The sequence below is a fragment of the Globicephala melas genome, chromosome 6 (assembly GCF_963455315.2).
Source record: "Globicephala melas chromosome 6, mGloMel1.2, whole genome shotgun sequence".
NCBI lineage: Eukaryota > Metazoa > Chordata > Mammalia > Artiodactyla > Delphinidae > Globicephala > Globicephala melas.
The window spans coordinates 21,835,027-22,123,384 of NC_083319.1; the positions used below are offsets into that span (position 1 = coordinate 21,835,027).

General features: G+C 41.5%; 2 protein-coding genes across 3 annotated transcripts; one reads left to right on the forward strand and one right to left on the reverse strand.

The window, feature by feature from the left end:
* Window positions 1-5,797: 5,797 nt before the first annotated feature.
* On the forward strand, window positions 5,798-131,546 carry SUSD1 (sushi domain containing 1). Of its 2 annotated transcripts, XM_030859006.2 has the most exons (17): window positions 5,798-5,922; window positions 16,888-17,001; window positions 19,680-19,835; window positions 30,746-30,898; window positions 31,539-31,718; window positions 44,593-44,772; window positions 54,515-54,612; window positions 55,231-55,417; window positions 63,456-63,565; window positions 67,220-67,412; window positions 92,884-92,975; window positions 94,145-94,331; window positions 105,000-105,096; window positions 109,520-109,778; window positions 117,048-117,087; window positions 128,530-128,623; window positions 128,948-131,546. In XM_030859006.2, coding segments are annotated over exons 1-17 (2,247 nt in total). In that variant the 5' UTR covers window positions 5,798-5,816; the 3' UTR covers window positions 128,949-131,546. The 2 variants fall into 2 exon arrangements, with proteins under 2 accessions (XP_030714866.1, XP_030714873.1); XM_030859013.2 differs by lacking the exons at window positions 105,000-105,096; window positions 109,520-109,778.
* A 108,906-nt stretch (window positions 131,547-240,452) lies between these two features.
* Window positions 240,453-276,734, reverse strand: UGCG (UDP-glucose ceramide glucosyltransferase). Its single transcript, XM_030859015.3, has 9 exons — window positions 276,492-276,734; window positions 257,979-258,120; window positions 251,162-251,264; window positions 250,115-250,216; window positions 248,142-248,254; window positions 246,443-246,621; window positions 244,228-244,314; window positions 243,540-243,729; window positions 240,453-243,072 (listed from the first exon to the last, which is right to left on the reverse strand). The coding sequence occupies exons 1-9, from the start codon at window positions 276,587-276,589 to the stop codon at window positions 242,902-242,904; spliced, it is 1,185 nt and encodes a 394-aa protein (XP_030714875.1). The 5' UTR covers window positions 276,590-276,734; the 3' UTR covers window positions 240,453-242,901.
* Window positions 276,735-288,358: the final 11,624 nt, after the last annotated feature.

A 288,358-nucleotide genomic window follows, 5' to 3' on the forward strand; every position in this document is an offset into this window, starting at 1 on the left:
AGTGATGGTGGCTTTAAGAATGGTAAGTCAGGGGCTTCCCTGGTGGCGCAGTGGTTGAGAGTCCAACTGCCGATGCAGGGGACACGGGTTCATGCCCCGGTCCAGGAAGATCCCACATGCCACGGAGCGGCTGGGCCCGTGAGCCATGACCACTGAGCCTGCATGTCCGGAGCCTGTGCTCCGCAACGGGAGAGGCCACAACAGTGAGAGGCCCGTGTACCGCAAAAAAAAAAAAAAAAAGAATGGTAAGTCGGGACTTCCCTGGCGGTCCAGTGGTTAAGACTTTGCCTTTCAATGCAGGGGGTGAGGGTTCAATCCCTGGTCAGGGGGCTAAGATCCCACATGCCTCGTGGCCGAAAAACCAAAACATAAAACAGAAGCAATATTGTAACAAATTCAATAAAGACTTTAAAAATGGTCCACATCAAAAAAATCTTAAAAAAAAAAAGAATGGTAAGTCTACTAGTACTTGACTTAGAGACAGTCATCAGCAGGGCAGTTCTCCATAGAGACAGGTCCCTGTTATCAATGGGACAAATCTGCTTGAGAGGATGACTCCATTCTGGGAGGGTCAATGTGGCCCCTTTCAGGCGGCCTTGCGGTGTTCTCAGATGTCATGTCAGCTAGGGATAGATGTGTGTGACAAATGTGTGTGAGCGTGGAGTTGCAGAGGGAGTGACTTTTATCTGTTTCAAACACTCTAATTTTCAACCAACATCACTCAAAGGCTTCAAACATTTAAATCATTCCTGGTAATGCAAACTTCAAGCAATAAGTTCAACACCAGAGTATATCCAACTTATTAGAATTAGATATTCAAACCATTCCCGGAATACCCACAGATGAGCAATTTATTTACAATTTGCAAGCCCGCTAGTAGCACGCCCAAGCCAGCCTCTGGGAAAAGCAGTACGTCATTTCTGGTCAGGAGTGTGATGACCAAGCAAGGGACTTTTCCAGGAAAGTTCCAGGATATATGGTATCCAGCCTCCCTGTCCCTCTTCTCCTTCTGGCTTTATATTTTATCCAGATGGTAACCCACCAGGCAAACCCCAAACTTTACATTGTAAGCAGACACACTGAAGAGCTGCCTGGGGGAAAACGCTAGAGATACTAGGCCGGTGTTCATTTTGTATTTTCCTGCCCTCCTCCTGCCCACACCCGTGGCTGCTTCATAGCCCGTTCAGGGATCTCTAGGAATCCTATCCATTTATGTCTCAGGGGTTGGGGGATGGGGCTTTCCAAGGGACCTTCTCTATAATTCTGATTTCCCAGGATTTCCCAAAATTGATATGGGGAGTCCTACATGTTAGTGCCTGCCTGGTAAAATAAAAATTGGTACCTACGTTTTTTTTCTCATTGATTTTTAAAATCTTGTTTAAATGTACAGTTCAGCGGCATACGTTCACCTTGATTTGCACCCATCAGCATGACCCACCCCCAGAATTTTTTCATCTTGCAAAATCGAAACTCTCTACTCATTAAACATCAACTTCCCACTCCCCTCTCCCCCAAGCCCCTGGCAACCACTCTTCTACTCCCTGTCTCTATGAATTTGACTACTCTAAGTAACTCACATAAGTGGAAACTTACAGTACTTATCCTATTTTATTTTATTTTATTTTATTGGCCATGAGGCTTGTGGGATTTTGGTTCCCTGACCAGGGATAGAACCCAGGACCCTAGGCAGTGAGAGGGTGGAGTCCTAAACCCTGGACCACCAGGGAATTTCCAGTACTTGTCGTTTTTTAACTGGCTTATTTCACTTAGCATAATGCCCTCAAGGTTCATCCACAATATAGCATGTGTCAGAATTTACTTCCTTTTTAAGGCTGAATAATATTCTATTGTATGGCTCTACCACATTTTGTTTATCCATTCATCCTTTGATGGACATTTGGGTTGTTTCCACCCTCTGGCTCTTGTGAATAATGCTGCTGTGAGCATGGGTGTTCTTTGCTGTCATTGAATGTTTTGATTGTGTAGCAAGATGCATTAAGATAGACTTCAATATTTCTTAACCTTCGTCGATGGGAAACAGGAACAAATCGGGAAGCTCTCTGGATTATGTATACCTGCTTGATGTACTTTAAGATCACTTCCACGGATCGGTCAGTAATCTCAATATTTTAGGTAGGATTTAAATATTTTGTCTAATCCCATGAAGGTTCACTGATGAGTAAATGACTACAAAAAAACTTTTTAAAAAGTTAGAAGTTATTTTTTATTTTATTTTATTTTTTTGCGGTACGCGGGCCTCTCACTGTTGTGGCCTCTCCCATTGCGGAGCACAGGCTCCGGATGCGCAGGCTCAGCGGCCATGGCTCACGGGCCCAGCCGCTCCGCGGCATGTGGGATCTTCCCAGACCGGGGCACGAACCCGCGTCCCCTGCATCGGCAGGTGGACTCTCAACCACTGCGCCACCAGGGAAGCCCTAGAAGTTATTTTTTTAAGTGTGGAAAATTATAGTTTTTCTGGAGAGCCAGGAAACTGGCATTTGGTGGCCCAAAGCCTGAAGAAGCAGATTGTAGTGAACAATATATACACAGATGAGGAAAATAAAATGCTTTGAACTGGTAAAAAGCGTACTATGCATTTTTTCCCCAACAATTCCTACATAGTGGTTCTGGAGTAAATCTGAAAATATTATAAAACCTGCACAGGGCCTTCCCTGGCAGTCCAGTGGTTAAGACTCTGCGCTTCCACTGCAGGGCGTGCAGTTCCAAGCCCTGGTGGGGGAAACAAGATCCCGCATGCCACGAAGCACAGCCAAGAAAAGAAAACAAAACAAAACAAAAAACCCCTAAAAATATGAACATTGTGTTAATATGTACAAATAGTAACTTGAAGTGTGCATATAATTTAAAACAATTTTAAATTACATGTATTTTAGTTTTTTTTTTTTTAACCCCACCTCCCATCTCTTTTAGTGGACGTTTTTGTGCAGGCCACGTGGCAAATCTAATCCAGTGCAGTTCTCAAAGCTATCTGCTTCACTGATGGCATTCTCTGCTGTTTGCAAGCACTTCTGCATACTTAATTGGGTGTGTGTATGTGTGTATTTACTGGGATTTGGGAAGCAGGGGAGAGAGATCTTTCAGGGTTTATGATGCCATCTTGAATCCAAAAGTCAATTTTTTCTTAGATTAAGTCATTAAAATCTTGATATCATGGGAAAAAAGAGCTCTTTCTAAATTCTCTTTTAGAAGATATTTGTGTATTGGTCGTGCTCTCTTAAAAGAACACTTTTCTTAAGCTAAATATTTTCTCGGCAATGATCTCATTGCTCCAAATTTAACACTGGTTCAATATTCTCTTTTAATTCTAGTGACAAATACTGATGAGGAGATAATTTTTTATTCTGTGGTTCCATGAACTCATCATTGGGTAGGATGTAGTTTTTTTTTTTTTTTTTTTTGCAAAAAAATATTTGTTTGAAAGCAGAAAATGAGCCAATAGAAAGAACTGATGAAAGTCACACAATCTAACATAGAGTATGAGTATAATGTATTGTACTAACGTAAAATTTTCAAAATTTAAAAAACATGGTTCATGCAAACATACAATGAAAACTTATCTAAGATTTTATTTAACCAATTCATGAGGGACTCAGCAAGATGTTGACTTCAAAGGAGAACTAGTAAGATAATAAGGTTTAAAGGAAAATGTGAAGAACATATATGTATATATATTACATATATTTCAGTTAGGAATGATGAAATGAATTTGCTAATAGATGCAAAACTGGGTAACTGATTTATATCATATAAGGCAAAATCTAATTCGGTTTATCTTATTTTTTATCTGGCAGAAATCACCCATATCTCTACTGGAAAAATTAACTTGCATTGCTATGGACAAGAATCTTTTGCATTATCATCAACTTTCTGCAAGTTAACTTTACCCCTACAGAGTTATAAATAGCATAGTCAATAGAAAGTCCATCAAAGGTGCACAACCCTCTAGAATCAATCTCCAGAAGGGCTACTACACAACACCCAGCACCCCACTGAAAAGACACCCAGTAATCTCTTTTGCCCATTTCCAAATTTTGGATATTTTCCCGACATCACCAATTAAAAAAAAATAAATATATATATATATACTTATACACATATATACACAAATGTATTTAAATTTATTTATTTTTCAGGGGAGCATGGCAGAGAAGGAGAAGTATAGGTTGGCTTAAAAATGTCTTGAATGTATTTTTTGTTGAAACAGTGACATGATTTCAAAGTTCATGGAGAGCGGAGCTTAACAAAGAAACTGTCTAAATAATAGGAGATAGTTTGCACTACCTGCACTGTCCATCTCCTGCTCCCCAAAGCAGGCTCTTATCTTTGCTGAGCAAAAAATAATTAGCAAGAAAGCCTGCTGCAAAAGGGCCTCGGAAGTGTATTTTTAACGACTTCTTTTTAAGGCTGCACAAGTGGAACCCTTATATGGGCGTGTTCATGGGTGGTTAGGGTTAGAGTGGGCTCAAGGCACAGAGAGAAAGCAAGTGAGGATATGGGTGAAGGAGTGGAAGGCTCTGCTCTTGGGGAGCCCTACAGACATCTCTAGCTGAAAGCCTTCAACCTGGAACTTATTTTTTCTCCCCCTGCAGCCTCTCTACCCTAACTTGCCACAATTCCCTTTGTGTTTCTGTCTCAGTGACTCCTGCCACCATCAACCCAGTTGCCCAAACCAAAAGTTTCGGTGACATCTGTAATTTCTCTTTCCTTGTCCACCACAGTCCACAGGCCATAAAATCCAGTGGATTCTACCCAATACCACTCTCATTTGCCACTTCTCTCCACACTCATTGTCAGTGCCCTGCTCCTGGACGTGTCCTCTCTTGTCTGGAGCCCTGAAGCAGCTCCAGGCCGTCGCCCTGCCTCCTCAGACCCAATCCCAATCCCACAGAGCCGACCCTGGGAGCCTTTCCTGATGAGGTCGCGCTTCTGAAAACCCCGTGACAGCTTCTGAGCAACCTCCTTGACATGCTTTATGAAGTCTTTATTTCCGCAGCTCACTGCCGCTCTCCAGCCGTCCGTTCCAATCTGAGGCGGTCCTGCTCGCCATGGCTAGAATACACTCTAGTCTGTCTCTTTGCCCACGCCTCTCACCGCTTAGACTCCTCTCCCGCGCCCTTCTCACTCTCAGGTCTTCGCTTACTTCTTCCTGAAGCCTCCCTGACGCCCCAAGCTGAGTGTCCTCGGAGCAGCAGGAAGTCCTGCCAGCTCTCTCGCCCCAGACGGTCTTGTCGCCTGGTCAAGCCTGTCGCCCCTGGGTGGCCTGCACTGGCGGCTTCTCGCCCTTGGAGCTCCAGCCACGTCGCCCGGCTCGCTTTCAGCTTCTAGAAGATTCCTGCTCCTTCTGCCCCTCACCCCTCTTCCTTTGCCACCCCGGGGGTGCCTCCCTGAGCTCCCGACCGCCTTGGATCCCGCGATCGTTCCACACGCTTAGAGCACGGGAGACAGTTTCCTTCTGGCACAGTCCGGGACTCTACGTTCAGCTGTGTCACTAAGCCGGACCCGCAGCGTGTCCCCGGGCCCCCCGCGTACCCGGCGCGCAGCAGGGGGCACGGCCAGGTGAAGCCGCGAGTGGCTGAACGAGCGTCCCCCGTGGCGCGCGGGCCTGGCGGGGAGGAAGGGCCCGCGCACCGCCGCCGCCGCCGCTCCCTGGGACCCCGCGGAGCCCTCAGCTCCCTAGCTTGGCGCCGGAAGCGGCCCGCCCGGCCCCCTCCCCGGGGCGCCCGACGCCTTATCTCGGCGCCTTGGGGCCGCAGAAGGAGTCGCGGGCGCGCCGGGAGGGAGGCGGCGGCGGCGGCATGGCCCGGGGGCCCCGGGGCGCCGGCTTCCCGCCTGGGCGCCTGCTGTCGCTCCTGCCGCTGCTCAGCCTGGCCCTCGGCGTGCCCCGAACGCCGGGCGCGGACGGTGAGTGCAGGCGGGGAGCAGGCGCGGCGCGGGGTCGGGGGGCGGCGGCCCGGACTATGCCGGGCGCGCCCCGGACGCTCCCCCGCCCCTGGGCCGGGCTGGCGAGGAGCCTGGTAGCTGGGCGCAGGTGGGGGATCGGAGGGCGGGGCTCCGAGAAGCGGGAGGGCCTCCTGGGCGGGCTTCTCCGCCTCAGGCCCGGTCCTGGGCTGCGGGAAACAAATGCGCAGCGGCCCGGCCCGCGCCCCCGGGGGACCTGGCGCGAGTGGGGGCCGGGCGCGAGCGAGGGGAGAGGCTCTCTCCCCGCCAGGAGAGCCGCGCCCGGCGCGCGAGGGCGTGGAAGGGCGTTCCGCCTGCACTGTCACGCTTCCGGCCCGGCTGTGGCTTTTCCGCGACAAATTCTTGACCCGGAGCAGTTGTCTTTCTACCTTTTAATTTTTTCCCTTTGATGAAGAACCAGATGCTAATAGGGTGAGGAAGAAGTGTAAGGAAGTTTACGGGAATAAAGCAGTTATTAAGCCATTCATTCAACAGATGAATGGTCCTTGAATAGTTTCCCTGTGAAGGGTGTGAGGCCCTTGTGCTGGTCCTTACTGAGCTCATATTCTGCAGAAGACAGACAAGCAGATAAGCCATTTCTAGGCAGTTGGAGTAGTTTTTATTCCCCCTGCAGAACGCAGTGTTGAACGTGGTACGAGTTACGCAGAGGATTCAGACACGGAGGGAAGGTGGCATTTACTCAAATAACTGTAATAAAGGCAGAACGCCATCAGAGGCGTTCTGAGGTGGGTGGTCAGAGGAGGGAAAGACGACTTCTGACCAAGGAAATCTGGTGGCCTCATGGATGAGGTGACCTTTGAACTGGGCCAACAACGATTGGTAATATTTGGTTATGGGAAGAGGAGGAAAAGGCGTCCCAACTCAGAGCAGAGGGCACAGCAGCTCTCCGCAAATACGTGTAGAATTAATGAATTCCAGGTGGAGGGGACAAAGTGAGGAACCACACGAAGGCATGAAAGCATGCGGGCTGTGTTTCAGTTTGACTGGTATGTAGGAGGTGCGTGGGAAATGGGGGGGCAGAAAAGCAGATTGGATTTAACGAGAAGGCAGAGTGTTGTGATTGGCAGACCAAGGCATTTAGACTTAGTTGTTCCTGGGCAGTGAGTAGCCATTGGAAATCACTGCAGCTTTTAGTACAGGGAGTGATGTAAAAGCTGGTATAAGAAAAGCTTCCAGCTTCCTTCATAAAATGAAACACTCCTCCTGTAGTGGATGGCAAATTCTGTGTAAGGAGATATGAGGGGACTTTGTGGCTCAGACTCCTGTTCCCCTCAATTCTCTTTACCTTGGGACTTTTACCATCACTGGACGGTGTTTTTCTTGACAGCCAAACCTCCTGGAGTGGCCATTTTTATCCATCAGATGCTCTGGTGGACTTTCTAACTTCCTTCTCTAACTTGGTCTCCCACGGCAGTGTGCGTAAAAGTTTGCAGATGCTTGGAGCCTATTTCAGAATCTTTGTGTTAAGACTGTAGCCTAGGAAACTGTCCACTGGGGTCCCATTGGCTTGCTGGCCTGAGATGGTTGAACAAAGTAACTACCTAAGACCATCCATCTGCAGCAGCTTAACGGCTGTGGGGTGAATTTTGGGAAATGGAAGCCAGGGTTACCTGGCTGAGCCCCCTCTCCTTGTGCAGGCATTTTCCCATCATTTACAACTGTGTAGAACCTGGTTTGATTAAGGGCAGGTTTCCTTGCAGTGGTCAATGTGGGAACTGACTGGATGCTTAGGGCCATTGAGGAAGTTGTAATATCTGTTCTAGAAGTTCTGAGGCCGGAAGACTGGCCCCACAGTCATGACAGCGGGAGATGAGGACTGCATGTAGGTGATAAGGTAGAAAGGGAACTGGAAGGACTTAATGACAGATGTTAAGGTGCAAAGGAACAGAAAAGGGAAGTTGGAACACTAAGGGTTTAGGACTGGGTGACTTGGGTATATGGGTCTGTGGGAGGAGAAAAAAAGATTTTGGAAGAAAGATGCCTAGTTGTTTTGGAGATCCTGAATTCGAGGTAATGCTAGGACTTTCGGAGAGATGAAACCAACAGGGAGTTGAGACTGTGGACAGTAAGTGTGTGCAAATGATGGAGACTCGATGGTCACTTGAAGCCTTGAGGTTGATAAGAGTAAGAGGACCAGGACAGATTCTTGGAAAGACTAAGTTCAGATGGTAGATGCACATGGAGGAGAAAGAGCAGTGGCCACACAGATTGGAGGAAGACCGGGCTAGTAGAGCATCAAGGAAACCAGGGGAAGGGGAGCCAAGTGAGTGGAGACTGAGAACAAGGCTTTGGATTTGGTGACTCTGTCAGTGGAAGCCAGAGCTAGCAGAGCACTGAGGGTGAGAGCCAGATGCAGAGGGCTCAAGTGAGTGCAGGACTTTGGCTGCAGAGTAGATATTCTTTAAAGAAGATAGAAGATAGAAGGAAAGAGAAGTTAGCATTCAGTTGGGCTGGCCAGGTCAGTGCAAGAAATTTTTTTGCTGGGGGAAGTGGTAAAGCAGACTCCGGCACGAATGAGGGGAATTATTGGGTAGAGGGAGAAACTGAAAATGGAAAAATAAAGGAGATATTTATTGGAGCAGGTCAAAAAGCAAAGTTGGTCTACAAGTGGGAAAGCTCGATAGGGAGAGGGGAGGGAAGGAGAAGAATGGAGAACAGCTCTTCCCTTCCCCCACAGCTAGCTACTTAGTGCTGTTCATTTTTCAAAAGCAGCCCAATTGTCCTCCCTCCTGGAGGCCCCTCTGCACTGTATTACATGGGCCACTACACACTTACTTATATACATACATATTTATAAGGTACCCTTGCTCTATACACTTACACCATATTGCAGTGTAATTGTTTACTAGACTAAGAGCTCCTTGTGCGTAGGGACTGTGGCTTGTATTAGGAATCTGGTATGGAAATAAACGAAGACCACTCAAATGAGAAAAGGCTGTTTATTCAGAGCTTGCTCTAGCAAAAGAGTCAGCGATCGTCATTTACATTTGTCAGAGACTCACAGGCAGGCCGGGGAGTGTAAAGACTTTACAGTGGAACAGAAAGGAAGGTTTCAGGTATGCCCGGCTTGGTTGGAGGATGTTGCCATTGGGAAGCTGGAGATAGCTCCTCTCTGACAGTAGGCATCTCGTGTGATTGGTTAGGGGGGTGTATTTGGCTTTCTCTGATTGGTCCTAAGTTTGAAGCGTGGGCAAAAATTATGGAAGCTGTCCAATATTGATTAAATCCTGACCACTTGGGACTTATTGCTACAGAGGTTGTGGTTTGACTTCCTAGACCGATGGCTGCAGATTATGGGCCAGAGTTCTATTTTTATGTGTGGTCTGGGGTTGTCCATTTGCATATTCAGTCTCTCGCGGTAACATTGCTGAATTACATTTAATTGCTATCCAACGCGTTTCAGGGAGGAGAGAGTGGGGGAGCCAAAGTCAGGTGGCCTGAGTGTGAGGGAAGGGTGAAGTGGTAGTTGGTAGAGCAGGAGGGTGTTGGTGGTGGGCACGGTGCCAAGCCCTAGGGGAACAGAGAGGTTAGGAATGGGCCAGGAGGGCTGGAACCAGTCAGTCCTGTTTCTTAACCTTTTCCTGGCATTGCTCTGAGTCTGGGAGCGGCTGGGGTTTGGGAAGGCCAGAGGGTGTGCAGAGGGCAGGCAGAGGCCTTGAGAGGCTTGGGGAGCGGTGGTAGAGAGGGTTGGGGAAGTTGTTGCTGTGTAAAGTACACCTGACTTCCTGAATCGTGCATTCCATAGGCTTGGTCTTCACTCCGTCGTCATGAATCACAGCAGCGTATTCCCTGTTCAGAGTGAGGAAGAGGAGGAAAGAAGGGAAATGGAGCGGGTGCGTGGTTTTGGAGTGACTTACAGTTGCTCAAAGTAATGTAGCAGGATTAGAGCCAATGAAGACGATCCCCGCCACGGCCTGTGTTCCCTCTCCAAGGACTTGGCCCTGAGCACATCCTCAGCTTCTGGTCAAATCCTAAAATGGGCTCCTAGGTCTCTGCAGCCAAAGGTGGCAAGAGGCCTATTGGCCTTAGCTCTGCAGAGGAGACAGGGGTGTTGAATTGCATGGATCTTAAAAAAAAAAAAGGTATTCAGCTTGCTCGAGAATGTGGGGCAGCCTGTTCATGTGTGACATTCAGGACATAAACCTAGGGTGTGGCTGCTTTGCTCAGAGCTCTAAAGCATTGACATTGGGGTGCTCGGCATGGGTTGGTTCCTAGTCTGGAGGCCAGGTGTGGGACCCCCTCTGCAAGTTGGTCTTGGTCAAACAAGAAAATGGTCAGAAGAGGGCAAAAGAGCAAAAGCAGCTGCGGGCTGATAACCGTTTTACACAAGGAAAGGTTCTGGGTTCCTGATGGGGAATGGCAGCCCTGGGTTGGGGAGGAGAAGGGGACTGGATGATGGTTCCCATTGCCCCACAAGGATTATACTGCTTGAAAGAGTGCTCTCTGTCTTGGCAGATTTTTATTTTATTTTATTTTTTATTATTATTTAAAAAATATTTTATTTATTTATTTTCATTTTGGATGCATCGTGTCAGTTGCGGCATGCGGGATCTTTCGTTGTGGTGTGCAGGGTCCTCCTTGCAGTGTGTGGGCTTCTCTATAGTTGTGGTGGGCAGGCTCAGTAGTTGTGGCACAGGCTTGGTTGCCCCACAGCATGTGGGATCTTAGTTCCCTAACCAGGGGTGGAACCCACGTCCCCTGCATTGGAAGGCGGATTCTTTACCACTGGACCACCACGGAAGTCCTTTGGCGGATTTTTAAAGCACAAGATATGTTTTTGTTTTTTTCTGTGAGGGATGTTGGAGAGGAGGTCTCTCAGGTTCCTTCTGTTTCTGGAATTTGATGCCGTCTCTTACAAGCAATGCAATTTTCCATAGTGTTGCAGAAGACTTGGGAATGTTTTCTCTTCCTGAGCTTTGCGCCCCTTTGCTTATTTCCTCAGGTCATTGGATCTGTCTCCACATGTCTCCACGAGTTTGAGAGACAGGGTCTCAGGAAGGCTGTGCAGTGGGCTTGTTTGGTCTGACCGTGAATAGCTGGGGATGAGATTAAGATTTGAATTCAAGCACTCTATTTGTGCTTTTAACATTTCCTTCTTCCCTTGACAGTGGACAAAATCTCTTCACTGTTTTGTCACAGTCCAGCTGCTGTTATTTCAAGAGTGCATGTAAGTTGTTGCTTGAGTATTGAAATACAGAGCGAGAGGAGCAGTCTCAGGCTGGCAGCCTCCACTCCATCCTGATGTCGAGGTTTACGTGGTGTGCGGGGGAGGGGAGGGAGGGGTGAGCAGGGCTGAAAGGGTGAGGAAGCTGAATTTGCAACTTCTGAGTCAGGTATTACCCAGAAGGCTGGGAGGTTGTGGAGGAAGCAAGGAGTGATCATGGAAATGAAGGTATGGTTCCCAGAATATCAGCCCCATGAATAGTTGTCCACACAGTGATGTTGCTTTGGGTTTTTGCATCAATGCAGCTCTCCATCACTCTCTTCATTAGTATGACTGGGAGCTGGCTAGCTGTCAGTACCTTCATTTACTCATTAACAAAGAGCTGTTGAGTGGTTGTATTAATAATGTCTCACATTCTAATTGCTTTATGCGTATTAACTCATTTACTCTTTAATCCTCAAAACAACCATATGAGGTAGGTGTATTATCATCCTCATATTACAGATTTACAGGAAACGGAGGCACAGAGATTATCAAGGATTACCCAGCTAGCAAGTGGCCAAGCTAGGATTGTAGCCCAAGTGATCTCTCTCTCTCTCAACCCTGCTCTGAACCAGTGTGTCTCCTACCAGGCACTGCATCATGCATGACTTGTTTCTAACAACAATAACAACATCTATGGAAAGAGACATAGATATTCATGTAAATTAGCTCTTTGTCTAGTGCTTTGAGCTCATACAGCATTTATATTTCTCATTTAATCTTCGCAACACGATCTCCGTCTTATGACAGTTTCATTTGCCTTCGATCACATAGTTAGGGAACAAGAGAGAAGACTCCAGCCGAGGTCGAGACACCAAAACCTGCCTGGTCCTCTCATTGTTGGATGTGGATTTAGCTGGCTTAGTCACTAACGGGTAGAGAAGGGAAGTGAATCTAGGAGCAACCCTCAGCTGGGGGACACAATAAGAGTAACAGAGAGTACTTGTCAGGCTTTTCCTCCTAGATTTTTGGAGTCCGCACTCTCCTGTTTCTCTGCCAGTAATTCTAGGCATCCCTAGGGCAAGGGGAAGAGGGGGATCCCTCGCCCCTGTAGTAGTCCCCTCAGTTACTGTGTGGCAGCCACCTCTCTGCTCTCCTGAGCAGAATCTGCTGAAGACAGAAGTCAAGTCATCCTTGGCTCGGATGTGAAGCTGCTGCCTGACACAGTTCCACCCCCAGGTTATAAGGAAGGCACAGTGGTCTTGACACAGGCCTGGAGAATTCTTCTCCATTGGGTTATTCTCTCTGTCACGTTGGCCCCATAGCTATGCTGTGCCTCAGTCTAGACTTGGTGAAAGATGTCTTCGATATTACCTTTTCTTTCCCCAGGATTCTGACGTAAGTCCTTGAGACTGAGGGAGACTTTCAGTGTTGCTGGGATCTTCTTAGAAATGCAGATTCCCAGGCCCCACTCACACCTACTGAATCAAACTCTCTGGCGATTCTGTTTTAACAAGCTCTCCAAGTAGGGTGATCAAATGTCTTGGTTTGCACCGAACTGAGGGGTTTCCTGGGCAGGGGACTTTTAGTATTAAAACTGGGTTGAACTGGTTACTCTGTCTCCAGTGATTCTGTGTGTGTGTGTGTGTGAGAGACAACAGATGTTTATTGTTTTAAGTTGCTAAGTTTTGGAGTAATTCATTATGTAGCAGTAAAAAACTATAAACTAGAAAGCAATAAATATGTAATTAATGTCTGCAAAATTTACAATTGTTGCAAAATTGCTTTGTAGACTAGTTGTATACATTTATGCTCTTCTCCAGTGATTCTTAACTGAGCTTTTGACCAATGGACACTATTGTGTGGTCAGAAGCAGCCCCCAACCCCACCCCAGCCCCTGCCTTTCCTTGTATTGAGGTTGTGCTTCCTACCCCCCTTTTTTTCCCCCAGAAGACAACTTTGTCCCTCAAGCAGTTAGAACTCAGAGGGCCTCCCTACCAGGCCCTGCAGACTGGGCTAATCGGCTGAACAAGAAGCTTCTTGTTCCCTCTACCCCTGGAAACCACTTTCTCTTCTGCGGGTGGTCTGGGAAGCCTTTGGTAGACTGGCACACATCTTGTCTTTTTCGCCAGTATGGGAAACAAACATTTATTGAGGGCTTCCCTGGTGGCGCAGTGGTTGAGAGTCCGCCTGCCGATGCGGGGGATGCGGGTTCGTGCCCCGGTCCGGGAGGATACCGCGTGCCGCGGAGCGGCTGGGCCCGTGGGCCGTGGCCGCTGGGCCTGCGCGTCCGGAGCCTGTGCTCCGCAACGGGGGAGGCCGCGGCGGTGAGAGGCCCGCGTACCGCAAAAAAACAAAACAAAACAAAACAAAAAAACATTTATTGAGCCAAACATGATAGGTACTGTCCTTGGGGCTACACTTATGCTAAATTATTCCTAATTGGTCATTAAAACATGTACCCTAAGAATGAAGTGTCAGAACATTAGAGGGAAAGGACTTCAGGGGCCCTTGAATCCCTGCTACTCAAAATGTAGTCCACATGGCAGCTTGTTAGAAATGCAAAATATAGGGTCTCACCCCAGACCAACTGAATCAGAGCCTGTGGTTTAACAAGATCAGAGCCTGTGGGTGGTACTACTTTGCTTCTTAATATTTCGTGTTTATAAGATTCTTTCAACAGTTACATGAAGTAATCATTTTCTATCTAATGTTAGTTTCTGGAACTGGATGGATATAAAAATGCTGCCATCTTTATAAAGATAAGTATTCCATATAGGAAAAAAATCAAACATCTTATCATTTTATTATTTCATTAGTATAGTGTTTGTGTCAGTAGAAAAAAAGAATACAGATACATACATATATATGTATAACCGAATCACTTTGCTGTACACCTGAAACTAACATAATACTGTAAATCAACTATACTTAAAAAAAAAAGTTTAGTGTATATATCTATTATTGTACTCCCCACACACGCTGGGGTGAGTGGCCATCATTATATGGTTGACCACAGCTGGGTTTGTGGAGGTGACCCAGGACCCATTATTTAGAAGGTATTTCCAGGATTTTGGTTGCAGGTGATTATGGATTGACAGTGTCCTTATGGTACTGTTTTAAAATGTTGTGTATCAAAATGTTAAAATGGTTAAATAAATTTACCCCATCTTGGTGGACATTTAGTACGGAGACTCATTCTCCCTTCAGCTCTGTCTGTTGCCCCTATAATCAGGAGCCTTCCTGATCTGTTTTCTCCAGGTTGTAAAACTCCATCTTATGCCAGGGTGAGTTAGGGGATCTGAGCATCTAACTACTTCTCCATATTTTCAACTTGTTGCTTAACTCTCAGCCCCTACCCTTCATGCTTGCCTTCTGGGGTGCTAAGTGACTCCATTCCTGAGCCTTTCAAGTTGGCTTTTATTTACGTTTTAAATTTTATTTTAATTAATGTCCCCTCCCTCCCTCCCTCCCTTCTTTCCTTCCTTCCTTTCTTTCTTTCTTTGCTTCCTTCCTTCCTTGGCTTTTACTTCTTCCTCTCAGGCAGTTCCCATATGTCCATCTCTTTCATCTTCTGAAATATTGTCAACATCCTTGTCTGCTGTCCTCTTCTCTCCCAGAGTTTATACCTTTCTGGTCCTTGATTTCATTTTTAAATTTTTGGTGAGGGTTGCAGGTGTATTAAATCTGCTGTGTTTAACTGGAAGTCTTTCATTTGTACTTTAAAAGAAATTGTTATGTACTTTTTGTTACAAGCTCTTTCTTATTCCTAATGTTGTATGTTTGTATATACCCTTGTTTTCCTTCACTGGTCTTGAGTTTTGACTACTGGTCTTTATGATGCACTGACTTTGGCAAAAGTTTTTTGTTTTTCCAATGAATTTGAATATATTTTCTAATGCTTTAACATCTTTTTAATCTTTACTGAGTCCTAACCACCCCCCTCTTAAACCCCCATTTTGTTTTTTTCCTTTTTTTCAAGCGTCTTGTATTAAAATTTTAGTTTCCCCCATTCCCCCAGCCGCCTGCTTTTCTTTCTCTCTTTTAAAATATAAAAACATGTCAAACTCAAATTTTCTGGTGTAGATAAGCTTTTATGTCTGGTATTAAACATTTCAATGTTGATGTCCTCTTTGCCCCAAGAATTATTTAGGAGAGTGTTCTGTAGTTTCCAAGTAGGTTTTCTTTTGGGAATGCAAGTCTTATGTTTTATTTTGTAGTTTTATTACATTATTACATGGTAGTCAGTATGACCTCTATAATTTCTACTTTTTTGAAACTTGTTGCATTTTTCTTTATGGTCTGGGATATAATAAATTTTGTAAATATCCTATGGTTAATTTAGTATTAGTGATAAGCATGGCTTGTCTCATTTTTGTGTTATATTTTGTTTTAAAAAAAATAAAGTGGGCTTCCCTGGTGGCGCAGTGGTTGAGAGTCCGCCTGCCGGTGCAGGGGACATGGGTTCGTGCCCCGGTCCAGGAAGATCCCACATGCCACGGAGCGGCTGGACCCGTGAGCCATGGCCACTGAGCCTGTGCATCCGGAGCCTGTGCTCCGCAACGGGAGAGGCCACAACAGTGAGAGGCCCGCGTATAGCAAAAAAAAAAACAACAAAAAAAACAAAACCAAGCGTGGTTAAGAGAATTTATATATATCCCTTTCTCAGTTGGTTTCATGCCTAGAGCAGCCTGAGACCTAAGTCTTTATTACCTGGGTGGTAATGGGGCCAAGACTAAGATGAAATTCCATGCTGATATGTTCTCCTTACTAGGCCACGCCTGATATTACAGACACTGGGAGTGCAACACAGTATCCCGCATAGCCTCGGGTAGAAATTCGTGTTTGATCTTGGGCCATGTATCACCATCTGGTAGATTTGAATGTTTCAGGAATTTTAGCCCCAAACATTTTTGCTGCTTATCTAAATAATTGGGATCTGGTCATCTGCTGGGACCTGGCTGTTATCTCACTGACATTTTAAACACATTCACCACTGTTTCCTTATAAGGAAAATGGATAGGGCAATAGACGAGTTCTTCTTCCTTCCATTTGCTTTTTAAGTTGTAGGCAGTAGGACTGCAGTTTCCTTTATCCAGTTGGTCAATAAAAATACACTGAATGTTTATGCCATGCCATAATGATGTATGGGCAAATGACATAATCCCTGTCCTTGAGACGTTCGTTCATAATAGCAATCTGGGAAGACAGAGGTGGAATAGAATATACTGACAAATTAATATGGTTGATATGGAAATGTACAAGTGTTAGGGGCGCACAGAGGAAGATTTAATTTTCCTCAAGAATGGAGGAATGCGGAAGACCTTAGGGAGAGTGTGATGATTAAACTGGGTCTTGAAATAGGAACAGGTGCTAGTTGGACAGAGAAGGAAAGATAGGCATTCTAGACGAAGGGAGCATCGTGACTATGGCATGACATAAGACAGTGGATAGCATGTATGTATGGGAAAGAGTAGCTGGCCTCTTGCCTGGAGAACACTGTGTGTATTTGGGTTTGGGAGCAGTGAGGCTGCAGGAGTTAGTCTGGGGTTAGACGGAAAAGAGCATTGATTGCCAGGTAGAGGGATTTGCACTTTACTCCATGGGCAATGGGTAGCTAAGAATGGGATAAGGTCTACCCTTCATAATTTTGGTATTCAAATTTTGGTTCTCCATTTTAACTGTTTATTACCCAAAATGTGACTCACCTAGAGTAGGTGATTGAAATGTTCTTTTCCTGATATATATAATTTATGATTCAGCTTTAGATGTCTGTGCCACTTGCCATGAACATGCTACCTGCTTGCAAAGAGGAGGGAAGAAGATGTGTATTTGCAAATACGGATTTGTGGGCAATGGGAGGACTCAATGTATTGGTAAGTTCTGAATCCTGGGTTAAGTTGAAAAGTTGAGTCAAGAAACAAGATTCTCTAGAGTTAAAGAGTTGATGTCCTTGGGGGGAAAACATTATTTTGTTCATGTGTTTTTATTACAAGAAGTTTTGTCAATTATAATAAGTCTTTGTTTTAGTGTTGGGATGTATCCTTTCTCTAGCGTTTCCAAGGAATTATCCCTCATGTTAGAGGTCATTGAACTTGAATCTCTGGAAACTCTCTGACCTAACACAGATTTGAAATCTGTTTTAACTCTTGAGTTTAACTTAACAACTCGAGTGAGTATTGCAGTTTTTAATTTCTCTAGTTGTTTTGATAGGAAACTATTTAGTACCGTGGGGAAAAACAAAACACAGTTGCCAACGTTTTGGCTGATTAGTGAAATACTGTTGCTTTGAGTCTCATGTCTACCAGGATCCATCCTCCAAATTTTTTGTAGCTGTGACCCTTTAGGGTCTTGGATGACTTAAAGAAATACAGACACCTTTGGGCTAGAAACATCTGGGATAATTTTTTGTCTCATAGCATTCACCATGCCATGAGAGTCAGACAATATCCAGGTTCAAGCCCCATTCAGAGAGAGGGAGAGTTTCATAGTAACTTTGTAGTAGTGAATGTTAAGATAATCACAGTTTCCTCCCAGCAACCATGTTACCTGCAGTAAAAATATGGATGGTTTTGCCTTGTAGCTGTGGACTGACAGTATATACGGCCTTGTTGTGGTATCTTTGTTTTTGTTTTGTTTTGTTTTTCCTCCCTAAAGAAAAATGGCAATTAAGTCCTGAGTTTAAAAAGCCATATTCTACTTCACAGGTACACGTTTTCACAATCACACACCATTGCCCGTTCCTGCAGGCTGGAGTTGGGCCTTCTCTCTTTAGAATTCTGCCCATAAGATTCTTCCCCCACTGCTTACGAGCAGGTGCTTAGAAATGAAGTTGGGATTGGGGAGCACGGACAAGGCTTTTCTACTCCCTCCCCTACTGAAGTCCTCCTTTCGTGAAAGCTCACTGCAATCTTGATTGTTCTTTGAGTTCTGAGCAATAGAAACGTCTCTGAGTGGGTGGAGGGGGCGTTATTAATTTACGTGGTACTTGCTCCCAAACACTACACACTGCATATCTCAGTACTTGGCCTGATGAGACCATGCGGTAGGTTACAGGTAAGATCATAGGTGTGCCAGAGGTGCTGTAACATGGTATTACATCAAGGGACCTAAGAATTCTAGAATCTCATACAAACACAGATGTCCCTTCTGATGAAGTCTGCAGGGGAGATACGCCTCAGAAACAATGGCAAAGGACAGGACTATTCCATCTTATGCACAGGTGGACTTGTATCTGAAACCCCCGTGCCCTGCTCAGTAAGCTGGACTGACTGGACACTTGGCCTGGCAATGCCTTGAGGGTCTGTTCTGCTAGTCTGAGCTCTCATGCAGATCTTACCACAGATGGTTTTAATGATGAATAGTGTTCCAGGTTTAATTAAATTTAAAAAAAGATAATATAAGAAAAATGAAAAAAATAAAACCCCATCAGATTTTGAGTGGGGCTGGCGGGGGGCAGGGGGGGTTGGCTCTTGAGTTAGCAGGAATGGAGTGCAATTGTGGGAGGCGACTGAACTGCTTTGAGGGAACCAGTAGTGGAATAAAACACTAAATAACAGACAAGAAAACTCCAGTTCATAAGTTGATGATATCCCCCCACCAAAAAACTAGCTGGTTAGATCAGCTCTCAAAGGATGCAAAAGAAATTGGTCACAGGAGTTTCCTCTGATGGTAGAGGCTAGGGCAGAGTCAGCAACCTGGAGCTTGGGGGCCGAACTTCACTGCTGCCTGTTTTTCATTACTAATTTGTTTACTGATTGTCTGGGACTGCTTTTGTGCTCCAAAGTATGCATGAGTAGTTGCAATTGGAGACCTATGACTGGCCTTTGACAGAAAATGTTTGCTGACCCCTGGGCTGGAGGACAGAGATGGGAGGGAGGTTTACTTTCATTTTACATTGATGTCAAATTGTTGAATTAGAAATACTTGGGGCAGGTTCTGTGGTCTCATCCAGCATCCCATGTTCCAGCCCCTCCTCACTGGGTGATTAACATTATTTATATGGATCACTGACGATTAGCAGGAGCTGCTTCTGCCTCAACATTAGCCCTGCCCCTGGGTGAGGCTTGAGCACTAATTCCATTGTGTCTCCCGGTAACTCAGAAGTAACAAATTTTCCAGTTAATCATTGGATGTAAAATCATCCTACCTTGGTTTTTGTTAAAAAAAAAAAAAAAAAAAGCAAGAGAATGGTTGGGCTGGAAAAGTGGGATTCTGTTGGATTTGTTTTCCCAGGTCTATGACAAGATCTTTTTAAGTGTGGAGAAGTTCAAAAAGCATTCCCTTCTCCCACTCTTCAAATAAGATGGACTATCAGATTGAGATGTTGGGTTTCTCTTGTGGTTTTGTAATACACCTGGTGCAAGACTACGAGGGGCCCGTGTCCTGTAGTCTGAGAAGCATAGTGAGAGGAGAAGAGGCTGGGGAAATAGATCTTTCTGCTGTTGCCACAGAATATTGATTCTCAAGTCCATAACACAGGAGAACAGTCTGGGTGATTGATCGTGGGATGGATTGACAGCCCTTTCTGTGCGTTGTCTCAATGTATCAACAGATAAAAATGAGTGCCAGTTCGGAGCCACTGTGGTCTGTGGGAACCACACGTCTTGTCACAATACACTTGGAGGATTTTATTGCATTTGCCTAGAAGGATATCGAGCCACAAACAACAACAAGGTGTTCATCCCCAATGACGGCACCTTTTGCACAGGTACTCGGGAAGGGGGCTGCAGTGATGGCAACATGGTGACGGCAGGACGGTGCCTGGTACCTGGGATGTGGAGGAGGGCGAGGGTGGAGACAGGACATAGTGTGATTTAAGGGAGGGACTCTCCTTTGTCTATGAGGGAAATTTGGACTTGGACTGAGTATTAGTTCATATTAGGGAATTATTGTTCACTTTGTTAGAGGGAATAACTGTACTGGGGTATTTAGGATAATATTCTTATTTTGGGAGCTACATGCTGAAGTACCTAGGGGTGTTATTATGAAGTATCTAGTGTTAGTTTATCTGTAAGGTACTTTAAATGGCAAAATGTGAACGATTGTTGAATCTTGAGGGTAGGGGTGGCACTAGGGGAGACTGTAATATTCTTTTTCTTGTTCTGTGTGTTTGAAAAGTTTTATAACAAACAACAAGGGGGGGCTCTCCGAGATGGTATGCCATCTGCAGTTCCCTTGGAGTGACTCTGGTACCTGCCAGCTCTCTGCACATTGCCCACGGGGTGGGCCCTGTGATGCAGCAGCGTGCTGCACCTGTTAGGGATGCGGGCTTGTCTCCTGGAGAAATAAGTTGAGTGAGGAGTGAATACGTCGAGCTTTTAGGATCTCAGTAGCTTTGAAGGTCAGATTTTGGGCATATGTTGGTCAAATACAAGGGGTGGGCAAAACCCTCCTAATTTTCAGTAGCTCCTGTATTATCTGAACTCTATTTATAGCCTGTCATGATAATATAGCTCTTAGGTTTTCTAAGAAAATCTTTGAACAGTAATGAAGAGGAAAGGCAGGAAAAGACTCCTGGTTCTAAGATGGCTTTGCATAGTCTTAATGACTCTCCTTAAAAGCTTTGTGATATTTAAAGGTTTGGGGGAGAAAAAAAGAGAGAGGAGAGCATTTTTTATCTTTGGTTTTGATGCTCAGATTCATTCTCCCTCTTGACCTGTACCAAGGTAAAAATCCCTCAAAGGGAACATTTGATTTATTCTTGGCACGACGAATGAACACATTCCCTCAAAGAAAACATTTTACAATATCTTGTTGTTTTAAGTAGCAAATTACTTGCTACATGATTGCAGAAGTGCAGTGTTGCAGATTTAAATTAGGTGCCTTAAAAAAAAAAAGATACTAATTAAAAAATAAAACAACCTCGGCACTTCCCTGGTGGTCCAGCGGTTAGCACTCTGTGCTCCCAACGCAGGGGGCCCGGTTCGATTCCCGGTCAGGGAACTAGATCCTGCATGCTGCAACTAAGAGCCCATATGCTGCAAGGAAGATCCTGCTCAGGGCAACCAAGACCCTGTGTGCTGCAACTAAGACCTGGCGCAGCCAAATAAATAAATATTAAAAAAAACAACCCCTTGGTCTTCCCTGGTGGTGCAGTGGTTGAGAGTCTGCCTGCCGATGCAGGGGACACGGGTTCGTGCCCCGGTCCGGGAAGATCCCACATGCCGCGGAGCAGCTGGGCCCGTGAGCCATGGCCGCTGAGCCTGCGCATCCGGAGCCTGTGCTCCGCAACGGGAGAGGCCACAACAGTGAGAGGCCCGCGTACCGCAAAAAACAAAAACAAAAACAAACAAACAAAAACAACCGTTACAAGATGATGATCTGGTGTTCAGTTCATTCAATATATTTACATTTTTCATGCGCTTTCTATGTGCCAAGGTTATGCTAGTGGGAGGTGACGGCAGACAGCTAACTTCATATCAAGTGTTAGTCATAGGTAAGCAAAGGGCGCTTTCCAGAATCCAGAATCTGTGGGGGCACTTACCTTGGAAGTGGGTGAGAGACTGGAGGACATGATACCTGAAATTGTGTTTTCAAGGCTGTGGGAGTTTGACAGGAAAAACTTTTGTAACTGTATATATCAGTATAGTTTCCCAGAATGCTTTCTGTTTTTAAAAAGGTAGGAAGAAGAAGAAGAAGAAGAAAGAAATATTTTATGATCCAAAGAGATGTCAGCCTAGGAAGAACCAATCTTCCTGGAATAAAATCCTGATCTAGGCTCTGCTTCTGTTTATTCTACTCCTTGTAATTATTTAGTGACCTTCCCCTTCTTAAAAAAAAAAGAAAATTGAGCTATAGTTCACAAACCATAAAATCTACCCTTTTGAAGGGTACAGTTCAGTTGTTTTCAGTATAATTCACAAAGCTGTGCAATAATCTCCACTATCTAGTTTTAGAACATCTCATTAACACCAAAAAGAAGTCCCATATCCATTGGCAGTTATTCCCATGACCTTTTTTTTTTTTTGAGATCCCCATTTACCACTTTGTAAAAGCCGAGTGATGACTTTTCCTGATGACACTGAGTTTCTTCCATAATCACAGTTGCCACAGAAACATCAGTGTCTTTAGGTGGGGCAGAAGCTTAGCAAGTTTTGGGGTATCAGCAGTTATCCAGTGCTTGCCTGGAACCAGAAGATTGTGAATCCTAGTTGTTGAATTCTGAGACATCCTGTGACCTGGTGTTTATTGTACTCTGCAGGGTTCAAGTCAAGTTCAGGAGCTTGTTGCAGGTAGGCCTCTGGATGTCACTGCGTATAGATGAGGAATGAGTTGCAGGGGTTCTAGTGCTGGAGAACCTGCAGATGTTCTGGCCCCCAGGCTGCCCCCGGAATGACTCCTGGCGATCATGGGAACTTTGCTATGAGCCATGACCCAGAGGAAGAAGCTCTGTGGTACTTGTGGTGTGAGGGCATTCCAGAATGCCAGAGGCCTTGACAAACATGCCGTTGTCCCTCTTTGGTAGTGATGGGGCCATGCCTGAGTTCCTCCTGCAGTTTATCATCTCCCACACTTTACTCTTGCCTCTTCCCTGCCTTTTGAGTTGAGTGGGTCAAGAGTAAGTGGAGACGGACTTCCCTGGTGGTCCAGTGGGTTGGAATACGTGCTCCCAATGCAGGGGGCCCTGGTTCGGTCCCTGATCAGGGAACTAGATCCCACGTGCATGCCGCAACTGAGAAGCCCGAATACCGCAACTAAAGATCCTGCATGCCGCAACGAAGACCCGGTGCAGCCCAAATAAATAAATAGATAAAAGAGTAAGTGGAGAGAGATGAGACTGATGTGAAAATAAGGCTCAGGGCTGTCATCTCTCTACCAGCATGACTCCAGATAGGCATGGCCCTGATGTGTGTGCCAAATAGGCATTGACCCCAGCGTTCAGGGTCTGCTGAAAACTGCAAAATACTCTTTCTGTGCCTTTGAATTCCCCAGCTCTTGGGAATCCATCTTGGCTCTATTGACAACAGCAACGTTCTTTTTCATAAGCTCATTTCCTGCAGTATAAGGGCCTAATGCCATTTCTTCTAGAAAAATGTAACAGCACTTCAGCTTTGGCTGAGAAATGAGAAAAATGGGGGTTGGGTGTGTGTGGGGGAAAGAACCTGGAGGGAGTTAATGCTTTGCTTTGCCATTTGTCATCTCCTGGAACCTGCTGCCCCAAACCTGCATCCCATAGGTCTGCCCATGGTGAAGTAAACACCTTCATGCCTACACGTAAATCACTACCACAACTGAGACCAGTGTAGTCTGTTGGTGTCTCTCGCAGGTCAGGAGCCTTGTTTTCCATGTGAGCCTCTGCCCACAAGCTTCTCAGCTGCCCTGTTGTTTCGGGTCCCGGAGCAGCCTGCTGTGGTCTCAGACACAAATGCTCAGCCCCATCGAGATGCTGCTTGCTCGACGTGGGCTGTGCTCACTAGCCTTGCAGCCGTCCTGAGATTTCTCCCAGTGCCGTCTCCAACAGAACTTTGCTGCCCAAATCCCAATCCTTTGTTTTAGCTGGATTTATCCCTAGAGTCATGCTTTACCACTCTGGAAGAAAGAAGAAGCCAGGAAGGATAAACCCAAGGGAAAAATCACACTGGGGACGTGTTGCTCGCTACAGCCCAGAGCAGTGCTCATAGCCATTAGCTCCTTGCCTTACTCCCTGTGGAATCCCCTGCCTCCTGCTTAGGTCTCCAACTGTGGTGGGTGACGGCCTTAGACCCCTGCTACTGCCCCAGTGCCTTGGAAGGAGAGGCCAAAGATTCTCAATCAAAAGGTGGTTAAAACAGAGCTCCATCCCCCCAAATGCCAGAGGCCTTGACGAAGGCACCATTGTCACTCTTGGGGAGTGATGGGGCCGTGCCTGAGCTCCCCCTACAGGTTAACATCTCCCACCCTTTACTCTTGCCTCTTACTCGCTCAAGCCTCAGGATGTAGATAACCCAGGTTCTTTCCAAAGGCCCTGTTGAGTATAGTAAAATATATACACAGGATTCTTTTTTACTCTATTAATTTAAAGTTTTGGGAGGAGTAATAGGGACAGGAGCTGGGCTTAAGTTTACTTTTGAACAACTGTCTGTAAAGTAGGCTTTCCTAAGCAAACTATCAATATTAGCAAGATTGTGAAGGAGGTGCTTAGCCCTTTAAGTTCAGGCTCTTTGTTCATGGCCAGCGCATCTCTAAGCATGAATATGTTTTTTTTTTAAATATTTATTTATTTATTTTGGCTGCACCAGGTCTTAGTTGCACGGCACGTGGGATCTTTAGCTGGGCATGTGGGATCTAGTTCCCCAACCAGGGATCAAACCTGGGACGTTGGGAGCCCACTGTCTTACCCACTGGACCACCAGGGAAGTCCCCATGAATATGGTTTGAAAATGGTTTTCCACTTATTCAGCTACTGCTTTTGCAAAAGTTATGTGTCAAGAAAGGATGGAGCTGTTACCCTAGGATGAAGCTCTGGAACAGAGTCTGGGTGAATGGGTCATTTACTTCTTTTTTTTTAAATTGAAGTATAGTTGATTTACAATGTTGTGTTAGTTTCAAGTGTACAGCAAAGTGATTCAGTTATATATATAACTTTATATATATATATTATTTTCCCTTATAGGTTATTACAAAATATTGAGTATAGTTCTCTGTGCTACACAGTAAGTCCTTGCTGGTTATCTATTTTATATGCAGTAGTGTATATATGATAATCCCAAACTCCTAATTTATCCCTCCTCCCCACTTTCCGTAGTTTACTTCTGATTATGAGGATCCAAAATTGTTCTTGCCAAAAGGAGACAGAAGAATAAGTCAATATTTCCCCCCAGAGAAGAAATATAGCTTTATCTTGTCCATTTATTTTAAAAAATACTTATGTAGAAAAGTCAAGCAATTATGGACACATATAAAGGAGAAAGAAAAAAAGATTACCTAATATTAACCCAGAGTCAACAATTCTTTTTTTTTTTTTTTTTTGGCTGTGTTGCATCTTCATTGCTGTGCGCAGGCTTTCTCTACTTGTGGCGAGCGGGGGCTACTCTTTGTTTCAGTGCGCGGGCTTCTCATTGCGGTGGCTTCTCTTGTTGCAGAGCACGGGCTTTAGGCACGTTGGCTTCAGTAGTTGCAGCACGTGGGCTCAGTAGTTGTGGCTCGCGGGCTCTAGAGCACAGGCTCAGTAGTTGTGGTGCATGGGCTTTGTTGTTCCATGGCATGTGGGATCTTCCTGGACCAGGGATTGAACCTGTGTCCCCTGCATTGGCAGGCGGATTCTTAAGCACTGAACCACCAGGGAAGTCCCTGAATGGAATTTATTACATGGCTGTACCATGTTAGTTAACTCATTTTTTCCCTATTGTGATTGTTTTTCTGGTTTTTGCCATTATAAGTAATGCTCTAATGAACAGTTTTGTACTTACATCCTTACAAGTAATTAGCTCCTTGTTATAAATTCTGGAAAATAATTTCTATGTCAAAGGGATACCTACACATTTTACATTTTGATACATAGTGCCAGACTGTATTCCAGGAAGTTCATACCAATATTCTGTCTCACTAATCATTTCATGAAGGTCTTCATTTCTTCACATCCTTGCCAACACTGGATAATATCAATAAATGATATGAATTTAACAGTTCTGATTTTAAATGGGTGTTTGTGTTCCTCTAATGTGGCTTCTTAAGATGTAGGTTTCTGAGCTGAACTTGGCATTTGAGGAGGGAAGGTGGCCTCTGTCTTAGAGCATTTAGATCTAGTGCAACAAGCCATGTGGCCACTCCCCTGATTCCAGCCAAGAATCCTGTGACAGTGAGTGTATGCATGTGCACGCTCATTGCTCATGGTCAGGGTCAGGGTTATGAAGGAGTGGCTTGTGCTCCAGGAAGAACTGAGTCAGTAGAGAGGCAAGGTCCACTCACTTATTAGCTAACACGTATTGAGGACCAAAGGTCAGCCAGGCACTGTGCTAAGTGCTTTCCACATGTTTTATTTAATCTCTGCAAAAAGACCTACTATAATTAACTTCATTTTACAGAAGTGATTTGGAAAGGTCAAGGAACAGGTATTAGTACAAATAGTAAGTAGCAGAATCAGTTCTCAAACCTGGGTCTGTTTGATGTTCAAATCCATGAAAAGACTTTAAATATAGAACACTAGGGCCCTGGCACGAGGTCAGAGTGTCCTGCTCGGTTTTGCTACTTTCTACCAAGGAGTTGTTCTGGCTGTGGGTAAAATTAAATAATCCTATATATAGAATGGGGCATAGGGAATTTTCTCCCTTGATTAGTTAAGTATGTTAATAAGGTTGCTCAGAACATTTTTTCTTCACAAGCAAACATGTGGTAACCTTGGACACCCCATGGAATCTACCACTACGTGGAGAAGCTGTTCTGATGAATTTAACGTGTTTATCCAGCCAAGATTCTAGAAGTTTATTTACTTATTTTTAAAATTTATTTATTTATTTTATTTATTTTTGGCTGTGTCAGGTCTTAGTTGCGGCAGGCAGGATCTTTGTTGAGGCATTTGGGATCTTTCCTTGCAGTGCTCAGGCTTCTCTCTAGTTGCGGTGTGCAGGTTTTCTCCTCTCTAGTTGTGGCCCGCAGGTTCCATAGCGCGTGGGCTCTGTAGTTTGCAGGACACAGGCTCTCTCGTTGAGGCATATGAGCTCAGTAGTTGTGGCACGTGGGCTTAGTTGCCCCGTGGAACGTGGGATCCTAGTTCCCCGACCAGGGATCGAACCCTCGTCCTCTGCATTGGAAGGTGGATTCTTCACCACTGGACCGCCAGAGAAGTCCCTCTAGAAGTTTAGAAAAGGGCTGGTTTGTGAGCATTAGGACGTAGCAGGGGATTAAAAGTCAAAATCGTGTCATACTCATCTCAGTGATACAGGGTAGATACATCTAGACATCCTTAAGGCAATTGATATCTTTGACAATCTCTGTGGACAAGATAGAGAATTGTTGATTGGATGATGGTACAATTAGACTGTAAAGGGAGAAAGGGTGTGGCGTAGTGATTAAGAATAAGGTCCAAGAAGCCAGATGTCTGGCTTCTGATCCTGGCTTTTGCACTGCTTAGCCTGTGTGACTTCAGTCCAGTTAATCATTTTATCCTTCAGTTACTTCATCTATAAAATGGGGATAATAATAGCATCAATCACCCAGAGTTATTGTGAGGATTAAATAAGATGGAAAATAATCAGTAATAAATAATGAAGTGCTTAGAACCGTGCTTGGCATGTACAAGATGACATGCAGGAGTTATTGTTATTAACAATCATTATAATAATTATTGTTATTAGGCTATTGAATGATTGTGCACAAAGCAAACTGATTAATGCCTATAGTGACTCATACAGAGCTAATCAGTATCTAGAAACTCCAGGTCTTTTCCATACCACTGCATCTTTGCCTTATAATACTTGGAGCCCTTATTTTTAGCTGTCTACTGAAAAATTCATTTTTCCCACTCACTGTCTTTGAGGAGTCTGAGGCAGGGGGACAGGCTGGAATATGGCTTCTGTGTTAAAGGTATATACATAAACACATTTTACAAATTCCTCAGTGGAATAAAAAAATCTTGATAAGCTAAAATGATGGATCCAATCTAGGAACACGTTAGATCCTGCAGTGTTGAAATCATTTCTAAAGTTTGTACTAGATTGAGGTTGATTTTATTTTATATTACTTTTAAGAATCCTTTCTTAACAGTTACCCAAACCTCCATGATTCTGTTATCAACAATTGTGTGTTTTACTGGTTTCATTTCTTACCACTCTTTGTTGTGTTTTATGATGTCTTCCCCTTTCTTGACATTATTTATTCTGATGTTTTTCACTGGCTCGAGTATTTTCTCAAAATCTTTTTCAGAAAGGAAATGTCAGTAGTGTAGTTCTTGAGATCACTCATGTTCTAAAATGTCATTCCTTTGCTTAAATATAGCACGATGTTTTGCTCTCTTTTCCTTAGAACTCTATAAATATTTTTCCAGTGCTATCTAGCATTTAGTGTTTCAAACAAGAAGTCCTGGGTCAGACTGGTTCTCTTTTCCTCATAAATTACCATTCCTTTCTCTCAGGAGGTTTATAGATTTTTCTCTTATTCCATGAAATTCAGAATGACTCATTTTTCAACATTCATGCCTGTCACCTTAAAAGGCTATTTGGATTTGAATACATAAGCCAAGAGATTTTTCTCTTGATATTAATTCTTATACATTTACTCCATTCTCTTCTGTAATTCCTTTTAAATAGATATTGAATATTTTGGGTCTGTCCTCATACCATTTTTTTGTCCCATAGTTTCTATCTTATATAATTAAGATTTCTATGTGCTTTGGAGAATTCCTCAGGTTGAAATTTGTGAATTTATTTTCTAGCAGTGACCAACCTATTATTCAATGCCTCCACTGAGTTTTTATTTTTGGCATTCATATTTTGTTTTTAATTTCTAAGACTTCATTGTTTTCTCAGAACTTCCCCTCTTTTTCATTAATACAGTATCCTCTTAACCTTGTTTGGACTTCACAGTCTCTTCCTATGTCAAGAGTGTCTTGGTTATTTCTTACTGCATAACCCCACTCCTCCCACCCCCTACCACCCCAAATTTAGTGGTTTAAAACAACAATTTATCATTTGTCACAATTCCATGGCTGCGTGGTTTTGTAATGTGTAGACATAGTCAGCTGGTGGCTGGGCGAGGCTGTGCTGTGCTGGCAGGTGAAAGAAGGCCTCTCTCAGGTCTTCCCTGGCAGCCCAGTGGTTAAGACGCTGCGCTTCCACTGCAGGGGGCAAGGGTTCGATCCCTGGTCGGGTAATTAAGATCCAGCATGCCGCCCGGTACAGCCAAAAAAAGAAGGCCTCTCTCACACATGGCTCGGGCCTTGATGCTGGCTGTTCACCAGGCCACTTTAGCTCTCCTCCATGTGGCCTCTGTCTTCACATGGCATCTCATCTTTAGGGCCTCTCTCCCAAGCACGGATTTTCTTCAGCATGGACACTGGATTCTAAAAGAGGGAAAGAGGGGGACTTCCCTGATGGTCCAGTGGTTAAGACTTTGCCTTCCGATGCAGGGGGTGCAGGTTCAATCCCTGGTCAGGAAGCTAAGATCCCACATGCCTCAACGGCCGAAAAACCAAAACATAAAACAGAAGCGATATTGCAACAAATTCAATAAAGATTTTAAAAGTGGTCCACATAAAAAAAAAAAAAAAAAAATCTTAAAAATAAATAAATAAATGAGGGAAAGAGGAAGCTACCAGCCATCTTCTCAGGCTGGGTCCAGAGCAGGCACTGTATCACTTCTGCCGAGTTCTATTGGCTAAAGCAAGTCTCAAGACCAGCTCAAGGGGAGGGGAAATGGTTTGCATTCCTGATGGGAGGAGAAGCATGCAAGAAAGGAAGGAGAGGAATTGTTGACAGCTATCTCTGGAGCTGATCTCCCACAGAGTTCCCAAAGTTTGCTGCACTAAAGATGTAGGTTGATCAGAATTGGTAACTTGGGTCTCCTCCAGCAACTGAATGAATTACTGGTTCCCAGACGACAATCAGGAAGCGATGAGGTGTTCCTTGGTCCAAAACCAAAAAACAAACAAACCAATATAAAGAATGTAGTGAATTTTAATAAAATCACACTAAACAATTTAAAAGGATTCTGAGATTATATTCTTCCTTTTGGGGGGGGGTTGTTAAAATATTCTTTTTTTAAATGAAATCATAGTGCTAGTTTAAGGGAAAAAAAAGTCTTTACTGGCAAAATAGAATATTGGCCACCTTATATCAGTCCTTCCAAAATGACTGCTCTTTGAAATCCCAGAGTCTGGGAACAACCAGGCTTTCTTCAGTCACGATGCCCCCCTGTCCTCTGCCCCCCGATGGTTCTTGCAAATGTCCTGGAAAAAGTCCCCTTTTACTTAGTACTTTTCTTTCTCTAAATGAAATTGGTGTGTGTGTGGCTCTGATGGAGTTTCCAAAGTTTTAAATTTTGTTCACTAAGCCAGCTCTGGGGGGAAAAGACTGCTAACTGGCAGAGAGATTTCTTTTTCAGCCTCTGAATTATTGTGTGGTTTTTACTCCTGGACCTGCTACCACCGGCAATCTTCAGTCAAGGGGAAAAGTCGGCTAAGGAGCATGTCTTTTCCTTCTTGAAGGCTGTTTTAAGCCCTTCTAATCTTGGTAAAATTAGCGAGACCCTCCTGAGTTATCTTCTTTACTTCTTGCTGCGTCGTCCTATGCTCATGAGCTGGAAAGCAATTTTCACTCTGGTCTAAATCGTTTTGTATCAGGAGTTCTGCTTCAGATATTTTAGTACGAGATTGAGGCTATCCTTATTTTATAGTAATTGAGTTTTTTTAGCATACTTTTTTGGGTTCACTTTCTTGGGTTATTTGTTTTGTTGATACTTGTTGGTTTTTATAAATTTTCAGAACACACTGACATATTTATTGAGCACCTCTTTGTGCCTACGATGTGTAGGATACAGGAGAAGAACTCTTAAGGAGTAAAATAAAATTCATGATACAATTACAAGCGAATGCATTCACTTATAAGTGTAGATTGGGAATGTGAGAAGTGGCTGTCACAATGTCCCCCCACTTTTTTTCTTTTTTCTGTTTTTCTGTCCCTTCTTATATTTGGGATGGGTCTCAAGACATAGATGAGTGTGAGGTTTCCGGCCGGTGCAGGCATGGAGGACGGTGCGTGAACACTCGTGGGAGCTTTGAATGCTACTGTATGGATGGATACTTGCCAAAGGGTGGGCCTGAGCCTTTCCATCCAACCAGAGATGCCACGTCGTGCACAGGTGGGTTTCTGTCAAAGAATGCAGCATCCGAAGGTGAGAGTCTGTTGGTGGTGACTTTCTCCTGCTCTGAGCCTATGTCTGTGGGTCTGTGTTGGGGATGTGTGTTGGATCTGTTCCTTTGTAACCTATGAAATAAAATAACAGTCAAGATAGAAGGGGCTATATTAAAAAAGCTAAAATTAGTATGCTTCGGGGATTTTGAGTTGTTAATAGATATTCAGATGTTAACCATTATGTTAGATAGTAAACAGAGCTGATCTGATAAGAGCCACCATCTCAAAAGTGACCAGGGAAGTTATAAAAGCCTATATATCTTAAGGTATTGTGCAATTCACATGTTTTACTTTGCTGGGCTAGGCTTCTCCTCTTTAGTTAGTATCAATTAGTGAGGGTTGATTGCCAAATCCATTCAGTTTTGTGCATGTATAAATGCTATTACCTGTGGAAGGCCAGAAGAATGAATAGAGACACTCACTGGAAACATGCCCAGAAGTCATGTGGAAATGAACCAGCCTATTTAAAATATGGCTCAGGTGTGTATAGGTGAGGGGAGAGGGCATGAGGTAGAGGTGGAGAGAGATTATGAATTTTGAAAATTCGCATTCATATAGCAATGAGTTTGACGTTAATTTGTTTTCAGAAATAGACTGTGGCACCCCTCCTGAGGTCCCAGATGGCTATATCATAGGAAATTATACCTCTAGGCTTGGCAGCCAGATTCGTTATGCTTGCAAAGAAGGATTCTTCAGTGGCCCAGAAGATACAGTTTCAAGCTGCACAGCCTTGGGCACATGGGAATCCCCAAAATTAAATTGCCAAGGTGAGTTTTCCAAAGGTCCAGCTTCCCAGCTTATACCATCTTGAGATTGTTTTCATATTTCTCTCTAAATCTCTCTTCGGGGTACTGAATGAATTAAATAAATCCAGTAAATTCCTATTGTTTCTAATAAGTTTTCAGTTGATTCTCTTGATATTTATAGGAATAATATTTTATCATCTGCAAATAATGATAATTCCATGTTTTGTTTTTCTATGTTTATAAAAGTTATATTTTTCTCTTGACTGACCACTTAGCTTGTGTTTTCAGAACAAAAAATTAAGTAGTAGTATTAACTTTGAATATTCTTTTCTTATTCCTGACTTTCATGGGAGTGTTTCATTATTCATTCATGATCTTGGCTTTTTGATGTTACATACATCTATTTATAGTCTTATGTACACGGAGAGAGTGCTGTGAGCCAAGTGCTGTTCTAAGCATATATATATATATATAGACTCATTCAATTACAATATCCCTATGAGTGTGTGCTATTGTTATCACATTTTACAGATGGGAAAACTGAGGCATGGAGAAGTTAAATAATTTGTTTGAGGTTATCCAACTAGTAATAGAGCTGAAATTTGAACTTAGAATTCTAGTTTCTGAGATTGTGTGCTTAATCACTCTGGTATACTGCTTCCACTTTTGTGATGATGTTGGCTTTTGGTTTGTTTCTACTTTTGGCTTTCTCTCTCTTCGTCAGTTCACCAGTTTTTGACTATATGTACATAATATTGAGGAAGACTTCATCTATTCCCATTTTATTGGGATTTAAAAAAAAATCAGAAATGAGTTGTTTTATCACGTCTTTTAGGCATGTATTAAGGTGATCATATATATTTTTTCTCCTTTTAACCAGTTATATGCTGACTTATATTTCCTGATCAATACTAGTTGCTGGAATGGATTCTTCTGGGTCTTTGGTGTTTTTTTTCTTTTAATCAGCATTATATTTGCTAAATTTTACTTAGAAGTCTTGCATTGATATTCATAAGTCAGATTGGTCTATTTTCCTTTTCTATGCCATCTTTGTTGGTTTGGGTATTAATGTTATTCTAAATTTTGAGGAAAGAATGTAAAAACATTTCCTTCTTTCTCTATTCTCTGGAATACTATAAATAGGATTTTTAAAGATTTCACCTAGAAAACCATCTGGATGTGGCACTTAGGGAGAGGCAGTCCTTGGGATAGTTAAAAAAATTAATACTTACTGGTCCTGTTTAAGTTTCCTATTCTTGTTGATATCCATTTTGGTAATTTACATATTCTAAGAAAAATCATCTATTTCAAGTTTATTTTCAAATTTATTTGTAGAGAGAAGTGTAAGGCACTCACGTTTTTGATTTTCTGTAGTTATTTTATAATAGTGAAATATTGGAAACAATTTCAAATGTCTGTTGATAAGGAAATTGGTTAGATAAATCATAGCATGTACATAAAGTGGATATTTTGTAGCCAATAAAAATTACGTTGGGAAGAATCTTTATTGACATAGGTAAGTATTAACAGTATACTACTGAGTTACAAACTGTATGAATAACATGGCCTTAACTTTGAAAAATGTACATGTAAATGTACATGAAAATGTTTCATATGTACATGTATGTTTATGAAAAAGTTTAGAAAGCTATATATCAAAACATTAACCATGGTAGTTTCCACTGGGAGGGATCCTGGATGATTTTTTTTTAATATAAATTTATTTATTTGTTTTTTACTTTTGGCTGCATTGGGCCTTCGTTGCTGTGCGTGGGCTTTCTCTAGTTGCGGCGTGCGGTGGCTTCTCTTGTTGCAGAGCACGGGCTCTAGGCGCTCAGGCTTCAGTAGTTGTGGCACGCGGGCTCAGCAGTTGTAGCTCGAGGGCTCTAGAGCGCAGAGTCAGTAGTTGTGGCACACGGGCCCAGTTGCTCTGCAGCATGTGGGAATCTTCCCGGACCAGGGCTCGAACCCGTGTCCCCTGCATTGGCAGGCGGATTCTTAACCACTGCGCCACCAGGGAAGTCCTGGATGATTTTTATATTTTATATATTTCCTGTATTGAAGGAATTTTTTTTAATGCATTAGAAAAAGTAACAAAGTTGTTTCCATTTTGGAAAAAAGAAAATATAAAAGTTTTCAGTGAATTTATTGCGTAGCTAAGCAACCTCAGTGATGCACTTGGCTAAGTTAATCCTTTTGATATTGATTTGCAATTCAGGCTCTAAACACATTCTGATAATTATCATCCTGCGGGTTAAGAAATTCTAAACGTACAATTGAGTTCTAACATTATCTTTCCATGGATCAATTAAAATACAGAACTTAGATTAAAATGTGCCATAATGTATATCAAAGAACCCCCTAGAGATTTATATAAGAAACTCCATATAAGACCATTTGTATTACTTTGAAAATCAGTAGTCATCCGGATTATTGTACTGAGAATGTTAGAGGAGAAGGCTTGTTCCATTTCCCAAAGAACTGTCATTTAGCAGATCTTCACTTCTTTTTTCCCTCCTGTAATAACTGTTCCCTTTGCCTGCTGACACCCTCCCCCCTCTTCCTCCCCCGTTTCACCATATGGCCACCGGCTTCTCCTGGCTGTGCCTGCTTCTCTCTAAACACACCCCTCTTATTTATCCCTCATTCTTCTTTGGGGCTCCAGAATCTGGGCTATGTGCCAGCCGGCACTGTATTTTTAGCTCAGCGTTATGAAGCCACAGGAATTGGGAATTCCACTAAAAACACTAGCAAACTGTGAACTTGGATGCTGAGAAGCAGGTACTTTTGAAAGGAGCAGCCGTGCATTCCAGACGGCAGCGTGTCTGCCGTGACGTGACGTCGGATAACGGACTTCCCCATTAGAGAAGACACAGCTGGCGGCTCCTGTTGTTTGCCTTTTCCCAATTACCGTGTCCCTGGAGGCTCTGCTGCTGCCTTGGGGGTGGGGGGTGGGGCACTGTGACACAAGTTCCGCACCTGAGCAGGCCTCAGAAGTGCATGTTGGAAGTGAGGATGAAATCTTCCAAAATGGGTAGGAATTTGTGGAAACATCCATCACACATTTCCATGCGCTCTCTGGAAAGGACACCATCTCTAGCTTGCATTTCCTATTATTTTGCTATTATTATTACTTTCTTAAACATTTTTCTGCTGAACATTTTATTTTTCTAATTTATTTATTTTTGGCTGTGTTGGGTCCTCGTTGCTGTGAGCGGGCTTTCTCTTGTTGCGGAGCGCAGTCTCTAGGTGCGCGGGCTTCGGTAGTTGCGGCACACGGGCTCAGTAGTTGTGGCTCGTGGGCTCTACAGCGCAGCCTCAGTAGTTGTGGCACATGGGCTTAGCTGCTCCGCGGAATCTTCCCGGACCAGGGATCAAACCTGTGTCCCCTGCATTGGCAGGATTCTTAACTACTGCGCCACCAGGGAAGTCCCTTATTATTATTATTTTTTTTGATTTTCAGAGAAGGTGCCAGTTGTAAGTGACAGCTTAAAGAATTTGACTTTTTATAATTCAACCAAGCCAGGAGCAAGGTGAGGGAATCACTTTAACTGTGTTATCATTAGCAACAAATCCAGAGTCCAGCATACTTGATAGATCCTGTGACTAGGTAAGTCTGGAGTCTGGGAGCAGAGTAAAGACAGGTACACCACGAACTATTCTGTAAGGGTGAACTCCTAAGTATCATGTGAGAAGAATGGGTAAAGACTAAGAGAGTTCAGGTGGGGGGATTGGGTGGTTCATGGAAGGGGTGGCATTTGTGTTCTTCCCTTTGGTAGTTTGCCTCTCATGGAAGGGTCCAGTGATGAGTGGTTTGCAGTGTAAGCAGACCAGTTGAGGGTTCCGGGACTATCTGTCTTCCAGATTTTCTTCCCATCCTTTTTGGGACCTTATCTTCCTTTCGGGCTGGGAATTCTCACCAGCAATGTGTCTGGTACTGAACAGTCCCTTTAAGAATCCGCTTCCAAGCTTACTACTTCTTCTTAAAACCTTTCTAAAAACAGTGAAATGACCACTGCACTGAGAATAAAATCCAAACTCCTAACCATGGATTTTGAAGCCAACAGGGGTTTGTCTTTTTTGGCTTTTATACAGGTTACGTCTCCCATCATTCTCTCCCAACCAGTATGTCAATCTCTTATCAGCTTCAGGGCCTTTTCTCTCTACTTGAAATAATTGCCAACCTGTTTTAAAAATTGTTATTGTGGTAAAATACACATAATATAAAGTTTACCATTTTAACCATGTTTAAGTGTATAATTCCACGGTATTAAGTGCATTCACAATGTTGTGCAATTAACACTGCTGTCCATTTCCAGAACATTTTCATCATCTCAGAACAGAAACTCTGTACCCATTAAACAAGAACTCCCCATTCCCTCCTCCCTCTAGCCCCTGGTAACCTACTTTCTGTCTCTGTGAATTTGTATTGTAGGTACCTCATATATGTGGACTCATACAATACTTGTCTTTTTTATATCTGGCTTATTTGACTGCGCATAATATTTTCAAGGTTCATCCATGTTATAGCATGTATCAGAACTTCATTCCTTTCTTTCCTTTCAGTTGTATTGAGATATAATTGACACACAGCACTGTATAAGTTTAAGGTGTGCAGCATAATGATTTGACTCACATACGTCATGAAATGATTATCACAATGAGTTTAGTGAGCATTCATCATCTCATATAGATACAACATTAAAGAAATAAAAAAGTGATATTTTTTTCCTTGTGATGAGAACTCTTAGGAATTACTCTCAACAGTATTCATATGTCATGTTGTACATTTCATCCCTAGTACTCATTTATCTTATGAGTGGGAGTTTGTACCTTTTGAAGAATATCATTCCTTTTTCAGGCTGAATAATTTTCTACTGTATGTGTATACCACGTTTTATTTATTCATTCATCTGTTGAGGGAGGCTACCTGCTTTCTGCACAGGAAGTTCCTTCTCATCTTTCAAGTTTCAGCTGAAATGTCGTCTCTGACATTCTCTTGCTTAGTACCCAACACGTAAGTATATTATTTATCATTATTTTCATAGTTTTTATCAGTCTGCCCTACTGGGCTGTAAATCTGGGAGCTCAGTGACCATGTAGTCTTCTTCAGTATCATCTCTTCAGCACCTGGCACAGTGCCTGGCATACCTAAGGCCTGTAGAAGCACCGTGAATCACCCCCAAAAGGTGGCCCAGATGATGGCAGGCATAGTGGAATTGGCTTCCAGACTGCATGCCAGCTTGTCCTGTGGCTGAGCCTTGCTGAAACCCTGGCACATGGGCTTCAGTAGTTGTGGCTCGTGGGCTTTAGAGCGCAGGCTCAGTAGTTGTGGCGCACGGGCTTAGTTGCTCCACGGCATGTGGGATCTTCCCAGACCAGGGATCGAACCCGTGTCTCCTGCATCGGCAGGCAGATTCTTAACCACTGCGCCACCAGGAAAGTCCTGTTTATTGGTTTTTGATTCAAATGTTCTGTTTACAGCTAGAACATTAAAATGAAGAGTTTTAATGTTATTTTTTTTAAAAAAGAAAGATTCCTATGCAGCTCAAAGCATCAAAAACCATTTCACCTCTATGAATGGAAGATCTTTTTAAGAGACATGCTGATAAACCCGTGTTTTTTTTCTTCCAGCACTCACGCTTTTACCTACCCTATCACCTCCTCTGCAGTTTCTGAAGTGTTCAGATTCTAGCTGTTTCCATATTAGACACTATTTGTTGACAGTAAGTGTTTTAATGTGAAACGGAAAATTTTCTTTTTCCTCCAAATGATCTATGAATACGATCTGAAGGAAATGTATTATTAGTTGAGGTTAAAGTTCATGGGAAACTTTAGAATAAAAACTCCATCAAAAAGTAATTTTTTTCTTTCTACTATCTTAAGGGCAAGTACACTTTTTGTTACTAAAGGGCTTAGTTACAGCCGTTAATAAGCTATCGACACTTTTGGGAATGTGCTTCAGGGAATGCTATAACCCTCCCATTTCCTTTTGATGACTGTGATAACATTGTCTAAATTCAAGTAGCCACATATTGTGATGTTAGATTCCAACGCCCAACATCAGTTATGTACGTAATTTAATGCCCAAGTGATCCTGGATTGAGGGTCTAACTAAATTTGGCCAAACTCAGAACATGCCATAAAGTGCATGAAACTTTGTCGTAAGGTTACGCTTTCAGACTTATTCCTTAGGCCATATTTCTTACATATAAACTTCACCAAAATTAATGTTCCTAATGATATTAATAACTCACATGACTGCAGGGGATATTCTAAGGATATAGAATATAGACACAGCCCACAAAGAGCTTACTGTTAAGAGGGGAAGAGAACATTTTTATAAATGAAGAAAGTATAGGTATAAATGCTGAATTATCCGACCTAGAACATGAATGTAGTGTAGACTCTGGTTTCATCCGCCTAGACTGTTTGGGGCCTTACCACCTACCATGTTGCACTAAATTCCAGGTGTTACATAAACCTTCTGATCTTATCCTAAGGCACAATAGAGACTTCTTCCTATTATTGTTGGGTAAAGATGAACGCTGGCTTTAATGTGATTTTCTTCCATTTTCGTACTTGTAGCTGCCCTTTTACTGGAGTTTTTCATCTAGTAGTTTATTTTTCTGGGAAGATCTTTTTCTTTCCCCCCCCCTTTGGTCAATATCAATAAGTGGAATAGGTCAATCATTTATTCCCCCAGCATTTGGCAAAATGTCTGCCTCAATTTATAGACGTTATTGGTCATTCTTTTTTCTTTCTCAGCTTGGTATTTTTTGGTCTCTAAAACAGTCTTCGATGAAGCCTTATTTTACTCTGTTGTTTCTGTCATCACTCACATGATTGTGCTGGCGTGTATCATAAATAGCAGTCATTGGTGGTGCAGTCAGTTGTTGATTAGATGCCATGAATTGCCTACACCTTTCATCAAACAGATTTCCTTCTGGAATATTTTCTTGGGTAGAATTTTAAAGCTAGCAGTGAGGATAAACATTTTTACCTTCAAGATATGAAACAGAGTTACAATATCAATGTCGTCCTTGAAACTGGCACAACACATTTTCCCCCAGGGAGACAGACCTATTTTGAAGTTGATTATTTGAATAAAATCACAGATAATAGGATACTAAGGAAAAATTCCCGGCCATGTTCATAATTAGTTGACTGTATTCCTGATGCAGATCCAAACGTTGTTCCTAATGTAATTAGCCAGAGAAACGTGTGCTTTAATGAACACCCCTATGCATATGCAATACAAAATTTGTGATGCTTATTTTTTTTTCTTTCCTTTGGATGTTAACTGTTTTTAAATGGCTTCTTTCCTTGTGATAATGATATTTTTACTACCTATTGCAGTATCTGTTGGATTGATTTTTGAATATGTCTTAATAGGGATCACCTGCTTTCTTGGGTACCATTTGGTCTGAGTAGAAGTGGCAGTGGCTGCCATCTCTCTTAAGCATGGTGGGAATATTAGTGATGGGCTTATGTTCCAGGCAAGACCTGGGCCAGACCCCCATGTCATAGGGTTAAACATCATTACCAAGAAGGCTTCAGGGCAAATACAGTGGCAGAGGAATTCCATTTCCAGCAGCTCTCTTCTCTGGGAAAGTTCTTGGAGACAAGATTGGGGCAGAGGGAGTTGTCATAGAACCCTTCCAGACTGATTTAAATGCTTTTTCATGCAACCTTTTCTTCTGAGGTTTTAGTTAAACTATAAGGTCAGTCCCAGTCAGAGCCTAGAGTGGACCCCTTTCAGTGTGAAGCTGCCCAGATATAATGGACCTGGACTTTGGGGTCACAAAAACCATGGTTTGAATACTGGCTCTGCCTTTTGTTTTTTTTGTGTTTTTTTGGCTGCATTGGGTCTTCGTTGCTGCGCACAGGCTTTCTCTTGTTGTGGCGAGAAGGGGCTACTCTTTGTTGCGGTGCGCAGGCTTCTCACTGTGGTGGCTTGTCTGTTGCAGAGCACAGGCTCTAGGTGTGCGGGCTTCAGTAGTTGTGGCACGTGGGCTCAGTAGTTGTGACTTGCAGGCTCTAGAGCGCAGGCTCAGTAGTTGTGGCAGACGGGCTTATTTGCTCTGCGGCATGTGGGATCTTCCTGCACCAGGGCTCAAACCTGTGTCCCCTGCATTGCCAGGCGGATTCCTAACCACTGTGCCACCAGGGAAGTTCTGTGGCTCTGTCTTTTAGTAGTGGTGTAATTTTTGAATGTGACAGACTCTTAGGACCTCCATTTTTGTATCTATAAACCACATGAGAAAAACCCATCTACCTTGCAGTAGGGTTTTCTGTGAGAAATAAATAAGATAGTGTATATCTAATAGACTACCTTGTGTTTAATAGGATTTTGATGCCTGCTATTATGATTAAAATTATTGCAGTTTAAACAGTTTTCCCAGAATTCACTGGTACAAGACTGATACGTATTAGTTTTTGTGGGTCTTTTTCTCAGCTTTCATCTACTTGGTGTCTGGTAGCTATGTTACCTCTTTTGGATACAAAATATAGAGGTAATGTGTTCCTGTCTTGTTATATATACTTACAATTTACTGATGTGTGTTTCCTTCCTCAGGGGTTGCGATCATATCGAAGTAACATATATTGCATCTTGAACAATGATAAAGTAGTAGCAAGCTAGCAGTGAACAACTGTTTATTATTTACTATGTAAAAAATACTATCGTAAGTAGGCATTGTGGGGAAGCAAGGGATTATAAGATAAAGATTCTGCCCTTTAGGAACTGTCCATATATTTGGGAAGACATAGTCATTAAAACAAACCCACAAAATCCTCAAGGAGGAAATAAAGGTCAAATGAATAGGATAGGTAAGTATTTTGATTCTACTTCTTCTCTCACTCTCACATCCAGTCTATCACCAAGAACCTTGTTCTGCTTCCAGGATGCATCTCGAATCCATCCTCTTCTTTCCGTCTCCGCCATCACCTCTCAAGTGCATCCAAGACCTCATCTCTCTTTCTGTTGGGCTACTGCGGTAGACACTAACCAACCTCTCCTTTTACTCCTGTTCTCCCATCCCTTATCTACCCAACAGTCAAAATGGTCTTTTAAAAATCTAAGTCAGATTATTTCATTCCCTCGCTTAAAATCCTCCAATGGCATTCCACTGCTTTTAAATAAAACCCAGGCTCTTTCCTAAGGCTTACAAGGCCCTCTGTGACCTGGCTCTGCTCTTCTCTGCACCTTCATCTCATGCCACTCTCCCTCTTGCTAACTGTGCTCCAGCCAACAGGTTGCATTTCCCTCTCTGGAGCACATCAAGAGCTTTCTCGCCTCAGGGTCTTTGCATTGGCTATTTCATTTGACTGAAATATTCTTCCTCTGGTTCTGGACATGACTGGTTCATTCTCATCCTTCAGGTCCTAACTCTGATGTTACCTCCTCAGAGAGCTCAAACCGTTCCTGACCACTCTATTTAAAAAGTCTTTCCTATCCTATCATGTTATCTTTCCTCCTACATAACATTTACTACAATCTACAATTACCTTGTTGATTTATTTTTTTTGTCTAATTATTCTCCCCCTAAGTTCTGCGAGGGTAGTGATATTTTCCATTTTGTTCTCTGCTATAGTGACTAGCATAGTGTCCGGCATGTACTAGGTGCTCAGTAAATATATGAATAAATGAACAAATGAACATAGGCCATGAAAGTTCAGAGGAAAAAGGAATCCCTCTATTATTCATGGAGCCGATTCATCACTGGGAAGAATTTTGCTAGGTCTCAGGGAGATAGAGTGTACCTCGAGGAGAGAGAGAGGATGAGCAAGGTGGAAGGGGGTAGAAAGGGGGCATATACTGTAGGTTTTCAGAGATGGAGCTGCTCTTGAGAGGCAGTGGGTGTAGGAGAAGGAGTCTGAAGGATGTGGATTCTGCTCCTAGCCATCACATGACTACCTATGTGACTTTGGATGTTTTATTTAACCGTGTTGAGCCATTTTACCTGTAAAATGGGGGAAATAATCTCTACCATGGAGGGTTACAGTAAGAAGTAATGATATATACTTGGGGCCCTATCGGGATGCATATGACACTAAATGGTAGCTATTCATACCAATGTTTAATTTAGATTCTCAGCTGCGGGTGTGCATACAAATCAAATTTGCACCTTTGTAGAAATGTGGATGCCAAGAACCCAACTCAGTACTACTCATTCAGAAGAGTTGTCTCTGGGTGAGGGTGGGGATGTGTGTGTGAGACTCCAGCATGGGTGATTGGTTCAAAAGCTCCCCAGGTGATTCAGATTGTATAGCTATTGTTTAGAACCATGTGTTTAATCCAAGCCACGCCGGAATCCTCTCTAAATATCTCCTGCCAAGGGACTGTCCAACTCGAATAGCTCTGTGATGGGAACTCACAGAGTTGGGTCCAGATTGCCTGCCACTGGACATCTACCTGAGTCCCTAGAGGACAGGCTATTGATTTCTTATCTACCCCCAAGTTACTATTAATTTAAAAACATCTTGGGACTTCCCTGGTGGTGCAGTGGTTAAGAATCCGCCTGCCAATGCAGGGGACACGGGTTCGATCCCTGGTCCCTGAAGATCCCACATGCTGGGGTGCAACTAAGCCCGTGCGCCCCAACTACTGAGCCTGCGCTCTAGAGCCTGCTCACCGCAACTAGAGAAAGCCTGCGTGCAGCAACGAAGACCCAACACAGCCAAAAAAAAATCTTGTCGTCCCAGCTAAAGCCACCATGCCTTCCATTATTCTTGGTGATGTCCAATATAGGAGCCAATTTAGTTATCTTCTGTACTCTTATTCCTTTAGTATCTATGCTTCTCCTCTAATCCGACTATCTGTCACCAGGTTCCCTCCCATATCTCTCCAATATGCTGTTTAGAATTCCAGCTTCAAGGTCAATAGACCTGCATAAACCTATACCCTCAATCTATTCACTGATGATCCCTCTAATTTCCTGCTGTAACTGAACCCTGGCTTAAACTAGATGTTTTTGATGTCAACAATCACTGGGCAGTCTTAGGAAACATTAACCACCTGTTCGGTTGGTTGCTCATGTACACACAAATATACTCATGTCTTGGAATGTTTTGGGCCAGTAAACATGTCTAAAGGTTTGATGTTGGGAAAACATTCTGAGGGCCAAGGGGTATTGTCTTGTGTCTGGTCAACATGTATGAGAAGGGAACAAATTCCTATGAGCAAACATGGGACTTGAGAGATAGATAGGGTTGGAGGATTTATTTAATGACCACCCCATTCTGGTCCCATAACTGCTCAGGATTTGCATCTGCACTGACCAGAGCCTAACTCTTTTTTGAAAAATCTCAGAGCCAAGTGACTGGTCAGGTGGGTTGAGCTGTTATATTGAGAGTCTTATGATAACTCCAGTGATGACAGATGAAACCCTGCTCCAAGAGGCCTCCCTCAGGGAAGTAACTCTGGGGTTCTAGAACAGACCAGACATCCATAAGGGGTTGGAGAAGAGTACAATTACAGTAAATCTACCAATTCTGTATCAGAAGCTCATTTAAGAGAAGCCACATATTTCTAATGCCATGAATGGTTAATGGGGAGTTGGGAACAGATCATAACATTTTCTCTGTTTTTGTATGCTTTATCTCCATAAATGGACTCATGGTTTAAAAGTCTGGATATCAAGAGTGCTTAATTTTCTTGGCTTTCTGCAGATGGGGGAGAAAACTAAAAATCAGAATGAAGGCCAAAAGTTATGTATTTTTCTTTCTGGATTTAGGTATAACTGGATTACATTTGCAATTATTATGACTACGTTACTTTATATTTATTACGTTTTCTTGAATAAAATCGTGTCTATGAGCTCCCCACTGCTGTATGGGAAATTTACCATGTTTTATTTCTTCTCTTCACTTCGCTGCTCAGATTTTATTGAAATAGTTTGGAATTTAATTTTCAAATTATTAATTTTTTTACATTGTTCAGCCTTTAGTTCTAGAATCCTTTACTGCTAGTTCTATCCAGCTCTACAGTCACACTTAAATAATTATGGAGACTTACCTGTACATCCTGCTGGTTTCATTGCTTACTAGTGTTTCTTCTAAAGCTCTGTCCTTCTCCTTTCTTAGGGCATTTATTCTGATTCTTTTTTTTTTTTGCTGGTCTGAGGTTATTTTTAAATTTTTTTCCAGAAAAGATATATGTATAGATTTTTTTAAAAATTGTAAATATCTGAAAATGACTCTTTTATTCTTATATGGAGTAGAGTTTGGCTGGGTCTAAAATGGTAATGTCATAATCCTTGTCCTTCAGATTGTTTTCTGTAAATATTCCAGTGTCTTCTGGTAGTCAGAGTTGCAGAGAAGAAATTTCATGTCAATTTTATAATTCCAGGTTTGTCTCCCTCTATGCAACTGATTTATTTTTCTTTGAAAGGTACATATATATTGCATGTTTAAACTATAAATACTTTCCCCATTAATTTGCTTTAAAAAGTTCAGAGATTTTGTATATATTTCATTTACTCTTCAGTTAGCAAAAAAACCCCAAAAAACTACATTTGCATTATTATCTACTCAGGAGTTAATGATCTGAAGATACATACTAAAAGGTACCAGAAAATCTTAATATGTAAAATAACCCTGAGATGGATTATTTCATTGACCAAGGAATTCTCTATAGTATAAATAATCTCATAATTGGAATATTTTCTATACATGCATGTTTATAAATTTTATTAAATACAGAGATCTCTATTTTCCTTACTTCTGAACGATCTTATTTTAAATACCTGCAACTGGATTATTTGATGGGGTTAGTGTTTTCTCTTCTCCCATATGACTAGACTCTATCATTACTGGATATTTATTTCTAAAAGGTGAATTATGGGGTAGAAGTCATGGGTCATAACAAGTGCTGTGCTACTTCCCATTGCAGAGATCAACTGTGGCCGCCCTCCGGAAGTGCAGCATGCGGTCCTGGTGGGGAATCACAGCTCCAGACTGGGCGGTATGGCTCACTATGTCTGTCAAGAGGGCTTTGAGAGCCCTGGAGGAAAGATCACTTCTGTTTGCACAGAGAAAGGGATCTGGAGAACAAGTACTTTGTCATGCACAGGTATAGACTCCATTCTGTGGGTCTCCTGTCTCGTGGAAGCTAACAGCAGAACCTAAAACCTTCGGTTGCTTACCCCGTGTACTGCCCTGGCTGTGCCATTTACCTGGGCAGGTACCTGGCTTTAGGTTTGTCAGCTAAACCCTGAAGATTTAGAGGGTGGATTGGGAAAATAAGTTGGATAGGAAATTTTATGCATCTAATCTTTTGAAACCCACCTTAAATCCCAGTGATTCCTCTCTCTTCTGCTTGGTTGCCTGAGAGATTTTTTGCCATGAGCCATTTTCTCAGGGGGGGAATCCTTAAAAGTCCTAATTAAGCACATTTGACAGCTTTTCAGAGAGAAGGTGGTGTAATGTATATGTAGGTTTTTAATGTTTATTTTTAATCGTGGTAAAATACGAACAACGTAAAATCTACCAACTTAACGATTTTTTCAGTGTTAAGTAAATTCACGTTGTGCAACCAATCTCCAGAACTTTTTCATGTTGAAAAACTGAAACTCTCTACGGGTTAAACAGTAACTCCCTACTTCCCCCTTCCCACAGCTTCTGGTACCACCGTTCTGCTTTCTGTTTCTATGAGTTTGACTAATTGACCTCATGTAAGCAGAATCAGGTAGTATTTATCCTTCTGTGACTGGTTTATTTCACTTAACATAATGTACTACAGGTTCATTCATGTTGCTGCCAATGGTGGGATTTCCTTCTTTTTTCTGGCTGAATAATATTTTGTAGTATATATATAAACATTATGCTTATCAATTCGTCCATTGATGGACAGTTGTGTTGCTTCCACCTTTTGGTTATTGTGACTAATGCTGCTGTGAGCATGGGTATACAAATATCTCTTTGAGACCTTGCTTTCAATTCTTTTGGATATATACCCCCAAATGAAATTACCGGTGAAAAGGAGTTTTGAGACTTCAGTTCACGTTCTAGCAGTGCCATGTGTTAGCTGTGTGTCATTAGGTGAGGCATTATTCTCTCAGAGCCTCAGTTTCCTCCTCTATAAAAGGGAGAAAATAAAACCTACTTTTCCTACCTCAAATAATTGTTGAGAGGGAATCAAATGAGACAATCTATGGGGAGCATTTTGAAGTTTAAACCACTGTGCCCATGTTAGGTCTTTTACTGAAATTATTAACCTTGCTTGAAGAGGATCTTCTCATGAGTCAGAAGTGCAGACTTCCACGTGCTTTATTTCACACCTCGGCCTCCAAGAAATAAGATGGGAAAAGGCAATGATTCTTGGGTTTGTGGTGGTTGGCCGTGGGTGTGACAAATGGTTGTCACCTGGTCTTGAATGGCTCTGGGAATTTATTTCAAGCTGTTAACTTGCTTGGCTCTGAAGAGTGAAATCTCTAGGTCGCTTTGGTCTAGGTCTCTGGCTTGGTTTTGTAGCAGAATTATGGAAGAATGTCTTGGGTGTTGCCAATCGAAGTTTTCCATAGGAGAGTCTAACCAGAGCAAATACAACATGCAGACTGCTGGTGATTATTTGTCCATAGAGGAATGGTTCATGACCATTTTGGGGTTAGGAATTTGATGAAATCTATCAATTTGTTCAGTAGATGTTTATTTAGCATACACTGTGTGTGAGGTACTTTGCTGGACACTACCTTCTTGGAATTTACAGAGCAATAGGGTAAATAGACTTTTCTCCAAAGAAATGCACATACGGATATAATATTTTATGAGATCATGGACCTCTGAAGGCCTTGGGTAAAGCATCCCAGGAGTAGATGAAGAACTTACCTCTGCTGCTGAGGCCCTGCCTGTGCTATGCATTTCCCACATTCATTTATCTCCACCACAACTGCAGCAGGCTGTAGGCTAGAGATTGCAGTCATAGTAACAAGGAAGGGCAGACACGGATGAGAACCCAGAGATCGAGTTCGGCCTTCTCTTAGGTCCCACTGACTTGCCGAACTTGCACAGAGAAGCAAGGGCAAACCTGTAACTAACGCCAAGGACTCCAGAATCCCAGTCTTCATACTTGGGGACGTTGAGCTAATGCCGTTTTGAACCAGACTGATGGTCATTCCAAACTATTATTGCACCTCCAGCAGCACCTCTAAGAGTTATTTGGAGGAAGTGAGGCAGCTGCCTCGTGGGTTGCTGAATTCCACAACTGGGAAGGTGGTCTTGGCCCAGAGCTGCCTATGGAGTCACTTGGTCAGAGAGCTGGGCCCAGCTTCTGGACCCTCAGCCATTTGCTTCATTGTTCAAGCTGCTGTGCCTCCACCAATCAGAATTCAGTGGGGGCACCAGGATTAGTCACTCCATGAAAAACCAGTGGATCTGCATGGGGCATAGTAAGCCATTAATTAGCTGATGCTTGTAGAGCACTTTGAAGAACAAACATGTTATGTAACTGCTAATTATAATTACCAACCTCAGCCTGCCACCGTTCACAAAGTCTGTGGCTCCAGCTGCAGCTGTTTCCATGGGTTTATGCAAGCTTTGATTTAAGGAGAGAAAAGGCTTTCTCCCTGAGGGCTGTGATCTTTCTGTGAGGAGGCCTCTATGCCCTCAATCAAGATTGGCAGCTAAATTCAATTTCCGCAGATAAAGGGGGCGATTTACATGCTGATTAATTCATGGCACAGTGCACATGATCGCTGGGTAGGTAGGTACGAGAGGCTTCTGGAACTGTAGTGAGAGACGCTGATTACCATGGCTCACGCTCAGCTGCCCTCCCTTCCTGCTTTTTCCTGTTTTTCACCTATTTCTTCACACCTCGCCTTCTGTCCCAAATCTCTCTGTGTATTTTGTATTTACCTCCTTCAATGTTCACTTTTGGGCTTTTTCCCCATCTTCTTTTACGTTTCTGCCTAACCTGTGAATGCCTTCTACCCCTGTCCTTTGTTTTCATTCTGTTTACCCATCTTTTTATACATGAGTGTTTCATTCTAAATTGGGTAGAATAATTTATCTTCACTTTACGTGAGTTGTTGTTAGTTAAAAATATTTTTGGAGTCCCTATTTCTTTGGATTAATAGGACAGATCTGTGTGTATGTGTATGTATATATATATATATATATATATACACACACACACACACACACACACACGCACACACACATATATATTTAATTTTATTGAAGTATAGTTGATTTACAATGTTGTGTTAATTTCTGCTGTACAGCAAAGTGATTCAGTTAGATATGTATATGTTTTTAATGGAGTGTGAACTCCAGCAAGGTGGTGGGACTTTTTTTTTTTTTTTTTTTAAGGCCAGTTTAGACTGGAAACTCCAGAGAGCTGAGAATTAGGCAATTACTTTAGTGTCTGGAAAAACCCCAGGTGGAAGCTTGATGTTCAGTGAGTCGGTTTACCTCAAGATCAAAGGGACTGATCCATTCTTGATAAGACTGTCCCTGGCTTTCATTCTGCACAGGTCGTTTGGCTTTTTACGTTTCGAATCTGAGTTAATAATGATGAAGTGGACGCTCACTCACTCCAGGCTCTCTAAAGAGCAACATCTCTATGGAAACACAGAGTGGCTGCTCGGATCCTTTCTGGGCCCCTCACCCGACTCAGGGACCGAGTCCAAATGCCTCCAGGCCTCCTGTTAGCTCCTGCCCTTCTGTTTTGTGGTCGATCCTCCTCTTCAGCCCAGTGAGTGCTCACTTGCAGCTGGACATATTTCAGATAGAAGAGAAAGGTCAGCCGGAATAAATGGGCACATTTATGCAAATAGCCGCAGGGCTGGGATTTGTTTGAATATGTGCGTAATGTTTAGACCGTCAAGCATTATAGCTACCATTGATCGTGCACCAACTTAAACACCCACGGCTCTGCTAGGAGCCTTGATGCTTGATTTCATTTCGTCCTCAGAAAAACCCTGTGAAGTATTGATGTTTTCATTTCATAGATGAGTAATCTGAGACTCATAAAAGTGACACAACTTTCACAGGGTCTTTCAATGACTAGTAAATGGCAGAGACAGGATTTGAACTCAGGCCTTTAGACCTGGAAAGCCCACGAGCTGTCTCCTGCCACTCTCCTAAGCTTGAATTATTTGTAGACCACCCTGACAATGTTTGCCAGAACTAAAGTATTTTTTAATTTAATAAGTTTCTTAAAACAACTTATGTTTAAAACTTAAATTTATTGATCAAGGACACAGTAATATATGTGATATCATGAGTTTGATGAACACCTGGGCTTTTTCAAATATACACAAAAATCAATACAAAGCAAACACATAAAAATATATTCATGTGCCACCAAAAACCTCATCCTAAAGTGAATAACGCATTTTGGGAAAGCACTGCTTTAAGCCATGCTGCTTCCACCTATTTTATGTGACTCTAATGACTTAAAAAGAAGAAAGGAAGCATAGCAAAACTCTTATAGCCAAACATGCATTTATTCAAAGTTGTCACCTTGGGAAGCCATACCCTCATTTCAGGGATGCTGCTATTATCAAAATGTGTTGGTTTTGTAATCTGTTTGGGAATTGCCTTTGGAGGTAGTTTATGAGTCATATTAGAAGACTGGTCATATCACTTTTGAAAGCAGATACTAGAAATGACATTGAGCTCGACATTCTGTTAAGGTCTCTTGAATTTATTCTGTAGGACCTTTTACTGTTTTCAAAAGTAGAGAAAATGGATATAAAATTGGAAACCAAGAGAGTGCACTAGACTAGGCCCTGACCACAATGGGACTTCTGAGAGAGCAGTCTGTGCTCACTGTCTCTGTCCCCTCCCACCCTGTTCTCTTCTGAGCTTCCTGAAGGAGAATCAGGCGTCCAACACCCCACTTCACTGTTGCTGTCTCTCAAGGTCACTAATGACCATGGTCTAGTGTCAGTCCTCCTTCCTCTTAACCTTTCCACAACATTTAGCATTGTTGATTATCTATCCATACATTTATCAATCTATTCAACCAGTCAACCAAATGATAAATATTTTAAAAATATCTATGTCCAACCAACTGTATTAGTTTCTGGGGTTGGAGAGGTAGATAGATCTTGTCTTCGCTGTCATAGAGCTTACATTCAGGAGAGATAGACATTAAATAACTAATCACAAAATTATTTAGTTACAAACATGATGAGTACCACAGAGAAATACTGGATGCTAATAGAATACTAAAATACATAACTTTATATATGTACATTTATACACACACACACACGCACGCACCCATGCACCACATGCAGAATCTAAAGCAAAGCAAAGGTACTTTATAACCCACGGAGGCTTTGGTCCCCAAAGTCCAATGCAGAGTTCAGTTGGATGCTGTGGGGGCCTACTTTGTTTAGGCCAGAGGAGCCTAAACATCCTACAACTGGACAAGGCAGAGACCTGCTCTGCCTGCCTCTGTCCAAAGTCAGACCTCAGATCTGATCATGGCACCATGTGCCCTCCACTGGAGAAGAAAGAGCCATGTGAGGGGAGAGCAAGAGGTCGAGCCCCCAGTGCTTATGTTCTGCTCCAGGCCCTTCTTGGGTGGGAGCGAGGAGGTCGGGAGGATTGGTAGGAAGGAAGGGAGATAACGTTCGAGGAAGCAGACACTCCTTCAGATCTTCTCTTTCCTTGACTCTCGAGGCATCACACTCTCCCAGCCAACCTCTGACCTCCTTCTGCATTCCTCTTTCTCCTCTAGTTTCCCCTTTGGTTTCCATGTGTCCCAGTGCCCTGCTATCATGCCACCTGCTCTCCATGTCCTACCTGGGCATGTCACCTGCACCCAGGGATTCAACTACCATCTACCCATTGATGACCTTCAAGGCTGTTTTTTTCACCCAGGTAGATGAACTCAGACTTAGCATGTTCTAAACACAATTCGTTCGTCTCTTTCTCACAAACCCAGTCTGCTTCCTCCTATATTTCTTATGAGTACAGTAGAAGGCGATCTATTCAGACTCTCAGGCTCAGAGACTGGCAGTCAGCCTAGACTCCTTATCTCTTGCCTCCTATTGCTTTCCTTCAGAATTGCTCACGGTTTTAAATCCAGTGCCCTGATTTCATCTTTTCACCTTTTTGCTGAATAGCTACTTCAGTGCAAAGGCTCTGGGCTATGGAGTCTGGCAGATCTAGTTTTGAATCCTGACTTCACTGCTTACTAGCTGTGTGACCTTTGGCAGGTTACTTAACTTCTCTAAGCCTTAGGCCTGTAAAATGGACACTATAATGTCAAATTCATGGTGTTATTTTGAAGATTAGATGAATGATACATTTAAAGTACCTTACATGCTATCTGGTCCATAGTAACAACTCAATAAATGTTCACTCGTTATTGATTTTATGATTGCCTCCTATGACTGCTGGGAAAATGTGATCAAATCTATAAAGACCTACGTATCAGTGTTTGATGTATTGTAATCACTGAGTAAAGGGTATCACATTCTTTCCTTGTGACCTCCAGTGTCTCTTTCAAAATACACCAGAGTTATCTTTCTAAAAAAAGAAGTCCCCCACACCATTGTAAAGCAATTATACCCCAATAAAGATGTTAAAAAAAAAAAGGAAGTCCCCATCATCTTCCTGCTTTTAGCTCTCCAAGGCTCGTCGGAGTAAGTCTGCGCTTAGTCTAGCGAGCAGGTCTTCCCAAGTCTGATCCCTTCCTCTCTCTGCAACCTCGCTTCCCCTCTTTCCTCCTCCCCAGCACGTTACACGTCTCTGTGTGAATCTGCCACACCCTTTACGCTTGCAGGCATTGGACCTGCTGTTCTGTCTTCTGTCTTCCTCACTCTTCAGCCATTCAGCCCTGAAGGTCATGCCCCCCACGAAGCCGGCTTCCCCAGGTCTTGCAGTGAGAGTTGGTGGCTTCTTTCTCTATACCCTGTGGTACTTGTGTGCAACTTTGTCCTGATATTTATCAAGTTGTAATTTTTCTGCTTATATGTTTGCTCCCTCCATTAGAAGCCATGTTCCTGAGGGAAGGACTTCTGTTCTGATCATCGTCACAGCCCAGTGCCTGGCATGAGAGGACGCTTGGCATGTGATAATCGTTCAGTTAAGGGTCAGTGGTGAATAAAGTGCCCTGGAGTCAGTTCCAAAGAGAACTTCCAGAAATGTTTTCAGTTTTCGGTACTATTAGAATTAGGGCGCAGCCTCCCAAGTCATCTCATTTAAAGGGGCAGCAGGGATATGGATGTTTAATAGCTGATACATTTATAACGAAGTCTTTCCAGCTGATTCGTAGACACCTGGAGGGAAAAGCAACCGGATTTTGTTATGCTACTCCTTGGGATGAAATATCTGACATCCCTAGAATCAGATCTGGGTCCCTCTGTGCAGAGAGCATGGCACAGCCTGGAGGCAGATAGCATTTTTGAGATGTTATTTGCAGTTGTCATAGTGAATGAGCAAAAAGGAAGAACAAGAAAGGAAACTTTCATGTTTCCTTTCTAACCTCTGCTTGGGTGGCAAAGAGGTCCCGAGTGGGAAGGAAATGTGCTTTACTGGCAACTCAGAGAGAAGGTGAGGGGTGGGATGTTTCCTTTTCCTTCTGGACCAGGGGGTGAGTATCAGAGGGATGTGGGAATGAGCAGAGGAATCTAGAACTCTAGGGCTTTGAAGGTCAGTGGAGAGGGAAAGGGCCAGGAGTATTTGGGGCTTGTTCAAGCTGATAAAAGACTGGTGCCAACATCATCATTATGCTACCCAAGGAGGTGAATGGATAGGTCTTTGCATCTATCAGGATACCCATGTCCACAACTGGAGTATTTCTTTGATTTCAAATTATCTGTGCTCCAGGGAGAAACATTGATGTAGAGACCCAGGGGTGCTTTAGACAGCCGTAGGTGATCCTCTGGTGTCTCTCCAGAAGTTTGCCTGTTTTCCTCTCTCTGCCTCCATTTATTCCCACTTATAGTCAGCTGACCTGGGCTTACCCAAGACCAGGTAATGTGTGACATAGAATCTCGGCAATGCTGCTGAAGGGATGATTTAGTAAAGATATAAACTCTTCCATAGGCAAAGAGAGCAGTAGACTAGGGTCTGTCTAAAGATAGTATTGGTTCTGAGTAGAGGAGAAATTAGTCAACCCTACAGGTGCCTGAGGTGCAGGCTCCCTTTCCCACTTGGAGGCTGAGAAGAGATTTACTAGAAGGGAAGGATGGGAGCTGAGATGAAGAGAGGAATCTTCTGGGGCGGAGACTTATCTTTCTCACCCTTCTTGATGGGAGTCTTACCTTGGGTTTCCCAGAAAGCAGGGCCTGAGGCAGAAGGCTTATATTTTTTTCATAATAGGGAGTGCTATCCCAGGAAACAGGAGTGAGGGCTAAGGTGAGTAGAGCTGGGAAGGAAGCAGAGCCAGTGTAAGGACGCCTTGTTACAGCCGTCTTCACTGAGTGCAAGTATTGCTCCATCAGTGCGACAGCGCCCTGAAAGGTCTTTGTAGGTCTGCCCTTCAAGGGGAAGAAAGATAAGGGGCAGACTTATCTAGTACCTCCTGTCCCCCAGGAGGTGTTAATTCCCCCCCACTTCCAGGTTGCATGTGCTAGGGTGTGCAGCAGGGAAGCTCCAGCATGGGAGACAAGACACGGTCATGGTGTCAAAGCCCATGCAGGGCTGGAACAAGGAACAGGAGAAGCTGAGAGGTTCTAGAACATCCACAAGGGATGTCTGATTCAGTGGGGAAGCTTGAATTTGGGCTGAGGAACATTCCTGTGTGGTGAGGTGATGATTCCCTTCTCCAGAGGTGATGGTTTGGTAACTTCTACCCGCAGGGAATTTTATTCCTTTTGATGTTGGTGTAAGTGAAATTTTTTTTTTTAATTTCCTTTTGGGATTGTTCCTTGCTAGTGGACAGAAATGCAATTGATTTTTGTACATTGACCTTGTATCCTGCAACCTGGCTGAACTCCTTTCTTAGCCTTGTGTGTGTGTGTGTGTGTGTGTGTGTGTGTGTGTGTATGTGAATTCCTTAGGATTCTTTATAGACAAGAGTATGTCAACTGCAAGTAAAAATGGTTTTACTTATCTGCAGGGAATTTATTAAATGGATAAAAAGCTAGATCCTTGCCCCCTTCCCATCTGGACAACTTCCTAGGTGGTTTACTAGGTTCACTGGAAACTGTGTTACCTCAGGAACCGAGGTCCTAATACTGTTTCCCACATTCCCAAATATATTACATGAAATACACACAGAATATATAAAAAAAGCAGAACAACTTGAAGAAATTAGTGGCTTCGGAATAAGTCAGGATTAAATAGCTTCAGTTAAAGGAGCTCTGGAAGTATCCAGGGACCTTGTGGAGAATTTATTTAGTTTACCCCAGCGGGTTACTCCTGAGGAATGGTCCCATGTGGTGATGCGTGTCATTTCCCTCTTGGGAACAGCAGTGACCTGGAAATAACTCTCCATCAGCTGGGTGGGATGAGGAAGCTGGAAGCTGATCTTACCTGTGCAACTGCAGGGAAGATTCAGGGCTCAACTCTGGGCCGCTTTCTATCCCACAGGAGTGGAACACCAGTGGCATCCAGTGGCCTGTCAGACCAATCACAGGTTGGAATTCTCACCCATACTTAAGCAGGAATCTTTCCTTTTCCTCCAAATCAGGTAATGGGCCAAGCTCACTCATGGTGAAGTTAAATTGGGTGATGGCCTGGGGTAGCTTGAATTGGTGATTCGGTTTCTGAATCAGAGCATGAATGGTGATCATCAGAGAGACCAGCTGGGCAGATAAACTAAGTCATGCCCTCTAATGTGGTGGCCATTAGGGTTTTTCCAAAGCCCATCCATGCATTTTGTGAGTGGACTCTCTCTTTTTCTATTTTAGAAATAATTATAGAAATTAATGACGTGTCAGTGTTTAATAACACTTGTGTGAGGTGGCAAATAAACCCAGGAAGAATAAACTCCAAGATCGTATATGTGGTAAGTAAAGTGAGCTCCTTTTTCCTGCTAGGGCAGAAATGGTTACCATGGGAATAAGAGTAGGAGGGACTTGCTTCCGGAAGTGCTTCTCAATCTAATAGCTTTCAAATCCCATAGTCCTTTAAAAAAGTGAACAGAATTTTAAAGATATCTGGATTCTTTTATTTTACATTTTGAGTTTAGTCTATTTGTCATCCTCCATATATGTGTGTGGGATGTATTTATATTTGGCGTCGTCATTATCGCTTGTTTGCAAGCTCTTGTATTTCACTCCCCCAGAACAAGCCTAGAAGCATCTGCTGCCTCGGTGACAGTCTGCAGTGAGTGGGTCTCAGGTTGTGTTGCCTCCATTGATCGCTGGTCATTTGAGTGCAGGATAGCACTCCCTGGAGATACTCCTCATTTTATGTTACTTCTCAGCATTTATGGATTACTGGGCTGATCAGATTTCATCATCAGATACCTGATAGCAGAGGTTTGCCCTATTTATCTCCCCTGGGGTGAGCAGTGCAGTATTAAAGGGAGTAGTAAGGGAGTAGGTTCCAGCACCACAAAAATCTCGCTTGTTTGTTTTAACTGAAGTCCTGGTGGGTTCTCTTGTCTTTTCCCCTCACAAAGATATACATAAAAGGACAACGGTTGGACCCCATGGAAACAGTTCATGAGGAGACAGTTAATTTGACCACAGACAACAGGACCCCAAAAGTGTGCCTAGATCTGTACCAGGGCACCAACTACACCATGCACATTTCTATTGCCTCTCCCAGACGCTCTGTGCCAGCCATCATTGAGTTCCAGACAGCTGGTAGGTGGAGGTGAAGTCTCATTTCCTCCTAGAAAATGCTAAGCACAGGATGTGGGAAAATGTGCTTCAGAATCTACTGGTCAGGAGAGTTCACGGTTGCTTTCTGAGATTTGTAGCCAGGGGATTAATTGCTCTAGGCTCAGAACCAGAGCGGGTCTGGTAGGAGAGATTCCTCTCCTATTGATGCCAGGCTGAATGGTCACTGATGTATTGATTCTCAGCTGCGTCCTCTGGTTGACGTGGAAGGTAATAAGGCATTTAAAAGAGGAGAACAGTAGGTGATGATGCAGTCCATTTCAGTTATCCAAGGCAATAGAGGGTAGCCACATGGCTTATCTTTGGTAGGAAACTCAAAAGTCATTCACTCTTGCCTATGGTAAAGGTGGAGCCAGGGAGGCTGACCCAGGAGCTGTGCTCCAGGATGGGAACTGACCCTAGGACTGATTGGGGGTGGAGAACCGAGCTGAGAGTGGGCAGGTGGAGAGGGGGAGGCAGCCTTAGGATGCAGGAGGGTAGATGTGGGGTGAAAAGAGGCGTGGACAAGAAGGAGCTTCAAGAAGTCATAATAAACCCCAATGCACATAGTTATCACATGGATTTTTATATCATCATGACAATTACAGTAAGTTTTTTTTTTCATAATTCTGGTTGTGGGGTGTCAGGACTAATTAAACTCCTAATAAGCAAACCTTGAAAAGCCATTGGTGTCATTTATTATTTTGGATGAGTTGAGGTAGTTCTCAACTAGCTATTTGATGTCCTAATTAAGAAAACTCAACCTTTAGGTGTTGCTGCCACTAGGAACTGGGAAGTAACATGGATGTTGCAGAAATAATTGAAGTCTTCCAGTCTTAACAATATCAAGCCAACTATGAAATTATACAAAATAGGTCTCAGGGTACTTGTATATAAATAAAACAAAATGATTTATTTCTAAGTAAATACTAGGTAGGGAAAGATATTGTCAAATTAATATAGTAACTAGAGAAAGTTGTTCAAAGTTAAAAATAAACTACTGTGGATTTATTAGGAATATGTCTTCTTTGAAAGAGCATCCCAGGACTCCAAACTCATCTGTCTCTGTTCAGTCAGAATGAGAGCTTGCTGTTCAGTGTCAGCTGTTTTTACTAATATCCTCTTCAACCTCTTCAAGTTAATTTCCACTGAGAAAAGCGTGGCCTTTTGGGTCAGACATACCCGGATTTGCATCTTAACTCTGCTGCTTAAGAGTTGGGTGACCATGGCTGAGTTTTTTAATGTCGCCAGACCTCCTTCCTCTGTCTGAGATGTTAAATGGAATTGGATTAAATTTGCAAATTAACCTAGTGAGAATTGGGATTTATATTGAATTATTCCAACTGGGAACAAGGTATGTTTCTACATTTACTCCCTATCTACTCAAATTTTGTCTTTGCTGTTTCCTTATGCACTCTTGTGAAGCTCTGTCATTCCCGCCTCTCTATCCTGCACAGTTAGCCATCTGATTTCATTATTAGCGTTATGCTAGTTCTCTTTATATGAATTGGGAAGTTTTCCATATTTTTTATACCTTGGAAAAGTTTATATCACTTTAGAATTATCCCCTTCCCTTAAAGTTGGACACATTGCTCTTAATATTATTTAAGTTTCACCCCTTTGAGAGATGATTCTTTGATAACTTTGTCAGTTTCTTTTATGTTTTTTGGGATCTGTTTATGTTTCTTACATTTTCTTGAGTCAATTTTTATAATTTGTACTTTCCTAAGAAACGTCCATTTCGCTGTGATTTTAAATATATTGGCAGATATATTGGCAGAATGTCACATGGAATATTTGTTTACAACTCCTCTGGGGTTACAGATTATATAACCCCAGGTTATTTTGATTTGTAGTTTTGTGTTTCTCTCTTTTTAACACTTGATCTGCTTCGCTTGGGTTGTCTGTTTTATTACTGTTGTTTTCCCCAAAGAGTAATCTCTTGGGTTTTTAAATTGTTTTTCTTTCTCTGTCTTACTAATTTCTCCCCTTATTTTTTTTATTATTTCCTTCTCCCTAGTTCTCTTAACTTCATTATATTGTTCTATTACTAAATTCTTGAGTTGAATGCATAGTTCAACTTATTTCCATTATTTTCTGTTTGATAATAAAAGCCTTCAGGGCTTCTTTCTCCCTTCCGGATTTGAGCTTTGCCAGAATTCTTTAGGCATTTATACATGTTGTCTTTATCTTTACTTTCAAGACATGGTATAATTGCTATTCTGATTTTCCCTTGATCAAAGAATTATTTATGAGGGTGTTAATATATGTTCTCTTTATTTTTACTTTACTTTATTATATACTTGCTATTTTTTATTTATATATTTATTATTTTTTGGCTGCATTGGGTCTTTGTTGCTGCGTGTGGACTTTCTCTAGTTGTGGCGAGCAGGGGCTACTCTTCGTTGCAGTGTGCAGGCTTCTCATTGCGGTGGCTTCTCTTGTTGTGGAGCATGGGCTCTAGGCGCATGGGCTTCAGTAGTTGTGGCACATGGGCTCAGTAGTTGTGGCACACAGGGGCTTAGTTGCTCTGCAGCATGTGGGATCTTCCTGGACCAGGGCTTGAACCTGTGTCCCCTGCATTGGCAGGCAGATTCTTAACCACTGCGCCACCAGGGAAGTCCCTACTTGCTAGTTTGATTTCCTCATTGATTGAAGGATTAATTATGTGTGTTATCAAGTGGTAGGTTTAAAATATTTTTAACATTTACACTTTGTTGTTGATTTCTAGTTTTTTTTTTTTACATTTTAGTATTCTTTGTGGGGAATTTATCAACATTTTCTTGGGGCTTACTATTTGGCAAAGTTTTGTGATAATAGGTAGAGTGTTTGCTTGTAAGGTAAGATCTAGTCTTAAATCAGCTCTAGTAGTAAGGTTTTTCAGGACTTCTGTTTTTGTTGTCGTTACTGTTCTTTGCTTACTTGGATTGCCATTCTTCTCAGTTTCTCTTAGAAATTCTAATTGTTTTGTTTCACACATTTTGATGTTATGATATTTATGTTCGTGATTGATATCTTTTTTTTTTTTTTGCGGTACGTGGGCCTCTCACTGTTGCGGCCTCTCCCGTTGCGGAGCACAGGCTCCAGACGCACAGGCTCAGTGGCCATGGCTCACGGGCCTAGCCGCTCTGCGGCACGTGGGATCTTCCCGGACCGGGGCACGAACCCATGTCTCCTGCATCGGCAGGCGGACTCTCAACCACTGCGCCACCAGGGAAGCCCCGTGATTGATATCTTAACTGTAGATTCTAACTTCCACTATTAAGAAGTGGCTCACTTTAGCCTATTTAATTTTTTTTTTTTTGCCCCGATTTTCTTGATTTCTTTGTGCTCTATATGCATGATATGCCTTTGCCCCCCTTTTGTTCTTCTTAAAAGCTATCTGGATAACATTGCTATAGATGTACTCTAGGAGACAGCATATGTTGCAAACCTTTTTGAGAAAAATAGTAGTTAAGCAATTTACATTAGTGTTGTTTGTGATATGGTTTTCCTTCCTTCTGTCATCTTAATTTTTTCTCTTTTTTATGCTATGTTGTTATGTCCATTGTTTTCTCTTTTTGCTGCACGGATTTTCTTTTTTTTTTTTTTTTGCGGTATGCAGGCCTCTCACTGTTGTGGCCTCTCCTGTTGCGGAGCACAGGCTCCAGACGCGCAGGCTCAGTGGCCATGGCTCACGGGCCTAGCCACTCTGTGGCATGTGGGATCTTCCCGGACCGGGGCACGAACCCGTGTCCCCTGCATCGGCAGGCGGACTCTCAACCAGTGCACCACCAGGGAAGCCCCAGATTTTCTTTTTTCAGTGATTCAGACAGTATAGATTTTGCTTTTATTCTGCATTACACATTAAAAAACAAAAATAAAAAAATCCTATTTGAATGTGTATTTCTCTTATTGCCTGTGTTGACTGAAATAATGTTAACTTCTCCCCCAGTAAGATAAGGAAGTTAGCATTCTTTACTTCCTTTTACTCCTTCCCCTTTTGCTTCCCTTATGTTATCGGTTTAATACAGCATTTTATTGCCAGCTTCTTATTTTTAATTATTTTTAACATGTACTACATCTTTAAAGGATTCAGTTTTATATTAATTTATAGCAATATTCATAAAAATTATTTAAATAGGTATATGTTTTAATAGTTTCAGTGTTTACTACCAGTTCTTTCACACCAAAGTCTCTTTGTCTTTCTCTGTATTTTTATTTCTCTCTCTGAACAGTGATTTCTATCTTCTTACTGAGGAATGGGATATTTCTGAGCCCAGGATTATCTGAGAATATCCTTTTGTTGTCTTCACAAGTGAATAGGAACTTGATTGAAGATAAAATTCTTGGGCCAAAACCTTTGTTGTCAGAATTCTGGTGGCATTTCACATTGGCTTTGGGAATTTAAAGTTTTGAAAGAGGAATTTGAAAGTGTGATTTAAAAAAAAAAATCCTATGTAGACAATCTGATTTTTCAGCCTGGATATCATAGAAGCTTTCTTTATGTGCAAAGTTCAAGACTTTAATCATTTACTCATGCACATGGTAAATGTTTATTGACCACTTACTATGTGTTTGACATTGTTCTAGGCATCAGGAATTCAATAGTGAATGAGACAGGAGTCCTTTCTTTCATGAAATTTCAGTCATGGGTTATATACATGTTAATGTTTTTCACAAAGTTTTCCTAGTACCCTGTGAGGTTTTGGATCTTCAAATTTCAATCTATCTACACATTAGGAATATTTTCTTTCATTAAATCTCTGATTATTGTTTTTGTTTGTTTGTTTTTGCTCTTCAAATACTCCTATGTGGAATTCCTTGTCTGTCTGCATTGGTCTTCTATTTTCTCTTTTTTTATATCCGTGCCTTTTTCCTTTGCCTTCTGTGAGTATGTAGCAAGTTTGTTCTCTATATGCATTTATGCATATATGCATTGACATTCCTTTTTTTTAGATTAATTAATTAATTAGTTAATTAATTTTTTGGCTGCGTTGGGTCTTCGTTGCTTCACGCAGGCTTTCTCTAGTTGCGGCGAGTGGGGGCTACTCTTTGTTGCGGTGCCTGGGCTTCTCATTTCGGTGGCTTCTCTTGTTGCGGAGCATGGGCTCTAGGTGCATGGGCTTCAGTAGTTGTGGCACGCGGGCTCAGTAGTTGTGGCTCACGGTCTTTAGAGCACAGGTTTAGTAGTTGTGGCGCACGGGCTTAGTTGCTCCATGACATGTGGGATCTTCCCGGACCAGGGCTTGAACCTGTGTCCCCTGCATTGGCAGGTGGATTCTTAACCACTGCACCACCAGAGAAGTCCCTGCATTGACATTTCTGATGCACTTTAAATTCTGTAGTTGCACTTTCATTTCTTTTTGTCTCTTCTAGTTTCCTTTTTATTTCTGCCTGTCTCAACCAGCTTCGTCTCTGCTATCACATTCTCTTACATCTCATCCTTAATCTGTTTGAATCATCTTTAAAATTTTTTTACTGAAAGTACAGAACAGATGTTGCTGAATTCTACCATTATTTTGCTCACTATTTTTTTTCAACAGTGTTCATTCTTTGCCTTCTAGGTGCGATCTCCCTCTTCTTCTTTGTAAAATCATTTCATGGGCTTCCCCCCTCCCTTTCTATATTATTTATCCTTGGAAGATAAAAGTTTTATTTAGGTTTGATATTTCCCTCATAATAAAATGGATGGCATTCCCTTTGATCTTACTTTTTATTGGATGATATTGGTATGCTTATCTCAGATCTCATCTTGAAGGATTTACTGCTGGTTGGATGATCCAGTATCCTTTGGAGAGCAGCTGTGAGAAAACCTACTGCCCCAAGTTTTATTTCTGAGCACTTTGCTATCTTGATTGGTGAAGCTGTAGCTCTTGGGCCAGCTCAGCATTGCCTGGCTTCATTATGGTGCTATAGCCTACAGAGGCAGGAAGGAACCAAGTCTCTCCTTTTGCCAACCCAGGTTGTCTGTCAGGTGGAACCTCCAGGTCCCTAGGCCTCCCCTTAGAAGTCCTTCCCTGTTACTGATCTCCAATGTGCTAAGGAAAGGCTATTATTATTAGAAGTAGAAATAGTGATAGCAGAGTATATAACCCTGGGTGCCTATCAGAATTGCCTGGTGAAGTAAAACAAAAACCAAAAACCCCACAGATGTCCAAGCTTTGCTTTAGATCTGCCATGTCTGGGTGAGGCTGATGTGCATTTAGGATTCGGAACCCGCAGGCTAAATGGCTCCAGCTGGAGCAGTCCTGTGGCCTATCCTTGCTTCCAGCCCCTACCTCTATGGGCACCAGTCCTCCCCTATTCCTTCCTTTGAGATTTTGGAACCCTGCTCCTTTGCTTGGAAGGCATGTTGCTTAGAGCTCTCAGCATCTTTCTTTACCTAGTCTCTTCCACATTGTGCTAAGCAGAAATATCTTCATGTTTCTGCCTTATGGATGGCAGTCAATCCTTCTTTCCAACCCAGATGCAAATTTTGACCCATTTTCACTCTTCGCAGTCACTTCTGTCAGGGTTGGAGGTGGGAAGTGGGAGCCAGATGCTTTTGTTTTCAGACTATAATGGCTATAAGTGGGAAAATCATATTGAGATGGGAACTCTGCAGACAATACTTCTGCTTTATGCTCTGTTTGTGTACAGACATAAACTATATGTGGTATTTCTCACATACATATATTTGGTATACCTCAAAATCATGTGCGTACATGGGGAAATTTTTGTTTCTGGTGTCCTTATGAAATCTTGAAAATGAAAGCTGTGAAGATAACGGAGAGCACATTGTGATAGGTCTTCAAATTCTCTCTCATAACCATATCTTACATTTTCCAGTTATAGCTAACCAAGAATATTTTCTCCCACGGCTAATTGCCTGGTGCTGCCTATGTCAGTGATATTTAAAATGCTGTGGACAGTTCCAATTTTGAGTAGAATAATTTATTGTTATCATTATTACTTCTTAGGTAGCAAAGACTCCCGTGGGAGAAATATAACTATCTTATAGTAATAAAAAGCTTCTCTCTGTAGACATTTAACTTTTTCTCATTTGTAGAAAATGCACAGACCTGTTTGTTAGGAAATTTGCTTTTCCTTGAAAGTTAGCCATGGTACTACTAGACTCTCTGTGGGTTCTTTAATTCATTAGTAACAATTTTTTTCTTCTTCTTCTTCTTTTTTTTCATTTCCTGTATTAAGGAAATAGAACATCAAAGGAATGAATTAGGCTGCAGGAGGCATGAAATGACTTTTTTTCTATATAGCAATGCAAATATATCAGCTCTCTGATTATTTCATTGCCTCATCTGAGTAGCTCTTGAAATACTGTCTGCTGTGAGAATAAACATCTTGCCTGGTCATCTACTTTCTGGTCATCTTCTAGGTTGGAAACACCTGCTCTGAGAGTTCTAATCCTTGACCTTTGACTTTTATTCAGCTTTTTCCTTATTCTCAGACTTTCTGGCTATTGATATACTTACCTTCATGACATTTTACTTATGGACCATCCAAGTGATAGAATTAACTCTCTAAAAATCTCACAGCCTTGTTAGTTTACAACAGTGTTTTTGCGGTACGTGGGCCTCTCACTGCTGTGGCCTCTCCCGTTGCGGAGCACAGGCTCCGGACGCGCAGGCTCAGTGGCCATGGCTCACAGGCCCAGCTGCTCCGCACCACGTGGGATCTTCCCGGACCGGGGCATGAACCCGTGTCCCCTGCATTGGGAGGCGGACTCTCAACCACTGCGCCACCAGGGAAGCCCTACAACAGTTTTAAAATATGCATTATTTCATTTGATTCAACAGCCTATGATATAAGAAAAGCAGACCTGATTACTTGATTCCACAAATAAGGAAACTGAGGTTCAGAGGGGTTAGGTGACTTAGCTAAGGTCATGCAATTAAGAAGTTGTAGAGCTAGGACTTGAAGCCAGATTTGATGCTTCTGCTGTTAAACACTCTGTTGGCTCTCGGAGTTTCAGTTGTCCTTGGCCATGGTATGTTTTGCTAAGAAGATGTAACCTTTCCCTGTGTTCTCTCTTATCTTTTAGGTGATGATCTCTTAGAAGATGACAGGATTTTCAATATTTCAGTACTTAATGAAGCTTGTTTGAAATTGAACAGGCATTCTAGGAAAGTTGGATCAGAACGAATGTACCAAGTAAGAAGATCTCTTATGCTATTCGTTAATGAATTGTGTCACTTAAAACTTTGGGTACTCTCCAAGTGGGGATCCAGAGTATTTAAAAACACTAATGGAATGAACATCTAGATTGTTTGATTTTTGTTTCTGGAGATGGATGTGAGATGGCTGCAAGTGAGGGACTAAATTGAAGGAAGACACTGTTGGGTGATTTGCTCTCATTTTCTCTGTCTGGTATTTCACATGTCTTATATTTTATTTTGGTTCATTTATAGTTGCAGCTTATTTTGTCATCAAATTCACACTCGGATGTAGGTTTTTAAGAAACTTATTGCAGGGCTCTTGGTCCTCACTTAACTTGAATTTATAAACATCACAAATCTCAAGTAAAATTATAAGTATATTCAGGCAGGAACTGAAATTTATTATTTTTGTATCATTTTTAGTGCCTAGCAAATCATCTGACAGAGAGTAGACTAAGTAAGTATTAAATTAGAATTAATTCATTAGCCATTTACCAAAAGAATATCATGTATTAGGACCTGGAAGTTCTATTCGAACTAATATAAACATACAAGTAAACAGACAACTACAATATGGTGTAATGAGAGCTTTGATAAAAAGTAAATAAATGGAATAGGAGACTGTATGTATGTGTATATATGTCCAGGTACAATTTTTTTAAAAATATATTTACTTGGCTGCGCTGAGTCTTAGTTGCAGCATGCAGGATCTAGTTCCCTGACCAGGGATCAAACCTGGGCCCCCTGCATTGGGAGCGCAGAGTCTTAACCACTGGCCCACCAGGGAAGTCCCCATGTCCAGGTACAATTTTTTTAACAAGAAGCAAAAACATTGCAGAGTCATAAACAGTAAGTAGGAATTAACCAGATAAAAGATGTTGGATGAGGTGAAGAAGGGCAGTGTGGACAAGTCGAGTAGCTTATTGGATAATTGAGAATGTGGCTTTCTTGGGGAACAGAGAAAGCAAGGGGAGGAGGAGGAGATGAGGCAAAAATCTGAATAGCGATCATCCCTGTATCCCGTACTTTTAAGCTTGGATCTTATTTTTTATGTCTATATGGAGGCACTGGAGGATTTTAAGCAGGTGAGTGAAATATTCAAATTTTAATATTGGAAAGAACACTGGACCTAGAAATATATTCAGGTACCCAAATAACTTAATATAAAACAAAGATGATTTTTCGAATGGGTACAGAAATAAATGGTTCTGGGACAACTGGTTAACTACTTGGTTAAGAAGATAAATGATTCTCACTTCATGTCCTACACTAAAATGATTAAAGAGTTCAACTGAAAAAAAATTGCTATTTTTTAATATGTTAGACGAAGGTTAATTTAAGTAACATGTGAAACACTCTTAACAAATCCATTGGAAGGAAGTGAACATTCAAAGGCAGTTTGCAAAAGAGAATATAGATACTGCCAAAACACACATGAATACACACATGAAAAGAATTTTTAAATCATGAGACACCATGATTTTTCTGTAAACCTGGAGAAAGTACTACTACACACAGCCGTGGGCCCTTAAATTGGCATGACTTTTCTGGAATAGTTATTTGTTAGGATCCATAAACTTCCACAAGTGTACTATAATTAATTATTCAAACATACACAGAAAGATTAAACTGTTCTCCGAAGCTTTATTTATAATAGGGGAAATTGGAAACAAGTGTCCATCAATAGGGATTTGGTTAAATAAATAATCATACATTTATTGGATAGAACACTATGCAGACATGAAATACCTTCTGCTTCCCACTGGACAACATTTGTTGCTGTGGACCAATATTCCCATTGAAATGGTCTCTTTTTCTCCTGTTGGTCTGAGCCTTCTCAGTCTCTTTCACAAGTTAAATCTGATTACCCCCAAGGTTGTGCCTTCCCTGTTCTCTTGTCCTTCTATACCCATCTTTGGTTGTCTTACCCATTCTCTTGACCATCTCCATGCTGAAGACTCCTAAATCGATTTCTTTAGGGCTAATCTGCTCTCTAAGCTCTGGGCCCTGTACCCCCCAAAAGGCTCCTGTGCTCCCTTTAGCACTGTGTCTTCACATAGGTGACTCTCCTACCTGCAAAGCCCTTCCCTCCTTTACCTGGATAACTCCTACTCGTCCTTCAGTGCTCAGCTCAGTCATCTCCCTGGCGGGAGGCCTTCACTGACCTCCTCCCCCAAACGCTGTCCCTGCTCTGAATTGTTTTTCCTACCCTTACTTTTCACATCCCCAACTCACCTGGTTAATGCTAATTTCTCTTTCGGTCCACAATTAAGATGAGGAAACCTTCCCTGATCCTCCAGCTTCATGTACTCCTCCAGCTTCATGTATTATAACACTTATCCCTGGGTATTTTATTTGCCTAGATACTTACCTGTGAGTTCCTTGAGGTTAGGACCTGTATCTTATTTACTATTGTATAACCAACACTGTATACTCTGGCTGGTAAATAATAGGCAGTCTGTCTATTTATAGAATGAATTAATGATAGAGAAAAACTTTCTAATATGTTTTTAAGTAAAAGGACTATATTATAAAATCGTACAGAGAGTGTGATCCAAATTTCATTAACTAGAAAGTAATTTTTCGTTTATAGACTGAACTACGTGTAGTTTAGGATGAGACTGACTTTCTATAGAAATGCAGCCTCCATAGTTGTGAGGTTTTTCTCCAGCAGAGGGCAGCAGTCTGAATGCAGAAGTGGTGAAGTCAAACATCTGGATTGGCCCAGGGCTTTGAGTTTTCAAGAATGGGTGAAATTGAGAACAAAGCGGCAAGTGTGTTGAGGGTATCAGGCAAAGAGAATGGTGGAAGTGATAGACAATGGTATCCAAGATAGGTGGGAAGATGAGGATGGGGGTGTTAAAATAGTGGTAGAAAATCTTGAGTGGGGAAATCTTGGGGGATATCCTGAGAGAGATCAGACTGAGTGGGAATGAGTGGTCCAGAAGAACAAGGGATTGTGAGATCTTGGTGGAGCAGCTCAGAGGATGACAGTCAAGGATGTGGCGGTGGATGTGGGAAGCTGAAGCAGAGTGGAGGAACTTCACGGCACTGAACCCAAGCAACTCTGAGGCCAAGTTTTGATGGTTTACCTATAAGGACCTTTATATTACCCAAGAGAATGCTAGGAATTGGGGGAGAGAGGAATCTCCCAAACAGACCAAGAACTGTTTTCTAGAACCCTAATAGGAAGGCTCCAGTGAAGTACCATGACTCAGTTTCTTTGCATGCATAATTTGGGGTAGTCCTCATACAGTGTAAAAAGTCTGTTCCATGAGGCTTGTCTGTGGATTCCTTATGAATGAAAAAAAAATGAAAAGAATTTTTCCCAGTAACTCCAGTACAGTCTCCTTCACCTGGGAAGGCTCAAGGGGTTACTTTAGGATAGCCTGACACTTTGTCCATCTGAGATGTAGTTATGCATTTTAAGCTTAGTCTTATAGCTGGTTGAGAGGGAGGTTGAATAGGGTACGTAGGGTAGCTTTGTAAAGTTCTTGTCCAGTTTAGCCTGCTATTGTATTAAAAATAATTCTGTGTGGGTGAGGACAAGTAGAAGGAACCTTCCTGCTTTCTTTCCATTTTGCTTATAGTCTAGACATCTGCAAGCCAAATGAATTTAATGCATCACTTTCTTTTAATCTCACGACAGTTTAAAGTTCTAGGTCAAAGGCGGTATCTGAATAATTTTTATCACGCAACATCATTTAACTTCACAACGAGGGAACAAACCGCAGTGGTGTGTTTAGATCTGTATCCAGCAACTGAGTACACAGTGAATGTCACCCTCCTGGGATCTCCCGAGCAGCGCTCAGTGCAAATAACAATGACAACCGCACCAGCAGGTGGGTGTAGATGTCTTTCTGTTTGGTATCTTAAGACAACAAGTTAAATATGTGTATTGAACTGTACAACATGGGGCAGCATAAAGAATGATAGTCTCAGAGTCAAGAGACCTGGGTTCTAGTTCTAACAAACTACCAATATTTTCTGGGGCACAGTGTCCCTGAATCTTACCACCTCTCCCCTTTCCCACTTGGGTTCAGGCTCAGAGACGGTACAGACCAGGAGTGGACTGCTTTACTCAGGAATTCCTAGGAGTGATGGATTGAGAATACTGTAAGGCTTCCTATCTCTCACTTCCAGCTTAAGACAGCTGAACCCTAAGGGTAGTCATTATGGGCAACTAGAACTAACTTCCAGGAGATCAGAAATGTGAGCTGCAGTGTGTTGGACATGGGTAGGACAAGGAGGCCACCTGACAGCGCCGTACGAGCACATTAACCCGACACAGAGAACAGTGACCTAAAGCAGGTCAGGCTGTTGCTTCTGTTGCTTGCAAGGAAGCCAAATAGAGGTGGCTGTGTCAACTCCACAGCCCTCCCTGGTGGGGAGGGATGCAGAAGTCTCTACCATTTCTTTTGTTCTTTCATCAGTTGGGTTGCTTTTTTAAAAAAAAATATTTATTTATTTATTCGGTTGTGCTGGGTCTTAGTTGTGGCTCACGGGCTCCTTAGTTGTGGCATGCGAACTCTTAGTTGCTGCATGCATGTGGGATCTAGCTCCCTGACCAGGAATGGAACCTGGGCCCCCTGCGTTGGGAACATGGCGTCTTAACCACTGTGCCACCAGGGAAGTCCCTCATCGGTTGGGTTTAATGGACAAATTTCTGGGCAACCATAGAAAGAAAACAGTAGAATAAGATAGGTCTCGCTCCTACCTTCCTGAGGCCTTTATCCTGTTCACCGACTGATCTTTGTGGGTCAGTAGTGGGCACGTTGGTCTTTGTCCTTGGAAGGCTCTGAAATGCAGTAGACACAAATGAGGGCCATGCAGCACCGGAGGCTGAAAATTCACTCTTTATTGGATTTTTCATCTCAGATTGTGCCTTGTATCAGCAGAGGTTGCACGATGAAGACCTCCTGACAGCATAAACCTAGCCCCCATTATTCTGTGAGCTACAGAATAATGCTCACAATTTGAATATGCATTTCCTCCAATTATTAAATCCTCAGAGAAATTAAAGTCTAAAAATAACACCCACCTCTCCCTGTAAATTAACGTGTAAAGGCACTCAAGTCCCAGGTTCTTTCCTCCCCAGTGCCTTCTCTGCTAAGCCTCCATTAGAGTGGCCTCCCTGAGACAGCGAGTGTGTTCTAACTGTTACATCCTATAAATCTTTTTTTTTGTAGTAGATGTTACTTCTTAGTTACCTCCAAAGTTGAATTAATCTTGTTCCAAGTTTCATTGTCCCATTTCTCAACATGAGTCCCAGAGATACAAAACTTAGAAAAGCAAAGTTCTGTGATAGTTATACAACGCTGTGAATGTACTAAACATCACTGAATTGTATACTGTAAAGTGGTTAATTTTATGTTGTGTGAATTGCATCTCAATTAAAAAAGAAAAGCCAATGGCCTAGATACGTTCTTCTTGCACCTGGGCCTCAGTTACCTTCTGAGTGATTCGTACGTGACGCACTGCAAGTAAAATGTTTAGAACGGTTCCTAGTATATAATAATGATGATGACAATACCGGCTTTGTTTATTGAGCACGGAGGATGTCCAGGAATTTTTCAAAGCGCTATCCTTCGGTCAATCCAAACCTACCCAACCTTTTGAGGAAGGCATTATTTTATTCCCATTTTACAGATTAAGGATCATGAGGCACAGAGAAGTTAAGCAACTTGCCCAAGATCACACAGAGTGAGATGTACAACTGGGATTTGAATACAGGCATTCTGGCTCCAGGGCCCTCATTTTTAATCAGTACATCTACTGATTTTTACTAAATATTTAGTGCTTAAAAAGAAAAAAAAGGAAAATTTTGTTCCTAGAACCTAGTGCATAAGTCAGTCTGGACCCACCTTGCTTTTTTCAACCTTGGACCGTGAGCAAAAACTTCAAATGCCGTGGATGTGTAAATGCATTCGTTTAATAAGTGTTCATTTCTTATCTACTGTGTGTCAGGCAGGTTCTGATAGCTGACAAGGTAGCAGCAATAAAACAGACTCAGCTGTCATGGGGTTGGAGTCAGGAGGTTGGAGAGGAGACAGATAAACAAGTAAGGAAATATATGTTAGGTGGGGCTAAGTGGTAAGATGAAGAATAAAGCTTGGCCAAGGGAGTGTCAATTGATGGTCAGGGAAGGCCTCTATTATAAAGAGACATGTAAGCACAGGTCTGAAGGAAGTGAGGGGGAACACCAAATGACAGGCATGTCCTTGGCATGTTCTGGGAACATCAAGGGAGCCAGCGTGGCTGGAGCAGAGTGAGCTGGAGAAAGTGGTGGGAGATGAAGTCTTAGCTTCAGTATAACGAGGGGGGCATGGTGTCAAGTTCAGAAAGTGAGACTATTGTTACCTCCTCCTTTGCAATGTGGACCCCAGATTATCAGTAGTGCGTATAATCTAGCATGTGATGTGACGGCCTCTATAGGTTACTCAGCTGTCTGAAGTCCACCCCCTGTGAATTTCAACTTAATTTGGGAAATCTCTTCTCTTGAGGTTACTGGATTCAGTCTGACACCAGGCTTCCCATCTGTTGTGGAGGAAGGAAATCTACGCTTTTTGAAAAATTTGGAACTTTGCCAATGCTGGTTCCAGGTCTTTCTTGGTGTCTATCCCGAGTATTTAGAACCTTTTATTTTCATGTCTCCTTTGAGCCCTTTTTCTACCTACCCTCCACCATTGCTGAAGATCTTGATCTGTGCAGTGAAAGTAGCCTCCTTTCTTTGTGAGCAGGACATCACATATTTATAGTAGGAAGCTCTTCAAGTGAAATGCACTGTCTTAAACAGAAATGGACTCACAGACATGGAAAACAAACTTATGGTTGCTGGGGGGGTGGATAGCTGGGGGGCAGGGGGAGAGATAAATTAGGAGTTGGGGATTAACCTATACACACTACTGTATATAAGGTAGGTAAACAACAAGGACCTACTGTATAGCACAGGGAACTGTACTCAATATCTTGTCATAACATATAATGGGAAAGAATCTGAAAAAGAATAGAAATATATGTAAAATTGTATACTTGAATCGTACACTTGAAACTAACACAACATTGTAAATTAATTATACCACACACACAAAAAAAAGGAGGGAACACACCAAATGGGGAGAAAAGTACTTCAATAAGCTCATATTTAACTAAAAAAAAAAAAAAGAAGTGTATTGTCTTGCATGCCTGCCTCCTTCACACTCCCAGTTTCCTGCTGTTTTCTCGGAATTTCTCTATCCCCAGAAAGGTCCTAAGTATTGCTTTAATTCTGAGCAGCGTGGCTTCCTATTATTGAATGCCTTGCTTCTGAGTCCTGCTTCCTGGTTAGGAGGTTTCCCTTGTCTTCCCTGGAGTATCACCCTCAGCTGATCCTTGAGCTGCTGTTGAGTTTCTGAAACCTGTGTTTTCACTGGTCTAATGAGGTCTAGGAAGTCCCCTAGTTTTAGTGGTTTTTCACCCAAACCCCACCTTTCCTTAGAACTGAATTTCTGAGACTTGAACTGCCTGTGCTTCTTTGATGGGAACTGAAGCATTCTTTCCTGCCACCATTTCCTTTTCTGCATCGGGAGAGATAATCCTCCAGTGTTCCAGATCCTTCTAAGTATTCCTACTGCTCCGGCAGGCCAGCTGAGTAGTAAGCTTTCAACCTTCCCTTCCAGCTGTTTCTGTTCCTCCTTCCTCCCCAGGCCTGGCTAATACCTTTTGCTCGGTCTTAGTACTTTCCTTCTCTGTATTTGCTTTTTGTTTTCATGCTTACATTTTTGTTCTCCTAACATATTACTTTCGATTCTGCCTGTGAGGTCTCTATAGAGCAACAATGGTGCCACGGTTCACCCAGTGTTCAGGTAAATTCTGCCAACCTTCCCTTTTGTTAGGAGGTATTTATTTTTATTCAGTTTAGCCTATAACCTCAGCCCTGATCAAGGGTCATGCTCTCTGGATCCTCCTTAACATTTCTCTGCTTTTCTGTTCCTTCTTTTCAAATTCTAAATCCTTGCATTTCCCAGGCAGGCTTCCTTATAGCCTGGGCTATACCCTCGGTTTCATCTTTAAGAACAATGCCACCTTGGAATTCATTTAATGATACCTGGAGAATTCTGCACTGATCCTTCTAGTATTTCTCTTTTTAAATATGTCCACATTTTCTGTAACTACATAGCACCACAACTCCAGTTATTAAAGAGTTCTCCATTAATGCCTACTCTGGGTTCCCTATTTAAAACTGTAAGAGGATCCTTTTTGATAGAATAATACCTGACTCTGGGTACCCTTTTAGGGGAGTCATTTTAGTTTGTTCTCCAAAATAGTCCCTTTATTCTTCTCTTTGATGATTTTCAGCCATTTCCCTGACCTAGTAAATATTTCTGCTTTTCTAATCTCTTTAGAGCAGTTATGTTTAGATATAGCTCCTTTTCCTTGTCATAGATTTCTAGCTGGGCTAATATGATTTCAAATTTTCTTCTCCTCCTTGGTGTACTTTCCTTCACGTTATTCCATTCTCTCCTAATCTTGTCCCATTTGCAAGATCAAAACCTGTTTTGTAAACTGATTTCATTCCTTTTTCAGAGGTTGGGCAGAGCTCATCTTTAGAAACAGAGGGTTCTAGGCATACACGTTTTATGACTCCTTCCCAGCACTTCAGTTGGTAAAATCCCACTGGATTTTATCCTCTCCACCCAAGAAGCATCCCTGGTGTAGAATCCCCAGTCTGGGGCTCTGTAAAACAATCCAGAGCAATTTGAGAGCCTGTGGTGTTGGGGTGACTCCTGAGCCTATAGACAAACCGTGGATTCAGTCTTTTCTCAGATCTCTTTCTTCTGAACAAGATAAAGAGGGACAGAATTTTGGGCAGCTAATCTCCTGTTGTCTGCTAATGTCAGGCTCCCCCAGATGCTTTCTGAAATCTATCAAAATCTTCCACTAATGCTCTCTTTGTGCTTCTCAAACTTTAGCGAACAAAGAATCAGCTGGAGAGCTTATTAAAGCGCAGGTCCTTGGGCTCCATGCTAGAGGTTCAGATTCAGCAGGCCTGGAGTGGAGACCCCAAATTTTCATTTCTAGCAAGTGCCAGGCCTTGCTGACGCTGCCAGTCCATATTTTGAGCAACAGTGCTCTAACCACATAGACCTCAGCTACTTCTCGGCAATTTAAAGCCCTCACTTGAAAGAAAAGACCCGATAAAGAGAAAGACCAAAAAAAAAAAAAAAAAAGTGATAACCAAAATAATTCAAAGGGCTCATGCCTAAGAAACCTATGTGTTTTGCCTGATTTGTGAAGTTTTCCTGGTAATCGAATATCTGCCTCATCTATTCTTGCAGTTCCAGCTATAGAGACCGAGAGCCTCCATCTTCCCTGATGGTGCTTTGCTCCCCTGTGGCGGCTCCTCTCTTTATATAAACTCAGAGTCCCAATCAGTGTATTCACATGTTGCAGGGGGGAGAGACTGAATCTTACCCCTCCTTCCTACAGACTGACAAATAAGAAGTGAAGTATCAACTTTATTGCCTGAGCAAGTTCCCAGGAACTACCCCCAACACAGTTTCTAGTACTAAAAGTTACATTGGAGAATGAGGCTTAGAAATGGCCACATGGGGTTTTCTACTGCCTCTCCCCCTGGAAGTATGGGCAGTTGGATCTGCATGGGGACCTTGCCTGGTTTACCCACCCAGTCTTAGGCTGAAGATCTGAGGAGAGGGAGTGGGCAAAGACAGGTTACTTACTCCTGGAGACTGGAGGTACACATGCCCCTTGTGCCTAAGCACAGGCAGGCCCCAGAGAGCAAAAATCTGCATCTTTTTTGGGCAGTGACCTGTAATATATGAACTCCACCCACTAAGAAATGTGACCCAAGGAATAGTAGTCTCCTTCTCACCTGTCAGATTACATATTTACTGTTCATTCCTTGAGGATTAGTGAGTAGGGAGTGGAGAGAGGCCAAAATTGTCCTTTCCTTTATAAAAATGAGAAGACAGGTAAACAGCAGCCTTGAACACACATGACCTCTGTAATGTTAGAGGGTTGATCAGGAAAGGTCCATTCTAGTTCTAGGAGTCTATGTTGGGAAAGCAATTTTAAGTTTCTTCAAATTCATTTATTTCAACATCCAAATTTCTTGACTGATTTATTTACCATCATTATTTCATTTATCAATTCTACTTTGTGTTTTTATTGATATATACAAGTTATTCATATAGTAAGAGTTTACTATTTGTGTCAAATATTTCTCCTGTTTTATAATTTCTTTTAATTCTCTTTATGGTGTTTTTGACATGTAAAGTTTTTAGATTTCTAAACAGTCCAATCTATTGATATTTTCCTTTGTGATATTACATTAATTTTTTTTTTTTTTTTTTTTTTTTTTTTTTTGCGGTACGCGGGCCTCTCACTGTTGTGGCCTCTCCCGTTGCAGAGCACAGGCTCCGGACGCACAGGCTCAGTGGCCATGGCTCACGGGCCCAGCCGCTCCGCAGCACGTGGGATCTTCCCGGACTGGGGCATGAACCCGTGTCCCCTGCATCAGCAGGCGAACTCTCAAACACTGCGCCACCAGGGAAGCCCTAGAATTTTTGTAAACAAAATTTTAAATTTATATCCTATCTTTTTTCTAGGAAGGACTTTAAGTGACCTGCATAGGTATATAAAATAAAAGAAAATAAGTTAAATAGGTAACCTAAAGAAGAATGAAAACAAAGTCAGGGACATAAAAAAAGATGTCAGATAAGGCTAAGAATAGTTCATATCCTTACAACCTATTTACTTGTTCATTAGTGGCTCACGCGTTTAGGTTTAAGTTTTCAGCCCATCCAGTCAGAAAGGGAGCCATTATATTATCCATAAGGTTACAACAAAGCAGTGTTTTTTGGGAGAAGTACAATTATTTTCAACACCACGATCAGATAGGAATTTCTGATTCTGGGGGGTTTCGTAAATAGTTCCATGTATGAGCAGCATTTTATGAGGATTTTATGATGCTGTTTCTTACATCATCCCTCAACATGGCTCATTATATTTGAGGAAAGCACAATGCATTGTGGGGTGGACAAGGAAAGACTCCTTAGAAATGCCTGTGCTCTGCTGACCTGGCTTGATTCAGGGGTAGGATTAGGTTATTTTAGATTATTTGGAGGAATGACTGGAGTCCATGTTTTTCAGGCAATGTTTCCTAAATATTGTTTCTCTCAACTCAGATTTGATAAATGATGGGGCCATTGTGCTTCAGACAGTCCTCTTTCATCTGTACCAAGGGAGCAGTTGGTCTGTGTTGCCAGTTGAATAACAAGAATCTGTGCCTGAAAAGAAGGCTGGCCACCTCAGTTAGAAGGCGGAGCCGAGCCTAGGGAGCTGAGCTAAGGGAATTGTATGAATCTGCTTCTCCATGGTTGAATCCCAGTTCCTCTCCATATAATGTGACCACATACTTTTAGCTTGAAAATCTCATGGTAGTTGTAACTAGATACCAAATTTGTCTTAAGAAAAATTTCAACAAAATAACAGTCGAACTCCCAACTTTAAACTATGTTATATCCTTCTAAGACAAACTGAAATGTACATCAAGGACAACTAACTAAAGGATAACAAAATGATACCCCTATTTATAGAGCTATAGAGGTGTTATAAAAATAGTAACTTTGCTTTCAAAATAGTTGACTTGTAGCCATTCTTTCCAACAATAGTTACCCTGCAAAACCAACTGTCTATTTAGGCTGCTCCTAATTAGAGGTTTTAAAACCATATCATTTATGATCAAGAGAATACTGGTTTTTCTGTTCTCTTTAGCAGGGGACTGCATGCATTTAGTTACTTCTAAAATAGTGTTGGTAAATTTAAAAAAATCTAAAGAAGGGACAGACCACTTTTTTCCTCTATTCCCTGGTAGAACGCCTAACTGATGAGGTGGCTTATGATGGCAGGTTTTCTAACAGCATGCGTAATTTGAGATCTACAGGGACTTTATAAAACTTTCCCCATAACTGATTCCTGTTCACAGAATCGAAGTCCAAACAAAAGATAATAAAGACTAAACATTTTAACATTGTTCCTGATATTTTCCCACAAAATGATAAATATTGTAATGGTATTCTGTAGTGGAAATTTATGTCTGAAGGCAGCCTGCTTCTCTTATAAACCATCAGCCTGAGAAACTCACAGTTGCAGTTGGCCAAGCCAGAAATTGGCATGTATTTTGTATGGAATATCCAATCATCTGTAACACGCCAAAACTGGGGAGAGTAAACGGTTGTTCTTTTTAAGATAATGACATTGTAAGATCCAGCTAGGTAGAACCATACCCATGGGGTATATAAAGATGAATAAGTTACTTGGAATTGAAGCCCATCACTAAATGGGTTTTAAATGGCTCTAGAAGCAATGGGTTCATCTCATTCTTTTCAGGGCCACGATATTCTAATCATGTGTACAGACAAAGAGGCTCCAAGACTATCTTCTCGGCTGAAATCAAAGACCGCTTGCTTCTTAGTCTACTCTATCCAGTAATACAATGCGAAGGAAAGCTAACTACAAGATGTTCTTTTTTATTTCATTTCCTTGTGACTTTTTAATTTGATATAATTTCTTTTTTAAAAAAAATTTTTATTGGGGTATAGTTGTTGTACAATGTTGTGTTAGTTTCTACTGTACAACGAAGTGGAGTTCCCTGTGCTATACAGCAGGTTCTTATTAGTTATCTATTTTATACATATTAGTGTATATATGTCAATCCCGCTCTCCCAATTCACCCCACCCCCACCCCCACCCTGCTTTCCCCCCTTGAGTCCATACGTTTGTTCTCTACATCTGTGTCTCTACTTCTGCCTTGCAAACCAGTTCATCTGTACCATTTTTCTAGATTCCACATATACGTGTTAATATACGATATTTGTTTTTCTCTTTCTGACTTACTTCACTCTGTGTGACAGTCTCTAGGTCCATCCATGTCTCTAAAAATGACCCAATTTCATTCCTTTTTATGGCTGAGTAATATTCCATTGTATATATGTACCACATCTTCTTTATCCATTCCTCTGTTGATAGACATTTAGGTTGCTTCCATGACCTAGCTATTGTAAATAGTGCTGCAGTGAACATTGGGGTGCACATGTCTTTTTGAATTATGGTTTTCTCAGGGTATATGCCCAGTAGTGGGATTGCTGGGTCATATGGTAATTCTATTTTTAGTTTTTTAAGGAACCTCCATACTGTTCTCCACAGTGGCTGTATCAATTTACATTCCCACCAACAGTGCAAGAGGGTTCCCTCTTCTCCGCACCCTCTCCAGAATTTATTGTTTGTAGATTTTCTGATGATGCCCATTCTAACCAGTGTGAGGTGACACCTCATTGTGGTTTTGATTTGCATTTCTCTAATAATTAGTGATGTTGAGTAGCTTTTCATGTGCCTCTTGGCCATCTGTATGTCTTCTTTGGAGAAATGTCTATTTAGATCTTCTGCCCAGTTTTTGATTGGGTTGTTTGTTTTTTTGATATTGAACTGCATGAGCTGATAATATATTTTGGAGATTAATCCTTTGTCCGTTGATTCATTTGCAAATATTTTCTCCCATTCTGAGGGTTGGCTTTTCGTCTTGTTTATAGTTTCCTTTGCTGTGCAAAAGCTTTTAAGTTTCATTAGGTCCCATTTGTTTATTTTTGGTTTTATTTCCATTACTCTAGGAGGTGGGTCAAAAAAGATCTTGCTGTGATTTATGTCAAAGAGTGTTCTTCCTCTGTTTTCCTCTAAGAGTTTTAGAGTGTCCGATCTTACATTTAGGTCTTTAACGCATTTTGAGTTTATTTTTGTGTATGGTGTTAGGGAGTGTTCTAATTTCATTCTTTTACATGTAGCTGTCCAGTTTTCCCAGCACCACTTATTGAAGAGACTGTCTTTTCTCCATTGTATATCCTTGCCTCCTTTGTCATAGATTAGGTGACCATAGGTGCATGGGTTTATCTCTGGACTTTCTATCCTGTTCCATTGATCTATATGTCTGTTTTTGTGCCAGTACCATATTGTCTTGATTACTGTAGCTTTGTAGTATAGTCTGAAGTCAGGGAGTCTGATTCCTCTAGCTCCTTTTTTTTTTTTCTCAAGATGGGCTATTCGGGGTCTTTTGTGTCTCCATACAAATTGTAAAGTTTTTTGTTCTGGTTCTGTGAAAAATGCCATTGGTAGCTTGATAGGGATTGTGTTGAATCTGTAGACTGTTTTGGGTAGTATAGTCATTTTCACAGTGTTGATTCTTCCAATCCAAGAACATGGTATATCTCTCCATCTGTTTGTATGGTCTTTAATTTCTTTCATCAGTGTCTTATAGTTTTCTGCATACAGGTCTTTTGTCTCCTTAGGGAGGTTTATTCCTAGGTATTTTATTCTTTTTGTTGCAGTGGTAAATGGGAGTGTTTCCTTAATTTCTCTTTCAGATTTTTCATCATTAGTGTATAGGAATGCAAGAGATTTCTGTGCATTAATTTTGTATCCTGTTACTTTACCAAATTCATTGATTAGCTCTAGTAGTTTTCTGGTAACATGTTTAGGATTCTCTATGTTTAGTATTATGTCATCTGCAAACAGTGACAGTTTTACTTCATCTTTTCCAATTTGGATTCCTTTTATTTCTTTTTCTTTTCTGATTGCTGTGGCTAAAACTTTCAAAACTATGTTGAATAATAGCGGTGAGATTAGGCAACCTTGTCTTCATCCTGATCTTAGAGGAAGTGTTTCAGTTTTTCATCATTGAGAATGATGTTGGCTGTGGGTTTGTCATATATGGCCTTTATTATGTTGAGGTAGGTTCCCTTATGCCCACTTTCTGGAGAGTTTTTATCATAAATAGGTGTTGAATTTTGTCAAAAGCTTTTTCTGCATCTATTGAGATTATTATATAGTTTTTATCCTTCAGTTTGTTAATGTGGTTTATCACATTGATTGATTTGCATATATTGAAGAATCCTTGCATTCCTGGGATAAACCCCACTTGATCATGATGTATGATCCTTTTAATGTGCTGTTGGATTCTGTTTGCTAGTATTTCGTTGAGGATTTTTGCATCTATGTTCATCAGCGATATTGGTCTGTAGTTTTCTTTTTTTGTGACATCTTTGTTTGGTTTTGGTATCAGGGTGATGGTGGCCTCGTAGAATGTGTTTGGGAGTGTTCCTCCGTCTGCTATATTTCAGAAGACTTTGAGAAATATAGGTGTTAGCTCTTCTCTAAATGTTTGATAGAATTCACCTGTGAAGCCATCTGGTCCTGGGCTTTTGTTTGTTGGAAGATTTTAAATCACAGTTTCAATTTCAGTGCTTGTGATTGGTCTGTTCATATTGTCTATTTCTTCCTGGTTCCATCTTGGAAGGTTGTACTTTTCTAAGAATTTGTCAATTTCTTCCAGATTGTCCATTTTATTGGCATAGGGTTAATTGTAGTAGTCTTTCATGATCCTTTGTATTTCTGTAGTGTCAGTTGTTACTTCTCCTTTTTCATTTCTAATTCTGTTGATTTGAGTCTTCTCCCTTTTTTTCGTGATGAGTCTGGCTAATGATTTATCAATTTTGTTTATCTTCTCAAAGAACTTGCTTTTAGTTTTATTGATCTTTGGTATTGTTTCATTCATTTCTTTTTCATTTATTTCTGATCTGATCTTTATAATTTCTTTCCTTCTGCTAACTTGGGTTTTTTTTGTTGTTGTTTTTCTTCTTCTTCTTTCTATAATTGCTTTAGATGTAAGTTTATGTTGTTTATTTGAGATTTCTCTTGTTTCTTGAGGTAGGATTGTGGGTCATTGTGTTTTCATTGTCATTTGTTTCTAGGTATTTTTTTATTTCCTCTTTGATTTCTTCAGTGATCTCTTGATTATTGAGTAGCATATTGTTTAGCCTCCATGTGTTTGTATTTTTTGCAGCTTTTTTCATGTAATTGATATCTAGTCTCATAGCGTTGTGGGTGGAAAAGATACTTGATACAATTTCAATTTTTGTAAATTTAACAAGGCTTGATTTGTGACCCAAGATATGATCTATCCTGAAGAATGTTCCATGAGCACTTGAGAAGAAAGTGTATTCTGTTGTTTTTAGATGGAATGTCCAAAAATATCAATTAAGTCTATGTGGTCTACTGTGTCTTTTAAAGCTTGTGTTTCCTTACTTATTTTCATTTTGGGTGCTCTGTCCATTGGTGAAAGTGGCGTGTTATAAAGTCCCCTAATATTATTTTGTTACTGTTGATTTCCCCTTTTATGGCCGTTAGCATTTGCCTTATGTATCGAGGTGCTCCTATGTTGGGTGCATAAATATTTACCATTGTTATATTGTCTTCTTGGATTGATCCCTTGATCATTATGTAGTGTCCTTCTCTGTCTCTTATAATAGTCTTTATTTTAAAGTCCATTGTGTCTGATATGAGTATTGCTACTCCAGCTTTCTTCTGATTTCCATTTGCATGGAATATCATTTTCCATCCCCTCACTTTCAGTCTGTGTGTGTCCCTAGGTCTGAAGTGGGTCTCTCGTAGACAACATATATACAGGTCTTGTTTTAGTATCCATTTAGCCAGTCTGTGTCTTTTGGTTGCAGCATTTAATCCATTTACATTTAAGGTAATTATTGATATGTGTGTTCCTACCAACATTTTCTTAATTGTTTTGGGTTTGTTATTGTAGGTCTTTTCCTTCTCTTGTGTTTCCTGCCTAGAGAAGTTCCTTTAGCATTTGTTGTAAATGGTTTGGTGGTGCTGAATTCTCTTAACTTTTGCTTGTCTGTAAAGGTTTTAATTTCTCTGTCAAATCTGAATGAGATCCTTGCTGGGTAGAGTAATCTTGGTTGTAGGTTTTTCCCTTTCATCACTTTAAATATGTCCTGCCACTTCCTTCTGGCTTACAGAATTCCTGCTGAAAGATCACCTGTTAACATTATGGGGTTTTCCTTGTATATAATTTGTTGCTTTTCCCTTGCTGCTTTTAATATTTTTTCTTTGAATTTAATTTTTGATACTTTGATAAATTTGTGTCTTTGTGTGCTTTTCCTTGGATTTATCCTGTATGGGACTTTCTGCGCTTCTGGACTTGATTGACTATTTCCTTTCCCATGTTAGGGAAGTTTTCAACTACAGTCTCTTCAAATATTTTCTCAGACCCTTTCTTTTTCTCTTTTTCTTCTTGGACCCCTATAATTTGAATGTTGGTCCGTTTAATGTTGTCCCAGAGGTCTCTGAGACTGTTCCTCAATTCTTTTCATTCTTTTTTCTTTATTCTGCTCTGCAGCATTTTTTTCCCACTATTTTATCTTCCAGGTCACTTATCCATTCTTCTGCCTCAGTTATTCTGCTATTCATTCCTTCTAGAGTATTTTTAATTTCATTTATTGTGTTGTTCATCATTGTTTGCTTGCTCTTTAGTTCTTCTAGGCCCTTTTTAAACGTTTCTTGTATTTTCTCCATTCTATTTCCAAGATTTTGGATCATCTTTACTATCAGTACTCTAAATTCTTTTTCAGGTAGACTGCCTATTTCCTCTTCATTTGTTTGGTCTGGTTGGTTTTTACCTTGCTCCTTCATCGGCTGCATATTTCTCTGTTTTCTCATTTTGTTTAACCTACTGTGTTTGGGTTCTCCTTTTTGCAGGCTGCAGGTTCGCAGTTCCCGTTATTTTTGTTGTCTGCCCCCAGTGGGTGAGGGTGGCTCAGTTGCTTGTGCAGGCTTCCTGGTGGAGGGGGCTGGTGCCTGTGTTCTGTTGGGTGGGGTTGGATCTTGTCCTTCTGGTGGGCAGGGCTGCATCTGGTGGTGTGTTTTGGAATGTCTGTGAACCCAGTATGACTTTAGGCAGCCTATATGCTAATGTGTGGGGTTGTGTTCCTGTCTTACTAGTTGTTTGGCATGGGGTATCCAGCACTGGAGCTTGCTGGCCTTTGGGTGGGGCTGGGTCTTAGTGCTGAGATGAAGATCTCTGGGAGAGCTCTCTCTGATTGATAGTACGTGGGGCCAGGAGGTTTCTTGTGGTCCAATATCCTGGACTCAGCCCTCCCACCTCAGAGGCTCAGGACTGATACCTGGCCGGAACACCAAGACCGTGCCAGCCCCATGGCTCAGAAGAAAAGGAAGAAAAAAACAAACAAACAGACAGAACTCTAGGACAAATGGTAAAAGCAAAGCTATACAGACAAAATCACACAAAGAAGCATACACACTCAGAAAAAGAGAAAAAGGATTAAATATATATATATATATATATATATATATAAAAGGAAGAGAGCAACCAAACCAATAAACAAATCTACCAATAAGTACTAAATACTAAACTAAGATAAACAAAAAACCAGAATCAAATTAGATGCAGAAAGCAAACCCCAAGTCTACAGTTGCTCCCAAAGTCCACCACCTCAGTTTTGGGAACATTCATTGTCTATTCAGGTATTTTTCAGATGCAGCGTTTATCAAGTTGATTGTGGGGATTTAATCTGCTGCTCCTGAGGCTGCACAGAGAAATTTCCCTTTCTCTTCTTTGTTCGCACAGCTCCTGGGGTTCAGCTTTGGTTTTGGCCCCGCCTCTGCATGTAGGCCGCCCTCAGGAGTCTGTTACCCACCCAGACAGGAGGGGGTTAAAGCAGCAGCTGATTAGGTCTCTCTTGCTCACTCAGGCCAGGGGGAGGGAGGGGTACGGTAGTCATAATTGGAATGTGGGGCGAGCCTGAGGTGGCAGAGGCCGGCGTGATGTTGCAACAGCCTGAGGCGTGCTGTGTGTTCTCCCGGGGAAATTGTCCCTGGGTTACAGGACCTGGCAGTGGCGTGCTGCACAGGATCCCAGGGGGCGGGTTGGGTAGTGACCTGCACTTGCACTCAGGATTCTTGGTGGCAGCAGCAGCAGCCTTAGCAGTTCATGCCCATCTCTGGGGTCCGAGCTGATGTCTGTGGCTCATGCCTGTCCCTGGAGCTCGTTTAGGTGGTACTCTGCCTTCTGTGGGCACTCTGGGAAGGAATCCCTTCTCTTTGCACACCCCGAAACAATGGCCTCTTACTGCTCTTGCAGGTCTAGACTTTTCCCCAGACTCCCTCCTGGCTATCTGTGATGCACTAGCTCCCTTCAGGCTGCGTTCACGCAGCCAACCCCAGTCCTCTCCCTGGGGTCTGACCTCTGAAGCCTGAGCCTCAGCTCCCAGCCCCCACCTGCCCTGGCAGGTGAGCAGACAAGCCTCTCGGGCTGATGAGTGTTGTTTGGCACCGATCCTCTGTGTGGGAATCTCTCCACTTTGCCCTCTGCGCCCCTGTTGCTGCACTCTCCTCCGTGGCTCCAAAACTTCCCTTCCCCCCATCCCCCCTCCCCACCAGTGAAGGGGCTCCCTAGTGTATGGAAACGTTTCCTCCTTCACAGCTCCTTCCCAGAGGTAGGGGTCCCATCCCTATTCTTTTGTCTCTATTTTTTCTTTTGCCCTACCCAGGTACATGGGGATTTTCTTGCCTTTTGGGAAGTCTGAGGTCTTCTGCCAGCATTCAGTAGGTGTTCTGAAGGGGTTGTTCCACATGTAGATGTATTTTTGATGTATTTATGGGGAGAAAGGTGATCTCCACGTCTTACTCCTCTGCCATCTTGAAGGTCTTCTCCTGGTTTGTAAGTTTTTAAATGGCATACTGTAACTTCCATGTATTGCCTATATAACATTCAAACCAGTCTATTCTATTTCCCTTTTTCTTTATTCCTTCTCCTCTCAATTTTTCAGTTGCTTATTTCTACTTTCACAACATATACTGTTTATATTTTATCCTTCCATCTTGCCCCACCTTTATTTTAGTCTTAGATTTACAGTTTAATATATCAGATGCTCACCATCAGTCTTTTTACTGAAGTTTCTTCAGTTACCTCTTGGATGAAGCTCATTTTCTAGTAGATTCCTTAAGAGTACAGTATTCCTTGAGTTCTTAGATGTTTAAAACTGTTTCTCTATGGTCTTGATACTTGAAAGATAGCATAGTTGGATATAAAAATCTTGATTTACACTTTCTTTGTTTGAATTTCCTTAAAATAACTTCTTTTGTTGCTTTTTTATGTAGCTTTTTTTTTTTTTTTTTTTTTTTTTTTTTTTTTTGCTGTACGCGGGCCTTTCACTGTTGTGGCCTCTCCCGTTGCAGAGCACAGGCTCCGGATGCGCAGGCTCAGCGGCCATGGCTTACAGGCCCAACCGCTCCGCGGCATGTGGGATCTTCCCGGACCGGGGCACGAACCCGTGTCCCCTGCATCGGCAGGTGGACTCTCAACCACTGCGTCACCAGGGAAGCCCTTTATGTAGCTTTTGAGACGTCTGGTGCAGCCTAATTCTTTTGCCTTTGGATCTTAATTGTTTATTTATTTGAGGGGAGATGCTAAGGAGTTTTTCTTTATCTTTGAAGTCTAATAGTTTTACTTAGCTAAATCTTAGGGCTGATTGTTCTGGGTGAGTTTTCTCAGGTATATGATGAGTCCTTCTAATATTTATATTCAGGTCTTTTTATTTTTGTAAGGCTGTCATGGATTATAGTTTTAGGTATTTATTCTGTTTCCATGTTTTTCTTCTTTAGAGACTTTAATTATACATATGTTGGATCTTTGCCTATACTGCATGTCAACCACTTTATTTTTGATCCTTTTTACTTCCTTTTTAATCTCATTTTTATTCTTTTTGGTGGTTTTCTTGTATTTGTTCAATACATTTATATTCGAATCTATCCTTCTTTGGGCACCATGAAATTTAGTCTTTATTTCTGATGTGATTTTGTCTTTTGCTTTTTTCCTGAATTCAGTCACTTGTGTTTCATTTCCTTCCTGCTTTTTGTTCATTCTGTTCTTATTTTTGAATTTCTAACTCAAGGTGTTTTCTTTATATTCCAGAGGCTTTTTTCAGGATATTTATTTGTTTATTGTCTTACAGGTTTTTTCCCCCCTATTTTGTGTGTTTTTTTTTAAAGTGGAGTTTTTCACAAGCAGAAATGTTTTGATTATAATTTTCTGTTTCTGTTTTTAAATGAACACTCCTTTGTTTATTAATTCCACAGACAGAATTGGTCATTTGGGAGGGTCAAGAAGATTTCTAGGTTAAGAGTGCCTTCTTCTGTCACTGAATGAAGGGCAGTTTCTTTTAAAGGATATTTTTGTTTTTGTTTTTTTGGTGAGAGTGGGAATGAATTCTGTATTCTTCTATTTTGGGTACTCTTTTGACTTGTAAGATCTTGTCTTTCCCCTGCAGTTGTTTTTCCTGTCACCACTTAGTTTCCAAAGAACACCTATTCCTTCCTTTTTATCCTCTTCTTTCCCAGAAGCAATACCTTTCTCATACTACTACCTGCACTCTCCTTTGTGGCCCCAAAGCTTCCCTCTCCCCCTACCCACTGTCCCCAGAGGGGAGATGAAGGGGCTCCCTAGTGTGTGGAAACTTTTCCTCCTTCATTCACAGCTCCCTCCCAGAGGTCCCATAGAAGTCTCACAGACTTTTCATCCTTTGCTTGTAGTCAGTACTCTGATATACCAGGTCTCTTTTTCAGTATTTTCATACTTAAGGTGGAATTTCTCTTTCTGGGAGTGACTCTAACTCACGATTGGGCCCTTTGTTCCCTCTTCTCTTTCACAGGGCTCTTCTAGAGCCCTCTCAGTCTCTAGAATGACTTGTGGGAGACTGAGAGAAAGCTTTGCTGGAATTTGGTATTTATTTTTCCATTAAAGGGTAATTTAAAGTTTGTAGTATTCTCTGTCTTCCAGTGGTGATGACAGCATTAGTTTTATGTTGTTTTATTTGCTTTTCCAGTTGATCTGAAGAATATTTTGGAGAATGTGTGGAGAGATTTGGATTTAAGGGGCCACCGTTATCCTTGAACTAGTTGGAAGTCTAATCTGTAATAAACTCTTAAGTGCTAACTTTCCCCCTCCATATCTCTGCTCATGCCATTCTTCTACCTGGAACCCTCTCCCCTCTTCTTTTCTTCAGTTTCTATATTCCCTTCTTTCATGATCCCCTCAACTGAAGGTAAGTTTTCTTCTTTCTAAATTCCCGTACTCTCTTTCAGGAGGAAATATTGGTAGGAGTTTGGCACAGTTACTCTGGGGTCAGGTTATCTAAATTCAAATCTCAGTTCTGCTATTTACCACCTCTGTGCCTTTGGGCAAGTTGTTTAACCTCTATGTGTATAAGCTGCCTTAACTGTAAAAATGGGAATAACATCATGGATTTGTTGTGAGACTAAATGGGTTAATGCATATGGAGAACCAGCACAGTGCCTGATACACAATAAGCATCTATCAAATTAACTATCTATCAAGTTAACTGTTACTTAAGTTTACCTTATGACATTTATTATATACTCTCATATTTTTGTTATATTAATATAGGGTGTAACTCCTAGATTAAATACATATTAAGGGCAGAAACCATGCCTTATTCAGAGTACCTGTATTCTATTTGGTTAATATGATATCATTTGCTTAGCTTTCCCCTTATTGCTGATTGTTTACATTTATTTATTATTATTATTTTTTATTTATTTATTTTTGCGGTACGCGGGCCTCTTACCGCTGTGGCCTCTCCCGCCGCGGAGCACAGGCTCCGGACATGCAGGCCCAGTGGCCATGGCTCACGGGCCCAGCCGCTCCGCGGCATGTGGGATCTTCCCGGACCGGGGCACGAACCCGTGTCCCCTGCATCGGCAGGCAGACTCCCAACCACTGCGCCACCAGGGAAGCCCCTGATTGTTTACATTTAAACAACCAGGAATGCTGTGCCCGCCACTGTCCTGGACACTAGGAGTACAAAGATGAATGAGACATAGTCTCTCATGATACACACATGCATAATAATACATACATAATATTACAATGCATAAAATGTAGTTTGAGGTATTTGCAGGGGACTGTGGGAGCCCTGAGGAAGTACAGTAATGACTGATTTTGCCCAGAGTTGCTTGCCCACATTAATGAAACAGAAACAAAGTTTCAAAAAAATCTGATGAACTAAGAGCCTAATTTTCTCTTCTCTGAGGCATTCTTGCAGGTCTGGTTTTTCAACTTCAGGCTTCTAGCTTAGAAGCCCTGTGGGTGGGGAAAGGAGAGAGAGAAGGCAGAGTGACCACTGAAAATGGAGCAAAGAAGGAATATTTGAATGAGGGGCATGTACTTACTTTCCATAGCAAAGGAGCAGAGAGTGGGGTAGCAAGGGACTCAGGATGAGCTGTCTTCTTACTGGGGATCCTTTTCTCTCCAGTGAGCTCAGCATGGGTTCAACCTGCCTGTGGTTCAAACTGTGAACCCTTGGATGGAGAGAAGGGGACCTAGAGTGAGAGTCCCTCTCTGACCAAGATGGAATTGAACTTAACCAGTGGAATGTTTCTGTGAGCAGAAGGAATTGCAGACCCACCATTACTGTAACATTTACATGTTCATGTATATATGCGTGTGTGTGTTTGTCCTTTAAAAAAAACCAGAATCGTATATGTACCAGTTTTCATCTTGCTTTTTTATTTTATTTAAAACATTTTTGGCTTTACGATATTCTGTGGACATACTTCTGTATCAGTTCCTATAATGCCATCTCCTTCTCTGAGGGAAGCATAGTATTCCACTGTGTGGAGGTTCACAAATTTATTAACTTGTCCACTATGGAAGGATATTTAGGGGTTTTTTTTCCCCTTCAAATTTTTGTTGTTATAGACAATGCTACTTTTAATATACTTACATATATTATGTTTTGCTGATACTCAGAGGCACATTTTTTCACATTTTAATACCTATGAATTCTTACAAGTGTTATACAGTCAGGTGGCTGCCATGAACATAATTGTCATTACTCATGTGTGTATCAAATTGGTCATAGCTACTTGCAGTGTTGCTAATTTTATTTAGTTTTGGACATTAGTGACATATTAACATTTTGCTTACTAAAACTTTTTCAGAACTTTTCCAATGATTTGACATTGAAACAAAAAGTTATTGTGGGGCTTCCCTGGTGGTGCAGTGGTTGAGAGTCCACCTGCCAATGCAGGGGACACGGGTTCGTGCCCTGGTTCGGGAAGATCCCACATGCCACGGAGCAGCTAGGCCCGTGAGCCATGGCTACTGAGCCTGCGCGTCTGGAGCCTGTGCTCTGCAACGGGAGAGGCCACAACAGTGAGAGGCCCGCGTACCACCAAAAAAAAAAAAAAAAAAAAAGTTATTGTGTATGTAGAAAACCATGAAAATAGATCAGCAATGTATAAAAGCAAGTGTCAGCATCAGAATGGCTTGCAAGAAAAAGAAAATAGAACATTTAAAAGAAATACTGCCTCACCAAGACTCAGGATAGAACATAGGGTGTGGAAATATACACTGATATCTCTTAATTGAAAAGTGATTGAGAATTGTTACATACTGAATATGGAGAAATTTTAGTAGTATCTCAATCAATTTTTTGATTTTTCTTTTATTATATATTATAAAATTTTAATGTTTCTATAGGTCTGAAAAAACTCTTTCAACCAGTATAAAATAATTCTGAGACAAGAAAATAATCATGACAGAATTTACTTGGCAGTATTTTTTCTTTCTTAATAAAACAAAATAATAGTGTATCTTACAAGAATGGTATCTTAGGTTTGATGAAATGTACTGTACCTTTGCATAATTGGGCAGGATATTTCTGTAGAATTAAGTCTTAAGAGTGGAATTACCAAGATAAAGAGCCTCATAAATTCCTCTCCACAAAGACTGTATCAATTTACACACACACCTGTTTTCCAACACCTTCACCAATGCAGGATATTCCAGTTTTTTAATGTTTGAGAGCCTAATAAGTGAAAAGCATATTTTATTTTGGTTTAATTTGTACCCCTTTGCTTATTGATTGTCCTATTACAGTTTTCCTATGAATCACTTTTTCTATTTATTCCTCCTTTTCATGTGTTGTTGGTGGTATTTTTCTTCATGGTAATTGTTTAGATATCAGGGCCATCAACTTTTTCAAATATGTTACAATTTTTTTTTCACACTTTGTTGCTTGTCTTTCAAACTTAGGTTGTTGAATCGTTTGCCCTAAAGAAAATTTAAGATTTTATTTAGTCAAATTAAAAAAAATTTTTCCTAGTTTTCTTATTATTTCTTTCCTAACCAAGATTATAGAACTGTTTTCCTATATTCTTTTCTAGTATATTTTTTAACTAAAAATTTATTACAGTTGCAATCATTTTTGCCTGTATGTCAAGGTGGGGATCTAATATTAGTTTATTTCTATGGATAACTATTTCCCAACTCAGTTTATTTCCCACTGATTTGAAAGTCCACCCCTATCTTATATAAATTCCGATGCATAGATAGATTGGTTTCTGGGTTCTGCTCTGCTCCATTGACCTCTTTGTTTATTCCTTTGCTAGCAACAAACTAGCAATTTAGCATTCTCAATTCACCCCAGGGAGTGGGGGGGCAAAATCAGCTAAACGGGCAAAAATTGCTTCTTGAGGGGTGGAAAAATATTATTCATTTAATATATGAATCATAGGACTTCCCTGGTGGCACAGTGGTTAAGAATCCGCCTGCCAATGCAGGGGACACAGGTTCGAGCCCTGGTCCAGGAAGATCCCACGTGCTGTGGAGCAGCTAAGCCCGTGTGCCACAACTACTGAGCCTGTGCTCTAGAGCCAGCGAGCCACAACTACTGAAGCCTCCATGCCTAGAGCCCGTGCTCCACAACAAGAGACACCACCACAATGAGAAGACCGTGCACCGCAGTGAAAAGTAGCCCCCCATCGCCGCAACTAGAGAAAGCCTGGGCACAGCGATGAAGACCCAACACAGCCAAAACAAACAAACAAACAAAACTCAGGAAATTAACACTAAAAAAAAAATATATATATATATATATATGAATCATAGATAAACATACAGTAAATAAGAAACATATACATACCTGTGGTATTAAAATTTTATAAAGTGTGAGAGATTAGGGGAAAAAATGTTTAAAAAGGCTCCGTGTAGGGCTATAATGAAAAAAGGTTGAGAAATACTGTCATAATTTTATAATAGTTACTGAAACCTGGTTATGTCCTGTTTCAATATTTTTATTTTAATTTTTTCTTGTTATTCTCATTAATCTTCCCCCCCCAAAATTTAGCAGTAATTGTGTTTTTGTTCACTGAGCGTGCCAAGCTGATTCCTGCATGTGGGGTTTTGACATTGGAGCCCCCTCTGTCTGACCCCTCTTCCTCCACTCTTGATGCTCACTCACTCATCCTTCAGGTCTCTGCTCACATATCACCTCCACAGAGGACCTTCCCTAACCATCCTTTCTATTCTTGTATGATGCTTTTCATAGTCTTTACCAGTACACAAAATTATGTATATATATATATATATACTTTAAAAAATAAATTTATTTATTTTGTTTATTTTTGGTTGCATTGCGTCTTCATTGCTGTGCGTGGGCTTTCTCTAGTTGCGGCAAGCAGGGCTACTCTTTGTTTCAGTGCACGGGCTTCTCATTGCGCTGTCTTCTCTTGTTACGGTGCACGGGTTTCAGTAGTTGTGGCACGTGGGCTTCAGTAGTTGTGGCTTGTGGGCTCTAGAGCACAGGCTCAGTAGTTGTGGTGCACGGGCTTAGTTGCTCCACAGCATATGTTGGATCTTCCCGGACCAGGGATCTAACCCATGTCCCCTGCATTTGCAGGTGGATTCTTAACCACTGTGCCACCAGGGAAGCCCTATATTTTTAAAATTTATTTTTTCACTTGTTTATTTTCTGCCTTTCTCACTAGAATGAATTCCATTAGGTGCAGGGACTTTGTTTTCTCACCACTTTATCCTTAGCCCCAAAGCATGCCTGACATGGTGAGAACTTTCTATTCACTGAATAATGTGTAAACTTATCACGTTCCAAGAAAGTCCATTGGAATCACCATTGGAAGTACATTCCACTTACAGGTTAATTGGTGGAGAATTGATATCTTTTCACTTTTTTCAATCTTTCCATTCAAGGATGTGGCATTTTCTCTTTATTGTTTTATTTTATGTCCTTTTGGGGGAAAAAAATCTTCTTGTAAGTCTTGGACATTTCTAGTTACATTTATTGCTAGGTATCTGAAGTTTGTTCATGGTTTCTTCTCTTGTGAATAGAAATCTTTTAATTTTTCTATTATATTTTATTTGTGGTTTTAGTTTATTTGTGTCAGCAGGCCTGTGTTCATTGTGGGGTCTCAAAGGGAGGATCTATTTCCTTGCTCTTTCCAGTTTCTAGACCCTGCCTACATTCCTTGGCTTGTGGCCCCATCCTCCATCTTTAAAGCTCATCAGTTCAACCTTCAGTTCTCTCTGGCCCTGATCTTCTTGTCTCCCTTTTTTAAAGTGACCCTTGTCACTGCATTGGGCCCATCTGGATAATCCAGGATAATCTCCCTATTATAATCACATTTGCAAAGTCTTTATGCCATGTAAGGTAACATGGTTACAGATTCCAGGGACTAGGATGTGAACATCTTTGAAGGGACCATTATTCAGCCTACCATACTTGTGCTTACAGATATGTAGAAAACGATTAGTTTTTCTATGTTCTTGTCTTTGGGTGCATTTTGCCAAACTCCTATTATTTTTCTGTCGTTTTCAAACAATTGCATATTTGTTTTTCAGTTGTTTTTTTTTTTTAATTTACTGTCAGTTGCATAATTTGTTCCCTTTCTTTCTGGTATTTATAGCTCATTTTTTTCCTTGCCTCGTTCTGCATTGTCTAGAATCTCCTGACTAATGCTAAATAATAGCTGTGAAACCATGCATCCTTGGATTGTTCTTAACTTTATTAGAAATTGTTTTACCACTGAGTGTGGTGGTTTCTAATAAACATTCTTTTAAATCAAGGAGTTTTTATCAAATTAAATCCTAGTGTGCTAAGATTTTTAGGCAGGAATGTACATTAGATGTATTAACCATTATGATTATAAAAGTGACCATATGGTTTTTCTCTTTCAATCTATAAATAGCTTTCCTAGTAATGATCATCTCTGTATTCCTGGAGTAAATCTCCCTTGTTTATAGTGTATTGTTCTTTGAACGTACTGCTGACTTCTATTTGTTAATATTTTATTTTTGTATTTATATTAATAAGTGAATTTGGCATAGTGTGTTTAGTAATTGGCTGTGCCGTCCTTGTACACGTTGGGCATTGTGGATTATCCAGTCATACTGAGTGAATTGGGAAACTTTCTACCTTTTTGTATGGTCTGGAACTGTTTAAATACTACTGAAGTTATATGCTTTTTGAAAGTTTCATAAATGTGAGTTTCCTTGGGCCACTACTACTTATCTCTAAAAACATCTTCCTTACCTTCCTTAAAGGTTGCTTTATCCTGAATCATCCGTACTTTATTCCTTACTCGGTCTTACAGCATTTGAAGAATAGCTTGTGACCTGTGGAACAGGTTTTCTCTGGGCAAAGCTGCCCCATCCATAAAGAGGGGTCGCATCTATCAACTAGGCTTCATTCATAGGAACCTGTTGGTCCAGGGGCTTACACAATAAAGGTTTGGCTCCCATGAGATTTTCTTTTTTTTTCACATGCTTTGGGAGTTCTTTATCACTTATTAATCATCACAGTGTTCCTATGAAACTTCTTAGCAAGTCTGATGTATTATTTTCAGTTTAAGGACAGGGATCATCGTTGAAGGAAATAACCTTTGATACCAGAGTTTTGAATAACCAGTCTTTTTAAAAATTTATTTTTTATTGAAGTATAGTTGAATTACAGTGTTGTTTGAATAACTCGTCTTTATTTTAAAAAGCTTGGGGGATGTGCCTCTGTATTATATGGTACCAGTACTGAACTATCTTTTGGATTCATTACCATGAAATTGAGCAGAGACCACTGAATGCTTCTTTGATCATAAGAGATGAGGGAGCCCAAACCAAGAGGGACCATTCCCCGCTTTTCATCATGAAAAGCCTGACTGCTTGAGGTAGCCTTTTTCATTTCCTCAAGGAGTAATTCTCAGTTCTCTGCGGAAATGTTACTCTCAGCTCAGAATTTCAAACTGATGCTTGTTTGTCTAAATGAGGTTGTCCAAGGCCAGGACAATGAGTCGCTGTTTTAGCTTAGTAAACCAAGGGAATTTGCAGTGGATCGACTTAACTAATTTTTTAAGAAGGATTCTCAGACTGGGTATCTTTTGACCTTAAATCTTTCATCAGGACTGTGTTTACATAAATATAAAAATGGTGTTTCTTGGACTGCTACCACTTATTTCTAAATTAAAATACTGCTGAAGTCATCCGCTGTAAATGCTTATCCTTGGAATATTGTTCAATTAAAAGGTAGCATTTTGGTATAAGGTGTAAGTTGATTTCTCATTCTTTTCCCCTTGCAGTAAAACAGACCATCAGTAACATTTCAATATTTAATGAAACCTGCTTGAGATGGAGAAGTATGAAGACAGCTGATATAGAGGAGATGTATTTAGTAAGTTACTGAAAGTTACTCTGTTTATAGGTGTTTGTCTTGTGTGGGAGGTTCAAAAAATATCAACAAACCAAAAAAACTACTTATATAGCTGCCATTATCAGTGGAAGATTTATAGTGACAATTGAAGTAAGAAACAAGAAAGTGGGAACTTCTGCTGCATATTTGAAGACAGAGACCTTGGGGATTGATGAGAAAATCATGAGAGGTTCTTTGTGCAACATAGCCTGATGCAGAGCTGATGTTCAGGCAGTGTCATGGAAGGAAGCCAGTGGCTTTTGCAAGTGTGTGTCTCTCCACACCAGTGCCTCTGATCAGGGTCTGAATTGTTGCCTGGAGAGTCAAGGGGAACTTCTAAAGCTAGATGTGGTTGTGAGTAAGAAAGGTAAAGACCATGGGATGAGCTGCTACTAGAAGCAATTAAGTAGGAAGAAAAGTGCATCTATTGGCCCAGGTGCTGGGATGTTACAGTAAAGTGTAGGGAATGTCAGAAGGGGGCGGGCAGAGGAGGAAAACTCCTCCCAGGTTTTACCAAACCGACTAGGATTACCCTAATGCAGCAGTCCCCAATCTTTTTGGCACCAGGGATCGGTTTCGTGGAAGACAGTTTTTCTACCGCCAGGGGGTGGGGTGATGGGTCAGGCGGTAATGTGAGCGATGGGGAGCGGCAGACAAAGCTTCGCTCGGTCCACCGCTCCCCTCATGCTGTGTGGCCTGGTTCCTAACAGGCCGTGGACTGGTACCGGTCTGCAGTCCGGGGGTTGGGGACCCCTATCCTAATGCACGTTCTGCCCTGGGAGAAGCCTTAGTTCAGATTCTTAATTTTCTTTCTAGGAAATTGTTCTTTGGTTTTGCTCCTGTGGTTTTAACAACAGACTTTCACATTGGGCATGTGCCGTTATATGTGTGAGAACAAGAAAGAGAAAGTTGTCGGTGTTGGGGCCTCGAGTTTTTGTGCATTTTGATTTAAAAATATGTTTATGATACTGATAATACTGTAATTACAGTATTTATGGTATTACAACTCTAATATTTGCTTTCTGCCGTATTTCACTTTCTGAAGGCACTTTAGAATCAAGAGTAAGAGAGTGTGAGAGAAAGGGTAGGTATCCAGGCATTCAGAGCCTTTCAAGCTAGCAATTCACCTGGTGAACTTTTCTATGTTTTAGTTCCACATTTGGGGCCAGAGATGGTATCAGAAGGAATTTGCCCAGGAAATGGTCTTTAATATCACTGCCAGCAGCCAGGCTCCTGAGACGTGTTTGGACCTGAGGCCAGGTACCAACTACAGTGTCAGCATCCAGGCTTTGTCTTCTGAACTTCCTGCGGTCATCTCCCTGACAACGCAGATAACAGGTAAATCTTGAATAACAGCATTTGGATGAACAAAGTCACCACAGAGCTGTATAGGCTCAAATAAAGAGGCACATTATTACTTTCTATCTTTATATAATGAAGTTTAAAAGAAAGAGGAAGAAGGACGTGAAATTGGAGAGGGGAACTAAGGGGACTGCAGCCTGAACTGCAATGTTTTATTTCTTAAAAAGTTACCTGAAACAAAATAGGAACATTGAAGAAATCTGGGTAGTGTGTACATGAGTGTTGGTTAAATTCCTTCTGGATATTTGAAATATTTAAAATATTTCATACTTAAAAAGAAATTTTCCTATTACTCTTTCTTTCTCAGTAACATATTTAATTGTCATTCTGTTACAAGTACCTTAAGAGTAGGTTACTCTCAGGGAAAAATGACTGGCAGTCCCACTCTAGTCCCCTAGAAAATTCACTTTCCACTCATTTTCTCATGTCTCCTCAAATCTGTGATGCTCACTCCATCCCCCAGCACACACACTCTGAGCTAATATTCAGACTATTAGCTTCTTGTTTCTTATCTCACTGAGGAATTAGAAGTAATCAGGTGAGGGGGTGGTGGCGGGATGAATTGGGAGACTGAGACTGACATATACACACTAATATGTATAAAATAGATAACTAATAACAACCTTTTGTAAATAAATAAAATTTAAAAAAAAAAAGTAATCAGCTGAGGACTTTCCACTCCCGAATCTCCCATTGTTGACTTCATGCAGAACCTATATTTTATCTTCTCTCTGTCCCCACTCCTAAGGTGAATCCTCCCTCAACCCCGTCATCCCTTCTTGCCCCCTCCTCAATTCCCTCCAGTAAAGAATTAGTCCCAACACTGCACAAGCATGTTGTAATATCTCATTTTTAAATGAAAACATAGAAAAGATAAACACACTTCTTTTGATCCCATGTTCCCTCCAGCTACTCTGCCTTCTCTCAGCCCCTCTTTACAGTAAAACTCCTTGAAAGAATGTTGTGTAGCCTCCACAGCCTTACCTCCTCTTCTTTCTTTAACTGGTTCCAGTCCAGAGGCATTTGTCCTCAATGCTTTACTGGAAGTGTCTCCATCTTGCAAAACCCACTGTCCAATTTTGTTCTTATAGGATTTTCTCTACAGCATTTGGCATTCCATCCTTGACACACCTTTTCTCTTGGCTTTTGGATCCTTCTACCTTGCTGGCTGTTCCTTCTCAGTTTTTTTTCACTAGGTCCATCTATTGGGTTGGCCAAAAATATCGTTTGGGTTTTGCCATAAGAGCTGCCAAAGAACCCAGATGAACTTTTTGGCCAACCGAATACTTTTATTGATGCCCCTCGCCTCGCCTTCTTCTCTTCCTTTTTCTTCCTTATTTACTCTTTCTGCCTAGGCGATCTCTACCAGTCTCACGGCTATAAACATTACCTATGTGCCGAGCAGTCCCAAATATGTATCCATCTGTCTCCTAAACATATCCTATTGAACATCTAATAGGCAAACCCAGTAGAACTTTTGATTTCTCACCTCTTGCCTCACCCCCAAATCCATTTCCACCCAGGCTTCTCTATCTCAGTTATTGGCATTCCTATTCACCAACTGCTCAGGCCAAAAAAGGAATCATAATTGATTCTATCTCTCCCACAATTTCTAGTCCATCAACAAGCTGGCTTGTTTCTGAAATAAACGTTCTGAATCCAGCCACTTCTCCCCACCTTTGCCTTTACCGCTAGCAACCTAATCCAAGCCAGCAACTTCTTGCTTGGACTCCTGCAATAGCATTCTAACTCTTCTCCCTGTTTTCACAGTTGCCTATCCCCTGCTGCCCTAAGTCTTAATCTTCGCCATAACTTTAAAAATATCACTCAAAGTGTCATATTGAATGAAGTAAGTCAGACGGAGAAAGACAAATATCATGATATTGGTTACATGAGGACTCTAAAAAAATGGTACAAATGCACTTATTAACAAAACAGAGTCGCAGATGTAAAAAACAAACTCATGGTTACCAGGGGGAAAGGAAGGGAGGGATAAATTGGGAGATTGGAATTGACATAGACACACTACTATATATAAAATAGATAACTAATAAGGACCTACTATATAGCACAGGGAACTCTACTCAATACTCTAATGACCTATATGGGAAAAGAATCTAAAAGAGTGGATGTATATATATGTATAACTGATTCACTTTGCTGTACAACTGAAACTAACACAACAGTGTAAATCAACTATACTCCAATAAAAATTAATTTAAAATCATATAAGAACATGTCATCCCCAGCTCTAAACAGTCCTATGAGTTTGCATTAGGGTTCTAATGGAATCCACGTTCCTTACCATGGAACATGGAGTCTGGCCCCTGCCTACCTCATTGACCTCATCTCCCTCTGCCCTCTCCCTTTCTCACTAAAAGCAGCAACATCCTTCCTTGCTATTTCTCAAACGGGTCAAACTTGTTCTTGCATCCAGGACTTTCCATTTGCTGCGTAATCTTCGTGGGACACTCTCTCCCCATAGCTTCTTTATAATCACTCAGGTTTCTGCTCAAGTGCCATTACCTAGAGAGCCTCTCCCTGCCCATCCTTTCAAAACTCATCTGCCATTGCCACCCCATCACTCTATTCTCTTCCTCTGCTTGAATTTCTTCATAGAACTCGTTTTCAGGACTTGTTTATTTTCTTTTCCCCTACTAAAATAGGCACTCTTTGAAGACAGAGATTTTTGTCTGTGTGTTCTACATTGAATCCCCAACACGTAAGGACAGTGTGAGCACACATAAGGACAATGATAGCACAACAAAAGAATATTTTTGTAATGAATGCATACGAGGGCTAACCCCCAAAGGGCCAGCGGGTGGTATTGGCATTGAAGAACTGCCTGGTTAGTTAATAAAGGCTTTAGACCGAAAAGAATTTACCAACTTCGGGGCTGGAAAGAGATGTTCAATTTGGGCATTTTTTCCCATGGTGACTTATCAAAATGGATAGCTATTCAGTCTCCTACTCTTTGGTCCTTTTCATGTTTTGAAGGTTTGCATTGCTGATTCACATTAGCATTTCCTATTTTTTGAGTTGGGGAGAGGGAGTTTCATCTTGATGAGACACACTTCTACCTTGTTTTGTACGCTAAATATTGCCCCGTAGCTCAAGCACCCTGTGTCTGTGTTCATGGCCACCAGGGGACACTGTTGAGCTGTTTAAGTTCATTGAAACCACGACTGCATATTTTCACTCTACTTTAAAGAATTAGCAATTTTTAAAAAGTGTGAAAATTCAAGTTGTTAAGATCTTATGAAAGAGTAACTAAACAAATAAAATAAGAACAAACCCCAAGCCCTGTCTTTAATAAGAGAACCATATACTGATGTGAAGAGGTATGCCTGTTTGCCTAAGATGTGGCTTTGTTTCAGCAAAATTATGAACTTTTGAATTTTACCAGAAATGTGAGGCAAGGGGTTTGGACGTGGAATACACAGAAGCTGATTTCCCAGAAGAAGAGTGAAAGGAATTTCCCTTCTGAGTGTCTTACATTAAACTAAATCTTACCGATGGGAACAGGATGAAAACGAGCGCTTTAAATATATTGCTGACCTCAGAGGAGAGTGAAAGCTTTTGGAATGTTGAAGGACAGAGGCAAGTGTTGTAGTGGCAATGGAAGAGGGTGCTGGTGAGCAAGGTGGTGAGATGCAGAGGCTATCACAGTGCTTCTGACTCATGGCCCACATGCGTCTGCAGGCAGCCCATTGACGGGAATTCATCAGAACAGTGCCACCATTTATACTCCCTTATGTAAGAACAAACTTTCATCCTCGATGTAGACCCAAAGGGTCAGAAGAGCTGCCCCACACTGGTTATGCTATTTTCTAGCCAAGTCAAAAAGCTTGTAGGCAAAATTTTCTTCTCATAGAGAGAGGGAGAGAACCAGAGAGGGGGAAGTGGGGGGAGGGAGAGAAAGAGAGAGAGAGAGAAAGCAAGTGCATGCAGGAATGTAAAGATAAACCATTTATTCCGCACAATGTGGTGATCATTTGAGGTTGAAGGTTTATTATGGAACCAAGAATGCTGGAAGAGAAAAGGGAAACGAATATGTAAAGGAAATCATTCCTTCCCAAGTCCACCTTCAATTCCAAGGCTGGCAATGTACATGGGAATTTCCCATCTCTACCTGCATTCGTAATAAGAAAAACAATGTACTTTTTCAGATGTTCAGGAAAGCCACTGAAAACACAGGTATGTCCCAAGCGTTCTCAGGCTATCCCTCTAACAGAGAGGTCCAGTCAGGATAGCTCTAATTCCTCCTACAGGGCTGGGGACCACTGCCCGCTCCTCTGACCCCTCCTCTCTTACTGTTAAGTGTCCTTAGGAAGGACCGTGCAGGACCAGGTGTCTTGACATTCTTCTGCTGTGAGCTTCTCTTCCACAAACCAGCCAAGGACTGTGCACTCCTGTGTCCTCAGTGAGGACCTTGTCTTCTCAGGCTGGTTCCAGGGTACCACACTTATTCCTGCTGTTTCCCCTGGCTCTGAATGGGTAGGAACTGCCCCAGAGGTTAGGAGAGGAGCTGGCCTTCATCCCAACTGTTTTTCTTCATCCAGGCTCTCTCGAGTCTTTCACAGACACAGGTTCTTTGACATCTGAGGACCTAATGTTAGGTCAGGCCAGGAGGGAGGCACATGTGTCCTTCCATACCTCCATGGGCCACCTGTTCCTCTCATCCCCAGAAATCTCCCAACTACTTTCCAGCTTCAAATCAAAACCTAGCCTCTCAAGAAAATGGCTATATGGGGATGAATATCTCCCCACTCTTCTCACTGAAAGCATCTGCATCCCTGCTGAGGCCCCACTGAGACAAGATGGTACACCACAGAGGAAAATGGGCTGGATGTGTTATGTTCCTATATTAACGCTAGCTTTTTACAAAATATGGCTGGGAAAGTTTCTTTATATCAGAAGCCTAAAAAACAGGGTTTCTGTTATAGAAGATAACAGAAGATAACAATAAATTGTTAAGTTGCAGCATACCCTTCCCCCACATCTATAACACAGAAACACAGGTTTCTGTGTTATAGAAGTGGGGGAAGGGTACGCTGCAACTTACCCCTTTAATTCAGTGAATACCTATTGATTGGTTATGTACAAAGACCGGCGCCAAGTGCTGAAGGGGAGATAAAGATAAAAAGAAGATTGTTCCTTCTTCCTGGGAAGCCAAGTCTCATAACCTTATTGATGGGGGAGATGCAGCTCACCTTGCGATATCTGATGACTTATGGTGTAAGCTCCATTTGCTCTATTGCCATCAATTTCAATTTATCGTGCCTTCAGTGGGGGCTGTGGTCCAGTTGGGGAGATGCTGAGGATTAGAAAAGAACCATTGGGTGCTTTATTTTTATATATTTATTTATATGTATTAGTTCCTTGCATTTCCTTGAAGTTTGTAGCATAAGGTTGCGACCTTTGTTTAGATTTGGTGCAGATAAAATTTTCTTTTACTTTTTTTTTTGGTTCATTTTAATGGGTTTTAGAGGCATTTTAACACATTTGCACTTCTGTTACCTCCTTCCTCTCATTGATTTTAATAGTTTGCCTACGTTAATGGTTTTAATCTTTTGTTCTACATATTACACCCCCAGGTTATTTACTCTTTAACTTTCTTGTCAATATTCTTTTTGACATTTAGACATTTTAAGTTTTCATGTAATCAATTCTATTGATTCTTTTATAGTTTCTGCCTCTGGTCATGCCAAGAAAAGCCTTCCCCACCCTGAAAATCAGATCAATAATTTTTATTCTCTACTATTTTCAAATGCTTCTTAATAGTTTTGCTTTTCACATTGAAGCTTAGACCCATTTGGAATTTGTTTAGATGCGTGTATAAGGCTAAACTTACATGGGAATTTTTTCCCCCCAGATGATAAGCCAGTTTCCCCATCACCTTTGGAATGACTGTCCAGGCCACACACTATATTCTCATCTATTTATTTGGGTCTCTTTCTCGATTGTCTAGCTTCTTCCATTGCTTTGCCTGTCCTGTGCTTGTACCTTTCTATTTCAGTTATTGTAAATTTATAATATATTTAATATTTTGTAGGACAAGTCCTGCTTCATTGCTTTTTTCCTGACTCTTCAAAGTTTTCTCAGATGGTAGCCTCCATAATTTCCTTTGTCACTTGCTTCCAGTAGAGAATGGATACTGTTGACACCTAGGGGTAGTAATGAGTATGTCCCCTCATCTCACATACTCAGGGTGAAAGAACTCCAGCCTAGACACGACCCATTTCTTGCCTTGGGTCTGATTTGGTTTAAATCAGTAATGAAGCCGATGGAAAGGAGAGCAGGTCTGCCGTAGACAGCAGTTTGGGGGATGGGAAACAGCACTTTGGAAAATATGGCTGGAAGTTAAGGTTATTTAAACTCAAAAATGTGGCGAAGAACCAGCCTGATGAAGTCCAGGCTTTCACATTCGAGAGAAAAGGCAGACAGTTTTTAAGGTGGGGAAGGCCTTGAGCAGGCAGAGCAGAAAGCAGTCCAGAAGTCACGTGTTGATGGAATCAACTGCATGGTAGTGGCACATTTAGAATGGCAAGAATGATGCTGGGACTGAAAAGGGGCAGCGTGGTACAGAACAAGCAGGCGATGGCCTTCCTGCCCCTGCTGTGGGCCCGCCTTCTCCAAGCTGGGCGAGCACTTTGTTCTGCTGTTCCTGGGGTGGGTGAGAAACCTGGTGGTTTTAAAAGGTTAGCCAAGAGGGCTTCCCTGGTGGCACAGTGGTTGGGAGTCCGCCTGCCGATGCAGGGGACACGGGTTCGTTCCCCGGTCCGAGAAGATCCCACATGCCGCGGAGCAGCTGGGCCCGTGAGCCATGGCCGCTGAGCCTGCGCGTCTGGAGCCCGTGCTCCGCCAACGGGAGAGGCCAGAACAGTGAGAGGCCCACATACCGTAAAAAAATAAATTAATTAAATAAATAAATAAATAAAATAAAAGGTTAGCCAACAGATTAGAGGACCTAGAATTATTAATCTCAGAGAAGAGCAAACAGAGGAATAATTTGAGCTTAAGGAGAGTTCTCACACAGAAAAGAGTAAACAGTTTATCTCCCTCTGGGCTGAAAACAGGAAATTTGTGATAAAAACCACTTACTTTACTGTGATGACAAAACATCATGAATGAAAGGGCATTTCATTGATAGCCTGAAGGGCTGAGTGCAGAGATACAGTAAGTCCCCTACATATGAACCTTCAAGTTGTGAGCTTTCAAGGATGAGAACGTGCATTCGCATGTCCAATCATGTAAGTTAGTTCACGTGTCTGGCGGACATTGTCACATGCGTGCATCCTCTACAAGTGGTTGTGCTTTTGCATACTTTACAGAACTGTGTAGAGTACAGTAGTACGGTATCTTTATTTCAAGCCCAGGATGACCAGGAGCAAGTGTAAAAGCCGCGGTGATGTAGCTGGTACTGCTAAGAAGCGCCAGGAATTGGAGGCCCAGAGAAAGGGTGAAGAGAGACAAGAGGAAGAAGAAGTAACTGAAGAACCGAAGAGATTCACGACACAGGAAATGGCAAGGGGATTTCTTTTATGTGAGGAGGCACTGTTAGTTTTTGAGGCACAGCACCTGCACGTAGAATGGTACACGAAGGTTGCAACAGCCGTTCAGGATGCAATCCAGTGCTACCACGTCATCTACGATGAAAAAAAAGAGCTACTACCCAGATATCACTGGATCGTTTTTTCAAGAGGGTAGATAGAATTGAATCCAGCAAGGAACCAGAACCTGTGCCATCAGCGTCACGCATGAGTGACACTGCAGCCTGCCCTCCGTCTCCTGTTGCTGACGATCCTTCATCTCTACCATCTCCCACCCCCTCTCCCTCCTCCAGTCAGTAACTCTTCTTGCCTGTTCACTCGATGCCAGCCCCTGGATGCCAGCGGTTGTAGTGTACTGCTGTACTTTTCAGGATACTATACTGTAAGATTAAAAATGTTTTCTTTATTTTTGGTTTGTTTGTTTTTTATGTATTATTTGTGTGAAAAGTATTATAAACCTATTACAGTACAGTACTATATAGCCGATTGTGTTAGTTGGGTACCTAGGCTAACTTTGTTGGACTTACGAACAAATTGGACTTACAGACTCACTCTTGGAACGGAACTTGTTTGTATGCAGGGAACTTACTGTACTCAAATGCTCACATTTCCCTGGGAAACCTGGTGGGGGCTTTTTAAACTGCATTTTCCCGTCTCCCCATTACCGCTGCAGGGAGCTGGTCGTGTCTTCCTCAGGGGTGTCAGTTATGGAATCTCTTACTGGACACCTCTTGGAAACAGCATAGACCTTCAACACCATAGTGTGGGGTCTTAACTGTAGGTGGGGAATTGTTCCCTAACAAACCCACGGATTTATGGAAAACATAATTTGTGTGGCGTATCTGGGTGACTTTGAAGAAATTCTAGACTTAGCACTGTTTAATAAGAGCTATAGGGGACTCTCACTCGTCCACCTGGTCTTAGATGCCTGGGTTTCCCCGGTGTTCACCCTAGGCCCTCATCTCTTCTCAGATGCATTTATACCTTCCCCCGTGGGCAGCCGTCGCCTCTTCTATTGATGACTGACTCCATATCACCATCACAGTTTGCTCCTAAGCTCTAGACCCGCATTTCTAACTGCCTGCTGGACGAGTTCACAAGCACTTCAAACTTAACAGGTCTAGAAGTGAGCTGCATCTGAACCTTCCCTGCAGACCTTGATGAGTGACGTCACCACTGACTCAGTAGCCAAAACCGAAGCCCAGATTCCTTCCCCTTCCTTATCTTCCACCATCTTCTGTTCCGTCTCTGCCCTGCGTGTCTCCCCCACCTGCCCCCTCTTCTCCCTTCCGAGTGCCGTCACTCGCTTCAGACCTCAGGCACTTCTTGCCTAGATTTTGGAGAACCTGTGCTTTTGCTCTTTTCCAATTCATCCTCCAACAGGCAGTCCAAATTGTATTTCTAAAATACACACCTGCTAAGAATCGTTAGATGGCTTCTCATTATTTCTAGGACCTCAGATCTGGCTTATACTCACATGTCTCACTTTATTGCCCACTTCTACCCAGCTGGGACTCAACCTTTCGGACACACTGGACTCCTGCAGTTCTGTCTCTGCCCTCACTCCCTCTTACCTCCTGCCCCTGCGTATGTCTGTTTCTGTATTGGATAGGCTCACCCCCCTGCCCTTGGTGTTCTTCCTCTGCACTCCCACCACCCTCTTGTGGAACTGTATCGTAGTTCCAAGCACTGCCTGTTTATAAGACTTTCTCCACTATTAGACTGAGCTCCTGGAAAGCAGAAACCATGTCTTCCATAGCTGTTTCTCCCAGCCTCACATAGAGGTGCATAGAGGTGGCTAATAAATATTTGTTGAAAGGCAGTGTATGAATAACATATTCAGTAGAGCTTTAAAAATTATCTAGGAAGGTCTAAGTTTTTATTTATTATAATTTGAATTGAGAATTTCCACCCCAAAGCTATTTTCTAATTGGGTAAATAGAGTCTTGAGTGTCTATTTTGGCCTCTTAGTACTAATTTCACTGTGGCAGGATTCAGAGGAATTTCAGGGAAGGGGGTGTTCATATTTTATTCTTTCTCTTTCTTCCTCCCTCCCTTTATAAATCTCATCCGCTTGATAGCACTGTGGAGAAGATTAAATGAGATGAGGCATATATAGGACACATCTATATATGTGTTGTGTGCCCAACACATGTAAGCTGTGTTACTCACAAGGCAGAGTGGCAGCTGGTACATTTATACCATGAATATAACTCCCAGTTAGATGCTAGAACGCTGGTGTCAGCCAATCAACCAACATTCTCCTCCCTGTGGAATACCTATTTGGGAAATCTGGTTGCTGGGGAGAGCAAGATAAGGACAGACAGCTGTGTGATTATAAAGGCTCTAGAAGTCTAGGGAATTCCCCGGTGGTCCAGCGGTTAGGACTCTGTGCTTTCACTGCCGAGGGCACAGGTTCGATCCCTGGTGGGGGAACTAAGATCCCACGAGCTGCGCGGCGCAGCCAAAAAATATATAATAATAATAATAAATAAACTGTTCCTAAAGGATCTAGAAGTCTGATAAGCTGGTCTCCCCACCAAATAAGAACCTATTTACCAAGTTAATTGAAAGGCCCACAGCATCCACCATCTGTCAGGGCTGGGGCATCATTTTTTTTTTTAATTGTAATAAAATATATACAACATAAAATGTACCATTTTAATTATTTTTTCAGGACACAATTTATTGGCATTAAGTGCATTCACAATGTTGTAAACCATCACCATTATCTATTCCTAAAATGTTTTTATCACCCCAGGCAGAAACTCTGTTGACCATTAAGCAATAACTCCCCATTTCCTACACACCCCCTCAACCCTTGGCAACCTCTAATCTATTTCTGTCTCTATGGATTTACCTGTTCCAGATATTTCATGTAAGTGGAATCACGCAATAGTTGTCCTTCTGTGTCTGGCTTATTTCATTTAGCCTAATGTGTTCAAGATTCATCCATGTCGGAGCATGTGTCTGAATTTGCTCATCTCTTCTTACATGAAAACTTTCCTCTTGATGCCCCATGAGGACCACTTTTTTCATGCTTCTGCTCGTTCTGATCATACCCCCTTTCTTCTTTTCAACATGTTTTCAGAGCCTCCCCTTCCGGAAGTAGACTTTTTCACTGTGCACGGAGGGCCTTTACCACGCCTGAGACTGAGGAAAGCCAAGGAGAAAAATGGACCCATCAGGTCAGTAGTGGCCTCTTTTCCATGGCTGCCCAGTGATCTCCATGGAGTGTTTTGAAAACTTCAGTTTGAGTGAGGAGGAGACTTCTCTTTAGGTGGCTTCACTGGAGTAGTTGAGTCAGTGCAGTCAGTACCTCATTTTTTGTTTCCTTGGGTACAGACTGGGCCTTTAATTCCAGCTAGCACCCTCCCTAATGAATAGAGAGACTTGTAAAGGACCAGAGACAAGCATTTGGGCAGCTGAGCTCGAGAAATTAAATCCGTTCCATTGGTCATTAGATGAGCACTGGTTGGGTGCCCGTGACATGTCAGGCTATCACTTTGCACTCACGCCTCCAGGTACATCCTTTAGTGATGGTGGATCAGGAACATCATTTCATTTACAAAAAATATATATATATTTTCCTTTATTTAAGGATGATCTTGGGGGGTGTGTAGTGCTTTCTTATTTATTTATTTTTTTATTGAAGTAGAGTTGATTTACAATGTTGTTACAATCTCTGCAGTACAGCAGAGTGACTCAGTTATACACGTACAGACCTTTTTTTTAAATATTCTTTTCCATTATGGTTTATCACAGGATATTGAATATAGTTCCCTGAGCTGTACATTAGGACCTTGTTATTTATCCATTCTAAAGTAACAGTTTGCATCTACCAACCCCAAACTCCCAGTCCATCCCTCTCCCTCCCCCACTCCCATGTGTGTAGTGATTTCTGGAAGAGTCATTTGGATCATTCTTTTAATTCATTCATGTATTGAGATGTGAGCAAGACACTGCATTGTTAACAACTGCTTCTGGGACTCCAGGTGGTATTAGGATGGAAGGAATTTACCTCAGTTGCTGGACTACCTTGTGTGCAATTAAGCTTTTTATTTACAAAGGTCATGGCAGGATTAGGAAAGCAGAATTATTCCCTTTTCAGAGAGGAAAATTGAGGTTTGCCTGGAGAGATGAGTAACTTAGTGACAGTAGCAAATCAAGGAGATGGCAACAACCTGTTTCTTTGACCGAACTTATACTGCCTGTGTCTCTCCTGACCCTTCAGTCTAATGACCCTGCTGTACCATCAAGGTAAAATTCGTGAGGTATCACAAAACTATAAAAAAGAAAGTCGGGCTTCCCTGGTGGCGCAGTGGTTGAGAGTCCGCCTGCCGATGCAGGGGACACGGGTTCGTGCCCCGGTCTGGGAAGATCCCACATGCCGTGGAACGGCTGGGCCCATGAGCCATGGCCGCTGAGCCTGCGCGTCCAGAGCCTGTGCTCCGCAACGGGAGAGGCCACAACAGTGAGAGGCCCGCGTACCGCAAAAAAAAAAAAAAAAAAAAGAAAGCCTATCGATATTATGTGTCCATTTGTAATGAAACTTGAGCTTTTTAATCTATTAGTTTGAGTTCAGTAAGTGCTCAAAAGTCTTTCCAGGCATGGATATGGCCTAAGTTGTTCTATTTCTTGATTCCTGACAAGTTACTGGAAGGCATTGTAATTCTGTTGCTATAAGGAGAACAGAAGTTGTGATCTCACTGCCTGAGAGAATTTGCAAGACGTACGTGATATTTAGGCCAGATGATTATGTAAGGCAGAAAGAAAAGCCAAATGACAGTCTATCCTTGTGGCTCTGTGCCGGCCAGTGCCTCCAAAACAGGATGTGGAGATCTGTGAGTCATTCAAGGGAGGGTGGTGGTGAAAAAGAGGGGAGAAGTCCTTCCAGAGCAGTCATGCTCTAAACAGCCACAGCTGCTTCCCCAACATCATCGGGGCTAATTACCAGCAGGCAATTGGGGGGTTTTCTTGGCCTGACTACCTGGTTTGAGCTGGGGGTAGCAGCACCGCCAGTGTGTGACAGGCCGGAGTCTGCCTTGTACGTTGTCAGGGGACAGTGGCTTGGTCACAAGGCGGAGCAGGGGCTCTGGGGCCATGCTCCCTTCCTTGGCTTGGTGGTCTTGGGTGGATGATACAGGCTGTGGCTGGGCTCTCTTAATGCTAGCGTCTCCCACACTTGCCAGATTACAAGTGTACCTGGGGTGCTTTATCAGCTGTATGAATTCTCAGACTCTACTGGAGATTTTGATTCAGTAGATCTGGGATGGGGGCTGGGAATTTGTACAATTATCAGGCAACTCAGGTGATTATGATCATGCTAATTGGGGATACCGCTTTATGCGTCATGAATGGTGCCTCTACTGGGCAACGTTCAGAACCAAAAGAGTTCAGGTGAGCCTTGAACTTGCACTTGCATATCACCACCTACATGGAAAGGTGAGAGGGACTTGAAGATGTGCTTACGGACAGCATGGAGTCTGCTGCCTATTTACTTTCTTACCTGCGGCCATGATTCATAGGGATGTCTTCAAGTCCCCAGGAAAGTTTGTTGTTATAAGTGTTCCGTTGTCGGCAGTGGAGGCTTAGTAAATGTTTACTGGTGATGGCAGTGACAAGTCATTGCCCTGCAGACTTTACTTTGTCCCTTTTGTAGAAAGCCCTATGCTGAAAGTGAACCCAGAAACTTTGTGGAAATCAGGGGCCTGAGGACACCTAGGAATTTGAGGAGCCTGGTTGGTGGATAGTTTCCAAATCCAACACCTGCTGTTGGGGAGGACTCCCTTTTCTTAACCTAGTAACTCATGAGCTCTTAGGAAGCAGGAGATGGGGCATTAGGAATGCGGAGCAGGAAGCGTATACTTATTGGTAAAATAGAATTATGTGTGCTAATGAGTTTTGGAAATTACCCTAATCGTATTTGGTGCTGATGCATGTTTTTCTTCTTTACTGAAATTTCAACTCAAGAAACATTAGTGAGGAATCAGTCACAGCCAAAGAGCTGTGCAAGGATTTGCAAGGATACAAGAGTAAATCATTCAATAAAGACGCAGACGTAGAGAATGGACTTGAGGACACGGGGAGGGGGAAGGGTAAGCTGGGACAAAGAGAGTGGCATGGACATATATACACTACCAAATGTAAAATAGATAGCTAGTGGGAAGCAGCCGCATAGCACAGGGAGATCAGCTCGGTGCTTTGTGTCCACCTAGAGGGGTGGGATAGGGAGGGTGGGAGGGAGGGAGACGCAAGAGGGAGGAGATATGGGAACATATGTATATGTATAGCTGATTCACTTTGTTATAAAGCAGAAACTAACACACCATTGTAAAGCCATTATACTCCAACAAAGATGTTAAAAAAAAAAGCACCCCTATGAACTTAAAAAAAAAAAAGAGTAAATCATTCAAATCCCTGCTATCAAGCCTGATAGAAAAAGCAGACATCCCAACACCTACTATACTAGAGGCAGGACATGAGTCCCAAATAGATGGGAATAAAAAGAAAGGCGTGATTCATTCTCAGAGTGTTTGTTTTTTTTTTAACATCTTTATTGGAGTATAATTGCTTTACAATGGTGTGTTAGTTTCTGCTTTATAACAAAGTGAAACAGTTATACATATACATATGTTCCCATGTCTCTTCCCTGTTGCATCTCCCTCCCTCCCGCCCTCCCTATCCCACCCCTCTATGTGGTCACAAAGCACCGAGCTGATCTCCCTGTGCTATGCGGCTGCTTCCCGCTAGCAATCTATTTTACGTTTGGTAGTGTATATATGTCCATGCCACTCTCTCACTTTGTCACAGCTTACCCTTCCCCCTCCCCATATCCTCAAGTCCATGCTCTAGTAGGTCTCTCAGAGTGTTTTTGTTCTTACACTTCCTTTCACTGACAGATTTTGTATTTGGTGGGATAAATAATACTAAAACACATGACAAAAATGACACCTGGTTGCTAGTTTGTTTCTTTGTCCACATCTAGGGAACATATGAGATTTTCCCTTTCCGGCTCTTTCAGGATATTGTTAGACTAGATGAACTCATGATGATCTGTACTCCATGCTTCTCATTCATTTCACAGGAACTTTGGTATCAGTAGCGAACTGGAGGGAATGTAAATCACGTGAGTTCCGTTTTAGGTACCCCATGTGATTGCGTGGAGCCTTTTTGCAGATTTAGTGCATTAACTCTTGTAGGCATTTGGCCTCCATGTGACTGCTAAACCCTTTCCACAGCTGGGCTTTATTTGCCCATTTGAAAATCACTGATTAGATCAACTTTAAGACACATATACTCAAGTAGTTATACGTGCAGCAACTTCTCCCAGCTAAAGAGGATTTACCGGATAGCCATCTGCAGCCAGAACTTGGAGAGATCCCTCACCCAGTGTCATCTGGCATTAACACTGCTGGTTCCAACTGGAGTTCCATGACGGTGGGAGCTGTCAGACCGTAAATCCCACACGGGCAAGGACTTTTATCCAGTGTTGCATCTCCAGTGTCTAGAAAAGTGTTGATCTCATAGCAGGTGCTCAACAAATACGAATAAATGAATGAACGAATCCCCCAAGCAAGGATCTGATAGACATTTTCTTTTCTCTTCCAGTTCATATCAGGTGTTAGTGCTTCCCCTGGCCCTCCAAAGCACATTTGTTTGTGATTCTGAAGAGGCTACCTCATTCTTTAGCAATGCTTCTGGTGCTGATGGATATGTGACGGCAGAACTGCTGGCCAAGGATGTTCCCGATGATGCCATGGAGATATCTATCGGAGACAGGCTGTACTATGGGAAATATTATAATGCACCCTTGAAAATAGGGAATGATTACTGCATTATATTACGAATCACAAGTGAATGGAATAAGGTATATTTCTTTAAAAACTCTTGTGAATTCTATATTTTCCTCTTCATGTGAAAGTTAAATATTTGCACATTTGTTTTCCCAATATTTGAGATGAACACTGCTTGTAAGAACAATAAGAATGTGTTGAATCTTTTCACTTTATAAAGGATGAGGAGGTGAAACCTTTTTGGAGGTTGATGTTCTGAACTTGCTGGGGGACCTGTTTGGACTGAACTAGTTTGGGTTCTTCTTTAAGAAGCTTCAAGAATGCCCTCATCCTATTGCACTGCTGAAGCCTGAGTTGGAGAGGAACATCTAGATCTTTCTGTCACTTCCCCATACTCCTGCCAGACTGCTGCCTCTCCTCATTCTCCAGGAAGCCAGCAGGAGGGGCAGATTAAGTTCAGCACTATTTTCTGGCTCTATTTTCTGCTTCCGTTATTTCCTTGGCTATTGCGTAAGCCTCACTCTCCTCTCTCCGTCCTTAGAAAGGCTATGTTTTTCCAGTGCTGGTTCTTTCTTGAGACATACAACGATATATTCATTACAGAATGAATAGATGGGGACTTCCCTGGCAGTCCAGTGGTTAAGACTCCGTGCTTCCAATGCAGGGGGGCGCGGGTTTGATCCCTGGTCAGGGAACTGAGATCCCATCTACCATGCAGTGTGGCCAAAAAAAAAAAAAAGAATAGATAAATATAATGAGCTAGACATAGCAAGAGCTGGATGGGTCAGTCAGGGGTGGAAGATCTAGAAGAAACATTGTGATGGTTGCCCTAGGAGGACTCAAGCTTTGGTATCAATTCATATCGGTTGGTAATGGAAACTAGAAAAAATAATATTAATAGAAACATCTCTTGACTGATGAATTTGAGCCATCTTGTGTGTAAGGTTCATCACATATTTAAAACTGAAACACGCAATTAAATTCTGTATAGGACACAAGTTACATGTGCCATTATCATGCTTGATATAAAACTAAGAATAGGTCCAAGTAGCAAAAAGTTCTGGTGGTGTTTTGTGGCAATTATGTAGGGATTAAGAATTGGAAGACTAAAGTCCAGAATATATTGCCCTGAATTTGTTCCAAAGGTGTTTATGACTTAGACAAGGCCTCCTTGCTGGAAAATTACCCGGAGATCCTGACTTGGTGTGTCTAGCTATAGACAACACGGGCAGTACCATATGTGTGCAACTTAGAGATTACTCAGAGAGCTGCTGTCTCAGATTGAGACTTTGGTCTGGGAGGGTGTATTAGTTATCTTGGGCTGCCATTTCAAAATACCATAGACAGCGTGGCTTAAACAACAGACATTTATTTCTCATAGTTCTGGAGACGGGAATGTCCAAGATTAAGGTGCAGGCTACTTTGGTTCCCCGGGGAGGACCCTTTTCCTGACTTGCAGACAGCTGCCTTCTTGCTGTGTCCTCATGTGGTGGGGACTGAGTGAGCTCTGATCAGTCTTCCTCATCTTATGGACCCTGATCCCATCATGTGGGCCCTACCCTCATGACCTCATCTAAACCTAATTACATTCCAAAGGCCCTACCTCCAAATAACATCACATTGGGGGTTAGGGCTTCAATATGGATCAATATCAATTTGGGGCACAAAGGGAATGAAGTGGGAGATTACGATAAGAATTCTAGTTTATAGGGAACTTTCCTGTGATGTCACTGATGACTCTTTTTCATACAGCTAAGAGGAACACGTGCTTGTTCTTTGAAATAATTTATATTTGGACTCACATATTTGAATTGCTATTACTTCCCCTGTGGGTTTCAAATATATTAGTGTTGCAGACATATTAAAATCAGTAGTGATTTATTTATTTATTTTTCTTTTTAAAACAGCTTTACTGAGATGCGATTCATATAATTCTAAAGTGTACAATTCAATGGTTTTTAATATAGTTACAAGATGGTGGTAATGCAACAATCACCATCTAATACTCAGACACTTAGCAGTGATAATTTTTTATATTTATTTTTAATTGTGGTAAAATACACATAAAATTTACCATCTTAACAATTTTTAAACTAACAGTTTGGTAGTGTCAAGTACACTTACACTGTTAAGAAACCAATCTTCAGAACTTTTCATCTTGCAAGACTGAAACTCTGTACCCATTAAACAACTCCCCATTCCTCCTCTTCTTCCCCAACTCCTGGCAACTACCCTTTTACTTTCTGTCTCTATGAATTTGACTAGTTACCTTGTATAAGTAGACTCATACAGTATTTATCTTTTTGTGATTGTCTTATTTCATTTAGCGTAATGTCTTCAAGGGTCACTCATGCTGTAGCATGTTTCAGAATTTCCTTTCTTTTTAAGGCTGAATAATATTCCATTGTACGTATGGATAAACATTTTGTTTATCCATGATCTGTAGATGGACACTTGGGTTGCTTCCATCTTTTGGCAATTGCAAATAATGCTCCTGTGACCATGGGTGTTCAAATATCTCTTTGAGTCTCTGCTTTCACTTCTTTTGGGTATACACCCTCAAGTGGAATTGTTGGATCGTTTGGTAATTTTATTAATTCTTTTTGAAGATCCCCATACAGTTTTCCATAGCCACTGCACCATTTTACACTCCCACCGACAGTGCACAAGCGTTCCATTTTCTCCACATCCTCCCCAACAATCGCTGTTTTCTGTTTTAATGATGGCCTTCCTAATGGATGTGTGGTGGCTTCACATTGTGGTTTTGGTTTGCATTTCCATAATGATTTATGATGTTGAGCTTGTTTTCAGGTTGTGACAATTTGTATATCTTCTTTGGAGAAATGGTTATTCAAGTCCTTTGCCCATCTTTGAAGTGATTTATTTCTTTGTTGTTGAGTTTTAGGAGCTTGCTATATATTCTGGATATGTGATTTACAAATATTTTCTCCCATTATGTGAGTTGCCTTTTTACTCTGTTGATAGTGTCCTTTGATGCACAAAAGTTCTTAATTTTGATGAAATCCAATTTGCCTATTTTTTCTTTTGTCGCCTATGCTTTTGGTGTCATATCTAAGAAATCATTGCCAAATGTAATTTCCCAAAGTTTTCCTTTGTGTTTTCTTCTAAGAGTTTTAAGTCTTATATTTAGGCTTGATCCATTTTGAGTTAATTTTTGTATATGGTGTTAGGTAATGGTCCTACTTCATTCTTTTGCATGTGGTTATCCAGTTTTCCCAGCACCATTTTTTGAAGATTTCCTTTGCCCATTGAATGGTCTAGGTACTCTTGTCAAAAGTCATTTGAGGGGGGCTTCCCTGGTGGCACAGTGGTTGAGAGTCCGCCTGCCGATGCAGGGGACGCGGGTTCGTGCCCCAGCCCAGGAAGATCCCACATGCTGTGGAGCGGCTGGGCCCGTGAGCCATGGCCGCTGAGCCAGTGCGTCCGGAGCCTGTGCTCTGCAACGGGAGGCCACAGTGGTGCGAGGCCTGCGTACCGAAAAAAAAAAAAAAAAAAGTCATTTGAGGGAATTCCCTGGTGGTCCAGTAATTAGGACTCCACTCTTCCACTGCAGGGGGCATGGGTTCGATCCCTGGTAGGGGAACTAAGATCCTGCGTGCTGTGAGGCACAGCCAAAAAAAAGTCATTTGATATATATGCAAGAGTTTATTTCCGGGCTCTCTATACTATTCCATTGGTTTGTATGTCTGTGTTTAGACCAGTACCACACTTTTTTTTATTATTATTACTTTTTATTGGAGTATAGTTGATTTACAATGTTGTGTTAGTTTCTGCTGTACAGCAAAGTGAATCAGTTACACATATACATATATCCACTCCTTTTTAGGTTCCTTTCCCATATAGGTCATTACAGAGTATTGAGTAGAGTTCCCTGTGCTATATACTAGATTCTTAGTACCACACCATTTTGATTACTGTAGCTTTGTAAATCAGGAAGTGTGAGTTTTCCAGTTCCCCTTTTTGTTTTTCCTTCTGTATATCTGTCCCAATAAACATCATTACCATGTTCCCAGTTGTCAAGACAGAAATCTAGGAATAATTCTTGTCTCCTCCCTTTTTTCTTATCTTCTTGTGCAGTCCATCATTAAATTGTGTCAATTCTATCACATTAATGCCATTTAAGATCATCCTTTCCTCTCTTTCATTAACACTGTTTAGCTTTTGACATCTCTTGTCTGAACATCAATTTTCTAACTCATTTTCTTGTCTCTTATTCTACCTATCTCCTTGCTCCATACTACTGCCATCATGTATTTCATAAAATGCACATCTGATCAAGGCACTCCATTTTAATGAACTCCCTTCTTCACCTTGCCATTTCAATTTCTCTCTTTTAATACACTCAGTTCCCTAGTAACTGCCTTGCTGTCTGAGGTCCTTTTTCTTCCTCAGTGTCTTGAACTATACCCTTCACTGGTTACTCTTGCATATTATCTTTTATTTTAATTATTTAATTAACATCTTTATTGGAGTATAATTGCTTTACAATGGTGTGTTAGTTTCTGGTTTATAACAAAGTGAATCAGTTTTACATATACATATATCCCCATATCTCCTCCTTCTTGTGTATCCCTCCCACCCTCCCTATTCCACCCCTCTAGGTGGTCACAAAGCACCAAGCTAATCTCCCTGTGCTATGTGGCTGCTTCCCACTAGCTCTGTTTTACATTTGGTAGTGTATATATGACCATGCCACTCTCTCACTTTGTCCCAGTTTACCATTCTCCCTACCCATGTCCTCAAGTCCATTCTCTATGTCTGCGTCTTTTTTCATGTCCTGCACCTAGGTTCTTCAGAACCTTTTTTTTTTTTTTAGATTCCATATATATGTGTTAGCATACAGTATTTGTTTTTCTCTTTCTGACTTACTTCACTCTGTATGACAGCTCCATCCACCTCACTACAAATAACTCAATTTCGTTGCTTTTTATGGCTGAGTAATAGTCCATTGTATATATGTGCCACATCTTCGTTATCCATTCATCTGTCAATGGACACTTAGGTTGTTTCCATGTGCTGGCTATTGTAAATAGAGCTGCAATGAACATTGTGGTACATGACTCTTTTTGAATTATGGTATTTTCAGGGTATATGCCCAGTAGTGGGATTGCTAGGTCATATATGGTAGTTCTATTTTTAGTTTTTTAAGGAACCTCCATACTGTTCTCTATAGTGGCTGTATCAATTTACATTCCCACCAACAGTGCAAGAGGGTTCTCTTTTCTCCACACCCTCTCCAGCATTTATTGTTTGTAGATTTTTTGATGATGGCCATTCTGACCGGTGTGAGGTGATACCTCATTGTAGTTTTAATTTGCATTTCTCTAATGATTAGTGATGTTGAGCATCCTTTCATGTGTTTGTTGGCAATCTGTATATCTTCTTTGGAGAAATGTCTATTTAGGTCTTCTGCCCATTTTTGGATTGGGTTGTTTGTTTTTTGATATTGAGTTGCATGAGCTTCTTGTAAATTTTGGAGATTAATCCTTTGTCAGTTGTTTCATTTGCAAATATTTTCTCCCATTCTGAGGGGTTTTTTTTGTCTTTTTTATGTTTTCTTTTGCTGTGCAAAAGCTTTTAAGTTTCATTAGGTCCCATTTGTTTATTTTTGTTTTTATTTTCATTTCTGTAGGAGGTGGGTCAAAAAGGATCTTGCTGTGATTTATGTCATAGAGTGTTCTGCCTATGTTTTCCTCTAAGAGTCTTATAGTGTTTGAACTTACATTTAGGTCTTTAATACACTTTGAGTTTATTTTTGTGTATGGTATTAGGAAGTGTTCTAATTTCATTCTTTTACATGTAACTGTCCAGTTTTCCCAGCACCACTTATTGAAGAGGCTGTCTTTTCTCCACTGTATATTCTTGCCTGCTTTATCAAAGATAAGGTGACCATATGTGCATGGGTTTATCTCTGGGCTTTCTATCCTGTTCCATTGATCTGTCTTTCTGTTTTTGTGCCAGTACCATACTGTCTTGATTACTGTAGCTTTGTAGTATGGTCTAAAGTCAGGGAGCCTGATTCTTCCAGCTCCATTTTTCTTTCTCAAGATTGCTTTGCTATTTGGGTTTTTTTTGTGTTTCCATACAAATTGTGAAATTTTTTGTTCTAGTTCTGTGAAAAATGCCAGTGGTAGTTTGATAGGGATTGCATTGAATCTGTAGATTGCTTTGGGTAGTATAGTCATTTTCACAATGTTGATTCTTCCAATTCAAGAACATGGTATATCTCTCCATCTGTTTGTATCATCTTTAATTTCTTTCATCAGTGTCTGATAGTTTTCTGCATACAGGTCTTTTGTCTCCTTAGGGAGGTTTATTCCTAGGTATTTTATTCTTTTTGTTGCAGTGGTAAATGGGAGTGTTTCCTTAATTTCTCCTTCAGATTTTTCATCATTAGTGTATAGGAATTGCATGTTATCTTTTATTAAATGCACTTGATGCACTAAGCATCAAGGCAAAATTTAGTCACATTCAAAACCTTGTAGGCATTTTAAGCTTTTCCCAGAATTTATCAGTGTAAATATAGTTTTTCAATTTTTAATAAAATAAACCCAGAATGACTAAGCTTGTCACTTGAAAGAGAATTACTTAATGAAGTTGAAGGAATCTTTCTTTAACCTCTACTATTTGGTTTCCTCTGGGGAATTTTTTGCTGACTTGTATCATAAATCAATGGTAATCCTAGCATTCCTAACAGACAAATATGCCTATAATATCCGCAGGGGAGAAGAAGAGAAGATATTTCATTCCAATGAGTTTGTGGGTTGCTTCTACCACGGATGAGCTTTCATACATGTTCCTTTAGCTTTCTTCCTGGTTCTTGGCTATGTTTTGGGTAACTGAGTTTGCCTGGGAAATATCATCTAGAGAAGTGAAGTATTTGTATATACCAGGCCGTCTCATAGCCTTGCACATAACATGCATTACTACTTCTTGCTGAACCTGGATGTGACCCCAGAATCCTTTTCAACATACTGTAGTTCTCCAGGCAGTCAGTGCCAGTTGCTGAGAGCTGACAAGGGGCATGGAACTTACCACCATCCCTGCTCTTTCCTCATAGCATGTGCTTCCTGAGATACATTGGAAAGCTTTAGGGTCATCCATTCCTAAGATCACTTCTGTCTCTGCTGCCCACGCCAGTCCTTTTGAACACTTGGTGATCATAAGGCTAAATTGTAAGATGTTAGAACTAGAAGAGATTTTAAAGATCGTTTGGTCCAAAATAAGAGATAAAACCCTGCAACTTGGAGGGCTAAAGTGTGTTATTTAAACTGAAATCACATGCCACCCAATTATATGTGTTGCTGTGTTTTCCTTTATAGGTGAGAAGAAGCTCCTGTGCAGTTTGGGCTCAGGTAAAAGGTAAAACCATTTTCTGCCTAAGACTGTTCTCCTTATTTCTCCTCTGTCCACTCTGCAGCATCAAGTGTATGTTAATGAGATTTCTTTTTAAATTGTCACAGGTGACAAAAACACATCTCAGACTAGCCTACAAAAAACCCTAGCTGAAAAGGATGAGGGGTGGGAACTTATGGAATTAGAACCAGAGTGGCATCACCAGGCCTCCAGAAACTGGGACTTGGGACTCAACACCAGAAGTAGGACTGTCCCTTTCTATCTGTCTCTATCTCCTCTCTAAGTGTGAGTTGGCCTCATTTTCTTCTACTATAAGCTACGTGGTGGTGGTGGTTGGGGGGGAACCAGCTGCCCCAGCTTAGCCACTTCAGTGGGAACAGACAGTTTTTCAATTCAGGGAGTCTCTTCTCCTAGCTAAGTGACTCTCCATTGGATGAATCACTATTAAGAGGAGATAGGGTAGTATGATTAGCCTACCTTGGGTTTGGGGCTTACTGGTATGGCTGGTTGGGGGCAGATCAATGTGATCAGCAGCCTCACCAGGGTTGCATTGAGAGGGGGACATGATCCCCATCAGGAAGAGGCACAGAAAACCATGTTGGCAGACCAAAACAAAGAGCCACCAGGAGTCCACTACTTTCAACCATTTGGCTACTTAGCATGTGCACACACATACACATACACTGTTTAGAAAAGCACCCTCCATTAAGAAAGTCAAATTATCCTCCATACAACCAAAACTGGAACCCAAGGAGAAGACAGCTCAAAGGTGGGTCTCTTACTGAATCCAGCTCCAAGACCAGGGTTCCTGGGGGTGATCCGTCTCTCTTGATCCAATTAATCTAGATGTGCTTCTCATGATCTGTTAGCAATCTATGATTAATGGCAAACTTAACCATTCTCAAACCACAGTATATAATATGAAAGGGAAAGGTGGATAATCACAATCAGTACGTTCATTTAGAAAGGAAGAAAAGATAAAGAACCGTGCAGTGGCCAGGGGGCCCATAACAAGGACCACATCCTGCTGGACAGGAAAGGCAAGCACCTCCTGCCCGGGCAGCAGAATGGGTCACTTGGTCAGTTAGTTTGCCTGCCTCGGGCTCTGCCTGATGGGAGAGCAGCCTTGTCCCTTTCCTCCAGAGCCTTCCCTAAGAGAGGCAGAGAGAAGGAGCCCCACTGAGTGCCTACAACTTAAACCGTCTGCTTCATGGGGGCAGTTATCTGGGTGGCGGAGTTGCCTCAGGGGTTGAGCAATCACAGGTCCTTGTTTGCCAGGCTGGGATTCCCCTGGCAGTACATTTCTTTAAACCAGCCGGCAGCCAGCCACTGGATTTGATTCATAAGAATTCCATTAGTTTGTAGCTAATACCAGAAATCTTGTCAAGTTTATGACCTTTTGAGTCTGGAACTTTTCCTTGTGGTTCACGAATCCTAGCAACAGCCTGAGGAATTCTGCTCTTAGCCCAGAGTATCGGTTTAACTCCTTACATCCTGTCCCTCACCTCAGAGCATCATAAAACAATAGTCTGGGGTGCTTCCCAGGAGGGTCCAGTGGATGGTGCCTTACAATTGGGGGGTTTGTTACCCTGTGTGTAGAGAGCACCTAGCAGGAAATGTTTGGGAGGAACCTGGAGAAATAAGCTTCCTTCGTTTTCTGCTTATCCCCTAATCTCATTTCCCATGTCTTTATCTCTACTCACACCAAATTCAACAAGGGTAGGGGGCATGGATTTTCAACTGGGCAAGGCACATTACCTGACTGTCAGCCAGCCTGGATTGAAGATTGCCAGGCCGCAAGGGCCTCTCTCTCTTTTTTCAATTTTCTTGAGAAAATAATTTACATATAACGTCGTGTGAGTTTAAGGTGTACAATGTGATGATTTGATTCACGTACTTATTGCAAAATGATTACCGCAGTAAGGTTAGTTAATACCTCCATTACCTCACATAATCACCATATATATATGTAATTTATGTATATAGGTGTATGTATATATTTATATATATAATTTGTGTATATGTATGTGTGAATATTTAAGATCTACTCTCCTAATATCTTTCAAGTGTGCAGTACAGTACTGTTAACTACAGTCAACATGCTGTACGTTAGAATATGTCCCAGAACTTAATTATCTTACAACTGGAAGTTTGTACCCTTTGACCATCATCTCCCCATTTCCCCCACCCCCAGCCCCTGGCAACCACCGTTCTATTCTCTATTTCTATGAATTCAGCTTTTTTAGATTCCATGTATAAGTGAGATCATTCTGTATTTGTCTTTCTCTGTCTGACTTATTTCACTTAGCATCATAAGTGAGGGCCTCTTTTTTCTTTTTTTGCATTTTCTCGCTATATATTTTTAACATCTTTATTGAAGTATAATTGCTTTACAATGGTGTGTTAGTTTCAGCTGTATAACAAAGTGAATCAGCTATACATATACATATATCCCCATATCTCCCCCCTCTTGCGTCTCCCTCCCACCCTCCCTATCCCACCCCTCTAGGTGGTTACAAAGCACCAAGCTGATCTCCCTGTGCTATGTGGCTGCTTCCCGCTAGCTATCTATTTTACATCTGGTAGTGTATATATGTCCATGAGTGAGGACCTCTCTTAACAAAGATGTGCGCTCTTACATTTCTGCGTGCAGATAGACTAAGCCCCCTTTCCTAGAATTGAATGATGGCCACAAAAAACAATCATGCATTCCGACATCTGGAAATTTTTCTGCCAATCCATTCCCTGCAGCTTTAAGGGCGGGATGGAGTTCCTACAGGAAAAGAGGTGCTTTTACCAGAAGAATAGAGATGTGCAAGCATCATGGACAGGCACAGATACAATAGCTTCCAGAATCCACTGCTTTCAGCAGCTGTTCAGTGTGATTAACAGACTCAAACTGGGTAGAAGTAATGGCCAAAGAGCTGGCTACAGTCATTCTACTGTGATTAAGTTAACAGGAAGGATTTTGCTTTGGAAATATCTAAGTGGCTTTTGGCCGCGCGTTTTTCCCCTCATGTTGAAAGAGAGTCTGAACCTTTGAATTCAAGCTACTGGAAAGAGCTGAGATAATAGAAAACCCAGTTATGTTGAGATTTTGAAGGCAGCTCGAGCGGGTATACGTCTACATACAGAATGGGTTGTGCGCTCACCTGGCAGTCTCCTTTTGCCAAAATTTTGGAGCCTGCCATTTCAGAAAGTAATTTGGAGAGAACTAGAATCCAAATAAGTCCTCAAATTGTTTCAGTTTCACTCATGCCAGGCAACAGCCCCATTCTTGCCTTTGCCCTCTGATGAATTATGCTACTTACCTTTTGCACATTGCCCCTAAAAGAGCTTTGTGATGGCTCTCAGGGAGCCAGCAGTCGGTTTGATGGGAAGTGCAGAGGCCTGGGCTTCTTTGCCCGAGTCCTGCTACTAATCAGCTGAGTGTCTTAGAAATTATATTTAACTTGGCTGGTTCTCTGTTGCCTTCCTCCAAAATCTCTGCGATCCCTTCCAGCCACAAAGTACTATGATACTGTGCTTTCTTGAGTCACAGAGCAAGGTCATTTGATATACGTGAGATGATGATAAACTGTCATCAGGGAACATCCGTTAGTCATAGGCCTGAAAGCTCTGAGTCATTAGTCACTACTCCTCTTTCCCATTTAGCCCACATTTTGCACTTGGGCAGACCTCTCTGATTGTCATTTCTGTGTTCACTCCCTGAGCAGAGGCCTTTGGATGGCTGGCCAAGCCTCTTTCTCCTCTCCCATCACAGTGTTCAGGTTTCCCTCTTCACTCGAGCCTACACTACCCCCTGACATGTTCCCTCCACAGTTCTCCAGTATTTCTTTTTCTTCTTTCCAAGGCCTCAGTTGGACACCAATGTACCCTTCTGATTGCATCTCTCATTCTTCTCCATTCAAAGCGATGTGGCAGCTCTTCTCTGGATATGGCCCTTGCTTTCTCTCCTTATGTCTTGTGTCTTGTGTCTTATGTCTTGCTCATACGATTATGCACTTACTTCCACCTGGATTGCCCTATAACCTTCCTGTAATTTCTGTTTATTACAACCCCACCTGTTCTTCAAGATTAAAATCAATGCCATCTCCTCCTTGACACTGTTTAAAATTTCCTCAACAGGGCAGGATCTCTCTCCCTCCCTCTCTTTAGCCATTCTGCCACACTTTTGAGTCACTGGTATACTTGTTTTTTCTTACTAGATTTCATACGCTTGAGAGAGAGCATTTGAAGGCTGGAGCAGTGCCTGGCACACAGTAGGTGCTCAGTCAGAATTTATTGAATTGAGTTGAATGATTACTGGGGAACCAACAGTACAGTCTGGTGAGAAAAGAAGCATAGTGGGTGCAATACTTATCAAATAAGCCAGAGAAGATTAACATCAAGGTATAAGCTTAGTGTGTACATTATCTATGAATATGCTATGTGCATGCATGTATACACATATACACTCACACTCATTTTATTTTTTTTAACATCTTTATTGGAGTGTAATTACTTTACAATGTTGTGTTAGTTTCTGCTATATAACAAAGTGAATCAGCTATATGTGTACATATATCCCCATATCCCCTCCCTCTTGTGTCTCCCTCCCACCCTCCCTATCCCACCCCTCTAGGTGGTCACAAAGCACTGAGCTGATCTCCCTGTGTGATGCAGCTGCTTCCCACTAGCTAGCTATTTTATACTTGGTAGTGTATATATGTCAATGCTACTCTCTCACTTCGTCCCAGCTTACCCTTCCCCCTCCCCGTGTCCTCAAGTCCATTCTCTATGTCTGCATCTTTATTCCTGTCCTGCACCTAGGTTCTTCAGAACCTTTTTTTTTTTTTTTAGATTCCATATATATGTGTTAGCATACGGTATTTGTTTTTCTCTTTCTGACTTACTTCACTCTGTATGACAGACTCTAGGTCCATCCACCTCACTACAAATAACTCAATTTCATTTCTTTTTATGGCTGAGTAATATTCCATTGTATATATGTGCCACATCTTCTTTATCCATTCATCGGTCGATGGACACTTAGGTTGTTTCCATGTCCTGGCTATTGTAAACAGACCTGTAGTGAACATTGTGGTACATGACTCTTTTTGAATTATGGTTTTCTCAAGGTATATGCCCAGTAGTGGGATTGCTGGGTCATATGGTATTTCTATTTTTAGTTTTTTAAGGAACCTCCATACTGTTCTCCATAGTGGCTGTATCAATTTACATTCCCACTGACAGTGCAGGAGGGTTCCCTTTTCTCCACACCCTCTCCAGCATTTATTGTTTGTAGATTTTTTTTTTTTTTTTAGCGGTATGCAGGCCTCTCACTGTTGTGGCCTCTCCCGTTGTGGAGCACAGGCTCTAGACGCGCAGGCTCAGTGGCCATGGCTCACGGACCTAGCTGCTCTGCGGCATGTGGGATCTTCCCAGACTGGGGCACAAACCCGTGTCCCCTGCATCAGCGGGCGGACTCTCAACCACTGTGCCACCAGGGAAGCCTTGTTTGTAGATTTTTTGATGATGGCCATTCTGACTGGTGTGAGGTGATACCTCATTGTAGTTTTGATTTGCATTTCTCTAATGATTAGTGATGTTGAGCATCCTTTCATGTGTTTGTTGGCAATCTGTATATATTCTTTGAAGAAATGTCTATTTAGGTCTTCTGCCCGTTTTTGGATTGGGTTGTTTGTTTTTTTGATATTGAGCTGCATGAGCTGCTTGTATATTTTGGAGATTAATCCTTTGTCAGTTGCTTCGTTTGCAAATATTTTCTGCCATTCAGAGGGTTGTCTTTTCGTCTTGTTTATGGTTTCCTTTGCTGCGCAAAAACCTTTAAGTTTCATTAGGTCCCATTTGTTTATTTTTGTTTTTATTTCCATTTCTCTAGGAGGTGGGTCAAAAAGGATCTTGCTGTGATTTATGTCAAAGAGTGTTCTTCCTGTGTTTTCCTCTAAGAGTTTTATAGTGTCTGGCCTTACATTTAGGTCTTTAATCCATTTTGAGTTTATTTTTGTATATGATGTTAGGAAGTCACACTCATTTTAAACCTTCATAATAGTGGTAGGAAGAATTCTAATATGGCCTCACAAATTCCTGGTCCTTGGGGTACACCCACTTTCTCTCAGTTATTCATTCAAAGGCCATTCTAGTTGTTGCTGTGAAAGGATTTGAAGATGTAATTAAAGTCCCGAATAGGGAGATTATCTGGATGGACCTGACCTAATCACATTAGCCCTTTAAATCTGTGTCTAGAAGTCAAAGACAGGGGAAATTGGAGATTCCAAGGGAGAGATGGATTTGACATAAGGGTTTCTCCTGCTGGCTTTGAAGATGGAGGGGACCACGTGGCAGGGATGCGGGCAGCCTATAGGAGCTTAGCGGCCCCTGGCTGACGGCCAGTAAGAATATGAGGACCTCAGTCCTACAACTGCAAGGAACTGAATTTAGCCCACAACGTGCATGAGCTTGGAAGCAGATTCTTCCCCACAGCCTCCAGAGGGAAATGCAGCCCTCTCAACATCTTTATTTCAGCCTTGTAAGACTCTGAGCTGAGGACCCAGTCACAGTGTGCCTGAACTTCTGACCCATGGAACTATGAGCTAATAAATGACTGCTACTGCTAAGCTTATGGTAATTTGTTAAGCTGCAATAGAGAATGAATTCAATAATGTTGTTGACTCATCAGGCTTTACTTATCTCTAAATTAGTTTTCTGCTTTGATCTCCTTTGCCATCTCCTACTCCACAGGGGATTCAAGCAAGGGAACCCTAGAATAGCAGAGAGAAATTTAACACACTAAATAGAAGTCACAGTGCTAATTATTTGTGCCTTTTGGAGAACAGAACTGTTGCTTTCAGGAAATGACCCTGCTGGTGTAAATTCATGAAAAAATGTCCACAGCCATAGGAAGTCCTCAAGCTGTCACGAAGTCTGAGAGTAGGAATAGGGCCTTTCTAACTGGCTCTTCAACACCTGTGATATTTCCATTAGTGAAAAGGTTCAAGATAAGCCCAGGGAATCCCTATCACTCTTCCTGAGCACTATACCTCTTCGGGGAGCCACCCTACAGAGACTGGTGGAGTTTAAGCCTCATGGATTTACTCGCTTTAAGAATGAATCACTGGGGTGGGATAGGGAGGGTGGGAGGGAGGGAGACGCAAGAGGGAAGAGATATGGGAACATATGTATATGTATAACTGATTCACTTTGTTATAAAGCAGAAACTAACACACCATTGTAAAGCAATTATACCCCAATAAAGATGTTAAAAAAGAAAAAAAGAATGAATCACTGAGAATCTGGGATATAACACATGGCTCACTCACTTGGGTTTCTAAAAGGATATTCTACAAGTGATTGAGAAGAAAAATAAGTATGGTTTCATGGCATGTGACCATGGAAAGGAAGGTAACCAGAGGATGGCAAAACTCTGAAAAATGTAATTCACATTGGCCAGTTATACATTTTCTCAGTAAGGAATTAATGTGGGAAGTCCCTAAAGAAGCATGTGGTTATACCATGATTGGATTGACTCATGTTCACAGAGTACATATATAATGTAGAAAAAAAGACATATAACCAGGAACTGTTCTACCAGCAAGAATTGTGCCTGGAGCTACAATCCAAGTCATGTTATACAGAATGAATAAAGATGATTTCCCAGTACATACCTCGAGAGTAAGGAATAGTTGGGCTTCCTGCTAAGGGTGAAAGATGTCCTCTTTGATATTTGAAAACTAGAGAAGAGCTAACTGCTCTCCATACATTAAAGTCTTCTGCCATGGATGAAGCAGTAAATTCTAGCAGGCTCATACAATTTGCAAATGAGATGGATAAACCACTGCAAGTGATCTTTGAGGAATCTTGACGAAGAAGTGAAAAGTGGGAAGACAGAGGATGAGCAAAGGGCATGGAACTTTGTGAAAGGGAGGTAGATTTTGCAAAGTGTGCATGATGATAACTTGAAGTCAAGGCCAGGGACGGTCTTTAAGAGATGGCTCTGTGTCCACCTGGGAGAAGAAGCCGTAGTTCCCAGCAGTCAGTGTGGGAGCTATGAGCAGATTGGATGAAACTGCTCTTCTTTCTTCTGGCACAGAGTCACTAAATGGTCAGGGAACTGTGGCAAGCACAATGGATTTTGACTTCAGCCAATACCTAACAATGCCCGGTGGACAGTGTGGGGAAATGAGGGCTGGGTGTGAGCTTACTGTGAGCAGTAAGCTCACAGTACTGTGAGCTTACTGTGCTGTTTTAATATCTAGTAAATTCAAGTCACTCCTTTAATTTTTTTCTTTATTAATTTCTAATTTAACCAGAACTCCTCCTCCCGTTTTATAATATGCCTTCTTAAAAATGTCAAGGCTTTTTTCTTCTGTATACCAAAAGTAGCCAAACAATACATGCCATGTTTTTCTAGAAAGTCTCTCTCTTTTTTTTTTAAAGAATCAATTTTATTTATTTTTGGTTGTGTTGGGTCTTCGTTGCTGCACACGGGCTTTCTATAGTTGTGGCGAGTGGGGGCTACTCTTTGTTGCAGCACGCAGGCTTCTCACTGTGGTGGCTTCTCTTGTTGCGGAGCACGGGCTCTAGGCGCGCGGGCTTCAGTAGTTGTTGCACACAAGCTCAGTAGTTGTGGCTCACGGGCTCTAGAGGGCAGGCTCAGTAGTGGCACACAGGCTTAGTTGCTTCATGGCATGTGGGATCTTCCCGGACCAGGGATCGAACCCGTGTCCCTTGCATTGGCAGGCGGATTCTTAACCACTGAGCCACCAGGGAAGTCCCTCTAGAAAGTCTCTTGACATTTTCTGAGGTAATGATTTGCCAGGCTCTTTAGCAAGAGATACGTTCCATGGCTGCTTTTGCTGGTGCCAGCTCTCCTGTAGAGTCTCCAGTAGAATCAAATTGCTCTCGACCTGGTTGTAGAGATCTGAGCAGTGTCGATCAGTAGAACTCTCTGCAGTGATGGAAAGATTTTAAAGCTGTGTTGTCCAGTATGGTAGCCACTCACCACTTGTGGCTACTGGGCACTTGAAATATGCACTTAAAATAGTATGACTGAGAAACTGAATTTTAAATCTAATTTAATTTAAATTAATTTAGATCTAGATAGCCACATTGTGGCTAGCGGCTACTGTATTAGACAGCACAGAATCGATGATGAAAAAGTTAAGTAGCTTGAACGGTTCTCAAATGTGCTACAATTACTGCCAGGGAAATAAGTCATCTATATTTTGAGGGTCTCAAGTCCAGGGGCTATTTTTCCTCTTAAGACCCTCTCCCCTTACAGTAACAGATGTTTGCTTTTGCTGTTTTCAGCTCTTCAATGGCAGTGTTGGATTACCCAGGGGGAGCAGTAAGCATATGCCTGGTGCATTGGTAAAAGGAGGGTACAGACACATGAAATACAGTTGGCCCTCCATGTCTGCGGGTTCCACATTCATGGATTCAACCAACTGTGGATTGAAAATATTCAGAAAAAATAATTCCAAAAAGTTCTAAAAAGCAAAATTTGAATTTGCTGCACACTGGCAACTATTTACCTAGCATTTATTGAATATGTTGTATTTACAACTATATACATAGCATTTATGTTGTATTAGGTATTATAAATAATCTAGAGATGATTTAAAGTATACAGTAGGTTATAAGCAAATACGACACCTTTTTATATCAGGGACTCGAGCATCTGAGGATTTTGGTATCCAAGGGGGGCCCTGGAACCAGTCCCCCATGGATACTGAGGGATGACTGTAATTTGATGTTCCAACGACGACAACTGCAACAAATCATCTGGAAAAATTTGGAATTGATTGCACTCCCTTAAACTTATTCCATGACTTGGTGGCATTTTTATTTTTAATTCTATACATGCAAAGTCAGCCCCCCAAGATCTTCTCAATGTCTGGTGGCACCATCGTACAGATTTTTGTTCTTCCAAAGAAGAATTTGAGCAACCACAGCCCGAGGCCCCATAATCATCAGCCTGTGGAGGAAAGATCTGGGCCAGCACCGCTGACTTCTGGGGGAGAACATGACCCACTCTGCTGCAGAAAGAGCTGGATTCAGATCTGCACTGGGAAAGCATGGTGCTGTGGTCAAAAGCAGACTCTGAAGCCAGGCAGCTTGGGTTTGCATCCTGGCTTTGTCATTTACTAGCTGGGTGACCTTGGGCAAGTTTCTTAACCACTCCATGTCTGGATTCGTCATCTATAAAATGCGAATAATAACAGTACCCAGTGTAATAATACCTGGTGCTATTATTATGGTACCCAGTGGGTGGTTAGGAGAGGTTTTAGAACAGTGTCTGGCACATAGTAAGTGATAAGTAAATGTTTGCAAGTTAAAATGAGATCTTTGGTTTAGAACATGATGCCCTGACTTAGTCACTTGGCCCAAATGTACAACTCAAATGTGCGTGTTTTTCAGTGAATAGCCAGGGATCTCTCTGGAGTTGACATGCGATGCACCTCTGAATAGAACATACGAATGTCTTTCAAAGAGCTTTTCCATCAATTTTCTTATTTTATCTTCATGGCAACCTGCTGAACAGAGCAGGGAGGTACTACCCTTGCTTCCTGTAGGGGAAATGACAGATGACTCTACCCAACAGAGAGGATTTGTTTGCTATGTTTGTTTTTCTTTTAAAGATTTATTTATTTTATTAATATTTTCATTATTATTTTTTTGGCTGCATCGGGTCTTAGTTGCAGCACGCGGGATTTTTTTGAGGCATGAGGGATTTTTCGTCGTGGCATGCGGGCTCTTCATTGTGGTGCTCAGGCTTCTCTCTATTTGTGGCAGCGGGTTTTCTCTTCTCTAGCTGTGGCGCGCAGGCTCCAGAGCACATGGGCTCTGTAGTTTGCGGCACGCAGGCTCTAGTGGAGGCGAGCAACCTTAGTAGTTGTGGCGCGCGGACTTAGTTGCCCCGCAGCATGTGGGGTCTTAGTTCCCCGACCAGGGATCAAACCCGCGTCCCCCAGTGGCAGATTCTTTACCACTGGAGCACCAGGGAAGTCCCTGTTTGCTATATTTGATCACTGGAGCTACCATTTTTGGAGCAAAAGTCCAAATGACGTCAGAATGACATCTTCCTCGACGCAAAGGAAAACTGCCGGTAAAAATCGATCAAGTGTAATTGACTTGAGAGAAGACCAACACACACAACACAGGGTGCTGTACGTGTGTGCCCAACAAATCAACTTTTATCCCTTGTAACTTGAATGTGGCCCAGTTTTACGCTTCCTTTTCAAAAATGTCGTGGAACAGTTTTTCCTGATGCCCTGGTCTCAGGACCAACTGAGGGGGCACAGAGGAACTCTGGGCATTCTTGGGATGGTTTGTTAAATGGGGCCAACCTCTGGTTAAAAGAGAGCGAGGTCAGGTGGGTGTGCACCTCTGTGGAGGGCCGTGATTCTGTGCTCTGTGGGTTCAGCGTGTGGTTTTGTCCCGCAGATTCATCGCTCACGCTGCAGCAGATGGTAGGCGTCGGGCTAGGCTCCCTGGCTGTTGTGATTGTCCTCGCATTCCTCTCCTTCTCAGCAGTGTGGTATGTGCGACTGTCACTTTTGAGGAATGAGTGGAATGGAGGGAGGGTGGGGCTGGAGTCAGGAAGAACAGCTGGGATCGAGGAGGGTCAGAGGGGGAGTGCGGGAGGTTGTCCCAGGCTCAGCAGGTGAAAGGCACGGGTAACTCTGCACCTCAGGAGGGAGGGGCATGCCCTCCAGTCCCAGGAAGAGAGCAGGGTCAGTGATGGCGCCCTGACCACTCACAGAGCGGTGGCTCATCTCCTGTACCGCTTCCCATGCACACAGGGGTGCACCGCAGGAGAACCTAAGTGTCAGTGAACTCTCTTTTCCTCCGCCATGTCTAGATTGCCAATGCTGCGTGAAGAGGATGCGCTGCTGCTGGGGCAGATGTTATGACAGCTTCTCAGGTGTCTGCACAGAGGCCCTGTGTGTGCGTGGGCCTGCAATCCCATTCCTGGATTCAAGACGGTGACTATCTCTTTGGAATCCCCCAAAAGGAGGACACTCGGGAATTGTTGATGTCTTCCCTGCTACACGACCAGTTCTGTGTCTCTGAACTTGAGAACCTTGATGTACAATGTAATATTGACCACAGGCTACAGGTCACATGGACTGGCCTGTGTTCTCCTCTGAGTGATGCCTGAGAGTCAGCTCCTCTAGGCACTGAATGCAAGAGACTGTCTGCCTCTTCCTTTGTAGCATCTCTGTCATTAATTCAGAATCCATTCTTTTACAATAAGTAATGAGATAGACTGAAGTGTGGGCTAGAATTTGACTTTATGAAGGAGGTCATTGCAAAGGCTAGAGATCATTGACATAGGCAAATACGGTAAACACTTCAGAAGCCCTTTTCCGACAATTGGTTGACACACTAATTAGAAAGTATGCTAGCCTGGCCACTCCAGTAAGTTCCCTGCAATATCTGTTAGGCAGTGTTGCTTTGATACAGTTCCTTTTGTCTTATATGTATTCAAAAGCCATAAGCCTTCATTCCAGTAAAAATATTCTGTTAAGTTAGACAGTTCTCTTCCACATGAATGTTTAGAACAGCCTTGGCAATTTTTTTTTTCACTGAACATTTCCTAAAAATGCTCCATGCCTCCTTTTAGACTTGGGGGTGGAGTGGTAACAATGGGTTGCAACATTATGAAGCCCACGGCCAGAGTCCTGTGTTTATAGGGGAGGGGAACCATGCAGGCGACACGATCGTCCCTTTTATCTACAACGTCGGTAGCTATGAGTGTTACTTTATCATGAACCATGTCCCGGAACTACTGTCAATATGCTGAATTTACAGATGGAGTGGATTCGATTTGACTTTTCAAGCCTGAATCAGTGTTCTTGAACTTTCCTCCCTAACCAACAATGTAACTCCAAGGCTCAGCAAGGAACGAAGGGAGAAGAAGGATGGAGGCTTGTGGCTTCTCTAAGTGATGGTGGTGTCCTCCTATGCCTTCTCCCTCCCTCTCCAGGCCTAGAGACTAGAAATCATGGGGAGAGGTGGGAGGGGACAGTGATATTGCCCAACTCGGGGTGAAGCATATATGAACGTGGTCCTAGTATTGGGCGACACCACAGTCCTGAGGAAAAGGGGCAGCCTTTCCCACATGGTGGGCTGGTGTGTTCTCCACCGGCTCACTGGGCACCAGTGAGGGACACATCTGAGCAGCCTGGGCTTGTAGGCAGATGAGGAGACATGAGCAATGATAAGAACAGGTGGCAACTCTCTATGAAGCTGCTTCCCCAGGGGCATCTGACCCAAAGCATATCCTCTCAACTGGGAAGAGTCAGAGAGAGGGAAGTGATACGCTGATGCTTGAGTTTTCAAGGCCAGCTGTCAGCCCTGGCCCCAGCCAGTACTGGGCAGTATTAGGGATAATTGTCCTTTGTCCTCTGAGGTGTCGTCTCAGACTACAACTTAGGATCAACATGTAGAACACTTCCTGCTCTCATTCAGGTGAACTGTAGAGTAGAACTCTCAATAGACTCATACAAATAGCTTCCAACTTTTATTTTTTATGTGCAACAATTCAAACTCATACAGTTTTCACAGCTCTTGAATTAAATTTGGAATCTTTACAAATTATTTGGTTAGTATTAGGTAGGGTCTCTGATGAGTAAGGATTTTCCTCCAAGCCTCCTCTAACCAAAGAGAGAATCTGAGTTTCTCCCGCTTATTATTATTTTTTACCAGCTCTGTAAATACCATATGTCTCTGTAGTCCCCCTAATTTCAAGTTCTAGAATTAACTGTCAAAGAAGCTACCTTTGTCCACATGGGAACTTAGCATAATTGTCATCGAAAGGAAGAAGTCCTATTTGCTTGGTGTCAAAAGTTTCTCGTTAAGAAAACTGACTAAATATGAAGTAAAATGTACTTCTGCGTACAGTGCAGAAATGTAAAAGCAGTTCATGAAAGAATACTGAAGTAACAAAAACATAGATTTTGTCCCTTCCTCTAAATGTTCCAAACGATAGCACAGAGTTGCTCAGTGTTAATACTTAACAGAAGTAGGTGCTGAGCATTTTCCTGCAGTTCTTTTCTGATCATTTTCTCATGCACATGAAGGCAGCCTTAAGTTCTCTGAATTCGCCTGGTAGCTTAACCACAATACCGTCCCTTTTTTTCCCAAGTGGATTCCTGGTTAAGGCGGGAAGAGCATCTCAGGAAACCAATAGTGGGTCTTCCTAGAAGCATGCAGGGTCCTTCTGTTGAAGGACTGATCAGGTAGCATTCAGAGTTGGGTTATGAGTGCCATTAAATAAAGCTGGATCCTCAGATAGTGATGGAAGAAGGATCTTTTCCTTAGTAACTGTCTTGGGGACAGTGTGTAGAGGCGAGTGCCAAGATCCAGTCTTGAGCTCCCTTCTAGACTAGGAATCAAAACGGAGGGTTGCCCAGATACGGAGCAGATTGTGCCCTGGCTGAATTTTTTTTTTTTTTTTGGTGCCCATAGTTTTTATTTATCTCCACCATAGTTTTTGTTTATACATGTTCTTTCATTCCATCCTCACAGCAGTTCTGTGTGGTGGGAAGGTTAGGAGTTATCATTTTCCCATTTTAGAGTGGAGAGATGGTTTCAGACAGAGACGTAACTTCAATTGTGGGGCCAGATATTCTGCCTGCAAGTCCAGTTCTCATTCCTGGGACTTGACAGGACATTTGGGTTCCTGGGAGAGCTAGGCCTTTATATTTCTGAACTATATATATATATATATATATATATATATATATATATATATATATATATATATGCATTGCTTTTACTATTATAGCACTTGTGTCTTTTTATACTCATCTTTTCACTGTGATATACCTTCTCCCATCACTTCTAGAAGGAGCCACAAGCAACCAAAATAGATGGAGGTTAACTAGGGGAAATAGGTAATAGTCCATCCATGACCCCAGACCTAAAATTGCAGCTGGGCCCTTAAGATTAAGACCAGAGCAAAAGTCATTACCTTGAAATTCCATAGTGGATTGGAATAAAGTTAGTATTTAAATTGATTTTAAAGGAGGTAAAAAAGAATTCTCAAGGCTCCCTTTTTTGGCCAATCTCATATTCCGATTTCCTAACCCTTTAATTTTTCCATTCCCTTCATCAGAGAGAAAACCAGTGGGTAGTAGACGTCAATCAAATGGTGTTTTAAGGACCATTTGCCTCCCACAGCCATCGTTGGTTAAATTCAAGTGCCTGATTTTGGAGAGGAAAGTGCGTGTGGATTTTTCTGTGTCCGTTTGTGGGCAGGTGATGCAGTGAGGCAGGTCAGTTTAAAGAAGTGTACGTCCATTGTTTCAGAAAGCGAGAGAATGACTGAGTCATTCTGGTGACGTGTGTGTGTATCCATACCCATACTTTTTGGGCATAACTCAAGGTTACCAAAATGGGGTCAAACTAGGCATGTGGTTTGTAACATGCATTGGACACATTTTTCTTGTCAATCATGATGGCATTAAAAGTTGGTACCATAATTTATTTAACTAATACTCTGTTGAGTATTGTGCATTTAGAGTATTTCCAGATGTTTACTATTCTTACATATGTCTGTATAATTGTATGCAGTTATCACTTACGCTAAATTCCTAGACTTGAAGTTGTTGGAATGAAAACGATATACATTGTAGATTTACTACATATTGTCAGAGGAATCTCAGAAAGTTTATACCAGTTTATGCTCTCACCAGCAGGAAGCCTTAACATACCTGGGCATCGTTGATATTCTTAATCTTGATTAATCTGGTAGGTGAAAAATGACCTTTCAATGTTTTGTTTGCATTTCTCTGACTAATTTGCATGTTGACTGGTCATTTGTAATTCTGTTGTGGTGATATGCCTTTTTTCTCAGTAGTTGGCTTGTCTTATATTGATTTGAAAAAGTTCTTTGTATTATAGTAATTTTCACTTTTAGCTGTCACACGTGTTGTAAACAAATTTTCTACTTTATTATTTCCCTTTTGACCTGTTTGTGTCATGCACTGCCACACAAAAACTTTAAATTTGTGTAGTCAAATGTATCAGTCTTTTTCCTTACGTATTTTGCCTTTGGTACCATGCTTAGAAGGACTTTCCAATCTCAAGGTAATAACTATAATTCAGCAGTTAAAAAAAATTTAAATCTTTAATCCATCTGAAACATTTTAGTATAAGGAATGAGGTCGGGAGGGGTCTTTTTTTATTCTTGCTAAATGGTTTAGCCAGTTGTTCTATGAATATTCCTTGACTGTTATTTTTTTCCCCTCGTGATTTGACTCGTATACTGAATCATATACTAGAATCTATTTCTGAACTTTCTCTTTTGTTCTGCTGATTTATTTCTGTGCCAGTACCACCTGCTATAAGTTTAAAATAGGGGTTTTTTTTTAGTACCAACTAAAAGTAAGTTACCACCCTTTTCCTGTTAATTCTCAGAGTATTCTCAGGTTTTATTATATATTTATTCATTTATACATATTTATTATACGTAAACTAAAGAATTATTTGGTCAAGTTCCCCCCAAAATCTTCACATTTTTCTTGGGGATGTATTAAATAAAGAGTGCTCTTATCCCAGAACACAATATGTGTCTCCATTTAATGTTTGTGTGTGCTCCTGTCTAGCGTGTTCTAATTTTCAACTTACAAGGTTATTCATTCTTATTTTTGGTTGTGTGTGTCTAGATATTTTACATCTCGTTATCCTGAACTCTTACGTCCCTACCTCTGATCCTGCCCCTGAAAGTGCATCCCACAGCCCCTTACTGCTGGCGTTGTTAGAGTTCTCTTGCCCTGGCAATCTGCCTTTTTTGGGAAAAGTCACATCAAGATGGCTTCTCCAGCTCAGTTACTTTCCTGGGTATCTACTTGACTCACGGAAACTCACAGACCCTTGCCATGCAAATGAGGGATTGCCCCACCATCGCAGATCACTCCAGCCACAGACTTTAGTTTTCTTACCCATGAGACCCTTTGGCCTCCATCAGTGGAAGTGTAGCTTCTACTACATTCCAATGTGGTTCCCACTTTTTTGTCCTGATGCTGGCCTGACAGCCTCAGCTTCTTGACCCCTGGGTTTCTTATCCTTGGAGTCAGGTACCAGGCCTCTGTGTCCTCTGAAGTTTTAGGGGACACAAAGTCTCTGAGTGGACGTCCCCTTGAAGCTCCTCTTTCCTGACTTGCACTGAGGAAGGTCCCCTTACCTCCTACCGTCATGGTGGGGGATAGAAAATGCAGAGAATGCCAACAGCTTTCCCTAAAGAACTACTTTCTTTTGGCCTTTTCAATTTTAAACCCCTTTATATCTTGCGTATTGGGCTAAGGATCACAAGACCATTTGGAAATCCTTATTTTAGAATATGGGAGTGTTTGCAACCTATTATTTTCAATTTTTTGGAACTTTAGTTGAAACAAAAAGGGTCCAATCTGAGGCCAAATGATACGAAAATACAGTTCACAGAAAAAGAAATGCAAATGGCTCCCAAACGTAAGAAAAGATGCTCAACCTTACTTTTAAGAAAAGTGCAAGTTAGTGAGGTATCATTTCTCACCCGTCAATGAGAAAGCCAGAGATTTAACAACACAGTCTCTTTTGAGGCTGTGGGGAAATAGGAACTCAAACGTTGTTAGTGAGAGTACAGAACGGTACAACCTTTATGGAAGGAAATCTGGCAATATTTACATTGCCTTTGTCTTTAACCCAGCAATCCACCTCTGGGACCTATCCTATGGATTCACCTGCACATGTTCCAAATGACACATGAGCAGGGTTATTCATTATGACGTGGCTTATGATAACAAAAGCTTAGAAACAACCCAAATACCTCTCAGGAGGAAAGTAGTTACATGAACTATGATACTTCTATGTACACAATGGAATACCCTGAGTTGTGAAAAAGGAATGAGGAAGGACTCTATGCATTGAAATGGGGAGATCTTTAAGCTGTATTGTTTTAATGAGGAAAACAAGATGGAGAATAGTGTATATCATACGCTATCTTTTAGGTAAGAAAGAGAGGGAATGAGAATATTTATTCAATTTTAAATAAAGAAACACAGGAATGATAGCAATGAGTTGATGTAAATGGTTACAAATGGAGCAAGGAAGAATGGGGTGGAGGTGGACAGGGTGAGAGTGAGCCTTTTAAGTGTTTATCTTCTTATTTTGTTTTGTTTTTAAACATGTAATTATATTACTATTCAAAAACATAAAAATTTCATAAGGAAAAGAAAGTGTTCCATTTAATATCCTATTTCACATGTGTCAAATAAAAATATGATGGGTACTGCTTAGTTTCCTTCTAAACCCAAGACACTTAGATTTGGATAAGTTTGGTTTAATTTTCCATCACAAAATTGGTGGGGCATCCAGTGCTGTCTTTTAAGATTTCTGAAAATTCCATGAGGGGGTAAAGGTGGATGTGTTATATTCCCATGATCAACTCTAGCGCCTACTTTCTGCTTCCTATGAATTAATTTAGCAGATGGATCATCTCATCCTCCTACGTGGGGTCCCTGTTCCCGCCTGCATCGACTCACCTGTGGAACTCAGCTCCTTTTCATGATTTCCACCCAAAGTTTCACTAAGGACTTGGGGCATTTAGATAACGTGAATGGAGAGTGTATTAGTTTCCTACTGATGCTGTAACAAGTTGCCACACACTTGGTAGCTTTCAACCCACACAAATTTATCATTTTACAGTTCTGGAAGTTGGAAGTCTGCCGTGAGTCTCACTGGGCTAAAGTCAAAGTGTTGGCTGAGCTGTGTTCCTTCTGGAAGCTCGAGGGAGAATCCATTTGTTTGCTGTTTCTAGCTTTTAGAGGCTGCCTATATTCCTTGACTGTGGCCTTTCCTCCATCTTCAAAGCCAACAGTGTGGCATCTTTGAATCTCTCTCTGACTCTGACTCTCCTGTCCACCCCTGCCCCCACTTCATTTATAGGAGATTACAGTGGACCTCCCTGGATAATCCAGGATAATCTCCCATCTCAAGCTCCTTAACTTAATCACATCTACAAAGTTCCTTTTACCATGGAAGATAACTTATCCACAGGCTCTGGGATTAATACGTGGACATTTTTGGTGGCCATTTTTCTGCCTATAACGAGAGAGTATTATATTTTAGATACGCAAATAATTAAAAGTGGATGTTAGTTATCTTTGTTCTTCGAAGTTTCCTTCCTTTCCCATCCCTTCCCATCTTCATTCTTTATCAAATCCCCTAAATTCCTGAAATGCAGAACAACTCATCTATGTCTTTCTTTTTTTTTAACCAAAGTAATTTACCAAAGTAATTTTTTAAACAAGAGTAGTTTCCTCCTTAAAAATTCTGTTGCCAGCTGTTAACTGAAACTTTATATTTTTGAAAAACTTCTGAAAATTTCCCAAAGTTTCTGAATGTTGAATGTATTCTTCCTTGTTTCACAGTGCTGATTCAGATTTCTTACAATTTTTTTGTGAATCTTTGGTAATGTGATTTTGGGGGACAACTAGAAACTAGAAGATGAAGTATTTGAGAGAGAATTATAGCAAAGGCTATATATGCTTTTTTATTTTTTTATTGCTGTGTAACAACTTACCACAAACGTAATGGCTTAAACTAGTACACATTTATTATCCTCCAGTTTTTATGGGTCAGGAATCCAGGTTTGGTTAGTTGGTTTCTCTGCTCAGGGTATCACAAGTCTGCAAGGAAGGTGTTGGCTAGGTTGCATCTTCATCAAGAAGCTCGACTGGGGAAGATTCCCCTTCCATGCTTATTCATATTGTTGACAGAATCCATTTCCTTGTGGTCGTATGGCTGAAGGTCCCAACTTTTTGCTGGCTGTCAGCTGGAAGCTGTCCTCAGGTCCTAGATGCCAGTCATAGCTCCTAGAGGGCCATTTGTAGTTGTTTGCCAGGTGGGCTTCCTACACAGACGGCCCAACTCATCAAGTCAGCAAGGACAATCTCTGAATACAGGGAGGGCCCAGTTCCTCTCTATTTTAATTTTTTTTGCCGTACGCGGGCCTCTCACCTCTGTGGCCTCTCCCGTTGCAGAGCACAGGCTCCAGACGCGCAGGCTTAGTGGCCATGGCTCACGGGCCCAGCCGCTCCGCGGCATGTGGGTTCTTCCCGGACCAGGGCACGAACCCGTGTCCCCTGCATCGGCAGGCGGACTCTCAACCACTGCACCACCAGGGAAGCCCCCAGTTCCTCTTTTAAAGGGCTTTCATCTAAGTCAGGCCCACCCAGGATAATCTACCTTTAACTAACCAAAAATAAACTAATTTGGAACCTTAATTACATCTGCAAAAGCCCTTCACTTTTTCCATATTCTGTTGGTTAGAACTAAGTCACACTCAAGGGGAAAAAATTATACAGGCTGTGGACACCAAGTGGCAGAGATTATGAGGGTCATCTCATAGAATTTTGCCTACTGTAAGTTACTAAAGAAAAAATCAATTATAGACTTTTAATTCTACCACAATTTTCCCTAGGTTCTTCTGACAGGGCTACTTAACTTTATAGCAAAAGCCTAGGAATACTTCTATTTTCTCTATGGAGAGGTACCAAGGCTGCCAGGGGTGGATGGCCAGAGGTTTCAGGAAGGTAACTGGGTCTAGAAGACTGCCGTCTCCCCTTGGACTGGATGCGTTCCCTTGAGTGAGACACAGAGATTTGGGGAAGGGAAAGAACACCATTTCCCTGGGTCCATGGGCATGTGTCCCATCTCCTAGCCTTTGGGTTAGCAGGATTCAGGATTTGTGAACTTGGCCTGCAAAAGTCTATTCCTGCCGAACTCTAGTGAGCCTAGTGTATGGCCTGGAGGGTGAGTTGTCCTATAGTCCCTATAAAGGGCCATCCTGAGTCTTGGTGGGCTGGGCTGGGCAGGGTAAGGCAATATTGACCAGGTTCAAGGCTTCCAGAGGGTGGTGAGAGCTCCAGGGACCAGCGCTGGAGAGCACAAAGGTCCTTCCCAGTCCCAAGACCCTCCATAACCAAGGACTTGGCAGTAGCTGTGTGCAGCCGAGAATGGCTGAGACTGAGCGTAAAGCACGTACGGTTCTTGCCACAAGTTGTGATTCCTTCTGTCCAAGGGGCCTTCCAGTGAAGAGTGAACCTTAGAACCTGAAAGAGGGCTCAGCTCCAAGAACCAGAGGGAACTTGGGTTGTCTTGGGATGATCACTGTGAATTGAGATCTCACAGGGATGAACACCAGATGATGCAGACACTGGTGCTTTGCTGTGCTGGGATGGTCAGGGACAACCATGAGGGGCAAAGAGGGGCAGAGCCCAGGAAAGGGGAATCATTAGCACAAGACCTAGGAAGGGGCAGCAGATGGGCAGCGCATCTCTCGCACCGAACAAGGAAGACAGTGTCTTGGTCCTGGTCAGAGAGTATACATGTCCATACTGCGTGTGGCCCTGTGAGGGAGGTGGTGCACGGGGCTGCCAGACTCAAGGACTCCAGCCTGTCTGCAGCTTGCTGCCAAGGGCACAAAACAGCTGAGTCTGACCTGACTGCCTGTGATCAGCATTCCTGAGCATTTTTACTGGATTTCTTGTAGAAAATTAACACATAGCTCTCTGGTCTGGATTTGTGCATCTGGAACAGCTCACTGGATTAGATGGAGGCTGAAGGAACTCCACAAGGGTAAAAGGACCAGCCCCCATACCGACCTCGTGAGACTGCATCTCAGTGTCCAGCTGTAACACACCCCTGGTGTCAGCCCCTTTTCTCCACTTCCCCTCCTCTCTGCAGCCACTCCTCGGACTTCCTCTCCCTCAACCTGCAGGCTGCTGCTGCAGACCCCTGCAGACCTCTGTAAAGAGATCACTCAGATGGGGCTGGAGCTAGAACAGAGCTGGAACCTACACTGGAGATACAGCTGGGAGGGCACATGAGTTTCACTGTGAGCCAGGCATGGAAAGACCAAGGCTTGTCACTGGATGAGATAGAAGAAACAGAGACCTACTTCTGGACGGCAGGAGGCTGTCTGCTTTCCTGGAGGGACACACAGTGCCAAACAGACTCGGGGAGTTGCCTGTGTGTCTCGGAGGGCTACCTATGTGCATTGGAGGGATACTTGTGTTTATTCTACTCTTGACCTGGGACTGTGGTCTGTATTGATTGCATTGCACTCATAGCTTTCCAAGGTTGGCTGGCCAACACATCATCCTCAGCCTCTGCCTGCAAGTGAGTTGCCAACTGGCCCTTTATTGTCCACCCAGCTGTTGTCAGCTTCGTCACCCAGGTCATTGCCCTTAATTCCTGGGCCTTCACCAGTTTCCCAAGAATAAATTGTTTGGACTACTTCTAGTCTGCTGCTGTGTATTAGCCTGCATTTTTTGAAACTCTGATAAAGTTTCCAAACTGACTTACCTTTTTTTGCTATATGACTCCTGCTTTGCATAACTGTTTGCTTCATCAGCCACCACGCTGCATTCTGGTAAACTGAAAGAAAAAGGAATTGTTAGAACTGAGCAACAGGGAAAACAACTTATTTTGAACCGATGCTTTCTGAGTGGAATGAGAGCCTGAGACTTGAGCCTGAAGGAGAGGCTGCCCAGCTATGCTGAACTTTGAAGCATTTCAGCTGAGAAGCTCCGAAATTCTCTGATCTTAGTGAATTCCTGTCTAATTCTGAAGAGATTCCCCAGGAACCCCACTCTGAGGGTGGTGATAGGCCACTAGAATCATTTAAATCTGTGTTTATAAGATTTATAAGTATTTATAAGTATTCAGTATAAACTGAATACTTACAGTGAAAAGAAAGATTTAAAAAAAAAATCCATAGCACACAGGGATGAGATATGACACCCAGTGAAAGAAATCATAGCTTAAGTTACCCTGAGTTATACTGTGTTTTGGAAATGCTCTGAACTCAATACTTATGCCACGTACTCTAAGACCAAAGTACTCAGATCTTTTTATTATTATTCTTCTCAGGAGTAAGCTTGCTGAATCACCACAGGCTTTTTGGTTTTTTAACTACCAGTTTGCTGAATGTCGCTGTCCATTTGGCTTGGAGTTGCTCTAGGTCCACCCTAGAGCCCACCTTTTGAGCCTGTCACTTGGTAAAGTGAATTATTGGTGGTCCTTCCTGCTACGTATAGAGCTTGGTAGCGATTTCAAATTAGTGGGGAATGACTGATTATTAGGGAAGTGTGGGAATCAATGTCTAACCATTTGGGGAACCATTGTTTGCAATAAATATGATGAACAACGAAGGGAAGCCTCTTGCACTGTTGGTGGGAATGTAAATTGATGCAGCCACTATGGAGAACAGTATGGAAGTTCCTTAAAAAACTAAAAATAGAACTACCATATGACTCAGCAATCCCACTACTGGGCATATACCCTGAGAAAACCATAATTCAAAAAGACACATGCACCCCAGTATTCACTGCAGCACTATTAACAATTGCCAGAACATGAAATCAACCTAAATGTCTATCAACAGAGGAATGGATAAAGAAGATGTGGTACATATATACAATGGAATATTCCTCAGCCATAAAAAGGAACGAAATTGGGTTATTTGTAGAGACGTGGATGGGCCTAGAGATTGTCATATTTAGTGAAGTAAGTCAGAAAGATAAAAACAAATATCGTATATTATCACATATATGTGGAATCTAGAAAAATGGTATAAGTGACCTTATTTGCAAAGCAGAAATAGAGACACAGACGTAGAGGACAAACGTATGAATACTAAGGGGGAAAGGGGCAGGTGGGATGAATTGGGAGAATGGGATTGACATATATAAACTATTGATGCTATGTATAAAATAGATAACTAATGAGAACCTACTGTATAGCTCAGAGAATTCTACTCAGTGCTCTGTGGTAACCTAAATGGGAAGGAAATCCAACAAAGAGGGGATATATGTACACGTATAGCTGATTCACTTTGCTGTACAGTAGAAACTAACACAACATTGTAAAGCAACCATACTCCAATAAAAATTAGTTTATAAAAAGAATAAAAGCTGTTTAAAATCAATTAAAAAATGAGTTAATAGGCTTACTGTACAATAGTCTTACACATCAATAACAAAAACTGTAAGATCCTCTTGCAAGGGGAAAAGAATGATCAGATAATTCACAAGTTCTGCTGTTATTTTTCTCTGGAAGTCACACCTATATTTGAATTTTTCTTGCACCAGCAAAAATGAAGCAAGAAACGAAGAACATAACATGGGAGTAGGAAGCCAGGTGGACATCAAACAGCTGATCAAAATGTTCACTGTCCAAAGGCTAGGTGTGATTTCCATCCTAGCTCACACAGCCTGTGTCTTCGACCTTTCTATTCCCACATAACACTTTTTTCTTTTCTTGCCTAATACTACTCTTCCCTAATTGATAGCTTCCAATGGATCATATCTGTCTGAGGTGTGTTTCTTAAACCCTAAGGAGGATTTGATGTGTGTCCTCTATCTGGAGTATAGCCAGGAAACTTCCCAGCACTCTTTCAAAGAAATGAGACTGGAAGTGTGAAATCTAGTCCCGTCCTGTTAGTTTAGTATTCATTGTGAGCAGACTGGACTCTTGCCCAGCTGAAAGAAGCTGACGTCATCTGCTTTCATTTGACCCTGAATTTCCCCTCTGATTGAGACATCAGTCCAACCTTCATTTCACAACACCCAGCAAATATTTTACTGAATGCCTTCAGTGATGGAGTTTCTACACCACAAGCAGAATGACAAGCATAAAGACAAGAGGGAAGGGGTGCAAAGAAGCAGAAGAGGGAAGGGGGTAGCAAAGGTTACCCAGGTGGAGTTTGAGCTGGACCTTGAAGGATTAGGAGGGTTTTATCAGGCAGAGAAGACTAGAAGGGAAATTCCAGTAATGGAAGGGGGGAGGGGTATAAAAATATGAACAAAGGCAGGAAATTTCATGAAGAGACATTAAAGATCACAAGAGAGGGATGGACCAACATAAGAGAGACATTACCAAAGTAAAAATGAAGGAGTTGATGGTGCATTGGATTGGCTGGGTGCTGGAGGGATGCAGGGAGGTACATATAGGAAGGGGAAGATATGCTTATTAAGTCTTTGAAAATAACATTTAGAAAGAACATCTGCTACACAATTTGTGACTCTAATGAGACTTCTTTCCCCCAAACATACTAGATATTCATTTAAATATACTTCTTCGAAGTAGTTGCTTTGAAAAACTAAATACACACTTATTCCAGTGGTGCTATTAGTGTTTGAAAAATCTTTAGAAATCCCCTTTGGGAATTGCCTTCAGAATTTGTTTATGAGCTACCAAAGAACATCAAGCAGTTTTATTACCTCACAGTTTTCTGTCTCTGTTTCTCTACATACGGTGAAAACATTATATATGCATATCAAACATGTATCATTAAAACTGAACCAGTTGGACATTTCTTTAATTTTTTTTATTGTAGTATAGTAGATTTGCAATGTTGTGTTAATTTCTACTGTACAGCAAAGTGATTCAGTTACATATACATTCTTTTTTTTAAAAAAATTAATTTGTTTTATTTATTTTTGGCTGTGTTGGGTCTCCGTTGCTGCACGGGGGCTTTCTCTAGTTGCCGCGAGGAGGGGCTACTCTTCGTTGCGGTGCGCAGGCAGTGGCTTCTATTGTTGTGGAGCACGGGCTCTAGGTGCACGGGCTTCAGTAGTTGTGGCTGGCGGGCTCTAGAGCACAGGCTCAGTAGTTGTAGCGCACAGGCTTAGTTGCTCTGCGGCATGTGGGATCTTCCCGGACCAGGGCTCGAACCCGTGTCCCCTGCATTGGCAGGCGGATTCTTAACCACTGCTCCACCAGGGAAGCCCTATACATTCTTTTTTAATATTCTTTTCCATTAAGGTTCATCACAGGATATTGAATATAGTTCCCTGTGCTATACAGTAGGACCTAGTTGTTTATCATTGTATATATAAAATATTTTGCATCTGCTAACCCCAACTTCCCACTCCATCCCTCCTCCACCCTCCCTCCCCCTTGGCAACCACAAATCTCTTCTCTATGGACATTTCTTTTACAAGCTAGAACATGTGGGGGGACTTCCCTGGAGGTCTAGGGAGCATGGGTTCAATCTCTGGTCGGGATCCCGCATGCCACTTGGCATGGCCAAAAACAAAAACACTAGAACATGTGGCAAATGGCTTTTACCTATTTCCAAAAATTGAATACAATCTGAAAAACATTTCACTTATGGACTCAGAACACCCCCAAAAAATGTGCTTCAGGCTCTGACGGCAATCTTCAAAGGGGGATTCCAGCAGTATTGAGCCTCCACAGAATTGAAGTCATGTGGACCTCCACAAGTGACCTCTACAGGTGACTGTTGCCACAGGGACCTTGTCCCACGATTAGATACATTCTGGGGAATTTCTGTCATCGTGGCTGGACAAGTTGTCATATGACAGTTTATGGTCCATGTTGGCTTTCTATGCAGTCACTCATGATCAGAGACCCCCTTCCCCAAGTCCCCCGTGAAGACCTTGCCAAACCTGGGAAGAGAAGGGGGTTTCCTAAAACCATCGGACACTAAGACCACCTAACGGCAGAGTCTGAGGAGGACCGGACTTCAGCTCACTGTCCATTCTGGCTTCGTTTCACAAAAGCAGAGCCCTTTTGCAGAGGGAGGAAAGCCTTTCTGGTGACTGGAATGGGGGAATAGGCTGCGGTGTTCCTCTAGGCACTGAATCCACTCTGGGGCAGACAGGACATGTCCCATCCACAACCACATTCCAGGGCAATGTTCTGGATCCAGAAAGCATGCAAAGCTTAGAGACAGCTGAACAGTATTCCTGGAAGGTACACACTGCAAACAGGCAGTTGTGATTCCTCAATAAATTGCCCAAAGGGCATGAGTGTGTGTGTATTGTACATGTGTGCATATTTATGTTGCCTGTTGTGTGTGCACACATGTGTTATTGTGTGATGCATGTGTGTATGGTAGTTCAAGTGGGGTGTGTATGGTACATGTGTGCATACGTGTGTTGTGTGTGCACATGTGTGTATTGTGTGGTGCATGTTCATGTGGTGTGTGTGTATGGTACATGGCTGCATGTGTGTGTTGTCTGTTGTATGTGCACATGTCTGTATTGTGTGGTGTATGTGTGTATGATATGTTCACGTGGTGTGTGTGTGTGTGTGTGGTGTGTGTGAAGGGCACTGGGACGATCCTGGCAGGAGTGAGTGATAGGAACTGCCATTGGTCATCCCTCTCCCTACATCTTCAGAGTCTGTGGGAACAGGTCAGTAGAGAAAGGAGAAAAATTCTATCAGCTGAAGAACAGATACTTCTTCCCGTGGGAGGAATGATGATGTTTTCTCAATGACTACACAACTCTTTTCAAACCAGAGTAGCAGCAAGTTGTCTGGCATTTGTATTGCACATATTTTCCCACATTTGTCCTTTGTCTTTCAACTTTACTTATAGGGCTCTTGTCAGTTTTTGCCATTGGAAAGTTTTCATTGTTACATAGTTGAGGTTATTAATCTTTTGTTTGTGATCACCGGCTGTCATGACATGCTCAGATAGACTTTCCACCCACGATTATAAAAATATTTGTCTAGTCTCTCTCCTAGTTCTTATGTAATTTTGGTTTTTACTTTAAAACATTTGCTGTATTTGGAATTTATTTTGTGTAATGAATGAAACAAGAACCCACATTTTATTTAAAACATTTCACACCAACCTGTATTTTTCTTTCACACTATTCACTGCAGTTAAAATAGCACAATTTATGTGATTATCTTTTCCCAATCACCACTGATTTGAGATAGCACATATTTTTCATACAATACTTTGAAATAGGCTTGTTTCTGCAAATATCATGTTGGGATTTTGACCAGAAAAGGGATTTTCTAGATTATTTTGGAAGAATTTATATTAGAATATTTCTGTGCACTCACAGGGGATGCCTTTTCACTTAGTCATATATTATCTTCTATTTCTTGGTAAGTTTATCTTTTTTTCACATGATTCAAATTTATTTGTATAATTTTATGTTTTGTACTTTTAAAATGGATTAAATTTGGGTTATATTTCTTATACATTATAAGACTTTTGATTTTTGAATATTAATATATCATCAAAACCTTCTCAACTCTCTTTTACTCTTTTAATTTTCAGTAATTTTCTGCTGAATCTTAGGCTTTCTATTATCTGCAAATGATGATAATTTTGTCTTCTTCATTCCAATAGTTAAACCTCTTATTTTGTTCTTTTGTCTAATTGCAATGTCTATCACATAAAAGCAATGTCATATTATAGAAATTATAAGTGCTTAATCGCTAAGCTTGATATTGGCTTTTGGTATAAGATATGTTTTGTTAGTAAGGAAATTATTCACCTAATCCCATTTTACAAAGAACATTTATCAAGAATGGACATTACATTTTATGAATGTTTTATTGAAATCTACCATGGGATTATATGCTTTTCCCCCTTTGGTCGACATTAATATAAATTTTCAAACATTTAGCCACCTTTGCATTCTTGTATACACAGTCATAGTCATGGTAAATTGTTATTTAAATCTGCCCCCAGATTCTATTTGTTAATATTGGGTTGGCCAAAAAATGCCTTTGGTTTTTAAGTAAAAATAAAAGACACATTTTTCATTTTCACCAAGAACTTTATTGAACAACGTATTCACCATTTAGTTCCACTACCTTCTGCCATTTTTCAGGCAACTTCATAAATCCATCTTCCCAAAACTTTTTATCTTTTTGAGCAAAGAACTCTTCCACGTGTCTTTTACAGTCTTCCACGGAATTGAAATTTTTTCCATTAAGAGAATTTTGTAAAGACCAAAATAAACGGAAATCCGAAGGTGCAGTGTCTGGTGAATACAGCGGGTGAATCAGAACTTCCCAGCCAAGCTGTAACAGTTTTTGCCTGGTCATCAAAGAAACGTGGGGTCTTGCATTATCCTGATGGAAGATTATGTGTTTTCTGTTGACTAATTCCGACGCCTTTCATCGAGTAGCTGCTTTCAGTTGTGAGCAGTCCTTGTTGGAATTAATCATTTGGTTTTCCGGAAGGAGCTCATAATAGAGGACTCCCTTCCAGTCCCACCATATACACAACATCACCTTCTTTGCATTAAGACCAGCCTTTGGTGTGGTTGGTGGTGGTTTATTTCACTTGCCCCGCAATGTCTTCCCTTCCATATTATTGTACAGTATCCACTTTTCTTGGCCCGTCACAATTTGTTTTAAAACGGAACGTTTTTGTTACATTTCAGTAGAGAATCGCATGTGGAAATAAGGTCAAGAAGGTTTGTTTCGCTTAGCTTATGTGGCACCCAAACATCAAAGCGATGAACAAAACCAAGCTGGTGCAAATGGTTTTCAGCCCTTGATTTGGATATTTTGAGTGTGTCGGCTCTCTCCCGCGTGGTATAATGTTGATTGTTCTCAATTAATGTCTCAATTTGATTGCTATCAACTTCAACTGGTCTACCCTACCGTGGAGCATCATCCAGTGAGAAATCTCCAGCACAAAACTTCGCAAACCACTTTTGACACGTTCCATCAGTCACAGCACCTTCTCCATACACTGCACAAGTCTTTTTTTGCGTTTTGGTTGTTTTTTTACCTTTCTTGAAATAATAAAGCATAATATGCCGAGAATGTTGCTTGTTTTCTTCCATCTTCAATATTAAAATGGCTACACAAAAGTTCACCAATTTCGATAAGTCTTTATTTATTTATTTTTTATTTTTATTTTTTTCCATCTTTTTTTTTTTAACATCTTTATTGGGGTATAATTGCTTTACAATGGTGTGTTAGTTTCTGCTTTATAACAAAGTGAATCAGTTATACATGATAAGTCTTTTTTTAAATGCACGCTGATATGACAGCTGTCACATACAATCTAACAAAATTGTTTTGAATGCAGTTAAAGACAACTAACTGCTGTTAGACCATTTTACAGAAAAAACTGAACGAACCTTTTAGTCAACCCAATACTTTATTTGAGAACTTAAAAAAATCAATTTTGATATCTCTGGTTTTCTCTCCTGCGTTACCTATTCAAAGCAGCAGTACATTGGTATTTGTTAATTGGCAAGAATTCCTTCTTTCTCTGGCCGAGGACATTTAAAATATGCTACTTCAGCTATGTAGATAGATAGTAATTGTGCATCTCTTCCCATCTAGTTTTCCAAATGTGTCAGCATAGGATTATTCAATGTTCCCTGGGATTGTGAAGTAGTCCTTGCCTCTAGACACTGCCCCAATCTGATAGGAAATGATGACAGAGAAAAAATGATGTGCTTGGCAGGCAAGTATCTCTTGCAACACTGGGTCCCTTAGCAATCAATAATGGGCCAATGGGCCCCAGTGGGAGTGTTTCTTATTCCTCCAGCAGCTAATCCATGCCCTCAGGACCCATGCTGGTGGGAACCTTCAGAACTGACTCCACTTACAGTCAGTAACACCAGACTGTGGTCACGAGCTAGAAACTGCTGTCAGGTGATGCAAATCAGTTTGTTCCAAAAGGCATTATAAAGGCTGCGTTCCTCAGGATGTATAGTGTTGAGGCCTTTCCCAGCTACAGCCTACTTAAAGTATTAATACTTTTCCTTGCTTTTGGTTCATTTTCTTTCCTGCTTGTGTTGGTGTAGGGTTTGGGGTTAACATGTACTTCTGACATCATTTTTTTTTTAAATAAATTTATTTATTTTATGTTTGGCTCCATTGGGTCTTCTTTGCTGCATTCAGGCTTTTCTCTGGTTGCTGCGAGCGGGGGCTATTCTTCGTTGCGGCGCGTGGGCTTCTCATTGTGGTGGCTTCTCTTGTTGCAGAGCACGGGCTCTAGGCGCACAGGCTCAGTAGTTGTGGCGCACGGGCTTCGTTGTTCCGTGGCATGTGGGATCTTCCTGGGCCAGGGCTCGAACCTGTGTTCCTTGCATTAGCAGGCAGATTCTTAACCACTGCACCACCAGGGAAGCCCCCGTATGACTTTTTTAGCAGCTGAAAAATATTTTTTTAAAATCAAATAGAATTTTTAGCAATGAAACACATAAATATTTTTAGAAAAACCTTTCTTAGTAGATGGGTTAAACAGAATATTAAATACAGCTGAAGAGAAAATTAGCAAACCAAGAAGGCAAATCTAAAGAGCAGACAGAAAAAGTTGTGTAAAATATAAAGAGGGATTGAGATACGGAGGTGGAATGTGAAGGTCTGAAATACATATAATCAGAATTTCAGAAGAGAGAATAAAGAGAATGGAGGATAAGCAATATTTGAAAAATTTGATATTTAGGTGTTTATAAAGTCCTGGGTATAACTGAATCACTTTGCTGTACACCTGAAACTAACATAAAGTTGTAAGTCTACTATACTCCAATATAAAATGAAAATTAATTTAAAAAAAATAAAATGAAGTAAGGATAAGGGTCCCCGTATTTGGGAGTGTGAAAAACTATTAGAAAGGCCATGAATTGATGGAGGAATCTGGGGCAGATGGAAAGACTGTGAAAATAGTACTGAAATAATGAATGTCCCAAAGGGCAGTACCTGATGGCACTGAAGATGGGGCATTCGAGGTTCAAAGGAGTTTGGATTATGGAAATGGTGGTGGCAGCAGAGATTAAGGAGAAAGCAAGCATGAGCTGATATGCTGATGGGAGATGGTATGTCTCCAAGGGAATCTGGAAAATTTTAAAATAAACCAATAGTTTATACTCAGTGTATTTTTAGTTTTTCACTGGATATAGGGCACTAGGGTAACCAAGAGACAGGAGCAGGACTTCAGAATGAGAGTAGTCACAGCTGAGGAATCAGAGTGAAGATTCAGAATATTGCATGTCTAAATGAAACCACATGGCTTTTTTTTTTCTGAAATCACCCTATTTATTAATTTACCTGAGTTATTTCTCATATCACACCATGAGCCCCGAGGCAGAGCCCAGTCGCTGCTCCATCTACTCACGTGATAACACCTGACTGCGCTTGGCCCCAAATCCCAGAATACCCAAGGGACTGGAGTCTTGGGATTAGTTTAGTAAATATTTCATAGAAATACTTTAAAAAACTTCCATTAAAAGGACAGGGAGGGGATTTCCCTGGTGGCGCAGTGGTTAAGAATCGCCTGCCAATGCAGGGGACACGGGTTTGAGCCCTGGTCTGGGAAGATCCTGCATGCCACAGAGCAACTAAGCCCGTGTGCCACAACTACTGAGCCTGAGCTCTAGAGCCTATGTGCCACAACTACTGAGCCCGTGTGCCTAGAGCCCGTGCTCCACAACAATAGAAGCCACTGCAATGAGAAGCCCGCGCACCGCAACAAAGAGTAGCCCCCACTTGCCGCAACTAGAGAAAGCCCGTGCACAGCCACAAAGACCCAACGCAGCCAAAAATAAAAATAAAATAAATAAATTTATAGGGAAAAAAAAAAAAAAAAAGGACAGGCAGGGACTTCCCTGGTGGCACAGTGGTTAAGAATCTGCTTGCCAATTCAGGGGACACGGGTTCAATCCCTGGTCTGGGAAGATCCCACATGCCGCAGAGCAACTAAGCCCGCAAGCCACAACTACTGAAGCCCGTGCACCACAACTACTGAGCCTGCGCTCTAGAGCCTGTGAGCCACAACTACTGAGATGACGTGCCTAGAGCCCGTGCTCCACAACAAGAGAAGCCACCGCAATGAAAAACCCGCGCACCGCAAGGAAGAATAGCCCCCACTCGCAGCAACTAGAGAAAGCCCACACGCAGCAACCAAGACCAAATGCAACCAATAAATAAATGAATAAAATAAAATAAAATAAACGGCAGGCAGCTGGCAACTCCAGCCCCCTGCCCTGTCTACCCCAGTGGCCCCACCACGTGTCTTTTATTAAAGCCAAAACATTTCAGCTGTGTCTATATGCGCTTTACATAACAGATAATGACAGGGGTATTTCTCTGGGTCTCTTAGTTTATAAATAGGATAAGGCTAGAGGAATGATCACCATCTATTAAATTCTTATCTTGTGCTAGGCGTGGAGTTATGCACTTTGTGAACAACGTATGCTGTGGGTATCTAAGTTATTATCGTCATAATTATCATTATCCTTACTTTAAAGATGATAAAACTGAGGTTTAGAAGCAGTTAAATCATTATCCAAGGTCACCTACCAGTACCTAGCAGAGGTGGAATTCTAACCCAGATCTTTGTACTGCAAATTTTTAAGCTTGGGGACTTCCCTAGCAGTCCAGTGGTTAAGACTCGGCGCTTCCACTGCAGGGGGCATGGGTTCCATCCCTGGTCACGGGACTAAGATCCTGCATGCCTCAGGTGCGGCCAAAATTTAAAAAAAAAAAAAATCTTAAGCTTGGAAATTCTTTGTGTGCACACAATTACATAAAAGCAAAAATCTCTCATTATTAGAAGATTCTCTGGGTGAGAAACTCAATTTCCTGTTCTCTAGTTAAGAGATCACAAAAAGACTGACCCCTGGAAATAAAATTCAAACACTAGCAAACATTTCTTTTTGCTTCTCAGCTGTCAGGGTGACACCTTAGTGTTCTATTTTTTCAAATTTCAATATGACTCATTTTGTTTCCCAGTAAATATGATTTTAGTTTTGGAAACTCTGATTTTAAGGTGGGTGTGAATGTGTGTTTTTTCTAGGTGCTTGTGTTTCAAAACAATTTGTTGTACAGTTAATTTTTAAATGCCTTTTGGCAGCCGTTTTAAACAACATTCTAGCCGCTGAGTGAGTTGAAAAATAAATGAGTTTGCTTCCTAGGAAACTACAAAATGAATGACTCCTTTCTTGTTCTTGGTAATTAAATTCTCACATTCAACTCCATATCAGAAGTAGCTTCTCTTTCATTTCCTGTGATATTTAAACCCTTTTTTATTTCCTGCACAGTGACCAAAACGCCCCATTATGCAAACACTCTGATTCCTGCGCATGTTAAACCCCCCTTGGAAAATACCCCCATTCAAGGTATCAATAGCATTTTCTTTGAAGGACAGTCTAAGTAAACTGGATTGCAGAGACTATATTCTGTCCCATGACACAGTCTTGGTCATCTGTCTCTAATATTTCTTCACACTAGACCTTGCCAAAGCTCACATGTCCCAGTTTCAGAAAACAACATTACATTGTCAGCTGATTCCAAGGCCCCAGATTAGTGGTTCACAAGCTTTACTGCACATTGGAGTTATCTGGGAAGCTTTAAAAAAATACTGACACAAGTCTCACGTGACTCTGATTTAATCGGTCTGGAGTGCCACCTGGGCATTGAGATTTTTTTTTTTAAGGGCCTCAGGTAACTCTACTGTGCAGCTGAGTTTGGAAACCACTGCCCAGAGCCCCAGGGTGCAGGTTTAGCCACAATCCTGTTTGAAACAGAATAAAAGGGAACAAGCAAATGTTAGGTAAAACCATTCCTACTACCTTGGTTATCAGGAAGCAGAGTCCCTGTGATGCCTCCTTCCATCAGCTTCCTCCCCCAGTGTTGGTCCTCAGAATCATACTTAACTTTATCATTGTTTTCACCAATAGGGAGAATATAGCTGATTTTATTTTATTGTATTTATGTATTCAGTCAGTCAGTCAGTCTTTTAATGTAGGGCTTAATGTTGAATTGAGACCGCGGCAAACCTTAATGGCAATATACATTATACAGAGCCTGAAACTAAGTAACACCATTTTCTGATAATCACATTATTTTAGTTCTTTTGGGAAGAAGTTTAGGGATGTTTATAACTCTTTGGTAGATGTGGATCCTCAGTCATCCGTTAGGCTCTTTCCGCTGATTCCTTTATTCTGGGCCACAAATGTGCAAATCTTCCCTGGGCTTTAAAACATTTTCCTTTTTCCTGCTTTCCACTCAACCCACCGTACCACCTTCTTCCATCCTCCCACTGCTAAATTCTTCAAGAGTAATATCTATACTTTCCATTCTTTCCTGGACACCACCATAGCTAACTTCAATCTCCGTATCTCCATGGAAACTGCACTCACAAAGGTGATCAATGGTTTTGGGACCAAAATCCAAATCCAGTAGCTTCTCACTCTTCATTTTGCCTAACCTGTTATTTAACACCATTTAAAATTCTCTGAAGCAATGGTAATAAAAACAATAAGTACTCGACATAAGAATCTATACATAGATCCGAGAAGCATAATTGAGTCCAGAAATAACCTTGAGTACGCGTGAGTAATTAACATAGGACAAAGGTGGCCTTTAAATTAAGTGGGGGGCTTCCCTGGTGGTGCAGTGGTTAAGAATCCGCCTGCCAAAGCAGGGGACACGGGTTCGAGCCCTGGTCCGGGAAGATCCCACATGCCGCAGAGCAGAACCCGTGCTCCACAACTACTGAGCCTGCACTCTAGAGCCTGCAAGCCACAACTACTGAAGACCACGAGACACAACTACTGAAGCCTGCACACCTACAGCCCGTGCTCCACAACAAGAGAAGCCACTGCAGTGAGAAACCCGTGCACAACAACGAAGAGTAGCCCCTGCTCACCGCAACTAGAGAAAGCCTACGCACAGCAATGGAGACCCAATGCAGCCAAAAATAAATAAATAAATATATTTAAAATTAATTAATTAATTAAGTGAGAAAAGCACCCATCTATTTAATTACTGGCTGTGCATCATGAGGAAAATGAAATTGGACTTCTTCCTGACATATCACATATGGTAAGTATATCTCTGATGGATGTAAGCTTTAAATGTGAAAAAAAGAAGAAGATTTGAAGACTGTATACATGAACTTAGAAAAGGGGAGAATTCTTAAGCAAATCAGAAAGCCCAGAATTTATAAAAGAAAACACAGATGTGCTTGGGTACATTAAAAATTTTGTTTCATATACTGAAAAACACCAAAACCAAAGTCAAAATCAAAGTCACAAATGACAGCTTGGAAAAAAATATTAGTAATACATATAATAGAGATGTAATGCCCTAATATACAAAGAGCTCCTACAAATTAATAGAAAAATACCCAAGAAGACAAATTTTAAGTGGGTAAGGATATGAACAGGAAATTTATAGAAAAACAAATGCAAATGACCAATAAATGTGGAAGGCAGAGTAATACAAATTAAGGCAATTATGAGATATCATTTTTCACTTAGATTGGCAAAACATTAAAGCACCAATGATATGGTAGGAACGTGAGTTGCTGCAGTCTTTAGGAATGGAATCCAGCTTCATCCGTTACAAGTAAAAACATATTTATCTTTGGCTTTGAAATCTCACATTTGGGAATCCACCTCCAAGAAATAAGGACACTGGTATGTAAGTATTTATATGTGTACAAGGATCTTTGCTGCAGCTTCAATTGTGCTAAATGTCAGAGGGGAGAGGCATGGGATCTGTCAGTTAGACTTGGGGGGCTGGGCCCTGAAACAAATCTTACAGACAACATACTCTTCATAATTGATCTTCATCTTATTATTTATTATTCAGTTCCTCCTTTCCTTGCTTCTTTTCTGTTATTGCAGGTCTGATTTGTCACTTGGTAGAAATACTTAAAAATTTTTTTAAGTGAAAGTTTCCAGCAATTTTTATTTTATACTTGCTGATGTCATGTTATTTGATACATAAAAGATAACAGCTACTAAATATTAATTATAAATTATGTACCTTTTTACAATTTGATTCTTTTTTTTGAATTCTACTTTATCTAAAATAATAACTACTTTTTATTATATTTTTGTCATGTTTTCCTGGTGGCGCAGTGGTTAAGAATCCGCCTGCCAATGCAGGGGATACGGATTCGATCCCAGGTCCGGGAAGATCCCACCTGCCGCGGAGCAACTAAGCCCGTGCACCACAACTACTGAGCCTGCGCTCTAGAGCCCATGCTCCGCAACAAGAGAAGCCACCGCAATGAGAAGCCCACTCACCGCAACGAAGAGTAGCTCCCGCTCGCCGCAACTAGAGAAAGCCCGCGCGCAGCAACGAAGACCCAACACAGCCAAAGATAAACAAATAAAATAAATTAATTTTAAAAAACCAACAACTATAGTCTCCACTTGCATTTAGTTGGCATTTGCGTCCGATTTCTTCGTCCATCTTTTTACTATTCTGTGTCACATTTAGGTTTTGGGTGTCATAGATCACATTTTAAATTCTGCTTATGGTTTCCGCTAAGATTTTTGGAAGCAGTCATTAAGCTACAATTCCCTGTTTGTCAACGATGGGGTTTAAGGAGGGAAATGTGCTTTTCTTATTGAATATGAGGAATTTAGAAAACATCTGCTGCTCCTTGTTCTTGCCAGAGCACTTGAAACACTGTAAATCTGGGTGGATCCTGAATGTAGCAGTGGACCTTGTTTTTATACAAGCGAGTGTTTTGTATTAACCTATGAGATGGAAGAAGGCAGGAAATTAGGATATTTGGCCTCATGATCTCTCATTCCAGGGGGAACCATCTCTACTGCTGTCAATCTCATCTCTCACTGCCAGCTGTGGTTCTGTCACAGGAAGCAGGATGGGGGTTAGGAGCATGAGGTCTGGGGTCTCTCCACCAAGGTTTGCATCCTGAGTTCATCACTTACTTGGGTGATTAACTTAACACATTTAGCTTCCTAATCTGGAAAAAAAAAAAAAAAAGGCTGGCAACAGCAGAATTCTGAATTCCATGGGGTGGTTTTGAGGATAAAATAACATAATTCATAATGCTGGCACATACTAAATGTTCATGAAATGTTAGCTGCTATTATTATTTTTATCATCATCATCTGTAAAAGGGGATTGATAAGGGGATTGATGACCTTTAAAGATCATTTCTACCAGAGCTCGACAAAGTGGCATAATAATGGTTGCTCTCTTCACCTAGAATTTTCTGCTCAGAGTTTTCCCACGGACCAAACACATGCTGGCCTGTAATGGGATACTCACAGATCTATTAATGAAGAGTAAATTTACTATCACGGAGCAGTAACTGAGACTTTCTTCAGGTGACTCATTTCTCTAACATAACTTAAGGGGCAAGTCCTTACTACCTTCAGAAAGAAAGTGTTCCACTCAGAGCCCTCTTTTCCTTAAACTCTCTTTAGCTCTTCTTCCCACTTCCTCTGAAGTCCCCACTGTTCTTAGCTCCCACTTCAGTTTTCTTGGAAAGCTCAACCTCGTTGCAGGGGAGATAGAAGCCGTAGACTCCGGGATCTTCAAACATCACCTGGATGCTAGCGCCAGCATCCTCTGCTCACGCTTTGTCAGTTTCAAAGGGAGGAGGGGGTCTAGCCTATCAGTGCAGTAGATGGTGAGTTCTCCTCTTCTGGGTTACTTTTCCCTCCAATGACAGCTATGGCCGATTCAGTCTCACACGTTCGCTCAGCATCAAGCATATTTCATCATGCAGCTCAGGGGGTGAGAAAATTTTTAATAAAACAATCATATATTGAATTGTTACATATACTAGGATCTGAGCTCATTCCTTCTTTTCTACGTATTTCTGTTAAATCTTGTATGTACCACTCTGATTTTATTCCTGTGGTTTTATAATATATTTTAGTAGACAACAGAGCTAGTTTCCCCTTCGGTGCTTTAATTTTTCAAAATTGTTTAGCGATTTGTGGCAGAATTTCATGTTGACTTCTCCTATCCCCATCCAAATCCTCTATCGCCTCTTTGTTAGAGGCTGGAGAAGTGAACACTCAAGGTCTCCACCCCCAACCTCCTTTGTTGCCCCAGTTTGACAGAGGATACAGTTCTAGCCAATTAGGCTGAAGTGAGGTCTACGAGGGGAGTTTCTGGGAAAGCTTTTATTTTACAGCAGAAAGGAGGGCTGTTGCCTCTCCTTTCTGCCTCTTCCTGTCTTGAAAGCAGATATGTGGCAGCCATCTTGAACTTAAGAATCATTTTGTCAAGTTAAAAAAAAAAAGTAAAGCCAGGGGAATTTATACAGCTCTATAATAGGGCTATATTATAAAATGTCCTTTCTCTAGAGCTGTGGGGGAAATTAGGCAAATATTGGCTCAGCTCCTGAGAGTGAGTTTCATTAATTCATCCATGTAATAAGGCCTGGTTGAGTCTTTCCTGTTTGACGTATGTGAGCATAAAAAGTGAGCTTATCGCCAAAGGTTGATGGGTGTACAGATAAGGAGCGAGAAATCAACCTGGATGATGGTTTTCACTTGACACAATGACGTTCAAGTCTGGGCAGTAGACCCCTGCCTCCTGTGGGCTCTTTACAAGAGTGATTTCCCAGCAAACTGCTTGCATTTCCTGGGCTTGGATGTCTACCGGATCCCTACCCACTGAGATGACCTTTCCTATCTCAAATTGCCTTGCGTAGAGAACATTCTTTTCCAGTAAGTCCGGATGTCTTACTGGGGAGCAGGTGGCTGCAGGAACTGTGCTTGAAGCCAGTTCTGCTACCACAGGGGTCTGAGATAGGCCAAGGGGATGATGATGACATGGACACATGTGTGCTTTGAAATCAGGAGGGAAGAGGCCACTTTAGGCTGGGGGATTGGAGACGATTTCAGAACCAAAGGGGCATGTGACCTCTCCTTCTTGGAATTATGGCTAAAGTCCCACAGACCTTAAGCAATTCATCCGAAGTAGAAACAAAAACTTCTGCGGGGAAAGTGGAAATTGGATGGTGTTTGTTCTTTGTACCACAGATATCCTAGGACTTCCTGAAGTGGGCGGCTGGTAGGACCAGTGGTTGGTTCAAAGTGATTGCTAAGTTGCTTCCAAGCCAAGACCTTGAGTCATCTTCAGTGGAGCCTGGTGTCCTGGGGAAGTCCAAATCACATACTTCTCCTCTTTGTCACCAGGATCCTGACCTCCCTTCAGAGGTTTTCTGAGGGCACCCAAGACCAGTACCCACTGAGGTCTGGAGGGACAGCCTGATCTTTTAAGCTTGGGATGTAGAGGCCTGAACTTGCTCCTGGGCTAGAAAGCTCTGGTCCTAGACAGAATAATTTATTTAGGTATTCGTCTTTGTTTCCTTTGTACCTTACTCAGCATTCCAGCAGGTGACCAAGTCTTTGTGCTCCCTTGCCGCAGGGCCTAAAGAAGAAGCAGTCTGCAGGCCACCTCCCTTCCTGACTTTCTCCTTTGTCCTGAAGGATTGAGCATACAATGCTAGAAAGAGTGGCTTGAAGGATACAGTTCCTGGCTGTGAAAGAGCAAAGATTTTTCCCCAAGGGAAGAGATGGATGTCTGCAGTTTTTGTAAGTAATGGGCTCTGTGGCCCATCCTCCGTAGAACCCCAGGAAGATGACATTTCCATGTTAAGTATAGGAAGGTCTTCCGGACTCTGGCTACCGAGGCTCTTGGCCCTGGCAAAGATTTCCATGGGGCAACTGGGTCACCCAACTTTAACGATCTGTGTAAGCTTGGTCTACAGGCAACTTGGTGGAAACCATGTAGAGAAGGGGTTGCACCATAGGTCAAAGTTGGTCCGCCATGTTCTTGTATGACCTATAAGCTAACAACATTTTTTATATTTTTAAATATTTGAAAACTATCAAAAGAAGAAGAATATTATGACATATAAAAATGATATGAAATTCAAATTTCAGTGTCCATAATTAAAGTCTTATTGGAACACAACAAAGCTCATTCATTTACCTATTGTCTATGGCTCTTTTCAATCAACAGTGGCAAAGTTGAGTAGTTGTGACACAGTCCTGTCTGGCCTGCAAAACCTGAAATATTTACTCTCTGGTCCTTTACAGAAAAAGTTGCTGGCCCCTGAGGCACACCTATGCCCAGAGATGCTCCTGAATGTTTTGCTTCACATCATGACTCCTGGTCATTAGCTCTGGGAGTGGGGATGGGACTGGGAGGTGGGGAGGGAAGAGAACCTTCTCAATCTCTGAAATTTAATTTCCCGACAGCTGAATACAATAGGGCTCAGTGTCACCCCTACAGTAATTTTATGTAAAGTAGATAAACAGTATTATCTTTCTTGCACATTCAGGTTTGTGTTACAAATTCATTCTTATCTCATAGGCCTTCCTGGCTTTTGTTTCACAGATCCTGTTTTGGAAGTAACACTCATAGGTCTCTTCCATCTCTGCACATCCAAATCCTACCATCAGATTGTAACTTAAATGTTCACCTTCCTCTCCATCCCTGGAAGTCTAACTTTGTTTATTCAGCTTGCAGGTCCACCTAATAACATTTTTCAGAACAAACATACTTTCAAATATCCTGATTGCTTTTCCTCAGACAGCTGGACCATTTCTCCCAAATTAAAGTTTTGTTGTGATTTCTCCATCCTGTAAATCCTCATTGGACTCTGATACACATGATCCCATTCTGGTAATTTGTGTACATTTCTTGTGAGTTTCCTGAGTTCAGGGACTGAGTCTAAGCCTGCTAAGCCATCCTGGAAAAGAATTGGCTCAACCAAGTTCAAATTCTGGTTCCAAAGCTAGCTGTGTGACCACGAACATATCATTAACATCTACGGGCCTCCGTTTCATCATCTGAAAACTTCCATTAATGCTCTCTGTGCCTAGAGATGTAAGAACTAAATGAGATAGTGCTTTGAAAGTGCTTTTTAGGAATCAGTTGCCCCAGTACCCTTTGCAGTCCAACCCAGAGCCTAGAGCACAGGAGGCCCCCAAAATTGCTGAAATTGTTTGTGGCAGTCACACTGGGAGCAAGATGAGACCCTGGCTTTGGAAACGAGCACTTTGCCCCAGCATTTCCTCTTTCTCCTGAGGGTTGTGACTAGTCCTGAGAAGCAGCAGCATTCCCTCTGACCCCCCACCTTGGTCCTCACAGTTGCATCACCACCACATGATCATAGCTGTGGTGGAACCACCCAAGAGGAGAGGAGGGGAGAGTTTGAACTGGACCAGGTGGGATCGTAAATGCCAGGGTAAGAAGGAGGCCTGGAGGGGCTCCCAGCAGAGGCGGATGAGCAGAGCTGACAAATGCTTCAGCAGATGCTACGGGCAGATGTGCAGCCACCCCTCAGCCCTTTCTGAATGCTCCAGCCTCAGGCAACCAGTCACCAGGGCCACAGCTGATAAGGTGACTTTACCAGAGGAGATGTAACAATTCCCTCTCTGCTCCTGCTTGGCCCTGGCTTTCGTGTAATCTCCTTAGGAACGGAGCCAACTCTCCTGGAGAGGCCAAAGAAATCTCAGGATGTACATCCTTCAGAGACAGGATAATTCATGATTCAAAACCCTCCGTATTCATTTATTTTAAATAACTGAGATAGTGTATGTACTTCCTCCTGCGAAACATGCTCCGTGCATTTAAAACTGAGCCCCCCTAAAACCGAGATCCTCTGCTGAGTTTATGAGAACCTCTCTATCCAAAAAGTTATTACCTTTCTTGTCCAACACCTGTTCCCCTCAAGATTGAGGAGTATCAAAAAAAGGGGTGGGGGGCTTCCCTGGTGGTGCAGTGGTTGAGAGTCCACCTGCCGATGCAGGGGACATGGGTTCGTGCCCCGGTCCAGGAGGATCCCACGTGCCGCAGAGCAGCTGGGCCCGTGAGCCATGGCCGCTGAGCCTGCGTGTCTGGAGCCTGTGCTCCACAACGGGAGAGGCCACAACAGTGAGAGCCCCGTGTATTGCAAAAAAAAAAAAAAGGTTGGGGGGGAATTGAAATAGAGCAGGACCCCTTAGGGCCCTCCTGGGTCCAAAAATCTTTCTGTGTCCCCCGTTTCTTATTTGTAGGAAAAAAGGCTTTCAGCCTCCTAGACTGTCCCTGAGTTCCAAAGGGCAGACTCAAACAGCTACTAATTAGAGGAGTGAGGGAATGCAGAAACAAAGGAAAGGCAGTCAAGAAACAATAGTGCAATTGCTGGGTCATATGGTAGCTCTATTTGTAGTTTTTTAAGGAACCTCCATACTGTTCTCCATAGTGGCTGTATCAATTTACATTCTCACCAGCAGTGCAAGAGGGTTCCCTTTTCTCCACACCCTCTTCAGCATTTATTGTTTGTAGATTTTTTGATGATGGCCATGCTGACTGGTGTGAGGTGATACCTCATTGTGGTTTTGATTTGCATTTCTCTAATAATTAGCGGTGTTGAGCATCCTTTCATGTGTTTGTTGACACTATTTACAATAGCCAGGACATGGAAGCAACCTAAGTGTCCATCAACAGATGAATGGATAAAGAAGATGTGGCAATGGAATATTACTCAGCCATTAAAAGAAACGAAATTGAGTTATTTGTAGTGAGGTGGATGGACCTCGAGTCTGTCATACAGAGTGAAGTAAGTCAGAAGGAGAAAAACAAATACTGTATGCTAACACATATATATGGAATCTTCAAAAAAATAAAAGTTCTGATGAACCTAGGGGCAGGACAGGAATAAAGACACAGACGTAGAGAATGGACTTGAGGACATGGGGAAGGGGAAGGGTAAGCTGGGACGAAGTGAGAGTGTGGCATTGACATATGTACACTACCAAATATAAAATATATAGCTAGTGGGAAGCGGCTGCATCGCATGGGGAGATCAGCTCAGTGCTTTGTGACCATCTAGAGGGGTGAGATAGGGAGGGTAGGAGGGAGACGCAAGAAGGAGGGGTTATGGGGATATATGTATACATATAGCTGATTCACTTTGTTATACAGCAGAAACTAACACACCATGTAAAGCAATTATACTCCAATAAAGATGTTATTTAAAAACAAACAAACAAAAAAACAAAACAGAAAACAATAGTGCAGCATGAAGCAGGGTCCCAGTTTCTCCTCAAGGGGTCTATATACTAACAATCTGATACAAATCTCTGAGTTCTTCTGTAAGAACTAAGGCCCCCACCCAAGTGAAGGATGGTAACTTTAGGCTGAGCACAAGCACGTGGATACCAGACTGGCTGGAACCAGAAGGCTGATGATTGAGATTATTGGAACACCACTCTTACCTCCCCACCAACCAATCAGAGGAAGATCACACACCCTGCAGACCTCCCCCCAAATTTTGCCTATAAAAACTCTTCCCCCAAAACTATTGGAGAGTTCAGGCTTTTTTTTAGCATGAGCCACCGGTTTTCCTTGCTTGGCACCTGCAATAAATTTTTCTCTGATCCAAACTCTGACTTTAGGGTTGTTTGGCCTTACTGTGCGCCGGGCACCTGAACTTGTATTCGACAACACACTTCCTTTGATCGCCTCCTTTGTAGGCTTAGATGGTCCACTTCTGTGAGCCCACTCCATCGAGGGATGTCCCCTCTGTCAGACGGGGTGGGAATCCAAGTTTGGGAGACAGGAATCCTGCTTTCTGGCTTCTTCTCTAATCCATCTTTTCCACTCTTTACTGTCTCTTTACACAATTCGAGCCTCTCACAGAGGGGCTTTGTCTGCCTGTAGGACAGCTGTGAGAGAGTCCCTGAGGGGGTGGTTGACAGTAACCAGACTAGCCCTGCACCAGTTACTTGTCTAATACCACACTCGGAAGTCCTTTTGATGGGAAGACAGGCCAGTCCTGGGAGGAGCCTTCCACCTGCTATTTTCTGCTCCCCCATAGTCATGGCCAGGGATCTCCCTGCTTCTAGGTCTGTTTGACAGACTGTGTGTCTGGATCTTCTCTCCAGACTCTCACGGCTGGGGCACAACCACTCTTGGAGGCTCTGTGTCCTGGCTCTGTCCTTTGCCTTCTGAGGGGCCATAATATGTGGTTATCCTGTCTACTGCATCTTAAATTTCTCTTCTCTGGGAGACTCCCATCAACATGAAAACATGCTCTTTTCTTTCATGCCCCCAACAAAGGAAAAGCCCTGAAACAACCCTCCTTAGACCCCACGCTCCCCCTTTAGCTGCAACTCACTTTCTCTTCTCTCCATTATGGCAAAGTTTCTCGAGAATATTGATTACCCTTGCTGTCTCCACCTCCTGACCTCCGTGCCACCTGCAGCCCGCAGCGATCTGGTTTCTAGCTGAGGCATCTATTAGCACTGCTCTTGTGAAGCTGACTTATTCAGTCCTCAGTTGATTTGATCTCTGTTGACTCCTTTGGTCTCCTTGAAACATGCTTTCCTTTGACCTCTGTGACATCTCACAGTCCTAGATTTTTCTCTTGCGTCTCTGACCATTTTTTCTTAGTCTCCTTTATCAACAACGACTCCATCCAGTTTCTTTGGTTGGAGTTCCTCAGGGTTATGTCTTAGACCCACTTCTCATTCTAAACGCATTTCTCAAGAAATTGCATCCACTTCTTTGGCTTTAAATACCACGAGAGAGCTCACGTCTTACAGCAGAACTGCCCCGCTGCAGTATCTGAGGTGTTGGCTTTGATGTGGAAGATCAGGTTGGGTCAGCAGAGGCCCAGAGAAGAGAGAGAAACTGGGGTTTCAATCCATAGAACCACTGAAGAAGCAACCCAGTGAAATATCTTTCCTCATCTGAGAAAGTCACTCACTGGGGGCAGTCAAGGTGGGCTAGACTGTGATGGGGCCGGTGGGCCTGGGGACCCTTGATTGGCCTGGGGCCTCTCAGTCAGATGGGTTAACCTTAGCTCTTAAAGATATATTATCTGTATGATTCCATTTCTATGAAATATCCAGAATTGGCAAATCCTATTCTGTAGAGACAGAAAGCAAATTGGTGGCTGCCAGGGTGTAGGGGGAGGGGAGACAGGGAGTGACGGCATAATGGGTATGAGATTTCCTTTTGGGGTGATAAAAGCGTTCTATCACTAGACAATGGTGACGGTTGCACAACAGTATGAATGTACTAAATGTCACTAACAGTAGAAAAGATATATATTTTGGATTGACCCCAGAAGAAGAACCACTTTAGCTGAACCAAACCACCTAGACCAGGGATGAATTCAAGCGCAGCTGTGACACGTAGGTAAGGAATTGTACACTGGAACTGATTCTTCCCACCAAAACGATTGAAAACGACAACTTGCCCTAAGATAGCGTACAGAATGTGCTATTCTATAAGAGAGCTAGGGGATTTCTAACCATGTTAATTCACAGTGAACCACAGGTGGGTAGTGTGACAGTAGGATACAGGTCTAAAGTTGAAAGATACACTTTTTTTTTCCAAGTCTATATTTCCGTGACTATATGCTGAAGTCAGATCTGATGGTTCAGTGGAGCATTCTGGTAGCCTGATCTGAGGTTGGGGAAGGAAGCTGGTTTGAACTATTTAAGGCCTTAAGAGCTGGCAGGACTCTGTAACCATTTGGAGAAGTCTAGAATTATACCCTTGACAAGTGAAGTGAGTGAACACTGTCCTGTGCTGTTCCTTTACTGATACTGTCTTATTGTATTTCTCACAACCACCCTATGAAGGAACACAGTGGACCCAAGATTTGAACCAAATATATCTACCTCCAGAATCTATTAAATCCTTCTGAGCCTGTGAGCCTATTGGAGTCCCTTGAGTCAGAAAATGAGGAATTGGCTGGGGGAGGGAGCTGCTGGTATCCCAGTGGTTCTGCCTAAGATTGCTGAGCCAGCTTCCATCGTGGCATATCTCTTACAGTGCCTACAGGCTGTGTAGACCCGGAGACGTGGCCTACACACTCATCTTGGCTGTGACCTTGACTTTTATCTACTCTGCTAACAAAATTTGAGAGAACTGTCACTGCTCAGTGAAACTTCTAGAGTTTGCTTGCTTGTCAATTTCCCCCTCATACTTGCCATCCCCTCTTCATTTCCTGACTTGTAAACAGTCAGGAGGAGAGCAGGTGACTGCCGGGTATTCTAACCAGATAACTCTGCCGTGCTCAGCACATCCTGTTATTGTGAATCTCAAGTCCTGCTTTGGCATCTACTATTTTCTCTCCTTTTTCTAGCCTGCAGTTAGGGGAGTGATTGGATTTATAGAGATTGACATTAATATTTTTCACTGGGGGAATCAACACGGTGTACTTGGAAGATCGTGAGCCTTGGGACTGGTGTTGGATTCAAATTCCAGTTCTAATACTAAACCTCAGTTTCCCACTTTACCTGGAAATAAATAAAAATATTACACTCAGAATCCTTTCTATTTATTTATTTTTAAAATTTCTTTTATTGAAGTATAGTTGATTTACAATGTTCGGTTAATTTTTTCTGGACAGCAAAGTGATTCAGTTATACATATTATATATATATTCTTTTTCATATTCTTTTCCGTTATGGTTTATCAGAGGATATTGAATATAGTTCCCTGTGGTATACAATAGGATCTTCTATATATAATAGTTTGCATCCGCTAATCCCAAACTCCCAGTCCTTCCCCCACCTCTCTCCCACTTGGCAACCACAAGTCTGTTCTCTGTGTCTGTGAGTCTGTTTCTGTTTTGTAGATAGATTCATTTCTGTCATATTTTAAACTCCACATGTAAGTGATATCATATGGTATTTGTCTTTCTCTGTCCGACTTACTTCACTTAGTATGATAAACTCTAGGTCCATCCATGTTGTTGCAAATGGCATCATTTCATTCTTTTTTATGGCTGAGTAGTGTTCCATTGTATACATGTACCACATCTTCTTTATCCATTCATCTGTCGATGGACGTTTAGGTTGCTTCCATGTCCTGTGCTCCTGTGAACATGGGGATACATATACCTTTTCAGAATCCTTTTTGAGGGCTGCATGAAATAATGGAAAAAGACCTAGCTCTTTTCCTGACTTTTAGTAGGCACTCAAGAAATTCTATTTCTTTCCCTTCCCCAACCCCCCCTCAAGTGTTTCAGTTTTAGCATTAAATCCAGACGAAGTCTTTGACCATGACACTGTCTCCATATGCTGTGGTGCTCAGAGTGAACAGGATGGGATAAGTCACTGAGAATGCAGGATTCAGGTGGACACAGCAGGGAGGCAGCCCCTGCCTCTGCCTCAGTGAGGGAAGCAGGGAGGCTGCAAGATTCTGAAGGACATTCTGCCTTTCCCCTCTTCTCTTCCAAAGCTCACTCCTGGCCCAGCATCCTCAGCCTGGGTCCCCACTGGCACAAGTTACTCTGCAGGCCTTGCCCCTCTTGAACCATGACTGAGAGTGGTGGGGGCCAGGCTTGGGAGAAATGATAAAATATGTGCTTTGTCTCTGGTGCAGCTAATATCCTGAATTTGGTCCTTTCTCTCCTTCGAGTTAGCTTTCCTCACAGTGTCCTTATCTCTCCTCTCCATCTTCCCCTCCACCCACATGTATCCCAAACCTCAGCTTCCAGAAGGTATGTGGGTCAGGCCACATCCCTCCAGGGGCAGCCTCAGTCCTGCCATAACATATTACAACATGGTTGCCCAAGAAATGCCCAGTAGAGCAATGAAGAATGTCAGCTTGGTACTTGCATATTGGTACAATATTTCTCTGTTTCCTCCTTTCCTTCTTTCTATGTCAGCCACATAAATTAGAACACCCAGAATAATAATATCAGGTATCATATATTAAGCATATGATATGTTTTCAGAACTATTCTGTTTATTATTTACATGTATTTACTCACTAGCAACAACTCTATGAATTAAGAACGATTATTATTCCCATTTTACAAATAAAGAAATGGAGGCACAGAAAGGTTAAGTCACTCATCCAAGGTCATACAATTAGTGGTAAATCAAGAATCAAACCCTGGAAATTTAACTCTTACCTCTTGGGCTTTTAACATCATGTTATTGCAGAATAGGATATAACATGACTTTTAGTGTTAAGGTCTGAAATCTGGGTCATGACTCAAAGGTCAATAGTTACTGAGATGCAATCAGTATCTTTTGGTTGAAACTTGTTATTTGCAAATTTCTATAATCAGAGCATGTGTGTTGAGATATACATTGGTGCAGCCATCTTTGGAAAATATAATTTGCCCTAACATCTCTGAGGATGTTATAAAAATTAGGATCTTTATATAGAATACTAAAATTTATTCTACTAATAAAAAGTAAAGTTTAACCACAACATTTCCTTCTTACTCTGGGTTTCACTTACACCTTCAAAGCATCCGCTATCTGGCGGATGGAGGTGGCCCCAAAGCCATAGTCTCTATATACAGAGAAACTAAAAAAACCACATAAAAAGTTTCTGTTTCAAACTTACATATTCTTCCAGGTAAAGAATGTATTCCAATCCCTTAGCTGATACTTAAAAACCCAGAGGGGGGACAATTAGTTTCAACCATAAGATATAGAGAGAGAAGTCAAACGCTTTTGGGTGTCCCCATGTGTAGGGAGGTAGCAGTAGTGATGAGCATGACTGTTTTGTTTTCCCCACACTGTCTTGGATTCTACTGGGATGGACCTGCCCTCCCTGAATATGGCTGCCCCCATCTTCTGGCTATCACTGCCTGGCAGCCTGCCAAGAGCATTTCTGGTGACATTCCTGTGCAACCTACAAACTCTCATTATAGCACAGGCTCTGTGATGACATGGACCCTAGCAAAGATGGGGGCTCCAAAGTTTCTCCCCATTGAGATAACTGTGATTGAGCACATATCCTTGTTTTGTTTACTGGAGAAAGAGACTGATTAACGGGCAGGAATGTTGAAACACGAAACACTATCATTAGAAAAAAATCAGTTCTAGCCACAAAGGTAGTGAAAGTCAGTTTGAAAGCATAATGCAATGTGGTTGAAAGAAGAATGCAATATTAGTCCATGATTATTGAGCACTTTGCACAGTGTATTTTATTTAATTTTCACAACAAGCCCTATAAACTGGGTGTTAAAATTATCTCCATTTTTAATACTACTCAGCCATAAAAAAGAATGAAATAATGTTATTTGCAGCAACATGGATGGACCTAGAGATGATCATACTAAGTAGGTCAGACAAAGACAAATACCATATGATATCACTTGTATGTGGAATCTAAAATATAATACAAATGAACTTATTTACAAAATAGAAACAGACTCACAGACATAGAAAACAAACTTATGGTTACCAAAGGGGAAAGGGGGTGGGAGAGGGATAAATTAGGCATTTGGGATTAGCAGATACAAACTACTATGTATAAAATAGATAAACAGGGCTTCCCTGGTGGCACAGTGGTTGAGAGTCCGCCTGCCGATGCAGGGGACGCGGGTTCGTGCCCCGGTCCGGGAAGATCCCACATGCCGCGGAGCGGCTGGGCCCGTGAGCCATGGCCGCTGAGCCTGCGTGACCGGAGCCTGTGCTCCGCAACGGGAGAGGCCACAACAGTGAGAGGCCCGCGTACCGAAAATAAATAAATAAATAAAAATAAAAAATTCTGCTCCTTTCTTCGGATAAATCCCTGAAAATCACATTTCTGGACAAAATAAGTGGATTTTTAAAGACTTTTAATTTATACTGTATAGTTTCTTCAGAAAATGTGTGCCAATTTATATTTTTATCTTTGATGAATAAGAGCAATTTCCTCATATGAACAGTAGCATTAGGCATTAAAATTATTTGGTATCTTTGTCAATGTAGTAAACAAAATGATAATCCTTGTTTTAATTTGCATTTCTTTGATAGCTCTAATCTTGAATATTTTTTTCCTCCCAAATTAACGACCATTTGTACAACTTCATTTATAAAGTATCTATTTAGGTACTTTATCCATTTTTCTGTTGGAATTTTCATTTTTTGGTTATAATTTGTAAGAAATCTTTGTATATAATATAATATGCACACATATATGTTTTTAAAACCACATTTGGTGTTTGAAAAAATATTTGTGTTGCAAATATTTTCCCAGTTTCATGTTTGCCTTTTATTTATGCTTTGTTATTGTTTTTATTGTTGTTGCTTTACAGCGATGTTTATGTAACTGTTATGTAACTGTTAGCTTTATTACTCTTTTCCTTTGTGGTTTCTGATTTTTGTGCCATGCTTCTAAAGGCTTTGCATATGCCAAGATTATATGAATATTTGCCTGTATAAGCTACTATGATTATTTTTTACATTTAAATCTATATTTTATCTGAATGCATTTTGATGTAAAGCAAGGATCAATTATTTCCCCCTAAATATTTGGCCAGCTTATAGTTTTCCCCAAATGGTTAACCATATCAATTGTAGAATAATCCCTCCTTTCAGTGATATGAAATGCACCTTTATCATGAACTTAAGCCACATCGTACTATGGTCTGTTTCAGGAATTTCCATCTCCAAGTGCAGCCTCTGATTTTGCTCTCATGACACCAGACTCAAGTCTTCTTTGCACTTGTCCTTAAAGAAGAATCCAATCCATTAATGATCGACGCTGATTTTACTAAATATTTTCTAGAAGAGACAGAGGAGTGGGTTTCCATCAAGTTCCAACGAACAAACAAATAAATAAGTCCCTAGTCCCACTTGGGCTGAGCTGCTCTATGCTTCCCCACTCAGGGTCTGAGTCCTGACAGGGTTTTCAGATATTTGTTTTCTAGGTAAAGGTCAGTTCCCCAGCTTTGCAGGCCCTCTTGCCCAAGGGCCTTGGTGATCAAGAAATCTGGGTGCTCGAGGGGAGGAATCAGGGTGTTGTGTTGCCCTTATTTACATCCTTGTGGGATTACTGGGCTCTAAAGGTATGCTCCCCTCCTTGGCTGGGACAACTGGACCTTCTGACAATGATAGGTCTTCAAGTCCACAGCAGCCCACTGTCAGCTGCAGGCCAGTCTGGAGAGACCAAAGAAGACTGCTGCAGATGAAGGACTGTTGCATTTGAAAGGTGAATGTCACGATTGCTGTAGAACAGATTCCAGGCATCTGTTGTCCTATCTCATTGCCAAATGGACATCTCCCTGCACCACCATCATAACAAGTTTTGCTCTTTGTAAAATACTTCCACATACGCTATCTTATTTCCTCCTAAAAATTCTGTAAGTGGTGATTGTCTCCAATTTATAGAAACTATGACATTGGAAGTTATATAACCTAGAAAACGTGGAACTAGATCAGAAATTTAACTGATAAGTCTGATGCAAAATTGTTTAACTTTCCCCCATGGAACATGTATTACCCTTGCCTCACCCCCACCCCCATTTGCCTTCTCCTATAACAAAGTCTTTTATTGTTTTTTATAAATTTATTTATTTTTGGCCACGTTGGGTCTTCGTTGCTGCACACGGGATTTCTCTAGTTGTGGCGAACCAGGGGCTACTCTTCATTGCGGTGCGAGGGCTTCTCATTGCGGTGGCTTCTCTTGTTGCAGAGCACAGGCTCTAGGCACACGGGCTTCAGTAGTTGTGACACATGGGCTCAGTAGTGGTGGCTCGCGGGCTCTAGAGCACAGGCTCAGCAGTTGTGGCGCACGGGCTTAGTTGCTCCGTGTAATGTGGGATCTTCCTGGACCAGGGCTTGAACCTGTGTCCCCTACATTGACAGGTGGATTCTCAACCACTGTGCCAGCAGGGAAGCCTATAACAAATTCTTTAGTTCAGTGTTTTCCAGGTCAAACCCTGGGCTCTGTGCCCTCTGGTCTCCAAGTTTTCCAAGCTTATTTTTCAGTTAGGCTTTCTGATCAGGCTAAAAGTGGGGCTGCAGTTTAGCTTGAAAAGAGACAAAGTCAAGGTTACTTGAAAGGAACAGGCATTGTGCCCTGAGGTTTGCAGTGTAAACTGAACATCTTGCATTTTTAGATAGAAAAAGGGGTCAATGCTGTCCAGCCTGAATTGTCAACCAGTGGCCCTGTTCTAAGGGAATTTTCCTGCTTCAGGGCTGTTGAAGTGAGGAGTGAAGTTCTGGGGTGCACAGGGGGTGCAATGGGTGAAAAGGAGCTTGGCAGATGAGAGAATTGTCTGTTTCAGTGATATCTTCATATTCATTAGGACACAGCAGTTTATGGTATTCATTAATGATTTCGAAATCTTCATATCCGTAATTAAATCCTTTTAGACTCCAGATAAATGTAATTATTTGTGTTGCCTTATTGTGTTTTTTAATAACTAGATTTGTCAGAGATTCGTCTCATTGTTTTTTGTTTTCCCAAAGAAACAGCTCTTGGATTTACTTATCTGTTCTATCCAATTTTGTTTCCTAATTAATTAGTTTCCGCCTTTATCTTTATTCTTTTGATCTTCTTGATTTCTTTGGGGGCAGATTTTATTTAAATCCCTGTCATTAAATGCTCACCCTTTATCATTATTCTTTGTTTAGTAATAAAAGTATTATTAAATGGAAGCATCATTTATTTTTATAAGTTCTATTTTATAAACAGCTTGCAACAGTAAGTTGATGTTGGGGAGTGCTGAAGTCTTTTCTAGTTTCCAAATGGTGGATATTAAAAATCCAGATGGAATGTTGATGACACTTGCCAATATTATCTACATCTGAAATTGCAGAAATGCATAAATCATTTTCACCCAGCCAATTTATACTTCCCCTTAGAGGTTTGTGCAGAGCTGTATATAAGAAATACGAGGGAATTCCCTGGTTATCCAGTGGTTGGGACTCCGTGCTTCACTGCCACCCCCAGGTTCAATCCCTGGGTGGGGAATTAAGATCTCGCAAGCTGCGAGATGTGGCCAAAAAAAACCCAAAAAAAACCCACCACCACAACAAAAACACACACACTAATCAAATGGAAATCAAAGCACCTTTTTAGTAATAGCTGAGACAGTTCATGTAATGTTCAGAGAAGCTCTGGAGAAGCTAGAATGGGGTCAAGCCTAACAGAGGTCCTGCTCTAAATCTTGGGACCAAATATTCAGGCCTCCGGCTGCAAGAGCTGGCTAGACTCTGAGAGATGCCCTGATTATCGTCACCTGGACATCAGGGAGCCCCAGGCACACAGAACTGGAAGAGGATGAGGAAGTGAGCAGAGATGCTGTAAAGCTACCTGGCTTGGGGGAAGAGTGTGAGGCAGGAAGCAAGTAGGCAGAGAAGCATGTGGCATGGGGAGAAGCAGCTAAATGTTCCCTCCCTACATATAGTAGAGAGCTCATCTTTGTGTCATCGTTTTGTTATTCATGTCTACCTAACTCTTTGTGATCAGACAATATGGTCCCAAAAAGTTCTGGACTCAGAAATTAATGAGGTTTCCTTGCTGGGCTCTTTCTCTGTACAACTGTTTCTTTGACATTTAAAAAGAAACAATTTTATATGCATTTCAATATGTCTACTAATTCAAGCTTATTATACGTATCAGTCAACACTTTAATAAATTTATTTATTGTTCATTTGGTGATAGAGCAATAGGAAGTCACAAACATACTGCTACAATTGTGTATTTAGAAAATTACATGACAAGCTTTAATATTTCTTCATTCATCTTTTACCTCTTATTCATCTAAAATGATTCTCTTTGTCTTGTTGAAGACTTAAGCCTTGGATTCCGCTTTTCTGCTTTCTGCTGTAAGTATTGCAGGACCTTCTTCTTCTTTTTTTAATTGAAGTAAAATTGACTTACAATATTATATTAGTTTTAGGTGTACAACGTCGTGATTCAATATTTTTATACATTACAAACCACAGTAAGTCTAGTTACCATCTGTCACTGTACAAAGATATTACAATATATTGACTATTTTCCCCACAGGGTACATTACTTGCCAGACCTTTTTGTATTTGTTTGATGTATCTTTGCCTATGTTTTAAAATTTCCTAAATATTTTGCTTTAACTGTGTCTTAATCTGAAACCTTTGTGCTATGTCTGTCACATTATTTTATATTTTTTTGATTTTAAAAAATATTTATTTGTGTTTTCATTCTTTTCTTCTCTCCCTCCTTCCCTCTCCCTTCCCTTCTTCCTACCTCCTCTTCCATTCCTTTCTCCTTCCTTCTTCCTTCCTTCCTTCCTTCCATCCTTCCTTCCTCCCTCCCTCCCTTTTTTCCTCCTCTCTCCCTCTCCTCCCACCTTTCACTAACTGTAAATATACACTTCAATAGTTTTTAGTAAGTTTGTAGAGCTGTGCAGCCCTGACCACAGTCCAGTTTTAGAACTTTCTTATCATCCCCAGGCAACCAACGATATGTTTTCTGTCTATAAATTTGCCTTTTCTGTGAAATTCACTCAAGTGAAATCGTACACTAGGCAGTCTTTTGTGTCTAGCTTTTTTTTCACTTAGCATAATGTTTTTGAAGTATTTTGTGTATCATTATTTCATTCCTTTGTTGCTGACTAGTATTCCACGATGTGGATATACCACATTTTTTCTTCCACTCACCAGTTGGTGGACCAGTTTGAGGCTATTATGAGTAACGCTTCTGTGAGTGTAATTCCCGTGTAATTATTCCTGTGAACGTGTTTTCATTTTTCTTGGGTAGGTTCTCAGGAGTGAAATCTATGGTAAGATTTATGGTAAGTTTCTGTTTGACTTTATTTTTTGTCTGTAAAAATACAGGTAGAACAATAGATAATTTTTCCCAGCTATGTCTGGCCTTTCTATTTCTCTCCTTTTCCTTTTTTTCCAAATCGAGAAAAGTATTCTTTATGTAGTTGAATATATCCGTACAGAGTTGTTGTTTTAATTTAGACTCTTTCGAGTGTGCGACCCAGTGCTTTAGTTTTAATTTAATTGAGATAATTCATATAACATAAAATTCACCATTTTAAAGTGTACAGTTCCATGGTTTTTAGAATATTCACTGCAATGTGCAACCATTGTACTACCTAATTCCAGAATGTTTCCATCACCCCCCAAAAAGACCCCCTACCTATTAGCCATCAGTCCCAATTCCTCTCTCAGCCCATCCCCTGAGAACTGCTTGTCTACTTTCTGTATGTATGGACTTGCCTATTCCAGAAATTTCATAAATATGGAATCATACAATATGTGGCCTTATGTGTCTGGTTTCTGTCAATTAGCCTAATACGTTTGGCTTTTTAAAAAAACACCCTATATCACTTTGCATTCCCATCAGCAGACTATGAGGGTTCCAGTTTCTTTGGATAGTGTTGTTTTGGGGGGCTTTTTGTTTTGTTTTGCTTTGTCTTCTGGCTACACCACACGGCTTGTGGGATTTTAGTTCCCTGACCAGGGATCGAACCCAGGCCCTTGGCAGTGAGGGCCTGGAGGCCTAACCCCTGGACTGCCAAGGAAGTCCCTGGATAGTGTTTTATTGATGACCATTCTTGTTATCATTATGAAACTGAAACAGAAGTGATGTTGTCCTTCTGAGTTGTGTCCATATGGTGGGGAGTGTGAACAACGAGCTGGGGGAAGGAGACATCCTAAGTTGATGCTGACTTTGTTCTGGGCTTTCTGGAGACTCAGGAACACTGCAATCTCATTTCTTCAGGAAATGCTTCTTCCCACGTTCTGGACTGAAGTGGGGAAAGAAATGGGACACTGGCTAATTTAGGACTTTTAAAAAGGCAATGTGAAATAACATCACTCTCCGGGGTGCCTTTCTCTTTCTTTTCTTTTCTTCCTCTTCTTTTTTCTTTTCTCCTTTCTTCCCTCCTTCCTTCCTCTCTCTCTTCCTCCCTCCCTCCCTTCCTCCCTTTCTCTTTTCCTCTTTCTTTCTTTCTCTCCCTTCCTTCCTTCCTCCCTCTCTCTCTCTCCCCATCTCTCTCTCTCACTCTCTCTTCCTTCTGTCCTCCCATCCTCTCTCTTCCTTTCTTTCTCTTCCTTCCTTTCTTTCTTTCTTTCATTCTTTCCTTCTTCCTTCCTTTGTTTCTTCCTTCCTTTGTTTCTTTCTTCCTTCCTTCCTTCCATCCCTTGTTTCTTTCCTTCTTTCTTTCTTTCTTCCTTTCTTCCTTTCTTTCTCTTTCTCTGTTTCTCTCTTTCTCTTTCTTTCTTTCTTTTCTTTCTTTCTTTTTCTTTCTTCCTTCCTTCCTTCCTTCCTTTCTTCCTTCCTTCCTTTCTTCCTTTCTTTCTTTCTTCCTTCTTTTCTTTCTCTTTCTTTCTTCCTTCCTTCCTTCCTTCCTTCCTTCCTTTCTTTCTTTCTTTCTTTCTTTCCTTTCTTTCTTTCTTTCTTTCCTTTCTTTCTTTCTTTCTTTCCTTTCTTTCTTTCTTTCTTTCCTTTCTTTCTTTCCTTCTTTCTTTTCTCCTGGAAGGAATGAATGGTGTTTCCAACTAAGTTTGTAAAAGTGACTTACTTGATTATAAGAACTAGTCTGAAGGCAGAACACCTGCAATTCTGAGAACCACAGCTCACCCCTGCTTCATGGCTGTAGTGGAACCAGTCCTGCCATGCACACCTCAGGAGAATTGAGGCAACACACTGTTGCAAGAAGAATTCTGAGTTAGCAGCCGGATTTGGTTTGGGGGCTGGTTTCTTTGGGCACCTTGGGAAGTTACTTCACTCAATGTCATTGCTACTAAAGTAAGTTATGATAGGTACTGGAAGAACAAATATAACACAGCAGAGGGAGGAAGGGTATTAAAACTGGTTTGTTACAGGAAAACAGAAAAACAAACAAAAAAATATTATGCCAAAATTTATTTCTTAAGTCGTCTGTTTGGGGCCCTAGAGCACAGACAATTTGGATGGGTTTCCTTACAGGTTGAAAGAACAAATATCTCTGATGCAAAAACACATGTGTCATTATCCCTTCTCCCAGTGACAAAACTCACATCCCTTTCTCAGCTCTAGGCTATTGCCTATCAGCTATTGAGGGTTTCCAGAGGATGGTCCAGGGCTGGCTGGCCCTTCTTCTATCAGTTTCCCTTTCTTACATATTCTGTAGGCTTGGGCAGACAAAGCAGTTTGAGAATAGGCTCAATAACCCAATGCAAATAACAATACATGGGTTAAAATTAATTATTCAGAAGGCTACTTTCTCAGTGAAAGAAGGAGGTTTGCCCTGTCTCTAATTACTGTATTTTAAATTCAAATCAACTCCCACGTGTTTGGATAAATTTATATATGCATTTTGAAAGTTTACATCTCTCCAGGAATTTTATGGGGACTTTCCCCCTAATCATCATACATAATGATTTGCAGAAACATTTATATATGTGTGAGGAAAAACAGATCAGCTTTAAAGTTCTAAGTTGGGCAATTTTTAATTGTGTTCTGATGGCTTGCTGTCTTGAACATCAATACTTTAGCATCTCCCAAGTCATCTGTTTCAGGGATTCATATCATTAAAGGTGACTAATGGCATCTTGTTCAATTTCTATTTCTTTAATTGATATTCTTCCCTGTGGCTAATGGTATCTGGTTTGATTTTTATTTTTTAAATCTGTATTCTTTCCTGCAATATGGAACGTTTGAGAGCTTTTAGGAGCACATGGAGTGAACATTCACAATATTTAGTGGAAATCAGATGAATGCTCTGGTGAGTGGATTGTCTAAAGGGTTTATTACTTGGTTAAACATCTGTTTTTATTATTTATCACCTGTATTATTTGATTTATCCTCACAACTGATTGCTGATTAAAGGCAAAGTGGGGACTTCCCTGGTGGTGCAGTGGTTAAGAATCCGCCTGCCAATTCAGGGGACACGGGTTCGAGCCCTGGTCCGGGAAGATCCCACATGCTGCAAAGCAGCTAAGCCCATGCACCACAACAACTGAGCCTGTGCTCTGGAGCCTGTGAACCACAACTACCAAGCCCACGTGCCATACCTACCAAAGCCTGCACGCCTAGAGCCCGTGCTCTGCAAGAAAAGAAGCCACCTCAATGAGAAGACTGCACATCGCAACGAAGAGTAGCCCGCGCTCGCTGCAACTAGAGAAAGCTGATGCGCAGCAACGAAGACCCAATACAGCCAAAAGAAAAAAAAGGCAAAGTATAAGAGACCCAGACATTGAAATATATGCCACAAACTAGTGAAGGATATAAAATAATAATTCTGCAAATTTGCCTCAAACTGATCTTCATCCTATCATGTAGCATTCACCCAATCCAAATTCTCATATAACATAACAAAGAGTCCCTTGTACTTGAAAAATTAAGACGTTAAAAAAAAAATAGTGACATTCATGTCCCATTTACCTTTTTTGTTTATTGGGAATAGAGAGTATCTACACCTAGATTGTTTTATATTCAGAGAAAATCTCCAGTTAGCTGCCTGGAACTTTCTTTCTAATCTTGTTATCCAGAAATAAAATGCAAAAATTAAAACAGTAAACCCATGGATTATTTATTTATTTATTTATTTATGGCTGTGTTGGGTCTTTGTTGCTGCGCATGGGCTTTCTCTAGTTGAGGCAAGTGGGGACTACTCTTCGTTGTGGTGCGGGGGCTTCGTTGTGGTGCACTCTAGGTGTGTGGGCTTTAGTAGTTGTGGCACGCAGACTCAGTAGTTGTGACTCACAGGCTCAGTTGCTCTGCAGCATGTGGGATCTTCCCAGAACAGGGCTCAAACCTGTGTCCCTTGCATTGGCAGGCAGATTCTTAACCACTGCGCCACCAGGTAAGTCCCACCCATGGGTTTTTAATGTTCAAAAATTTTTTAAATTTCAAACAGTTATGAAAATGTTTTTTTTCTATTTTTGATGGTACATGCACCCTTGATTTCATTCTTCATTGTAGTATATGCTTGATCCCCAAACTAAACTCAACATAACACGTCATTTAAATTTTTTGTTTAAAATTAGTGTTTTTCACATAATTAATTTAAAGAAAATTAGACTGTGCCATTTGTTAGATAAGAAAAAGTAGAGTTTTGCCTTTATATTGATATAGTATGAAAATTATCAGAGTACCTTAAAATGAACTTACAGTATACTGATATTGATCTAAAATAAAATATTTTAAAATTAAAATTGTTTCTTTATTATATACTATACAAAAATGATGACTTTTTTAACTCCTAAGAAATGAGACAAATGTATGAGTAATTAATAGAATGCGTTAAATGAAATTTATAACTTTACAACCATATATGTAAAGTTATAAATATATATGAAACTACATAGATATGTAGATAGAAAGATATAGACCTAAAGGAAATACTTTTGACTGGAAATCACTTGTGAATATGTATTTTATGTTTGATGGGGGAAAATGGAACAGAAGGGGAGATGAGTGAAATACTGGCAGAAAAAATCCTTAGTTATATCACAAAATCATTAGTCCACATGTCTCCTTTCAGAAAATTTACCTCTTTTCCAGGTGGTTCCCCCGACTTCCCCAAGAGTTTGGGACATGATCCTCTGTCCCAAATCCCCCACTCTTTTTTTCCAAGACTATCTCTTATTTGAGAAGTTAAGAGTTTGACGGTAGGTAATAACTTCTTCAGACCTTTCAAGGGTCAAGAGAGTAGGCCTGAATATTGGTTGGTTTTCCGTCTGTCTCACACTAGCTTTTTCTTTCTTCCGTCACCTTCTGGAGGCTGAGTCACATGAGCAAGCAGGCCAAATGTTCTCAGAGTCAGACAAGCCACTAATATGCGTTGCATAACCAGAAAGTAAACAGCTGTGTTTGACATACAGGCAAGAGTGTCCAACGTTGACATAGAACTTGGGCTGGTTTCCTGACTTGAATCTCTTCACGTACTTCTTGACCCTCAGATTGATTTTTCCTTCCCCAGTCTCTGGATTCTACAGTTTGGGAGTTAGCTTCCTGCTTACATTTGCTTAGAATAAATAGCTGTTCACAAAGCACTCAATATGCAAGTATCTAGTTCATCCCTTAATCCACAGTCTTGTGTCAGTCCCCAGACATCTGGTACAAGAGAGGAAACAGATGCCACCTCAATCTAGGTTCTGTGAGATCAGAGTCCATCATTTCGGTTCCTCTCTGGTTTCCTGAGACAGCCTTCTCCATGCTTCTACTACCAAGTATGCCTCAACTTTTGCATGGCTAGCTGTAAGCTCTCTTTATTGGTGCAGTGAACCTTGAGTTGTTAACTGTTTCTATAAGCAATGCAAAAAGAAGAATTGTTCCTAAAAGCAATTCAGTTTCCTAAGGTCTTAGAAACATGTCCCTTTCAAAACTGATCAGTACTTTCTAAAACTTTGCTAAGAAGTTTCATCTTTTCTAATCCACAGTCTTGCTGCATGTATCATGGTCCCCTGTTGGTGAAAAATCATGAAAGTGTCAATTTCGTGTGGTACTGAGGTCCCTTTGCCTTGCTAGCTGGCTCTTGGAGGGCCCATGAAAGAATGCCTTTATCTAGCTACTTGGAAGGTGTATTATAGTCAAGGAGAGAAATAAAGAAGGACTCAAGAAAGGGAACATGATGCAAGCACTGAAAATCACTTAGTATATACAATAAGGACACATAGTTCCACAGTGACTGCAAAAACCAAAGATTATTCTTGGAATTGATTGTTTGGTTAAACATGTATGACAATAACCTGAGTATAGAACTTATACTTGCCTATTTTACATTTTTTATATTATAATCTCTATGCTAAACTGTAGGGTCTGTGAGAGAAGGGATTTTTATTTCTCTATCATTGTGTCATCTGTGTCATATACATGCTAGGTTCTCAGTAACCAAAATTGGACAGTGAGGAAAAAAACATGTGAGCTAGTCAAAATTTTAAAAACTTTTTCATCATGCAGAGAAATAAATGTAAATACTAATAGAATTAGAAACATTGATTTATTTTCCAAACATTATCAAAATTCTGTCATAAAACTTTAAGCTAAATATCCAAAGATAGAAAACAAAGAAAAAAAAGAGCATAAGAAAGAATGCAAAACACAAAATTTGAGATGAGAAACCAAATTTATCAGTCATAAAAATAAATGTAAATGAGTGAAATTGTCCTATTAAAAGACAAAGACTTCCATATTAATTTTAAAGGTCTGTTGTTTATTTATGTTTAATGTCTGATAAATAACTTTTATTTGTATAAAATAGGCCATTCGAAAATAGCTATTGTTATAACATCACAAGCCATGAACATAGTCAAAGAGTTTTGGAGGTGTTGAAATTTAAAAATCTCTATGAGTAACACAATCATTTAAGTTACATCCAAAAAAGATTGAAAGTATGAGGATAGAAAGGTATCACAGTCATGTACTTTTGGAAATACTACCTTCACCTCTAAGCACCTTTTGGGTGATAGCTATTTTATATGCACCAAAAATTCATAATAAATATTAAATTACCCCCAAAGACAGAGATGAAACATTAACACAAATATAAAGTAATTTTATGTAAGGTTAAAAACCTATTTTAAAATGCTTCCAAATATGCAGAGCTATAGACTAATGCATTGTACCCTCTGAGTTGAGGGTAGAAATATAAGTAGGGGTAGGGTCATGAAAGAACTTATAAATAAACTATGTTAGATTTTTCTTAAATGCAATGGGAGCTATGTAAAAGTTTTAAGTACAGGGAAAGGCATAATTAGATTTGCCATTTAGAAGGATCACTCTATTAGTCACAGCAAGAATGAAGGAGCTTGGGACTTCCCTCGTGGTCCAGTGGTTAAGAATCTGCCTTCCAATGCAGGGGACGTGGGTTCAATCCCTGGTCGGGGAAATAAGATCCCACACGCAAGGGGGTAACTAAGCCTGTGGGCCACAACAACTGAGCCTGGGTGCTCTAGAGCCCATGAGCCACAACTAGAGAGAAGCCCACATGCTGCAACAAGGATCCCGTGTGCCGCAACTAAGACCCAACACAGCCAAATAAATAAATAAATATTTTAAAAAGAAAGAAAAAGAATGAAGGAGCTCTAGAAGTATCAGAGAAGCCAGTTAAGAAGCTAAGACAAGCATCAAGGAGAGAAAAAATGGCAGCCTTCTGAAGGTGATGGCACTGGAGAAGTAGAGAGGTAAATACATTTGAGAGGTATTTAGAAGGTAGAATGGATAAGACTTGGTGATTGACTGTGTGGGTGAACATGGCAGAGTGTATTTCCAAAGATGGCTACAATAATATTTCCCATCCAGATCAAGAGATGGAGGCTTGCTCCCCAATCTTAACTCTGGGTGAGCCCTGAGACTAGTCCCTCTAACCAGTAGAACATGCACGAAGTAACACTGTGTCATTTCCAGTGCTCAACCAGCCTGGTATCTTCCACTTCCTGTCTCTTAGAACCTCCAGGTAAGAAGTGTGACTACCCACAGAACAAGCTGTGAGAAGCCCAAGGCCTTGGAGAGGCCCTGGAGGATGATATGGCATGTGAAGAGAAAGAGTTAGAGGAGTACTGACGTGTCCCACACTGTGAGTGAAGAAGACATCTTGAAAGTAGATCCCCTACCCCAGATATCCCAGGTGATACCACATAGCTCATAGCCAAGCCCTTCATGAATTCCTGACCCACAAAATCATGAGTCAAATAAATTGCTGTTTTTAGCCCCTGTGCTTTGAGAGTCATTTGTTATGCAACAATGGATAACCAGAACAGTGAGGGAGAGGGAAAAGCATAATAGGAACTCCAGGTTTATGAATTTTGTGATGACGCCTTTTTTGGAGATGGAAGATGGTTGGGAAGATGATGAATTCAGTTGATTTCAATTCATCAACGAGAAACCATTGTAGAGTTCCCATAGATACATAAATAGTTGGTACAGTGTGCAGGGTGAGACTAGAACAACACAGAATCTCTCCAGGAAACCAACATTTCAGGGATAGGAAAAGGAAGAGCTTGGTAAGAAGGTCATGAAGGAGAAGGAGAAGCCAGATGCCAGACGAGTGGAGATTCAGAAACCAAGGTCAGAAAAGGGTCTCAAGAAAGAAAGAAAGGTGAATAATGTCACAGACTGAAGAGAATTTAAGTCTTATATGGGCCCAAAGTGCCCAATGGATTAGCAAGAGGAGCTTAGGGAAGTGATACGAGAGAAGAGTAGACTGCAGTTCCTTCAGGAATGGGAGGGAGGTAAGGACACGAGACAGGGAGTGCAGACACTATTTAAGACCAATTTGACTACAGAAGAGGAAAAAAAGGGGGATAAGTCTTGAAAATGACAGAGATTGATTGAATGATGCTTTTCTTTTTTTTCTTAAGATGAGGGAGACAAACCTTTTTCCTTTAACAAAAAGAATACTTGTGGCAGTTTTGTCTGCCATTGTTCAACTGTCCTCTGGCTTCTTGTACTGCTGTGAGAGGTCCTAATGTCTTCAGCCCTAAGCCTTCCTTGGGTAGGAATCATTTTGCTTCTTCTTGGCTTCCCCCTGCAGCCTCCCCACCTTCCTGCTATCTCTGATCTTTTCTGTCTGCTTTCCATTTAAAAAAATAGTACTGTATAGCATAGGGAACTATACTCAATATTTTGTAATAACCTATAAGAGAAAAGCACCTGAAAAAAAAATATATATAATTGACTCACTTTTCTGTACACTTGAAACTAACACAACATTGTACATGAATTATACTTGAATTTTTAAAAAATTGAAAAACAAAAACAGCTACTAAAGTGTGAATTGTAATCTGAAAAAGAATATATATGTATGTATATATATATATATATATAACTGAATCACTGTGCTATACATCTGAAACTAACACACTGTAAATCACCTATACCTCAATAAAAAATAAAAAATTAATTAATTACTTTTTAAAAATGTTATAAAAATTTTAAAAAGTAGTACTGACTCTAAGTCTACTGTTATTTCCTCCACAATTCTCTTTGCCTTTGTTGGTTTATGCCTTTTGAAGAACGTTCCTTTCACTGTCATTTTAGGGGAGTTTTAATGAAGAGAGATAAATATGTGTTCCATTTGCCTTTTTTCATTGGAATCTTTTGCCCGTGGAATACTAACAACACCTCTTATTTGGCCGGGAAGAAAATAATCATACATTCCTCAAAGCAAAAATCTTATAGGTCAGGTTGTCCAACAGCAATGGAAAAGAAGAAATGAAAATAGGGATATGAGACATGGTGGATTTTGCCATCAGGTTTAATGTGACTCAGCTGTGACCCAGAAATGAGGTGCAGTGGTTTTGATGTGAACCAAGGATTTCTTTTCCTCACAGTCATGTGCCACTGGCTGAGAAATGGCAACTGTCAATGTGGGGACAGTTGGTGGCAATAAGGAAGCAGGCTTGAGCCAGATAGCCCTTCCTTCCTGGTCTTGTGTCATCCCCTCCCTGAACTGGAGAGCCTAGCCAACCTCAGACTGGGATGGCATCCTTCTTGCTGAGCATGAGATCCTCAGGACTTCCTAGACAGCCTTAGGCAGACTGAAGTCCAACCGGGAGGAGGTAGGGACTAAGGGGCAATGTAGGAAGAAGATGGGGGTGAGAAGCGGATAGGAGATGGGTGATGGCAGCTGGAGTTTGCCGCTCTTGTGCTTGAGGCTGAAAGGCCTGATTGACATCAGGCCTGAAATGACATCTCTCAAGTATCGTAAAAGTGGGCAGAAATCATTTTAGGGTCAGAACTGCCTGAATATTCTGAGGGCTTCTGGCCTCCACTCCAGAAGGTGGAAAGGCTGCAGTAAAGTTTGCAAAGGGACAGGGAAACATTATTCTGAGCAGGACCTTCTTCATGTGCTGTGTAGGTGAGCGCTTCTGCTTGTGTCTTCCATTGTGAAGGGACTTGAGTTTGTATAGATAAGGGATTCATTGCTGCTGGACAGAGAAGCCTCAGTTATATATATATACACACATGCACACACACACATATATACATATATATATTCTCTTTAAGATTCTTTTCCATTATAGGTTATTACAAGATATTGAATATAGTTCCCTGTGCTATAGAGTAGGTCCTTGTTGTTTACCTATTTTATATATAGTAGTGTGTCTATGTTAATCCCAAACTCCTAATTTATCTCTCCCCCCACCCACTATCCCCTTTGGTAACCATAAGTTTGTTTTCTATGTCTTGGCAGTCTTAATTTTAAAGGCTCAGTCCCACAAAATCTTGATGGGAATTATAAATTAAATCCCTCCTAATACAATAGAGATGCAAGTTAAAGATTGGGCTTCCTTTAAAAAGTTCTTTTAGCATGTGGAGTCTGCTTCTTTGAATATGACTTCATACCTCCTTGGATTTGAGATTCATAAATGTTGGCTGTGTTTTCCCAGAACTCCTGTCATGGGGATATGAGTCAGAATGAAGCTTTGCAGGACTCCAGGCAACACAGGCAGAAAAAGTGAAAGGAAAGCCAAGAGTGAGGACAACGCCCACGAGACTGTCATGGGTTCCATCCTCAAATGACAGGGATCACATGCTTCCCCACATCTGGGTCAGTTGAACATCTCATAGGCCCTTCACATTCCTCCCACTTGGGGCTGAGCCTGCAGGACGAGTCTTGGGAGAGAAACATGAAGAACCTGAAATTGCCCCTCCTATGAATACAGGGACCCTTGGCTGGAAATTGGACATCTCTTCAGGCTCTGTGGTGGTCCTGGCGTTTCTGGGTACTAGCTTTTGTCTGAGCTGGCAGCTGAGCTATTAGCCTTGCTTCTCTCTTTAGAGGGATACGTAGCATTCGGGAGTAATGGCGCCTATAAGAGGAATTTCTGAGGGGGGGGAAGGGAATTTATGTGTTTGAGGGGTTTAGTGGCGTGGGTGGGTATTGTCTTTTATTAGGAGCAGCTGTGTAGTATAGAGGTTAAATCACCAACCTTGGAACCAGACTTCCTGGGCTCAGAGCCTGGCTCTGTTCCTAACTAGCTTTGTGACCTTGGGCAAGTTACTTAATCTCTCTGTGTACCTATTTCCTTATCTATGAAATAGTGATAATAATAATGCCACTCTCAATGGATTGATGTGATTATTAAATTACTAATATATGTAAAATACACAAAATAGTGCTTACAAACACCAAAAAAAAAAAGTTTGCTATTACTCTCCGTGCCCTCTTCGGCTGCAGGTGCATGACTGCCACTAGAAGGCATTGTTAGCCTTAGGGGCGTGGTGGTTTTCCCCCAAGAGTAGGCACAGAATCCCGGGACTGGGGAGCCCAGCCCCGAAGTAGGCCCTGCTCTACCCCTCATCTGAGTAAGAAGGATTTGTTATTGTTGGAGATGCAACCAACCAGAGCCCAGGAAAAGGACAGGGTGAGGCCCGGCCACAGAAAGATCTCGCAATTCAGAGGTGTCACGGCAAGCGTGAGCTGCAGCTTGGGAAAAATAGGAACCCTGGGGCCCAACAAGGATAACCATTAAACCTTCGCTTTAGAGAGAGTGCTGCGCCTTTATCTCAGGCTGATTTCTGGAGCCAGCAGAGAAAGGGGGTCAGCAGGAAGGCCCTGTGTGTTCAGTGTGGGGAAGCAGAGCACTAATGTTTGAATCCCCCATGAGGGCGTGTGGAGAGCCTAAATATCTAAGGGGTCAAGTGGAGAATTGAAAGGAGATACGAAGCCGGGGTCTGAAGGTGAGAACAGAGCAATCAGGTTCAGGAGGAATGTTCGGGAAGGAGCATTTATAAAAGGCCTGCCTCCAGAGCCCTGGGTAGGAGGCCAGCTCGCAGGGCCATTGGGGCTCCCTCCTCTGCTTCCTGCTCCCCCTGTGTGTGACCCACGGTGGGTGCCTGCTGCTTAGTGGGCCCACATCAACTGTCTCTCTTTGAAGGAAGCCACTCTGCAGCCTGAAGAGTCCTGGACGAGGGCTACTTCTCTTCTTACCCCCTCATTCGCTGCGCCCTCTGCAGGAATCTATCTGGTTCTCACCTGATTGCTCTAGATGTTTAGTGGTTTCCACAGCCCGTTTCTCCCATCCCAATGAGGTTTTTTTTTCTTACTTTCTAGTACGCGGGCCTCTCACTGTTGTGGCCTCTCCCGTTGCGGAGCACAGGCTCCGGACACGCAGGCTCAGCGTCCATGGCTCACGGGCCCAGCCGCTCTGCAGCACGTGGGATCCTCCCGGACTGGGGCACGAACCTGTGTCCCCCACATCGGCAGGCGGATTCTCAACCACTGTGCCACCAGGGAAGCCCCGCAATGAGTTTTCATTAATGTTTGTCTCCCGGACTGACTTGGCCTCACCCTGGTATTCTTGCACCCTGCAATCCCCCAGTATCTGTAGCCTCCTCCGTGCATGCGTATGTGTGAGTATGAGGCAGGGAGGTGAGATGAGAGACAGCACCCGAACTGGGACTGAGATGGAACATTCCGCTCACCAAGTGGTGGGGCCCTGAGCAAACTGATTTTATTTATAGAAACAAAGAAATGTGACATTCCTTACATCGGAGTGCCACGCGCTCTCATCAGCTACACTGGTTTCCAAAAACTGCCCGTGTTCAGAAGGGGGCACTTTGTGGTCTAATTGGCAATGCCCTTATAGGAGGTTCCCACTGCCCCCAGATATCTGCCCCACCACCTCATCTGTGTCTGGCATTTTTGTCATTAATATTATTCCTATATTAGGGATATTTCCTTAGTAAGAGGAAGCCTTTACCACCCATTACTTGATGTGCAAAGCAACCTGCAAAGAGCTGGACCAAGAGTAGCCCTAACTGGGGAATTCTGCCCTCTGTAGTTTCTTCTCTGTGTCTGGTAAAACAGCTACACCAGGGGCCAGTTGCCTGTATACTTTCTCAACTGTTGCTCAAGGCACTGGTGCGGTGGTGCGCAGCCTCCTTCCTGGGCCCCTGCCTTCCCTAGGCCCCAGAGTCTGCTGTTATCACGCAAGCTGCTTCTGACCGCTGTTATTCCGCAGTGGCAGAGACGACGCAGGCACAGAGGCTCCACGGGTCCCCCAGCCCACCCGTGCTTCCTGGCCTCTCTCTTCCATATAAGGAGGAGTGGGACACATTTCCCAAGTTGACTCTTTGTTTTTTCTTGGATAGTCTACCCCCTTTTCAGGTAGTGGAATTGTGAGCTGCCTATTGGAAACTTCCTTCCAATAGTTTCCTCTCTGTCTACATGGTCAGGCCAGAAATCTCAGCATCATTTCTGATTCCTCCCTTCTCTTCACCTTCCACATCCAGTCTGTCAGCCAGGCCTGACAGTTCTATCTTCATAAGGCATCTCAAACCACAGTGAACATACCTTACTTTTGTAACCAGAAAAATATAAACTTGTTATGTGTGCATGTCTGTGCATATGCACACCTGTGGGCATGCGCCTGGGGGGTAGATTGTATGTTAGCAATTTTTTTTTTTTTTTTTTTTTTTTGGCCAAGCCACTCATCATGCAGGATCTTAGTTCCCTAAACAGGGACGGAACCTGTGTCCTCTGCAGTGGAAGTGTGGAGTCCTAACCACTGGGCCACCAGGGAATTCCCATCCCAGTTTTAGGTAAAAAGATTGGGCACAGTTAAATCAGTCTTTCTACAGGCCCATAAGTGGGAGGGCAGAGTTCTGCCAGGTGGTGTTAATCTCAGGTAACCTGGTGGTTTCCTTACAGGGAAGGTAGGTAGTGGCTCAGGTAGTGATGAACAGAGGCCAGCCAGGGGGCAAGAGACTGATGGATGGTGAGGAACTGTTCTTGGGTCTGTAGCTCAAGGATGTTTCTCCAAAGGCTGGGGTCATTCTGAGGGCACAAGCAGGTGCCCTGGTATTGTAAGTGTCAGATGCCGGATTCCAGTTGGCATGAACATATTCCCCACTGGCTGGGAACTGGGGAGACCAGATGGCTGCCTCAGGTTCCACACAGATGTTGGTTTCCCATTCCTGGAGAGAGCTCACTAATGGTTAGACCTAAAAGGAAACCCCTGTGTAGATCTCCCCTCCTTCTCCAACTCCCTCAGCTTTATGAAAGGACATGGAAATGGTAATAAGAATGTAGGGCTTTGGAGCTTCATTTCCTGGGTTGCAATTTCCAGCTCTACCACATATTGGTTAGTGACTTTCAGCAAATTTCCTAAACTTTCTAAGCCTGTTTCTTCATTTGAAAGATGAGGAAATAATAGTGCATGCCTTGTGAAATTGTCATGAGCATCAAATGAAAGAAAGAAGATGGCATGTTTGATATAGTGCCTGGTCAAACAAAATAGACGCTCGATACCTTTTAGCTCTGATTATCACCTCGGCAAGGATGTGGGTGTGGCAAAACATCGGTCGCTCCAGATCCTGAGTAACAAAGGAGAGGGAAGTGTTCTAAGGTGGTACAACGGTACCTATGACAGCAAAGGACCTTCCCTGGTGCCCCCTCCATTATGGCATCATCATGGTGGTGGGAAATCGTGCCCCAGGATGAGGCAGGGGTGCAGAAAAAGCAGCACCCCAGAGGCCTGAAGCTGCTCAGACTCTGCCCCCACTCCAGCCTTCAGGGCACCCCGAGTTTGCTATGCACCAGAAATCGGGAAGTACACATTTCCAGAAAAATCATAGTGAAAGGAAATCAGCCTCAAGAAGTTGGTGGTTGGCTAAAATGAACTTTTGCCCCAAAAGAGAGACACGTGGCCGGAAGACAGAGGAGCAGTAAGAGTTTGCTGCCCAGAGCTTGGGGCCTGGTTCTTTCACCTTGGCTCCCACTGCCCAAAGGGGTTCAGGGGTCATCTTCGTGGGGTGGAGAGGAAACTGGGAAATGTCCACACCTGGGCTCACCACGCTGGGACCACTCAGAGGACAGGGAATTGGCTTTGTCAGTCTGGGGCTTTAGCTGCCCACCTGGCAGAGAAAACAGGCAGGAAGAGAAACCAATCAGGGAAGGGAGGAAGAAGTTCATGCACTGTGGTTGGTGACACTGTTGGTTTTACACCACTAACCAGCTGCATTTATGAGGTGTCCACCTTTTGATAACCTCAGCACAAGACACGTGTCCCGTTAATGGGGTGAGGGCCTTGCCTAAGGTCAGTACGGAGTCAGGGTTATGATCTGTGGAGAGCGGCTCTTTCACCAGTGGTGCCCACAAGAGGAAACCCCAGCAGTCCTCCCTCCTGCTTGACCCTCGGTGGCTTCTCAATTCCTAGCCGGGTGCCCAAGCTCCCCGTCCTTCCTATGCTGTGGGTGCTCCCTTCCCTGCTTCCCAACTCCATCAGACTTCACCACCACTCACCCTGTGCCTTACTTAGAGCTTGAGTGTAGGGGGAATTCTCCCCAGCTTCCTCTTCCAGAAGGCCAGCACATAGACCCTCTTCCCTTTAAAGATTGTATTGCTCCATGTGAAAGAGCAGTAGGATCACAAAACCAACACATCTAAGAGAGTTACAAAACTGATCGTTTTTCTATAATTCAAAAAGATACATGCACCCCTATGTTCATAGCAGTACCATTTACAATAGCCAAGACATGAAAACAACCTAAACGTCCATCGACAGATGAATGGATATAGAAGATGTGGTACATATATGTACAATGGAATACTAGTCAGCCATAAAAAAGAAGAAAATAATGCCATTTGCAGCAACATGGATGCAACTAGAGATTATCATACTAAGTGAAGTGAGTCAGAAAGAGAAAGACAAATACCATATGATATCACTTATATGTGGATTCTAAAATACGACACAAATGAACTTATCTACGAGACAGATACAGATTCACAGACATAGAGAACAGACCTGTGGTTGCCAAAGAGGAGGGGAGTGGGTAGGATTAACAGAGTGGGAGTTTGGGATTAACAGAGTGGGAGTTTGGGATTAACAGATACAAACTATCATATATAGAATGGATAAACAACAATGTTCTACTGTATAGCACAGGGGACTTTCTTCAGTATCCTATAATAAACCATAATGGAAAAGATCATGAAAAAGAATATATGTACATATAACTGGACCACTCTGCTGGACACCAGAAATGAACACAGCATTGTAAATCAACTATACTTCAAAAAAATAAATTTTAAAATAAAAAAAAATTTGGTAAACAGAGCAAAAAACAAAAGCAAAAAACGGATCCTTTTTACCACTCTGGTCCCCGGTCTGCATTCGTTGATTCCTTCATTCATTTATCCATTCAGTGAGTATGTATTGAGCACCTGCTGTGTACCAGGGAGTGGCCGAGGCACGGAGGATTCGGCAGTGAACAAGTCAGACACAGACCTGCCTCTGCTCTCGTGCTGTTCCTGGCTCCCCTGAGCCAATCCTGGGAGCTGGGGGTTGGGGGTGGGGGTGGGTTGTTGTGAATCTGATGTCCAGGTCCTGTGAACAAGCTCACTGGGGGCACTGCTCTCAAAGCCTGCATTTAGGCCAGAGGCAGGACTAGACAGGCTGAGCTGCTGGGCTGGAGCAGCTAGAAGCAGTGAGGCCGTGGCTGTGCTAGTTTAGTCCTGGTGGCTGAGGGAAGCCACAGGTCTGAGCCAAAGGGGTAGTGGCCTGGGTCAGGTCTAAGGGCTGCAAAGTGAGTCAGGGAATTAGGGAGAGGTCGGGAGGGAGAGTACAGGGGAGGGGGCTGCTAGCGGGTCAGGATTAGAGGAAGGCAGGGGTGCTGGGAGCTGGTGGAGCGGCAGGAAATGGGCTGTTTCTTGATGGTTACGACAACAACAGTGATACTGGCCATCAAGTGTGGGAAGGGCTTCCTGTGTCTGTGCCAGGCACCAAACTAAGCGCTTGATATCTGCGGTCCCATGTTAAGTGGGGCCAGCCAGGACAACTGCTCTGAAGCATAGAAAGGAATTCACCACACCTCCCCTTCCTAGACCCCAGCAAAAGTTAAGACCAAGTGAGCCATCCTTCCTCCATCCCGTCCCCCTTCAAGCTCTTCCTAGCGTCTACCTCTATGTAGGAAAATGACACTTTATCAGACGTAAAGATGAAATGAAGGCAGAGTAACAGTCTCCTCGCCCCAAGTGGAAAACTAGCATCATTGAGCAACTCACCTCTTTACTAAGCCTTTGTATATTCCAGGGATGACCCTCCTTGGGCATCACCTTGCCAAAGGACACAGATTCCAGTGCCTCAGGCCAGGCAGGTAATGCAAGTGAGTGTGTGTGAAGAAAAACCCACCCCAGTCCTCAGAGCAAGAAAAAGAAAAAGAAAAAGGAAAAGCCTGGGTGCTGAGGCCATCTGGAGGGTGCTTCCCGTCAAAGCGTGAAACCCAGTGGCCAGATCTTCTGTGTTTTTTCCAACAGAAGATAGCGATCCAGATTTAAGTAAGAAATCTCTAAGCTGTTAAATGTGGACAATAAATACAAAAATTAAAACAGACAAGCACTGTCTCTCTGGGACTTGTATCATACAAAGCAAATGAAACACATCTGAGAGCTCTCCGACGGCCACTCTGCCTTGCAACTTACAGGCGATATCAAAACTGAATTCAGAGTCCTTAGAACTTCTTCCCCAAACGTGTTAAATCCTCCCACAGGAATGGGAGTACTTTTAGGCATTGTGTGAGTGCTACTGTTCCCAAAACCCTAAAGCAGCCTCATAGTTCCATTACCTGCTGAATCGGGGAGGGGGGAAAGGGAGTGGTAAGAACACACAGGGGAGGGGAGAAGATGAAAGAATTGGGGGCGGGTGGGAGGGGCGCTACTGTGTTCCGGGCCTGCCTATGCCGTGGATATCTTGTTTAATCCTTAAGCTTGTGCGGTAGGTACTCTTCCTACATTCCTAAAGTGAAAATTTCCTAAGGTCACTCAGGACCAGAGCCTATGGGAAGGAGTCCTTGCTCTTTCCAGTATATTCTGTGAAACTGACTGTTGGGTATCTGGGCCCGTGGCCTCAGGGTAGCTGACGCAGCCAAGCTCTTGCTCTGTGTGCCCCACTGGCCTCGCTCAATGCTACGGCGTTAAAGCACACACTAGTGCCAGGAGCCGGGGCTGAAGGGATGGAAAGAGCAGAGGGATTATCCACAGTCCCCGCTGCATCCTTGCTTCACCCACAAGCATCCCTCACAGGCATCTATCAAATCCTTGCTTTCTGGGACTTCCCTGGTGGTCCAGAAGTTAAGGTTCTGTGCTTCCACTGCAGGGGATGAGGGTTGGATCCCTGGTAGGGAACTAAGGTCCTGCATGCCACACAGAGCGGTCAAAATAAATAAATTAATTTCAGAAACTAATAATAATACTTGCTTTCTGCTCTGCACTGTTCTTAGAAGACTGAGACAACCTAGAAGCAACTGAGGCTCCAATTTCTACCTGCAGAGAGCGTTCAGTTCGATAAGGCGGACCCAGGGCTGCCAGAAAACATTGGATTGAGGACATGTCTAGAGCAACTTGTGTCCAAGTGCAAGGTGAAATGGCTCAGATTTGCCCTCCCACGAAGACAGAATTGGAGGAAGCTTACTCAGAGCTGGGGGAAGCCCTGTGAGTAGCAGTGTTGGACTTGCTCTCCAGGAAAGAGACCTGGAGGAGGGAGCCATGGGCAGGAGCTGCTCATTGAGTCCCATTCAAATCCACACATCTGAAACACTGTTCAGTATTAAAGTAACGAAATATATACATAATACAGCGGGCATGAAGCTCAAAGACATTATGTTAAGTGAAAGAAACCAGACACAAAAATCACTTATTGAATGTTTCCATCGATACAAAATGTCCAGGAAAGTCCAATCCACAGATACAGAAAGTAGGTTAGTGGTTGCCTGGGGATTAACTGTAAATGGCGTGAGAGATCTTATTGGGGTGATAGAAATGTTTAAAACTGGATTGTGCTGTTGGTTACACAACTTGGTAAAATTGCTGGTGAATTTTACAGTATCTAAACTTGTTTACGCACGCACGCACACACACACACACACATGTCATGGAGAAACCAGAAATATTGCACCTTTGATACAAGGGCAAAGACGAAATTAACTTGACACAGAGATGATCTGTTTCCCAGAGGTGCTACTTTCTCATCAAACCTGATTGGTCAGAATGACAGTTTGTAACCTCAAATTCACAAAAGTGGTTTGGGGTAAAGATGTTGGAAGGAGGATGGTGAGTTTGGTTATACCCTACGTGATTACAGGCAGGACTTGCGGGAAGGAAGCTGACCCAACCTCAGACTGACTGGGGAAATTAGCCCCGTCCATGAACACATTGCACTGGAGCCCTCCCTGAGCTTGCAACCCTGTGTAGGTGGCTGACGGTGCTTTCAACAGAGGAAAGGGTTGGGACTTTACCATTTTCACAACGGTTCAGTGAAGAAGGCAGAGGTAAGTTTGGGAATAAAAGAGTTAAATCTTTCCTTGGAAGAGAGAAATAAGGAAGCCAAAGGGGGGTGGAGGGAGAGGAGGAGGGGTGGTGAAAAGAAATAAGATTCTGGATGATTTTAGCTTTCACTCACTTGCTAGGTATGTGACCTTTCTGTCATGTAAAATGAAAATGTCTCTTAACCTCTCTAAGCCTCATTTTTCTCATCTGTAATCAAATCTATCTCAGAGGATTATTTCGAGGCTTAAATGAGATCATACACATCAAACACTTAGTGTGATATCTCATAGATGGATGCTTCATTCATTTACTTTGACCAGCTAATTTTTTTTTTTTTTTTTTTTTGGAGCATATGCTACGTGTTAGGCAGTGAAGTGACATCGGCAGATGCATAAACAAATAACATAATTTCTTAGGGATAAGTACTCTGAAAAAAGTGAAAAAATAATGGAATAGAGAGTAACTGAGTGGGGTTGTCGGGGGTGGGGGCAGGGGATGGATGATTTTAAATAGCGAAGGCAGAGATGAGACATCAGAGCAAAAATCTAAATAAAGAGAAGGAGCCAACTATGCAAGGCTCTGGGAGGAATATTCCAGACAGAGAGAACAGCAAGTGCAAAGGCCCTGAAATAGGATGGAGTTTGGTCAGAGCCAGGACTAAGGTGGGTGAGTGAAGCCATCACTCTCAGGGTCAAGCAAATGCAGGATTAGAGCCCGTCTTTATTTCACATGTTGATATTTTGTTCACCATGAATTTGGGGGCGGGGGGTGGCATCGATTTTGATTTTTTAAAAGTTTTGCATTAACATAGTATTTACTGTGATGACTAGGTTTTTTGGCACCCCTTCCATTTTTCACAAGATGAATGCCTCACTGTGATTTGAGCATGAGGTTAGGGTTATTGCAAAACAATCTAATAAAAAATCTCTCTCAGTTTTCCTGTTTTTGGAAAACTCAAGAGCCCAGATTATATTCAGAAGCGTTTGCTAGATTATGCTCAGGTGTCCTGAGATTCCCAGTCCTCCAGCTTCCCCTTTCCCCACTCCTCTGAGGGCACATGTGTTGAGGGGATGCATCAGAGTATCCTCCAGATCCCTCCAGGTTGGGAGAAAACTCTGGGGCCCCTCCAGCCAGTCCCACCAGGGCCCAGCCCTATGCTACTGTCACTACTCTTCTCCAAGCCCCAGGTGACCTTCCTATTCTACAGAGTTCTCCTGAGAATAAGAAAATAAGTGTAAACTGCAAAGCTCTAACAAACCCTCATTTGCTGGCTCTTGCAAGACCTCAGGCCTCTCTGATACCACTGGAAGAAAACCCTTCCCTCCCCTAGTCTGCCAACCCCTCAGGAGGACCAGCCTGGGGTGGTCATAAAATTGTGGTCCCCAAGGTAGCTTTGCTTTTTCAGGTTTACAGAGCCTTCGGTTGGAGATCTAGGCCACGTCTCATTTTTGCCAGTTGCCTCTTGCCTCATTTACTTTCTCTTGTAGCGATTGGAGAGAAGCAGCTTTCTTGCCTCTTACTTTGCAGTAAATTTCAGGGCTCCTAGGAGCCTTTATGCAAGTAGGCCCCCAGTGGCCTACTGAGATACCTTCCCCTCCCCCCCTTCCTCCCTCCCTCCCTTGCTTCCTCTCTCTCTCCCTTAACAGATATATTTTTTGACTACCTATATGCATATCACCATACTGGGGACACAGTGATGAATGAGACAGACATGGCCCCCTCCCATACTGAGCTCTCAATCTGGTTGGAGAGACTGATGAAGCAATTACAATATAGTTGTCATGATGAGGGAGGTGTGGGGTGCCGTAAATGTTCATAGATGGGATGGAAAAATCTCGAGCCTCTGTTCTTTTAAAATATGGGAATGAGGTTCAGAGAAGGAAAAAGCAGTGTCCTCAGTCACGTGATCCCAGAACTCTGGTTCTCTCCTTTCCAGACTCATACTCTTTCAGTTCTTTTACTGAATAATAAAGATCTCACTTTGGGGCCCAGAAAATCTCTAAAGGGGAAGGAAGTTGAGGTGTGCGACATAAAGCTGAGGAATTAACTGGGAAGCGTTCAGTAGATGGCAGGCTGCCTTTCCTGCACATCTGGCTGGCGCAGCCCTGGGCTCACTCTTACTCCACTGCCGCTGGGATGGTCCGTCTGCAGGAGAGAGAATCCTAGTCCTGGCTGGGGCCTTAATGCATCTTCTTACTTTTTCTTTTCATGTTTCCTGTGCCAACTCCACTTTTACGTGTAACACTTAGTCTGCACAGTATTGGTTTTCTAGAAGTTGCTCCCATTTCATGCAGAGATCAGAAGTCTGTGATGGGCACTAAAAGCAAGGAGTGTGTCCATATTAAGAAGTGAAATAAGGACTTCCCTGGTGGTCTCGTGGTTAAGAATCTGCCTTCCAATGCAGGGGACGCAGGTTCGATCCCTGGTCGGGGAACTAGGATCCCACATGCCACGGGACAACTGAGCTGAGCCGCAACTCCTGAGCCCACGCACTCTGGAGGCCACGCGCCACACCTAGAGAGAAGCCTGAGCACCAAGCTAGCGAGGAACCTGCGCGCCGCAATGAAGAGCCTGGGTGCTGCAATGAAAGATCCCGCATGCTGCAACTAAGACCCTGACACAGCCAAAAAATAAATAAACTAATTAATTTTTTTAAAAAAGAGTCAAATAATTTCTTAAACTCCTCATTCTGGCCATTCTCACGTGGGACTTGCCCTAACCTCTGAAGGATAGCTTTCTTGGGTTTCAAGAAAGACCTGAGATGTTTTGTCATTTCTGCCTCAATACCTTCTATTTCTGTGGGCTTATTACAGAATGGCACCCCAGAGGCCGTGGATACATAAAGGCGTGACTCAGCAGCTGACCTTCCACTCAACCTTGTCTTGAATGGTCTAACCTTAAGCAGCTCCCCTCTCCCCATAGCAGTTGTTAACAGGGCTTTCAGCCTGAGGTTGGGCATGTAGGTAGGTCTAGAAAAAGGCACTGACTAGGAAAAGATAAAGGGCTTTCTTCTCCCACACCCAGAAGATGGACATGGCTGCCAAGGGAAAGAGGCCAAGAAATGTACTCCCCAGAGGCAAGGTTATTTAAAGCTTCCCAGAACCTTTCTGAGCTAGAATAGTCTTTGTCCTCAAAATGTTTAGTCAGAGGTGAAAGCTGAGAGCAGGTGGTGGTTGCTTGGAAATCAAGACGATCTGGAAATACAGGCAGAACTTTTTGACTTTGGAGTCACTTTCGATTTCCTCATCACCTCAGGCTCTCTTGGGTGGCCTGGTGATTTCTCAGCGCTCCTCTGAACTGACTCAATCTTGCGTTCTTAGGGGCACGGAAGTCTGGCAAGTAAACAGAGCCACTTGCTTGGCTGGGTTTGAGGGACCATCACACAGACATAGAGGTCAGAGCTCAGCCACGCTGTACAGAATCCTCCCTCACTTGTCCCAGGGAAACAAAAAATTCATTCTGTTATGACAGTTTGAGCAATTAACATTCCTGAAGGAAAATTTAAATGCAAAGTGTACCTGCCAACTATGGTCCCCTAAGGGGAGGAATGTGGGAAAATCGAACCTCTTAACAAACAACTTGTGTGAAGTGTTTTATTCCTAAGAAATCAACACTTAATATATTGTTTTGGTAAAATAATGTCCCGCAAAGCAGTAGTTATTAATCCTGACTGCACATTGGAATCATCTGGGGCAGGGGTGGGGATTTGAAAAATACTGACATCTGGGTCCCATTCCAGAGATGATGACTTCAATGCTCAGGGATAGGGCGGGGCATCAGTACAGTTGTCCCTTGGTATCCACAGGGGGTTGGATCCAGTACCTTCCTCCAATACCAAATTCCGTGGATGCTCAAGTCCCATAGATAAAATGGCATAGTGTTTGCATATAACCTATGCACACCCTCTCGTATACTTTAAATCATCTCTAGATTGCTTATAATACCTAAGGTAAGTTCTGCGTAAAGATTTATAAAAGCAATGTAAACACTATGTAAATAGTTGCCAGCAAATTCAAGCTTTGCTTTCTGGAAACTGCTGGAATTTTCTTTTTTGAATTTTATTTTATTTATGTTTTTATACAGCGGGTTCTTATTAGTTATCTATTTTATACGTATTGGTGTATACGTGTCAATCCCAATCTCCCAGTTCATCCCACCACCCCCCCACCATCCCCCCACTGCTTTCCCCCCTTGGTGTCCCTACGTTTGTTCTCTACATCTGTGTCTTTATTCCTGCCCTGCAAACCAGTTCATCTGTACCATTTTTCTAAGTTCCACATATATGCGTTAATGTACGATATCTGTTTTTCTCTTTCTGACTTACTTCATTCTGTATGACAGTCTCTAGATCCACCCATGTCTCTAAAAATGACCCAATTTCATTCCTTTTTATGGCTGAGTAATATTCCATTGTATATATGTACCACATCTTCTTTGTCCAGTCATCTGTCAATGGGTATTTAGGTTGCTTCCATGACATGGCTACTGTAAGTAGTGTTGCAATGAACATTGGGATGCATGTGTCTTTCTGAATTACGGTTTTCTCTGGGTATATGCCCTGTAGTGGGATTGCTGGGTCATATGGTAATTCTATTTTTAGTTATTTATTTATTTTTTATTTTTATTTTTTTTTTGCGGTACGCGGGCCTCTCACTGTTGTGGCCTCTCCCATTGCGGAGCACAGGCTCCGGGCGCGCAGGCTCAGTGGCCATGGCTCATGGGCCCAGCCGCTCTGTGGCATGTGGGATCTTCCCAGACCGGGGCACGAACCCGTGTCCCCTGCATCAGCAGGCGGACTCTCAACCACTGCACCACCAGGGAAGCCCTCTATTTTTAGTTTTTTAAGGGACCTTCATACTGTTCTCCATAGTGGCTGTATCAATTTACATTCCCACCAACAGTGCAAGAGGGTTCCCTTTTCTCCACATCCTCTCCAGCATTTGTTGTTTCTAACTGGTGTCAGATGATACCTCATTGTAGTTTTGATTTGTATTTCTCTAATAATTAGTAATGTTAAGCAGGTTTTCATGTGCTTCTTGGCTATCTGTATGTCTTCTTTGGAGAAATGTCTATTTAGGTCTTCTGCCCAGTTTTGGATTGGGTTGTTTGATTTTTTAATATTGAGCTGCATGAGCTGTTTATGTATTTTGGAGATAAATCCACTGTCCGTAGATTCTTTTGCAAATATTTTCTCCCATTCTGAGGGTTGTCTTTTCGTCTTGTTTGTAGCTTCCTTTGCTTTGCAAAAGCTTTTAAGTTTCATTAGGTCCCATTTGTTTATTTTTGGTTTTATTTCCATTACTCTAGGAGGTGGGTCAAAAAAGATCTTGCTGTGATTTATGTCAGAGAGTGTTCTTCCTATGTTTTCCTCTAAGAGTTTTATAGTGTCTGGTCTTACATTTAGGTCTCTAATCCTTTTTTTTTTTTTCCCCCGTACGCAGGCCTCTCACTGCTGTGGCCTCTCCCGTTGTGGAGCACAGGCTCCGGATGCACAGGCTCAGCGGCCATGGCTCACGGGCCCAGCCGCTCTGCAGCATGTGGGATCTTCCCGGACCAGGGCACGAACCCGTGTCCCCTGCATCGGCAGGCGGACTCTCAACCACTGCGCCACCAGGGAAGCCCTCTAATCCATTTTGAGTTTATTTTTGTGTATGGTGTTAAGAAGTGTTCTAATTTCATTCCTTTACATGTATCTGTTCAGTTTTCCCTGCACCACTTATTGAAGAGACTGTCTTTTCTCCATTGTATATCCTCGCCTCCTTTGTCATAGATTAGTTGACCATAGGTGGATGGGTTTATCCCTGGGCTTTCTATCCTGTTCCATTGATCTATATGTCTGTTTTTGTGCCAGTACCATATTGTCTGATTACTGTAGCTTTGTAGTATAGTCTGAAGTCAAGGAGTCTGATTCCTCCAGCTCTGTTTTTTCCCCTCAAGACTGCTTTGGCTATTTGGGGTCTTTTGTGTGGAATTATTTTTTCCACGTATTTTTGATCTGTGGTTTGTTGAATCTGGGGATGTGGAACCCACAGATATGGAGTTTTAAAAGCTCCCCAGGTGAGTCTAAGGTGCAGCCAGGGCTGAGAACACTGTCCTAACAGGACTCTAGTCACCTGATTCCCACCCCAGGTAGATACTCTACCCCAGAAAAAAGAAAAGAAAAAGCAACTTTAGGTGGCACTAAATGAAACAAGCTCACCGGTCCACTGCAGATAGTAGGATAGTTCAGTTAGTCTAAAGTGATGCCAAACACAGCCCTGCACATCTGCAGAAGGAACAGAGATGCTCTGTTGACTTCAGCTTTACTTTTCCCTGCAAAGTAGCCAAGCATTTTCCCCAAATGGCTAGGTGAAATAGCCTATACTTTCTCCCCTGATTTCACATTTTTATTATCTATTAATATTCCAGTATAATCGGGACTTTTCTGAAGCTTCTATTCTAGCTCATTAATCTACTTATTTCTGCATCAGTCTCACATGGTTTTAATTATATTAGGGTTACTATTCCTAATATTTCATAATTTACCCTGATTACAAAAATAATAACAGTGAAGTATTCTCCACAAATAGCACTGTTAAAGTAACTCATATTGAGTAAGCAGTTGCCCTTGGTCAACTACACTTCCGTGTAGCAAGTTGTTTCATCTCCACAGCCCTATGAGTTATGTATTGCTGTCAGCCCCATTTTACAGAAAAGGACACTGAGGCATGGAGCCATTAAATAGCTCACCTGAGGTTACCCAGTTTATAAATGGCAGAGATGGGATCCAGCATATGCAGTGTGATTCCAAAGCTCTTAGGCTGTATATATCTCAGTCTCTCTCTCTGTCTCTTTCTATATAATGTAATTATATAATATGTTATATAATTTTATAATACTATTATAAATATTATTATATCAATAAATATATACATGCAAACATAAATATAAATGTGTATAAATATAATTATATTATATATTATAATATGTATTATATATAATATAATGTGTGTATATATATATAGGAAGCAAGTTTTTGAAAATTTATTTTATTGACATAAAGTTGATTTACAATTCTATGTTAATTTCTGCGGTACAGCAAAGTGATTCAGTTATACATATATACACATTCTTTTTTATATTCTTTTCCATTATGGTTTATTACAGAATACTAAATATAGTTCCTTGTGCTATACAGTAGGACCTTGTTGTTAGTCCATCCTATATATAATAGTTTGCATCTGCTAATCCCAAACTCCCAATCCATCCCTCCCCCTCCCCCACACCCCCTCTCCCTTGGCAACCACAAGTCTGTTCTCTATGTCTGTGAGTCTGTTTCTCTTTCATAGATAAGTTCATTTGTGTCATATTTTAGATTCCACACATAAGTGATATCAGATGGTATTTGTCTTTTTCCTTCTGACTTACTTCACTTAGTACGATAATCTCTAGGTCCATCCATGTTGCTGCAAATGGCATTATTTCATTCTTTTTTATGGCTGAGTAGTATTCCATTGTATATATAGAGGTATGTTATATTTTTAAAGGAAATATTTTACATACTATTTTTGGAGCTCACTCCCACCCCCACCCCTTGCCCACCCCCACCTAATGATGTATCTGGGGCACTTTCACAAGGAGTATATAGAGAGCTACCCCTGATCTCTGAGAGGCTGATTAATGGTCACGTGCTTAGGCTCTTAGAGTGAGACTAACCAGATTCAAGTACCTGCTCCATTCTAGCTCTGTGGCCTTGGGAAGATTCATTAAACTTCCCTAAGTCTAATTCTTTAATTTTAAAAAATAGAAATAATGGTGATAATATCACCTCTCATATTCTAATATTTAGTTTATTATAAGTGCTTGTTAACCTTGAGCAAGCTCCTTAATCTCTCCAGGCCACTGTTTCCTCTTCTGTACAATGGGGATAATAATGGTAACTAGTTCATAAGGAAGATGAAATGGGTTTCTACATGGACAAGTGCTTGGCATAAGGTAGGTACTTACTAAATATTAGTTTCAAGAATTAAAGGAGAGGGGCTTTCCCGGTGGCACAGTGGTTAAGAATCCGCCTACTAATGCAGGGGACATGGGTTTGATCCCTGGTGCAGGAAGATCCCACATGCTGTGGAGCAACTAAGCCCGTGTGCCACAACTACTGAAGCCTGCGTGCGTAGAGCCCATGCTCCACAACAAGAGAAGCCACTGCAATGAGAAGCCCACACACTGCAATGAAGAGTAGCCCCCATTCGCCACAACTAGAGAAAACCTGTGCACGGCAACTAAGACCCAACGCAGCCAAAAATAAATAATAAATAAATTAAAAATAATAAAAATTTAAAAAAAGAATTAAAGGAGATGATATACAAAGTGAAGTAAGTCAGAAAGAGAAAAACAAATATCGTATACTAACGCATATATGTGGAACCTAGAAAAATGGTACAGATGAACTGGTTTGCAGGGGAGAAATTGAGACACAGATAGATACGTTTGTAGAGAACAAACGTATGGACACCAAGGGGGGAAAGTGGTGCTGTGATGAATTGGGAGATTGGGATTAACATATATACACTAATATGTATAAAACGGATAACTAATAAGAACCTGCTGTATAAAAAAATAAATAAGATAAAATTCAAAAATTCAAAAAAAAAAAAAGAATTAAAGGAGATGAATCCTGAGTTAGCCAGGGTCTAGTACTTGAAAAAAAAAAGATAGCTATCCCATGTTTATATTAGAGACTCACTCTTGTTGAGTCAACTGTCCTAGAATTTCACCCATTTCATGCAGACTTAAAAATGTTTATCCAAGTTTTCATTTTTCTGATTCTATAGTTAATTTTCCTTCATCGTTATTGAGTTTTGTGAGTTTGTATTGTCTCTTTCACAACAATGCTTCCTGCTTTTGAGAATCATTGCCATAATGAGCCTCTTCCTTCGGATGTGTTGAGAGAAAAATATGTTGGTAAGTCCCAGTTTTAAAAAGGCCCATCCTATACTTATTAAATCTTCCATACTGGTCCTTAATTTTAAAAATCTGTGTGGCTCTAGCAGTTTCTGAGAAGGAAGTGCTAAAACTTCTTCCAAAAATGGTTTTATCTGTTTCTCCCCTAGTTCCATCAGTTGTGGCTTTATATATTTTACAGCTAAATAGTTAGTTGTGTATACCTTCATAATTGTTATGTCTTTTTGGTTTACTGTACTTGTACAATTATGACGTCATTGTTCTTTTTCCCTTAGTCTATTTTTTGCGGGAGTGGATGAAGAGTTTAAAATCTATTTTGCCTAAAATTAATCTGCTACTCCAGCTTTCTTTTGCTTCTAATTATCTGATGTGTCTCTCCTTGTCACCTTATTTTCAGTCTCTTTATACCTTTTGAAATTATCTTGTCTTCTCCCCAAATAAGTCACATATCTTAGCACATTCCACATCCCTGTGGTCCAGCCTTCTCTCCCATCAGGCTGGTATTCTCTAGTTTTATTTATTTATTTATAATTTAATGATTTATTTGGTTGCGCTGGGTCTTATTTGCAGCAGGCGGGCTCCTTAGTTGCGACTCACGGGCTCCTTAGTTGTGGCATGTGGGGTATAGTTCCCTGACCAGGGATCGATGGCAGGCCCCCTGCACTGGGAGTGTGGAGTCTTAACCACTGCACCACCAGGGAAGTCCAATGGTATTCTCTAGTTCTAGTTATGTGTTGTCATGGACACACTTTTTGGTTTTAGTATGTTTTGTCATTATTTACTTAGGTAGCAAGAAACTTAAAGTTATTTACTCATCTTATTCCTCAAGTGGCATTGCTTCTTCCTCATAACATCTATTCATCTTTTTATGCCGTCACATTGCTAATTCCTCCTCTGTATTTCCAAGGACATCTATAATGCTTAATTTGAATATTTATTTTGCTGGTCACTTAATTCTGCTCTGATGTTGGCTCTTCAGTTTATCATTTTTATTTTATAGTGTTTTTCCTCCTCAGATGTCTCTCTCTCTCTCTCTTTTTTCCCTTGTGATTTCATTTTCCTTTGTGTCTGTTGGCCACCTTGGTTGATCATGTGTCTGCAGGGAGGGGTGAAATCCTGGTCACTGTCTTCTCCAGATGAGTGGTATGGGCAGGCTCAATCCCTCCATGTCAGTGTGCACCCCCAGTACCCCAAGAAACCCCACTTCTTAGACCATCTTTAAACCACTTTATCTAGGCATGGATCTTTTGCAGAGGTGATGTCCTAGGTTGTAATTTCCCAGTCACAGATGGGGGAGAAGCAGGATAATGACCACAGCTAGTTAATTTTCTTAATATGTATGAGATTGGGGCCTTCTCTATATTTGGATATTTTTGTTCATTTTAATGGGTATAGGCTGGAAGGGATCTTGTAAATGTACATTTAAGCTACCCCTTTTATCAGAAGTGCTCATCTGGTATATTTTTAACTTACTAACTTTCTTGTACATTCTATTTTTAATGTGATCTTAGGTCAGGTGAGATCATTACTCGGTGGTGGCGTTGTTTTTCCAACTGGTATGATTTCTTTAATCCCATATTCAGTGGGAGGTCTAATGTCCTTTCCCACAGATTCCTGGGAAGTTTATTGACTCCTGGTTATTTCTGGCTCTGGGTTCAAGTTCCAGCTCCCTAAGCCCGCTTGCTTGCACTTGCATCCTACCTCCTAGAGCCATTCTCTCTTCTCTATTCCATAACTCAGCTCCTGTTCTATGATTCTTTGCCCTACAACTGCTCGCAAAAGACTTCCAACAGGCTTTTAAAAATATATATATAGTTGGACTTCCCTGGCAGTCCAGTGGTTAAGACTCTGAGCTCCCAGTGCAAAGGGGCACAGGTTTGATCCCTGGTCAGGGAAGATCCCACATGTCCCATGTCCCATGGCACAGCCAAAAATAAAAAATACAAAAATAAAATAAAAAGGGAAAATTAATATAATAAAATAAAGCCCTATGGTTGTTATCTTACCCACACTTTTAAAAATAAATAAATAAAAGAAAAAAATATTTAAAATATAGACTTGTCCAAGGGTTTGAGGTAATCGGGGGTGGGGGTTATGTAGTCAACTTCCCAGGCCCAATCCTCTCCCTACTTCTGAAGGTTCTGGGTCCTTTTCTCTTAGAATCCCCCTCCCAGCTCAATTCCCCTTATCCTACTAGGCATAAGAATGACAGTAATATTAATAACCATAATAGTAAATATAAATAGAATTGACTATGTGCCAGGCACTTCTAAGGCACTTTACGTAGATTGATTGTTTAATCTTCATGACAATCCTGTGAAAAAACTAGTAAGATTAGCCACATTTTATAGATTAGAAAACCTAATCATATCTAATTTGATCTGCTTAAAAATGGACAATTCAAAGAATTGACAGAGACTTTGAAATTTTGTTTATTCCTTCTCTCTCCCCACTAGTTTCTGGGAGGTACATTGAGAAATATAGAGATTCATTTCTTCAAAGATATCAATGATGCCAGTTCTTTTGAAAGACAAACACAGATAAAGTCAGTGAAGTTTTAGATAACTGCAAGATGACAGCTGGGGTCACCCTGCTCACAGGATTTATTGCAATCTAAAATCCCCATTTCAGGGCTTCCCTGGTGGCGCAGTGGTTGAGAGTCCGCCTGCCGATGCTGGGGACACGGGTTCGTGCTCCGGTCCGGGAAGATCCCACATGCCGCGGAGCGGCTGGGCCCATGAGCCACGGCCGCTGAGCCTGCGCGTCCGGGGCCTGTGCTCCGCAACCGGAGAGGCCACAACAGTGAGAGGCCCGCGTACCGGAAAAAAAAAAAAAATCCTCATTTCAGGGAATTTCCTGGCGGTCCAGTGGTGAGGACCCCGTGCTTCCACTGCAGGGGACACGGGTTCAATCTCTGGTTGGGGGAACTAAGATCCTGCATGCGGCACGGCCAAAAAAAAAGTCCCAATTTCATAACTTGTAGAAATCAATGATTTTCTTCAAATGTTTGCAAGTGTTCGGGGAACCAACCTGCTCATGGTTACCTCTGCTCTAAGCCCATGTTTCTGCTGAATCCGTTTAGATTATAGACCATCCCACGACAACACATAGACCTAGACATGAACACAGCTACTTTCCTCCCCTCCCCTCCCCCTACACACATGCTCTTCATTTGAGGAGCTGATGACACCGAGAACTTGGAGAAACGGTGGAGCTTACGTCAAAACAATACTAACAACCCAGCTTGGAATATCAGGAATCCTCTTAAAAGTCCATTTAGCTCTCCCACCCCTGGGGATTTTACTGTATCACTAGCCTCTGACTTTCCTCTGTTCTTGTCTTGTTTCTGTCCTCTCCTCTTAGAAGTCTAAAATAATTTCTTTTGTTCTTATAAAGCCCTGGAACTCTCTCTTTACACTTTAGGACCAGGTCATCCAACCTGAGAAGCAACGTTATCTATTTAAATGGACTCTGAAATATTTTTTGAAACAAAGAGTGCTCATGTCTAAGATAAATTTTGGGACCACTTGTTGAGATGATTTAAAATATCTATTGTAAATAGTGCTGCAATATATACACTACCACCTGTAAAATAGATAAGTAGTGGGAAGTAGCAGCATAGCACAGGGAGACCAGCTCTGTGCTTTGCGACCACCTAGAGGGGTGGGATGGGGAGAGTGGGAGGGAGATGCAAGAGGGAGGGGATATGGGGATATGTGTATGCATATGGCTGATTCACTTTGTTGTACGACAGAAACTAACACAGTATTGTGAAGCAATTATACTCCAGTAACGATCTATAAAAAAATAATAAAATATCTATAGAAGACTTTCCCCCTCTGTTACATTAAAATAAAAATTTGATAACTTTGGACAAATTTATACCTCTTGAGTCACAGCACGGGTTCCTTTGCCCTGCTCTAGGCAGCCTTCCCCACAGGCAAGAGAAAAAAATTCTGGGTTTTCTTGTTTGGGGCAAATCCATTGTGCTCCAATCAGGTCAGCATTTTGATGAGACCTAGCACATGGGGGTCTAAGTGGTAGGAAAGGGCAGTGGAAAATTTTATGTAACTTATCCAATTTTTGATTTCCTGTATTCATAAAGCTAAAATTTTATATTTATTCAATAATTAAGTGTAACATGCTACAATGCAATATAATATAATATGATTGTGAATCTATATTAGTGTTCTGAAAATAGATATAGCTAGAAGAGCTATGTTAATGAGACTGAAAGAAAAGCCTAGAAAAGTCCTATGTCTATACATTATTTGGTGTATTATACACACTATATATATATATATAAACACCAGCATATTCTGTAGACAGGAAAGATTTGGATAACAGAAAAATGACGTTGGAAAAGTCGACTAGCCATGGGGGTAGAATATAAATTTGGAGTCCCTTTGGACTTTCTAGAAGAATATATAGATGAACATTTATATAATCTGAAGGCAAGAAAATCTTTTCTAATCATGGAATTAAAGACACCAAAATAGCTTTGACTGCCACATCAAAGCAATGCGCAAGGGGCCTGACTGAGCCTGCAAGGGATGGGGACAGTCTGAAAGCTGAAGGCGTGCCCACAGGACCATGTGGGCCCCAACAAGATCAGATTCCAGAGGAAGGGAGTGGAGACAAAATTCACGAACAGCAACCCCTCAAGACTCCTGCATGTATGTGTGCACGTGGGCACTCACACACACACGCACACACACACCATTGAAAGGCTGAACATAGGTCATCACTGTCCATTTTTAAGAACTAGAGCCAGAATCTACAGGGGATCCAAAGACACAGGAGGGGAGTAAAGGAGGAACCACACCCACGATTGAGAATCAAACAGAAGACTTGGAGAAAATGTCCCAGGAAGCGGCAGGGGCTTTCAGACAACACCTGCCTTGTACTTTTCACAGAAAAGAAAGAGCATGTGACCTCTGTGAAAAAAAAAAAAAATGAGATAAAAGATGTGGTAATAAATCAATTGAATGAGATAAAACAAGGATGCTAGAAGAGCTAAGAAAAGAAAGCAAGGACAAAAGAGCATGTTAGAACGAATACATTATCATAGAAATAGCAAACAGAGCATAATTTATGCAGTAGCCGACTTGATGTGTGATGTGAAGAACGAGCTTAAGAAAATCACGTAAACTTCAGATGAAAACACAAAGAAATAAAAGCAGTTAGAAGAAGAAGGAAGAGAGGCAGTGAAGAGGCAGAATATCTTTTAGACTGAAGCTGTTGGTTGTCGGCTCCATGGTGGTTCTCAACCCCCTTCTCCCTTGCTCTATATATGGGATGAAAAAGCAAAGTACTCAATAGCTCAGCCTCTTCAGGAAGATATACAGCTTCTGACTTGAAAACATGTTGAAACTACTTTAAGTGAGAGAAGCAAATTGCAGAACTGTACAGAAAAATTATTGTTATGTCACACACACACACATACTGCTATGGGTTGGATTCCACTCCCCACCCCCAGCCTTTGCCCCCCAATTAATATGTTAAAGCCTAATCCCCAGTATTTCAGGATGTGACTGTATTTGGAGATAAGGTCTTTAAAGAGGTGATTAAGGTTAAATGAAGTCATTATGGTGGGACTCTAATCCCATTTGACTAGTGTCTTTATAGGAAGAGGAATTTAGGACCCAGACACACACAGGGAAGGCCATGTGAAGACACAGGGAGAAGATGGCCATCTACAAGCCAAGGAGAGAGGCCTCAGAAGAAACTAACCTTGTTGACACGTTGATCTCAGACTTCTGGCCTCCAGAACTGTGAGAAAATAAATTTCTGTTGTTAAAGTTACCTAGTCTGTGGTATTTTGTTATGGCAGCCCTAGCAAATTAATACAGCGTGTGGGTAGTAACATAAAACTGGAAGAGAATCTATCAAACTTTTGTTGAGATTATTTCTGAAGGGGTGGTTCTATAAAGGAATTGTAACTATACAATTCATTTTATACGTTTTTGTTTGAGTATATTGCACTAAGCACAATTTCTTCCTTAATGGAAGTAAGGAATTTTTAAAAAATTAGGTAGGATAAAAGAAAGGAAAAAAGCTAAAACACATAGTGACCAACATGTCTCTGTACATGGCCACATGTTTTCCTCTGAGTTGTCAACAATGCAACTCACACAAGTACATCTTGTTGCTTACACAGTTCAATGTGTCAAGGTGATAAAAGCCCAGATCACTGGTTAAGAGGTACCCACCTAGTACTGATAGGTGTATCAGTCAAGAATTTTCCACCTGTCCTCACAAAGGTGACATTGCAAGCATTCTAATGATTCAAAATATGGCTGGTCCCATATGGCTGTTTTTCTATCAACACTCAATATCACAGGAAGTGCAAGCAAAGGCAGTTTTATGGCTCCAGGATCAAATTGTACTCTCCAGTTAGTCATACCTCTCACCTGGCCTGCTTCGCTTGTTTATATACTTGTCTGTTCTCTGCTGATACTTACATTTGCAACCCCAGTGTAAATAGACTCAGCATGCAAGGGGGTAGGGGCTTATGGAGTGAGACCCTCTTCTTCTTTCTCTCCCTGACCTGTGCTTTGAGCAAAACCAAAGGAGTGGTGCCTATGACCAACTATGGAAAAACTAAGTATTATCTACTTAGTATAGTTTGGTCTGGGGGCAAGAATGGAGGGTGGGAGATGTTTCCTGCAGGGGGTTGAGGAAAGAACCTGGATTTCGTTTCTCCTAACATGGACTGAGTACTTACTATATGTGAGTCTGCTCTGTTAAGTGCATTTCATTTATTATTTTATTTAAGCATTGCAACAACCCTGTGAGGTAGATTCTGTTAGAGTCTCCATTTTTATAAATGGGGCAGCTGAGCCTGAAGGAGGTTAAGAGTTGGTCAAATCTCTCAGCTAGTTGAGGTAGAGGCAGGATTTGAACCCATGTTGGCCGGCTCAAAAGCCGATGTTTTCTTAATCACTGCACCTTGTATAAGAAGGCTTGCCATCAAGTTCTAGTGCAGCTACTTGCTAGATGAATGATTGTGACAAACCACTTCCTGTCTCTGAACGTAATTTTCCCCCTTGGTAGAGAGGGGGCTTCACCTAGGTACCCTCCAAGGGCCCTCTAACTTAGCCATGCCGGGCTCGGCCCCATGCCATCGTTTTGGTGAACGGTCTGTATGGAAGACCACCAACAGATGAGCCCTTGCCTTCGGCCCAGTATTTGGAGTATAGATATTGTTGCCAGGGAAGATGGGGTGTCTTCTCTGCAAGATCAAGGGCTATGACCCACTCCTAGCCAGGCTGCGCTGCAGGATCCCGGGGAGTTTTAGGACCCTGCCTACCTCCTCTTCCCTCACCATCCCTACTTCTGCCTCTACTCTCTCTCCACTGCCGGCTTCTCAGCATTGTCCTGCCCCTCAGCTGATGCCTAAAGATTGACAGCTGCATTTCCAAACCAGTTAGATATGTCCCAGACCCACCTGCAACTAGAGGTATTGGGACCAAAGAATCTGTGACGAGTAAAGCCCTTCTTAAAGGGCCATTTTCTAATGCGACTTCCCATCCTAGACCAGACTCCATAAAGAAGATGACTGTCATTCCCACCCTACCTGACACTTCTCAGGTTAACACAACCGAGTAAGCCATGCTTTCCATTTGTTTGTTTTCTGGCCGCTTGCCGGATCTTAGTTTCCTGACCAGGGATCGAACCCTCGCCCTTGGCAGTGAAAGCACGGGAGTCCTAACCGCTGGACTACCAGGGAATTCCCAAGCTGTGCTTTCTCTAAAAGCCACTTTCTCAACAGTACTCCATGGCAGGCTTTCCTTGGAGAAAGAGTTGTAGTTGGTTTTCTTCAAGGTTTTCCCATGCCGGCATAACTCCCATCTGCATTCTCTCCCATGTATGCCCAAAACTACCTGGGAAGGTAATAGAATAGAGGGGGTTATAGTTGATATTTCCTGAACCCAGACATCTGCGTGCAGCATTTTAGGACAAGAGAATTCCCAGGGATAAGGAAGAAGGGCAGAGTGCATTTATTTCAAGTCCATGCTGGGGACAGTGGCAGAGAGGCTAAGACGCTGTAGAAGCTAGCAGGGCAGAGGTCACTGAACTTCCCATGCTCAGGGGTCACCTGGACGGACTCCCTCAGGGTTCAAACGGGAAACTGAGGCTTGGAGAAGGGAAGGTATCTGTAAATCAGTGACAAAACTGGATTCCTGAATGTCATTTCAAGGTCATTTTCACTGCGGCCCTCGTTGCATGTGAAAATTGCCACCTCCTCCTCTCCGACTGCACAGCTTAGAAGAGGCCAGTGCCTGGTGGATCTGGGTAAGGTTGTGTTTTCAGCCCTGATCTCTGGGGTATGCACAGGCAGGGCCTTTCAGAATCCAAGTGACACTTTCTTCACTTGGCCCTTTTAAATTCAGAACTTTTCTTTTTTTCCTTTGGCCACATCACAAGGCATATGGGATCTTAGTTCCCTGACCAGGGATTGAACCCATGCCCCCTGCAGTGGAAGCATGGAGTCTTAACCACTGGACCACCAGAGAAGTCCCTAATTCAGAACTTGTGTTAAAAAAAAAAAAAATTGAGAGCTATCAGAACTTAGATGGCAACCTATACAACTTAGTCATATTACAGAACACCAACATTCTCTCTCTCTTTTTAAAAAAATGTAGTGGTTATTATAGATTTTTTTCCGAAGTACCTGGCTTTACTGGGGGCGTGGGGGAGAGCTAGACTGGGAGTTTGGGACTGACATGTACACACTGCTATATTTTAAATAGATAACGAACCAGGACGTACTGTATAGCACAGGGAACTCTGCTCAATAATAACCTAAATGGGAAAAGAATTTGAAAAAGAATAGATACATGTATGTGTATAACTGAATCATTTTGCTGTACACCTGAAACTAACGTAACATCGTTAATCAACTATCCTCCAATAATAAAAAAAAAAAAAACAAAGCACGTGACTTGACTTCTTACTCACCAGACTTTCAAGACTCTCATTGATTACAGCTGAAAGGCCAAGTCCTGTTTGCTGACTTTACAACCCTCCAAGGTCTGGCCACGTCCACATTTCTAGTCTTATCTCCCACTTTGCCACCCTCTACGCTTTGTCCAAGCTAAACTTCATTCTTTTTCATGGATATGCCCAGCTTTATCACACCTCTTTGCTCACATGATAGCCTCCCCTGCCTGAAATGCCACATCTCTAAATCACTCCCATTTTCCAGATCTACCTTTGAAATCCCTCTTCTTTGAGGCCTCTCTTCAAATTGGGAGTGACCTCTCTGCCCATGTCTGAGCTCCCACTGTAAATTCTCAATTGTTTTTCTTTTCTTTTTTGGCTGCGGAGCATGTGGGATCTTAGTTCCCTGACCAGGGGTTGAACCCGTGCCCCCTGAAGTGGAAGCATGGAGTCTTAACCACTGGACCACCAGGCAAGTTCCTCGATTCTTTTCTTACAGCATCTATCACTTCCTACCTCACCGCATAGTCATCTGGTAATCTCCCAACTGGACTGTGGACTATGAGGCAGGACTCATGTCACATGAAGCAGCTTTGATTGTCCACAGCACCTAGGATGTATCAGTGAGTAATAAACGGAGGGTACATGAGTACACAGCATGAGTAATCAACTGAGTGAATACAGTTCCAGAGACTCTGAGGCATGAAACCAAAGAATGGGACACAGAGATGGAAGGGAGTGGAGCAGAGCTACTCAAGGGGTAATTTATGGTGGTGTGGAAATTGATTACCTTAGGCTAGAGACTCAATGGAGGGCATGTAGAGAAGGACAAAAATGGAGAAAGAAGTGAGTACTATGGTTGTGGGAAAGAACTGTGGGCTGCCCACCCAGCTGCAGGGAAGGAAAGGGCCAGATATGGCTCCCTCTCCACCCTCTCCTGAAATTCTCATTCGTGTAAGACCCCAAGTCTTACTTGCTTTGCTGATAGTTTCATGGTAGGGGCTAGGGGAGAGGAAGCGGTTAGAGAAGCAAGAGTGGAGAAGCAATACTAATCAAAGAGTGAAGTGACAGTTATGAGAATCATGAGACCATGCCCTAATGGGGTCATTGCCTCAGGGGGATTAGGAAGCAGAGATGCACTTTTACTGTCATAAGGTAGGGTGTGTTTTTTTCCCCCCTCTGAAAGAAATAACTGGGATGAGGTGAGACTTCTGCTCTCAGGGGCTGGGACACTGACATTGTAGGGAAAGGTGGTTCCAGGTAGATGAGATGGCCAAGTGCCAAGTTTGGAAACTTGTCAGATGTAACACTCAGTGATATGAAGACACCTTGAGAAAAGGGGCTGTGTGTGCATGTGTCATGTAAAGATAGAGCTGTGTAGCTGGAGGGCTCCCACATCGGATGTGACAACAGCTGAGCATAACACTGTAGAGGAGTAGCACCATATCCCCCATCAGGCTCTGGTGAGAGGGCATTTTGTGTGTGTGTGGGGGGGGTACATGGGCCTCTCACTGTTGTGGCCTCTCCCGTTGCGGAGCACAGGCTCCGGACGCGCAGGCCCAGCGGCCATGGCTCACGGGCCCAGCCACTCTGCGGCATGTGGGATCTTCCCGGACTGGGGCACGAACCCGTGTTCCCTGCATCGGCAGGCGGACTCTCAACCATTGCGCCACCAGGGAAGCCCTAGAGGGCATGTCTTGATAGTCAAAGCACTTTCTTCAGTGGCCAAGGTCCTCTGGGTTTCTAGAACACCATACATTGGTGAAAGTGGTGTCCAATCCCCATCATGTTTTTGCTGATGGATTAGAACAGCACAGAACTGTGGACATAGCAAGTATTGGAATTTCTAGCCTCTCTAAGGGAAGACGGCAAGGGAAAAGGAGGTCTGGAATGGTTATTGTATGAGTTTTCTATGGATGCTGTGACAAATTACCACCAACTTGGTGGCTTAAAAATACAAAGTTATTATCTTACTATTCTGGAGGTCAGAAATCGGAAATGGGTTTCACTGGGCTAAAATCTGTGTCAAAAGGGCTATTTTCCTTCTGAAGTCTCTAGAAGAGAATCTGTTTCCTTGCCTTTTTTCAGCTTCCGGGGCCACCTGCTTCCTTGGCTTGTGGTCCCTTCCTCCATCTTCAAAGCCATCAATATAGCATGCTTAAATCTTTTCTGCCTCTCTCTTCTACACTTAAAGGACCTTAGTAATTACTGTAGGCTCATCTGCATAATCCAGGATAATGTCTTGGATTTTAAGACCTGCTGTTTAGCAATTTTAATTCCCCATGCAACCTTAATTTCTCCTTGCCATACAATAGAACATGTTTACATGTAACATAACATATCTCCCCCTGATCCAGGGATTAGAATGTGGACATCTTTGGTGGGGGGCGGAGAGGGAGCTTTTCCTGACTATCACAGTAAACAAAGACTGTCTGCCATAGAAAAATGGAGAAAGTATCCTTACCCTTACTTTCCTTCTGTCATTCTCATCAAGTAAAAAGATCTTTGGATTCAAAAGAGAAGAATCAACACTGTTTGGACTCAAAGCTCAAGATAAGTGAAGAGGCAGTATGAGCTCTGGGCTCCTGGATCAGAATGGAATTCACCCCAAGATACTAAGAGAATTTAAGAATGAGATTTCCAAATTGCTCATGGAGAGCTTTGAGGATTTATGGGGGCTAGTAAAAGAGTTAGAAATGGACAAAACCAAGTAGCAATTTTTAAAAGGGAGAAGATAGATTCTCTAGACTGTAGGTGAATGAGTTCAACATTGCTTCTGGAAATAATTTTGAAAGAAGTATGGAAAAGAAGGTTTCAAAGCATCTAGAAGAGTTCATCACAATTATGAAACAACATGGGTTCATCGAGAACAAAACATATCAGACAAATCTTATTTCCTCCACTGACATAGTTTCTCCATGGTAGATCTAGACGGAAGATAGACATCATGCATCAGCAGGCTGTAAATATGTCACAGAGTTTTGTATGGTTCACCTGTACGTCATCAGTGGTGTGCTGGAGCTGGCTCATGCTGGCTCACAAGAGCTATCTGTGCACATTTCTCGCCAATAACATGTTCAGTGGCATCACATTTATAGTCTGGAATCTGCCATGTTGGAAGTAGTCACACCACGGAAATCATCAAGTACTACAAACCGTGTTTCCCCCCCGCCCACCCCCTGGGCTGTTGGTTGTTAAACATTTACCAGCACAACATTGCCTGTACTGCAAGTATCTAGCACAATGCCAAGACAAAGCTTGTGCTGCATAACTGTTGGCTGAAGCAATAAATAACCTGAATAAGAAGCTTGGCACCGTGTCCCATAGTATGCTTGTGGTCAAGAAAGAGACATCTTAACTGGTTGCCAGTGCAACAAGTATCAAAAGGTGAAGAGAAAGAAAGAAAAAGAAAGAAAGAAAGGAAGGAAGGAAGGAAGGAAGGAAGAGAAAGAGAGAGAGAGGGAGGGAGGGAGGGAGGAAGGAAGGAAGGAAAAAGAATCTACATCAAGTTGAAGAGAATTTTCTAAGAGTGGAATAAAAAGCTCTGTCCTTTGTCCTGTGAGTCTTGAGAAATCTTTGTACCACCAGGAGAGAGTGAATATGTTGTACGATACAAAGAAATCTTCACCCACAAATGAACTTATCTATGAAATAGAAACAGACTCACAGAACTGACTTGTGGTTGCCTAGCGGGAGGAGGTGTGGGGGAGGGATGGATTGGGAGTTTGGGGTTAGCAGATGCAAACTATTGTATATAGCATGGATAAACAAGAAGCTCCTACTGTATAGCACAAGGAACTATAGTCAATATGCTGTGATAAACCACGACGGAAAAGAATATAGAAAGGAATGTATATATATGTATAACTGAATCACTTTGCTGTCCAGCAGAAATTCACACAACATTGTAAATCAACTATACTTCAATAAAAAATGTCTATTTCTTATTAAAAAAAAAAGAGAAGTCTTTGCCATCTGGAAGGATGAGCTGAACCTAGTGAGATGAAATTTCAGAGGCAATATAAAGTCCTGTTGTTGGAATAAGTGAAAACTAAAATAATTAATCATGCGGGCTTCCCTGGTGGCGCAGTGGCTGAGAGTCCGCCTGCCGATGCAGGGGACACGGGTTCGTGCCCCGGTCCGGGAAGATCCCACGTGCCGCGGAGCGGCTGGGCCCGTGAGCCGTGGCCGCTGAGCCTGCGCGTCCAGAGCCTGTGCTCCGCAATGGGAGAGGCCACAACAGTGAGAGGTCTGCGTACCACAAAAAAAAAGAAAGAAAAAAAAAAAACTAATCATGCATGTACAGGACGGGGTGGCGGTGGGAAAATATAGCTTAGCAGCATGAGATGTGAAGAGTGAGTCTCAATTCTCCAAACTGGTCGTATGATGACTAAAGCACTGTGTCCACATCCAGGCACCACATAGCTGAGCATTCAGAGAAGAGTGACTAGAGTGATGGGAGATATAAAACTTGTTACGTGAGGTGTGATAGAAGGAATTTGGAGGTTTTCATTGGAGAAGAAAAGACTCAAAGGAATATAATGTTGACACCAAATATTTGGATGACTATTACAGAGACAGAGCCATCACACTGCTCAACTCCAGGGAGCACCATTTACATTGTAGTCTACGTGAACTGCAGCACCCGGAGCTGTGCGGTGCGTGTCTACACAACCAGAGCGCTACTCTTGCACGTGGGCAAGGGGTTGCTATTCCACATAGCAGAAGTCCCTGAGATTGTATTTCAGCTCAGTTTCAACAAGAACCTCGAAACTTCTTGGATAGATTCGAAGCAGAAGCTGGAAGGTCACATGTCTTGGAGGTACAATAGGTGATTCTGGCAACAGAAAGGCAGAAGAGTTTTATTGGATGACCTTTAATATTTTTCCAATTCTGAAATTCACTAACACAAAAGATGGGAACTATCATTTATAGAGCTTCTCTTTGTGCTAGGCATTGTGTTAGATACTCTGTATACCTGATTTAATTTAATCTTCAAAACCTCCCTACAAAGTGGATACTATTATCCTTAACTTACGGATGAAGAAACTGAGACGCAGATGAATTATTTGTCCATAGTCATCCAATTACTATGTAGCTTAACCAGTATTGAAATCTGGGATTATATGACTCCTTGTTTCTTCCTGGACCACTGGGGGTTGGGAGGAAAGCTAACCACTTCACCCCCTCTAGGACTAACTGGGTAACCGGGTGACCAGTGTCGATATCAATATTACAGTCAGGGGACTTGTGGAAGGAAGTTCACAGGAGAGAACATGGAGCCATAGCTGTGGGCTCTGTTGACTGGCCAGTGGTGCCCATGCCTTGTAGGAAAGATTTTATACGTTGCCAGAGTCCGTTTTGCTGGATCACACTCTCACTTCGCGCCTTCCCTTGTGCTGTCAACATCAATTCATAATGCCCCGAAGAGAATGAGGATGCTCACAGAAACACAGTCCCTGATGGAATCTACCTCTTTGGATTAAATGATGTGAGGCAGGAGTCTCTTTATTCTGCCTCTTCACCTAAGGCACTGAAACCCAGGTCTTGATGGTGACTCTGTAGGCTCATAAGTCAGCCCCAGGATTGCCTGCCGGGAGCCACTGACAGCCTGGAGCAAGTCATTGGGAGCTATCACACCGCTGATAAACTGGGAAGTGTGATCTTTTTTTTTTTTTTTTTTAATTTATTTTTGGCTGCATTGAGTCTTCGTTGCCTCGCGTGGGCTTTCTCTAGTTGTGGTGGCAGGCAGGGGCTACTCTTCATTGCAGTGGGCGGACTTCTCATTGCGGTGGCTTCTCTTGTTGTAGAGCACGGGCTCTAGGTGTGTGGGCTTCAGTAGTTGTGGCTCGTGGGCTCTAGAGCTTGGGCTCAGTAGTTGTGGCGCACGGGCTTAGTTGCTCCGTGGCATGTGGGATCTTCCCGGACCAGGGCTTGAACCCATGTCCCCGGCATTGGCAGACAGATTCTTAACCACTGAACCACCAGAGAAGCCCGGGAAGTGTGATCTTTGACTCATCCATCCATTACACAAGTAATCGGCATGGTAGCGCTTGGATGTGCACCATGTGTCACCACATGCTATAGCCACGCCTTTCCGTTGCTGGATTAGCTGGCCTGGCTGGCTCTTGAAGCACTGGGAAAATGTTTGTTGACTTGGAAGAATCAATGCCTTTTCTATTACCTAATGAGCCATATCAAGACTGCCATTCCTACCTGCTAGTAATCCAGTGTGAGAACTTGGCTGTGGGCTGATGTTGTTTTGTGCAATTCCTTTGAATTTCTCTGGAGCCACCCACTTGACATGTACTCACATCTAGGATTAAAGTCTACTTATTATCAGAGGGTAAAAACCTATCCTCACAATGAGCACAGCTAAAATTACAGTCAGGGACTCATCTCTCATTTCCTTTTCGGCTCTCAAAGGCACAGTTTATTTTTGGACTTGCTGTTTTTCCATCTGAATTATCTCCCTGCCATCCGGGCAGTCTAAACCCCATCATCATTTTGTTCCCGCCCTTACCCCTACCCAAATTTCTTCCGAGTCAGTAATTTCACCACAGGATCGTAAAAATTGTCACTGCAGATAAGGAAATAAAGCAGAGGAAGGTTCGTCTTACATAAAAGAGCTAGTGAAATGCTCTTGACACCCAATTACCATGTTCCCTTAAATGAAGAACTGTTGTAATGTGTGTCAGGAATGATGGGAATGAAATTGGTAAAAAGCAGTGCCTATCTTTATTTTTTTAGAAGGCTCTAATGTTGCCTTGGAAGTCACCAAGCCCAGAACTTTATGAATAAAGGCTAAATGAAATGGTGAGAATGCCTGAAGGGGGACTATGATATACACTGGGTAACAACCCATGGTAGGTTCTGACCCGCAGCTCTTCAGACGATTCCAGGGATGACCCTAAAACAGAGGGGCAGTTTGGGTCTAATTCTTTGTAGGCAGCGTCTGCTTCCCCATCTCGCACCATGTGCCCTGCACTGGGAGGTCTGCCTCTTTCTATAGGATCTGTTTGCTATACATCATCTTTCTGCACAAGCTGAAGGTACTGTGTTTTTTTTGTTTGTTTTTTGATTTTTTGTTTTCGTTTTTGGTTGTGCCACACAGCTTGTAAGACCTTAGTTCCCCTACCAGGGATCAAACCCATGCCCCCGTGCAGTGGCAGCACAGAGTCCTAACCACTGGACAGCCAGGGAATTCTCTTGAAGGTACTATGATGCTGAGTCTGGCAATAGCTGAGTGAGGCCAGCCCTCTGAATCTCTAACCCAGGGACTCTTAGGATGCAGTCTGCTGGGATCCTTCTCTTCTAGTAGTTGTATTCATTACAGATTGTGGTGATATAAAGGGGTTTTAAATGCTCTCTGGACAAAACAGTTCCTTCCTGCTTGAGGTCAGAACTGAAAATGACTTCTCCATTTGCACAAGGCTCTGGCATCTCCTGTGCACCGTTACTAAATGCCTCTACAGCCATAGTAAGTTGAGATATTGCTTTTTAATCCCCCTTTGCCCAATAGCTCTTATTGCATGGTCACAGTTCTCTCTTCCTCTGGCAAGTAAATGCTGGAGAGGGTGTGGAGAAAAGGGAACCCTCCTACACTGTTGGTGGGAATGTAAACTGGCGCAGCCACTATGGAGAACAGCATGGAAGTTCCTTAAAAAACTAAAAATAGAGTTACCATATGATCCAGCAATCCCACTCCTAGGCATATACCCAGAGAAAACCATAATTCAAAAAGATACATGCACCCTAATGTTCATTGCAGCACTATTTACAATAGCCAGGACATGGAAGCAACACAAATGTCCATCAACAGAGGAATGGATAAAGAAGATGTTGTACATATATACAATGGAATATTACTCAGCCATAAAAAGAATGAAATAACGTCATTTGCAGCAACATGGATGAACCTAGAGATTGTCATACTGAGTGAAGTAAGTCAGACACAGAAAAACATATGATATCATTTATATGTGGAACCTAAAAAACGGGTACAAACGAACTTAGTTACAAAACAGAAGTAGAATCACAGATGTAGAAGACAAACTTATGGTTAACAGGGGGAAGGGATAAATTGGGAGACTGGGATCGACATATACACACTACTATATATGAAATCTGTAACTAATAAGAACCTGCTGTATAGCACAGGGAATTCGGCTCAATATTCTGTAATGACTTATATGGAAAAAGAATCTAAAAAAGAGTGGATGTATGTATATGTATAACTGATTCATTTTGCTGTACACCTGAAACTAACACAACATTGTAAATCAACTATACTCCAATAAAAATTAAAAAAAAAAAGAAAGACAGAAAGGCAGAAGAATTGGTAAATAGTTTGAGTTCTCCAACTGCCATCTGTAAGAGAGGTCAGTGAGGTGCTGTCTACGTCATTCTACTGGAGAAATCAGAGGAAGGTTTGATGGAGAGAGATGTCACCTTGCCTATATCCATTCTCCATCCAGACAGGCTGTGGGCTACCACACTGGTCATCTCATATCATGACTGCAGAGAATTCCAAACACTGCTTCTTCCTCATGAGAGCCATCCTTAATGGATACTCCCTGAAAGAAAGAGATTCAACATAAAGTTTGCTCCATGGAGGAGTATACCTATAGGCTAAAGCCCTAGAAGTGGAACCATTAGGTCAAAAGGCATGTGATCTGTAATTTTCATACCCCAAATTGTACCAGTTTATACTTCCACCAACAGTCTATGAGAGTGCTTGTTTTCCTGTGCCTTTGTAAATAAAAAGAGCTTTTAAACTGCCAATTTTATAGGTGAGAAAATTAAATAAAATTAAAATTAATAAAATTAAATTTTAAATTAAGTTTTAAAATTAAATTTCACCTAACGGTGAAAATTCATGTTTTACCACCAGAGACTCTTTGGGAGAAGGAGACCTGGATTTTGCAGATGCTTCCTAAGGGTTTACTCATACCACCCAGGGTCAAGGGGATGGAAGAGGAGAGAAGAGTGGCAGAGTGCAAAAAAGGGGTGAGGAGGATAAGGAATTAGCGTAGCAGTCGGGGCAAATCAGAGTGAAGCTAGAGGTTATATTTCTGAGCTAATATGGGGGCATTCCTGCTCTCTCCCCACTCAACTTACCTCCTTCCATCCAACACAAACATTTCCACCCAGCAGCTCCACTTCCTGTAAATAGGGAGTTTATGCTCTGGGCATTTAAGCATTTTCACTGCTCATGCCATGTTAGACCTTAGGACAGACACTAGACACGGATGCAATGACTGCCCAAGAAATCCCTGCTTAGAGTGTCAGGGGAAAAAAAGGAGCTGGTGAGGCTATACCTGAAGTTTTCTAAAGCTGTATCATTGATATTTGAGATGGAAGAAGTGACCACAGGGAGTTCTGGGTTAATCAGAAGACCTCAGAGGGGATAAAACTATTGGATCAAAAATTATAATACTAATTTATATGGTTTGTACAGGTGCCATTGCCAGTATAAAAGCTAGTGGGTTAGCGCCTTTGGGTTGTAAGGTACAAAGGGGTTCACCTAGACGACCCTGAGTGTTGGTAGTTTATGAAGTATACGTTTTAAGAAAGGGTGGGGGCTTCCCTGGTGGCGCAGTGGTTGAGAGTCCGCCTGCCGATGCAGGGGACACGGGTTCGTGCCCCGGTCCGGGAAGATCCCACATGCCGCGGAGCAGCTGGGCCCGTGAGCCACGGCCACTGAGCCTGCGCGTCTGGAGCCTGTGCTCCGCAGCAGGAGAGGCCACAACAGTGAGAGGTCCGCATACCGCAAAAAAAAGAAAAAAAGAAAGGGTGGTATCTTGACCATACAGCCAGATCTCTGGCGAATCTATAAACAGCACAATAGCTAGCCACCCCAGGGCCCAGAACACAGTTTGGTAATTGGAGGGTAGTACAGGATCCTACATGGGTCTGACAACTGGGTGATCTCTAACCCTCCCTCAGCAGCAGGAGAAGCTGATTTCTACCCTAGAGCTTCACCATCATTTGAATCCGGCTCTTCCATCTTTTCTTCTACTGTCCACAGCCCTACCTAAAAAATGCCCTTTATTCTCCACCTGACCTCACAGCCTCTGCTCACTCATGGTTTCAGCTCATGCCTCTTGCTGCCTGTTCTCTGTGCCTTTTGCCCCTCCATTCAACTGTTCAATGTCCAATGTCTCATATTCAAAAATCCTCAAAAGACAGAATCTCACTGATTCAATCGGTCACTGGAGTGCCTACTGCCCAATTTAGAGAGTAGCACATAACCTGGCTACCCTTGTGTCAGATACCCATTCAGGGATGGCCAGGCTAGAGGGGTCACCAGTGTGAGCATGGGACCTAAAAACGAGAAAGCTTTAGAAGGGGCTCATGAGTATGGGGCTGAAGTCGTTAGACTTCTTTAGGACAACCTGACTAAAAGTCTGGGTTTGCATCCCAGCTTCCATATGATGGTAACTGCTTCCCTTATGACCTTGACAGACAGGCCTGTCAGGTATGCAGGTATTTATTGTACATCATCTCTAAGGTTCTTCCTTGACTGGTGATTCCATGGGTCCCCAACTAACACACCTACTCGTCCAGGCTACTAGTCCCCCCTCCTATATGATTGCCTCACTTACTGACTATTCTAGATAAGACAGAGACCACTGTCTCTCTTTCCTCACCAGAAGGGATTATACGATCGCATCAGCTGATGATCCATGACTCAGGATGTTGCTATGTAGGAGGCACAGTGCTGAGAGGGACGAATGTGTGCTCCCCTTCCCTTACACTGTCACAGAGAAGAGGAGAAAGTATGGGCAGATATGTCCAGCTCCTCTGTGCTTCCTGCGGGGAGGAAGATGGATTAACCGGAAGAGTGAGAATGTGGAAATCTTCTTTTGGAGCAGCCTACTGTCAGCAGACGCAGGTTCTCTGCTCCTTCAGGCAGTGAACTTACCAGTGTCCTGCCCCTCATAGAGGGAGGACTAAAATGCAGGGGATAGATAGTAGGAAGTCTCGGAGGTGAAGCTATGGTCTCCTTTATCAGCCAGAGAGCTAGTATTTTGATCTTGGACTGTGTAATGCCTATGATTAAATCTCAGTGGCTTTGGGAGCTGGCTTAGGAGGGAGGAGTATGGGTAATGAGCATTACCTCTTTCCAAATACACTGCCATCCCTAGGCCTCGATGCTGAGAGAGCATATGCCACACCAGCTCTGAGTACAGGATATGGCGACTTGCCTTAAGGCTCCCAAAGCAACATGAGGAAAGAAGGACATCCCGCAGGAATACTGGCCTCCAACCAGGGAGCCCCAGGTGCATGACTCTATCCAGAAAGATGCTCCTTCCCTCGTCTTCCTTTGTGGCTTAATGTATTGAAAAAACGCACTGGTTTTGGAGTCAGGGGATTTGAACTCAAACTTCAGCTCGGCTGGTTACTAGTTGCATAACTGCCCGCAGGTGAGTCTACTTCTGAGACTCAGCTTCTCCATCTTTAAAATGGGCCTTGGAGCGCTTCCCTGGTGGCGCAGTGGTTGAGAGTCCGCCTGCCGATGCGTGGGACGTGGGTTCGTGCCCCGGTCCAGGAAGATTCCACATGCCGCGGAGCGGCTGGGCCCGTGAGCCATGGCCGCTGAGCCTGCGCGTCCGGAGCCTGTGCTCCGCAACGGGAGAGGCCACAGCAGTGAGAGGCCTGTGTATCGGGAAAAAAAAAAAAAAAAGGGAGGCCTTGGAATACCTACCTCAGAGAGTCCTTGTGAAGATTTCATTCAAGAGAAAACAAGCGGGAACCATGCTTGTAAACGCTGCAGATGGGAGTGGTTGCCATCAATCCTGAGGATGAGCACACTCTCCTTACCCACCCTCCTCCCTCTGCTTTTCCTATTAGGTCCCTGTGGTCCCAGGCAGGAGGTGAAAAAGACACAGTAGTTCTCTCCATGACTGTAGCATTTCTAAGTTTCCCATGAGTCCCTTAATATAGAGCAAAAGAAGAACAGGGGCCTCAGCCAGGCCAACTGGGGCTAGATTAGCCTGGCAGGTGGGAATTCTGAAAACAGTGGGGAATCCACTTGTGACTCTTCTCATCTGTAAAATGAATATAATCATGCCAACCTCATAAGATTCTTGGAATAAATAGGCTCATGGGTCTGGCATGTGATTAGATCATCAAATGTTACTTCTCTTCTTTCCATCAAACACGGAGTAAGACACTACTCTTCAGAAATGTTTCCTATAGAAGGAACATGTTCTGCATAAGTGCAGCTTTTGAGGACCTCACAACAAAGGAAGTTAGGGAATGTCAAAGACAACCTTCAATCCACACAGAGAAGATACTCTCATGTGACCTCTAGACAGATTTGAGTTTGATCGTTCTTTCATTCAAATACCAGAAAAAATGATGAGCAGTGACTTTTAAGAGATTAAAAATGGTGATTAGAAAGCCATGTGAGTTCCTTGCCCACAGTCAAACCAGGAATGAGACTGCAAGGCATCTCTGCTATCCTAGATCTAGACCCCTGATCTAGTCTAAGCCTCAGTGTCCCAACACAGACTAGAGCCAAGGTCTCTTCATTGGCCTTGTCGTGACCTTAACTGAACTTGTCTCAAGTCTTTCCTTTATATAGCTTCCCTACTGCTACCAGTTTAATTCTCCCAATGTAATTGTCAGTTCCCTGGTCAGAAACCTGAACCAATTCCACAATCACACTTTCTAGACTTTCCTTCCATTCCTTCTTTTCATGTATCTTTCAACCCTTTCAATGGAACGAGTCCCTATATGGCTCAGGCAGAGTCACCAGTTGCAAGCAACAGAAACTGTCTCTGGATATTGGGCAGTTTGCAGACCAAGAGAATCAGCCACAGTTCCGCATTTCCGGGGACCCAAAACCATGCCACAGAACTGGTTTTATGAGAAAATCATCTAAGTTGTTTCCCCGGGCACTAACCAAATACTGTGGCTTCTCTGCTGCCACTTCTGTGGGAGAAATTCGATTTTATTGCAAACACAACTGCTGCCAGTATCTGTGGCATCTCTTTACCAAGAATTCAGTCTTGAGGGCTCTGAGAGTCAAGTTACTTGTTACTTTATCGACAGAAAAACCATGCAGTACTGCTTCCTTACGTTGGGCCCTTTGAAATCTATGTCTACATGGATAAGCCTTATTGGTGGAGTCTGGGTTACTTACATTTTATGCCACAGTTGCCAGAAAAGCTGGGAAAGAGAGTCTTTTGGGCTTTCACCTTGGGGACGTTAAGTGGGACTTAGAAGGTGGTAAATTTCCAAAATATACCAGGGCTGCTCAAAAATTTACTGGGCAGCTAGAAAATGTGACAAATATCTACAGTATAGTCAATCTTTTGTTTGCCCAGCGAACAAAGCATATATCATTTTTGTATTCTTAAGCTTACCAATAACAACTTTCCTGCCTGAGATAACGCAACTATCCCTCAAATGAAAACAGGCTTATCCTCTGTCCAAAAAAGGAGTCAAGTCAACTTCTCATCAGTTAGGGCATCCAGCTTCAAGCCCAGGATCTCTGTGTGATGTATATTCTTACTCTAGTTCCATCTGGGTTCTATCTTTATATCCTGTAACCTATGCATTATACTGTAAAGATAGCCACCGTCACCACACCCTCCATATAAATTAGTAGGGGAGTAGAAAAGAAGGAAAAGGATAACTAGTTATGACACATCAGGGAAAAATTACAAGTACACATTATATCCTCCCCTCACCACAACTAGTCAAATGGTCAGAGTTGGTATTTATATGTCTTCTTTCCTCCATCATCTACCCCATGCTCCTTTGCCCTCAGTTAGCATGTTGGCTGGTTGCTTCTATACATGCTATGGTGACATAAATCTTTATTTGCCTGTATTTGGTTTTTGCAGTTTTCACTTAAATTTTACTGGACAAAGAAGTACTGGGATGTATAAGGTATATCCTGGACTTCAGACGTACTCTTCCCTGCCTCCGTTCTATAACAGCAACTCTATTTCTCCTCGATTATCAGGATACATCACTCCCATCCACACCATAACCCCTTGTTCTTCAAGTAATATAAGAAGCCCCAAATGGCCAAGTAACTGTTTCAGCTTTCACTTCAGTGGCATCCTTTTTGTGTCCCTGGTGGACAGATTTCTTGATTGTTTATGAAGACTTCTAAACTAGCAGAGTTCATAGTTGTGAAAATTAGCACCACATTTTTTTTCTAAGTGTGTTATTAGATGTAATAGTGAAAGATGCTACAGCCACCATTTCTAACCCTTGGCTACAGAACCTACGTATTTGGGCTATAGAAGAAATAGCACCACAGGTTCAGAGCATGTACTTCAGCCCAAATTCTCAAGGTCTTGTCTTTAACCCTTGCCATAACTGAGTCTTCAATAAACAATTTCACTTGTCTTTAAGGCTGGCTGCTTCTGGGTGACTGGGATACATGGTGAGACACCTGAATCCCATGAACACCAGCCCATTTTCTTCTTAAATGTTTAAATGAGTTTCTTGGTCAGAACCAATCAAGTTTGTGACACCTGGAAAAAGCATGGAGAGAAGGGAAGACAAATTAAAACCCAGAAAAAAATGTCTCTCCAGGGAGGACTATCCTCTGTAATGGAAGGAGTCCAATGAAATTAACCTGCCACCAGGTAGCCTACTGGTCCCCCTGCGTTATATCATCACATCAGGGGTTTTGGTTTGGTTTTACTGCTAGTAAGTGAGCATTCAGTAATAGCAGTAGCCAGGCCAGCCTTGATGAGGGGAATCCATGTTCTTGAGGTGTGCAAAAACCTTCATTCTTGCCACCATGACCTCCTCTGCAGTGGAGGCTTTTGGTGAGTATTCACATGGGACACAGCCTCACACTCTCACATGTCTTGTGAGGTTCTTCAACAAATTTCTTCCATTAACTTTTTGCCATCAATATGTTTTGGTCATTCCAACTTCTTGAACATCTGGCCAAACCATTAGCCATTTCCCATGAATCTACATTGCACGTTCCCTACGAATCTACACTCTAGATCCATGCTGAGGCCACCTTACTTTACAGGCAAAGTTCTGCCTATTGGAGGATTTCTCTCTCTCACTTAAGGATGGTCTTTCAGGCCTAACCTTAAGGGGGCCTAAAAGGCTTAGCGTTCTACTTCCTTCTGATGCCAGAACATCACAGAGTCATCTGCATTAGACCAACTAGTTATAAAAAACTCTGCATGAGATCATAGATATGTGTCAAGGAAGAGGTGGCAGTGTGACGAGTAGAGGCACACTGAGAATTTGAGTAATCTGAATTTGTAATTTGTGCCTTCAGGACATTTTGAAGGGGTGTTATTAAGTATGCTTGGCCTTACGGCTTGGTGGATCAGATAACTTCCAGTCCACAGTGGACAGTCCATATTGTATGAACTCGGTGTTCACTGACAGGAATCCAACCACCATGTACCAGTAACAAGCCGAGACTGCCTCTCCAAAGGAGAATAGTTACTCGCCAAAGAGTGCTTGGCTTTTCTCCAAAACCCAGGGGACTCTGTTGTGGTTCTCCAGTTGAGGTCTACTACAGGTGCCATAGAGCATCCTATATCTACACACACACCTCAAACACCACTGGGTCCGCAGGAATCCCAAGTGCTGAGTGTTAAAAACAGCTGTGGAGTATGTTCCTTGCTCTGGGTCCTGCTCAATCCTGAAAGCAGTAAAGGGGTCAACAGCATGCTTAATTGTGGTATATAGTGCCTCTAAAATCTAAAGAAGTAATGTGTTTCTTTCTTCTTCCTTTCTTTCTCTCTTTCTTTTTTTTTTTATTGAAGTATAGTTGATTTACGATGTTTCAGGTGTATAGCAAAGTGATTCAGCTATCTATCTATCGATCTATTCTTTTTTGGGTTGTTTTCCATTATAGGTTATCATAAGATATTGAATATAGTTTCCTGTTCTCTAAGTAGGTCCTTGTTGTTTATCTATTTTATATACAGCAGTGTGTATCTGCTAATCCCAAATTCCTAATTTATTCCTACACCCCTCCATCCCACATGTGCTTCTTTCTTAATGGTAGAAGTTACAAGGTACAGTCACTCATCTTTTCCTTTGAGGGTGAGATCCCAATTCCTGAACTTTATGAGGGATTTGTACTTTAATGAGGTGGCAGCCCCCTATCTTTTCAGGCCATACATCTCTCACTTTAGGCCCACATGTGTCCTTTTTTAATTTTATAATTTGTTTTTATAATTTAGTTTTTTATTTTTGGCTGCATTGGGTCTTCATTGCTGTGCCTGGGCTTTCTCTAGTTGCGGCGAGTGGGGGCTACTTTTCATTGTGGTGTGCAGGCTTCTCATTGTGGTGGCTTCTGTTGTGTAGCATGGGCTCTAGGCACGCGAGCTTCAGTAGTTGTGGCACATGGGCTCAGTAGTTGTGGCTCGCGGGCACTAGAGCGCAGGCTCAGTAGTTGTGGCACACAGGTTTAGTTTCTCTGAGGCATGTGGGATCTTCCTGGACCAGGGATCAAACCTGTGTCCCCTGCATTGGCAGGCGGATTCTTAACCACTGGACCACCAGAGAAGTGCCTAGGCACAAATGTATCTTACCCAAAGTATCTAAAGCATCTGCTACATCCTGGCCTCCAAGCCTTATTAGTTTGATGTCATCAACATAATGAGCCAACACCACGTCCTGTGAAATAGGGAGAAAGTCAAGCATGGACTAAATCGCGGCACAGATGCAGAGTTGACATAATCCCAAGGCAAAACAGTGGAGGTGGTCGGCTCTGCCTGCCAGGTGAAAGCAAATTGCAACTAATGCTTTCTTCTTATTTGAATGAACAGAACAGTTACTGCTTCCATAGTTGCATACCAGATGTTAGGAACTGTGCTGATTTACTCCAGCAAAGAGACCACATCTGAAACAGCAGATACAATTTGAGTCACTACCTAATTAAACATTTAATAATCCTCTGCAACCAGCAAGGGAACTGTACTCAATATTTTGTAATAACCTATAAGGGAAAAGAATCTGAAAAAACTAGATGTATATGTATGTATAACTGAATCACTTTGCTGTGCACCTAAAACTAACACAACTTTGTAAATCAACTATACTTCAATTTTTAAAAAAATCACAATAAAAAAATAATCCTCTGTATTTCTTCGAGATCTATCTGACAACTGCATAGACAACAGATATGTTAAAAAGGAATATGAAAGGAACCATAACCCCTGCAACTCTCAGCTCCTTTTTGATTTGACTGCACATGCATTTCTGAGAATCTTCCAGGAATGAGACATTTTTTTGGCTTGTTCTCATGGTGGGGAGGGGAAGCTCTAAAGCTATGCTGTCCAATACCATAGCTACTAGTCACATGAGCACTTGAAATGTGGTGAGTCTGTAATGAAATGTTCTGTAAGTGCAAAATGTGCCCCCTGTTTTGAAGACTTAGTACAAAAATAAGTACATTAATAAGTTGTACGTGGATTATATGTTGAAATGATAGTATTTTGGATGTATCAGGTGAAATAAAATGTCCTATTAAACTTAATTTTACCTGTTTCTTCTTCTCTTTTAAAAATATGGCCACTAGAAAATTTAAAATTAGATTTGTGGCTCACATTATATTTCTATGGGGCAGTACTGCTTGAAGGCTTCATTTGCTTTTCTTACTGTAATAGCCCTCTTGACAGAGGTTAGGAAACAAATCTGGAAACTATGCCAATGGCTGAATTTATTTATTCCAGCTATACGGTCACCATAAGATGAGTTTGGGGTCTCATAGGGCCCATGGTGAGGCAGATTAAAATGAAAGCATTTATAATCTGATCGCCATAAGGCTGCCACTGACTGGTAATCCATCGTGGCATTCTAGTTTCCCATTATTTCAAAGCCAAAGGTTGGGATATTTTCTTTCCCTAAGTGTACATTTACCCTGATCAATAGTTGTCTTTTGGAGAAGAGGAGGAGGAAGAGGCACATACAAACCTGTTAAGTTATCAGAGTCCTTTGTCAGGGGTATGCAACCTTCCTTTCATTTAAGGGGCTCAGAGTTTCTGAAATAAATCAGGCCTGGGAATTGAATGAGGAAGTGGGATTCTCTATTGCAGCAGCCAAAGTAAGGTCTCTTTCCACCAGACTGGGTTTTTTTTTGGTGGAGGGGTGGCGGGTGGAGGAGTGGTTCCTAAATCAAGTAAAACCTTGTGGTTGGCTGCCTATGTTTCACTTCTGGATCTTCTGTTTAGTTAATTGGCTACAGTCAAAGAGTCAGACCAGATTACCACAGTAGCACCTTTGCCAATTATGCTAATTATACACACCATGCTTCGGAGTGTTAAGTCTGATGTTTGGCCTTGCTTAAGTGTCCTGCCCTCATCCTATTACCATTGTCGGAATCAAGGAGACAATTTCAGCACAGCTAGCTCCTCCCATCTGCATCCTTGGCCTACATGTGCTTTTCAAAGTTTCTAGGTCTTCTGAACCAAAGTATTTTTCAATGGTTTGGTGATATGAGTACAGGGGGCTCCATATATGGGTTCTGCATCCACGGACACAGAGGGCCGACTGTACTATGCCATTTCATATAAGGGATTTGAGCATCTGCAGATTTTGGTACTCACAGGGCCTGGGGAGGTGGGGGTGGGGGCGTCTTGGAAGCCATCCCCCCTTGGATACTGAGGGATGACTGTATATTCTTTTTTTTTTTTGCGGTACGCCAGCCTCTCACTGTTGTGTCCTCTCCCGTTGCAGAGCACAGGCTCCGGACGCGCAGGCCCAGCGGTCACGGCTCACGGGCCCAGCCGCTCCGAGGCATGTGGGATCCTCCCGGACCGGAGCACGTCCCCTGCATCGGCAGGCGGACTCTCAACCACTGCGCCACCAGGGAAACCCTGACTATATATCCTTGATCTTTATTGCGAGGAGGGCTGAATCACCCATGGTAAATCCAGTCCCAGATTCCTGTCTTCCGAAGTCTTTTTATTCATCCCTCTTTATTATATCCAGGAATTTCTGACTTCTTGGCTTTATTTGGTGTTGTCCATCTTTGAGTCAGTTTGAAGTCTGCCAACTGAGGAAAAACAGTTAGACTCACTCCAGCTGCTGGAGCTACCATTTTCATCCAACAATCTCTGGAAAGAATATCAGATCGAAAAATGTAGCCTAATCTTTGTTTATGTCTCTCTTTCCTTGGCCAAACCCTTAATCTCGCATACATTCTCCAGGGTTTTGCTGATAAATTAGGAAAGACTTAAAGTCTTTTTATATCTTAGCCTTATTCCGGGTTCTGGGTCCCTGGGCACAGGCTAGGCTATAATTCTCATTGTAAGTCTGGAGACAATCAGAGATGGTAAAAGGATGGGGCATGGAGAGAACTGGCTCCCTTTTGCAAGGTAAATCCCTATAGCAAGGTCTCTGTGGGCTCCCAGACAGGAGAGGAGGAGGAGGAGGGGAAAGGGGAGGAGGAGGGGAAAGGGGAGGGGGAGGGGAGGGGGAGGGGAGGGGGAGGGGAGGGGGAGGGGAGGGGGAGGGGGAGGGGAGGGGAGGGGGAGGGGAGAGCAAGGGGCAGATAGTTGGGGGAAGGAGGAGCTGAACCTGCAGCCAAGAGAGGCTCAGTGGGGATTTGGGATACTCTGAGTCACATGAATTCCCCCAGGTCAGTGCTTGGCACCTACTTCTTTCTAGTCACTGCCCTAACTTTTGCCCTAGACCTGATGAAGCTCTGAATTTAACGGAGGTTTGAATTTAACATGCTGTTGAATCAAACTTTGAATATTAGGAAGCAGCAGGGAATGCCAAGTTGGTCATCATATTCAAGAGTGAGTAGGAGACTGGATGGGGAGATAGAGCCAGTAGCACTGAGAGCCAGTCATACGCAGAACCAATTGGAGAATGATGTCCGGGAGAGCTCAGGTAAAGATGGGAAGTCAGATGAAATGGCTGTGATCCTGACATGGACTTGTCTTGGGTGTCAGCCTCCTGGGACCTTTCGAGCCGGGGGGGGTGGGTGGGTAAGACCCTCGTAAAGGCAGACTTAGGGTTGGTATGAAACAAAGATAGATTCTCATTGCAGAAACTAGGCAGCTTACAAGTGGTACATTCCCATCTGACCTGTACAAAAGGAAAAAAACAAAAGTTTCCACCCACACTTAGGTCACAGGGGTAGATAGGATTTCTGTAAATAAACAGAATTCCTCACTGGAATTAGAGCAACAACTTTCCTGCTGGCTTCTCTACCTTCAAGTTCATTCTCTCTACAGGCTCATTCATCTCCACACAGCAGCCAGGGATATCTTTCTTTCTTTTTGATGCAGACCATTTTTAAAGCCTTTACTGAATTTGTTAAAACTTTGCTTCTGTTCTACGTTTTGGCTTTTTGGCCGCAAGGCATGTGGAATCCTAGCTCCCCAGCCACAGATCAAACCCACACCTCCGGGGGTGGAGAAGGAGAAGTCTTAACCACTGGACCGCCAGGGAAGTCCCAGGGATATCTTTCTAACACACAAAACCTTTAATGGCTCCACTCTGCCTTCAGGGTAAAGCCCAAACTCTTTAACTAGGCTCTCAAGGCTCAGCAGGCTGCATCCTTGCCGACCTCTCCATCCTCATCTCATTGTCCCCACCTCCATCCTTACCCCTATTCTCAACCCTACAGCTTTTCACCGAAAGCTGACACTGAACTTCTTACAGGACTCTGGAGCAGATGGGGAGAAATGTTCTTTAAAAATGCAAAGCCTTCTAATGAGGGTGGATGCTGTCAACAGAAGGACCGTAATCACAAATTTTCTGCTAGGCCTTTTCATCACTAAAGGAGAAATTGTTCCTTTTGCTCAGCTGAGCGTCTTGATGGATTTTTGGATGTGCACAGGTGAGCCTGGAGCTAAGTCTGAAATCTGTAGTTAATCTGGCCTGTGTGAAGAGTGAGATGAATATGGGTAGGGAGAAAAAAAAGACGAGGCGCTGAGAAGGTAAAGAAAGGAGACAGCTAGGTTAGAGAGAGAGAGAGAGAGATACTACTGCTAGTAAGAAATCCTCAGTGAAAGAACAAAGGACTTCTGGGACTTCCCTGGTGACTCAACAATGAAGAATCCGCCTACCAATACAGGGGACACGGGGTCAAGCCCTGGTCCGGGAAGATCCCACATGCTTCGGGGCAACTAAGCCCATGCACCACAACTACTGAGCCTGCGCTCTAGAGCCTGCGAGCCACAACTACTGAAGCCCACTCATTTAGAGCCTGTGCTCTGCAACAAGAGAAGCCACAGCAATGAGAAGCCTGCACACCACAAGGAAGAGTAGCCCCAACTCGCTGTAACTAGAGAAAGCCCGTGCACAGCAAGGAAGACCCAACGCAGCCAAAAATAAATAAATAAGAAAAGAACAAAGGACTTTTCGTGTCTAAGAGGCAAGTTCAAGTTGTTTTTTTGTGCACTGCACTCCCTCCTTCAAGACTCACAAACCTAAATAAAACTTTGAACCATTTTTACTTCTCCATTTTCTTCTTTCACATCCCTACTCCTAGGTTTTGAAAGAAAAGAATTTTAGCTAAGGCTATTGAAATTTCCCCTAGAGTAGGTCTTATGTTATTCAAAAATTCTTATTATTCCATGTCACACTAGCACTGTCCATTTAGATTATGACTAATACAAGGTTCATTAATCACCACCATTTTCCTGTATTTTTTGTCATCTTCCATGCAGAGGTTTTTGTTTGGGGTTATTTTCTTGAGAATTTCTTGACAAATTTCCTCAGAGTACAGGGGTGTAGATTTTCCAAGGCACTGTGTGTTAAAAAATGCCTTCTTTTTGCTCTCATATAATGATTTGACTGGATATAAGATCTTCAGCTCATAATCCATTTTCCCCCCAAATAGCCTATAGATATCACACCTTTGTCTCTCAAGCGCCTCCAGTATTGCTGATGGCCTCTCTCTTTTTCTTGTCAAGAACTCGTTCTTTCTGGCTGATGAGGGTTAAATTAATCCTTGAAGCTCAGAACATTCACCGGGATACTTCTTTGTGTGAGTGTGTCTTTTCATTAAACCCACCTGGGACCAGGGGAGTCCGTTAAATGTAAATAATCAAGTCTTTCTTTAGTTTTCTTCTATCTTCTCCTTTCTCCTTCTGGAGCTCCTATTATTAGACTAAGTCTCTGCCTAATTGGTCCTCTATGTGTTGCATTTGTGCATTTTTCTTAGTAGTTAGTATGCTTTGTTTTCTTTTGCTTTGGGTTATTGGGACAACCCCCTACACCCACCCCAAATACTAATTTAGTTTTCAGAAACTATCATTCTCTTTGATTTCTGCATTGAATCTCAATTTAGAAATCGTGCTCCTTAGTTGCATAATTTCATTTTTTATGCTCTAATTCTATCTTCTCAAAAGTTCTCATTATGGTTTTTCCCTCATTATGTTTTAATTGAATTTCGCTTCTGTGTCTCCCATGAATTCTGCCTCTATTGCCCACGTCTTCTGGCCATTCAGTTTGGGCTCTTCCCTAAAAATGACATGTTCCCTTTGTTTGTAGTCCATTTGCCTGATCATTTGGCAACCCGGCCGCTGGAATCCCTCAAGCAGAGTGGACTGATTGCCACTGTAACGTGGGCCAGCAGTACTGGGACTTTTCAGTTTAGGATTTAGGTTGTGGGGAGAGGTCATTGTTCTCAGATGTAAGAAAGCTAAACCTCCCTTCTAGCGCTCCTGGCATCAGTGGAATCACCTCCGTTTCCTCCAGAGATGGTTACTGCAAGGAAGAGGAGGTAAGGCAGCCAGATCGGGATCCTCACCCCTAGGTGTCAAACAATAAGCTCTTAGCTGTGTCTGGACTCTTCTTTTGATGCCTGACTTGTCCTAGATGGGAGGGGCTGAGATGAGGAGTGACTGCACAGGTTGTCATTTTCCCAGAATTCCCTAAGGATGGGCAAGGGCAGCACTTCTGGCCCAAATCAGTGGGACTCTGAAGGCCAGAGACTGCTTCCTACATTCCCTTGGCAGCTCTGGTTCAACCTCATTAGATACAGCAATGTTACTCCTCCACCACAGGTTTCCCCCTGGGCTGGTCCATGAAAACAAAGTAAACATTTTAAATTCCGGTTACACTGGTGATAAGTTCAAAATCTGCAGTTTCTCAGAATCAGGGACATAGGGAATAGACTGGTGGTTGCCAAGGGGGAGGGTGTGGGAGATAGATGAATTGGGAGTTTGGGATTAGCAGATGCAAACTGGTATATATAGAATGGATAAACAACGAGGTCCTACTGTATAGCACAGGGAACTATATTCAATATCCTTTGATTAAACCATAATGGAAAAGAATATGAAAAAAATGTGTATATATGTATAACTGAGTCAGTTTGCTCTACAGCAGTAATTAACACAGCATTGTAAATCAACTACACTTTAATTTTTTAAAAAGACAAAAAATACTGCAGTTTCTAAGGAAAAGATGTTTTTTGCGGTATGCGGGCCTCTCACTGCTGTGGCCTCTCCCGTTGCGGAGCACAGGCTCCGGACGCGCAGGCTCAGCGGCCATGGCTCACGGGCGCAGCCGCTCCGCGGCATGTGGGATCTTCCCGGACCCGGGCACGAACCCGCGTCCCCTGCAACAGCAGGCGGACTGTCAACCACTACGCCACCAGGGAAGCCCAGGAAAAGATGTTTGAATGGAAAACTTTGTTAACTTTTCAACTAGTTTTCCTTTGTTTCTGTCTCTTTCGTTACCAGACCTCTTGTTTGCCAATCAACATCTGCTGTTTCGAATGGCCCGCCTTGCAGACTCCTGGGTGTCCTGGCAACCTCTGGGGACTACACCCCTACTGGGCCACAGTCTGGTTCCGGATCACAATTCCAACGTGTGGAGGGCGAGGTTTCTTCCCACACTGCCCAGCAATGCTCGGGACACCAGCTAGGTGTCCAAAAATTCAACTCAATTCTGATACTATCTACCTGGAGATAGCATCAGATCCCACAGGTTAAGGACTCAGTCCTATAATACTGCCCAGCCCCCTCTTCAGACACCAATTGTGAGTCCAGGTTGTCACCTGTGCCTCTGACCTACTGGCTATAGATGGGAGGCTCTCACAACCCCCTCCTTGGGTTCAGTTAATTTGCTAGAACAGCTCTTAGAACTCAGAGAAACATTTTACTTACTTGATTACTAGCTTATTAGAAAAGGAACAGGCAGATGGAAGAGACGCATAGGGCAAGGTATGGGGAAGGGGTGTGGAGCTTCCATGCCCTCTCCAGGCCTGCCCTTCTCTCCAGATCTCCATGTGTTCATCCACCAGGAAGGTCTTCGAACTCTGTCCTTTTGGGTTTTTATAGAGGCTTCAATACAAAGACACAATTGATTACATCATTGTCTATTGGTAATTGATTCAACCTCCAGCCCCTCTCTCAACCCCGGATGTCGGGGTGGGAGGGGTGGAGCTAAAAGTGCCAACCCTCTAATCACAGGGTTGGTTCTCCTGGCAACCAGTCCCCATCTTAGATGTGGTCCAAAAGTCACCTCATTCACATAACAAAAGACACCTTCGCAGCTCTCATCCCTTAGGGAATGTTAAGGGTTTTAGGAGCTTTGTGCCAGGAATGGGGATGAAGACCAAATATATGTTTCTTATCATAAACCACAATATCACAGCCACTTCACCTAGAGATCGACGAAATGAGGCCCTAAGAGCAGAGTCTCAACCTTCCTCTGCCCAAGGCCACCACCCTCCTCTGCTCCATTGTCCTTGACTTCCATAAAGTGCATCCCCAAGTGATAGACCTCCACTGAAATGTTCCTCAAAGTGTACTGGAAGGTGCGCGCATCAGAATCTCAGGAGAACTTATACAGGCTGAGAGTTCTCGACTTCATCTCAGGGGAGTAGGGCCCTGTGGTTGGCATTTTAAATAATTTGTTTTCATACTGCAGTCTGGGAGCCATGGAAGCTATACAGCCTTGTGGAAGAAAATTCCCTTTCAGATGGCCAGTTCTAGCCCCCCACACTCACTGCTCTGAGTGCCCCAAGTCAGCAAACACCTGGGAGACTGCCTCTGAATTATACAAAACCAGTTGTCCATTAAAAGAATGATAGCTGGGAACATTCCAGCTGGGTAAAATTCCTTGAGTGTTGCCCACGTCGTGGGTGCAACTCATTCCACAGAGCATGTGCAATGCCCTGCCGTAAACGCCAGGTTCTCTCAGCCTTGGGATTTCATGGATATTCTCGCAGGAATGCAGGCCTGTGTCCTGAAGTCTTGTAACTGCCTGCCATGCCTTGCAGCTCAGTCCATTGGTGCTAACATTCTGGACAGTATTATATGGGCTACACTAGCACTATTTATAATAATTCAAATTAATCAGATTGATTTTCTCCTTGAATGCTAGAATATTCACTCTGAACCATCAAGGGCTGAGGGTCAGTTGTCCTAGAAAAGCTCATACAACCCTCTGCATTAGATTGTGAACAATTCTGTTCCTCGAGCCTCGAAGGAAAGAAGAGCTACTTTGTCGACTGGGTAGCGAAACTTTCGTTTTTACTTAGTGACCACAGCCTAACACTGGAGATCCTTATGATACTAACACAAAGTTTTTATTGAGAATGTGCCCTTGCATATATATTATCTCCTTTAATTCTCAGATCAACCTGAAAAGGAGGTAACGCTGGTGTCCACCGAGGCACAGAGAGGTACAGGGAGCAAGTGGTGATGCCAACAAGTGGATGCAAGCAGTCTGGCTCCACAGTCTGCATTCCTAACTGTTGTGTGATTACTATAGGCATAAGATCCATGATCAAGGCATACTTATCCTTATTCATTAATTCCTTCAATATAATGGACTTCGGTGTCAGGTCGTAACCTGGGTGCTTGGGACACAAAGTCAGATATTACTGACCCTCCTTGCTGTGACATTCCCAATTGAATGATGAAGACAAACAACTGAAAGGTCAATTAAAATAATGAGCGTTGGGCTTCCCTGGTGGCGCAGTGGTTGAGAGTCCGCCTGCCGATGCAGGGGGCACGGGTTCGTGCCCCGGTCTGGGAAGATCCCACATGCTGCGGAGCGGCTAGGACCGTGAGCCATGGCCGCTGAGCCTGCGCGTCCGGAGCCTGTGTTCCACAACGGGAGAGGCCACAACAGTGAGAGGCCCGCATACCAAAAAAAAAAAAATAATAATAATAATGAGCGTTAAGTGAGGGGTGAGGTTATGGAGGCACAGACACAGGGTGGGGGAGGGGGGGCGGTACCTAACCCACAGTTAGCTAAGTCATGGAGGAGTTGGCTTCTGAGTCCCAAGGTCAGGGTGGGGGGTTAGTGAGAGGAGCTGGGGGACCCTGATGAGGAAGCAGAGCAGAACAAAGGCCCAGAGCAGGAAAGGGCAGATGTCAGGGAAGCTACAGGAAGTTTACTACCAGGAGAGTTTATATGAATGGGCTAGGCAAGTGGCAAGGGACAAGACTGGAGGGATTGGCAGGGACCTAACTTAAATGGCCTCTGCGTGAGAAAAACTTGAGCTTTATCCTGAAGGTCACACCAAGCCATTCAAGCTTTTTAAGAGGAAGAGTAACTAGGTCGGTCAGCATTTCTTCATATTAAAAGGATACTGGTTTCATAGGAGCGATGATGGCTTTGCCTGCCACTCAGCTCTCAGATCACAGAGGCCCAAGTTCAATTGGCACAGGGGCCGCAAACCTCCTGGACAACAGCATATCTGTCCAGAAAGAGTTTGTAAAGAATTATGAAAATGCTATGTGCAGCTCTATGGTGTAACTGACTAAAACTGACTTTTAAAAAAATGTAGAAAGTATGAACTATTACCAATGAAATAAACTGAAAATGTTATTGAAGTGCCAGGCCCCTAAAGTTTTAAGGATAAATTCTTTCAAGCTTTCAAGGAACAGATAATTCCTAGCTAAATAAATTTTTTTTCTAGAGCATAGATTATAAAAGAAAAAAAATAAAAGGCCAATTGACTATGTAGTTAGCATAACCTCACTCTACAGCCTAGAAAATATTTCATAAAATACTAGCAAATAAAGTTCAGAAATGTATTGGAAAAACAGTACCCAAAAGCTTTTTTTATTTTTATTTTTTTTTGCGGTACGCGGGCCTCTCACTGTTGTGGCCTCTCCCATTGCGGAGCACAGGCTCCGGACGCGCAGGCTCAGCGGCCATGGCTCACACCCAAAAGCTTTAAGTAAGCCTTACTTCAGAAATGTAAATATATGTAGACTCTGAAAATAATGTTACTTCAGAACTGAAAAGGGTTTTGTGCGAAAAGAGGGAGGGAAATAACATTTGGGAAAACTGATCTTTGATCTGGACACCTGTGTGGGCCATTTAGTTGCACAAATGTTAATCAATTATTTCCATGCCTACCCCATCTTGCCTTGGGGAAATATCCCAAAGGCAGATTTTAGCCGCGTGTTCTGGTTGGCAATGTAAATTGTTTCATATGGTTAAAAAGAAAAGAGGTGTGTAATAAGCAATAGGAAAGCCTTAAGACTCTCAGGTAAATAAGGTTAAGAAGTGGAAGAAATTTCAGTGGCTAAAAATCATACATAAAGAATACTCAATCATAACCAGTCACTTAAAAATCTATAAATTAGACGATGAGGTACAATATTTTCATCTGTCAAATTTAAAAAGTTTTAGAAAATGGCAGTCCCGAGTTCTAGCAAGAATGCCACGTAACGAGCATTTACACACAACCTCTCTTGAAACATTTCGGCAATACGTGTCAGCACACTGAAAGGAAATAATACATTAACAGTGACTTTTATTTTTTCTTTATTTAAAAAATTGAGATATAATTCCCATACCGTAAGATTTGCCTTTTAAAATGTACAGTTCAGAGGTGCTTTCTTGTTTGTTTTGTTGTTGTGCAACAATCATCACTATCTAATTGCAAAACACTTCCATCATTCCAAAAAGAAACCCTGAATCTGTTAGGAGTCCTCTTTCCTCCCATCCTCCAGCCTCTGGCAACTACTAATCTACTTCCTGTCCCCATGGATTTGCCTACTCTGGACATCGCATACAAGTGGAATCATACAGTATGTAGCCTTTTGTATCTGACTTCTTTTACTTAACATAATGTTTCCAAGGTTGTGTTGTGGCATGTATCAATACTTCACTGTTGCAATTTCCAAATATCTGTGCCCATAGCTTTCATTTCTTCCTCACATGCTCCTTAAATCCCAATAATCTGAATTCTGCTCCTTCCACTCTACTGAACAGCCATGTTTTTTGTTTTTGGGTTTTTTGTGGCCATGCCACACAGCTTGCAGGACCTTAGTTCCCCAACCAGGGATTGAACCCAGGCCCTCAGTATTGAAATCATAGAGTCCTAACCACCGGACCGCCAGGGAATTCCCAGAGCAGCCATTCTTAAAACTTTTTTTGGCACAATGGTTACTCTCAGGGTCAGGAGCGATTTCTGGCTCTATCTGAACATCCCACCCTTTTCTCTTTCCCTGAAGAGAGTATAATGTAAAACAAGACAGACCATCCATAAAGAAGCTATGTTCTCACATGCTGACACTTCACCTATCATTATGCGACGATTCACAATGGCCTGAAATCCAACAACATTGGTGCCCCTGCAGGAAGTATGTCTGCTCCTGAACTCACCAGCCATCATTCCTTTTCGTCCATGACCCCCCTGACCATTTCCTTCTTGAAACCTCTCTAAGGCACCCGTGGCACTCCTTTCACTACTTCTTCTTTGAAAGGGGAGAGGAGCTAACCATCACTTTACATGCATTAGTTCCCCATTTCCACATGGTTAATAAACGTACGCTCAGAAAGATTAAGTAAACTGCCCTAAATCCCATAGCTACCAGAAGGCTGTCTGACTCCACATTGGCAGCCTCTTTCCCTGGATGCTTTTCTCCCATTGTATGTCTAAATAGGTCCCCAAGATTCTCGTCCATTGACACTCTATCTTTGGTTATCACATTCATTGTCTTCAACTATCACGTCTATGGAAAGGACTCCCAAGTCTCCACTTCCAAGCCTACTCTTTTCCGTGCTCCAGAGCAGCCTGTCAATGGTCTGCATAATTCTCTAATATCCTGCCTATGTTCCTTCCACTGGCCTGGTGTTGGTCAGCCATGAGGGAAGATGACAGAGGTTCCAGGGCTGATGACAAGGTTAAGAAAACAATGGAAACAAGGTGGCAATGAGAGGTGTGGAGGCAGCAGTGGGGGCAGAACAGATACTTCCAGTCCTGGTATAAAGAAATGATATCCTTAAATTGTTTAATTACAAGTCCATGCTGTTAGCACGGATGTCTTAATGATGAATCGACTAAACAGCAGAGCATATGACACTACCCACAGTCTCTGCCAATCTCTCCCAGGACAGGGCAGGGGTCGTGTAAAGTGTTTAGCATATTTTGGTTCTTAGGCAAGTAGCTGCTTAGGAAACTGTTAAAGTTATACATTTTTATTTGTTTTTAGAAAATGTGGAGATAGTGATTGTAAGGTATCTTGCATATATTAGGTTTTTTGGTTTTTTTTGTTTTTTTTGCAGTACGCGGGCCTCTCACTGTTATGGCCTCTCCCGTTGTGGAGCACAGGCTCTGGACGAGCAGGCTCAGCGGCCATGGCTCATGGGCCCAGCCGCTCCGCGGCATGTGGGATCCTCCCGGACCAGGTCACGAACCCGTGGCCCCTGCATCGGCAGGCGAACTCTCAACCCCTGCACCACCAGGGCAGCCCCCAGATATTAGTATTTTTAAGGCAAATTACTCAAACGCATTCCTTGCAGCTCTGCAGGGATAACTGCTCACCATTTTGCAATGTTTGTTTCCTTTCCAACAAAAAGAAGTTGGTGTAGTCATAAACTATAACTTGAAATGAATAAATAATCCAAACACTATATCCTACTAAACATGAGAAGGAAATGTCTTAACTATTTTCATAAACATTAACAGTCTTGTGGTATGTACTAATCTTACCTATCAAATAATATATGTAAAGCATTTACCTTAAACTAGCTTTATAATTATTCTTGTTTGGCAGGTTTGAATCTGGTTCTCTAAAACAATGTAAGAGTTGGAATATAGATGGTTATTGAAATTATGGATTTTTAAAAAATTTTTAAGGTTTATATACTGAGTTTTAAAGCTGTTCTGGGCAGAATTTTAAACAACAGGATCTAGTGGAGTGACCGATGATGCTGGGACCTGATAGATGCAGGGGTTACACCCAGCTGAGCCGACAACTGTCCACCTACCCTCTGTGACCACAGCTTTCACAGTGGGTGTCTCAGCTTTTTACTCTAAAATAAGGGCAAGGGCTTTTCAAAGTTTGCCTAGCTATAAAACTCTAAAAGACTTACACCAACTTTTTGTTGATCGTTTCTTAAACGTTAGTGTTAGAAGCATACTTTACAAACCAGGAGGAATGAGCTTGTTTACTGGGTCAAGGTGCTAGGAGTGGGGCCCCTGGCAGGCCACAGCCAAACCCCTTCTAGAGTCTTTCTCCCCTGGGACGAGCTCTCCATAGGAGCATTCTTCTCTCACGGGCTGGTGGTAAAACAGGCCTGGGGGTGCCTCTAAGCTTGGGAGGAGCCTGACCCTGGACAGTGTGTGGGATGACACGTAGTCTGTTTCTCTGTTAGATGTCCAGCAGCAAAGCCATTCCTTTCCTTTCCTTGGATCTGCCTTTCCTCGCCATTGGGGTGGTAAGATCTCAAAGGCTGAGTTCAGGTTGTAAGCGCAGGCGAGAGGGGACTAAAGGACGACTGAGTCTTTTCTAAATGTTATAATGGGCCAGAGCTTCTCAAATCTCCTTGCACAGAGCAAAGAGCAGTGCTCAGGCTCCACCCAGAATAATTAAACCAGACTCTGCAGGCAGGGCCCAGGCATCTGTATTTTTTTTAAAGTTCTACTGGTGATTCTAACATGCAACCAATACAGAAAAGCCTGACTTTTAAGTTATACATCTCACCTGTAGCATGGGTAGAGGGACGATTTCAAAATTAACACTACAGAATTCTTCAAATAATTCTGCTGTGAATGGTGGAACATGTTAGATTATTTATAAAAATATAAAAGACAAGAAATGAAAATACATTATTGCTAATGTTTTGATTGTATTCAAAGTTTTATTTTTTGAACAAAAAACTTAAGACAATGATTTTAAATAATAAACATGGTATATTCTAGACACTTGGTGTTTTTTTTTAAGACAGTTTATTAAATTTGGACTCCTACAGTTCTGCTGTGATGCTTTCTTCATCATTATAATAACATTTATATTATTTCTTGCCATTTTATCATTGCTCTAAACTTGCTAAACAAAGAGTCACTCTGTCTGGTTAAGTGAAGCTTCACTGGAAGGAAATACTCCACTACCACATTAAAAACACACATATACAGAACAGTCATTTTTTATATTTACAAACACAAGAAGTCTGTCCAGCCATTTGGGTTTTGTTGTTACACTGCCCATACCGAGATCAGCAAAAAGCTAAGGAATAAGCAAGATTTCACTTCAGCAGTGCAAAGGATGGCATCAACCAAACTTCGTTAAACAAACCAACAAATTACAAACACGGTCAGCAAAATTCAGCTTGCATGATACTGACTTAAAAAAATAAACAGAGTGGGTCACAACTAGACTGGTTTTCGCTATGCAACTTTCCTCAGGGAACAATACTACCCCCGTTTCACGTAGAAAAGAGTATGCATCAAAGCCTTTGTTCATGAAGAAAATGCCCTTCAAACAAATTCATCATAAGGCAAAAAAAAAAAAAAAAAAAAAACGGAAAAACTGAATGAAACAGTTTGGCCCAGAGAAAGCTTGTATATACTGTGTACACTCAGTATACACACATTTACAGATATACTGCAATTTAAACCATGTATATACTCATTAGACAATTAAATGAAATTGGCTCAGTGAAAAAGTGTCCATTTTTTATAAATATGTAGTTATTGCTAATATGTGACACATTATGCTTTGACATGGAAATTGCAGTAACTTAAGAGTTTGAAGCTGCCATATTGCCAGTGTCAGCCCTGCAGCAGGCATTCATATGGACAACATGCCATCCAATCCTGAAGAAAGAGCAAAACGTCCACTACAAAAAAAAAAAAAAAAAAGAAAAATGAAAGGCTTATGCGCTGTCCCTTACATTTCTGCCTATTCCTTTTTTTTCTTTTAAACAAAAACAAGTCCAGCTCACCACAAGTTAAGCACAACCTGACAAGCGAGTTCAGCGGCATCATGGGGAGAGAAGAGTGAAATACAGCATGCATTTACAACCAGAACTGCTCTAGTCTATTTTGTCATACAAACTGGAATACAAAAATCCAATTTAAATAAGACTAGACTAACAGTAATAGTAAATTAAAAAACAAAACAAAACAAAACACACACACACACACACACACAGACCTAGTTGGATACTGATTAATTTTAAGAGTAAAACTCATCCTGTCCCCTCTTAATACTCTACTGCAATTTATTTATTGATGGCTAGAATATTTATTTACTTAAAAAAGATATTAAATACCTGTATCATGAAATTACATTCTTTTTTAACAATAAGACAGACCGTGTAAGAAAATAGCTCATGTGTGAAATGTGTCTGAAATGCATTTTTCCTCACAACTATCAAAACATCCATTCACACTAAAACAAACCCCCCACCCCACCCCCTGCAAAAAGTTAAGGAAAGATGGGATGGGTCAGGTGAGGAGCAGGGAAGGAAAGACTTACCAGCACAGTGATTAACAATGGTTCAAGACAGAACCAACAAGAGTTGGTCAAAAAGATGCCTTCAAGACATGGCTACAATTAAAAACCAAACTCAACCACTTTTGGTTCGTTGCGGTGAGACCGAAAAAATATTTCTCACAGATTCATATAAATACTAGACTCCAGCTCTTTTGTTATTATTATTTTTAAAGTTTTTCCATTTGTTTTTGCAAGGCCTAGCTACCATATTACAGTTTATATTTCCTCTGCAACGACTACAAGAGGTAGGCATAAAGCATGAAAAAGTTTCTCAGTTAGTACCTCACTGCAGGCAGTTCACTGCATTAAACCTTTCACTTTAGACATGAAAAGGGACTGCACCTTCTGGTCTTTTCGAGCCCCCCAAACAAAGCTGTTGCCATCCCATACATATTCTAAATGAGTGTACTCACCAATAAGAAACTTTCTCTACTGAAGGATACTGTCATAGTGTTTGTTGCAGAACATTCATATATATATAGATAGATTTATTTATTTATGTATTTTTAAAAAGTAAACAAACAACCAACAACAAAAACCGAACCCAGGTTCCTAGAACCAATTCTCTTGATTCTCTACTTCCACAAAATAAAGTATAACCATTTGGCCAAGACTACAGATGTCTTTTTTTTCTTTTCTTTCCTTTTCACAGATACAAGTGCCATGCAAAATAAATTAGAGAACAGATACCAAAACATACATGTGATAAAACTACTGAAGGTAGATTTTTTAAAAGCATTTATATAAACATAATTTATAATCCTCTTTTTTTCCTTATGTACAGTCACAAAGCTGTAGTTAGACATCTAGGATTTCCTCGGCTGTGCCTCCACAGCGCAGTCTGTAGCGACCAGTTCTCCAGCTTATCGTTGGGTCCCATAATGCCGACAAAAAAATGTATATTGTCATGGATTCACGGATGAACCAAGCTACAGCATAATCCAGTTTTGAAAAACACAGTGTGCCACCCTAGGAATTAAAAAAATAAATTATGGACTGTCAGACTGAAGACACAGTTTAAGAAATGAAATTCTTCAATTTCACTCTTTTAAATACACTATATAAAGTCAAGTCTGCTTCTTAAGATAATTCAACTGTCATGCTATATTGGTTAAGGAAATGTTAATTAGGAAGAAAAGCAGCATTAAAATAACTGCTATCCTAACATATTCTTAGTTTGAAGACTTGTTGATTTGCTTAACATCATTCTTTTTTTTTGAGCCTTAATAAAAGTGATTGTATAATCAGTTGAAAGTTGAAAATCAAGTTCCATTTTGTGTCCACGTTCCACTAAGGAAAGTAATGCTTAAACCTGATTTTAACCTTCACTGGGAGGCTGAAGAATGGCTCAGATAGATTTTCTTCAACTTCTTCTAAATCAAAAGTGTTTTAGTTCCACCAAATGACTGCCAACTTTCCCAAGCCTATCCACATACCTGGACACCCCTGAGTTGAATGTAGTCAAATATAAACCATGCCAGGCAATGACACATGAAAAATACCATAATATCCCATCTGAATACATGGTGGGCTGCCCATCCAATAATTAAACTGGCAACAAAGCATTCTGAAATTGGCTCACAAATTATTGTTGCAGGAAGCATGTTAATTCGCAATTTGGTCCACCTTAAACAAACAAACAAAAAGGGATTTTCTTTAAACAACAGCCTGGTTACAAGACTAATCAATTTTTCTCAAAATGATCAGCATTTTATCCTGTTATATAAAAGCCTTTTATATAAACTTTAAAGAGTATTTAATGAATCTCTTTTCTATTTTTATTTAGTATCTCAAAGAAAAAAGTCTATCAATTCATTTGTATGGCCTATACTCTGATGAGTAAAGATCATAAAATTCAAAGGGTAGAAAGTTAGAAAATAGAGATTGGCATAAAAAATTCAAAGTCTCAACACCTCTTTTTTGAAAGCTTTCAGTGTTACAAAGGAAAGAAAATATACTTAGACGTTAAATTTATTTTAATAAGGAAGTTAACCTCTCTTTTCTGGAAATAAAAATCTGACTTTTAGTTTTTTTGTTAAAACCAAGTTAAAACCATGTAAAAATTACTCTCCCTTCCCCTTTTCTTTTAATAAAGTATAAAAAGAAGAAATCCAGCTGATTTACCTGATCATTCTGGATTGAAACTGAGAAATTGAATACGAGCCAGAGTTTTGCATTGCAACTTGAGTGGACATGGCAAACCTCCAACCTCTGAAAATTAAGACAATTATAAAATGAGCTATGATGATGAACACATGCAAGCATGACTGATTATGCATTTATTCATCCCTATAAAGAGTAAGAAGCGTTATTTCAGTAGCCAAGATATGGAAGTACACACACACACACACACACACACACACACACTAGAATATTACTCAGTCATAAAAAAAGAATGAAATCCTGTTATTTGCAACAATGTGCATGGACCTAGAGGGTATTATGCTTAGTGAAATAAGTGAGACAGAGAAAGACAAACAGTCTGTTATCACTTATATGTGGAATCTAAAAACTAAAACAAATGAATGACTAAACAAAAAAGAAAAGACTCACAGACTTAGAGAACTAGTGGTTACCAGTGGGGAGATGGAAGGAGCAAGGGGTAAGATAGGGGAAGAGGATCAAGAGATATAAACTACCTTGTATAAAATAGGCAACAAGGATATATTGCACAGCACAGGGAAATACAGTCATTATTTTGCTATAACTTTAAATGGAGTATAATTTATAAAAATACTGAATCACTATGTTGTATACCTAAAACTATATAATACTGTAAATCAACTATATTTTAATTAAAAAAAAAAGTGAGCAACTGTCAGTGTTCAGGGTGAGCCTCGTCCCAGGATAGCACCCTACGTAGGGTATATCATACTTGTACACATTTTAGTCATTACAGAGGCCCATGATAGTACCACCTAAGAAATGGAAGGAACAACCCCTCAGTTCACAGTTTAATAAACTTAAAATACAGACATTCTGAAAGTACTAAATAGAGTGGGTCCTGTATTTAATAGTTTAGTCTCTGAACACTATTAATCAAAAAAAAAGGGCAGGGTGTGAAACCAAAAGTGGTATTCTGTATCTCATGAGAAACGCTATGAAACCATGGACCACATTACACCATCAGGAGAGAAGTTTAAAAACATACTTCACATCTTTAGTAAATTATCAGACAAGGAAATGACCCCCTTTAAAAAAGCAAATGAGTGTCACTGTGTGATAGAGAAATGTTATTAAGCCAATCATGTGAATCATTAGGTGGCTTCTTAGCAAGGTATGAAATAATCTACTGAGAAATTTCAAAATCTGAAATCATATTCTTTAAATTTTCACCTACTGGCTTATGACTGCACTGACATTTTTAATTCTTCTAAAACATAAAAATTTACATCCATAAAAATGAAAATTTATAATCACAGAGAAGCTTCAATTTAATAACTTCAAACCATGCAGTTTTTTTTTTTAGGGTTTAAATGTATTTATTTTATTTTTAAATTGAAGTATAGTATAACATTAATTTACTATGTTGTGTTACTTTCAAGTGTACAGCAAAGTGATTCAGTGTGTATGTATCTGTATGCTATACAGTAGGTCCTTGTTGTTTACCTGTTTTATATAGTGAATATATGTTAACCCCAAACTCCTGAGTTATCTCCCCCACCCCTCCTATCCTCGTTGGTAAACATAAGTTTGGTTTCTATGTCTGTGAATTTATTTCTGTTTTGTAAATAAGTTCATTTGTATTGTTGTTTTTTTAGATTCCATCTATAAGTGATATTATATGATATTTGTCTTTCTCTTTCTGACTTCACTTAATATAATCTCTAGGTCCATCCATGTTGCTGCAAATGACATATTTCATTGTTTTTTATGACTGAGTAATATTCCATTGTATATTCAGACCACATCTTCTTTGTCTATTCATCTGTTGATGTGCATTTATGTTGCTTCCATGTCTTGGCTATTGCAAATAGTGCTGCTATGAACATTGGGGTGCATGTATCTTCAAATTAGTGTTTTCTCCAGATATATACCCAAGAGTGGGATTACAGGATCATATGGTAACTCTATTTTTAGTTTTTTAAAGGAAACTCCATACTGCTCTAGAAACCACATTAATTTGAAGAATGTAGAGAAATTAGAACATTTATTTGCTTCATTAGTACATAACTGAATAATTAATAGGAATTACATTCTAAAAGTATTAAACTATTCTGTACTCACTAGCAAAAAATAAAATAAAATAGCTCTTAATCCATGGGTTTAACAAACAGAGTAAACCAACAGAAGTTAGGAACCAAAAATGTAACAGCCTAATTTAATTTAGTTTTCTTACCGGTCAGCTATTGCTTTGGCCATAAAGTAATCTTCAGCAATGTACTGAGCAAAAGCTATAAGCCCTCCTGCTTGATCTAACACATCCTTTCTCATTAAACAAGACATTCCCGTCACACATTTGAAACCAGTGACATTGGCAGAGATATAGGACCTTGGATGAGAGGTTCCAAAATACACCTGCCAAAACAAAGCCAAAAACGTATGTATACAATTAGAATTTTATGTTAAAAGTATGATGTTTATAAATTCTTTTTCCTAATGAATTTCAGTATGATTGGGTGAATATTCTATTATTCTTACATAAATTACCTGAATAAAAAGTGGTACAAAGTAATATTTACATATAGCAAGCAGTCAATAATTTCTTATTTGATTGACTACACTTGTTATTATCACCATTACAAAGAAGTATTTACTTCTAGGAGGGAAAAGTATATTTTATTCTCAAATAAATACTGTCTTCTCTAAAACTCTAAGATTTAAAGATTTACTGAAGTAAAACTTAATTTGGATTTGAATCAGACAGGTAAAAAATATCACTCACTTCATATAAAATATTAATATTTAATGTGTTGTTTTCAGAATGTTCATGTAGATATACACACATCTACATATATAGGTATATGTACGTACATGTATATGTGTATATGTATGCATGTGGCTACACACATGCGCACATTCATACATACAATATTTATAGGTACATCAACCAATAGAACAATCCTATTTCTTAATTCCTTTTCTTGTGTCCTTTTATATAGCTAGCTATTTCCTGCCGGTGTCACTGAGCTTCCCAACTTCCCCATTTTTCAATGTACTTTTCATAAATAGGGTGGATACTAATATTCTGTCTTCCATTTTACTGCCCTTTTCCTAGATGTGCTTTGAAGTAATGAGAAATGCAAACTACTAAATTAACGGTAGAATTAAATGGTCATCACCCAACTTATCAGATGTAAAACCTATTTATTATTTACATCTTAGATATGCTGCCTTTTTTAATTAGTCATCTCTCTGTATCCTAGGGGAATTGGTTCCAGGAGCCCTGTATCAAAATCCACCGATGCTATGTGCGTATTATCTACACCTGTCAGATTACTTATAATTCCTAATACAACGTAAATGCTATGTAAAGAGTTGTAAATACAATGTAAATGCAAAGTAAAGAGTTGTAAATACAATGTAAATACTATGTAAAGAGTTGTAAATACAATGTAAATGCAAAGTAAAGAGATGTAAATACTATGTAAAGAGTTGTAAATACAATGTAAATGCTATGTAAACAGTTGCTGGTGCAAGGCAAATTTACACTTTGCTTTTTGTAACTTTCTGGAATTTTTTTTTCCGAATATTTTCGACCTATGGTTGGTTGAAGCCAAAAATGTAGAACCCATAGACTTAATACAGTTAACTTCAGGTAGCTCATCCCAACTCTCAGCATAGTCTCAAGCTTCTGGGAGATTAGGGATCTGATAACAAGAATATTATTTAATACATTTTTATGCGGGCCTCTCACTGCTGTGGCATCTCCCACCGCGGAGCACAGGCCCAATGGCCCACAGGCCAAGCCACTCCGCAGCATGTGGGATCCTCCCGGACTGGGGCACGAACCCGTGTCCCCTGCCTTGGCAGGCGGACTCCCAACCACTGCGCCACCAGGGAAGCCCAAGAATATTATTTATAACCATTGCACTTACCTGTTCTAGTGTGGCGGCAAAGCCCTGTCTGTCTGCTACATAGGGCAGCCCGTGAACCAGGCCTACTTTCTCTGTCATTTGGTTAACCATGTCCGTGAGTGTGTCTGGAATCACTAGGATGCAAAAGAAAAAAAGGTGCAGAGGGAGAGAGGAAAAAATTTCCTTTTAGTAAAATGCCCACTAATGTAAAATATAATTTATGAGTTATTAAATTCTTAAATGTTTTTCTTTGTATGTGGGTCTAATAAAATGAATCTCAATCACTTTTCTGAGTAGAATACAAAATTTCAAAGAGGTTAACTTATGGTAGTGAATTTATTCTGGACACCTGCAGGTTGGTACATACCTAATATGTAGCAGGGGCAGGATGTACCTTGAAAACTTTAACAGTCCGTTTCTGAACCTCCCAACTGGAATAATGGACAATATGTCCTAGTACAAAAGGTACAGGAGCAGAGGTCAAAGGGGCTCAGTGTTCACTATGACTCCTCCATTCCAACCATAGGGAATGAGCCTCCTCTTTCTGGGGGTATGAGATATTCTCTCTCAAAACTGCTAATTGGAACTGAATGAGAATATACTTGACAGAGATTGATACACTGAAAACATAGCAACTATATGATAGTAAATAATTTAAGATAGCAAATGTGAAAAATGAATGTAATCTCTGACCATGAATTGATAGATCTGTAATCTAATTAAGTAGGAGTGCCACACTATTAATTTTCAAATTTGCACATTTCAAGCTGATAAAATTTAAATCATTTCCCCATTTTTAAATAGCAAAAATATCATATCATTTTATACAACTTCATTTTTATTTCCTTCAAGTATTTAAGAACTAAATCTACTGTATAAAAGTGTATTTGGACCTTAAATACAGGTAGTCTGGGTAGTGGTTCTCAACTGCTGCTCTGTAGGGGACATTTGGCAATGTCCAGAGACAGTTCTGGCTGTCACAACCAACAGCGGCTACTACTGCATCTAGTGGGTAGGGGCCAGGGATGCTGCTAACCACCCTGCAGGACAGCCCTGACAACAAAGAATTACCCAGCCCAAAAGCATTGAGGTTGAAAAACTTGAGGTAATTAGAATATAATAGAATATTATAGAATACCAAAATTATTATAAGTATAAATGTTTAAAAATGCAAAAATACAAATTATAATGTCAATATATTGATATTGACGTTATAATTTCAATATAATTGAAAACATGATTATTGAAATAATTCCTGATAAAATCAGCTAGGTAGAAAGCCATGAATGTATTCTAATAAATGTATGTAATTCTAGTAAAATATGCACCTATTAATTTCTGTCCCTTTGCATGAGACAGTACATTGCACATGCCACAAACAGATTAAAGTAAAAGACGTCACATGAATAAGGGAAAACTTACACCTAGAAAAAGCTCATAGACTATATAACGGACCACGACTATTTTTTTTTTTTTTGGCTGCATTGGGTCTTTGTTGCGGCACGCGGGCTTTTCTCTAGTTGCAGCAAGCGGGGACTACTCCTTGTTGAGGTGTGCAGGCCTCTTACTGTGGTGGCTTCTCCTGTTGCAGAGCACGGGCTCTAGGCACGCGGGCTTCAGTAGTTGTGGTGCACGGGCTTCGTTGCTCCGCGGCATGTGGGATCTTCCCGGACCAGGGCTTGAACCCGTGTCCCCTGCATTGGCAGGCGGATTCTTAACCACTGTGCCTTCAGGGAAGTCCCGACTATTTTTTTTTTTTAATAGTTGGAATTTTCTCTTCAAAATGAAAACATTTTCATACACGTAACATTCTAGGTTAGTATAAAAAACATCAAAATCTTAGTAAGTATAACTTGACATATTACCACGAAATAATGATAAAATGAATTACTTTATTAGGCAAACAAATAGGATTGATAAATGTATTCTCAGACTGCTCTTGGCATTTTATCATTGAATGAATAGTTCTGCAAAATAAATAAGAAAAACCTCACCTCTTATTCCACTATCACAAATCCATATAAGATCATACTTTGCAACTTCATATCCTGGCATTAAATTGTTAATTTTAGGATTAATGCCAACCTTTTTGCCACCTAAAAATTTTAAAGTACAGCAGTGAACAATTCATGCAATATTGGAAATATTTTCTATTATACATATACATAGTAGAATAGTAAAAAGTACTTGCAGATTTAATAATTTAAACAAACATACTTTAACATTATGTTTCTCTTGAGACACAGATGTAGAGAACAAACGCATGGACACCAAGGGGGAAAGTGGCATGGGGTGGTGGTGGACACTGGTGGTGGGATGAATTGGGAGACTGGGATTGACATGTATACACTAATATGGATAACTAATTAAAAACATGCTGTATAAAAAAATAAATAAAATAAAATTCAAAAAACAAAGAAAATAGTAGGTGAAACCATCATACTTAAAAAAAAGCCAAAAAACCCATTATGTTTCTCATTATTCATAATAATATATTTAGAAAAAAATTGTTCATTCTCAAAAAGAAAAGTACATCATTAATCTTTGAAAATTCATTAGTTTCAGTTTTCTAATTCTTAAGTGCTTGCATTAATAGTAAACATTAATCAATATTTAATAGCAAATATACCTCTAATTAGTCTTTAGAATAAGCCTGTAGGCTTTTGGAAAAATATTCTTTTTGCAATATTACAAAAATGAATTCTATCCCTCATTCCCAATTATAATCAGTGAGATACAGAATAGGCCATAGATTGAAAATATTAAACAAAAATAACAGGCTCATGTCTGACTGACGAGTAAAACATAATTTGGGGTAATTCTGTTAATCCCAGATATGAAAAAAAAAAACTTTGTCTTTATAACTTAAGTCTTCTCAAAAGGACAGAAACACCTTTCACTGTATCTAACAAACATGCATAAAGCAAACATGCTAATAACTTAATGGGTGTCTAGCACTCTAATCTATAGTTTAATGCAAAGAAGATTACTGATATTTAATATATTAAAGCAAAAAGGTTATTGTAGAATTTGTTACTTACCTATAAACAATCTAGCATCAACATTTGGATATTTTCCAAGAAGCTTCTTACACACATCAATGGCTGGATCATCATGATCTTGGACACAGAGGAGTACTTCATACTAGTCAAAGAACACATTTTATGTAAATTAACCTCTTTTCCAAAGATAATCACTTATTATTAGTATTTACTGATGGATCAAAAAGCATTAAGAAAAACAAGCAATTGTACCCACAAAGTTTAAAAGTTAAGAGAGTATTCATAATGGATGCAGACACTTAAAGGATTATCAAGTGTTGCTTTAACCGAGAGCAGCTTCTCCAGAAGGGGCTGTTTGCAAGCCAAAGAGAGAATGAAGAGATTGGCAGGGCCCACAGCTGAAGTCCTGCCACTGCCAGATAGGCATGGCCTAATAATTCAACTGGATTCCAAGCTTCTCCATGGGCTTCATCACTGAAGATTTATTAGATGCTCACAGGGTGCCTAGCAGTGTGAAAACAACACAGAAAGCAACCAAAATGAACACACCCTTCGTTCTCTAGAAGCTTTGTCTCTGAATTTAATATCATTTCATCAGGGTGCTAAAAATTACATACTGAATACCACTACGATAAATTTAAAGGTTTCCCAAACTCTTCACAAGGACAAAGTGAGATTAGATTTTTTGTTGTATAATAATTTTCTGAAGTAGAATAGAATCTGATTTGATTAAAAATGTATCCTGAAAAGCACACTTAGCCTTTTAACTATGAAAACATCCAGGATTTTATTTTGCCCAGACCCATGTTTACTCTTTTTTTTTTTTTTGGCTGCATTGGGTCTTCGTTGCTGTGTGCGGGCTTTCTCCAGTTGCGGCAGGCTGGGACTACTCTTTGTTGCGGTGCGCGGGCTTCTCATTGGGGTGGCTTCTCTTGTTGTGGAGCACAGGCTCTAGGCCTGCGGGCTTCAGTAATTGTGGCGCTCGGGCTTAGTTGCTCTGCGGCATGTGGGATCTTCCCGGACCAGGGCTCGAACCTGATTCTCCTGCATTGTCAGGCGGATTCTTAACCACTGCGCCACTGGGGAAGCCCTATGTTTACTCTCTGATAGTACACTAAGGAAGACATTTCTTAGCACTTGTCTGGCTGTGTCAAAATTACCCTCGGACAGTTTTTTTTAAAAAGAGGATACTGGGTCCCACTCTTAAACTTCTGAATCAGAGCATCCGAGGGGATTCTGACATGTAACCAAGTTTATAAAATCTTGAGCTCTAAGATACCATTTAGTAAACTACTAAATTTTTTAAAAGTGTTTGCTTACACACATAAAGATGCTACTCTATTATTCTGTGGGCTATGTATTCTAAGCAGTAATTTTTTTCAATAGTGGTGATAAATTCATGCTGACTCAATAGCAGATTTCCTTCCAAACCTTCTTTCTAAGACAGATTGAACATTTTTAAGCAAAGGAGGAAGGTTAATCATGTCCATGAGAAAACAACAAAGCTATGTGTTCTAAAAAATACAAAAAGTTGAGGACACAATTTTTTAGGTGTCTAACATACAAGGACTAAAGCTAAGGTAATGGGAAGGCCTGTTTGATTTACTTCCATTGATAAGCATACACAAGTAAAAAGTGGAAATAAAATGTGTACAGTGCCTTGAGCACAATAATTACTGTTCACCTAATATATTGATATATTGTGGCAGCATACAATTTAGTGGTCAAGCACATAAGGACCAGGACTAAGGTAGATAAAGAAAGTTTAGCTAACAAGGTAAGATTTTTTTTTTCAAGTGAAAAAAAAGTTTTCTCAATAATTAAGTAAAGACCTGGATGGACCTGAGAGTCAGTCATACAGAATGAAGTAAGTCAGAAAGAGAAAAACAAATATCGTTTATTAACGCATATATGTGGACTCTGGAAAAATGGTACAGATGAATCTATTTGCAGGGCAGGAACAGAGATGCAGACGTAGAGAAGGGACGTGTGGACACAAGGTTGGGGGAGGATGAATTGGGAGATTGGGATTGATATATATACACTACCATGTGTAAAACAGATAGCTTGTGGGAAGCTGCTGTATAGCGCAGGGAGCTCAGCTTGGTGCTCTGTGAGTGGGATGGGTGGGATTGCGGCGGGTGTGGTGGTGGTGGTGGTGGTGGTAGGAGGGAGGTCCAAGAGAGAGGGGATATATGTATACATATAGCTGATTCACTTTGTTGTAAAGCAACTATACCCCAATTAAAAAAAAAAAAAGTAAAGGGGAAAAGCAATGTATACTTTCCTCATACTTTCTACCTATAGTTATTACATATTCTATCCATTATCTACCTCTCATGATGACTGACCAAAATTGCCACCTTAGAGGTACTGAAATGATTAAGCAACTTTACAGCCAGTGGTCTCCAGAGATCAGATAAAAATCTGAGAATGGGATGGGCACCATTCCTGCCACACCCTGAAACTTCTTCAAGGGTTGACTCTTAAGTCCCATAAAAAGTCAGCCATCCTCCCTACCAAAATGTTTGCTTGAGCCAACAAGAGGCAGACCTTAACCATGAAGATTAGAAAGGTTAAGTGACTTTCCAAAGGGTGTAAGTAACAATGAGCTTTCCTACTATAGTGAGTTGCTCAGTCAGGCTTGCTCTAAAGAGTTCATTGTTTTTCCAAACATAGCGTAGTTTTATGCTTTTATGATTTATACTGTTTTACAGGTATAAGTAAATATAGTGAAAGAATATGTTTATAAGTAATACAATTCCATAAAATATTATTAAAAACCTACTCTTGGCTTTTTCCTCAGCAAGAGAAAAACTCTGTAATATATAGTACTAGACATCTACTCAATGGGAAGAAAAAGGCTATACTAGGTTGTAGCAAAAACTTTTTCAGAAGTATATGGTGTTAGTATAAGTAAGGGAGGCATAGTTTACCTTTATCCAAATGCAAGATTTAAAGTTTTTGTTTTTATTGATTACACCTCTTAAACTTAATTTCAAATGAAAAACAAATACCTCCTGATAAGCCAGAGTGCAGATGAAATTCAATTCACTTTATCTAAAAAATGTTCAGACTCTTATTAAAGATATAACTTTCCCTTAGATGTGCCTGATATTAAAAATTATACCAAATTGGAGGTAGTATTCCAAGTGTTTTCTAAAGTATTAGATTTTAACCAAGAATCTTCATTTTTCAGCTAGAATCTCTATGTTTGATCAACATTTAATTTGCTAGGAATTTCTGTACTTAAATAGTCAAATCACTCCGACTACACTGCAATTGGTAAAACATAAGATATTAAGTTGATTAAAAGTTTTGGGTTTTTTTTTGCGGTACGCGGGCCTCTCACTGTTGTGGCCTCTCCCGTTGCGGAACACAGGCTCCGGACGCGCAGGCTCAGCAGCCATGGCTCACGGGCCCGGCCGCTCCGCGGTGTGTGGGATCTTCGCGGACCGGGTCACGAACCCGCATCCCCTGCATCCGCAGGTGGACTCTCAACCACTGCGCCACCAGGGAAGCCCTAGGGTAAATTTTGAGTGAAAGATAGAGGCTTCCTTTGAGTGAAAGGAAGATGTTTTGTAAGAAAACTGCTCTGAATTCAAAGTTTTGATAAGTTATATCAAAAACTTACTTTCAAGAACTAGGTAGTTTACATGATTTTTCAAATTTATTTGGTAAAACACTAATCTTTCAGACATAGTAGTTTTATTACATGTATTGTGCCGATCTTTCAATAACTGAACCTATTTTCAATCTTTTTAAATTCTTTACTGTCATCAGTGACAATAAAGAATCCAAGTATGGCACTGGACTTCAAACATTTTAAACCCATTCTATATTTGCAAAAAAGAAAAGAAAATCACAATTACCATAACCTCACTCTGTTAATAACTCTGATCATTCATTTAAAAATTCTTCATATGGCCAGAATTTACTAAAGTAAAGCCATCAAGACACTTTAGATGCAGATTACTGAATCCTCCTACTATGGCTGAATTTCTGCCTAAATGCCTTCTCCTATGCTGATGCCAAATGAGTACTCGATTTTGTGAAAAATGAATTGTATTCATTTTTTTTATTCTTATATTTTTTCCAAGAATTTTTTTTCCCCAAGGAATAAATATCAATATAAGGTGGATTTACAAGATATTTAAAGCATAGATGTCTTTCAGGGCACTTAGTATAATAACAGTCTCACCAAAATTTAAACCTAGAAATTCAGACCAAGTGTCCGTAATTAATCTTCTTGCACATGTCTAAAATTAAATGAAATTTTAGTATTTCAGTATGTTATATACATATTTCCAAATGGCCTATAAGGTTCCAAATCAAATAACAGAGGAAGGAGTTACATCCAGAACAAAAACGTTTCCATACTTTTATAAAACAATGTTCACATTTGACAAATGGAGAATATTAAAATGTGCTGGGCCTGGCAGTTACACAAATGTTCACTTCATGACTATATGCCTCCTTGATGACACAAACAACTCGTGTTCACACTCAGATTTGTGCGATTTCAGTGGTTTAACTTCAGTCTCCTGTAGAATTGTCATTGCTTTTGGTCTTTTAAAAAGCAAATATAGTGCAGTGAGATCAACATTTCCTTTTAGATTGCAGGTACTCTGCACTTTTGCTCTGCTTTCTAAATGTTCTTTTTACACAGCTAACAATTCTTTTGTAATTAGAAAATAAAATTATGAACTAAAAAAGAATGAAAACAATCCCTTGCATATAATGTTATTCATTTTTGTAATGTGTCAAAACAGCTTCCTCCTCAACCAAATAAATGTCTTAATGACATAACTTAAGCGGAAAAAGAACTTAAGTGGAAAGAGAACTAAGTGAAAAACTAGAGCTCTGGAGATAATTCCAAACTGTATAAAAAAAAACTTCATTCAGAAGAAGAAATCAATTATTGATTCATCCCAAATGTTCATAGTTAATGGATACATATGTTCCTGGGGTTATTTTAAGAAACTCTTTAAACCCACACTAACTTCCAAAACCATTTTAAATTCCATGACTATTATCTCACAAGAGCAGCAACATAAAAATTCCATAACTAAGTTTTAAGAGTGGTTGAATAGGGAAAGGGGAAAGGGTTGGATGCTGGTTAAAAAACTGAAATTTGTGAGATTAAGTTTCACAAGGATAAAAGCATATGGTTCCACACTATGCTCTGAAATTTATTCATAATCAATGAAAATATTCTTTCATTCACAAAAATAAATTCTCCTTTACATTCACTTATATAAGGTGAGGCTTGAAAAACTTCCATTTTTCTTATTGCAAAGCTTATTTTACAATTAATTTTGTTTCTCATCCTTCCTGAATTATCAAAGGCCACTTTTTTGCATTTTTAGTTTGAAAAAAAAATCAAGTACCAATCTGCTTATTTTTTCTAATTATATATTTAATTTACTGAAGATAATGCATGCATATGATTCAGATCTCTAAAATTATTAAATATATATACACACACAAAGTAGAAGAAATACGTAATTTTCTGCTACAAATTAGCTTCAAATGCCTAGACTTCCAAAACTCCAAAAGCAATAATATAGCAACACTAAAAAATAACTGAATGATACTCATGTCTACACACTGAATAAGAGCTGAATTAAGGCTACCATGTCTGTGTCTTCTTCTTAAAAGAAATGAAATAACAGCGTGAAAACCAGTCACCATGAGAGTGTGGTGTGTAGATGTCATCTTCTTTCTCACTACTTGGGCGACATTGTTCTAAAGAAATAGGAAGGAAAGAGTCTCCGACTGGCAAAAACTATGGAAAAACCGAGGCAATGATGGTAAAAACTGAGGAAAGTGAGTAGAGACCACAGAGGGAAAATTAAACTGGACTGAAAATCAAGCAGGTAGAAATTTAGACATATTTTCACAAGTAATCTACCACCGCTAGAACATGCTTTCAAAAGCAGCGTCTCAAATAGGCAATTGAAAAAGTTGCCATAAAACTAAATACAAAAATTAAGGAATATTAAGTTTTCCTAAGAAACTAAAGGGAAGAAATAAAAAGAATACTCCCATCTCAAGAAAACTGAAGTCTCCAAGGAAGGAAGTACATTGAGTTTATAGATAAATAGATTATATAGATAAAAGATATAAGCAATACAATTAGGTATTAAACCCCAGAAAAATCAAGAAATCAAAAATTAGGTGTTTTTTTAAAACATCTTTATTGGAGTCTAATTGCTTTACAATGGTGTGTTAGTTTCTGCTGTATAACAAAGTGAATCAGTTATACATCTACATATGTCCCCATATCTCTTCCCTCTTGCATCTCCCTCCCTCCCACCCTCCCTATCCCACCCCTCTAGGTGGTCACAAAGCACCAAGCTGATCTCCCTGTGAAAAATCCGGTATTAATGAAGCTCCACCTTACCACTAATTCTAACCCCAAAAGTCAGATTCTCAAGGGGATTTATCATTAGTTCTAGCTGTCCTGCATCCCATTTCTGACCACTGAATATTGCTTTCTCACTTTCACTGTGACTCTCACGGAACAAGATCTTCATACTCAAACTACCGGGCACTTAACACTGTCTGCATTCCAGGAGCTCTATTCAGGGATTTCTAATTCAGGTTGACATACAGGTAGTTAGAAAAGGAATTTATACCCCTTCCTCAATCCCCCATTTCTGTCCTGTGATGACAACCACAACTACTACTACTACTACTACTACTACTAGAGCATAAATATGATGAAGCCAACACCATCATGCATTTTTAATACCTTCACCTGATACAGTGTCAAAATTTCTCTCTAAGTGTTTATTATAAGAAAAAATAAGTATGGTCTAGCCCATTCCTATGAGTACAACACTGTACTCACCTTGGGATAATCCAATTCAAAGAATGTTTCCAAGTTGTTGATTAGGTTAGGATCTATTCCTTTCAGTGGTTTCAGAAGAGACACCCCTGGGAGCTTGCTATATGGTTGTTTGTCTGTTGCCTTCTTGTTTAGGTGTAATCGGCTAAAAAGCAAATGATACATATATTAACGTACATTTCTGGAGACTATATTAGGGCCAAGTCTATATAAAGCATGTATCAAGCTACCAATAAATTACTGAATTTCTTTTTAATTGGCATCTTTCGAAAGGGATATCTGAAAATGAAAGAAAGTAGAACCAGGTAAGCTTCCAGTTGAGGAAAACCAGAACTAAACAGAGTGAATGAATGTTCCAGCGAAGGCTGAAGCTTAAGACTGCTGTTTACTGCTGTACTCTCAGAGCCCAGAACAGTGCTAGGCCTGGAGCAGGCATTCAATAAATACCGGCTGAAGAAACAAATGACAATGTTAGCCCACACATTAACTGCCCTTCCTCCCAAATCGTCATCAAGGTGGCCAAAGAACTATAAACATAGCAGGGAAAAAAACAACAACCCTATTTGCACCAGAAAAATATGGAAGAGGAACCAGAAAAATTTGAGAAATTTCTGTAACAAACAGTCCACACAACCACTGATTGAAAGAACTACCAAGCCAGCCTGCCTGGCAAGCAAGAAAATGGGATATCTATCAGGACTCCCAATGCTCACCATCTCTGAATGGCAGGGATGGAATAGAGGGAAATTGAAGGTAAGAAAAAAAATCTCAGTGATGACAGAAATGCCTATTACGGACACTAGAAGATATACCAGTGCCACCAAATCACAGAGAAGTTGGCCAAGGTTCTCAGCGCTGCTCCATCCCATGGGGAATGAGCTCCTAATGGGGGAAGCCATGCCAATTAGAGAAGAGAGAACGTGCCCCAGTTCATGTCAGGTTGTCACGATAAAGAGAGGAGATGCCCTTCAGCAGAGTGCTGAAGTTTCTAAAGCAAGTCACCAGAGGCGTCTTCCCTTCTTCTCATTAGCAAGTCTCCAAGCACTCAACAGTAATTAGAGTCTGGGACAATCACGGGGCCAACTGCAAGATATTTTAAGACACAATTCTTCCACATTTTAACATCTCTGAGATCAATGGCATCTTATAGTTGCTGGCAGCCAGATGGCGGCCCGGACTTAATAGCATGAAAACCAACCCTTCCAGAAGATCAAGAAAACGCCAGTATCAATGCATAGTGAAATATACTATTCATCTATGAATGATTTCTGGAAGTACACCAGTACCATCATCCACAGAAGTTAGCCACAGGCTCACTCCCCTAATTAAGGCAGGGGTGTGCTGCAGCAAACATCTCATGTTTCAGATAAGGCCATAAGCAGGGGTCTCCAACCCCCCCCCACCCCCCACCACCCCGTCCGAGGCCCGTTAGGAACCAGGCCGCACAGCAGGAGGTGAGCAATGGGCAAGTAAAGCTTCGTCTGCGGCTTCCCATCGCTCGCATTACCGCCTGAACCATCCCCTCCCCCACCCACGATCCGTGGAATAATTGTCTTCCACCCGTCCCTGATGCCAAAAAGGTTGGGGACAGCTGCCAGAATGCATCTTTACGGAAAGAAAAGCAGGCTACTACCTACAATGGAAAAAAATTTAAACCAACCAAAAATTTAAAGAACAGTGTGGTCTCAATTTTTCATCCATAACATCAAACGCCAGAAAATAATGAGTACCATCTACAGCAGTGCTGTTCAGTGTGGCAGTGGTCCACAAGTTGCTTTTTACTGGCCAATGATGAAAGAAATGGAGAGCAAGCACTTAGAAACTTTTACAGCAGTTTGACATTGCCATGCCATCCAAGCATATGGTCAGTCATTTATTTTCACTGTAGTTTACTAAAGTATCAATCCATGACAGATTGGAAAACTTTTCAAGAACTGATCCTTTGCCACAGATAGTTTGGAAAATATTGATCTACAGAGTTCATCTAGAGGGCTGGAAAGAGGTAAAACCATGATCTAAAATTTATATAACCGCAAATATGACAACTATTCCATTTCTAACAAAATAGTAGACTAGATGTCTGGAGAAATCCACCCAGTACAGAACATCTAGATTGCCAGAAGGAAAAGTTTATGTTATATATTTAATTGGTTGAAACAGTTATGTATCCACATGGTTCAAATCACTAAAAATATTAAGAGGTTCATATAAAAAAGTCCCCCTGTCACTCCTGTCCCACATCTGTCTTGTTGCCATCACCACCTCCCCAGCATTATTAGTTTCTTACTTATCTTTCCAGAGATTTAAAAAAATGCATATTCAAGCCAAAACATACACACACGAAATTCTTACATAATATTCATAATTTTCTCTCCTCCTTCTTAATACAAGCACACTAAAAGTATGTTTTTAAATATATGACTAAACTGTTAGAAATAAAAGGAAAGCGTCCCAAGTCAGAAATGAGGAGAAACCCCTGAGTGAGTGGTGCTGGAGACAATACTTGCACTGGGACCATCTGTTGGTCCCTAGTGACCTAGAAATGGTGACAAGCCTGAGACAGGAATGATAGTAAATCTGTCTGAAGAACCTTGAATAAATATGGAATCTCTTACAGGCAAAGTAGAAAACTTCTGGACCACAGAGGGAAGATGGGGATGCTGCCTATCTTGGATTTAGTCCGAAGCAAAATGGAACAAAAGCAAAAAGGCTCCCTGGAGAACACCTAACCACGCGGGTTTGGAACCCAGAACGCCAACTATAGGTGTTGCTTGAAAAAAACCTAAGAGATGGAACAAGAGAGACCGTCATATGTGACCACGAATATATGAAAAGAACTACACAACGTCTAGAAATGAAAATGGCAATCACTGACATCAGAAACTCAATAGACAGGTCATAGTGAAGTTGCATACACACAGTTCAAAAGACAACTGGAGAACTGGAATCTAGATCTGAAGAAATTATCCAGAATGCAGCACAGAGAGAATGAGAGGCAACGACATTGAAATCATGAAAGGGTTTGAGACATGGAGGCTAGAATAAGAAGTCAAAATCACAGTAATTTTTATCTACTGGTCCCACTGTATGCTCATTAAGTGCTATTAAACTGTAACAAAACATGCATGTGAGGTGATGACCAATTATGGAAAAACCTAACACACTGCATTTGGCGAGGCTTTAGATGAAAAACAATGTTAATTTAAACTGTGCTAAACAGTGTAGCGTTGATCCTGTTTTTCCCTTCTTCCCTTTGTCTTCATTAAGACATTTTACTTTAAATGCTAATATAGATATACCTCCTATCCTTTCATATCAAGAATGCAGCATTTTATCAAAGATAGGCTGACCTGCCAAACAACAATGAAGCCCTCTCCAGGTTTACAGTGAAGCGAATTGATGATAAGTACTATATCTGAAATTTCTACTCAAAATCATTATAAGCGCAACTATATCACAGGACCTTTAAAAAAATTCTCATTTGTGCCTCCTCCCAGTAACTGTCTATCTATGTATCTAGTCCTCTCCCTCCCTTCCCCCCACCACCTCTCTAACATACAAACACACACACAATTTTCCCTCCACACCCTAAGGGGTCATCTTGTAGTTTGCCCCCTAGCATCCAAGTATCCTACTTTGGAGAGTATTGTTTTGACTTATGTAATACAACGGACATAGCCCCTTGCTACAAATTACTTGAAATGCTTATCAAAAAAAAAAAGAATATCCGGGGCTTCCCTGGTGGCGCAGTGGTTGAGAGTCCATCTGCCGATGCAGGGGACGTGGGTTCGTGCCCCAGTCCGGGAAGATCCCACATGCCGCGGAGCGGCTGGGCTGGTGAGCCATGGCCGCTGAGCCTGTGCTCCGCAACGGGAGAGGCCACAGCAGTGAGAGGCCCGCGTACCGCAAAAAAAAAAAAATAATAATAATAATATCCATTAAGTCAACACGCGCACGCACACACACACAATCACATAGCACTCTGCTGTGCACACAGTGGTGCTCCGTAACTACTCACCGTTCCCTTCCTGAACAAATCTATTCTGAGCCCAAATGTACACTAGGCATCATCCTATGCACTGGTGATACCATGATAAACAGACGGACTCCATACCGTCAAGGAGCTGTGGTTTAACGGGGGAGGCGCCCACATACAGAAGCTCTTCTCCTTTTAAAACTCCTAGAGAGGCCAACAGAGCCATGCTCTAGAGCAAGAATACCTACCTGAACTCTGCCTGCCACACAGACATGATGCCGATGGGTACCTTGGCCATGGCCAGTGTGTTGTAAACTAATTTGTAGTTTCCAAATTATGAACAACAGCCCATGTGCCTGGAGTCTCAAAAGTGGCTTGAATGGTGAAGTCCCCCAGTGGGCCTGTTTCATGAGTGTCTCTGACAGGGTCTTGCAAGGTTTCCTGGTTTCAAAGCAGCTTTTATTTAAGTATCTCAGGTCAGGGTTTCTGCATTACCTAGGTGGCATGAGCATGAGCTTACTGCCCTGACACCTTGCACAGGATTTCCCGTGGGTGCCCGTTTCCAACCCTACCTTGATCAGGTAACTTGCTTTCTTGCAGGATCCTGGGTACAGCACTTTCTCCGTTTCAGCTGCTACACTGGGAATCCACTTCTACTTTCCCATCGTGCATTTGGCTTGAAGCCTTGACCTTTTTGTAGGGGAGCCAGGGAGTACTTTTTCTTGATACGTAACCCATATAGTAAAGTCACGTGTAAGTACACAGCTCAGTGAATTTTCTCAAAGTGAAATACTCATGGAACCAGTACCCAGCTCAAGAAACAGAGTCTTACCAGAACCCCAGAAGCTCATGAATGTGCCTTTCTACTAACTACCCTCTCCTCAAGGTAACCACATCCTGACTTCAAACACCACAGACTAATTCTGCTGGCTTTAAAATGTATCTAAATGGGACCCCATAGGACATACTCTTTTGTGTCTGGCTTCTTTTACTTTACACCATGTTTGTGACCGTCATCCTTGTTGGTACCGTTAGTTATAGTTCATTCAGTCTCACAACTGCATAGTATTCCTTGTATTAATATACCACACTTTATCTACTTCCTGTTGATGGACTTCTGGGTTGTTTCCAGCTTCGGGTTATCACAAATGGTCTGCGACTTTGTCTCTGACTTTACAGAAGTATAAAAACCCCTGACTTCCCCTCTCTCACACCTCAGGACTTCAACTTTTGGACAATATGAAGAAGCAGGAACTGGATTTACTCTCCCACCTGAAACAAACTAACAAAAAAAGCAGACAAAAAATAGGAAATGTTTTTTTAAGATACTGAATATCAGGTAGAGAAGTGATTCCTAAGATATGAAAAACGAAATGAGGCGAGTCCTCCAATTGCCTCAGCTTACTATTCTGAGACAATTTCCAGGCCAGGAGACTCCTGGTTTTTTTTTTAAACGTTTAGTATACAAAATGCCCACAGGCAGAAATCACAACTTACTGGACCATTCATTCCACAGCCTCAGAATCTGCATTTTTACAAACATCTCAAATGATTCTGATGCAGGCTAGCGGTGAACCACACTTGAAGACACACTACAGTAGGCTGTCAAGTCTCTAGGGTCCAACACAATAGCATGTTCACAAGTTTAAAAAATGTTAAATAAATGAAGAGTAAAAAATGTTGGCTAAATAGAGCTGGAAGGTATGGTTAGTCTAGAGATGAAAACATGGGAGTCACCCACAGTTTGGTAAGTACATAAGCTCTCCCAGGTGGAGCATGCCATTAGCAGGTGGCCACAAATCAATATACTAATATTACAGAACCAGTAATGCATGAGGGAGACCAAGAGTGAGTGACCAGGACAGTAGAAAGAGAGCCAGGAAGAAAGTGAAGTCACAGAAGGGTTTATTTGGCTGGGCTGTTTTCTTTTTGAAAGGGTTCAAGAAAGAAAAACATTGAATGCTGTCGAGAGCACAAGATAAGAACTGAAATGTCCACTGGATTGAAAAGTCCACAGAACTGAAATGTCCACTAGAATGTGTGAACACTGGTGACCTCAGAGTACTCTGGGCAAGGGGCAGGTAGATAAAAATGGTTAAGAAGCAAATGAATGAGAGGTGAGCTGCGATAACAGTGAATAAACACTAGTTTCTCCTGCAACCTGACAGTGAAAAAGAGCCAAAGAGTAGCTAGATGGAGAAGCGTTTTTCAGTTTAATTTTTAATTATTTTTAGTTTTTAATCCTTGAGTATATACGGTCAGGGGAAAGAGCTAGTCAAAAGGTAAATAGAGAAAAAATAAAAATAATTAATGGCATGATAGGATCCACAGTGCGAAGTAGGAGTGAAGGTAAATGTGACAAGAATGAAGGTAAAATGGTGAAGATTTAGAAGAGGTGCTGCCAGTCATGGGTGTCAGAGCTATAAACAGAAACAAAGTATTGCCAGATACCAGCGTAGGCTTAGCTGAGATTTGAGACCATGAATGTGTAGTAGTACCAATCCACGTGGCTGCGTGATTACCTCTGCAAGATTCTGAAAGTTGAGAAGCTGTAAATTATGAGATGGATACCGGATAACAGGGCAGACTGATGATATGAGGGAAGGCAAGGGGCAAGATAACGAAGTGATGAATTGTAATGGAGAATTAAGTGAAACCAAAGAGGTAAGCAGGTAGAGGCCACACCTGTGGATAAATTGCCTAGAGCAGTTGTTCTCAGCCTTGACTGTACATGAAAATCACCTAGGGAGTTTTTTTTTGAAAATTCCTGATGCCCAGACCAAATAAATCTGAATCTCCTGAATTGAGACCCAGGCAGCAGCATGCTTTTTTTTTTTAAAAAAAAAAAAAACCTTCCCAGTGACTCCAAAGTGCAAAGTTGAGACCCACGGACCTAGGAAGGCTAGATTACTGTAAGAACAGAAGAGGGCTGAGATGGAAACTCTCAGAAAGGTCAGCAGTTATGGGATGGATGGAAAACAAGGAGCCTGTAAGGAGCCATACAAGTGGCACGAGAATGGGGAAGGGTTGTAGAAGAGAGAAAGTAGGGGCTCTCCCCCTAGTGAGCTAAATGTTGCCAGTTATCAGAAACGTAAGATTCATAGCAACTGGAGAAATTCCTATACAGATTACCCTATCCGTATGGACTACTTCTGGGGTTATTTTTAGGTTATCACTGGCAGTGTATATAGCATACTGGTTTAAGAGCCAGGGCTGGAGCGCAACTGTCTGGATTTCTGTACCAGCTTCACAGCTAACTCTCTGTGTATCCTTGGGCAAGGTACTTCCTTATCTCAAGTTGTTGTTGTTGTTGTTTAAAGTGTGAATAACAGTACCTACCTCATAAAGTATTGATAGTTGTGAGAAACAGATAAGATTAAGCCACAAAGTAAACATTCGGTGATAGCTATCACTGGTAATTTTTTTCAAAAACTGCTAATTTTAAGGACATTTTACACTAAATGTAACTTCTCTGAATTACCATAGTTCTGATAAGAGATTTAGAGATACCAAACATTGATGCAACATATAAACAAAAAGGAAGGACTGGAAATTCATAGATTTAAAGATTATTTCATATATATTTAAAGATTAGGGGGCTTCCCTGGTGGTGCAGTGGTTGAGAGTCCGCCTGCCGATGCAGGGGACGCGGGTTCGTGCCCCGGTCCGGGAGGATCCCACATGCCATGGAGCGGCTGGGCCCGTGAGCCATGACCGCTGAGCCTGCGCGCCCAGAGCCTGTACTCCACAATGGGAGAGGCCACAACAGTGAGAGGCCCGCGTACCGCAAAAAAAAAAAAAAAAAGATTAGACCATTATGTGGGTTTTCTTTTTTTTTTTTAACATCTTCATTGGAGTATAATTGCTTTACAATGTCGTTAGTTTCTGCCGTATAACAAAGTGAATCAGCTATACATATACATATATCCCTATATCCCCTCCCTCTTGCATCTCTCTCCCTCTCACCCTCCCTATCCCACCCCTCTAGGTGGTCACAAAGCTTGGTTTTCTTTTTAAACATAAAGTCAACTCTTATGTATTAAGAAAGATTAAAGGGGGAAAAGGGAATCATCAAAAGTCTCAAATCATGGTTAAAACAGAATAAGTCAAAATATGGGATAAAACATTTAATGTAAAGTTTAAATTATATCCAGTATTTAAGCTAAAATTGTATTCAAGGTTTAAATTACACTCAAAATTTAGGAACCAATTTAAAGTTCTATAGGCGTCATCCAAATGTATAAAAACAATGCAAGTATGAGAGTGAGAGGCATTAAATGTCACAAATTATTATTGCCCAAAAATGACCTGTTACTGTTTTATTAGGTGAGCTCTCCTTTAAGACTATTAAATGGGTTCTCAGTTGGGCAGAGGTGCTGCATAATCCTGGCTTCTCGAAATCCCTCCATCCTCAGAGCCTGGCTCAAAGTGTTGGATTCTGTAGCCACATGAATCCCCCCCTTCCCTTGGCTCTGCTGGAGGGAGAGACTGTCACCCTCAGAGCTGAGAGGCGGAGGCAAGATAATTGCCACAATGCTGCACGTACAATGTACAAAGCAACTACTGGTCACTATGTAATTCAATCAATACCACCGTCTCTCATGAAGATATTTTCAGGCATTCCAAAGTGGACAGTATTCTGTTTTGTTGACCATTAAATCACCACACCTAACACAGTTCCCAAAGCAAAGACTACAATGCAGCCTTCCTCCCGGGGGTCCAGGCCTGAGAGAAAGCCCCTCCCCGCAGCCCCTAATACCCGGCAAGCTCTCAGTCAGTGGCAGCATGTCCAGGCACCAGGACCAGCAGATCCACAGTCTGGGATTTTAATACTTTCCTTAGTTCTCTTGAAACAGAATCTCCCCATCTAACATGTATGTCCATTTGATTTTCAGAAATTTGATTTTATTACATTTTCAGGAACACATTAGGTAAAAGAGGAATGAACCTCTTATATACTAGCCAGTGGTTTTGATTGGCTTCATTTTTGAAGAATAAAATGATCCTGAAACTAAGGGAGCAACTGGGGAAGACAAGAAAGCGGGGTAAATTTTCAATATGTCTCATTTTCCCAAGGAATTATTTCTAAATTACACTTGAAGTTGAGAGCTGGAGTCAAAAGAAAAAAAGAAAATCGAATTCATGTAATTAAGGCATGTCACTGTCAAAGACAGGGAGGGGCAGATGCTCACAGCAAGCTGCCGCAGGGCTGTACCCGCCAGCTGCAAGGACAGGGAACAGAAGGGTAGGTACCATCTGAGGCGCTTTCTCAGAGTAAGAGTCACTTCAGTCTAAAAGGTCACGAGAGATGAATCACGAGCAAGAAAGACAGGCCTTCAGGGTCCTGCTTTCCGTTGAGAGCTAGAAGGACATCTATTCAGGGAACGCTTCAAAGAACTCCAAGGGATGCTAAGGAGTATTCCGGAATATTCTGCTGGGGTTATGGCTGCTTTGGCCTGATGAATCTTCATGGCCTCTCTGCCTAAGGGTTTTCAACTTGTGAGCTGATAGGATGGCCTTGTTTTTCCTCGTTGATTTTTATTTCCTAACATCTCAGTCTCTAAAATTGTTACTGTCCTTTCCGTCATTTTAGTTGTTTTATCTTTCAAACCTTTAGTCTCCCCTACTCAACAGTTTATTTAATGGTTTGCACCATTTTAAAATGACTGATTGTACAGTTTTGTATTCGAATTGAGTTTTGGGTGGCAGGGGGGCCTGGAATGAGGGGAAACTTCTGGGAGAGGGCTGGCTATGCTCGTCCCCTTCTGTCAGCCCCTTGCAGCAATCTTAAGACAGCGCTACACCTCCCAGAAGTGAGGCACAAGAATCTCCCTAGAAGCTTCTAAGGGAGAAGATAGATTCCTTGAGGGCAAAGTTCACCTTGCTCAACAGTCCCAGACTGTGCTGTGCAATTCAGCTGAACCAACTTATCTGACATTAGGAATTTTCTCCTCTGCTCCGTGCCATCAAGGCTGTTAATGTTTCATGTAAAATTAAGTTGATTGCTTGATCAGCAGATCCCCTACTTCATATAGTCCATGCCAGCAATTCTCAATGATAAAAGCCTTCTGTTGTTGTCGTTAGCTATGATTGTGCCCTGGAAGCCTGTTACTGTGTTTAATAATCAGTATGTGTCATGACTAATGTTACTTCCATATCGCACTTATCTTGTCAAAAATGGTACTGCAGCAAAATGGGCTTCATCAGCAACACAAAGCATACCTGGTGCAACATTAACTTTGTAGACACAAGATTCCCCAGAGGACACGGAACAACCAATAGTGAGTTAGCTTTATAGGAAAACACAAACTATTTCCAATGGACAACAGACTTGTACACTACAAAACACGAAAGATTCCATCACCATAAAAAACAAAGAGGAGATCTTTATTAATTTTGCTCCCCCTCCCTCCCCAAAAAACTCCACTCACTCACCCTTTGGTGACAAGAGTCAGCCCTAGTGTATGGGAAATAAATAGATCAAGGTATTTTGCTAACAGCAACTAATGGCTTTGCAATTTCCCAAAGGGCAGATCTAAGTGTAAAGATTATGATGGCACCATAGGTATTCCCTTTGGAAAACCGTGGGGGGAAAATTCAAATCTAACAAATAATTTGTGGGTTATTACGTTATTGATACGGCCTGTTTCTATTTGAACCACGATTAGTTAGAAATAGTGAGATAAAGATTCCATTTGGTCCAATTAATTTCATTAAAGACCATGGCCACTGAATGCATCCCAAATTCTGTCCATCTACCTCAAATCACAATGGCCAAATGACACTAAGTTAATGAGTGAGCAAGAATCCCACCATTACTACTGGAAAAAATTCAAAGATCATTCATTCGACATGCAATAATTGAGTGCCAAGTAGCACTGAAGATACAATAGTAAGACACCTCCTTAAGGCAAGGATATACAATGGAGAAAAGACAGTCTCTTCAATAAGTGGTGCTGGGAAAACTGGACAACTACATGTAAAAGAATGAAATTAGAACAATCCCTAACACCATGCACAAAAATAAACTCAAAATGGATTAAAGACCTAAATGTAAGACTGGACACTATAAAACTCTTAGAGGAAAACATAGGAAGAATACTGTCTGACATAAATCACATCAAGATCTTTTTTGACCCACCTTGTAGAGTAATAGAAATAAAAACAAAAATAAACAAATGGGACCTAATGAAACTTAAAAGCTTTTGCACAGCAAAGGAAACTATAATCAAGAAGAAAAGACAACCCTCAGAGTGGGAGAAAATATTTGCCAAAGAATCTACGGACAGTGGATTAATCTCCAAATATATAAACAGCTCATGCAGCTCAATATTAAAAAAACAAACAACCCAATCAAAAAATGGGCAGAAGACCTAAATAGACATTTCTCCAAAGAAGACATACAGATGGCCAAGAAGCACATGAAAAGCTGCTCAACATCACTAATTATTAGAGAAATGCAAATCAAAACTACAATGAGGTATCACCTCACACCGGTTAGAATGGGCATCATCAGAAAATCTGCAAATAAATGCTGGAGAGGGTGTGGAGAAAAGGGAGCCCTCTTGCACTGTTGCTGGGAATGTAAATTGATACAGCCACTATGGAGAACAGTATGGAGGCCCCTTAAAAAACTAAAAATAGAATTACCATATGACCCAGCAATCCCACTACTGGGCATATACCCAGACAAAACCATAATACAAAAAGACACATTCTGTGACTTCCCTGGTGGTACAGTGGTTAAGAATCTGCCTGCCAATGCAGGCGACATGGGTTCAAGCCTTGGACAGGAAGATCCCACATGCTGCAGAGCAACTAAGCCCTTGCACCACGACTACTGAGCCTGTGCTCTAGAGCCCGCGTGCCACAACTACTGAAGCCTGCGCACCTAGGGCCCATGCTCTGCAACAAGAGAAGCCACCGCAATGAGAAGCCCGTGCACTGCAACAAAGAGTAGCCCCCGCTCACCACAACTAGAGAAAGCCTGCACACAGCAACAAAGACCCAACTCAGCCAAAAATAAATAAATTAATTAAAAAAAAAAAGACACATGCACCCCAATGTTCACTGCAGCACTATTTACAATAGCCAGGTCATGGAAGCAACCTAAATGTCCATCAACAGACAAATGGATAAAGAAGATGTGGTACATATATACAATGGAATATTACTCAGCTATAAAAAGGAATGAAACTGGGTCATTTGTAGAGACATGGATGGATCTAGAGACTGTCATAGAGAGTGAAGTAAGTCAGAAAGAGAAAAATATCGTATCTTAACGCATATATGTGGAATGCAGAAAAATGGTGCAGATGAACCGGTTTGCAAGGCAGAAATAGAGACACAGATGTAGAGAACAAACATAGATACCAAGGGGGGAGAGTGAGGGCAGGTGATGGTGGTGGGATGAATTGGGAGATTGGGATTGACATATATACACTAATGTGTATAAAATAGATAACTAATAAGAATAGGCTGTATAAAAAATAAATAAACATGTAAAAAAAAAAAAGACACCTCCTTACCCTCAAAAGCTTATAATCTAAGTGGGGAAAGAGACAACGGAACACCTATTTGTTTAGATGGGTAAATTCAAGATACTGTGGAAGGACATAGAGGGGGTGCCAATTCCAATAAAGAGCTAAAGTTGACAATAACTTGAATGAGTAGGAGTTAGTAAAACAAAAAGGAAAGAGGGAGAGAAGGGGAAGAAAAGGAAGGAAAGAGAATTCTAAAGAAAATGACATTGCATATTCAAGGAAGGCCAGTAATTCAGTGTTGCTGGAGAAACAGGCACAGGGGATGGCTCAGCTCCTACAGAACTATACATGTCTTGTTAAGGAATCTGAATTTTAACCTGAAGGCAATGGGGAACCATGGTAAGATTTTAAGCACATGATCCAAGATTACTGCACCAGAAAGATTAGGTTACAATAAGAAAAATAAAGTAGATAAGGAGCAAAGCTGTAGGTAAAGATAGCAGAGAGTAGAGAGAGTTCAATAATCTAGGGCAGAGATAACGTGTACTGAACTAATAATGTAGGTAGGAAAAGGGAGGAATGATGAATCAAGAGAATCATCACTAAATATTAAAACTCAATTACAATTTCCTTTTTGCTTTTTAAAGCTATCATAATATAGTCCAATTCTGTATCTACCCCAGGCTCAGGTTCAAGGGGCTCAATTGCCTTATTCGTGCACCCAAAAGTGGTTCTGATAGCAATGACCCTGACTGACCAACATCTGTCCAAAGTCCAAGTACATCCTCAGGAATAAACCCAGAAAATAAGTTCTCAATTTACATTCTACTAAGGCTCAGAACATCAATGTATTAATGAATTTAAGGCCAAAAAAAAATCATATTATCTAAAAATAACATTTGAAATGCTAAAATTCACATTAAAAACACAATTACTTTCTAACAGGAAGTTTATCACAGTTATCCTGATAGTGAGTATTTAAACTCCATTCAAAAGCTGTGCAGCAGGTATAAAAGTTGTTATACTAGAAAAATTAGGAAAGGCAGAATTAACTTGAGAAAAAGTCTTCAGGAAAAGGACCTCTGCTTTAGTAGAAGGCAGTTAATATTTATGGATACAAGAAGTATTTCCACCATACCCTGGCACCTCCAGTCAATTAATAGAAAAGATAAAGCCTAACACTAAACATTAGGATACCATGTGTAGAGGGGAGAAAATGATAAATCCAAGGAGGGAGAGGGATGGGGGAGTGAGAGGAGAAAAAAGCAAGGTGTCTTGCTTAGATACTCTTACCTAGCAGTATGGCTCCTAAGGGCTAAACAGGGAAGAAAACAGCAGCCCCCAAGCTATCAAACCACACTAGCTCTCAAAAAAGGAAAAAAATCCATAAAGATCACTTAACCAACTCCGCCTACAGAGGATATAATCATTAGTGTTTTTGTTGTTGTTATGTTTTGTTTTGTTTTGTTTTAGGAAAAATAATCTTCAAAATAAGAGCCCTGAATTTCAAATGCTCTAATCTGAATGTTATCTTTAACATTATAGGGAAATTCCCTGGTGGTCCAGTGGTTAGGAGTCGTCGCTTTCACTACCACGGGCCTGGGGTTCAATCCCTGGTCAGGGAACTGAGATCCCACAAGCCATGGCGGCGCGAGGGGGAGACATTATAGGCAAAATCCCACAAATGTCTGCCATCTAAAATATGTTATGAAATGATTGGGCATCAGTCGATACTAAATCTGGAAAGGAGCAAAGCAGTAGGTAGAGATACCAGTGAGCAGAAAATATTGAAAATAATGGTTCTCTAGTTTATAAATCATCTCAATTTTTTAAATTGTAGGCATATAGGAATTGTAAGATATTTATGAAATTGGAGCAAAAAGTTTCATTGAACAATTGTTCACTGTATTAATCACATTCAGCTCCATTTTTAAAATACAGTCCAATACTTAGCTCTTTATCTCATTTTAAGAAGTTACAATACAATAGAACATTGAATCTAAATTATCTAGATACCATTACACACTGTATTTAATTTTGAAAAAATAACCACTGGTTTTAAAAAAGAATGTTTTATCGTTTTTCTCAGCAATTTCACTACAATGTTTGTATTACTTAAACATTTTTAAACATTAGTAGCTCACAGATTATGCTCCTTAATCTGATGACCAGATATGGAGCCATATAAGGTTTTGAAAATAGGCTCCATTTCCACCAGTTGCAGGCACAAGGTTTTAGGAGAGGACCAATATATGATTATTTTATTTATACTTTACCTCACTTAAAAAGGATTTGAGAGGACACAGAACACCTGTTCAGAAAATATATTCTTCAATAAAATACAGAATGCTTAGCACAATATTTTAACCAAAATATCATTGCCAATGTTCTTTAACCTTGCTTGTCAAACTGTGGAGATTATCAAATTTGCAATTTTACTAAATACAGAAGAGAGGAGAGGACAAAACCTTAGGGCTCTGCTTGAAAACAACTCATTAAATTGGGAAGTATCTTTACTTCAGTAAGAAAGGAATCAAATCAAACACGTAAATAATTTTGATGGTGGGATGAGATGAAAGGAACTTAATTTTTAAAAAGGCAAGATTTAATTTATACATAAATTAAGCTGTTGATTATTTACTTTATGTTCAGTTATCCATTTCAGAAAGACAGAAGATTCCTACTCATCTGTTATAAACTAATTGCATTTTCTCTATTCTATTTTCACATAACTTTTCTGAATCCTGTTACTGTCAATATAAACGGTAACTCTATGGGGCATTGGAAAAGAAATACAAAGACTACAGTATCTTAACTAAGCTAAAGTTTGTACTAGTCTCAAAAACTAGAAGTATTTTAAGTAAAAAAGTATTTAAGAAAATTCTGCAGTTTATCATGAAGCACAAAATAACTTAAAACTATTCTGGAGTTGTCACAGTCTAAGAGTATAAACTTCCCCAGATGGTTATTTGAAGTATTAAGCTACATCACCAGTGTGAAAGAAGTGTGGCTTTATCATTATGTATACATCATAGAGGGAAGGGGATCCATCATGGTCCTATGTTGAAAGAAGTCAACTTTCTTCAAATCAAGCTGTGAATTTAACAATTCCAATTTAAATACAAGATTACTTAGAGTCTGAAAAAAAAAAAAGGTTCTAAAGTTCAGTTTAAAATAAAAATGTATAAAAAGTTAAAAATTTGCATAAGAATAAGGAGGGGCTGGCCTCGCCAGTAATACGGTAATAAAGGTAATAATACTTCATTCATTAAAACAGTGGATACTGGTACACTTTGTAAGGGTAAAGTGTAAAAAAAGAATCTAAGAAAACTCAAAATACTAAACGAAAAACATACTTACTATATAATAGTTGGGGGAAATGGAGAAGATAAAAAATTTTACCAGTCAGGAAAAAAAAAAAAAAGACTTGACTACCTAAAACACACAGGTACACACTTTTTCTCCATGTTAAATACATGTACAAAGTTGAAAGACAAAACAAAACAGAAACAAGACAAAACAAAAAAAAAACAAGGTGGGCAAAAACTGCAACATATCACAGAAGAACAATCTTCCTATTAAAAAGATTAACACAGCAATACATTGCAGCACAAGCAAAAGACTGAGTATGAAATTTACAACTAAATGTAACTAGTATTAAATATATGAAAAACATTCAATGGAACTAGTAATTAAAGAAATGAAAATAAAAAACAGAAAACAGTAAAAAGCCTGATACTTAGTAAGGGGAAATGGGGACCATCATACAATGTTACAAGGACTATGAATAGATACAACCTTCCTATAGGGCAATATGTAACAAAGTTTAAAATGTGCACCACTTCTGGCCCAATAATTCCTCTTTCAGAATGTAAACTAAGGAGATCATCTCTCAAAGATGTAAGCATATGAATTCATCACCATGTTGTTTGTAATCTTGACAAATTGAAAATAAACTAAATGCCCATCAATAATAACAATGAATACATATTAGTACCTCATAAACAAAAATGTCATACATCTATTAAAAATGATGGAGAGATCATAAATTTATTTTATTTTTTTAATTATTTATTTATTTTTTGGCTGCGTTGGTCTTTGTTGCAGTGCACGGGCTTCTCACTGAGGTGGCTTGTTGCGGAGAACAGGCTATAGGTGCGTGAGCTTCAGTAGTTGTGGCACGCAGGCTCAGTAGTTGTGGCTCACGGGGTCTAAAGCGCAAGCTCAGTAGTTGTGGCACATGGGCTTAGTTGCTCTACGGCATGTGGGATCTTACCCAACCAGGGCTCGAATCCATGTCCCCTGCATTGGCAGGCTGACTCTTAGCTACTGCGCCACCAGGGAAGTCCCTCATATGTTTATTGACATGAGAAAATTACTCAAGATATTTTACATGGATGCTCCATGTGAGCAGGGCCCTGGATGTATTGTTCTTCAATCTTATTTCCAGCACCTAGAACAGTGCCTTGTATATACAAAAGAGCTTCCCAGAAAGTATTTATTAAATAGATGAATTTTGAGGCTGGTGAAAGAACAACCATAATATGGTTCCTTTCTCTCTCCCTCCTTACCTCCCTCCCTTCCTTTCCCTCCCCCCCACAGAAATATAATTGGAACGATAGTCACAAAAGGTTGACAGGTAATGGAGTTTTGGTGTGTGTGTTGAACTTTCTTCTTTCTTCCTCTCCATACTGTCTAAATGCTCTATATAGTAAGCATGTCTTATTTTTAAATTGGAAAAAGTGACAGAATTGTTTTTTAAGAACTCATATATTTAAAATGAACTCCAGAATGTTCAGTGCCTACAGCTCACAAACTCCAAAACCTAAGACCAACAGTGTCCAAGAAGCATTTTTCTTTAATCTTCAAAGAAATATCAGTATGCCTTGTACAATGTAGCATCTTTCTCCAGTACCAGGAAATGCCACACTATACTAATAAAATGCAGCATTTCCAAAAGGAAAAAGCACACTTTTTCTGTAGTGAAAAGGAAAAAAAACTATAAGTAATTAATTTCTTAAAGTTCTCCCCTCTCTTCTACTAACATATACCCTATTCTAATGGGTGGTAAAGATCACTATGCACCATCATCTTTTGGGGGGGCTAAAAATCCAGTGAATCCAAGAGTAATGCGCTCTATGCCAATTCTTTCATATCCTCATGAAGGCTTCCTTCATTTTAAAGACAGTTGAACAATTGAAATATCAAAAGTAGCTACACACTCTATGTCATATTCATCCATTACCCGGGTTTATTTTATTCATAGTCTTTATCACTATCTGAAATAACCTTATTCGGAATTTTATTATCTGTCTCTCCCTTCTGGAATGTAAGATCTTTGAGGACAGGAATTCTGTCGTGCTCGTCACTGTGTCCCCAGTGAAAGGCATCTAATGAAAAGGGGGGGGGGCACATCTAAACAAGGTAATAAATAAGGAATTGGGAAAAAAAAAAAAAAAGGAAAGAAAACCACACTGAAATGTACAAGCTGACATGACTCAAGGCTACAACGCCAGCTCTGACATTTGGTGGACATTTTTCAAGGTGGACAGGTGCTTCACACCTATCTAAGGACACAGAGCTCTTCCAGGAAGAAGAAAATCCACAGGGAGGTCTCCAGGTGGCTGTGTGCAGCTCACCGAAGGGTGAAAACGATCATCACCATAATAGAAACGTGGCCCAGGTCGAGGGAAAAAAACCAAAACAAAACACAATACACCATACATCTTGGCCCAGATGAAAAATCACACGAATCCCCAACACAATCAAACCAAGCAAGCAACCTTCCGCCTGACACGTAAAAAGAGCATAGTCTCCTTTCCCCTGGCAGTGCAGTTGCCTGAAGCCCAGCCATTCCCTCACTCGCCACTTTTCTCTTCCAATGAACCCCCCGCCCCAGCTGATGCACAGGGAGAGGGAATGGGAGGAAGAGTCTGAGAATTAGCTTTCTCCACCCCCATCCGATCCCAATCCCCTCCAAAGAGAAATTCCTCCCACCCTCGCCTGTCCCCAGGCCTCGACCCCCGCCACGGGATCCTCCAGCTGCCCCTCACTCACGTGTAGATGATGGCCATGAAATGCATCAGCCACAGCACCAAGAAGAGGACGAACCCGAAGACGGCCATTCCCTCCAGCGCCAGGTCCAGCAGCGCCATCCCCCGGCCTGGCCCGCTCCGGCCGCCGCAGCGGACAGCGCTCCCGAAGAGGACAGGGTGGGCGCCCGGCGCGGGGTCGCAGAAGTGGAGAGAAAGGTGGCGAGAGGAAGGGGCGGAGGGGGGTGGGGGCGGAAGGGGCGGGCAGGGCCTGCGCGCCCCCGCCCGCGCGCACTCGCTGGCGCGCTGGCCTCGGCGCGCTCGCGGATGCAGGCGTTGCGGTGGCCGGACGCAGTGGGCAGGGCGGCCGTGGCCCCGCGCTCCGGCTCGCCTCTCCACCCCCTCGCGGCCGCCGGCTGGATCCCAAACGCCTGCGCCGCCGCCGCCGCCGCCCCGCCGCCTAGCCGCCTCCCCGCCGCCTCGCCGCCTCCCCGCCGCCTCGCCGCTGGGCTCCGGGCAGCGCAGCTCTGTGCCCTCCTTTGCAGCCGCAACTCCGCGTACTAATCGAAACCGCCGGCTTGTGCCCAGACTCCCCGGCGCACCCAGCCCCGCCCCGGCCCTCCGGAGCCACGGCCTCCACCACCCCCCCCCCCCCGCCTCCGAAGGGCGGTGCGCGCCGCTCCTCTCCGCCCACCCTGCCGCCCTCGCGCCGGTGGCGTCACTCTCGTGAGCGCGCCCCTGGGAGACTTCTCCCCAGGACGCAGGCAGGGTTTTCCCCCACCTACGGGCTCAGGCCTCCACCCACCTCTCAGTGACCGGTGGAGGCTACCAGGGCGGCCAGCACTGCAGCCCTAGGCCGGCCTCCGTCGGCGGAGCGGGTCCCTGTATCCAACTCGGAGAACACTTTCCCTTTGTCCGGTTCTGGTGTTCCAGGGCGCCCCAGGAAAAGACCTGGGGTTCCAGGCAGACCCCGAGTTGTCTCGCAGTCCAACTTCCAACGCTGGTTTCGCAGCCGCTGCGCCGGGCATTACTCGGAGCGGCTCAGGCCCTCCTCCAAGACACGTTCCTGGGCGCCAGGGTGTCCCATGGCCTTCCTCCCTCGCTGGTTCTAATGCTGTGGAGTCTTGGATCACAACGGACCGAGAGTAAAACAATCTCCTTGTGCTTCGCAGATCTCTAAACACCTTAGAGGCAGCGTGTAACATAAAAGAAATTCTCAAACTCAGAATGTAAAGAATCAGTTAATACTGAAGTCCTCAAAGACTACTCCTGCCCAATACTGTAGCCATAGGGGGGTACTGAGCGCTTGAAATGTGGCTGGTAGGAATAGATGTATTGCGAATGTAAATCATACACCTGATACCGAAGACCACCTCATTTATTTTATATTGATTACATGTTGAAACAATATTTTGATATACTGAGTTAAATTATTTAAATTATTTCACTGTCTTTGCTGTTGTTTTACTTTTTAAATTTGGTTAGCTACTAGAAAATTTAAAATTACACGGGGGATAGCACTGCTCTAAAATGGAAAGAAATGGCATTTTGGATAGTAAGGTAATTTAGTGTTTATCTTAATTTTAAATCAGTCCAGGGAGATGAGTTAATCTAGTACTAAATGTTTCTGTTTGTTTCTTCAGCCTAGATGAGTTTATATAGTTTCTCTATTGTTTTATGTTTAGATGATGTTTATTCAAGTGATTTCCTTTTAAATAATCCATGACCTCCCTTGAGAGATTTCAGAATGGAATTCAATTTTGAAAAGAAGTTGTTTATTTTATTATTGTTATTTATTATAGCTAATATTGATCGAATGAGCTACCTCAATCTATAAGTAAATGATAAACTACAATCAGAAAAGAGTTTAAATTAATATCTATACTGAGAACCAATCCTGGATTTGCTATACCCTTTGTTTTACCTGGTTAAAGTCAGTAAGAAAGAACAGGGCTTAGAAACCAAACTTCCATTGTTGAGAGTTACTGGTTGATAAATTAAAGTTATAGCCCAATAGTATATTAACATGGAAATAACACTACAAGTGGAAATTTTAAAACATCACTATTTTAGTTAATCAATTCTAAGACATACTTTTTAAGAAACATTTCATTTTAACATTTCTGAAATGGAAATGCATCTCACAGTCAACGGCATCTTACAACTAATTGGTAGATTTTTTTTTCTTAATCGTATATAAAATAATACTGCAATTAATGTACTTTAAGATTTGATGAACTATGTCAATTGGTCAATTTAAGCATTTTGTTGTATTCTACATTTCTCCAAATGGTTTTTGGAACCTTACAACAAAGGATTTTATACAGTATGATCAATGACTTGGAAAAGGAGGCCAAAGAAAGTTGAAAGAACCCGATATTCTTAACAGTTAACAGAACTCCTCTGATTGAGTATAATCAGTAGATAATAGATCAGCTATGTTGTACTTGAGCCTAGTTAAACTTGGTCTGTCCAAACTTGGTTGATGAGTTTAAAGTAGCAGCTTTAGAATGTGCAATCCTAACATTCTATAGATATAGAATATTCTATAGATATAGACATCTATATTCTATAGATATAGTATAAGTGTAAATTTTTTCCATGTAGCACAGCAGCATAGGAGTCTAGCAAAGACCCTGTCCACCAATCTCACTTTTGGCATTTAACATTGTTTTGCTTGTTTGTCTAAAGGGCTCTCCTCAAATTCTACCAAGTTCAGGGCCTCTGACTTTTTCCAGTGGCAATCTAGTAACATTAGTATATATTAGAATTCATACATTTTAAGAAGGAATGTTTTTAGAGGTAAACAAAAGCCAAATTTGACTGTCATTTAATGGCCCTAGATAGTTTAGTTATAAAACCTTAACCAGAAAAGGATGCAAAATGTCTGGTTCAAACCAAGTAGTTGGAACACATTTTCAGTTTGAACCAAATCCAAGCCAAAATAATTGTAGCTGATTCCAACTGAAACTGAAATGAAATTATATTGGTTCTAGTCACATGTCCCAGAAAAGACAAGAGTGGAGGCTGGGAGAACACAGGTACATAAGGTACCTCAGAGAAATGAAACAAACTTTGGCAAGTTGATACTCTGTTACACTGTGCCCCAAATGCCTATATATAAAAGTTAGTTTTACGTTTTTTAAAGTTGTAATATTTTCAATAATCAGGATTCTTTTTTTTAAAGATGTATTTTATTTTTTAATTAAGTAATTAATTAATATTTACCTGCATTGGGTCTTCCTTGTGCTGTGCACAGGCTTTCTCTAGTTGCGGCGAGCTGGGGCTATTCTTCATTGCAGTGCGCGGGCTTCTCATTGTGGTCAGTGGCTTCTCTTGTTGCAGAGTATGGGCTCTAGGCACACAGGCTTCAGTAGTTGTGGTTCGTGGGCTCAGTAGTTGTGGCTCGTGGTCTCTAGAGTGCAGGCTCAGTAGTTGTGGCACATGGGCTTAGCTGCTCTGTGGCATGTGGAATCTTCCTGGACCAGGGATCGAACCCCCATCCCCTGCGTTGGCAGGCAGATTCTTAACCACTGTGCCACCAGGGAAGTCTAATAATCAGGATTCTTGATTTGGATTGCGTCTAAGAAAAACATCATCTTTAGTGAGATTTCTAGAAAAATCAAGTTTAAAAGGTGACACAAAGCCTATATACAGAAAAAAGACTAAAAGAAATTACACCAGACAATTATGAGTACTTATCTTTGAGGAATGAAAAGGGTTGATTTTTTAAAATCTACCCGTTTATAGTGTTGACTTTCTATAATGAGCATTACTGTTTCCATGAAGAAAAATGACCATTTTCTATTTTACAAATGAGTTATCAATGATGAAAAATCATGTAGAAATTTTTCATAATTTAAAAAAAAATTACAAGTGATACAGTCACTTTGGAAGATAGTTTGGCATTTACTTACAAAACTAAACATACTCTTACCATACAATCCAGCATCACACTCCTTGCTGTTTAGCCAAATGAATTGAAAACATATCCATACAAAAACCTGCACACGGATGTTTATAGCAGCTTTATTCCTAATTGCCAAAACTTGGAAGCAACCAAGATGTCCTTCTGTAGATGAATGGATAAATCCATTGTCTGGTACATCCAGACAATGGAATATTATTCAATGCTAAGAAGAAATAAATTATCAAGTCATGAAAGACATGGAGGAAACTTAAAGGCATATTCCTAAGTAAAAGAAGCCAATCTGAAAAGGCTACATACTGTATGATTCCAATTATATGACATTCTGGAGAAGTCAAAACTATGGAGACAGTAAAAATGTCAGTGGTTGCCAGAAGGGAGAGAGGGAGGGATGAATAGGCAGGTCACAGAGGATTTTTAGGGCAGTAAAACTATTCTGTATGATACTATTCAATATAATGGTAGATACATGTACTATACATTTGTCCAAAACCATAGAACGTACAACATCAAGAGTGAACCCTGGGGCTTCCCTGGTGGCGCAGTGGTTGAGAGTCCGCCTGCCGATGCAGGGGACACGGGTTCGTGCCCTGGTTCGGGAAGATCCCACATGCCACGGAGCAGCTGGGCCCGTGAGCCATGGCCGCTGAGCCTGCGCGTCCGGAGCCTGTGCTCCGCAACGGGAGAGGCCACACAGTGAGAGGCCCGCGTACTGAAAAAAAAAAAAAATCTAAAAGAGTGAACCCTAATGTAAACTGTGGACTTTGGGTGACTGTGATGTGTCAATGTAGGTTCATCAGCTGTAACAAATATACCACTCTGGGGCAGGATGTTGACAGTGGGGGAAGCTGTGCGTATGTTGGGCAGGGAGTATATGGGAACTGTATTTTCTGCTCAGTTTTACTGTGAACCTAAAGCTGCTTTAAAAATAGTCTTTTTTTTTTTTTTTTTTTTTGCGGTACGCGGGCCTCTCACTGCCGTGGCCTCTCCCGTTGTGAAGCACAGGCTCCGGACGCGCAGGCCCAGCGGCCACGGCTCACGGGCCCAGCCGCTCCACGGCATGCGGGATCCTCCCGTACCGGGGTATGAACCCGCGTCCTCCCCTGCATCGGCAGGCGGACTCCCAACCACTGCGCCACCAGGGAAGCCCCAGTCTATTTTTTGAAAAAAATAAGTGAGTGCTCCATTTGAAGTACTGGAAATGTTATAAGTGTCTGAATTAGTGAGATAAAGTAGTTTGTCATCAGATCCCAGGGCTTTCCACCTTCTAGGCACTCAAATATTTGTTGAACAAGTGAATTAGTTTATTTAAACTGATCTACACTGAGAGAAGTCACTAGAAAAATTGTTCAACTTTCTCCTTTGTTTGCAAATACTTTAAATATGTTTTTTTTCTCTGTGGAAAACAAATACACATTAACTACTCATAACCCTCCTTCAGATTATAAAATTAGACCACAGAGTTAGAGTGAGTGAAAGTAACTACATATTAGTTCACCTAATCACAACCTGAAGACCTGCTCCAGAGCCTATGCTCTACCTGACATAGTACAGCATCATTTTTATGTCAATATTGGACATACAGTTGACCCTTGAACAATAGGGCTCCACTTATATGCAGATTTTTTTTCAGTAAATACTACTACAATACTACGTGATCCGAGGTTGGTTGAATGTGGCTAATGTGTTATTTTTAAAAGACAGGTATATTGTAAATTTTCAGCCCTTATAAAAACTTCTTTAAAATGTAAAAAATGATCCTCTAGAAATTGGGTAAGTTTGAAGTTTCAAAAACAAAGTTAGAATCAATTGATCTGAAATTTGTTGTGCTAATGCCCAAAGAAACAATTTAATTCTTGTCATTTTTTTCCCCTAAGCATGTTTGAAATTAGTAGAAAAATGCCTTATCTACTTATCAGTTCAGGTGCTTAACCTACAGTGGTTTTTTTACCCATTAAATGGTAACTTTGTAAAGGCCTTCAGATCCTCAGATACTATATCACTATGAATAGACTTCAAGTGTACAAAGGTTCTAGGCAAATTGTCAGTTCAAGGCCTGATCTTGATAAACCACTGGTATAGTGTGTTTGTATGTATAGGTGTGGTCCAGGGGAGTGCCTAGAGTTTACTAGAGTTCGTTTCATTCTCAGCTGTTTTGCTAGCTCATATCCAAAGGACTAATTAAAATGTTTTACCTCATACTCATTTCTTTTCAAATTTCATACTTGATTTTGTTTTAATCCATAGTGTGCTAGGTTGAAGCACTGATGTTCATTCCTAAAGGAAGCTAAATTCTAAAGATTTCCAAATGTGTCCCATGTAAGTATCAATCATTTTCTTTTTCAAAATGTTTTTGAAATTGCTTTCTTTTTAGATAGATATTCATGACTCAATTCAATTTATTTATTAAAGTTTATAATGTCAAAACTTTCACCTAGGCTCTGCGTGTGTGTGTGTGTGTGTGTGTGTTAACAAACTTCGTAGATTTATTGGAGAATGAGAAAGAGACAGAGACTGAGACTGTAATACAGTCCTCCCTTGGTATCAGTGGGTGATTATCTCCAGGACCCCCTCAGACACCAAAATCCACAAATGCTCAAGTCCCTTATATAAAATGACATAGTATTTGCATATAACCTAAGCACTATAGGTATGTATTATATAAGCATATAATCCTGTATACTTGAAATCATCTCTAGATTACTTATAATATCTAATACAATGTAAATGCTATGTAAATAGTTGCCAGGACATGCAGCAAATTCAAGTTTTGCTTTTTGGAACTTTCTAGAATTTTTTTTCAAATATTTTCTCTTCTGGGTTTGAATTCCAGCTGATTGAATCCATGGACTCAGAACCCACGGTTATGGAGGGCCAACTGTCTTTACTGAACACAAGAACATAAGTTATGTGCCAGGCAAATTTTAAAATATTAACTTGACTTTCACAAATGTCATGAGATATATAATTGGAAGCCAAAAAGATAAAGTTATGCATCTGATAAGGAGGGAGCTGGAGTTTGGACCCAGGTCTATCAGACTCCAAAGCCAACGCTCCTTATATTAAAATGTACAATATTAAGTTAATTTAAACAAAGTATAGTAGATAATCAATCCTCAAAGTTCAGATCACAAAGTAAATTTTGGTTTAGCATTATTTAGTTTGATAACCAATACTCTGTAGAAGGCAATTTCAACATCTGAGACATAGGAAAGTGTATTTAAAATAGACCATATATTTCATGCTAAGATGCACTAAACATCTTACTCTTTACCACATCCTTTACTTCAATTAAGAGGAATTTCACGAAATATACCATCATTTCAGAACAATTCATCTAAGAGAGTAAACAACAAGTAGAAGAATTTAAAAGATCAGAAAAATGACAATAAAATCTGTTTCTCATTTCATAGTATTAACAACAATATAATTAAATGTGAGTTTAACTTTTACTAAGGAACAAAGGCTGTGGAGATAACCTACATCTTTGGAGTTTAGGATCTCTTCAAAATACTTTCTATCTGAAGAAAGCTTTGAGGATACACTGTAGACTATCAGTTAAGCACATACATACATTGTGAATGTCAAACTGGCTGGGTTTGAATTCCAGTTCTACCATTTACCACCTATATGACCTGTGTTGTGAGGACTAAAGTTAACATATATAAAATATTCAGAACAGTTGCAGACATGTGTAAATTTTTTGAAACTTTTATTATTATTCCTTAACAGAGAGCATTCCTTCATTCTAATTTCATCTAGATCACTAACTTATTTTCTCAATTTCTTCCTTTACTGTTTTTACCTATGAAAAATAAAATTAACTATACTTAAAAGAATTTTTTTTAAAGCAAATCGGTTTCTCTGTAGCAGAAGCATCAACACTCAATTTTTGCTTATAACACAAACCAGGATATCCTTTAGATCTCATCTTTTTGCTAACATAACTGGTTTATTCAGTCAGAAACAAATGCAATTAGATGATAATTGTATAGAATAGGAATAATATCATAAAATAGTAAAGAGCAAACCAAGATACTTTTATTCCGTAAGAAAAATAAATTTCAGGCCTTGAAATAAAATATTCTATACAAGCAAAGCATAAGATTTAAAAGGTATTTAGATACACATGGGGTCTTCTGACATGTAAGAAACAATGATATTGAGTGTTAATATTATTTTTGGTAATAAATACCTTAAAAATACTTAGAATAAAATGCATCAGGATATCAGGATTAACAGAAAGCAGTTTTCAGAGTCTAGTTTACATGACATTTTTTTTTAGCTCTGAATTGGTTAAAAAAAAAAAGGAACATCTGCATGAATGAGACCAAACTAACAATGAATTTGTGAAGAAGATGAGCCCTCCACCCAGTCTAATAATTTAATTGTTCAGAAAACATACCAGATTATTTTTAAGGCTTTATTTCATTGTGGGTATAAATTTGAAGCATTATCTTAAATATGAAGAAGCATGAAACAGTTCACTGGACAATTCAGGGTAACAGAAACAACTCTTGGGGGTTTTCTATATTAAGCTCATCCTTAAATTCAATTGCCCATTTTAATTATTTTGAGATGATTTGGGCTTGGGAGTCATCATTAATGGTTAGTTGCTACAATGGAAAATATTGAGCAAAATTAGTTGAACAGACTGTTAAAATGACAAAGCAAACAAATGAATGGCTTTCCTATCCAGTTATTTCTTTTCCTTTATTCCTCAGCAAATATCAAAAGAAACTGTTCCAGGAGCACATTGTTCTCATGCTTTGGATACAAAGTTAAAAGTGATATAATCCTTTTTCAGGAGATATTCCCAGTTGGCTATGGAAGATAAACACAAGAACAGATCATTGTAATGCAATGTAATTGAGTACTGATAAAGAGGGATGAGGAGAATTGTGTGGGAGTTGGGAATAACCATTTTAACCACTTTTATTTAGAAAAGTCTAGAAAGACTTCATGGAGAAGTCCTAGGTCCTGAAGAAAGAGTAAGAGTGAGAAGAAACCAGAATGTTTCCTTTGGTTACTTTTTGAATCTAAACAACTGAACAATCTGAGGGAGGATGATGGGAGGTAGCCAGAAAACAGTCCAAATGGACACAACTTGAAAAACAGTTGACCTTAGTTAACTGCTAAATTGATTGATATATGATTGAAAATCCAATTATCTTGAGTGTGACCATATAAATGAGACTGGAGCACTTTTCAGAAAGAGAAAGGGCACCATTAACAATCAAGCTAGGAAAACTAGTATAAACTGAGACTGTCATAGGCAAATTAGCCATATGGTCACACACTACTTAAAGATTATTTAAAGGACGCAGGAGTCCCGCAAGGCTCAATCAGGGCTCTTGCTCCATTTTTCTGAGATAGTCTTGGCTCTCTCCTTCTCTGTGTGTCACTTTTGTTTTCAAGCTGACTTCTCTCATGGTTGGAAGACGGCTGCTAACCTGTGCCTCATGGTTGTCCGTTTACATGCAGAAAAAGAGAAAACGTATTAGTTATTCACAACCACCTAACAAAAACCTGGGCTTTCTCCCTGCCCCCGGCCCCCACCCCACCAATTGGAATACCCTTGATGCCACTTGTGTACTGGCTTAAGGTATGGCAAGGAAAACTAGAATGGTCAAATCAGGACCCATTGAAGCTGCTAGTAAGGATAATCACACTCAAACTGCATGGCAGCTATGTAATGGATGGGGAAAATTAGAATTGGAAAGCTAACCATAATACCCACTACACTGAGTTTTCACGAAACAATGGGAAATTTCTAGGAAGTTTTAAATATGGAAGATCCCAGTTAAACTCCTTCAGCTTTTTGTTTTTACTAACAGCTTTACTGAGACGTAGTCATACCATAAAATTCACTCTTTTAAAGTATATAATTCAGTGACTTTTTGTATATTCAGAGTTGTGCAACCATGACCACCTAACTTCAGAACACTTTCATCACTGCAAAAAGAAACCCCATACCCATTATCAGTCATTCCCCATTTCCCCTTCCCCCTAGCTCATTGCAACCACTAATGTAATTTCTGTCTATAGATTTGCCTATCCTGGACATTTAATAAAAATGGAATTATATGGGGGCACAGTCAAGGTGGCAGACTAGGAGGATGCAGAATTCATGTCTCTGCACAAATGCACCTACCAGGCACTGGTGGGGGACCACAGACACCTAAGGGAACAGAAGGAACCTCCAGTGACTGGCTTGCAGGATCATGGTTCCCAGGCAGGAGGTTGGGCCTGCGCTCCTGTGGTGAGAGCTCCTAGTCCAAACCACTGGACTAACAGAGAACCTCAGACCCCAGGGAATATTAGTCGGAGTGAGGCCTCCCAGAGGTCCTAATGTCAGCACCAAGATTGGGCTCTATCCAACTGCCTGCAAACTCCAGTGCTGGACGTCTCAGGGCAAATAACTAGTAAGACAGGAATACAGCCCCACCCATAAAAGAAAAAGAAAGAAAGAAAGAAAGAAACAACAAAAATATGTTACAGACAAAGGAGCAAGGTAAAAACCTACAAGACCAAATACATGAAGATGAAATAGGCAACCTACCGGAAAAAGAATTCAGAGTATGATAGAAAAGATGAGCCAAAATCTCGGAAACACAATGGAGAAAATTCAAGAAACATTAACAAGTATCTAGAAAAACTAAAGAGCAAACAAACAGTGATGAACAACACAATAACTGAAATTAAAAATACTCTAGAAGGAATCAACAGCAGAATAACTGAGGCAGAAGAACGGATAAGTGAGTTGGAAGATAAAATGGTCGAAATAACTGCCAGGGAGCAGAATAAAGAAAAAAGAATGAAAAGAATTGAGGACAGTCTCCGAGACATTTGAGACAATATTAAATGTACCAACATTCAAATTATAGGGGTCCCAGAAGAAGAAGAGAAAAAGAAAGGGTCTGAGAAAATACTTGAAGAGATTATAGTTGAAAACTTCCCCAACATGGGAAAGGAAATAATCAAGTCCAGGAAGTGCAGAGAGTCCCATACAGGATAAATCCAAGGAGAAACATGCTGAGACACATATTAATCAAACTAACAAATATTAAACACAAAGAAAAAATATTAAAAGCATCAACGGAAAAGCAACAAAAAACATACAAGGGAATCCGCATAAGGTTAACAGCTGATCATTCAGCAGAAACTCTGCAAGCCAGAAGGGAGTGGCAGGACATATTTAAAGTGATGAAAGGGAAGAAGCTACAACCAAGATTACCCAGCAAGGATCTCATTCAGATTCGACGAGAAATTAAAACCTTCACAGACAAGCAAAAGTCAAGAGAATTCAGTACTACCAAACCAGCTTTACAACAAATGCTAAAGGAACTTCTCCAGGCAGAGACACAAGGGAAGGAAAAGACCTGCAATAACAAACCCAAAACAATTTAAAAAATGGTAATAGGAACATACATATTGATAATTACCTTAAATGTAAATGGATTAAATGCTCCAACCAAAACACAGATAGGCTGAATGGATACAAAAACAAGACCCGTCTCTCTACAAGAGACCCACTTCAGACCTAGGGACACATACGGACTGAAAGTGAGGGTATGGAAAAAGATATTGCATGCAAATGGAAATCAGAAGAAAGCTGGAGTAGCAATTCTCATATCAGACAAAATAGACTTTAAAATAAAGACTGTTAAAGGAGACAAAGAAGGACACTACATAATGATCAAGTTCAATCCAAGAAGAAGATATAACAATGGTAAATATTTATGCACCCAACACAGGAGCACCTCAATACATAAGGCAAATGCTAACAGCCATCAAACGGGAAATCGACAGTAACACAGTCATAGTAGGGGACTTTAACACCCCACTTTCACCAATGGCCAGATCATCCAAAATAAAAATAAATAAGGAAACACAAGCTTTAAATGACACATTAAACAAGATGGACTTAATTGATACTTATAGGACATTCCATCCAAAAACAT

Coding starts and splice junctions, on each gene's coding strand:
- SUSD1 (XM_030859006.2), top strand. CDS start 5,817: ATGGCCCGGGGGCCCCGGGGCGCCGGCTTCCCGCCTGGGCGCCTGCTG. Junction 44,773..54,514: donor AAGTACTTTGTCATGCACAG/GTATAGACTCCA, acceptor TTTCTATTTTAG/AAATAATTATAGAAATTAAT. Junction 67,413..92,883: donor AATGACAACCGCACCAGCAG/GTGGGTGTAGAT, acceptor TTCCCCTTGCAG/TAAAACAGACCATCAGTAAC.
- UGCG (XM_030859015.3), bottom strand. CDS start 276,589: ATGGCGCTGCTGGACCTGGCGCTGGAGGGAATGGCCGTCTTCGGGTTC. Junction 246,622..248,141: donor TTGCCGCCACACTAGAACAG/GTAAGTGCAATG, acceptor TTGTTTTGGCAG/GTGTATTTTGGAACCTCTCA. Junction 244,315..246,442: donor GCCAAAGCAATAGCTGACCG/GTAAGAAAACTA, acceptor CTTAATTTTCAG/AGGTTGGAGGTTTGCCATGT.